The sequence below is a fragment of the Ahaetulla prasina genome, chromosome 3 (genome assembly GCF_028640845.1).
Source record: "Ahaetulla prasina isolate Xishuangbanna chromosome 3, ASM2864084v1, whole genome shotgun sequence".
Taxonomy (NCBI): Eukaryota; Metazoa; Chordata; class Lepidosauria; order Squamata; family Colubridae; genus Ahaetulla; species Ahaetulla prasina.
In genome coordinates this window covers 101,773,771-102,062,128 of record NC_080541.1, presented here as the reverse complement: position 1 = coordinate 102,062,128, position 288,358 = coordinate 101,773,771, and the positions used below count along the sequence as shown (strand labels likewise).

Sequence of the window (288,358 nt, the reverse complement as noted above, 5' to 3'; positions counted from 1 at the left end):
TGAGCAAGAAGGTAGGAAAAAAATTCTATGTGATTCTTCTTGGCCTTCATCCCAAATTGTAATCCAAAAGATTCTTTGAAACAAGCTCGAAAAGTCCACCTGGCATCCACTTAGATGTCTTTCTCCAATAGTCAAAGAGCCATGAAGTTTTTTGAACATCTTCCTTCCAGCTCTGTCACACTGCTGCTTATTTTAAGAAGCTTTTAAAAGGTAAAGGTTCCCCTTGCACATACGTGCTAGTCGTTCCTGACTCTAGGGGGCGGTGTTCATCTCTGTTTCAAAGCCAAAGAGTCAGCACTGTCAGAAGACGTCTCCATGATCATGTGGCCGGTATAACTCAACGTCAAAGGTGCACGGAACGCTGTTACCTTCCCACCAAAGGTGGTCCCTATTTTTCTACTTGCATTTTTTACGTGCTTTTGAACTGCTAGGTTGGCAGAAGCTGGGACAAGTAACGGGAGCTCACCCCGTAACGCAGCACTAGGGATTTGAACCGCTGAACTGCCGACCTTTCGATCGACAAGCTCAGCGTCTTAACCACTAAGCCACTGCATCCCTAAGAAGCTCTTAGGAAAACTCAATAATATTCTTCAATAATAAAAAGATATTTCTTTGCAACACAAAATACTAATCTCTGTGATTATTAATATCCCTCCTTCTAAAAGAAGAAGAAAATGAGTAATACATCATACTACTAGTAATAAATTCTAAGAGGCATCAGGAATCCATCTGATTCTGAAATGGGGATAATCTTAAACCCTGTCCCCAGTCTAAAGGCTTGCAAAGATCTTTGTATGATGAATGTTAAAATTAGACCCACCTACTCCCATTCATAGATCTTTGTATTCAGGGCAGAAAAATTTACATAAGACCTAGGCTATGGCAACATTGGTGGAGAGTCTATTTTCATTGATCTTTGAATCCTCATGCATATAAAGAAAAAAAAACCCAAATACGGTCACTTACTAATAAAATCCAAAGATGTGTATCTTCCTGAGATGCTGAAAGAAGTATGAAAGAACATAAGTTTTAATTTTATGGATGTTTAACTGGCAGCAACTCTGATTGAATTCAATATATTTCAGTATACTGTAACTATTATCTGGACAAATACAAAATTCTGCTATTAATAAATAAAATCTGTCCTTCATTATTAGAAAGAAAACCCTATTTTATTGTACTGTATTTATTATGTATGAGAGTAATGTACCAACTTCCAAATAATCTTAAAACTAAATAAATAAGCATGTCCTTAAAAACATTACCTATTGATCAATCAACTCCTTTAAAATTAACTTTAGTTCAGGGATTTTTATTAACTTCAGTTCACTCACTGAACTACAACTTTCAGTGGCCCCAGCTGGCATGGCCAATCATGATGTATACAAGCAATTATACTTTAGTAAAATCTGATAGGCAGTTATGTCCTGTTAAAACAATTAAAGGTAGGAGTTTTAGTCTATGTTATTCAAATCTGAATCCAGTTTTTCAGAGTTGTTCAGACGAAAGGTAGAAATGATCATCAATCCTTAAAAAGACACAAGTCTATTTGACAGCCTGCAGTGCATTGACTCTAATGGAAAACTCTGCTAAACAATTAGATATAAGAATCTGCAATATCGCCATGGTAAGGGGAAGACCAGGTCTTTGTCTAACTCACTCCTTGTGACATCACAGATATATCCAGGCAGGTTTTTTTGCAACAATAAGAAAGCTACTTCTCATCTGCTACCTCCAAGATTTTTTTAAGTCCCCAGTTTACTCAACATATCTTGCTTTTCCTGCAGGCCTCCCATCCAAATATTAAGCAGATCAAGCCTTACTGATTTTTGTCGAGCTCAGACAAGATCAAGCAGATGCTGCCAATGGTCAAAACCATAGGATAAAAATAGGAAAAATAGCAAAGTATCCTAGACAATCCTTAAAGATTTCATGGATAATTTTAAAATTAGAAAATTACCAGGATATTTTATTTTTTTGCATTCTTAAAGATTTTCTTAGTTAATGGGATGGGCGAAAATCCTTAAAGTAAAATTCAAAAAGAAAAAAAGGGAAAATGTTATGTTCTACTGAAATAAATGTTTTTTGTTTTATTGCTGAAAACAGGTTTGTTTTAGTGCATGAATTTAAAATGCATAGAGGATTTGCTATACTTGGAAACTGGGATACCACTGAACTATCCTACTAAATGATAAAATTAATAGTATTTGTTGTTGTTTTTTAATCTGAGTTGCTTAACTTCTGTCCCATCTCCATTACTTAGAGGGATAGCTTTGAAAATAACTACAAAAACTTTAAAACAGTCTACAAAACTTAAAAACTGCTTCAAATAGTAATTCCCACCTCATGGAAGGTAGGGTAATGAATGGTACGATTGGGGAATCTCATTGAATTCTTTGCATGCATGTTGTTGTTTCACAACAGAACATGTGACTTTGATGAAGACAATTCTGACCTCAGTTCTTATCTCAGATTTTCTTAGGTGATAGGTTTAAAAGAGTCACTAGCGGTAAGAAGTGTGTGTAATTTTATTGTGAATATTATTATTATGATTATATTAAAATTCATAGTCACCAAATAGTGAGGTTTCTGGGGCAGATAATAATAATTATCAATAAGAAAATGCAAAATAATGTATTTATATTACAAAATATAAATTGCAAAAATAAATCAGAAATCAGCAGGAATGCAACAAAGAAGTGCATCTCATCCCCCCCCCCGCCCCAAACGCATGCTGCCTCATTAAATCAAAATTACCTGAAGATTATTAAAAGATGGAGAAATATCATCTTCGTTGCTGATCTTGCAAAGAGGATAGATAAAGACGTGGCACATTTCAAGATGAGACAGTAGCTTGGGTCGAAGCACCGGAAAACTGTGTTGAATGCCAGAGAAGCCAGAAAAGAGAGGTGACAGGAGAAGCCAATGACAGCTACTGCTTCAGTATTAACACATGCAAAACAATGCACAATGGAAGGAATAAATATATTTAAATTCTCAGATGCTTTTAAGCTGTCATCCAAAGAATTTTCAGAAGCTGTATGAAGTCCAGAATGTATCTCATACATTTTGTATTGAAGGCTCAAGTTAGAACAGCTTGGGTCTGGTTAAAAGAATCTACCAATATAGTCCAAGAATCGTATTGTTCTCTTGGGATAGAGTCTCTCTCAACTTACCTTTTGGCCAGATATTACCATTCCCTACTGCCCACGCAACATCTTCCCACTCTTGGCAGATGCTGGATAGATGGATCATTGGCAGAAACCACAATATAATTATATCAGATTGCGGGTTAAATTAAACAATGTTATGTAGAAGAAGGGAAAACCTAATACTTAACAGATTTCAGAAATAGTCCCTATTCTTTGTAAAGTTTCCTTCCATCCTTCTATCCATTATCAAAATATAACAAAGGAAATTTAGTATCGCTCTGGATTCATAAGTAGTTATGCAAAACGGACTCTTCCTCCTAAATATTTATATTGTCTACCATTTAATTCTGGATTGATAAACTGTATTTCTAGTCAATACTCCAAACTACAAAGACTTGAAGAAGACAACTTTTTCAGTGAAAAGGCACTGACATCATGGATTGAATTACAATAGCCTGTTTCTGGCATTATTCCAGTATATTATGGTCTATAGAATTTCTGTACCTATCTGCATTTTTAAAGTCCTCTCCAGATATTACAGTATGTGTGTATTCAAATAAAGCAAGCATTTATTTTTGATATATTTGAAGCAAGCTGTAACACTAAGAAATTCATCCATGTATTAAGACAGGAGGCCTGTATTCTACTATTTCATCCTGGAAGTCATGCTATTATACTGTTCAGGATTATAAAACAAGAAATAGTATCCATCCAAGTTTTTACCCATTCACATCTGTTTATGCAATCCACAGCTAATTGACTGAGAACAGAGATAACGATTGTCACCAACTAAACAGATGGATGATCTGCTGCATGAAAGTAATACCAAGCATAACAAAATCCACATGCTACATATCTTTCAAGATGAGACAGTTTAGGATCCTCATTCTTCTGCTTTATATTATTTTCAGTAGAGTGTGTAGAGTTTTAGGGAGGGGTAACACCTTTGGCAAAGGGACACATTATGTCCTTTCCAGGCAGTTTGCCCACCTTTGGCCCTTACCTGTCACTCAACTCTCACCAGTAGCTCCCCAGACAACAGCTTTGACAAGTCAGCTAAAACAGGGTAGCTGATGAGTCTTAAACCAGTATATGGAGACAGATTCTGGAAGACTGAGAAGATAAGACCATTGGAAGGCCCAACTGTCATGAAGGCAGTCTCGACAACCATTGTGGAACATAAAAAACATAACAAGACACGGAAGATGTCCTGGTTATCCACTGTACCTAATCTTATCTCCAATGCAAGGACTTACTACTGGACTCAAATGGGAATTGAGAAGAAAGAGTGTGGCTGCTGATGTACAACTCTCCCTCAGTTAAATCCAATTTATATGCCAGTATCAACACCATCAAGGGATGTGGCGGCTCAGTGGCTAAGATGCTGAGCTTGTCAATCGAAAGGTCGGCAGTTCAGCGGTTCAAATCCCTAGTGCCACATAACGGAGTGAGCTCCTGTTACTTGTCCCAGCTTCTGCCAACCTAGCAGTTCGAAAGCACGTAAAAATGCAAGTAGAAAAATAGGGACCACCTTTGGTGGGAAGATAACAGCATTCTGTGTACCTTTGGCATTTAGTCATGCTGGCCACATGACCACAGAGATGTCTTCGGACAGCACTGGCTCTTCGGTTTTGAAACAGAGATGAGCATCGTCCCCTAGAGTCAGGAATGACTAGCACATATGTGCGAGTGGAACCTTTACCTTTATCAACACCATCATTATCATCAGTCTTTTAAAAAAAAGTCATGTGGTGATGGACAAGTGACAAAACAATAGATATGGATACACTGAGAGCTGTATGCAGTCATGGATCTGTATGCAGGCAGCTCTGGTCGTTGTCGTTTTTTCACTGGAAGAAACAGCAGTGCAACTCTGGAGCATGGGGTTGGACTAAAAGATCTCCAAGGTCCCTTCCAACTCTGTTATTCTGTTAATCTGTTAAACCCAGTGTCCACTTGGGTGACTGAGCAGCCCTTTTTAGGAATGCACTGTTCACCTCCATAGTATGAGGAAAAGCCTTAAAAAGTCCTAAACACTGCCTCCTTCACAACAGTCTGGCCAGTTTACCATGGTTGATAGGGTCCCATCTTGGCACTTGAACAAACACAGAAAAAAATGCAGGTCATCATTGGCACTTGGCATATGCACCCACATTTGGACAATCCTACAAAAGAAAAACCAGAGAGGAAAAATAGCTGTAATTGCCAGAGAGCTTACAATATTGATACTGCAGCCCTGCTGCAATGGTAAGATTTGCCTTACCATTTAAAGTCAGCCGACTGAAATTGAAGGTGGATGCACTTTTGGGGGGGAGTAGTCATGATAATGATGAGAGTCATGATGCTGGAGTTGGGTTTGTCATTAGGAGTCACCCTGTTTGGAAACTTGTTAGTCTATTCAAGTGTGTGAACAACCAGCTACAAAACAAAAGTAAAGCCACCATAAGAAGCACTTATGTCCCCACAATCATCAACCTTGACGAGATGAAAGACATGTTCTATGAAGAACTAGGTGCCCAACTATCAGCAGTGAGCAGCACTGACAAGTTGATCTTGCTCAGAGACTTTAATGCAAGAGTAGGGTGCGATTCTGCAGCCTGGTTGGGAGACATGGAGTGGGAAAATATAATATTAATGGCCTACTCTTACTGAAATGAAGCAGGTGACTTCCTCATCACCAATACAACTTCCTGCCTCTCTACCTGTAACCTGGCTGCAATCCATCCACCCACTCTAAGCACTTATTGACTGTGTCATTGTCAGGAGAAAAGACAGATAGAATGCCAGGAGTAGTACTGACTGTTGGACAGATCTCATGCTCATTGTCTCCAAAATGAAACTCCACATCAGATCCAAGAGGCGACCACAAGGAAGCAAGGCCATGAAAAAAAAATGTGGCCAGACTGAAGAGCCTTGGCACAGCTTCAGCCAAAGGCTCAAGATTTAGTAACTAAGTTTGCTTACCTGCATCTTGCTGCCAGTGCTGTGGATGACTGGGAATTCTTTAAGGATGTTGTCCATTCATCTGCACCTAAAGAGGCTAGTGCCCACTACTCACAACCAGCATGACTGGCTTAATGAGAATGATGAGGAGGTACAGGTTTTACTTCTTGAAAAGCATCATCTTCATCATATCCATCAGAACAATTGCGACACATGTGTCCTTCTACCTAGTACAGGCTTCTGTGTCATCTCATTCAGGACTGCTGCAATTGAGATCTACATGAAGTTAACAAGCTTCTATCGATACCAAAGTATTCAGATGATGAATTGAAAGTAAAAAAAAATGGCTGAAAACACCAGGACAATTGCTCCAAATCAGGGAACAAAATAGAAATTAACTTCAGTATAATATTAAGGTGATGTACATTGTGTATTAGTGGACTCTCTAACTTGGAGTTTGTTTTTAATTATAAAAGCAAGTTTAATGCTTTATTAAGAATATAATTAGGGATCATTGTGGCAGCTCAGCAAAATGTTAATGCAATGTAAAGCAGTTGTGGAAAAGGCAAATTCTGTGTTCAGGTTCATTGGGAAAACGATTGAAAATAAAATTGTCAAACTTTATGATGTCTTTGTTGTATAACCGCCCTTAGAGATGTCCTGAGGCATCTCAACAGAAATTGTGTGGCGCTGAGAAAGCAGGAAACAACAACCTAATGATCAAGAAAATGGAGCACCTTCCATACAAATAGTAAAGGCTACCATGAATGCCGTTTTATTTTTAGGTTTGAAAGGGAGCATAATGAAGGACTGGAGAACAATATATTAAGGCAGCCCTTGAAGAAAGAACTTTTGGTGAGGATACCTTGGTGCTTTTTCACCTTGATTATTTTCTTGCAGACATTTCATTACCCAAACTACTTAACATCATCAATGCTGATGATGTTACCTAATTTGGGTAATGAAATAGCTCAGAGAGCACCAAGAACCCCTTTGGTCTAACAGTTAAGGTACTAGGCTAGAAACCAGGAGACTGTTATTAACGATTAATGTTATCAAGAACAGAAAGCAGAAAACCAAGGCAGAAAATGTTTACTGTTTATTATTTGGCGGGCTTCAGTTCAGCATTACATCCACTGAATCCCAAAGAACAGAGGAACATCAATAGGTAAAGACAACTTACTTTGAATCAGCTGATTCAGTTAGAATCCTACATTTGCACAAGGCCACCTCAGGAATATCTTGTGACCTGACTTTGACTGAACTCTTCTACTGAAAACATAAATCATTTCTTTTAGTCAGAGGCTGATAGTTAAATGCATAAAGGAGGGTGGGGGAAGAGAAATATCTCACAAGTCTCTTTCATGCTAAATCTGAAATCTCATTTGTTAGTATGGAAAGGAGATTAGCTTCTACCCACCCACCCACTTCTCCAGTCGCATGTCTTTTATATCTGAAAATTCATCTAGGTTCACCCTGCCAGCCATTTATTAGCTCCATACCCCATTTATTTTATTTATTTATTTTGTCACAACAGTATATATAAGCATAAGCATGAAATAACTTTATGATATATAAGCATATATATAAGCATAAGTATGTAATAACTATATGAATTGGATACAATGAAAGGGAACATTAGGACAGGAACGGTAGGCACACTTGTGCTCTTATGAATGCCCTTTACAGACCTCTTAGGAATGGGGTGAGGTCAATAGTAGATAATTTTTGGTTAAAGCTTTGAGGATTTTGGGATTTGTCAATATCCATTTGAATACTTGGTGAATATTTTCTTGTTTAAATCTCTTATTTGGGGGCAGTGACCCCAAAAAGAAACTGCATCTTTTACCACAAATGTAGCAGTTTGTAGTACAACTGATGGCCTTTTTCATACATATACACACACAAAAACCTTAAGGCTATCCTATCATTCAGAACAATTTGGAAATAAATGCATGGAACATTTAACCAATAACACATCTAGCAATGATCCTGAAATGTCTTGTTTCCTGATTTGTATTAGAAAATCTATTGTTTATTTATTTATTTATTTATTTATTTAATTTATTTATTTTATTTATTTGTCACAATAGTATATGTAAGTGTAAGCATGAAATAACTATACGATATATAAGCATATATATAAGCATAAGTATAAAAAAAGAAAAACTATACGAATTAGATACAATCAAAGGGAACAATAGGACAGGAACGGTAGGCACGTTTGTGCTCTTATGCACGTCCCTTACAGACCTCTTAGGAATGTGGTGTGGTCAATAGTAGATAGTTTTTGGTTAAAGTTTTGGGGATTTTGGGAAGAGACCACAGAGGTAGTGAATTCCAGGTATTAACAACTCTATTACTGAAGTCATATTTTCTGCAGTCAAGATTGGAGCAGTTCACATTAAGTTTAAATCTATTGTGTGCTCGTGTAATGTTGTGATTGAAGCTGAAGTAGTCTTCAACAGGAAGGATATTGTAACAGATTATTCTATGAGTTAAACTCAAGTCATATCGAAGGCGGCAGAGTCATGTTCCTTGGTATCTACAGCCACATCACTCCTTGAATTCAGGACTTCTAGTTTTTAACAGCAGTTGCTTGTTCTAAATTTTAGTTCCCCCATCAATTTCAGATGTTACTTTCTAATTTATGCCATTTGGACTAATCTATAATTTAATAGATAAATAGACCATATTATTAGTCCTCTCATATTAAACAATAGCTGTTTATACTGTAGATCCTACAGCAGAGAAAGAATGCATTTTTTCACTATTCTATTATCTTCCTTAGCTAGAAAGGAACTCCAAAGTTAAATTAACTCCTGCTCCTCCTGAGAATTCTGACACAATGTCTAATCTCACATTGCTTGTAACATTAAAAGCCATGACTCATGATTCAGACTATTATAAAACAACAGGGTTTCAACAATTAAAAACTACTATAGCTGATTTAAAAATCTCTGTTGAAGGACTTGCTTCTTTGATAAGAACATGGTGGAGCTTAAACAAACAGTGACTCTGTGGCATGAGAAAATAATAAATCAACTTGAAACCATGGATAAGCAGCACATTAGGAAAATAGTGCTACAAAATCATTTATAGGAATTTAATTTGGTAAATATATGACAGATCTTTGAACTCAAGGCTAATATTCTTTTTTTTCCAATAGAAATGATTTCTGACTCCTTTCATTTTTAAATTCTCTCATTTTAATTGGTCAGGTACATGATTACAATATATTGTCTAAAATTTCTGATCAAGCTCAGCTAAAATACAACTATTTTAAAGAAGAAGCATTCTATATTTAAAAATGCTATTTAAATAAATACGGGTTGTTATTTAAATTATATACTTTATAAACAAAATGGAACAAAATTTTGATTATTTTTAATACAAAAAGATGTTCTGCAAATTTAGGGGTCTGGATTATTGCTTATGCACCATGGAAAAAGAAGCAATAAAAGTTAGATCATTAAAACTGGGAAACAGGATTAATATTTTTAACAACTTGCGAGGCAACTTTCACTGCAACTATATAATACTTTCTCTATTAAAATGAAACTTGGTCATTTTTATCCCCTCAACACTGAGTATCTTTTTTTTTAATTATATAAAACTAGATTACTGGAAGTAAGCAGAAAATTATCACTTTTTGCATTAAAACAACACCAGCAACAGAATTTTATCCCTATAAAGCAGACTTTTTTTCGTTTTTACACTCAGCTTAGGATATACTAATTAAATATTTTAATGGAATAACTTTTCTGTATATTATTCAAGAACAACTTATTTAGCTGCTTCATTATCTCCACAAGAAATAAAGAATATTATTAAATTGATGGAATTAAATACAATACCTAGTCTTGATGGTTCTCCTGCAGATTGTTATATGACATTCTCTGAATTTATATATTGTCTCGCCCCATAGCATCTACCCAGCCAACTTTATTTTAGAGGATTGCTAGGCTCCAGGTTCCAAACAATGTCATCTAACCAGGACCCCAGATGCATGGCTTCTTAGTAGGAGCACTTGCCCTATGGGAGGAGGTTTCCCTCAAGATCTGGATGCCAGTGAAACATCTGTAATGCAGCCACATATGCCAGGCAATCTTTTGATACAGCCCTGACTTCTATCATTTAAATCTGTCATATTATCTAAACAGGAAGATATTGGTTTTTATTAATAATTGTATTGATTTTCTTAGAGCACAGCTATTAAATAAAACATAAACAGAAAAACACATTTTATGTATACCAAACAATTTGAACTATACTACATATTTTGAAAAATATGAGTCCTTCGGGAGAAGGGCGGTATAAAAGTCTAAATAATAAATAAATAAATATTTTGAAAAAATGAATAATACAATTCAGCATTAACAGATATAGTTTAAAATAAAATTTAAAAGAATGAGAAATAATACATAAAGCCTAAAAAGTAAAATATTTCTATTTTTATAATATAAAAATACTAGTTAGATGTTTATGCACAGTATTAAAACTATGTTTTTTAAAAAAATAATTGAACCTATACCACACAGAACTATATTTTCCAAATTCCTTTCCATTGCTACAAAGTCACCTCAAAGGCTAAGAGCAGACCCATTTCATTAAGCCAAAATTTAAAATCAGATATATAAAGGTCTTTTCAGGAGTACATAATGAGCCTTTTTTTGAGAATCCAAAGATTGAAAGATGTAATTTAACAATATATTAACATCTTTATATTTTAACTTCCTTCCAACACCTTTTCTACATTAGTGCTCTTGTCTAATTCAAAAGGAATCACTAAACAGCACAACTAAACCATAAGTACGAAAGCACCTTCAGATTTTGTGCATTGGCTATAAAAGGATAATAGCCAACTTTTATAAACTTTCATTGAGGAGAATAATAAATTGGAAAAAATTCAAATTGACCCCTATTTTTCAGATTGTAAGAAAAATACTTAGCATTTCTTAAATCCATTATTTGAGCAACATAGGACATTTCCAATGTCTTGTATAATCTCAGTTATTTTTGATGAAGTTATGATAATATTAATTTATTGATTTAGCTTCCAGAAAAATCCTTTCTGCATACATTCAAAGCTACCAGGGTTTCAGACGCCTCCAGAGCATCTAATGTGTTGGTGCAGAAATAGCACCAAGGGCATCTGGTTTACCACTCAACCTGCTGTGAACAATTGACCCCTTCCACTATTCTTCTAAGGTTAACCCTTGTTGCAGCAAAATTGCTCATCCTTCTCAACAGAAGAGAAAGGAAATGCCTTGGGCAACAAAGAAGAGCCTTCCTTGCAGCTCTTGTTCTGATGGAAACCTGGAAGGATGCCAGCATGGCATCTATTGCACAGGCAAGAAACCACCTTTCTCCTCCAGGCACAAGACTAACCATATGGCAAACAGCTCCCACACAGTCACTGTAACAGAAGCCTGGACCTTAAGGAAAACAGAATGAACAAGAAATGAAGGCAGTGGCTTACACATGTAACTGGCTATTAAAAGAGGAGAACATGCCAGCTTTGAACAAGGATGGAGGGGGAAATTGTTGCAACTCACTTGGGATCTGATTTGCTTTTATACATTCCTATAGCCAAGCAACCATGTCTCTTAGCATAGCCTTGTCCAACATGCTACCTTCCCAGCTTGTTACCCTATATTTGCTACAGGTTAAAGTAGGTTCTCATTCTTTCCTCCTTCTCCACTGGGGTATTTTCTTTTATTGCAGGATATTGTCGTTTTCTTATTTATATTATGGCTAGAGATCTTAAAAGCTAGATGCTTCTTTGGCCTTTCAGAAACTCTGATGGGGCCTGAAACATTTGGCAGCAGGTATCCTGCAGTGAGAGATGATCACAAAGAGTGGAACGTGCCTCCCTTGACATTGGAGAGTTTCTGTGTTGGCCCCAAAGAATAAGTCAAGGCTTATTCTAGCAGTGGATACCCATCTTCAAGTAAATAAGAGCCCTTCTCAATAGACTAAGCTTTCTATCCAATGCTACTTTCCAAAGGAGCCAGTTAAAGGTCCCTGGAAACCCACCCTTTGTGGGGCATGACAGCCCACCCGCCAAATAAACAAAAATATAACTTTCTCTGACAATTCTAATCTCACCTTAGGCACAAAACCAGCTGGCTGATCTTTGGTCAATCTGTTTTGCTCAGCCCTAGGAAGGAGGCAGGGTCAAGTCACTTCCCCCCCCTAAAAAAAAATTGCCAAGGAAATTGCAGGGACTAGTCCAGGCAATCAGGAGTCAACACTATCTTGAAAGTATTTATAAAAAACCTCAAAACATATAAATAAATGTATTTATTTACTTACTGTACTTACATAGCTTCCATGCTGCTCCAATCAGCCAGACCCTGAGCAGCTTACAACTCCAACATATAGTAATAAGGTTAAAAGAACAATATGGGAGTGCAAAGAGATATAGCGAGGTGGTTCAAAAAAAATATTTACATACATTGGTGAAATCTGAGAATAGAGCCATCAAATGTAGGTCTCTTCACACCACTTTTATGTTTCCCTGGTCGCTTCTATCATATATCAATAAAAAATTCATCACACTCATTTTTGACTGAAGGGTGACTTTAATTAGAACTTCTTATGCAGGTTTCAACAGCTTTTTTATTATCTATAAAAAGGTGCCTACACACACTCTTCCAGGAAATAAGAGCAAATCTGTCTCTCCAGCTCAAAAAGGGAAAATGAAAAGGCTGTTAAAAGTATAAGTAATTTTAACTGATTCATTGATCTGAATAGTTTTTACTGTAAGTATTTCTGTAACACTTTGAAGTTCAGCTCAGTGCTCGGTTACATCCCTTAGGGTTCCTTTACAGCCATTAAGAGCATGTACCTTTTATCTGGTGCCTTCAATTAATTGAATTTCAGAAATATTTCAAGATTCTTTTCTTTTTTCTTAAAGAAAATCATTACACTCCTGGAGGACATTCCTCTGTGATTTATTGTTACAGTAATTAAAAACACTCAGTATTACGGTGGTCACTGCTGACACTCGTCTGCCCCTGGCTATATTTTTGTTTAACTTAAAAGAATGTAGTAACGTGGAATAGTTGTCAAGCCAAGCAAAACTTGTTTCTTCACTTCTTGTCCCTCCAAATTCTGGCACAGTTTTCGGCTGAAGCACTATCCTATTTACATGACCTTGATAACCAAACAATTAGGCCAGGCATAAAAAAAAATCTGAATAACAATGTTTTGTTATTGTAAATGGTGTTTCATCCTATCCCCTCTTTTCTCAGTGACTTAGATATATATTTCTCCCTCCCTTCTCCTTTTTGGGGGGGAGCAGTCACATCCTCTTCTTCTGCAGCAATGATAGTTGTGAAAAGCCTTTTTAAAATGCTAATTAGGCTCATTAGAAGACAGTTTTGTTCAAGCAGCCAGTAACAGGAAAGTGTAAAAGCTGCATTAATTACAATATTATGGAGTAATTGTCATTGCTTTGTTAACTTCCATTTGCTATTAATCCCAGCTGTTATTAATTTAAATATGATAAGCCTAATTTCTTTTAAAGCAAACATTCTAATAGGGACTTGACTTTTTAATGCAAGATCTTAGAGCATTAATATTCCATGTGTTTTAGGTGAAAAACCTGAGATGTACCAAAGTATCAAGTGGGAAACTGAAGAAGAGATGAGAAGCAAAATATTTTCAAAGAAAAAACCAAGGAAGTCTGGTTGCCTTTGGGAAAAAGCACCTTTGGGACAACCATGATCTGGATGACTGAGAATCTCCATAGATATCAAGTAGAGTTGATATGTCATTACAGGTAAACCTTGCTTACCCAGTCACTTGTTCAACAACTTCTCAAAGTTATAACAGTGCTGAAAAAAAAGAGACTTGTGATCATTATTTCAAGTTGTACTTATTGCTGTTTCCCCGCAGTCATCTGAATGCTATTCAGGAGCTTGGCAACTGACACGTGTTTACAATTGCCGCAGCATCCCATGATCACACAATCATCCCTTTCAATCTTCACAGTCAGCTTCCAATAAGAAAAATCAATGGGAAAACTGATAGGAAGTCACAAGGCCTGGCCACTTGGTAGCATTCAGCTTAACAACCACAGTAGGAATTGACATCGTAAGTCTGTACAGTACATAATGTTTCATTTCACAAGCATGTTGCTTAGGAACAGAATTGCTGGTCCCAATTGTAGTTGGTAAGTGAAGACTATATACTCATCAGAGAACTGTGACTGGCTGCAGCTCTACTGAAAAAATATTCCAAATTCCTTAACAGAAGAATACTTCCTCACTTTCCATGACCATATCACAAACCTGTCCCCCCCCCACCTTTTTTGTCAAGTCCTCATCTCATATCCAGCCAATAGCTGAGACAGCTTAAAGTTGGTCTGTCTTAACTACTTCAATTTTAAAATCAGGTTTTTTTCCCCTTCTACACTGACACTGGTATAATCTGACAAGTATTGATACCCATGGCCAGAGTTAGGATCTGTCCAACTCCAATTGGCTATTTCATACTGCTTCAGCCATGCCTATCCTCTTTGGTTGCTTGGCACTGTCCTCCCTGGCCATTTTGGTTTGAGCTGTGGAAGAAATCAGATCTCTGACTTTTACAGAAACATCTGCCCCTTATGCCTGAGCTGCACTCATCAGCTCTCCTCATAAGCATGGGTTTAGAGATACTGAAAGTGCTCTAAAGCTGTTTTCTAAACATGGGATTAGCAGTCTTTTGAATGGAGTCCTATACTGCCCAGAAAATTGATATAAACTGGGGAAGAGAGCCAGGTTCATCCAAGACCCCTTTCATGCCTGCCATCTATTCATCAAGCAATGTGATAAAGACACCACTCTAATGCCCCAGGGGAGGTTTCAAATAGAATAGAATAGAATAGAATTTTTATTGGCCAAGTGTGATTGGACACATGAGGAATTTTTCTTGGTGCATATGCTCTCAGTGTACATTAAAAAAAAGATAGCAGTTCGCTCGTGGGCACACAAACCCTTTCTCACTGTCCAATGCTTCTACGCATGCACAGAAGCATCTAGGCGGGTAGGCAGAGCCTCCCATCACTGCCACTACTGGTTCACCCGATCCGAGGTGAACCGGTAGCAACCCACCACTGCTATGCCCCTCCAAGAGTGATCCAGCCATATATGATTAACCACTGAATTTTCTTTGATAAATGATACATGGTGGGAGAAGAAAGAAAGCCAAGGAAACCCACCAATTCTTTTCCTTAACTTGACCTGTAGTAATAAATAAGCTTAGCATTATTTACTGACCACATCACTGTGGTAGAGATTGGCAATGGGGCTAATACTATATTTTTTGGAGTATAAGACGCACCGGAGTATAAGACGCACCTTAGTTTTTGGCGAGAAAAATAGGGAGAGGAATTCTGCATACCAGATATCTATCTGGCTAGTCCCAGCAATTTGCTCACTGGTTTTGAGGTTGGGGCTGGTTGGGGGTGTCAGCTTCAGCACATTAATTTGCTTGCTGGTTTTGAGGTTGGGGCTGGTTGGGGCTGTGCTTCTAAAGCACAGCTGATTGTTGGAGGGTGCAGCAATTAGAAAATCAGGCAAAACATGGAAGATCACTTTGCTCGTGTTGGGGCTGAAAAACAGTTTCAAAAGCGCAGTTAATCCTCAGAGGGAGCTCCAGTGACTAAAGCGGGCAAAGCGCAGAAGGAGTAAGAGAAGGCAGCAGCTGTTCCAGGTAGCCATTTTGAGCACCGTGCAGGGTTACATTCGGAGTATATAATGCACCCAAATATTCAGCCTCTTTTAGGAGGGAAAAAAGTGTCTCTTATACTCTGAAAAATGTGGTAATTTAGAGCGACATACTTTTCTGCCAGCACTTTAACATGGTCGTCTGGAAGAGCCCTTTATTAGAACTAACTAAAAAAATAGTATTTTGGAGTAGGGAGTCACAATCAGGAGACAGGGAGAAAGATACTGGTTTTCTTTCAGAAGCTCAAGTTAGTGAACTTGGCACTCCCTGTTCCAATTTTCCCAAGGGGAACCGAAAATGAGTATCTAATCCAAAATCACCAGTGAATTTCCATATCTGAGGGTGAACTCCAGTGTGAATTTTCCCATTTCTGCCCAAATCACCCACTATCGTCATATGGGGGAAAGACTTGGGAGACTGGGCCAAGACACAGCCAAGGCAACAGTAAGATAAGAGATAGCATAGGCTGCAACTGGATAGTGGATGAAGCAAATGGCTCAGTAGTCTATGGTTAACTTTTAGACTGTAAAGATGATGGGGAGATGTACTGTACATTCAGAATTGCAAGATTGATAATTGCGTAAACCAAATAAAACTCACAACCAGATGTACTAATTATACTTTATTATAAAGCTACAGTAACAGAATGTTGCAAGTCTGAAAGTACATCTCTCCCCAATTAGAGCAATACTGTATGCTTTACCAGCTTCAAAGTAACCTAAAATATGTAGATGTTTATCTGAAGTAAAGTCACTAATTCAGTTCTATATACTTACCAACCACAACTGAGATTGGCAATTATCACATGACCACACCCGATTTATGATGTCAATTCATTAGTTCCAATTGTGGTCATTAAGTGAATTACAGCTTCTTAAGCCAACATCATTTGACCACAATTTGCAACTTCCTGTAAGCTTTCTCTTTGGTGTTGGAAGCCAGCTATGAAGGTTGCAAGTAGTGGTCACATGACTGTGGAACACCGTGACCATCATAAATGTGCGCCAGTTGCTAAGCACTCAAATTGTACTTACATTGGGAATGCTGAAAAGGCCACAGCCTTAAGGATCAGCTGTATGTCTTCTTTTTCAGCACCATCATAACTTCAAATAATCACTGAACAAGTGGTCAATAAACAAGGACTACCTGTAAACTTACAGAAAACAATGAAGGTTAATATTGGGGAAAATCAATGGATCTAAGTTTTAAGATATGTTAAGTGTATTTTTATGACCTAGGGATAAAGTTCATTCATTACAAGATGTAATTGTTTCATGTTTACGCCAAAAGGATTTTTTAAAGATATGGATAACAATTTGTGTGTGTGTGTGTGTGTGTGTTGGCATTGTAAGAGCTTTGATAAATGATTTGGTCATGTTCCTTTTTGGCTCCTTTTTGATTTCAAACATTTCATATGTTAATTCAACTTTGGGGGAAAATATCATTGTAAAAGATGTAAATGAAATACTAAATTACACTCCCAAAATACAAAGTTTGACAATTCATGAAGATAGATAGATAGATATAGTGTTTTTCTGTTGAAGCACCTGATCTGCCCCAATGTGGGAGGGAGCATTACTGCTTCCCTTTCACCTTTCAGCTCCAGTCCAGGAGCCCTCAAGCAGTCCCATTCATAACAAACCATTTTATACCAAATATATATTTGCTGATAAAGAAATAAAGAAATATATTTTATTTATTTTATTTATTTATTTTGTCACAACAATATATGTAGGTATCATACAAAAAGATTATACAGTATATAAACATATATGAGTAAATATAAGGAGGTATAAGCATATATATAGAAAGAAGAAAAGAAAAACAATAGGACAGGAACAGTAGGCACATTTGTGCGCTTATGCACGCCCCTTATGGTCCTCTTAGGAATGGGGTGAGGTCAATAGTAGAAAGTTTTTGGATAAAACTTTTAGGATTATGGGAAGAGACAACAGAATCAGGTAAAGTATTCCAAGCACTGATGATTCTGTTACAGAAGTCATATTTTCTGCAATCTAGATTAAAGCGGTTGACATTAAGTTTAAATCTATTAGTTGCTCTAGTATTATTGCAATTAAAGCTGAAGTAGTCTTTAACAGGAAGGACATTACAATAGATGATTCTGTGAGTTAAGGTTAGGTCTTGTCAAAGGCGACTGAGTTCCAAGTTTTCTAAGCCTAGGATTTCGAGTCTGGTGGGATAGGGTATTCTATTGTTTTCAGAGGAATGGAGAACTCTTCTTGTAAAATATTTCTGGACACGTTCAATTGTATTGATGTCAGAGATGTGGTGAGGGTTCCAAACAGGCGAGCTGTATTCTAGAATTGGTCTAGCAAATGTTTTATACGCTCTGGTTAGTAGTGTGGTGTTTTTGGAAAAGAAGCTACGCAAAATTAGGTTTACAACTCTTAGAGCTTTTTTTGCTATGTAGTTGCAGTGGGCTTTGGCACTTAGATCATTTGACATGAAAACTCCAAGGTCTTTAATGGGATGGAGGTCGTCTGTAAGGTAATGTCCATCTAGTATGTACTTAGTTTTTGGGTTCTTTTTTCCTATATGTAAGACTGAGCATTTGCTGGTTGAAATTTGGAGCTGCCAATTTTTAGACCAAGCGGTTAGATGATCAAGGTCGTTTTGAATGATAGAAGTATTGTCTGTGATGTTAAATAGTTTGACATCATCAGCAAAGAGAACACAATTACTTGAGATATGGTCACAAAGATCATTAATGTATAGTATAAAGAGTGTTGGTCCAAGGACGCTGCCTTGAGGAACGCCACTCTTGACAGGAACAGGATTTGATAAAGCATTGCCAATTTTGACCACTTGTTGTCTGTTAGACAGAAAAGCAGATATCCATTTGTGGAGGGGTCCTGAGATGCCATAGGATATTAGTGTTAGGAGAAGTTTATTGTGTACTACTGAGTCAAAAGCTTTGCAGAAGTCTATGTAGATTGCATCTATTGATTTGCCTTGATCAAGATTTGAAGTCCATATGTTTTTGCAGTGGAGAAGTTGTAAGTTACATGATAATTTTTTCCTGAAACCAAATTGTTTGTTGGAGAGTAGGTTGTTTGTTTCTAAGTGTGAGGTAATGGATTGGTTGATGATAGATTCCATGACTTTGCAGGTGACGCAGCAAAGGGAGATCGGTCTGTAGTTTTCGACTAAGCTGGGGTCTCCTTTTTTGAAGATAGGGATGACTGTGGCTAGTGACCAAAGTTTGGGAAGAGAACTGGTAGTGAAAGCTTTATCAAAGATAATACTTAGGGGTTCTGCTATATTAATGGAAAGTTTTTTTAAGAAGTATGCACACAGTCCATCGGGTCCAATAGATAGCGATGGTTTTAAGTTATGAAGAGCTTTTCCAACGTCTTCTGTGAAATCTATATGAGTTAAATCATCATAATCATTGCTGGTACGTTTGTGGAAAGTCGGATATGTGTTATCAGAGTTAACAAAAACTGAGCCAAAGAAAATGTTGAAGAGGTTTGCTTTAACTGTTTCGTCATTGCATTCTTTGTTGTTAGAATCTTTTAGTGGTGGGATGGATCTAGAGTCTTTAAGTTTATTGTTAACAAAATTATAAAAGGCACGATTGGAATTTGTGTGCAGAAGGTTCTCTTCTTGCTTGGTGTGGTAATTTGTGCATTCAGTTTTTATTTGGTTGCATATGTTTCTGTAGTGGTTTTTGAAATTTGTAACATAGCCTTTTTTGTTTCTTTTCCAGAGGGATTTTTTTTTTGATTGAAGCTTTTTTATTGATATGGGTAGTTTGTTTTTCTTGATCATGGTAGTCATTTGTGGTACATATAGTTTAATGACTCTATTGATTTCAAGTAGGAAGACTCTATAGTGGTCTTCAGCGGTTATGCAGGTTGCAAACAGATTTTGCCAGTCCAGAAATGAAAGATCGTTGTTTATAAGGTCGTAATTGGCTTTTTTGAAGTTGTAGTTGGGAGTACTGTTGTTATGACGATTTAAGTATGGACGTATATTGAGACGAAAATCAATCATGCAGTGGTCACTGTTGGAAAAAGGTTCTTTAATTTGTAGTCCGTAAATTGAGTTTGAATTGTTGCAGAAGATGAGATCAAGGCAGTTGTTGAGTCTTGTATTGTTAGTTACAAGTTGTTCAAGACCTAGGTTTGTAACAGCGTTGTATAGTGTAGTATGGATTGGGTCAGTTGAACATTCATTAGTTGTCCAGTTAATGAGAGGTAGATTTAGGTCACCCAGGAAGATGAGAGGATATGGGCAAGAGGTAGCCCATGTTAGCATTGAGGTTAGCATATTTGCATGGGTAATATCATAGTCAGGGGCTCTGTAGCATAGTAAGAATCGAAGAGTAGTGTCAAGGGATAGGTCGCATAGAATAGTTTCAGGAAGAGTACATTTATATATTGTGTACATTTAATAAAATGTTAAAGAACTTGGCTAGTTGTATATTAATGCTACTTGGATCTTTTTCCTTCTTTAACTTTTAGCTTATTTTTATCATTATTATATATAGTTTCTTTGTATTAAAAATCATACTGCTATTTTAAAAACTTCCAAATGCTGCAATTTTAATTTTATAAAAACAAATTATTCCTTCAAACTGTGGCTCAATTAGTTGACTGTCCAATATATTGACCACTAGATGGAAGCGAAGAGTTAGATATTTGTGCATCTGCTCAGATTCCAGCCTCTCTCATAGCCAAAAGAGAACTAAGGAATGGGACAACAGGCCTGAAATCAGATGTAAGAGAGAGATCCCATAGAAAACCAACAGAACCAATTGGAGTCACAGGTTTATTTATTTGTAACTTGTGATTTCCAAATGCTTTCCCCATGTGCATCAACAACACACTTTGCATTGTCCACATGCAACATCTAGAGGCAGAATAGGAGGGAAAACACCAAATCTAGAATGAAGACCTTAAAACCATCCTTGGGTTGCCTCAACTTCTGGTAGGCAAAAGATGCAGGTGGCAAGTGAACATGTCTTCTGGATGGTTAATAAACAGAAACCAAGGCAACAAGGTTATGCAGATCTGCAGTTAGAATAAGCAATTATTAATAAAGGAGAATATTTGTTCCTCGGGGTTGACATGAGGGGTCCTTGGTGCTCTCTGAGCTGGCTTGTTTTTTTGCAGACATTTCATTACTTGAACTAGGTAACATCATCATTGCTAGTAGGGAGCAAACTGCACTCCTTTAGTAGCACTGATGATGTTACCTAGATTGGGTAATGAACTGTCTGCAAGAATACAAATCAGCTCAGAGAGCACCAAAGTTATGCAGATCTGCCCTCAATAAGCAATTATTTTGAAACAATTGACATAGCAACAATCTTCAGAATCCTTGGTAAAGCCAAAACAGCTCAAGCTGGAGATATGCAAGGTCTCCAACCCCCAGGTAACCATGCACAATAAACCTTAGATCCCTGAGCCCGCTAAATTGAACAGGAAATTTAAAGTAGAGCATTGTCAGTAGAGACAAATGAATACATATAAATCTCTTGTCCTAGTAATATTGTCACCAACTCAGATAAAGGTCTGCAACTATAGCGATTTTGCTGAAACGAATGAGTGAACAACTCCCCTGCTGCAGCTGTTGCTATTCAGTTCACCAAAACTCACATATATGTAGCAGATGGGACCAGCCAGCATGGCCTGAGTCCATGTAAAGCCATCAGGCAATAAGAAAACACACAAAGAAGCTTGCAGTCCAGCATCAACTCATTGGGTGGCTAGTTTTTCTGAAGATCTCACCATACTTTATTATATACAATACATCAGAGGTGTCAAACTCAAGGCGTCATGGCGGTGTCACGTGATGTATCAGGACTTTTTCCCCCTTCGCTAAACTGGGCGGGCGTGGGACCAGCATGTGACGCATCCAGGCAGTGAGTTTGACACCCCTGCAATATATAGTCTTTTCTGTTCACCGTATGTTATATGAATTCATTCTCCAATGGCCTGTCCTGCTCTGGCTTCAGAGTTTATTTATTTATTTATTTATTTTTCGCATTTTTATACCGCCCTATCTCCCTAGGGACTCAGGGCGGTTTACAGCCAGAATAAAACATACATATAAATACAGGATAAAACAACAATTAAAAAACTTATTAGTTCTCTTATAATATACTTTACAATCTTTAGTAGATTGAAAATTTAAGTCCAGTTGCTCCCATACAGTTGCTGCCCTTTAGATACCATGACACTCTACATCCTAGTTGACCTGAGATGAGAAACGGATAGGAATGCCCCATTTGGTAATTTAATGCCCGTGGACGAATTGCGGAGTGCAATCCGGATTGAAGACTTTACATTGAGAACTCGAGGTAGTGATTTCTGGGCAGTTAAGAGGAACGACGGCTGGAATATACTCTGGTGCACCTGGTCTGATAAAACAGACGTTTCTCTTACTATTCTGCAACTGCCAGCCAGATCGCCCGCCCCTCCCCCCCCTTTGACATCTTGCAGAGTACCTGTCTAAACCGCTGGGCCTGTTCCCGTACTGCCTCCAGGTTTCAACTATTCGGGGGGGGGCAGAAAAGACACTTAGAGACATCTGGTTTTATTTCTTTAAAGGAAAAAAGGAGTAAATAGAAACATGCGCGCGCAGCGAGATCCTGCAGACGTACCCACGTTTCCCTGCCTCTTCCTAAGGTAGAGTTGGTTGGATATTGGGTCGTTTTCGCCTTACTTTAATATGACTTATTCTTTTTGGAATTCAATTTTGTTGTTGTCGCACTGCAGATAGGCGAACTCTTGTGCTGGTGGGGGGGCTTTCATTGGTCTCTCTAGAACTCTTGTGTCTTGCATTAGTTGCGATTTGATATTTAGCGAATGCTACCCGCGAAAGCGCGCCGCCACACTTTCCCCAAGATGGCTAGGTATGTAAGATAGGTAAGATATTTTTTCGGAGCTCTGCCTTAAGGGACGCTATCGCTTTTCACTGTTCCTGCCTCCTCTAAAGGTTGGGGTGAAGGCGATACGGACTAAGACTGGGGTAAGAAGCCTAATAGCTGTGAAGGTGATTTTTTTTTTATTTTTTTTTTTGGTGGAAGCCGGCTGGAGAAAGTAAGGGAACGCTTCAAACGCATCAGACTACGGTGCCCATCGTCCCCAGCGGCAGTGTTGGGTATAATGATGAGACTAGAAGTCCTCACATCTGAAAGACATTATTTACCCCACAATAGGACTTTTTTCTGAATTCTTAGCGCAGACCACCGTTCTTTAACTTTCTCTGGATAAGATGAGGCTAATTTCCCAGCAGTAGACACCGAAATATGTCCCGTCCCTGCCCTCTAAAACTTCAAAAATCGGGCTCCGGCGACTTGACGCCCAAGTCAGTCTGGTTCAGAAGAAGGTGCTGCGCTGTACGCGGAAGCGGGATCGATTTTTAAATCAACCCCAGCGCCAATCTGGCAGCCAGCGTTCAAGCAACAGGGACAGAAGAAAGTCGTTTTCGACCAAGTCTTCGGAGTAAACGCTCTCCTTCCGAAATCGGCGGCAAAGATTCCCCTCCCAGACTCTGGAACAGCGCCTAAAAAAAAGGAACTCTTTCGCGGTTGGGGAGGAGGGCCAAACTGGGATACGCGGCTAACTGGAATCCCACCGCCTCCCCAGGACAGAAAGGCGGTGGGACGGGACGAGTACCTAAATCGGGAGTTGAAAATCTTCGTGAAGCTCTCCCCACCTCCAAGGTCTCTTGCCCGCCCTTCCTCCCTCCTTCCCCCAAGTACCGTGTCAAAGGCTGGGCTACTTTGGCGACCAAAGAAACTGCACCCCCACCGATCCACCCACCCACCCAGGTGGCCCCTGGTGAACGGAGCGCCTGCGTGTTGTAGTCCACAAACCCACCTAAGACTGGGCTTGGTATAAGAATCCTTCCTCGTTCCGGGGGGTTTCCTCCTCGTCTCAACTGGGCTTAGCTTCGTGGATTCGAAGCAACCTCCACTTCAGCCGACTTCTCTCGAGACTTCTTCGTAGTTAAACTGGTTGGAAGGATTGCTTCAGGCGCCTCGTGAGGCCTCCCCTGCTGTTTTCCAGGGTAGCTAAATTGACGGTCCCGCTAACTCGTTTCCTTCAACCGCTCTCATAGAAAGGAACCGGGACGATTGCGCTTCGCTTTTCGCTTTAAGGAAAGTAACCATCCATTTCGGGCGCTCAAAGGTGTTCGGTTGGTTTTGGGAAGTGGGGACCTTTGAGCACCCGGAGAAAGGGAATAAAAAGAAACCCTTCTATTGTCATCTAGATTCCCTTACTTACTGAGAAGCAAGCCTCTGGCGATCCTTAACCCAAATCAAATAATATACTGCTCGCTGGCTAGAGAGGATGATCTGATGCAACCGATCGGGGTTGAGCTGCTGCGCGTCAAGAAAACGGCAAACCGTTTGAAATGATTCAGATGCCTTAAAAAAGTGAAAGTTTCCCTGGAGGAAATGCGACTTGCCTCCTCTCCCAGAGGAATGCTTCTCTGTGCCAATGCCAGTGCCAACCGACTTAACCCTAGATCAGCCCGTGCTTTGGGTTCCCGCCCCTCCCGCGTCCTCCCCCTCTTCCCTCGAGATTGTTGTCCGACACAATCTGGAAAGTTGCCCTTGCGCCTTGCAAAGGACGCAGGCTCCGGAAGATTGCCTTCCTTTTCGGACTGCAGTGTTTGGAAAGGCCTCCACTTTTGCTACCGCGTAAGATATGAAAATGAAGTACATCATTTGGGGAGGGGAAAATAAGACTTTCCAGGGATCGTCGAAACCTTATTCTTAAGGTCCTAAATTCCCCTCACCTCCGTTACGCATTTTGGGGGAATCTGTTCAGCTACTTATTAAATGTATTTATTCTCTCGTAAAAGCAGCTGGGGAAGAAACGGGGAGTGGTAAAAATAGAAGAAATGGATCCAAGACAGCTTCGGTTCCCCTCCGTTTGAAACTCACCTTCAGTCGCTCTTTGCCTCCCCTTCCCTTCGAATGAAGTTGGACTTTAGAATGACGCGGGGGACTTGGTGGCTACTTGGAAGTTAGCCTTTTCAGTGACTTCCTAAATTACGGAAATTTAATGAAATGTACTGGCTTATGGACGAAATTAAGAGTGCCGGCTCTTCTCCAAGTAAAGGTCACTGCTGGCACCGGGATCCTGCAAGAATCTCTTTTCCAGAGGCCAGCTTGGGATCGGGGCCGTCTTATTTTTGAAGAGGCCGTTATTGCGAAAATTCAACCTTCCTAGAGCCAAGCTTTTGCCTCGGTAAATTACAGCAATTACGCAGCAGATAGGATTATATGAGGTGTACTGCGGTCTCCAGATAGTCATCCATCACCCTCAATCGAGCTGTCAGAGCGGGCAGATTCGTCCCTGGGAGGCACCAAGTCTTCCAGCTGGGGAGAAGAAGGGAACATCGTCATTAATTAGAGTGTGACCCTGGGGCTGTTCACATGTCTGAACCCAGGCAAGCTCTCTGAGCAAGTCTGCACTTCTGCCCTCCCCTCCCTCTACCCCAGCTGCCCTTCCCACTACAAATACACCAGGAGGCTTGCAAAACTCCCGAGGAGCTGGTTAGTTGCCCATTGCAAGATCTCCAAGCCCAGGGACGACTCTTTTGAAAGAATTGTTTCTTTCCCCTGCCCTTCCTCTCCCAAAGCACACACGCCATAACCTGGAGGAGAGGTGGGGTGCCCGGATCTTAGTAAGGAGGCCTAAGCAAGAGGGAGAAAAGTGGAGGGGTAAAGGAGAAGGAGTGTGCTTTGAAGACCTTCCATCCTTGCAAGAATTTCTCATTCTAACCTCCTAAATTAGAACTGGCTCTACCAATTGGCAGAATGGAGTGGTCGACCTTGAGCTTCAAGAAAGGGCAGCAACATAAAATTTACAGTTCTTTTTCATTTCTGTCAAAAAGAAGGGATGACTGCATCTCTTTTTTTGTAGGAATCACCTAGGTTTGGGATGAGGAAGGTATGTCTTTGGCACCAAAGTGTCTTAAACTGGGCCTCACCTAAGTAGGTTCAGACAAATTATCTTGGATTTAGGGTCCCTGTGCCACTGTTAAATGACTTTAGGCTCAATAAAAATGGCATTTAACCTGCTGAGGGCCCTTAGTAGGCTTCCTGAATGAACTATTTTATATTCAGCCCTTAAGTTTCATTCATCCAAGTGTAAGGAAGTGGTGATGATTTAAGGGCATCTTTGTATATCTGCTCACTTGGAAATAAATGGTCATTTAAATAAAGGATTACTTTAGGATTAATAATAAACAGGATGGGAATAAATGTTGGGGAAGGGGAGGGCAAGCAATGCCTTGCATCTGTGTGCATCCATACTGCTACTCACCTCCAGCAGTTACTGAGATGCCATTCCCCCCCCCTTCTATCTTGAACACTTCCAAAACTTCATGGGTTGACCCAATATGAGTCTCAAACTATCTTTTTTTATCTGGGATGTAAGTCCAGCCAAGCATGAGTTCCTAAGTATGCATGCTCAGTAATACAAACATAATCCCCAAATGTTCATTGTGTAGGATTCCACTCTAAGAATCCCCTAATGCTTTAAAAATCTAGGGATGGTCTTTTGAACTCCTACCTCCTGGGTTTTCCTATTGAAGTGTTCAGCAATACAGAAATTCCAACTCTATTAAAATTAATTAGGCATTTGGCTGTTGACATCAGTGAAGTCTTTCTGTAGCAGTGGTGTTAGTGATTTAACCTAACAGGGAAATCCAGAGGGCCTGAGCAATTATTCTCATTAAATGTAAAAATACTGTACAACAATTAAACACTTATATGTATTTAATATTCAGATTAAAAAGGCCTAGCAAGAGGCTTGAGAACAATTGTCAGTGTTGAATTTTGGTAAATATTTAGCATTCAAGCCAACTAAATTTGGACACAAATTGCATACCCTAGGCATGTTTTGAGCTTATAGTAGGGTGGTTTTTCTCTTTTAGTATTCTTTGTGTGGTTGTAACATCTGACCTAATGCTTCCACCTTTTCCTGCTTCTCACTCCCCAGTTCCACTATAATACAGTCTTAGCCAGATCAGACAGAAGCATAGCAGGTGCCTATGTGCAGCATAAGTTTGATAAAATTTCCCACCACTATCATGGATTAAGCATCTGGTTGGTTCTAATATGAGCATTGCCAAATTGTTGATTTTGGGGACTCCCTCCCATCCTATGGCTGGGTGTTTGAAGAGTTTTCCATTCTTACTAATATAAAAAATTTAAAAGCTTAAATCATCAGGCTTTGTTTGGAAGGGAAAATAATGCTATTTTTGCTTATTAGCATATTCTGTTTTTTAGAATGGTCAGGTAGAATTCTAGAGCTGTGGTGAATGTCATCTAGATTTAGATGGGACAGAACTGAACTTTGCACAACAGAATCAAAGTTTGCTAGTCATGAATGGTGAACCTTCACTCTGTCAGAGAGACAGAGAAAAACATCCTTATTTTTTTTAATTGCTTCTCAGCATCATGTCAAGCATGTGGAAGATTATAGAAAGAGATGAAGAACCCTAAAACAAGAGTAATAAAGTGATTTCCATCCACCCTCCAGATTCCAGCTGATAATTTAGGCTTCTGATAAATAAATCAAAGAAGGTTTTGAAAAGCAATATAAAGAGCAGGCACAATAGCCTAGAAAACCAGTTCTAGAAGACCCACTTGCAGGTTTTGGATATGGTGTCCTACAATAAGAAATAAAAACTTAAAGTGGCAGTAAGTATTTCAGCAGAGCCTCACTTACACATAGACCAGCACTGTGTACAGATACTAGTCAGAAAAAGTCAGAGCGAGTGGCGCTGAGAGATCAATGTATCAACTCCCAAGTCTCTCTCTCAGTCTTGCATCTACAAACAAGCATCGCCTTTTGCTTACGAAGTCGGGATGATAACATTGTCCTACCTTGCCGGGGTGTGTGTGTGTGTCAATGTTTGTACATCAAATACTTTTGACTATTGGGCAAAAATGCCACCAGTACTTCGAGGTATTTGCTGAAAGCTGTGGATCAGTATATCAGACTCGATCAAAGGTAGTAGTTCCGTCCTTCCATAACAGGACATAGAAATCCGCACCACCTGATGTCTTTCAGATAACCCCCCTCCTCCACCCACCCACAAAAGTGCCTTTTTAAACAATTCCCACTCTTCTAAAACAGAGAGAAGAGGGAAAAGACTGCTCTGAATGGGAGCGGCGAGAGCTGTGGCTAATGGGCACATAGGATCGGAGGAGAGGGCGCGCCGGGGAGAGCAGGGGGTCTCCCCTCGGTGCACTTGACTGTCAGCGTCGGAGCTGCTTTCAACTGTTGATTTAAAAGCGTTGCTGGCGCGCGTCCCTTGTCGGCCTCGTTTGTAAGTGGGACTGATGACTACAGGGCGGGGAGGGAGAAGCGGCAGGCAGCTGCTCATTAATTAATTTCTAATTAAAAGTGCTTACCACCCTTCAGTGATCCCGCGCACGCGTGCCGGGAAACGTGGTGGGGGGGCGAGAGTCCGAGCGCAACGTAGATTCCCCCTGCTCTGAAGTCTTATTTTTTTCGGGGCCGCTCAGGGAGCTTCGCCCTCGTGTGGCTCTCTCGGGGCGCCACAGACTTCGGTCCCTTTGAATTTGGGCCTCGTTGCAGTGATCCACGGGCGAGACGGTCGCCCCTCCAAGAAACCTAATTCTGAGTTGTTCTGCGCTACTTTGGGCGCCGCTTCAATCGCAGTTACCCCAAAAGGAGCCCACACAGCCCAAACAACACAGACGAACCAGGGGCAGGTCCTGTGGGGTCTTTCCTGGCGTAAGACGTTACTGGAATTGACCTGCGAATGGAGAGACGGGTCATTTTTCGCCATCGCCGCTCCCCGCCTGTGGATGGGCGAAATATGTAGTGCCGGTAAGTGAGGCAGGCACGGCATTTATATCAGGCGCCACTTACCTGGCTCCTTAGGCAGCTCTTCCTTAAAACTGTTATTTGCATTTGTGTGCGGGCGGGAGGGCAGGGGAAAATATACCCATGCCACTTTTTTTAAAAAAAATTGCAACGTCAGTAGAAAATTTTCAATGTATTTTTTGTACTTGGTTTTCTAAGGCCCCTGGAAGCCCGAGTTATTCACTCATCTGGACCAGAAGCTACAGTAAGGCTGCTTCCCACGCTCACAAACTCAACACATCTGCTGCTGCTTCCTGAACCTTGAGAGCACTCCAGTTGCCATGTCCTACCCCCAGTTTGGATATCCTTATTCATCTGCACCTCAGGTAAGACCAGCCTTACAGAGAGCATATGCACCGGAATTCTCCTTCCCCTCCAAAATTTCCCAGTAAAGATAAATGTGGAAAAGTTGGTTTTTCTTTCTAGAAGGCAATACTGAAACCGCAGTGTAACAGTCCAATTTCATTTGTCTAATCACAATTAAGTCCTCCTTAATCTTCACTGAAGTCGAATCCTAACTAAGGGAATATGTAAACTGTTTGATTCTCACAGTACTCAGCACAAACAGGAAAACAAATCAGCTGGGCTTCCCCGGCTGAATTCCATTTGGTTCTGCTTCCAGATAGGCAGAAAGGAAGTCTTAGTCAATCCATAGGACTGAACACCTGGGAAAGAAAGGGTTGGATGGATTAAGCAGACCCACAAAAACCCACCAGGCAGGCAATTCCGCTTAAGATGCACCAAAATCAGTCTCCAATGGAATGGCTTTCTGGATCTTTAGATTAAGCAATCTGTTGCTCAAGGCAGGCGGGTGAATTAAATGTTCCCTGAATCCTGGAATGGCTGTTATAACAATTATTAAATGATGTTCACTGAACACCTGGGAGCATATTTCCCAGAAGAATTCTGGAGTTTTTATTTAAGGGGGAAATGTTATGAGGAAGGCCCAAGAGTAATATTCTGCCAGTGTCAGTATTAAACAGTTTGGAAAGAATGAATTAATCCTGTAAAGTATTTTCTCTTTTCATCTAGCTTTCCCTCTTCAAGTGCTTTTTACACTACTTCATGGTCCATATACTGATGTAGCAACTGATATATAAAATACTTCTCTGAGCCAGATCAATTATTCTTTCACTGTTTTTTTTCTAGGTATTGTAGAAAGCAGATATATATTCCATATACATTTTTCTTCACAGCCAGATTAGATTTTGCCCTTAAGAACAATCATCTGAGAATTAACCCACTGAGCTGAGTAGGACATATTGCTGTATCTGAGCAGATATGCATAGGGTTGCTGTGATCTTTGAGTTCAAAGTTCAAACTATTGCTGGGGTTGGATTCTGCAGATGAAAACTTTCCTATTTCTTTCATTTGAGTGGAATAACACTCTTCTTACCCTAGGTGAGATGATAACTCTAAAACCTCAGGATTGGACATGCCTTTCCTGAGGGCAGGAAAGGGAAAAGAAAAAGTTTATTCCAGGTGTATTAACCTTGAGAAACTGCAAATAATTTGCCCTGAAATCAGTGGCAATGTTTGCTCCTGAACAAAAGTTCTGTTCTGTGATTTGGCATCAAAATGTACATTACATAATTGATTGCTGGGTCTGCCAACCAGCCTCATTGACTCCCAGGTCTCTCTCCTTTTCACCATCCTGTTCTTTCTTCTTCTAGTTCCTGATGACCACCAACTCCCTGTCAACTTGCTGTGAGACCAGTGGTAGGTCCTTGGCAGACTCAGGAGCAGCACCCTCCACTCAGACCCCTGTCTACTGTCCAGTATATGAGAGCAGGCTGCTGGCCACAGCCAGGCACGAACTCAATTCAGCAGCCGCTCTGGGAGTCTATGGGAATCCTTACACAAACACTCAAGGCTATGGCAATTATGTCACTTATGGGACAGAGGCATCGGCTTTCTATTCCTTGGTAAGTCTCTGTGCTGCTATGCCCTGAATTTTCTCAAGGAAAGTAACAAAGCTTATCTGCTATTCTTAAGAGACTTTGTAAACCACTTCAGGAAACCTAGATTGGCCATCAATCTGGCTTGCCTAGATCTTAAGATCAGTCTCTAGGGCTGGGATGGAAGCTCAATCTTAGAAAGTAAACCTCCAGCTCAAATATAAACTGAGCTAGGATAAAAAAAAGGTAGGAATTTGGGGTAAAAATTCAATTTAGCCCCTCTAGAACCAGTGGTTCAAATATTTTTCCTCAACCTGGGGAACTCTACATGCCTTGGAGAAAACTGATGTCCATCACACTTGGAGGGCACTTAATGGGGGAAGGTTAATGGGGTTGGGCAATCTTCCCAATCCAATTACATGCAAGTATGGATGAAACCCACATAGTCAGCTACAGACATTCTAATATAATCGGCTGGTAACCAAAGATGAATGCATGTAAAAACATAATACCCTCATTACACTCCACACTGCACTGCACTACACACATTTATACAGCAATTTTTATCCTGCAGTCCTGATGCATATTCATATAATCTTCTATATCACATACTGAATTCCATCCATTGAGCTGGCAAAAGATCTGGTCTGCTAAAAATGAATTTTAGTTTTAGAAGAAAGTGGAATCTGATCTGCAACAATTGTTGAAGTTTCATTTGTTTAACTTTTAGCTTCAACCTGGTTCAGAAATGCAATTTAGAATTTCAGGTTACAAAGGAGGAGAGTAAATCTGGGAATTCATGGCTTGGTAGAGAACTAGCATTTCCTGAAGAAACTGGAAATTGTGTTAATCTCTTAATTCATGGAAGGAAATTGCAAATAAGTGGGGATAGTACTGTGCTCAGTGAAGGGCAGCAGGGTGCTTATGTGTGTATGTGAGTGATCCTTCTCCATACCCAAGCAAATACACTTAGAAAGATCCAACATTCTAGGTGTATTTTTAAGGTGGTCTACCATGTTTTCAATCTCAAGACCATTTGCTGACTTAATGACTTAATCACTTGCTGCATTGATAGCAGTCTGTTTTGAACCCCTGAATGAAGAATGCATACAATTAATTCTTAAGTACAAGGGTGTGGGTTTAATTTGGAAAAATACCCATTACATACCTGTTTTTGAATAAACAGGCATGAGTTTGGGCTGGTAATCAGTGTGGAATTTTCTAGCTAGGGGGGAAATTATTTTTGATTGCACGGAGTATCTTGCTGTCTTGTTCCCATCTATGTCTCCTTGAGAGGAAGAAGATATTGCTCCCTGCTTTGCTTTGCTTTGCTTTGCTTTCCCATTACTGTCAGGGAAAGGGGTGAGCTTATTGGGGCCATCCTTGGTTTTCCTGTTCTAGAATAGCTTTGATTCGAAGGATGGGAGTGGATCTGCACATGCGGGCATTACCCAAGCGACTGCTTACTATCCCTACGATCACACGCTCAGTCAGTATCAATATGACAGGTAAGAAACAAACAGCTATTAATTGCAAGGCAAGACAAGGGAGGGGCTGAGGGAGGACACTGGCTGTTTGCTCCCCCATCGGGTTTAAAGATAACTCTTAACTGAATGCATTTGTGGAGGTGGGTATCACCACTTATAAATGTGGAGCAGTTATGCTGAATCTCTGATCGCTTGCATGTTGACCTGGATGAGTAATCCTGAATAGCAGCAGGCTACAGTGCATGCAAAATATATTAAGCTAAAATACAGATTATTGTTCTGATTTGATCCTATGAGGAAACATTTCACTGACTTCTGCTGAAAAGTGTTCTCAGGTCTTCTTATATTCTAGCCTACAGCTGAGAGCTCAATTGTGCAGATGGATTACTCATCCCCTGATGGTTCTAACCTCCACTGGATTAGTTGGTTACGAATGCATTTCCCACCCTATAAAACCAACGTTTTCAGCTATGGGAATGTTTGCCCTAGCGGTGATGGAAAATAATGGCTGAAAACTGTATTAGGAAGTCATTTGATCACATCCCTGCTCCCCACCACATACACTTAGAAAATCCATTATCTTAATTTCACACTATCCCCATCTACAGATATAGGGGTCATAGTGCACTTTCCTTAAAGGGTTTGATAAGGTTTTGAAATGCTGTACTGAAGTCAGGGGAGCCCCAATGACAATCGAAAGGGGCAGTATCCCATCGCTCAGCATAGGATATACAATTAATTATCTATGCACTGATGTTGCCAAGTAATGTTTGTTGCATACCTGAACTAGTGATCCTATTTACTTAATTTAAAAAAATCTCAGTCCTGTATATGCCAGATGAAAAGACCTAGAAGATTCAGTTCAGGTTACCCACTTATCTACTTCCAATGGGTACAGGAATATTATCTGCAAAAAGTCCCACTGCATTTATTTACCACTATAGTTGTTCACACACTTCCCAGGGAACTGAGGTTTACTTCTGAACATGCATGCATTGGTTTTTGCTACAAGCAGTCCAAGAAGGAAGCCACAGAAAGCAAATCCTTAATACTATTTGCAGAATTCCAGGGGTTTACTCATGTACCTGCCCAGTCTTCATTTCCATATATACTTTTTTATTCTATGTAGTCACAAACCCATAACTTTTTTCTAATATTCTTTATCACACTGGGCTTACAGCTCTTATTTTTAAATTCCTATTTATATTTTTTGAGATGAATATCACACTGATCACATAAAGATCAGTCTCTCACTGATCAAGAACCAGATCCACCTTGGATTACTAGATAATGAGTTGACTGTGTTGAAACTATGCCCATGGAAGATTTAAGGATCTGCATAGACACTATGAAATAACAGCTTCTGCAGGGTTTCTCTGAGTCCAGCACAAAATAATATTCTAAAGTTCAAGCCTGAAAAGTTTTAGAGCACTTGAGCGTTCCACAGATTAGACGGCAAACCTCTGAACATGATAGTCACCCAATAAGAATAGAAGTAGGCTTTGATTATGGAAGAAAGCCTGAAGTGAAAAGACTGGATTTCCCCCCCTAGTGATTGAATCACTCTCTAGTTGTTCTCCCCTTCAGTATTTTGCAGTCTTTAGTATCAAACAAATATTTTAAAGAGATTGTAAGGTCACTGGTAGTATTAGTTTTAAATCTAGATATTTCCCTCATTTCGGTCAATCAGCATTGGTTTAAACATAGTTTTCTCTTTCTGATTTATGATCCTTCCCTTACCTTGGCTGGTTCACATATGCATAAATCACATTTTTACACATGAGCATTTCACACTTCACAACTGGCATCTGAATGTGTGAACTTGCTCTGAGAATCAATCGTTAACTCATCCCTTTGTATACTTCTCTTTCTTCCAGAGGCAGATTTCCAAATATTTCCCATAAATTCAGATAGCTTAAAGTTGACAAACCCACCCACCCCTTTTAACATCATGTTAAACAAACCTTTTTTTATCTTTGATCTCGTTATTGCTTGTTTTCTAAAAGAACAAGCGCCAAGAATCCCCGCTTCCACTGTTTCAACCTTTTAAGCCCAGTGGGTGCAGGTGACCTTTTCTTAGATGATGTATATTAAATATTCAGGCATAGTTCCAATGTGTCTGTGTGTGTATACCAGAGAGAGAGAGAGAGAGAGAGAGAGAGAGAGAGAGAGAGAGAGAGAGAGAGTATTTTGCCGCTAATAAAAGGAAATATTTTTATTAACATCGCACACAGAGGTTACTCAGAGGTCTTTACTGGAGAGAAGTAGCACCCCAAAAGGGATATTTTTCTGACACATTCCTTTTACATTAACTGTATACTAATTCCTCCCAAAGGCCACATTTCTTTGGCAAACCTACTGCTGTAGTCTGATCCATCCTTCCCTGAGGAATCTGTACTGAATACAGTGATACTTTCAAATCGCCCTGCCCTTCATCCCCAATAAACTGCAGAGTCCAGCCACATGCTTCTTACATAGTCCAATTGTTTATTGGATAAATGTTGAGTACTTACAGGTCTTATCCCCCAAATGAATGATTCCTGAGCTAGAAAAATCTGGATTCCATGGGTAGCAGTGGACATTCTCCCCAGTCAGAATAAAGGTAGGTCTATTAAGCACTCTTTTTCTCACACATTGTAAACCACAGATATAGCACCATGGATGGAGGGACACGGAGGAAAAACGCCACTCGGGAAACAACCAGCACACTGAAGGCCTGGCTGCAGGAACACCGCAAGAACCCTTACCCAACTAAAGGCGAGAAGATCATGCTGGCCATCATCACCAAAATGACCCTGACACAGGTTTCCACCTGGTTTGCCAATGCCCGGAGGAGGCTCAAGAAAGAGAACAAAATGACATGGCCCCCGAGGAACAAGTGTGCTGATGAAAAAAGACCCTACGAGGAGGGCGAGGAGGACGAGGAGGGAGAAGGTCAAGGGGAGAACCTAAAGAATGAGAAAGTTGAGGGTATCTCCTAACCATTCTTTAGAATACTGCAAGCTTATACTTTTTCTTCCTATATTAGCTTTGCACACCCAGGACTTCCAGACCCACTGGACTAGAATGGCAGGTTGACCTAGGATGATGGCAACTATAGTCCTATATATTTGGAGGCATCTGTTTGGGGAATGCTTCCCTGCATCTTCTACTCACCATAGCAAATTGGAATATGCAGTCATCATCTCTTCCTGGGATTGTGCACATAACTATTGGGGAACACTTCGACAGGGTATCCCAGTTCTCAGTTCATAGAAAAATTATCTGTGAGGGGACACTTTCGATTATATTTGATAATAGAAGGATAAATTTCCCTCTTAGCAGGCAATAGCCTTGCAGTTGCATTGAGCAAACCAATACTCTTAACAACTCAATGGTTGTATTCACATGACATGCTTTAAAACTGATTTCCAAGTTAATCCATGTTCCCACAGCTCCACAAATTAACTTGAAGTGCTGAGGCACTACACCCAACACCTCAAAAAAAATCTAAGATTAACACTAAACAAATCTAAACTAAATCTTTTTTGATTAAGGTGTAAGTCCATCCACTACCTCATAAGCAAATACGCTTTCTTAGAGCAGCAAATAGTACTCTTGAATCCAATAATTTTTTTAGAAGGCATGTTTTATAGCCAGTTCTGTATATCATTCTTTGAGAGATGTGCAGTGATGGGAATGTACTTATCTGGAGATGAGAGAAAGTTGCTGCATTCAGCTGTATGCCAAGCTTAATTTGGCAGGGGCAGAGATGGGTATCAAATGGTTGTTTTAACTGTTACTTCTCCAAGCCTCATAGCTGACTTGGAGATGCAAAATTGCATGCAAGAAGAAAACAGTGGTAGATATATATATTTAGTTTTGAAGTATTTCTTTTACTCCAACTAGAGCAAGCACCTCAAGTATACACAACACCCACATCCATTTCAAATGTTGCTTAAAGCTTTGTGACTTTAGCTAGTGACTACTAGCTTAAGTTCTCTAATAACCAGTTCAAACTAGTGACTGACCATTCACCAGTTAGACTCTGAGGAAAACCAAGGCGTTGAGACTAGGGATTATTGGGAATGATTTGTGCCAGGCTCACTAAGGAAGAGGCATCGCATTCGCAAATTCTAGATTAACACGTGAATGAATTAAGCAGCGTTTCCCCTCTTCTATTGTTCCCAGAGGCCTCCGGGAAGGAAGACAAAGAGCTGGGCCTAAGCGACCTGGACGACTACGACCCACTGGAGTCGGAAAGCTCGGAGGGCGAGCTGAAGACTCAAGCCTTCGGCCACGTGGAGAGCAGCGCGTGCGCCAACGAGCCAAGCAAGGAACCCACTCTGGTGACGGGCCCGGCTTCGCTGGACAGCCCCCTCGACAGGGCCAAGAGCTGCCTCAAGGAGCCTGGGTCGGGGCCGGAAGGCTGCGAGGCGACGGAGCTGCTGAACGCCAGGCAGAGAAGCTGCGAAGCCAAGCCGTGTTACCAGCCGCAGCCGCCGCTCCTCGAAGGCGGCGGCGGAAAGCCGAGGATCTGGTCGCTGGCTCACACGGCCACCTCGCTCAACCAGGCGGAGTACCCCTCTTGCATGCTGAAGCGCCAGCAGGGGGCGGCGAGCGGCGTCGGGGCCGCGCAGGCAGCGAGCGTCCTGGAGAGGCCCCCGAAGGATTCCCCCGTGGCCAACCTCAGGAACTGGGTGGACGGCGTGTTCCACGACCCCCTTTTCAGACACAGTACTCTGAACCAGGCCTTGAACAGCACCACAGTGTCTTGGGCGACCACCAAAGGCTCCATCTTGGAGACGGGGGCCTTGGGGCGCTCGCTGGGGGGCGGAGCCGCCGTGCTCAAGGGGCAGTTGGCCGGCCTGGCTGGGCCTCAGGACTCCGGCAAAGACTTCCTGGCTTTTCCCAAAGCGGGCAGCAAAATGTTCTGCTCTTAACGACCGAGCCCTGTCCCGTCCCGTCCGCCTCCCTGGGTGAGAGTGGTGGGCGGGGGGGCGGAAAGGCAAGGCGAGAAAAGACTCGGACCTGGCGAGCCGCTGAGGCGGGGTGGGCCTGGTTGACTTGGCGGGGAACTCGAAAGACTTGGGAAAAGAGAGCTTGACATTTGGGCAGGAAACGTTTTACAGGGAGCGGAGCAGAACGGGCATTTTAAAAGTTGCGGCTGGAGATTCCAGGCGAGAGGAAAGAGACTCCATTCATCCTCTGCTTTGGGGGGAGTTTTGACCACTTTCAGCAATCGACATCTTCATCCCAGATCTTGCGTACGCGCCACTCGCGCCGCCTTTAGAATTTCCTGGGGCAAGTTCACGAGGTGCGAGATTCGAATTCAGCTTCTTCGAGGAGGAAAGGGGGGAGGGGCATTTGTCTCGTTCTTTCCTTTCCTTTTAATTTGTGGCATGCCGACCTTAGTTACCAAAAAGACTGTCTCGGACTTCCCCTCCCCCCTCCTCTTTTCATTGTTAGCATCCACACAAAAAAAAAATCGCACTTCTTTCACCGAGTTTAAACCCCATTGCGCTCACGCACACGAGCACAGAATTTTTGAACTTGACAAATAGGCTATGTCGAAAAGGTATGTTCACCTCAAATAAATTGTCTGTCTCTCAGAGTTATCCTATGATTTGTGATCTCTTTGCCTTGCTTGTGAAAAAACTTTTTTCCCCCCCGGGGGGGTTGGAAAGGGGGATAGAAGTGAGCTCACCGGATCTTTTCGTCCGATTCAGACGAATGTGAATTTCGCTCCATGAAAATGAATATCACTTGCCAGTTAAATAGGTATCGAATTTTTTGGAAGTCAGATACTTATAAATATGAATATTTTCATACAGACTGGAGTCCCATCCTTCGTAGATTCACTTTACATGGCCTCCAGCGATAAAGGTCAAAGGACAAGCCAAAGGGAGTAGTGGCACAACTTTTAAATCAACAGAGAATCTGTTGCAGCACGAATTTTCTTATTAAATGACTTTTAAGATCTATCAAGGGTTCGGCTTATTGGGCTTAATCGGTTCACGAGGAGAGCAGCGGCGGTAAAGCAGCGGATGGTAAAAGAAAAATGTTTGAATTATTTCTCACCTGTGTCCCAAGCAAAATTATTTACACCTTTTCTTTAAAACTCCTTTAAAAACTCAAGAGGTGATTCGTGAAAGGGAGCTAATACAACCAACCCATTGTTTTGGAAGGCGGGTGCTTATGGAGTTTGACGAGGGTGGGGAGGACAGGGTAATGAGAAGAAAGCGAAGGCCAAGAGCTGATTTTTGAGATCTTTTAAAATTAAGAACATTTCTACTTTAAGCTCTTCTGTTGAAATATTTAGAAGTGCACCTGCTGACAAAGTGAGACACACCTTTTTCTATTTCTCTATAACGAGAGTTATAAGCAGGCAAGGAAAGATTTGGATATGATCTGCAATTTGGAGGAAGAAATGGGTTATCCATTAGGAGAAATCATATTTTTAAAGGAACCCAATAATGGTTCGGCTTCAAGAGCCAATTAGGAGAAGAACAATATCGTGACCAACTGAGATTTGCTTTCCTTCTCTGTCCCGAAATCTTAGACAAGCTTGGTTAAAAGGAGGCTGGAAGAAGAAATTGTTTCTGAGAAAATTTCCACAGAATCGAGTTGCATACAGAAATTTTAATTCGGTTCCACACATAGAATTGATTATATAGACCCTCAGAATTCAGCCCGGTGAGCTGCTCATTTATTAGGGTTTCGAAGGAGGTGAACTAGGATTCGCCCCAAAAGGAAAAAGGCTAGCAGTGGGATTTGGGGAAATGGAATTGCTGGGAATGTAAGGTCGCCAAGGAAGTCCCGATACTGTACTGCAGACGCCGCCGGCACCTCTCTTTCTCCTCCCCCTCCCCCCACCATCCCCGCTCCGTTAATGTGAGCTAAGCAATTGATTCACATGGAAGATTTGATGTTTTAAAGCACCGTTTTAACTTGAAGCTTCTCCCCTGGTATGGAGAGCGAATCGTTGGATTCTCTATGAATATTTCAGCACTTCAGGATGGATGCTTTACCGTTTTGACATTAAATAGAAGCGCAGCCAAGAGGAAGAAGGAGTGCTCCCCCCATGGCGCGGGACTTTCTCGAGAAACGTCGGGCAATTTGCCACTTAGCCTGCAGAAGACAGCGCCGTCAAGATCCCCTCACGGCCGCCTGGGGATGGAGACGGGGAGTAGTCTGCGGGTTGCAGGGAGAGCAGGGATTGCCTGGAGTCCGCTCTCAGATTGAAACGTTTTTAAAAGACACCCTTCCTCATTCCGACCGCCAAAATAAATTAAAAGGCGCGTGAACTTTGTAATTTTTGAAAAGAATATGAAAAGCCATAGAACTCAAAGTTGTCCGGTTAAATACGCGGTGGGGGGGCGTTAAATCTCGGGAGCGGCTTCTTTAGAGTGAGTAGATTTCCGGGAGAGTGGTCTTGGGTGGGACCCATGCAAGAGGCCTCTGCCTGGAAAAGGCCCTCTGCCTCCCCCGCTCTTGTTGTTATTCCGAACCACATATGCGCAGGATTAAATTGCTAACACACAAACACACGGTGCTGTTAACAGAGTTCTGAGGGATGCTTCCGTGTGTAATAGCTGCATTTGTCATACGTAAGTCAACACGAACTCCTAAAATAGACTGAGTCGAGACATTGTAATTGAAAAATGCCACCCACTAACAATGTTCATCAGATTTATTCTGAACTGAATTTGTGATTGTGCAAAAAGTTTTGCGCTCACGCTTCTTCAGGGCTCCACTTCAACCTTCCAACCTCTAATCCGTGGCCTGACTCGTATTTTCTCAAGAACGTTATTTTGGTGGACTGCAATGCGGAGAGCACTGGAATGCAGAACTGTAGTAACGACCGCCTGCTATTCGAAGTGACTTATGCGGAAGGAAAGGGAGCGAAGAGCGGATCCCGAACTCCAGCGACTCTCTTTTGTCGAACAGCAACTTTAGGCCTGCCAGGCGCTCAGTTTCAGTGACCGCCGTCGTACAGGAGCTGCGAGGCAGCCGAGAGGCGCTCTGGAGCCGGGTGCCGAAGGAAACAGCCGCCGTGCAGCCCTTCCCTCGCTCTCCTTACCAGCGGCTCTAATTGGACTCCGAACTTCCCCCTCCCTTCTCCTCCTCCCCCCTGTCATTATATTGACTTTCGCTCTCTTGGATGATATTATCGGAACCTCTCTGCTGATGGGGGCTGTCAAAAGGCGGAGACGGGAGGCTCCCGGCCTGGGGAAAAGAAGGAGGAGGGGGAGAAAGAGGAGAAGGGGGGGACCCGTTGCATCAGCCAAGATAATTTGAAGTGAAAATTTCATTTTGACAGGAAAAGAGGGAGGGGGGGAGAAACCCACCCTCTTCAATTTCTAAAAGGCTCTGCATCCAGAGATCTCGGTGGCAGGGAACGAGGGTGGAAGTGGGGGGGGGAGGGGGAAAGGAATAGGGTGGAGGGAACGAAAGGAGGGCAGACCTTGCAGAAAGCCACGTCTTAGAGCTGAAAAGGGCAAAAGAACTCGAATTAGTTGTAATAGATAAAAAGGGCAAAAATAAAGAGTCAAGGGTACTTGACAGTGAGAGCGAAAAGTGGAGTCTCCGGGGAGACGGGTGTGCAGCCAGAGGCTGGACCAAGAAGAATGTTAATGCCGTCTGGACAAGCGGGTGGCTGCCGAGAAAGGCGCTGGCGGAGAGACAAAGCAAATCCTCTTGGCAGCTCGAAGAAGGGCGGGGGGCCGCGGGAGAGGGAGGGAGGAGGAGTGACTGGACTGGAGGAAAGTCCACCCTCCGGCGAGGGCAACTGGAAATAAGCCCCCCAATACATGGGGAGGGGGGGATAGTGTCTTCAAGGAAAGCTCTCGCTCCGTTATCTCTCTGCGGACCCTCGTGACTCTGTAAATAAACACACCCTGGGAGAATCGCTTGCTTTTGTCCAAAGATTTGTCTTTCGCGCGTTGCGGTTCCTCCCTATTAAATCTCCACATTTTGCTAAGCCAATCAAATATTTACGTTGACACCACCGAGCCAAGAAAAGGAGTTGCCAAACGTCAAAAAGACACAAGCCAGCCCCTCGCCCCCACCCCGGAAGCCAACGATTTCCTCAGAAAATGTCAGGCCGCTGTTGCGTTTCTCTCCCAAATCTCTCCCTGCCCCTCGGGGTTTTCCGCGGGAAATTGAGATCCACGGAAGAAAACCCCATTCCTTCGCCGGCTTTTGTTCGGTTGAAGTGGGAGCCAAGCCCACAAGAGAAAAAAAAAATCTCTTAACATCCCTCTCTCTTCAGGCGACAAGGGAAGGCGCAAGTTAAGGCTCTTGCCTGGAAGGAAACGCAACTTAAAAGTACCTCTTTTGGCAAGCGGAGTTTAAGTGCGCTTGAAGTAGCGCCTAAATTTGGGAGGGTCGTACCCACTATCGGAAATATCGTAGTTCCTATGCGTTCCTTTAAAAGAAGTAATAAAAACCAGGGCTTGCATGCTGGGATCTAGGCTGAGAATTGCACCGCAGAGTAGCAAAAAGCGGGAAGGTTTCTAGAAATTACAAAATGATATTAACAGCAGGCGGAGAGATAGCTGCGAACCTGGGAATGACTCCCCAGCAGCGACACTTCGGAGCGGCGAAACAAGACGCACTCCGAGGCCTCAGTTCCCTGGGGGGAAAATCTTCCCCCATCGAAACCGGCTTTTCTCAAACTAGCGCGGCGGAACTTCATCTGGGCGGCTTGGGCGCCTCGGTGCTGATATCAGGAGGGCCGAGATCTGCCGGTTTCCAAGAAAAAAGCTGAACGGTCGCAGGGAAATTAATCACCAGCATGGCTGGATCGATACTTCCACATCTCACAGGTGCAGCCGCAGTTTTAAAAAAAAGAAAGTTCTCTGATCTACCTGGAGGCGACAGTGGCGGTGGAAATTGAGGGCGGCGTGTTAAAAGTGTGTGTGTGCTCTCTCTGGATGAGCGTGTGTGAAAAAAATTATCGAGCATGTAAGGGGGCGCCTTTATAAGTCATTTGGCCGTGGCAAATTCCAACCCACCGCGGAGGAGATGGGAAATTAACAGCGCCTTTTTACATAGGACCCACATAAAACTGTAATCAGCGGCGCGTTACTTTTCATTAAGAGATGTTGACAGCGCGGCGGCGGCAGCAGCAGCAGCTTCAATCTCGACAAGGGAACCGGAGCAAGGGAAGGGTTGGGGGGGGATCTATAAAGAGAGGGGGGAGAGAGGCGGGGGCTCTCCCGGCCGGAGTCATAAGATAATTCCTTAAGCTCCATTAACAACTCTTAGCCGCAGGAAATGGGCTCCCTGAAAACATCTTCAAATCTAAAAGCTTTATCGACCTCGCAAACCTCGGCTGATGGGCCTGTTTCTTTATTTTCTTTCCTTTAAAAAAAATAAATAAAAAGAGGGCTAAAAAAAATAAACCCCTCGGAAGAAGCTAGCAAGGCAGCCAGCCGGCCGGCCAGGCAATAGACTTTGACATAACGGTTCTTATGAAGTGAGAGAAGAGGCAAGACGGGAGAGCAAGACCTTAAATGATATTTAAAAGACAGCCAATTAAGATTTCAAATGATCGTCTCCTGAGAGTATGCATACAATTTATGTCACTTGCTTTTCCTTCTCCCAAGCCAGCAGGCACAATGGCTTGCTCTTCCACACATCTGTTCAGCAGGGTGGTTCAGAAGCCAACAATCCTGGGCTAAAGGAAAGGTTCTTGAAAGGATCAATTAAAAGTAGTTAAGTTTGCTTCTTTTGAGGGAGAGGGGGGAGGAGCTTAAAGAGAGCATCAAGGTGTTTTCTGGAAACATGATATTGAGATTTTCCTTCTCTATGTCACCTTCCCCCCTCCCATTCCTTTCTCAAAAGTGCTGTAGTCTGACTCCCTTAATTAATTGACCCTTCCAATACACCATGTATAAATAACCTGTCCTCTGTCTAGGCCACCAGGGAATAGGCAGAGCGTTAGAAAATCAGAGACCTTACCCAGGGAAGCTAAATATTTAATTCACAATAATATCAGTTCTGAGAAAAGTCTATGGTCTATTATGAAGTAATTTGCTAAAGAAGCTTGAGGTATTTCAATGGGATAGGCATGAACTAGGACTAAGGCTGTTCAGTGGGACAAAGGCCACATACCGGAGCTTATGGCTTCTGTGACTTGACTAGTTTCGGTTCAGTTTTTACAGCAAAACTTCCAGAAGGCTGAACCATCAAGTTTGGCTTGGTTGTAACTTGTTGCTTAAAAGAATTGTTTTGCTGCATCAAACTGTAGGAAGTTAGCACCGTCTCCTAGGAAAATGAACTATTCTGGGAAATATTAAAAAGGCAGAATATTATACCTCCCTGGATGAGAAATGGAGAAATGTGTTTTTTTAGGCAGGAAGCAGACTCACTCTTAATAGCCCCATACTCTCAGTAGCCCACAGCAGATGCTTTAGAGATAAAGAGATAGCTAGGTCTATCCATAAGCAAATGCCCTCACCCAAGATCCAACAAAGGTAGGATTAGCCCTCAGCCATAATAAGAATTGTCCAAAACCGTCTTCATTACAACATCACCCAGCAAGATTCAACCAGGCCTGGGACTCAAAAGACAACCTACAAAGTTGCCCCTGCATGGTCCCATGGGACTCTGACAACCAAGCAGAATACAAGCTCAAATTCAAAGCCCAAGAGACAGTATAAATCTCTCTCACACACACACCCATGTGCTTTTTTGCCCTGGACCTCAAAACCATGTGGTCCTGTCCACCATTAAACCATCTTTTCAAGCAGCCTCCATGTTTCCAGTGACTTTCTCCCCACTTGGAACTGAACCCAGTGTGACATTTCTTCCAACAAAACAAAAAGCTTGTTTCATTTTCATCTAATGTTCCAAAGCAGAAAACAGTCCTTTCTCTCCATCTGAGTTCAGGAGGACTCAGGCTCACAGATAGTGGAGAGATCAGTTCAGCCTCCAAAAATTCATGCTCCTTTTTTTCCCAGAATTCTGCCATGGCCATTAAAAATAAGTTGGTGATAATCACACTATTTTATACTAATGGGCTCCAAAACGTAGCTTAGTGATGAACCACAGATAGTCCTCAACTTACAACAGTTCATTTAGTGACCGTTTGAAGTTACAACGATGCTGAAAAAAGGGTACGTACAATATTGCAGCATCCCTATAGTCACATGATCAACATTCAGATGCCTGGTAACCGGTTCACGGTTGATAAGTGTCCCGGGGTCATGTAATCCCCTTTTGTGACTTTCTCACCAACAAAGACTAGAGGGAAAGCAGATTCCCTTAACAATCGTGGTACTAAATTAACAACTGCAGTGATTGACTTAACAACTGTGACAAGAAAGATGTGAGTATGTTGTAAGATGGGGAAAGATGTTGTAAGATGGGGAAAATACCTTAACAAATGTTTCACTTAGCAACAGAAATTTTGGGCTCAATTTTTATTTATTTATTTATTTATTTATCATATTTGTATACCGCCCTATCTCCCTAGGGACTCAGGGCGGTTCACAGGCAAATAAAAAAGGTACATTTAATACAAAATAAAATAACAGTTAAAAAGCTTATTCTACATGGCCCAATTTTTTAAAAAACAATATAAATAATAAAACCCATTAAAACCAATATAAAATTTAAAATCTAATCCAGTCCTGCGCAGATGAATAGATGTGTTTTAAGCTCGCGGCAGAAGGTTCGGAGGTCCGGAAGTTGACAAAGTCCTGGGGGGAGTTCGTTCCAGAGGGTGGGAGCCCCCACAGAAAAGACCCTTCTCCTGGGTGTCGCCAGACGGCACTGCCTAGCTGACGGCACCCTGAGGAGTCCCTCTCTGTGAGAGCGCACGGGTCGGTGAGAGGTATTCGGTCGCAGCAGGCGGTCCCGTAAATAGCCCGGCCCTATGCCATTGTCCCCTCCCACCTCTCTCTCCCTCCCTCTTTCCCTCCCTCCCTCCCATAACAATTCTTTAAGATATTTAAGTATTTTGGCTAGTTCAGCAGCAGAAGATCACATCTAGTCACCTTCTGGCTTTCTGAAGTCTCTGAGGAGAGTTCCCTCCTATTCTACAATGTCCCTACTTTACGGGAAAGTGAGGAGCTGCCATTTCACGATGCCTGCATCCCGCAGAAGTAGTACCTTCTGAAGCTGCTGCTCTTTTCTCTCTTTCCCCATGGGATCTCCACCTCAGCTTCCCTTCCAATAGGTGGAAAGGTAGATCTGAGTGAAACGATTGTGTGCAAGAATGGAGTGGATAGTATGTGTGCAAGACCAAATTAGCAGCTGGTTTCTGCCTTGTCTTAAATCACTTAAACTGCCTCAAGCTTGGAAATAAAGCCCCAAGTGAATGTTTTCGAATTGGCCCTTGCAGTGTAAAACTCCTGTGTGCCTTACATTTGCAATAAAAAGAACCTTAGACTAGTTCTCACTGGTATCACTGAAAACAACACAACACTATGTTGGATTTCATTTCTTATCTTTCACAGCCAATCCAACTGCTTTGCTAGAGAGTAGTCCAACATTACCGGCTCCAAGCCAGCAAAGGCTACACTGTACAATTCCACTGTGTGTGTTTGTGTGCATGAGTGTGCGCACGCACAATAATAACTTAGCTTTGGGCTATCTCAGATAGCAACGGTTTCAGTAAAACAATATCTGCACTGTGCTATAGTGTATCATTTCAAACTCAAAGGAGCTATAAAGAATCAAGTAGATTCATTTTTTTCATACTGTACACAGAGCAAGACAGGAGTAATACAGAAAAAGAAGCAGATGGAATTGAAGGTTAGGATAAAGCCATGTCTTCCTTTTATGCAGATTCCAGGGCAGACATTGTCCACAACTTTCCACTAAATCATAATTTTTAATATAGCTTGAAGGGAGGAAATGTTATACCTCGAGCACAACCAACAGTTCAGTGAATGCAATTTAGATTTAATGCAACATAAATGTAAGTTAAATAAAAACAAATCCAATTTTATCCAAAATATTGCTTGTCCAGAGCATTCCCTTCAGGGGCCAGCTTTAATCCCGGGCAATATTTAAACTATCCTATTCAGCACAAAAAAATAGAGTTAGCACCACATCTGCTTGTGTGAATCCTGCTTTATAGTATATATTATTTAAAGCAGACTTTCTGTTGTTCTGGTGCCTCAAGCAGTCTTTTATTCACAGAGAAAGTTGCACTAATTCTGCTGCATAATCTGGTACTTCAAAAAAAATTCCTCCATCCTAATTCCCGTTTGATTTAACATGGCTAGATCTAAACAATGCAAACCATCAGAAGAAGTCTTTAAATGTGTTGCACATAGATTAACATCCAAGTGAGAATCCTGGGTGTTGGAATGCCCCCTCCTCCTCCATGATACCACTTTATTTAATTTCCTTAAACTGCAAAATAATTATTGATTTCACTTCAGGGGTCAATAGGTCTCCAGCTGAAATCAATTGGTGTTTTGCCAATTAATTTCTCTGAAGCAAAACCATGGAGTGTGTCCTTTCCATTTGTTTTTGCTTTGAAACATTGATGTAATCCATGCAGACTTCAAAGATAAAACCATACTACTGTTGTAAAACCCCTAGGTATATCAAATGGGTTTTTCAGGTTTGAATAAATGTAAATTCTATAAAATTACGTTTTCCGTAAGTATTTGGTGCAAAGTGTTTATCTAATAAATCAGCTACTACACTACTGTATGTAGAAAATATGAGTTTCTTTTTAGAATTATTTTTGGAGGCAGGTTAGTAAAACAGATTGTTAGGCAAAATAATATAGATGAACAATTGTAATAAATGCTAGGTAAAGTTGCAATGTGTTAAAACACCTTTTATAAAAATGAAAGCAATAATAATTATTGATATTATTTGCATCATCCCCTTCCATCCCAGATTTCAGGTGATTTTTTTTTCTCCTTGTTCTTGGCAAGCTTATAACATGTGCCAGGTCTAAGAGGCAATCCAAGTAGCTGTAATCAGAAATTTGAAATTGGATTTGAAAGTAAATTCCAAAATATTTCTATTATATGGATCTATTATTTATTTCTTTGTCAATATTTAGAATAGAATAGAATAGAATAGAACAGAACAGAACAGAACAGAACAGAACAGAACAGAACAGAACAGAACAGAATAGAATAGAATAGAATAGAATAGAATAGAATAGAATAGAATAGAATAGAATTTTTTATTGGCCAAGTGTGATTGGACACACAAGGAATTTGACTTGGTGCATATGCTCTCAGTGTACATAAAAGAAAAGATATGTTCATCATATTCATATTTAACCCCATAGAAGACCTAATGAAAAGAATACTGAAAACAACATGTTAGAGGTGTACTGATCCAGGAGAGATATGTTTCATATTTTCTGAAATTGTCCCTAAGTAAGTAACTGTGTTAAAATGTAGAGATACAGAGTATTAACAATGTTTATGTCTATGTCTAATGATGTGTGTGTCTAGTTTGATGAAAAGAAGGACTGGGGTGACATAACAGTTTTCCAATATCTAAGGGACTGCTACAAAAAAGAGGGGACCAACCTATTCTCCAGAGCACCTGAGGGAAAGACAAGAAGCAATGGATGGAAACTAATTAAGGAGAGAAGTAAGCTAGAACTAAAGAGAAATTTTCTGACAGTGAGAACAATTAGCTAATGGAACATCATGCCTTCAGAAGTTATAAGTGCTCCTTCAGTGGAGGTTTTAAAAAAAGGGATTGGACAGTCATTTGTGTGAAATGAGCAGAAGGTTGGATTAGAAAACCTCCAAAGTTCCTTCCAATTCCAACTCTGTTATTTTATTATTCTGATATGCAGAAAAATATCCTAGTCCTTTAATGGGACAGTTTAATCCCTGGTTCTCTAGGCACTATCCAAATTTACTGGATACCCAACTCTTTTTATCTACAGCAGCCCAAAACATTATTTAACAGAAAATGAAGATAACAAAGAGCATAGTGAATTTATTGATCCATGGGTGTTTCTGTTAATCAGCAAATGTTGACAGCTTTTACACAGTGCTAATCTGAACTTTGAAACATGATTATTTGAAAAATACATAATGATTAGGATACCACCTTACAATATATTAAAACGATAGAAAAGAATATATGTACCGTCTTTCCACAAAAATAAGACCCTGTCTTATATTTTGTTGAACCCTGAAATAAGCACTTGACCTTATTGCCATGCGCTCAAAAGCCTGATCAGGGGATGTCTTATTTTGGGGGAAACAGGGTAGCTCAGGGATTAACTGGAGTCCTTGTTCAGAGAGTGTTTTCTGCGCTTAGTTGTGTTGCTCGCAGACATTTCATTACCTAACTATCAGCAAGTAATATCATCAGTGTTGTTGAGTGTGAGATTTGCTCCCTGTTTATATACAGCAGCTTGCCCTGGCAGTATTGGTGGGGGTGTGGTTTTCTGCTTGATAGTTCTTTAATTAGGGTATTATGATTGATTGTTTGTCTGGTGTTAATCCCTGCTTAGAGGATGCTGGAGAGGATGTGTTCTGATCTTTTAATTTCCTTCTTAGCTTTTTAGAATAGAATAGAATAGAATAGAATAGAATAGAATAGAATAGAATAGAATAGAATAGAATAGAATAGAATAGAATTTTTTATTGGCCAAGTGTGATTGGACATACAAGGAATTTGACTTGGTGCATATGCTCTCAGTGTACATAAAAGAAAAGATATGTTCATCATATTCATATTTAACCCCATAGAAGACCTAATGAAAAGAATACTGAAAACAACATGTTAGAGGTGTACTGATCCAGGAGAGATATGTTTCATATTTTCTGAAATTGTCCCTAAGTAAGTAACTGTGTTAAAATGTAGAGATACAGAGTATTAACAATGTTTATGTCTATGTCTAATGATGTGTGTGTGTAGTTTGATGAAAAGAAGGACTGGGGTGACATAACAGTTTTCCAATATCTAAGGGACTGCTACAAAAAAGAGGGGACCAACCTATTCTCCAGAGCACCTGAGGGAAAGACAAGAAGCAATGGATGGAAACTAATTAAGGAGAGAAGTAAGCTAGAACTAAAGAGAAATTTTCTGACAGTGAGAACAATTAGCTAATGGAACATCATGCCTTCAGAAGTTATAAGTGCTCCTTCAGTGGAGGTTTTAAAAAAAGGGATTGGACAGTCATTTGTGTGAAATGGTATAGTTTCCTGCCTGAGCAGAAGGTTGGATTAGAAAACCTCCAAAGTTCCTTCCAATTCCAACTCTGTTATTTTATTATTCTGATATGCAGAAAAATATCCTAGTCCTTTAATGGGACAGTTTAATCCCTGGTTCTCTAGGCACTATCCAAATTTACTGGATACCCAACTCTTTTTATCTACAGCAGCCCAAAACATTATTTAACAGAAAATGAAGATAACAAAGAGCATAGTGAATTTATTGATCCACGGGTGTTTCTGTTAATCGGCAAATGTTGACAGCTTTTACACAGTGCTAATCTGAACTTTGAAACATGGTTATTTGAAAAATACATAATGATTAGGATACCACCTTACAATATATTAAAACGATAGAAAAGAATATATGTACCGTCTTTCCACAAAAATAAGTCCCTGTCTTATATTTTTTTGAACCCTGAAATAAGCACTTGACCTTATTGCCATGCGCTCAAAAGCCTGATCAGGGGATGTCTTATTTTGGGGGAAACAGGGTAGCTCAGGGATTAACTGGAGTCCTTGTTCAGAGAGTGTTTTCTGAGCTTAGTTGTGTTGCTTGCTTAGTTGTGTTGCTTGCTTAGTTGTGTTGCTTGCTCCGCCGCGAGCTTAAAACACATCTATTCATCTGCGCAGGACTGGATTAGATTTTAAATTTATATTGGTTTTAATGGGTTTTATTATTTATATTGTTCTTTTAAAAATTTGGCTAGGTAGAATAAGTTTTTTTATTGTTATTTTATTTTGTATTTATATGTACCTTTTTTATTTGCCTGTGAACCGCCCTGAGTCCCTAGGGAGATAGGGCGGTATACAAATGTGATAAATAAATAAAATTTCATTACCTAACTATCAGTAAGTAATATCATCAGTGTTGGTGAGTGTGAGATTTGCTCCCTGTTTATATACAGCAGCTTGCCCTGGCAGTATTGGTGGGGGTGTGGTTTTCTGCTTGATAGTTCTTTAATTAGGGTATTATGATTGATTGTTTGTCTGGTGTTAATCCCTGCTTAGAGGATGCTGGAGAGGATGTGTTCTGATCTTTTAATTTCCTTCTTAGCTTTTTAGAATAGAATAGAATAGAATAGAATAGAATAGAATAGAATAGAATAGAATAGAATAGAATAGAATAGAATAGAATTTTATTGGCCAAGTGTGATTGGACACACAAGGAATTTGTCTTGGTGCATATGCTCTCAGTGTACATAAAAGAAAAGATACGTTCATCAAGGTACAACATTTACAACACAATTGATGATCAATATATCAATATAAATCATAAGGATTGCCAGCAACAAGTTATAGTCATACAGTCATAAGTGGAAAGAGATTGGTGATGGGAACTATGAAACGATTAATAGTAGTGCAGATTCAGTAAATAGTCTGACAGTGTTGAGGGAATTATTTGTTTAGCAGAGTGATGGCCTTCGGGAAAAAACTGTTCTTGTGTCTAGTTGTTCTGGTGTGCAGTGCTCTATAGCGTCGTTTTGAGGGTAGGAGTTGAAACAGTTTATGTCCAGGATGCGAGGGATCTGCAAATATTTTCACGGCCCTCTTCTTGATTCGTGCAGTATACAGGTCCTCAATGGAAGGCAAGTTGGTAGCAATTATTTTTTCTGCAGTTCTAATTATCCTCTGAAGTCTGTGTTTTTCTTGTTGGGTTGCAGAACCGAACCAGACAGTTATAGAGGTGCAAATGACAGACTCAATAATTCCTCTGTAGAATTGGATCCTCTGTAGAATTGGATCCTCTGAATTGTCTCCTCTGAATAGTATGCAAAAGTGGTTTATCTCTATGTGTCTATTGATGGTGATCAGCATCACAGTGCACATCTTACTTTATTTATTATCTTTGAACAAAAGGAAATGGTGTTCAAGACAGCTAACAATAAATAAAGAAAAATTAGTGTTCCTTCTCAAATTGGTTTCTAGAAGAGAAATGAAAACATTTTTAACCGCTTTAATTCTTGACTTTCTAGCCATCGACTGTTGGAATAAAATAAGCCCATCAGTGCCATCATTTCACAAAATCTCCTTTGTACATTTATATACTGCAAATGATATTTGCCTGGTTGAAAGAGGCCTATTGTCTATATATTAATGTAATCTACAGAAGCATTGATGAAATCCTATGTTTGTTACCTGAGAGGAATAGAAGAACTAACTTCTGATGATTTCCAGCAATTTTAATGTATTTTAAAATCATAGGTTTTTAATCAGCCTTCTCTGATTTCTCAGCCTTGTCCGACTTCTGACTTCTGGATGTCCCAGCTAACATGCTTGTAGCTGTGGCAGGGGGAAATGATGACAATTGTAACCCAATACATCTGGAAGTTTCCAAACTGGGCAAGCTTGTTTTAGATGTATGTAGAAGCTTTAACAACTAGCATTCTATTCAAAATGGTGCCCTGTGACCATTAGACAATTATACGCATCCCTGAGCCTTATGAAATATTTGATTTGGGTTTATTCTGTCCCTCTCTGATGTACTTCCATTCTTGATTTTAGTTGTGGGTGGGTTGATACTCTGCAGTAACCTTGTACAGAAAATTAATAATATATATATATATTAATTTGAATTTATATCCTGCCCTTCTCCGAAGACTCAGGGCAGCTTACACTGTGTTAAGCAATAGTCTTCATCCATTTGTATATTATATACAAAGTCAACTTTATTGCCCCCAACAAACTGGGTCCTCATTTTACGTACCTTATAAAGGTTGGAAGGCTGAGTCAACCTTGATATCTTTGCTAAATATGACATAGGGCAAAGACTGAGACTCGATTCTTTAACTCAGTTTAAGGTCAAAATGGAGTTTGAGTGGTTTATGTCTCTAGAGCAGTGCTGCCTGGGGAATTCTGGGAGTCAAAGTTGACATGTCTTAAAGTTGCCAATGTTAAAAAAAACCCGGTATTCTAAAGATTTAATCTAGAGACTGTAGTTTTGGAAGAATAGTAGAATGTGGATCTGATTCCATGGCACACTCAAATTTTCTGGTTAGTTACCATGCAGTATCACAGGTTCCTCTTGGTTGGCAGCTTTTACTTGTACCTACCATGTCTTAAGACAGCCTTCCTCAATTACTGCTTTTCAAATACATTAAATTACAGCATCTGCAATATCCAAGGGTCTGAGAGTGCTGGATGAGAAGGATGGTTTTTGTAATCTAGTGCATCTTGGAATGTACCAGGATGGGCAAAAGTACTTCATGTTTTTTTCGAAGTATTGTACATAAGCTTCTATTAATAATGCCTAGTCTATAATTAGAACAATGACTCATGTCTAACTGGTGTTAAAAAAACCTCTTGGTCTTAAAAACCTTTGCCTTTAGCACAAATTACAGACAGTGAAATTGCATCTTATCTGCCCTGCCAGCTCTCTTCTGTACCTAAGCCATTACAAAGGAACTTGTATTTCTTTCAGAGAAGTATATCCTTGTCTCTTTCTTGCCACAAACCAAACTGAAGAGATAAGCAGAAGCAAATATTACATATGCAAGAAAAAAAATGTAGATGTTCAGAATTGAGACTTTTTCCACTTGCACCTAATTGTGACACAATTGTGCCCTGGTCACATCTTTTTCTGCCCTGATCCCACGAAGTTGCCTTGTTTTTTTTTCAGTCCTCTTGTCCAAGGATGTGTAAAATCTATTAGGCTCTTTCACCAATTGCTCGTATCAGGTGACTGGCAACTAATTAGGAAGAGAGGCAATAGAAGGCATAAAGGAGTAAGCACTGATGCAGGTATAGTATTCTGCCCATTTGCAGATGGACAGAAGACATTCAGACTAAGCAAAGAGGAAGATTCTAGAGTCCATATTCCAGTTCCCTGAGGATCGGCTCCGGCATGAGTCTGAAAGCTCGGAAAAGTAAATCTCTGATCCTAGTGACCTACCCAGATTGGATTCTGCAACATTATCCTGGGACACACATATCTCCCTTCATTCAGGAAGATTCTAGCACAGAACCCAACCAGGGGTGAAATCTAAAAATTTTCCCTACCAGTTCTGTGGGCGTGGCTTAATTTGTGGGTGTGGCTTGGTGGTCAGGTGACTGAATGGGCATGGTCAATAATAATAAATAATAAAAATAATAAAGTATACAAAACTTGGGAGGCACCGGTCTACCTTCTTTAAAAATAGAGGCCCCGGTCGCCCAATTGCCTTTTACTGAGAGGCCCGGTCTACCAAGTGCCTTTTTTTGGCAGGCACCAGTCTACCTTCTTTAAAAATAGAGGCACTGGTCTACTAGTTGCCTACAGCACTGATCAGCTGTAGTGCGGCCCTTTGAAGTGCCCCGGCAGTCATTTAAGGCCGTTTGCAGCTATATCACCACCGAGCGCTTCAGGGACACAGAAGAGGAACAGCGAGGCATGGGCATTGGGTGGGGGGCAGGGATTTTTGCTACCGGTTCTCCGAACTACCTGCCCCAATCACTACCGGATCGCGCGATCAGGTCCGAACTGGGAGCATTTCACCCCTGGACCAAACTATTTAAACTCAGAAACATCTGACATTCTTTCCACACGAAGAGCCCACACGAGACCAGCAGCAGCATGGGCAGCTGCTTGGTGGCCAGCCTGGCACCCACTGAGGCTGAGAAGTGCCCCAGCAGCAGCTGGGCCAGCAGGAAGGGTGGGTGGACGCTGTGGTATACCAGACAGTGGGACAGAGAGGGCGGAGCCAGCAGTAGCTGCACTCCCACTCTCATCAGCCCGCCGCCTCCTGCACTTAAAAAAAAATTAGACCTCCCAGAAAATGAGTCTGAGTGCTTATTTTCAAGCCCAAAAGAAAATAAGAGCAGGTCTTATATTCAGGGAAACATGGTAGCTCCTTGTCAGTACTTATGGTGCAGCAATCTCACAATAATGACTTGCCCACAGTGTGGTCTCCCCAGATGTGGGGAGCATTCCGATGGGTTTTACCATCCAATCACATAACTCTCCCTGGGAAGAATGACAAACTTTAAGGAGAGCTTAACTTAAGCAGGAGGCTGTAAGATTTTATTACTCTTTGGGATGCTATAATAGAGCCTTAGACTTACTTATCATGAACCATCCAGCCTTTTTTCCCCTAAGCAAAAGGACATAAAAGGCATAAATACATGGCAGGTCAGCCACCTGTCTTCTTATAAACATGAAAGCAACTTCTAAAATTCTGACTGGCAGTACATTTTTAACATGGACCACACCTTTGATTCTATTGGTGTCAAGAGGGCGAGCAACCCTTGGATTGTTCCCCTGCAAGCAAAAACCCCAGCCAAGGCCCCTTTCAGCCTTTCAGCTGCAGAGTGAAAAGCAAAGGACGCTTTGTCAGAGCCCTTCCCAGCCCATTCATCTGGAAGCCAGCAGCTATCATTTTTTGTGGAAGGGGTTAATCGTCCAACGCTCAGTTCTATCAGTGGTGCTCAGAAATGTCTGACTTTGCCAGATCTTGCCCTCCTTTATTTTATTTTTTTCCTCCTCCTTCCAACGTTTTATGCATGTATTTCAGTGCTAGAAGGGGGGGGGGGAAGCTGCTGATAAGGAAGTATCTGGGAGACTCACCAAGTTATCTGCTCTGACCTTTGGAGAGCAAAAAGGGAAGTGTTGTCACTCTGAGGAGATGTAGAGGTCATGCTAAGCACGAGGCCAGCCAGGAACTTTTTTTAGAGTGTGTCAGAACCAGGGCAAAGTGAAGACAGACTAGCCTTAATCCTTTAACCTAACCTGTCAAGAAAGCATCAAGCTAGCCTGCCAACTGTGCAACCACCTCATAACTCAAAAAGGTATGCATGAGTGCATTTATGCATTTACGATTGGTAAAGGTATTTTACGATTTGATATTCAAGGCATCACAAAACCTTTGAGCACACATCTCAGAGTCTCAACAAAGGAAAATTGGGACGCCTCGATAACAACCAGTTATCAGCAATACAGATACATCAGCAACCCAAATAAGATAGATTATTTAATGTTACATACATGTAATGTTTTAGTCAATAAAACAAATAGGAATTTATTTTATGCTATTAAAAAATCAAAACACATTTGGTATTAATTTTCCATGCACAATGATGATCAACTAAAATCTTAAATATTTATTCAATTCACACATGGAAGGATTAGAAATAATGCAACTAATGATAATATGTATTTCAATGAGTGGGAAGTATGTCCATATATATCCCAATTGTATACTAATTTAGTTATCTAACACTAATATTTTTTTTCATATGGTACATATTGGCTGGACCCTGTTTTAACTTACAAACTACCTTTTCAGCTGATTTCACAATATCAGTATCTTGCTCATTCTGTTGAATGAATCATTTTCAATAATTGACTTGAAGACTTGAGTGTTTCCATTTGCACCGAGTTAGAAATTCTCTTATACGTATCTGGATTACAAATAATAATAAGAATGCAGCTTGAATAAAGGAGGTGGAGAAGGAAAAAAGAAGTCAAAATGAAAAAAACTTGTAGCAACAGCAGAAATAGTAGAGAAAAGAGTATGGACTATCAAGAATTGGTCAGTGCCATGTGAAGATGAGTTGCATGGTTTTTGGTTGAAACATCTGACTGGTCTATAACCCCTCATTGCCAAGCAGTTTAACAAAATATTGCAAGGAGGTGAAATTTAAGATTGGTTAACATCTGGCAGAATCTACCTGATAATGAAAGATCCAACAAAAGTGGCAGCAACAGGCAAATGTAGGCCAGTTACCTGCTTGGCAATAATGTTTAAATTACTACCTGCTGTGGTAGCTGATGAAGCCCAACAACATCTAGTTTAAAACAAGCTCTTTCCAACGGAGCAGAAAGGAAACTATCCAAAACAAAATAGGAACAAAAGATCAACTCCTAATTGATAACTAAGAATGACTTTAATCTGCTTTAGGTAAGGATTGGGGATGTGATGAAGGGAACATTATGAGGACATGACCTGCCCATCTGTGAAAGTGGAGTCATAGGAACATCTTGAAAGGCTACAGGAGATGGTAGGAAACAATTCGCCCTCTGGTAAATAGCTACTGTATAGCATGATAAGAGATACCTAACAAGAGCCATTTTATGAAGGTATCCGTAATTTCTTCTCAAAACTTCCAGATTCATCCAGTACAGGGGTGGGTTCTACTTACCTTTACTACCGGTTCGCAATGGGAGCACGCATGCATGTGTGCTTCATGCAAGTGTGCTTCTGCGCACGTGCAGATCGTCAATTATGACATCTGAGCAGATGGGCGGAGCCTCCCACCGCTTTTACTACCAGTTCTAAAGAACCGGACAGAACTGGGAGCAACCCACCACTGATCCACTAGCCTCCAAAGTGTTGGGTACCCCTGATACAATTAATGTTTTACTGATCTTTAGTAATGAAGCTATATTTCTGAGACATGTAATTGGTAACAGTTAATCCATGTGTCTTTCTACTTATATTCAATTAAAGAATGATTTAATCAATGAAATGCATCCTAATTAATTACTCAAATACATTAGTGCAACCAAGAAGCCTTTTTTCCTTTTGACCTTCAACAACAGGGAAGGAAAAATCCTCACATCTCCTTTTTGTCTGCCTCTTGTTTCTTTTATTAATGGCCCAATGAAAGAAACAAAGAAATTGCATGAATAAAGAAATGGAAAGTGGGTAGAACTAGATGGGGCAACTGAATTACAAACTACAAAGCTTCACAGCTAGAGTTAATAAATACTCAAATTTCAGCAAACATCTATCATTTAAGATTTTTAATACTGCTTTTCAAGAGAAAATGTCTTTATAAAACTGTTTATAGCTTAGAAGAAGGCACAATAATTCTCTTAAGTAGCACTACCAAATTACAGCATTTTTTTCCAAAGACAAAGTAATTATCAGTCATTTTTCCATAATTCCAATTGCAACTGTCTCGCCTAGAGAGATTGTGGAAGCGTTTTTATAAGATCAATTTTTAAAAATCCAGCTATTTCCCAAGTCTTTTCCAGTTCTGTGACTTAGGGCAATTTCACACAGCCACTATTGTCATGCCTCATAAATTCCCCAAGTTCTGTAAGCCAGCTCCACCGAGGGCTGCAATTATCCACACTACATCCATAGAGAACTCCAGATAGGATAATCAATGTTCCCTCCAGCTGTCCAATGGGGACTGCAAAAACTGGATTATTATTTTTTATTTATTAAATTTTTATACCGCCCTTCTCCCAAAGGACTCAGGGTGGTGTACAACTAGATATCATCCTATGTCCCTTTTCCTTGCTGAATTTTTTTTTTTGGGGTGGGGGCGGGAGAAGAGAAGTCGCTTTGGGAGAAGTGCAAAATTGTCCCTCTTCTCTATTTAAGAAGCCCAACACAAAGAATCTATGGCACAAACACTGCAGGAAAAGAGGAAATCAAGGAGAATTTCTACTAATAGGGAAATAGCATGCCCCAGCTCAATGGGTCTCTAGCATTTTCAGTTTAAAAAAATAAAACATTTTGCCATTGCTCCTGATCTACTGCTTTTTAATCTACAGGAAGAAAATAGTTTAAGTTCATTATATTAGTAGCAACAATGGAGTAAAACACAGTGCCAATCTGGAACTGATGCCCAAATCTCATGTAGAAGTGACCTAAGCTTCCAGTTCATGATGGACTATATAAATGAAGTGTTGATATGCTTGGGTGTGGGGGGAAATGCTCCCAGTTCGGTTCGGTCCGGTTCGGCCAAGCCGGTATTGATGATGTCCAGTGGTTCAGAGAACTGGTAGGGATAGTGGCTCAAGTCTCCGCCCATCCACCCGGTCAATGTTACTTCATTGTTTTAACCAGGAAATAACCTGGTTAAAGAGTTTGTGCATGTGCAGAGGGTTGGCGCGAACACGTGGCACGTGTGACACGTGTCACGTGTGGCGCGTGCACTTCCAAACCGGTAGGGAAGGTAAGTAGATTTCACCCTGGATATAAGACTAGGTTTGGAGCAAACTTCTTTCCCCATTATCTTTGGGACCTCTTGAAAGAGTTTTTATGAAATAGCCTAGGGACAGAATTGAGAATATGAAATTAGTAGCTACTCCTCAGTAGATGTTTTCTTGCTCATGAGGATTGTGCAGAAGTTCTTAATAAGCTGCTGAAATTGTCTTTGTAAGATTTCATAAAGTATAGGCTAGAGTATATGATCCAGCTTTATGTCCTAGTTTGTGAACTTAGGTTCATAGTAAATGCTAAGGGAAAACAATTTCCACTGGAAATACCTTAGAGGACAGAGACCTAAGAAAATATTACCAAAGTAGATTACACTTAGCCATGCTATAAAGATCATAAGGTCAACATTAATGTTTAAATACAATGAACTTAAATGATGGTTTACTATTATGGGAATAAAGGTGCAGAAACACTATCTTGTACTTATATTGCCTCTAGTGGGGCAAGGCAAAAATTCCAGAATTAAGGTTCAGATTAAAGATTTTTCAACTATATTGTTTTTTTTAGCTGTCTCTTATTTAGATTATTTGGTCTATTGTCTAGAATAATCCCTAAGGGTTATCACTTTGATGATGTAGGGGAATATCAGCAGATAATGAACCCCATTTATGCTCTTCTGAATTAGTCCATTATTATCCCCATTTACCTGATAAATGGATAGGAGGAATGATCATCCTTTTCTTTGCCCTCCTGGAGGTCACTGAGCGGTCCATCTCCTGCCTATGAAGGAGTCTCACAAGGACTCGTAGTGTACCTACTGTGTTTCCCCGAAAATAAGACTCTGTCTTATATTTTTTTTGAACCCCGAAATAAGTGCTTGGCCTTATTTTCAGGGGACGTCTTATTATTTTGGGGCACATGGAGCAGGACAGGAGGTTTTCTTGCCATCTTACCTGATTTCCACTTCAGTCTCCCTAACCTTAACCCGAGGAAATGGTGGGGACTGGCTGCGTATGTGCTTAAATATTTTCAGGGAGGGCTTATTTTAGCGCATGCGCTGAAAATCTCAAATTTTTTTTATTTGCATTTATATCCCGCCCTTCTCTGAAGACTCAGGGCGGCTTACACTATTATCCAGGGCAGCCATATTATCCAGGAGGGGCTTATTTTTGGGGAAACAGGGTAGTTAGTGTTAAAATGAATTTAATCTAATTTGGGATCATTTTAGAAAGACATCATTCAGAGTTTATTGTTGGAGGAAAGAATATTCAATATAAGCAAATAGGAAAAATAGTAATACCTTACTTAGAGATATTCAGAATTGGAAAGGTACAACAGATGAAAAAGTGTATGCGTGTGTGTCTATGTGTGTGTTTGTATATATGTATCATCTATTGGGTTAATTAATTATACATTGAAAAATCAGTATTCTGAATTTTTTTGTAATCCCCGAAGCATAAAAATTTGTTCATAACTATTATGATTTGAAACACAGAGCACAGATGGACAACAGTTCAACAAGGAAATAAAAGCTGATTTCTTGTTTTAACATTAGAGCTGTGAAGAAGATCATGTATTAATTAAATAAAAGACTAAATGGGACAAACCTTTGAAACAACAGACATAACATTTAAGAATAAAACCAACACGACAGGGTAAAGGTCAGAGAAGATCAAGTTAAAAGCTAATAGTTGTGCTTTTCCCATTTTATTATTGATCAATATAATGTTTTTTTTTCTTTCCAGTGTAAATGCAACAGCAGAGTTATTGCTGACCTTTTCCTCACCCTTCCATTGTGTATAAAATCACAGCAAAAACAACAACTTTATAAACCACACAGTTTTTCTAACGGAAAGAAGGAGCATGTCCAAAAAATAATGTAAGATGTTTATATCTTTGGAAAATAGGTCTTTTTGACAAACCCGCTTCCCTTTTAATTATAGATGTGAAAGCACCTTTGGTTCAAAGAGGCTTCTACTTAGAATCACAAATTGTGATTCGTGGAAAATGCAGCTATCTCTGCCGTTGGCATTTAAATGAGTAATTTGACAGCTCAATCCTGAACTAGAAAATGAATACAAAATGAAATATCCCCTTCATAATGGGAATAGATTTCTTTATAAGCATGAAGACATTCTGTTTATGGTATGGCTGCTTCCGTACTTTTCTGTTGGTCTTGATCAGTTTGATTTGTCAGTTTTACTCAAAAGTTCAATGGAAGAAAATTGTGCATTTCAGAGCGAATACTCGAAGCTTGGCTTTTTCCAGTCAACACTTTCAGTCAATAGTAATAGCAATACTGACTAGAGATTGTGGATTTTGCAGTTCAGCATACTTAAGTGCTACTACATTGGGGGAGAAATATTTAGCTGCTTCTAGATAATAAAATTTAACATGATACATGGCCGGTTTAGCTCAGGCTGGTAAGGCCTGTTATTAAGAACACAAAGCCTGCAATTACTGCAGGTTCGAGCCCGGCCCAAGGTTGACTCAGCCTTCCATCCTTTATAAGGTAGGTAAAATGAGGACCCAGATTGTTGGGGGGGCAATAAGTTGACTTTGTAAAAATATACAAATAGAATGAGACTATTGCCTTATACACTGTAAGCCGCCCTGAGTCTTCGGAGAAGGGCGGGGTATAAATGTAAACAAAACAAAAACAAAACAAAACAAACACAGTAAACATTAAGCTTAAACAGTAAGCTTAAAACTTACTTATTTATCTGCGCTGGACTGGGTTAGTTTTTTAAATTATGGGTTTTTAATGGGTTTTATCTCCAAATTTTAATTGTGGCCAATTTAAATAAATTTTTTAATTGTATTTTAATTGTATTTATAGTGTATTGTGTATTTTTACTTGGCTGTGAACCGCCCTGAGTCCTTTGGGAGAAGGGCGGTATACAAATTTAAATAATAAATAAATAAATAAATAAATAAATAAATAAATAAATAAATAAATAAACATGAATATAAGAGTTTAAAATTAAGGCACCAAGCTAGATACTAGGAGACTGTGAGTTCTAGGCAGCGGTGGGATTCAAATAATTTAACAACTAGTTCTCTGCCCTAATGACCGGCTGGTGGGAGTGGCCATGGGGTGACAGGCAGCACTTGGCCTCCTGCACCCCACTGGGAGCAAAAATGGGCTGTGGGGGGCATAGCCCTCCCTGTGCCCCGTTTTGCACCTAGTAGGCATCCCTGCAGTTTCCTGGGAGCAAAAACAGGCCACTGGGGGCCGCCACACACCCCCATGCCCTGTTTTTGGCTAGCCCTAATTTAGTTACAAAGCCAGTGACCTTGGGCCACAGTCTTAGAAAAAGACAATCACAAACCGCTTCCAAAAATTTTCTAAGAAAACTGCAGGGATGAGTCCAGGTGGTCAGCAGAAATCAAAAACTGATTGAAGGTATGTGCGCAGAGAGAGAGAGAGAGAGAGAGAAAACCATGAATACCTTCTGTCACTTGGACTTCAATTCTGTAGGTCCATAGGTTTATGTTAGCATCCATTTAAAGTACAAAAGCCCTGAGACCTGATTGTGTTTTTTAACATTACAACTAATTGGCATGGATGACTTGGTGGCAGTCTTTCAAAGCAATACATTCTAAGTCAAAATGCTATATTATTTGGACTAGATAACACCAGTGAACCAGATATCACTAAGGTTCGTAACATCATTAGAAACTATAATACACCCACCATCTCTCCTGACGAAATAATTGAAGTCTCCAGAGATGGACCAGAATACAAAAACAGTGATGGCTCAGTGGCGCCTAGATTCTGTAGAGTCATCTGCATAAATGAGACCAGCAAACGAAAGTTCATTTATGCTATAAATTCAATTGCTGAAACCAACCCCAACCACAGCAAACTTTGATCACGGCCTGATCTATCATTTCTGCAATGGATCCGCTCCCGCAGACTCCGCACAGAACTCAAAAGACAGAAAGACGAAGACGAATCCAACCTATACATTGACTACTGCGCTGACTGCATAAAAAGAAAAACCTACAATTACTTGCCCAACATCCAACCCTCCATCACCCAAAACATCCAACCATCCGTCGTACAGAACTTTCAACCAGCCGTCATCCAAAACTAGGTACGCACGCCTCTGACTTCCTCTATACCAGCCACTGCTGAACTTAAATGCAAACTGATAAATGCAAGAAGCATTGTAAACAAAATGCCTAAATTTCTCCTCTTGTTAAATATTAGTACATTTGACATTATATTTGTCTGCGAAACACGGCTGAACTCATCCCTCTCTGACTCCATCATTTCAGAAAGAGAATATCATGCTTTCTGGTCGGATCGCAAAACCTGCAGGGGAGGAAGAGTCGCTATCTTTTACAAATAGTCACTGAATCTAAAAAATATTTAAGTTGCACATAAACACGTTCTTCCAGAAACTATCGTCTTCGATCTGTCTTTTAACATCACACTTTGCTGCTTACTATGCTACAGAGCCCCTGACTACGACATCGCATGCGAACAAGTTAACCACACTGCTAACATGGGCTGCCTCTTGCCCTTATCCTCTCATAATAGATTTAAACTTAATGTGAACCGCTTCAATCTTGCTTGTAGAAAATATGACTTCAGTAACAGAGTTGTTAATGCCTGGAATGCACTACCTGACTCTGTGGTCTCTTCCCAAAATCCCCAAAGCTTTAACCAAAGACTATCTACTATTGACCTCACCCCACCCCCATCTTTCTGGGTTTCCTCAACCTACCTCTTATTAATTGGAAAACAAACGAGTTGTACACTGAACTCATCCATACTACCCTGTACAATGCCGTTACAAATCTAGGTCTTGATCAACTAGTAACTAACAACACAAGACTCAACAGCTGCCTTGACCTCATCTTCTGCAACAACGCAAACTCAATTTATGGACTACAAATAAAAGAACCCTTTTCCAACAGTGACCACAGCATGATAGACTTTTGTCTCAATATACGCCCTTATAAAAATCTTCATAATAATGGTATACCAAACTACAACTTCAAAAAAGCCAACTATGATCTTGTAGACACCGACCTCTCATCTCTTGACTGGCAATTTCTATTCTCTAACTGTATCACTGCTGAAGACCACTATAATGTTTTCCTGCTTGAAGTCAATAGTTATTAAACTATACATTCCACAAATCACCAACAAAATCAGAAAAAACAAATTACCCATAACAATAAAAAAACTCCAATCCCCAAAAAATTCCCTCTGGCGAAAAAACAAAACTGGCTATGTAGCTAACTTTAAAAACTGCTACAAAAATATATGCCACCAAATAAGGATTGAATGCACCAATTACCACATCAAACAAGAAGACCTTCTGCACACAAAATCCAGTCGCGCTTTCTATAATTTTGTAAACAATAAACTTAAAGACTTGAGATCCATCCCACCACTAAAAGGATCTAATGGTAAAGAATGCAATGATGAAACAGTTAAAGCTCTTTAACTGATTAACACATTCTTCAGCTCAGTCTTTATTAACAGTAATGGCTCATACCCAACATTCCCTAGTCGTACCAATAATGATTACAACAATCTAACACAAATAGATTTCACAGAAGATAACATTGAAAAGGCACTATGTAGACTAAAATCATCTCTATTTGTTGGACCTGATGGACTTATACATACTTCTTAAAAAAGTATGCTATAGCAGAACCCCTAAGCATAATATTTGAAAAATCCTTCAGGACCAGCTCCCTTCCCAATCTAGGAATGGTCACTAGCCATGGTCATCCCTGTTTTCAAAAAAGGAGACCCCAGCTTAGTTGAAAATTATAGACCAATTTCTTTATGCTCCGTCACCTGCAAAGTAATGGAATCAATCATCAACCAATCCATCACCCTCCACCTAGAAAAAAACAACCTACTCTCTAATATACAACTTGGTTTCAGAAAAAAAATATCCTGTAATCTACACCTTTTTCACTGCAAAAACATATGGACTACAAATCTTGATCAAGGCAAAGCAATAGATGCAATTTGCATAGACTTCTGTAAAGCCTTTGTTTCAGTGGTACACGACAAACTTCTTCTAAAACTAAAATCCTAGGGCATCTCCGGACCCCTCCATAATTGGATAACTGCATTCCTGTCAAACAGGCAACAAGTGGTCAAAATAGGCAGTGCCCTATCAAATCCTGCTCCTGTTAATAGCGGTGTCCCCCAAGGCAGCATTCTAGGTCCAACACTCTTCATATTATACATTAACAACCTCTGTGACCATATTATAAGTGATTGTGTTCTCTTCGCTGACGATGTTAAACTATTTAACACTACCAACAATGTGGCTACCCTTCAAAAAGACCTTGACTTTGTGTCGGAATGGTCAAAAATTTGGCAACTCCAAATCTCAACCAACAAATGCTCTGTCTTACACATTGGAAAAAAGAATCAGAACACTAAATACAAGCTTGATGGACATGACCTTGTAGATGACCCTCACTCCGTCAAAGATCTTAGAGTTCTCATTTCAAATGATCTAAGTGCCAAAGCCCACTGCAACTATATTGCCAAAAAGGCATTAAGGGTTGTAAACCTAATCTTGCGTAGCTTCTTCTCTGGAAAGATTAAACTACTAACCAGAGCATACAAAACATTTGCTAGACCAATTCTCGATTACAGCTCACCTGTCTGGAACCCACACTTCATTTCGGACATTAATACAATTGAGCGTGTCCAGAAATATTTCCCAAGAAGAGTCCTCCACTCCTTTGCTAGTAACAAAATACTTTATGCCACCAGACTTGAAATTCTGGATTTAGAAAATTTAGAACTATGCTGCCTTCGGCATGACCTGAGCATAACTCATAAAATCATCTGCTACAATGTCCTTCCTGTCGAAGACTACTTCAGCTTCAACCACAACAATACACGAGCACACAATAGATTTAAACTTAAAGTGAACCGCTCCAATCTTGATCGTAGAAAATATGATTTCAGTAACAGAGTTGTTAATGCCTGGAATGCACTACCTGACTCAGTGGTCTCATCCCAAAATCCCCAAAACTTTAACCAAAGACTGTCTACTGTTGACCTCACCCCATTCCTAAGAGGTCTGTAAGGGGCGTGCATAAGAGCACCAGCGTGCTTATCGTTCCTGTCCTAATGTTCCCTTTGGTTGTATTGAATTTGTGTGGCTATTCCATGCTTTTGCTTATATATATTGTTGTGTTTGATAAAATAAATAAATAAATAACAATAAATAAATAAGTCACAGAGATGCAGTCACTCTCTTGCAGATAATCCAAGTAACTACGCTAGAAGATCACCAACAAAGGAGATGAAGGGGAGGGATAAAATGTCGTTTAGCTGGCAGCGAGTGCTTTCTGAAGTTAGAACACACACACCCCATCTTCCCAGACCTGGCCAACATAATTAGCACAGTTGCAATACTACGGCATGCAGGATGCATGTTAAATGAGCATGACCAAATTTGTGTGATTTTTTTTTTCCTCCAGCAGGTACCAGAGGCAATATAGAGAAGCAACATGGCTGGTTTTAGCACTTAGTGCTTCCTCCTAACCCCAGGGAAAAAGGAAGGCTCGTGTTAGATTTCCGTTCCTATATTCCAAAGTGACCCGGTGCTGAGGAACAGAAAGTGTAGGAAGATAGAAATCAATGCCCTTCCCTTTCATTATATACTTATATTAATTGGATGAAATTTGACATAACTTGCATATCTTTTACTCTGCATTACCATCTGAAGCAACGTAACGATTTTTTGACACAGATCAGACTACAAAAACTTTATTAATTTTTCAAAGGGATAGCTGGCTTTGCATTTAAAGAGTTGAAGTGCAGGCTACATATCATCATCATGAAGTGAGTCTCCTTCCTACTTCCCCTGCCTAATTTCTCATCAAAAGTGCGCTTTCAAAAACTTGTTCTGTTGTTGAAGCAATGAAAGGGGAATCTGAAAAAACCTTCCTCTGCAAGGGAAATAGAGGGCTATCAACAAGAAATATTGTGCCTGTGTATATTGGAAAATATAATATTCAAACATACCCTCAAGATTACTAGTTGTTCCCAACTCTAGGGGTGGTGCTCATCTCTGTTTCAAAGCTGAAGAGCCAGCGCTGTCTGAAGACGTCTCCATGGTCATATGGCCGGCATGACTAAATGCCAAAGGCGCATGGAACACTGTTACCTTCACACCAAAGGTGGTCCTTATTTTTCTACTTGCATTTTTTACATGCTTTTAAACTGCGAGGTTGGCAGAAGGTGGGACAAGTAACAGGAGCTCACCCTGTTACATGACACTAGGGATTCAAACCACTGAATTGCCAACCTTTTGATTGACAACCTCAGCATCTTAGCCACTGAGCGCCCGCATCCTTCTAACTAAGGCTTATAGACCGCCAAAGTCCACTTTTCTTCAGCCTAGCTGCTTAGCTATATTGGGCTCCAATTCCTATATTTCCTAGCCACAACTCACAAAATCAAAACAACTATGAATTGGAAACGTCTTTGGAGATCATCTTGTCTATTTTCTTGGCTGGTGCAGGAATGGAATACTGGTAGTCCTTGTTTAGCAATTGCCTCCTGCTTTGACTGCAGTTATAAGGGTGATGAAAAAGTAAGGAAAAATTGTTCAGAATCATTCCAGAAGAAAGGATGAAAAATAATGGGAGTAAATATAACAAAATTAGTTTTGATTGGTTATCAGGAAAAAAAGTCCTAACAGTTAACAGCTGTTCAGCAGGTCACACGGGAGATGCTGCCCTCTAGTTTGCTGAAGATATTTAGACAGAGGCTGAACATCTTTTGAGGATACCACAGCACAGATATTCAATCTTACTTCAGCTTTCCTTACTTTTTCATCCCCCATATAACTGCAGTCAATGCAGGAGGCAATTGCTAAACAAGGATGGATGGATAGATGATATTATTATTATTATTATTATTATTATTATTATTATTATTATTATTATTATTATTATTATTATTATTATTATTATTAGATTTCTATACCGCCCTTCTCCCGAAGGACTCAGGGCGGTTTACAGCCAGAATAAGAACAAAACAATATACAATTAAAAACAAAATTAAAAAACTTATTATACAATTGGCCGAAAATTTAAAAACATTTAAAATCTAAAAAACCCATTAAAATTCATCTAGAAATTTAAATTTTAAAAAATCTAACAAAAAACTTAAGCCAGCCCCGCGCGAGTAAATGAATACGTTTTCAACTCGCGGCGAAAGGTCTGAAGATCAGGTATTTGGCGCAAGCCAGGGGGAAGTTCGTTCCAGAGGGTAGGAGCCCCCACAGAGAAGGATCTTCTCCTGGGGGCCGCCAGTCGGCATTGCTTGGCGGACGGCACCCTGAGAAGTCCCTCTCTGTGTGAGTGTACGGGTCGGTGGGAGGCATGGGGTAACAGTAGGCGGTCCCGTAAGTACCCAGGCCCCAAGCCATGGAGCGCTTTAAAGGTAGTAACCAAAACCTTAAAGTGCACCCGAAAGACCACAGGCAGCCAGTGCAGCCTGCGCAGGAGTGGTGTTACATGGGAGCTGCGTGTGGCTCCCTGTATCACCCGCGCAGCTGCATTCTGGACTAACTGAAGCCTCCGAGTGCACTTCAAGGTGAGCCCCATGTAGAGAGCATTGCAATAATCCAAGCGAGAGGTGACAAGAGCATGAGTGACTGTGCATAAGGCATCCTGATCAAGGAAGGGGCGCAACTGGTGAACCAGGCAAACCTGGTGAAAAGCTCTCCTGGAGATGCTCGTCAAACGATCTTCGAACGACAGCCGTCCATCCAGGAGAACACCCAAGTTGCGCACCCTTTCCCTTGGGGCCAATGACTCGCCCCCAACAGTCAGCTGCGGCTGCAGCTGACTGTATCGGGGTGCCGGCATCCACAGCCACTCCTTCTTGGGGGGATTGAGCTTGAGCCTGTTTCTCCCCATCCAGACCCGTACGGCTTCCAAACACTGGGACAGCACTTCAACAGCTTCGTTGGGGTGGCCCGGGGTGAAAAAGTACAGCTGAGTGTCATCAGCGTACAGTTGGTAACTCACCCCAAAGCCACTGATGATCTCACCCAGTGGCTTCATGTAGATGTTGAACAGGAGGGGCAAGAGAATCGACCCCTGCGGCACCCCACAAGTAAGGCACCTCGCGGTCGACCTCTGCCCCCCTGTCAACACCGTCTGCGACCGATCAGAGAGGTAGGAGGAGAACCACCGGTAAACGGTGCCTCTCACTCCCAACCCCTCCAACCGGTGCAGCAGGATACCATGGTCGATGGTATCAAAAGCCGCTGAGAGATCTAATAGGACCACGGCAGAGGAAAAACCCCTGTCTCTGGCCCTCCAGAGATCATCCACCAACGCGACCAAAGCTGTCTCCGTACTACATCCGGGTCGGAAGCTGGACTGGAACGGATCTAGATAGACAGCTTCATCCAGGTATTGAGGTAGCTGCCGCGCCACAACACTCTCTACAACTTTCGCAAGAAAGCGAAGGTTGGAGACCGGACGATAATTACCCAAAATAGCTGGGTCCAGGGAAGGCTTCTTGAGAAGGGGTCTCACTACCGCCTCTTTCAAGGCGGCAGGGAAAACCCCCTCCAACAAGGAAGCATTAATAATCCCCTGGAGCCAGCCTTGTGTCACCTCCTGTGTGGCCAGCACCAACCAGGAAGGGCACGGGTCCAGTAAACATGTGGTGGCGTGAAGCCTCCCCAACAACCTGTCCACGTCCTCGAGAGCCACAGGGTCAAACTCATCCCAAACAATCTCGACAAGACGCGACTCCGCCCTCTCACTTGGATCATCCCAATTCCAGTCCAAGCCATCCCGGAGCTGAACGATTTTATCGTATAGATAACCACTAAACTCCTCGGCACATCCCTGCAAAGGGTCATCCTGCGCCTCCTGATGAAGGAGAGAGCAGGTCACCCGAAACAGGGCGGCCAGGCAGTTATCTGCTGACGCAATGAGGGTGGAAGCGTAAGAACGCTTTGCCTCCCTCAGTGCCACTGGGTAGGCCTTAGAATAAGACCTAACTAGTGTCCGGTCAGCTTCGGAACAACTGGACCTCCAAGTACTCTCTAGGCGTCTTCTCCGGCGTTTCGAGGGGCCAGCTGAGATCTGCGCCGGGTCAGAGGCCGCAAAGGCACGACACGGTCCAAAGCTCCAGCCGCGGCCTGTTCCCAGGCCACAACTAGTTCTTCAGCCGTGCCGTGGGCCAGATCCTCAGGGAACGGCCCAAGCTCCGTCAGGAACCTCTCGGGATCCATCAGGCACCTAGGATGGAACCAACACATTGGCTCCGTCTCCCTGCAGTGGTGGGTGGCGGTCCGAAAGTCCAGGCGAAGGAGAAAATGATCTGACCATGATACTGGTTCTGTTACTAAATCATCTAATTCCAGATCATTTAACCACTGTCCGGAGTTATAAATTAGATCCAGTGTGCCTCCTCCAGTGTGCATAGGGCCATCAATTACTTGAATCAGGTCCAAGGCCGTCATGGAAGCCTGGAACTCCCGGGCCGCCGTCGATGACAAGCTGGTCGATGGCAAGTTGAAATCTCCCATGACTATAAGTCTGGGGGTCTCAACCGCCACCCCGGCAAGCACCTCCAACAACTCGGGTAGGGCTGTAGTCACGCAGCAAGGAGCCAGGTACGTGATCAACAGGCCCAACTGATTCCTATGGCCCCACCTCACAAAGAGGGATTCACAACCGGCTATCTGAGGAACAGTGGCCTCCCTCAGCTCTAGACCTTCCCTAATAACAACCGCCACCCCCCCACCCCTACCTTGGGCTCTCAGTTGATGAAATGCTTGGAAACCCGGAGGGCACAACTCAACAAGGGGGACACCCCCCTCCGAGCCCAGCCAGGTCTCTGTAATGCCCATAAGGTCCGCGGATTCCCCCTGAATAAGGTCGCAAATCAGGGGGGCTTTATTAACCACAGACCGAGCATTACATAACATCAACTGAAGACCCAAGCTCTGAGGGTCATGGCCGCCCGGGGAACGGGTAAAGACTAGGGCCGGAGCACATGGTCACTTTTAAACAGTGAGCACGTGCTCCCAAAAATCGATACGGCCCCCCGCTTCCGCCATATCTGCCTCTCCCACTTACCGTACAAATAGAACGACTCTCTAAACCTGGAACAAACCCCTCCCCCTCTGCCTTCGGACCAGATGACGTAGTGCCGCAAGCAAGCTCAGGGACTGGACCCCTCCCCGACGGGTTACTCCCCCCACCCGTCTTATCCCTCCCCCCCCTTAAAAAACCCCTCTTTAAAAATCTATTTAAAAACCCCCAAAAATTCTTCTTGGCCGCATGCCACCTCTCTGGGTCACAAGACCCTTCGTTAAGGTAGGCCCTCGATAACCTGGATAACCGAGATAGATAGATAGATAGATAGATAGATAGATAGATAGATAGATAGATAGATAGATAGATAGATAGATAGATAGATAGATATCTTTACGTTACATGGCTACCCAATTTGCAACTCTTGAGATATGATAGCTGTCTTCAAGAAGTTGAAAGGAAAAGTAAGGAAAGCTGAAGTAAGATTGAATATCTGTGCTGTGGTATCCTCAAAAGATGTTCAGCCTCTGTCTAAATATCTTCAGCAAACTAGAGGGCAGCATCTCCCGTGTGACCTGCTGAACAGCTGTTAACTGTTAGGATTTTTTTTCCTGATAACCAATCAAAACTAATTTTGTTATATTTTACTCCCATTATTTTTCATCCTTTCTTCTGGAATGATTCTGAACAACAGCTATCATATCTCAAGAGTTGCAAATTGGGTAGCCATGTAACATAAATCAGATAGATAGATGATGAATAGATGGATGGATGGATGGATGGATGGATGGATGGATGGATGGATGGATGGATAGATAGATAGATGATAGATAGATAGATAGATAGATAGATAGATAGATAGATAGATAGATAGATAGATAGATAGATAGATAGAATCTGCCCTTATTTATTCCCTCTCCAGATGTGCTTCCAACCACACTTTGTAAGTTTTTCCTTCTAGGTTCCTTATCATCTTAGTTATTCTCCTTTGGATCACCATTTTTTCAATGTCCTTTCTAAATGTAGTACTCAAAACTGGATGCAATATTCTAAGTATGGCCTGGCAGAATAGACGTGAGCAATGTACTAGAAACTATGGAGTTAAAACTTCAGTTCATTTTGGGTTGGGGGTACCAGCCAGGGAAGGTTGATCACACTAGATGTGCCATGATGAGATCTTTCCCAGCCTTGTTAGTGGAATACTTACTAAAGATTTAACTTCAGAATCACTTGCAGTATAAGGCAGGTGTTCTGTGACTTCACTGAAAAGCTATGCAATACCTGGAACATCTGGATTGGTTTGAAATTTCACAGAACAAGCGGTCTTTCCTTTCTACTATTTTTCATCGTGTTTTCAGTTTACTTCATGATAGCAGGGCAAACAATCTTCCCTTTGGTGCCTCCATCGAAGCATGCCAGCACATCAAATAAGGTTACCAGAAGTTGGATGGTGGGTCAAAGCCCAAAAAAGTGATAACTGCCCATTGTGAAGCAGCAATCACTCCAAGCAATGGGTTACTGTTCAGCAAGGTACAGGTAGTCCTCGACTTACGACCATAATTGAGCCCCAAATTTTTGGTATTGAGACTGTTGTTAAGTGAGTTCTGCCCCCCATTTTATGACTTTTCTTGCCATAGTTCCCAAGTGAATCACTCCAGTTGTTAAGTTAGTAACATGGCTGTTAAGTAAATCTGGCTTCCCTATTGACTTTGCTTGTCAGAAGGTTGTAAAAGGTGTTTACATGACCCCAGGACATTTTAATCGTCATAAATATAAGCCAGTTGTCAAGTGTCCAAATTCTGATCACGTGACCATGATGGGGATGCTCACGTGATCAAAATTACAGGGGATGATGATACAGGGTTCCAAGCGGGGGTGAAATGCTCCCGGTTCAGACCGGATCACGCGATCCAGTAGCGATGGGGGTTGGGTAGTTTGGAGAAATGATAACAAAAATACCTGCCCACCCCCCCTGCCCATGCCCACCCAATCGCCCGGTCCCTACTTGCTGCTTCTTTCAGGCTTACTCCTGCCTTGCTTTGCTCTGGCAGCTGCAATTAATTGCATCAGCTAGCAACTGAATCTGCCTGCCTGCAATCCATCTCATCGGTGAGCAACTCAATCTGCCTGCCTTGTCCCTTCAGTAAGTAACTGGGGGGGGGACCTTTAAAAAATAGTTAATTAGTTTTTTTTAAAGAGTTTTTTCTTTTAGACATAGCAATTAACTTTAAATTGCTACGTCTAAATTTAAAAGGAAGTTTTAAATTTAACTGCTTTTATCTAAAAATATAAATAAAATAATAAAATATTTGTGCAGCTTTCTGAGATTTGATATGTTTCTGTAGTGTTTCATTGTAACTACACAAACACAGAAAATCTCACAAAGTTGTAGGTGGCATTTTGTGTGTGTATGTGAGTCAGTTGTGTTGTGTTGTGTTGTGTTTTGTGTGTGTGTGTGTGTAAAGTGTGAAAGTTGGTTTTTGAGCTTTTTGTGGCCGTGTGAGGTTCCTGCTTGTTGCAGGGGCCATTTTGGGTGAGGTGCAGCTGCTTTTACATTGTGTGTGAGTCAGTTGTGTTGTGTTGTGTTGTGTTGTGTGTAAAGTGTGAAAGTTGGTTTTTGAGCTTTTTGTGGCTGTGTGAGGTTCCTGCTTGTTGCAGGGGCCATTTTGGGTGAGGTGCAGCTGCTTTTACATTGTGTGTGAGTCAGTTGTGTTGTGTTGTGGTGTGTGTGTGTAAAGTGTGAAAGTTGGTTCTTGGTACCTCTTATTGTTTTGTATACTTTGTTTATTATTTTTATTATTTATTGTTATTGGCCATGCCCAGCCGGTCATCTGACCACCAAGCCACGCGCATCAATTAACCGGTAGGGAAAATTTTTAGATTTCACCCCTGGTTCCAAGTAACATACCCACAGCAAACAAAACTCCAAGGCAGGTAGATTCCTCAAAGAATATTTTTATTGGATATGTCATATTGGCACAAGCTGGTGAAAACTGACTCTAAACTTTCCCACGGTTTTCACCTAAATAAAAAGTAGAAGTTTTTCACTTTCTCAAAACAATCAGTCACACAGTCCAATCAGGATACAGTCCAATTGCTAGGTGACTCCAGTCCCTTCCTTCCAAGCACCTGCTCAAATGTCCTCGGTTCCCAAGAGAAAGTATTTGTTTTTGGCTACAAACCCAGCTATCTCTACTCCCCTCTCCCTCTCCCTTAGCTCCAGCTGTGGCAACACTAAAGCCTCAAAATGGCCTCAGTAAGGTCAGCTTCAGGGTTGACACAATGGTTGTGAGTATAAAAAATGTCACTTTTTTTTCACTCCCACAGTAAATTTGAATGATTACTAAATGAATGATTGTAAGCCAAGGACTATATCACAATTGCAGGCCCCCAAATAATGTTTGATCACCAAGGGGGTTTTTTTTGTGTCAAAACCAGGATCTGGGATTTTGTCTTTCAAATAACAGATAAGTGGAGTAGTTAAGGAACTTTAGGATAGCATAATTATAGATTGTAAACTTGAAGATAGGTTTAGGCTTGCTTTTTTTATATAGTATAGTGATATATGTAGGATAGTATATGTAGTATAATACCTAGTGGACTGATAAAATAATAACACATATTTGACATTAGAACTTAAAGAAATAGGGCTTCGGAAAATGATTCTAAATTAGAGTTCTTGGTAGAGATTGCTAGACTAGTAACTCAAATTATAGGTTCCACATCAATGGTATCCAACATATGTGAATGTGTAGATAGAAGATAGGGGAGAAAGAGACAAACTTTTTCAGTAATTTTCTCTTCAAGTGAGTAAACTGTGGCAAAATAAACACCAAAGTCTGCAGTCTAGTGAACACATGTCAACACTCTCCACACTCATAAGGTTCCCTGCAGTGGTGGGATTTTACCAGAATATTCATGACTGGGAAGACATGGTAACAAGGTCAGCCAATGAATAGGCATAGCAACTAAATCAGCCAATTGGGAGCTGAGACAGACTGGAGCCAGGGCATGCCTTAGTCTGCAACTTCTGATTCTGTGCAGAGAAATTGAAACTGAAACCAGTGTGTGTGTGAAGCTCTGAGCTGTGAGGCTGTGTGTGTGAACTTGTCTGCTGATCTGAGCTAAAATGAAACTATGAATCTGCTGTTGGTATTGTAAACTTACTTCATGTATTATTGTGTAAATAAAGAAGTTAATGAGTCCAGCTGAATCAGTTATTTGTGTGTGCTTCTGGATTGGATTTTTGCAAGAATCTCTGACAGATTCAAAAAAAATTTTACTATCATTTCTGTGGGTGTGGCTTGATGGGTGTGGCTTGATGGGCGTGGCATGGTTTGGTGGGCGTGGCGTGGCTTGGCTTGGTGGCGTGGCAGAGGAAGGATACTGTAAAATCTCCATTCCCTCCCCACTCCAGGGGAAGGTTACTCCAAAATCCCCATTTCTTCCAGATCAGCTTGGACTAGGGAGGCAGAGAATAGATGGGGGCAGGGCCAGTTAGAGTGGTATTTTCTGGTTCTCCAAACTACTCAAAATTTCTGCTATCGGTTCTCTAGAACTGGTCAGAACCTGCTGAATACACTGGTTTCCTGTCAATTCGTAGTCAGCCACAATGAATGAGCAATGCTTTGTACAGGATAAGAGGAAAAAACATACGTTTTAGGAGAGACAGAGAAGCTATTTCTGCTTTCCCAGATTTTTTTTCCTATTGCAGTCCCTTCTCTCGCCTCACTGAGGTAATTTAAGCAATGATATTGCAGAAATTGGCATTAGATAAAGGGAAAGGGTTTCACTACAGCATCTCCCACCTACATAGCACATTACTGAAGAAATGAATTGGGCCTTTGTGGCATACACGGATTGTAGTGGTGAAGAAAGCTTTTCTATGCTTCCGGTCTGAAAAAATACAGCTCCAAAAAAAAGGCTTCACTATTTGAGGTCTCCTACAGCCCTGCATGGATGCTCTAGGCCATGCTAATAGCTACACCAGCACATCATCGAACAACAGGATGTTCCAGACACATTGCAAGCATGTATGTCAGTGTAAATTTTTAGGAATAAGGTGTAGAACCTTGATTCACCAATGTAAGATGAAAAGAGAAAGACACAATATTCTATGTGTGGATAATTGTTTATAAGGAATAAAACGAGTCTGGAAACAATGTACCTATCAATCAGTGTCTGTGGTGAACCGATTTGTTAAAGTTAATAGAGCAATCTATAATGTAAGACAAATTAGTGTTATTACTCTAGTTTTTATGGTCCAGTGCAAGTAATAATATGCAGTAAAGCAATAGGAATAATTAGATATTATGATAAAGTGTATTTTTAATATGAAAAAATATATATGTTCAGTTTATTTGTTGCTCTTGATTTTCTAATATCTTTAATTCTCTCCATAGCTGCCTCAGGGCAAATAATAACATCCTACAAAAGTAAGATGAAAGACTAAAAAAAAAAGGCTTTGTAATAAACATACCATCTCTCTGTCCTTCAAGATGTAAAGTAAAAAGCAGAAACATTTTCACAGCAATAGCAATAGCACTTAGACTTATATACCACTTCACAGAGATTTACAGCCTTCTCTAAGCGGTTTATAGAGTCAGCATATTGCCCCCAACAATCTGGGTTCTCATTTTACTGACCTTGGAAGGATGGAAAGCTTGCTCAACCTTGAGCCGGTGAGAATAGAACTGTCGAACTGTTGGCAGTCGGCAGTCAGCAGAATTAGCCTGCAATACTGCATTCTAACCACTGCACCACCACAGCTCTTAAAGTGAAATTAAAGTCTATTTTGTGTCATAAAGCATGCAAACCAATTTATATTAGTCTAGATTTTAACTAATTCTACCCGATTAAGTGTGGGTTTGATATATTATCTACATAAGGCATGTAAAGAGGGCATACAGTATCAGCAGAGAGAAAGTGCAGGTGGTTCACCACGTGACAAGAAGTCTTCATCCTAGCGTACATTCTAAAAATGTTTCTTGTAAGAGTTTGTGTTTGTGTCTCCAATTCTTTCCCATACATGAAAACGCCTTTAAACGCTGGATATGTGTTGGCACATGGCCTTTCCTGACTAGCAACTACCCATCCCTGAGTTGGCACAGAAAAACTCTGCTTACAATTTGCTGCCAATTGCCCATCCCTCACCTCCCTCTGCTGCCTCTCTTCTGAGTCATTGCTGATGAGTGTCCTGATTGGTGAGTGTGCCGCTCATTCTAGACAAGGTGATTCATTTTCCCCTCCCCTTTGCCATTTACTCCCCCGCCCCACTTCAGCAGGCAGGGAAAATATCCATCAATCAGAGCCCTACAGCAGGAACTGGAAAGGTCTGATATTAGGGCATTGGCTTTCTCTAGGCTGGTTTGTTTACACATCTTTTCCTATGCCACAATTTTGGATATCTCCCAGATTAAAATAATGTGAAATTTAAAAAGACACCAACACAGACATAGCCACAGAGAGGAGGAAGGCAGGTCCTGCCCTGTAATAATTGTAAAACCCACTGGGTCCTGTAGAATGAAAGAACTAACACTAACAAGGTACTGGATTGGCACCTCCCTTACTTCTGGGAGGGGCAGAGAAAAGCTGATACTGACAAATATTGGCAAATTTTGGGATAAGTACCCAAATCCCTGTTCATTGTGCCTCATTCTTATCAGGATGCTGAAAAACTGAGCCGTTGAAATGGAAAGAACTCTTTCCTGTGCTGTCTTCTCCAGACAGAATAGCGGAGGTCTGTTCCTTTTGAAATATCATTAAAACGAATAACATATCCTTTCTTCTTCCCCAGATAAAACGTCGTACCTCAGCATTTTTTTCTCCTCTACCTTGTGGGGAGCTCAGAGAGGGGTTGGTGTTAAATATAGGGCAAGGGGAAGGTGGCAGGTATGGAAAGAATGCAAGAGACGAAGTGCTAATGGAGAGAACAAACCCTTGGAGAGGAAAGCTGCTCGTTATCAGAAGGAAAGGGACATGCCTATACCTCTCCACATTCTCAAAATATACCTCTAGTCAACAGAAGTGGTTTATGCAGAAGGCAAAAAAAGGGGGGGGGCATATGAATAAAACATGGCACCTGACAAACACACACCCAAAGCAGGGGTGAAATGCTACCGGATCGGACTGGATCACGCAATCTGGTAGCGATCACGGCCAGTAGTTTGGCGATCCAGTAGCGATGGCGGAGCAAAGCTCCATCCACCCACCCGGGTGTCATTACTTCCTGGTTTTAACCAGGAAATAATGTGTTTTTGACCTTCTGCGCGTACGCAGAAGGTCTGCACCCGCATGTGATGCCCACGCGCGCACTCCCGAGCTGGTAAGGAAGGTAAGTAGATTTCACCCCTGACCCAAAGCAATCAAAACAGTACAAAAGATTGACAGGCAAAATTCCTGCAGTAGAAGACCACTAATGCGCTCCTCGGTGACAGCCCAGTTGTATTTGGCAGGTTCTCTTCCAGTGTAAACCTGCTTTCTGTGCAAATGACTGGGATCAGAGCTATCCTGCAATCCAAACCAAAAGACCATGATGGGCGGTTCCAGGCATCACAATGGCCTGCCCCTAACAGCCCAAAGTGGTTAATAGGAGTTTTGTCCCTGATTATATCATCCACCACATTATCAATGACACCAGGGGCAGGTTCCAAATTCTGTTGCTACCGGTTTGCTCGGGGGGGGGGGTGCGTGCTTGCGCGCACACATAGTGCTTCTGTACATGCACAGAAGCGTCTGGATGGGTGGTCAGAACCTCCCACCACCACCGCTACCTGATCTGGTGCAAATCTGTAACAACCCACCACTGAATGACACCTTCTAAAATGTGACCCTGGCAAAATCGCTTCTGGAGAAGAGGGAAAGCAGTAACCTAAAACTGGAACAGCTGATGATGACTTTAAACAGCCTCAGCTGTGGACTGGGGATAAGATGAATATGTTTATTTTGATTATGGCATATAACAATTGTTATCAGAGCATGTTCATGCCACAGTTACTGTGTGTGCGTGTGTGTGTAAAATTCAGAGTAAATTTCATTAGCAAAACACTTAGCAAATAAGTCACAGCAGTATGATGGAAGATCCTGTCTCTTCTCTAACAGGATGTGGACCATTTTAAGCAGTGCCACTATGTGACATTCTGCCCATGTAATAATGGTAGAGAAGTGTTTCTGCCTTACTTCCCTGATTGCCACTGTAAAGCTGAACCTGAGCATATATCTAGATGGCACTTCTGCCACTTCAATCTCCTGGAGTACCTTGAAGAACCAAGGATCATCCTGATATGGATCAATACAGAAAAGATCAATAAGGGCAGTTATACAAAGCACACTCATCAGATCTGAATTTCAGAGATCAATCAGATGCACAGTAGAACTTTCCGAAGCACTTAAAATTCCCAAGCATTCGCAGAAAACCTACCAGATTCATGAAACCTCCGAGACAGTTGAGCCTAATTAATCCCTCACCCTTGCAGAGATCAATTGTAGAGAGCCATCTGTTGATCCAAAAGTAATGGCAAAGGACTGATCATGACTAATGACTGATCACAACATATTCCACATTCAGATGACAAGCTAATTATTCTAAAGTAGAGATCCAACATATAGCAATAGCTATAGCACTTAGACTTATATACCACTTCACAGTGCTTTACATTCCTCTCTAAGTGGTTTACAGAGTCAGCATATTGCCCCCAACAATCTGGGTTCTCATTTTACCAACCTCGGAAGGATAGAAGGCTGAGTCAACCTTGAGTCAGTGAGACTCAAACTACTGGCAGCCGGCAGTCAGCAGAAGCAGCTTGCAGTACTGCATTCTAAACTCTGCACCACCGCGGTTCTTATAGCCATTTGTATATTATTACTATTGGTCCAATGATCAATTGAGACAAGCTCATGGTTGTCATTGTGGCTATGAACAACTAAGCAAATCCTTTTCCTGCCTAAGGACATAAAGACTGAAGTCCCTCAGCATCAATAGTTATGGAAAACCGATCATCCTGGGAAATTTAAAATCTAAATTTAAATTAGAATTTAAATAAAAATTAGAATTTAAAAGTTCAGGTAGGCATTCTGCTGGTCAGCATCCATAACATCTCTTTCTAACTTATATAGTTTGAAGCATTTACATCTAATCACCTGCTCTCCTCTAGGGTGTAATGCAGCATCACCTCCATCATCTCTTCCTGGCCTTGGGATTTTGGTTGCTAAAACACCCAAATGTTATTTTCAAATATACTTTAGTTTTCACTAATTTATTGTATTTGATCAGAAGGACTAGAGAAAGCCCGTGGAAATGGGGTAAATCTAGCCAATCAGGCTGTCAGCCCAACCAATCTTATAATTTTACTATCCGGGGCATAAAATGAAGAGAGAACTCTATTTAAGATGCTGTCATGTCTCCCTCCCCCTCCGATGACCGGGTCTAGGAAGTCCGTATCAAGCATGGCCACGAAGCCTCTGCAGCTTTGCCAAATTCCTTCCAGGTTTCTTAGGGCAGGCAGGAGTCCAAGTTGTGACTTCAGCAAACTAGATGAGACTTTACTTGACTCAAGGTTGGAATGCCACAAGCAGGTCCTTTATATAGGCTGTGGGGTGTGGCTCCATGACTCAGCATTTATCCAGGCCTGCCCCTCCCTTCCTTCTGCTGGCGTCGCCTCTCAGATCTCTGGAAGCGAGGATCCTCCCACTGTGAATTCTCTTCAGCTAGATCTTCTGTCGGTAATTCTAGCACATGGCTGGCTCCCTGCTCACACACTGTAGGAGTGAGGTTTGTTTGTTCATTCCTGACATCCTGTCCAGGCATGGGGCCAGGGCTGGGGGCTGGAGGCATGACAGGCCATTCATCTTCTTTATCAGATTCCGAGTCTGATAACAGGCCTGGGTGTAGATGGGAGGGTCCCGGCTAAGGAGAGAAGGGAGGATGAGGCACAACAGATGCCCTGATCCAACATTATTTATTTATTTATTTATTTATTTATTAATCACATTTATATACCGCCCTATCTCCCGAAGGACTCAGGGCGGTTCACAGGCAAGTAAAAACATATAAATACAAATTAAAATAACAATTAAAAAACTTATTCTAAAAGGCCGAATTATTAAAAAACAGTATAAATAATAAAACCCATTAAAAACCAATATAAATTTAAAATCTAATCCAGTCCTGCGCGGATGAATAAATGTGTTTTAAGCTCGCGACGGAAGGTTCGGAGGTCCGGAAGTTGACGGAGTCCTGGGGGGAGTTCGTTCCAGAGGGTGGGAGCTAAAATGGACAACTAACATCAAAAACATCATCAAAAAAGGACAGCAAAGGATGTTCTTTCTGCGCCAACTCAGAAAGCTCAAACTGCCCAAGGAGCTGCTGATCCAGTTCTACAGAGGAATTGCTGAGTCTTTCATTTGCACCTCTATAACTGTCTGGTTTGGTTCTGCAACTCAACAAGAAAGACACAGACTTCAGAGGATAATTAGAACTGCAGAAAAAATAATTGCTACCAACCTGCCATCCATTGAGGACCTGTATACTGTACAAATCAAGAAGAGGGCCGTGAAAATATTTACAGATCCCTCACATCCTGGACATAAACTGTTTCAACTCCTACCCTCAAAGGAGTTGAAACAGTTTATTCTAGTTCTGGTGAGCACTGCACACCAGAACAACAAGAACAGTTTTTTCCCCGAACGCCATCGCTCTGCTAAACAAATAATTCCCTCAACACTGTCAAACTATTTACTAAATCTGCACTATTAATCTTCTCATCGTTCTCATCACCCATCTCCTTCCACTTATGACTGTATGACTGTAACTTTGTTGCTGGTAATCCTCATTATTTATATTGATATTGATTGTTTCCTGATTGCTTATTTGTACCCTATTACTATCATTAAGTGTTGTATCATTGTTAAATTTGTACCCTATGACCCTCATTAAGTGTTGTACCTTGATGAAGGTATCTTTTCTTTTATGTAAACTGAGAGCATATGCACCAAGACTAATTCCTTGTGTGTCCAATCACACTTGGCCAATAAAAATTCTATTCTATTCTGGGCTTTTAGAGAAAAATCAAGATCAAATCTAACAAATAATGAATAAATAAGTATCAAAGGTGGGTAAAAAGAAGAGTCAAAAATTAGGGCTAAAATTCCAAGCTGCAATCATCAGGATGACCACTAGAGGACAGCAAAGATTTAAATCTTGCTCTATCTCTTTGCTGTGATGGCCAACTTGATTTCTTCAGGTTCAGCTCTACAGTTTCACTTTTGTTGATTATGCAATAGTTAAATATTAAAATTAATCATCATAATCAGTCCACCAGAAAATTATCTTGCACACATTCCATTGAAATAAACAGGAGCTATCAAATGGTGCTTGCACAAAACTTTTCATGGTATTTTATTCAGTGAAATCGCCTGGTATTTTGTTAATATCTGTCATCTTTTTTTGGAAGCCACCAGATTTTTAAAAAATAATAAAATTGATGAATCCCTGCCATTAATTCCTTTGCTACCCTAAAGACCTTGCACAGAAATATTTCTGTATTTCAGAAATAATTTGTGAAATTTGCTTTTAAACAGTAGCCCTTAATTAATTGGATTCAAATGTTTTGTGCTTTGTGCTTCTTTCTTATATATAAACTGATGTGCATTTTACCTCCAGTGAAAAATTAAAAGAAAAGCTACTGTGATAATGTTCTCTTTGAAATTAGCATTTTACAGCGTTGCAAATATATCATTCCTTTACTTCTGAAAGCCATGGTGGAATTTCATGTTAATTACCTGAACTACAAGGTTTCAAGCACATCAGATTTCCTTTCAAGGTATTAGCCTATTCCTTAACCAATTACCCACATTCTCCTTTACTTATTTCAAATGTGACCTTTCGTTTGAATTTGATTGCAAGTTTCCTGCTGAGAGTGTATAACTATCTCTGTGTCTAAGTATGGCTATTGTCTTCACATGTGATGACTGCGGTTAATTTTAATACACTTTGATGGCTGGAGAACAAATAAGTGTCGGTGACAAAGTGCAGAGACATTTGAAGGAGGATAAGCTACCACTTTAATGAGTGGGGATCAGCAACCTAAGAGTCCTGCTAGTGACAACCCAAAAAACCTGCAACCCAGACAAAGAGGAATGTTTGACTATCTGCAGGTAATGAGGAACTCGTTACTGTGGCTTACCCTGAAGAAGCAAAAAAAAAAAAGAATACCGGGGAAGCCAAAAATAGCTGTAATTATTTTGAACAAGTCCAGCTTTGCCATAAGATAAACGAGTTGACATAGACCTGGAAATATTAGGGATCTTAGTTGGAACTGGGTGTTGGATGTGAGTCGCAATATTTGCAGAGTCTCTAACTAGAGGCTGAGGGAGTTGGGCAGGTTCAAAATAAAATAAAAGAGTATTACTGATTTCAGGTTGCACACTGGTTATACTTTGTCAATAGAAAGAATTGCCACCACAAACTGTTGCCCAGACTCTCCACTCTGGGTCCATAGTACCTTGTCTTTTTTTATTTTTTTTATTTTTTTTTATAATAGATTTTTTTATTGGCCAAGTGTGATGATTGGACACACAAGGAATTTGTCTTGGTGCATATGCTCTCAGTGAACATAAAAGAAAAGATACATTCATCAAGAATCATAAGGTACAACACTTAATGATAGTCATAGGGTACAAATAAGCAATCATGAAACAATCAATATCAATATAAATCATAAGGATACCAGCAACAAAGTTATTGTCATATAGTCATAAGTGGAAGGAGATGGGTGGTGGGAACGATAAGAAGATTAATAGTAGTGCAGATTTAGTAAATAGTTTGACAGTGTTGAGGGAATTATTTGTTTAGCAGAGTGATGGCGTTCGGGAAGAAACTGTTGTGTCTAGTTGTTCTAGTGTGCAGTGCTTTATAGCATCGTTTTGAGGGTAGGAGTTGAAACAGTTTATGTCTAGGATGTGAGGGGTCTGTAAATATTTTCACAGCCCTCTTTTTGACTCGTGCAGTATACAGGTCCTCAATGGAAGGCAGGTTGGTAGCCATTGTTTTTTCTGCAGTTCTAATTATCCTCTGAAGCAGGGGTCTCCAACCTTGCTCCCTTTAAGACTTATGGACTTCAACTCCCAGAGCTTTGCTGGCTGAGGGACTCTGGGAGTTGAAGTCCACAAGTCTTAAAGGGACCAAGGTTGGAGAACCCTGCTCTGAAATCTGTGTCTGTCTTGTTGGGTTGCAGAACCAAACCAGACAGTTATAGAGGCGTAGATGACAGACTCTTCATGACAGCAAAAACTAGGCCAGTGATTGGTTAATGTCAGCTCTGTTATATGGCTGGAGGATCACTCTAATTGGTTATCTAAGTATGGGGCATGATCACATGATCTCATATACCTAAGATGCACTTCTCTGAAGCAGGATATCTGATTTTACTTCCTAAAAAGTGGCTCTGAAGTGCAGTGGAATTTTTTACCCTCCATGTTTTGTTGCTGTGGAGAACCCTGCCAGCTTATGCAAAGAAAACTGACCATTTTCAGGAGCTAAATTCTGAGATGGAGACAAGATAAAGCTATGAGCTTAAGGTGGAACACTGGTTTTTCCAAGCTCTGCAATGGAAGAAAAAGTCTCCACAGAGGCAGGAGTTAACTGTTAACTGATTCAGAATTTGATCTTCAGAACTGAGACTGGACTTTAAAAAAACACCAATACTTTTTTTTTATCAAGCTGAGTAGAAAATAGGAATGAAGGAGCAATATGTGGCATATATATTGCTCCTTTATGCTATTTTCCTCTGCAGGGATGTCCAACTAGTGGCCAACATGCACAGGCCACACCCACCCCAGCTCTGCAAATGGGGAAAATGTCGCAAAACATCACATGACAGCAACGTGATGCCGTGAGTTTGACATCCGTGCTCTACAGCAGACGTCTAACAGAACAGGGAGGGTTCACCTGAAAAACTCATTTTGCAAACCACCAAATATAATCCTTGATTTTGCAGAGTCAAATATGAAAAAGATAACTCACCTTGGAACTGGTGATTTTGATAGCAATAATGTAAAAAAGAGATATGTGTTCAGATGTGAGAATGGTGATTTAGGCAAAACCTGGGAAAAATAAACCCAATAAAATAACTAATAATCATCCGAGATCTTTTAACAACAATCAATGTAACTGAGGCTACAATCTGGATTTGATCTTCGCCAGCAATTAAAATATTTCCGAATTAAACAAGGTAGTCTTAGGCCCAGATGCGAATTCATAGAATCAGTGCGAATGACATTGTTTCTGAAAAAGCCAGTGAAAACATTGAACTTGAACCAGCAAGGCCCAGGTTTAGGGAATAAGATATAGAGGGATGTTAAGTTGTCAACTTCTGTGCTGCTTCAGTTACACAATGACCTTAGACCGGTTATATAAAAACTATAAAAATGTATTTATTTGAATTTATTTTTACAAGAGAATGTCACCCAGTGCATATAATTCAGGGAATTACAATACTAAGATTGAAAAATTATTTATTACTGCCTTTATTATTTTTATAAACAACTCAAAAGAAGCAAATATATCCAACACACTTTCCTCTCCACAGCAACCACCCTATGAGCTGACTTGAGAGAGAGTGACTGGCCCAAAGTTAACCCAGCTGACTCACATGGCTAAGGCAGGATTAGAACTCAGTGTCTTGATTTCTAGCCTGATGCTTTAACCACTATACCAAACTGACTCTCATATTTCTGAAATCAAATCATTTCAAGCCAAAACTTGGCAATAAATATAAGTAATGGGGCAATCTACATGGCAATTATTCCACAGTAAATGAACCAAAATCATAAAAGGAATTCACTGAACACTCAGTTACATAATATTATCTTCACTGCCTTCCAAAATACTGGCAGAAAATGTACAAGATAAAATGCCAGTGGTACGATTTTTCAAGCATGAGCAAGATCTATCTCTGGGCTCATATTTCCCCTTTATCAAAGAAAAGTAGGATATAGATATAATGATCATTTATTTATTACATTTACATGCTGCTATAGATCCAGCCACCTTGGGCAGTTTCTAAATGTAAATCAATTTTATTAATTATTTATTCAATTTCTGTAGCTGCCCATCTACAACAATGACTCTTGAATCGTAATGAGCCAATTATTCCTACCTAATCAAGTGGATTTTCATCTGAAAAGACATGTATGGTCCAAATTACAGAGTTTCAACCAATATACTGAAAATAGAGAAATGCCAGATTACATGTATAGTGTTCCTTCATTTCTCTGCTGCATTGCAAACTGTTAACCACCTTATGTTATATAAAATATATAATATGGCACAGACTCAGTGGTGGGATTCAAGTAATTTAACAACCGGTTCTCTACCCTAATGATTTCTTCCAACAACCAGTTTGCCAAAACTTTTCAGAAAGTTAAAAACTGGTTCTCCCGAAGTGGTGCGAACTGGCTGAATCCCACCACTGCACAGACTATCACACTAATTAAAATGGTGCAGACTCTCATTGAACATTGCTGGTTATACATTCAGTTTGGAGCCAAATACAGTTAAGGGTGTATTCAAAACTTTCTCACAGCAACATAAGCACTGAGTATCAAGCTAATTTCTGCTACAGAGGAAATATCATGCAGAAGATGACATAGGCATTAATGTGGGGTGGAAGCAGCTCATTTTTAGAGCAGAAAAAGCATGAATCTTTTGGAAGCCCACCCAGATCAGTGGGCTGGATGTTTAACATGTCAAATGGGGGCATTCCAGCAAGGGCCAGGTGCCTACAGGGAAAAGCAGCCCATACAACATCTCCTATTTTGCTTTCGCTGGGGCAGACTGTTGCCTTCACGGTGACCAACTCACGAAGTTGAATTGTACACAAATGGTGAAAAGACGTATAATTTCATGAATAAATGGGAAGAAGGAACAGTGGAGATGTTGTTTCTTCACCTAGAATTACCAAGAAGATGGTTAAGCTCTGCCAAACCTAGCCAAGCTACTTATGTATGCTAATAGGCTTCTTGGGAAAAAAGGATTGTAATGAGAACCTACATGTCCATTTTATTTGATCACTGAATTTATATTCTGCCTTACTGCCAAAAACAGCAGATGATAATATAGTCATATTAATATTAATAACAACAGCAACAGAAGGAAATCAGCTAACAATACAATCAAGCACATGAATAAAAGACACAACTACCATTCTGCAAATTAAAGCTCACTCCTGCAGGTAGAAGAAATATTAATGCCAACATTCAGTTGAAATCTGTTTTTTAATCTATCCAGTCCCGGGGAAAAATCCATTTTGTCCATGTCTATATTTAAAATCCTTTGAGCAGGTTTTATTCAAATGCCTTTGTTGTCTGTAGAGAATGTAATCATCACTGAAGGGCTGAAAATAAGCCTTCATGCAGTTTTTCAGCCTAGGAAACTAAATTTTTCAGAGAGGAAAATGTGTGATTAATAAAACAACATACATGAAAACAAAAAGCGACTAAATTTCCTGGTAAATAAGTTTGACTGTCCCTGTTCCAGTGCCAGGAGACTGGAAAGACTACATAATCTGTCATATCGCATGACAATTTTAGAATATCATCAACTCCATAAAAATTACATTGTTAAAAAAGCCTCTGACTCCCTTTATGATTTTTACAGAATTGGGAGGGGAATGAAAAGGAGGAGGGAGAATGCCAAAGGAACACAATTAGTTTATACCGTACCTTCTTTATATATATATATATATATATATATATATATATATATATATATATATATATATATATATATATATATATATATATATATATATATATATATATATATATATATACTGGCACAAAAAATGAAATTGTAAATCTAACCATGTCTAATAAATTAGCACTATAAAACTTGAGATTAGCCTCTCAGAAATCAAACTCAGTTTAGCATGATTAAAGAGGCTCTATCTAATACATACCCAGTAGCTATCTGTCATCACTTGAATCCATCATCTGTGGAATGTTGTTTGTCACATTAACATTCTGAACGTAACTGCTCAATGTACGTCCATTGCAGTTATAGTCATGGACATCTAAGTGCTCTAGATGACACTTATTGAGCTATTATCCAGTAGCTTGCATGAGCAAAAGGCATATCCTCGAAGAAATCTTTACTCAGGTGGTTCTACAATGTAAAGCTTCAATCATTTGCAGTCCAGGGACTTCCTTGATCTAGCTGTAGCTTCCATCAAGAAATTCTTCTGATATCAAATCTCACCTATCTACTCCAATATCCTAAATGGGACACTGTGCTTGCTGATTTTTTTTACTGTACATTACTAACCAATATCTATTCAAGAAAGTACTATTCAATCCTATTTATCCACCTTCTTCATACATAGGTTTGTTGGCAGATGGGTAAAAATACCAGTACCCAATAAGCACTGCTGCCCAAAAATAAGGAATGTGGCCATCAGCAAGAAAGCTGTTGGAGACAAGACATAAAGCATAGCTTTTCATATGTGCTGCCTTATATAGAGCCTATTAGTTGTTTCCTTTCCCACTTTCAGAAAAGTCCCTTGGCATCTTCATATTTTCAACATACGGTAGTTTAATTTACATTATCAGATGTGTTGGGCTTCCCATAATCCACAACCAGCATGACCATTGCTGCTGCTGCTTCTACACAAAATGGCTGGGAAAGACAAAAGCATAGAGGAACACAACCCCAAACCCCCTTGTCCATCTGTGGTAAATTCAGATCTCATTCAGCTCTTTCACAAAACTGTTTGCACTCCTAGACAATTTTATCTAGGACTGTCAAACAAGTACTGTCTAAGTACGCTTATATAAATCAGTTTGTTTGCACTTCTTCTCCACAGGCAGTTAGTATAAATAAAAGTGAACATTAAAAGGTTATTTCTCTTTCCTCAGTACATTTTGAACTGCGTAATGCTTCATAATGATACTTTAAAAAGCAATTGTAAGTCTGTTGAAATCTTGCATAGAGTTTTGTGGCGTTTGGGTTAATCATCATAAAGGTAGCAGTCAACTCTCAATTTTGTGTTCATATATTCATGAAAAAATGCTAAGGAGGTAGAACAAGACTGTGGACGCAAAGAAGTCTATCATCACTGCCATCGGGCAACTCTGAAGCACTTATAGTTTAAAAGGGCTCTTAGACAACACTTTCCATTTTTTGAAATTGGAGGAAATAACAACTATCTTCCTATCCATATTGAGGAATAGCCTTCCTTTTTAAGACAGCAGTCATGAATGGGTGCAGCACTTAACTGTCTGTTGCTGATCTTGAAAACGCTAAGCAGAACTAGCTGGATAGGGAACTTGGGTGGGAAATCACCAGAAATCCCAGAGCTATAATATAGACACAGTGTAAAAAAAATCCTGGAAGAACAAAATAGCAAAGTAGTTCCAAATAATTGTAAGGGCGGGGGGGAGACATGGAAACATCCACATAAACACTTGCCTGCAAAATCTACACCCAAAACCTAAGCCAAGGAGTTTATACTCCTCAGCCTCAATTGTTCAGCAGCCCCATCCTTAGCATCCCTGAGGCTGCTTATATTATCAGGCAAACAGATTAGAAGCCCTTGGCCCTTTAGCTTGCAGCAGCTCCTAAAGAGACCTTCCGTTGATTAGAAATAACTCTGTCCAGAAGCTACTATTTTAGAACTAGTTCTCCAACCCTTCCCACTTTGGAACACTTATCATGGATTTCTGGACCACCCCCGCATTACTACTTTTTTGGAAAGCAAATAGCACAAGCAGCAAAGAAGCCAACAAATAAATTGGTCTAATGAAGGAATTGTGTCTGTAGAGTTTAGATTTATGTTTCTTTCTGATAAGATACAATTTAACACTGATGTTATTCCTGTGGGCTAGGTGATAGATGATCATATCAGTATGAAATTTCTAAACACTTAAGCACTATGTTTACATATAATACTGAGCCATAACATGATTTCATTTTGGCTTAGTACTATATGAAGCCAACTAATTTTTATTTAGAAAACTATGGTTATAAAATCTATGGCTCAGTGCAATATATGAATCCAATCTGGTCACCCTCAATTCTCTAGGATACTTCCTGGACTTAGTAACAAACTAAGTTAACTATATATATATTGGCTAATTCAAGTTAAGAATTTTAAGCTGACAACTTTGTAGTAATAAATAGAATAGAATAGAATAGAATAGAATAGAATAGAATAGAATAGAATAGAATAGAATAGAATTTTATTGGCCAAGTGTGATTGGACACACAAGGAATTTGTCTTGGTGCATATGCTCTCAGTGTACATAAAAGAAAAGATACGTTCATCAAGGTACAACATTTACAACACAATTGATGGTCAATATATCAATATAAATCATAAGGATTGCCAGCAACAAGTTATAGTCATACAGTCATAAGTGGAAAGAGATTGGTGATGGGAACTATGAGACGATTAATAGTAGTGCAGATTCAGTAAATAGTCTGACAGTGTTGATGGAATTATTTGTTTAGCAGAGTGATGGCCTTCGGGAAAAAACTGTTCTTGTGTCTAGTTGTTCTGGTGTGCAGTGCTCTATAGCATCGTTTTGAGGGTAGGAGTTGAAACAGTTTATGTCCAGGATGCGAGGGGTCTGTAAATATTTTCACGTCCCTCTTCTTGATTCGTGCAGTATACAGGTCCTCAATGGAAGGCAGGTTGGTAGCAATTATTTTTTCTGCAGTTCTAATTATCCTCTGAAGTCTGTGTTTTTCTTGTTGGGTTGCAGAACCGAACCAGACAGTTATAGAGGTGCAAATGACAGACTCAATAATTCCTCTGTAGAACTGAATCAGCAGCTCCTTGGGCAGTTTGAGCTTACTAGTTGGCGCAGAAAGAACATTCTTTGTTGTCCTTTTTTAATGATGTTTTTGATGTTAGCTGTCCATTTTAGATCTTGCGATATGATAGAACCTAGAAATTTGAAGGTTTCTACTGTTGATACTGTGTTGTCTAGTGTTGTGAGAGGTGGAAGTATGGAAGGGTTTCTCCTAAAGTCTACCACCATTTCTACAGTGAAATGAAATATACAAAACAAAATGAAATATACAAAAATATACAAAACAGCTGGTGGCACCTGTAATTAGTACAGCACAATTATATCATGTTAATTTTGAGACTGGCAGGTAACTTGGCAGGTTTCTCTGGTAACACCAATTATCTCTTAATCTAAGAGCTTTTGGGACTCTACCAGCTTAAAAAAAATACAGTGGGAAAGCTGAGCTACAGGATCAAATGAACTAAGATCATAAAGATTTTAGCTGTACAAGGCTGACTACAGGGAGCTCTAAAAAAATAGAGCTCTGATTGTACCTTTGCCAAATAAAACTCCATTTTGCTGCAAGTGGATAGCTCGGTGGCTGTTTTTAGAACTATGATGCCCTCTAGGAGACAAATAGCTATAGAATGACTATGGTAGGATTAGCCATTTCATACTTGTTCAGTTGAGCTATATAAATCTTGCAGAAGGTGGGGTGGGGGCAGGAAACATCCAGGAGAGAAGAGTAGCCAGGGGCAAGTTTCTTCTTAAGAAATTCCCCAATGACCAGGGCTATTAAAAAAATGTTGGTGTTTTAAAGACTGTACAATTCTGACAATAAAACCAATTCAGTTTGCAACCAGCACCAAATTAATTGAGGGGCAGACAACCTTTCTCTTATGACCCTTAGAAAAAAACAAATGGGTCACAATTTAGACTGGGTAAAGTAAAAAAATGGCCAGTTTGCAGTTATTATATAATTGATATCTCTTTACGCCACCCTATCCTTATCCCAGTGTTGGTGAACCTTTTCGACACCGAGTACCAAAACATGAGCGTGTGTGTGTGTGTGCATGGGAGCACCGGAAATCGGAAGAACAGCTTCCAGGTGCACATGTGGGCCGGGAAGCTGAGCTTCCAGGTTCTGGCACGTACATACAAGCCAGCCACCTGGTCTTCCAGTTTCTGGCATGCATGCGCGAAGACCAGCTGGCCAGAGTGCATGCGCACACTGGAAACCGGAAGCTCAGCTTCCTTCCGGAAGCTGCTCTTCCAGTTTCCAGCACTCCCATGCACACAAAAACGTTTGCACCACAACCCGGAAGAGCAACCGGCAACTGCTGGCATGCCTGGAGAGATGGCTCTCCATAGCACTTCTGGCACGCGTGCCATAGGTTTACTATCACAGCCGTATCCTCTTGTAAACCCAAATAGCATTGGCATCCTTCAGTCTCCAAAGACTATGGTATTGTGCTCTGAAAAGAGATCCTAAAACAGCATCTAGTGTGACTAAAAAGGCCAATTCGAGAGTGGCAATCCAAGAAAGTGGGAATTTCTTCCTCCCACCTTCCCTTCCCAGTAGTTAAGTGACTGCTCATGGTGAGAGAGGGAGCAAGGGATTGCACGGGTGGCTCGGAAACTGATACCAAATGTTGAAAATGTGGATCATATGAGCATAGTAGCAGCCCAGCACCACTGAAGCAGCCACAACTTCCCCAAATTTCATTCCTTTGAGAGCCATGGATTCCAGATTTCGTACGCATTCCATAAGTTAGTTCATTTGAGGTACTTGGTTCGATAAACATTGCCCTATGGTGTAGTGTTTTACCTAGTTGAATAATTTTAGCTCCCAATAGCAGGAATAGGTTGGAGAGTATTTCTAGGCAGTTCTCTGCATAAGCCTATCTTCTTTTGGATATTGACACTCACTAAAACACACTCAGTACAACTTCTTTAGTTGTGCAACTAAATTGTCTTATAACAATTTAATGACTTTTTTTTAACTTCCAAAGAAATCCCAGAAGGAATCTTTCCTCATAGATTAGTCCCTCCATCCCATGATCATTTAAATAGCACATTTTTTTTTACTCCATTGTGTATTTTGAGGTGCTGCAAGTCCTGCTGTGTCCAATATTCCAGTAAAAAGGTAAAGGTTCCTCGCGCACACATGTGCTAGTCGTTGCTGACTCTAATATTCCAATAACCATGTACAAAATATTGACACTGTTTGCTTTTTTCCAAACAAATGAATCCATTTTTTCCACTGGTGCTACAATTGAATTACTGGCTTCATTCACTCTGCACTAGTATTAAAGTGTTCTTCTCCAGTGAATCACCAGTATAGGGCTGAGCAGTCGCATGAATCTTGCCTCCTAAGGTACATATTTTGTGCATGAAGTTTGTGTGCCAGCTATTCCAAAGAATACTCCTAAACTACTTGAACTGAACTACATTTGCCAGATGAACATCCATTTACCAATTTAGAGGCTTTTTAAAGTTCCTCTTAATCCCCCCCTCCCTTTTTTTAAGCATCCCAATGATTCCATTATAAGGTTACAACATTCTTACATTAGAGAAGAAAATATTCAAAATGCAGCACCTAAACTAAAGCTCCCATGATGCTTTACTGATACAGGGAAAATAGGAGTTACGTAAGTACACTGAAATTCTATTTTATTCAAGAGTGCTTTTTTCTCTTGTTATACACAGCAAGTAACTAAACTGAGCAACAAATAAAGGAATAACAGAGTTGGAAGGGACATTAGAAGTCTTCTAATCCAAAACCCTGCTCAAGCAGCAAACCCTACATCATTTCAGACAAATGGTCGTCCAATTTCTTCTTAAAATTCTCCAGTGTTGGAGCAACCACAACTTCTAGATGTAAGTCATTCTGCTGATGAATTGTTCTGTCCAGAAATATCTCCTTAGTTCTAAGTTGGTTCTCTCCTTGATTAGTTTCCATCCATTGTTTCTTGTCCTGCCCTCAGGTACTTTGGAGGATAGGCTGACTCCCTCTTCTTTATGGCAGCCCCTTAGCTATTGGAACATTGCTATCCTATCACCCCTAGTCCTTCTTTTCATTAAACTAGACATACCCAATTCCTGCAACCGTTCATGCTTTAGCCTCTAGTCCCCTAATCATCTTTGTTACTCTTCTCGTACTCTTTCTAGAGCCTGAACATCTTTTTTATATTGTAGTGACCAAAACTGGATACAATATTCCAAGTATGGTCTTACCAAGGCATTATAAAGTGGTATTAACACTTTACATGAGCTTGATTCTGTCCCTCTCTTAATGCAGCGTAGGATTGCATTGGCTTTTTTGGCAGCTGTAGCACATTGCTGTTTCATATTTAAGTGATTGTCCCCTAAAACTTCAAGATCCCTCTCACAGCTAATACTACTGGGCCAGGTACCACTTTTTTATATTTGTTTTTCTTGCCTAATGTAGAATTTTACTTTTCTCACCACTGAATTTCATTTTGTTAAATAGGGCCCAGTGTTCAAGTCTGTCAAGATCCTTCTGTATCTTGAGCCTATCTTTTGGAGTGTTGGCTATTCCTACCAGCTTCGTATCATCTGCAAATTTGATGAGTTCCCCTTTTAACCACTCATCTAAATCAGGGGTCTCCAAACTTGGCAACTTTAAAACTTGTGGGTTTCAACTCTCAGAGTTCCTCAGCTAGCAAAGCTGGCTGAGGAATTCTGGGAGTTGAAGTCTATAAGACTTAAAGTTACCAAGGTTGGAGACCCTTGATCTAAATTATTGATGAAGACATTGAAGAATACTGGGCCTAAGACAGAACCTTGGGATACTTCACTGCATACTTCCCTCTATATCCGAGATGGCGAACCTTTGGCACACGTGCCAGAGGTGGCAAACAGAGCCCTCTCTGTGGGCATGCATGCCATCGCCAACTGTTCTTCTGGTTTCCAGCGCACACATGCATCAGTCAGCTGGTCTTCACGTGCGTCAGAGCACCAGAAACCCGAACACTACTTTTCCCTGTAGGCACCTGGTCCTTGCTGGAATGTCACCATTTGACATATTAAACACCCAGTCCATTGATTTGAATGGACGTCCAAAAGATTCATGCTTTTCCTGCTCTAAAAATGAGCTGCTTCCACCCCCCATTAATGCCTATATCATCCTGTGCATGATAGTTCATCTGTAGCAGAAATCAGCTTGATACTCAGTGCTTAATGAAACAATTGTTTCCTTGACTTTTTTCTTGTTTTTTTACATGTCGAGAGAAGTTTTTTTGTTGTTATTTTTACATTTTGTTGCAAGCCTTAATTCATTTTGAGCCTTAGCTTTCCTGACTTTATCTTTGCAGGTTCGGGCAATATGCTAGTATTCTTCCTTGATTATGTGCCCCTCTTTCCACTTTTAATTTGCCTTTCAGTTTATAAGAGAGTTCTTTGTGCAGCCATGCTGGTTTCTTTTGAGATTTTATTTTTCTTCTTCATTGGAATTGTTCTAAATAACAATTCCACTTTTTAAAAAAAATCTGCATAAAGCCACTGGGGTAGGTCATCCTTTAGCACTGAGTCCACGGGTGAAATGCTTCCGGTTTGGACTAGATCGCCCGATCCAGTAGCAATCGTGGTGGGTGGTTCAGAGAACTGGTAACGATTGCAGTGCGAGGCTCTGCCCACCTGCCCAGTTGTCATTACTTCCTGGTTTTAACCAGGAAGTAATGTGTTTTGTACCCTCTGCACATGCACAGGTTTTGCTTTTTTGCTTTTAAAAGTAAAAAAAAAAGGCTGTGACAATCACAGCTGAGCTATGCAATTGTCAGAACCTGTTTTTTACCTTTTAAAAGCATTTTTTTACAACCTATTGGGCGAATACTTTTAAAAGCATTTTTAGAACAAATTCACCCCAATAGGTTGTAAAAAAATGCTTTTAAAAGTAAAAAAAAGATTGCGTGCCACAGCTGATCACACCGCTCCCCAAGCGTGCTGTTTTACTTACCCCATGCCTCCTTTTGACATGGACTGCAAGCGCGCATGCACGCACACCTCACGTTTGATGCATGGTGTGCATTCTGCATGCGCACACGCATGAGCAGCCAGCGAACCTGTAGTAAACCGGTTCAGATTTCACCACTGACTGAGTCTAATATTACTCAATATCAGATATTCAATTGTGCATCTCTGCCCCAGGCATCCAAATCAACAGTTAAGGTTCCATTTGTTGTCTGGAGACTATATGAGTTTGGATGGGGAAGAATTGGCTTCAACCCAGCCACACCAAGTCTGAATGGCTGTGGGTTTTGGCCTCATAGCCTGGAATTCAGAAGATTTCATCTTTGACTCTGGGCAGATTTGCACTCCTATTAAGTTTCAGTATCCTACTTTGGGGGTCCTTCTGGATTCACAGCTCCTGTTTAATGAACAGAACATTCATTCCACAGGATGCAACAAATTATAGTTCTGGGCACTTTTTATATGAGTAGCATGCAGTTTTTCTTTTATATATTTAATATCCAGAGCCACATTAAGTTGGGTGGCTCATAAATATTCTAAATAAATAAACTGCAAGTACAATTCCTAGATTGGAGATAATGTAATTTAGCAGCTGGTTCCTTTAGGACCTCCTTGCAAGATTTGGATAAAAATCTTACATTTGTTGTATTATCAGAAACAGTAATCAAGAACAAATAATGGTGTGAAATTATTATGAGCCTCCAACATCGAGCAATTAAAATAACATGTTCTAACATTTCTCTACTATGCCTACTTCTACAAAGATTTGTAAACTGTATTCTGAGAAACTCTGTACCTCAGTGGAAGATAAGTAATGACAAACATTTATGAGAAATAGCTGCATAGCTTGGAAAGATAACCTCACAAATTGAATGCATGTCCTAGAATGCCCTCAAAAACATTTTATTTCCATTACAGATGGAACAAAAATCAAATTGAAAAGAGTTCTTTTAACATAATTTGTGTTATCCAATATCTATTTAGCAGACCAAGTCAAATCTTATTTCTCTAAATAAAGCAAGCAATTTTGGAAGACATAGAAACTTGGAATAACTTAATAGTTATTATTATTAATTTAATTAATTAATTAATTATTAATTAATTTAGTTATTATTATTATTAATAGTTACTATTAAAAAAACTTAACAGCCTCTTTCAATGCAGCATTAAACCAGAATTTAACTTAACTGAACAGCTGTAAGATCATAAGACCCTATGGTCTCTTTCTTGGGGTGATTTCCAACGAGTTACAAAATTTCACTTCTATTTCAAATAAACAGCTTTGCTTACATACAAACTTTTGTTGTTGTTCAGTCACTTCTACCTTTTCATGACCTTAGATATTATTTTGCCAGAGTTGTTTGGTCAGTAACTATTTGATTTCTTGTAAACTTGCTTGCTGATTTATTTACTTATCTATCTATCTATCTATCTATCTATCTATCTATCTATCTATCTATCTATCTATCTAAGGTTTTGGTGACCACCTTTAAAGCGCTCCATGGCATTGGGCCGGGTTATTTACGGGACCGCCTACTGCTACCGAATACCTCTCACCGACCCGTGCGCTCTCATAGAGAGGGTCTCCTCAGGGTGCCGTCAGCGAGGCAATGTCGTCTGGCGACGCCCAGGGGAAGGGCCTTCTCTGTGGGGGCTCCCACCCTTTGGAACGAACTACCCCCCGGACTCCGTCAGCTTCCGGACCTTCGGACCTTCCGCCGCGGGCTTAAAACATACTTATTTAATTGTGCAGGACTGAGCTAGATTTTAAATTTATGGGTTTTAATTGGGTTTTATTTGTATGTTTTAATTAACGGGCTTTTTGAATAAGTTTTTTAACTGTTTTTATACTGTATTTATGTGTTTTTAAGTGCCTGTAAACCGCCCTGAGTCCTTCGGGAGATAGGGCGGTATATAAATATGATTAAATAAATAAATAATAAATAAATAAATAATATTTCCTAATCTCCCTCAGTTTTGAACTATGGTGCTGGAGAAGACTCCTGCAAGTCCCTTGAATTGCAAGGCGATCAAACCGGTCAGTCCTAGAGGAGATCAACCCTGACTGCTCTTTAGAAGGCCAGATTCTGAAGATGAAACTCAAATACTTTAGTCACTAATGAGAAGGAAGGACTAACTGGGGAAGAGTCTAATTCTGGGAAAGATTGAGGGCAAAAGAAGAAGGGGACGACAGAGAATGAGGTGGCTGGATGGAGTCACTGAAGCAGTAGGTGTGAGCTTAAATGGACTCCAGAGGATGGTAGAGGCAGAAAGGCCTGGAGGAACGTTGTTCATGGGGTCACGATGGGTTGGACATGACTTCACAACAACAATCTCCCTCAGAGAGGGGCTCTGGGCAGTGTACAATACAATCAATATAAGAACAACATATAAAATTTACATTAAAATGTTAAATACATTAGTATTAACTAATGGGGGAGCTCTCATGGGGCCAGCTAGTCCTATGGTTGTATCATCCTCTGTGCCCCACACGTGTGGCCGCAGAGCCAAGTTTAGACCCCTTTGTGGAAGGCAAAAAAAGTAGGGGCTTGCCTCATCTCTGGAGCTCAACAATAGAAGGTTCTCTTCATAAACCCTACCAGTTGAAATTCTTCGAATGAGGAGTCTGCAGCATACTTTCCTATTTGATCAAGTGCAACGGGGTGATGTGGGCAAAACCCATTCCATAAGTAGCCTGGCCTGCATGTAGGGCTTTATAGGTGATAACCAATATTTTGAATTGACCCTGGAAAGAAACTGGCATTCAGTGCTGTTTGCAGATCAAGGATATTATATGTGCCTTTCTTTGGGCACCCAACATGGCTAGTATGGCCACAGAAGCTTCTGGATATTTTTCAAGAGTAGCCCCATGTAGAGTGCATTGCAATAATCCAGTCGGAAAAAGAATTGTTGAAGAAGGGGCATAACTGGTGCACAGTGCAGAGTTGAGCAAAGGCCCTCCTGGCCAAAGCTGCCACCTGCTCTTTGAGCAGGAGCCAGGAGTCCAATAGGACCCTCAAGTTACACATCAGTCTATTTAGGTTAGTGCAACCCCATTCAAGACCAAAGATGATAAGTTTTTGGATACAAAGGGACCCACCCATAGCCACTCCGTCCTTCGAGGGTTCAGTTGAAGTCTGATGCTTCAATTCTTATGCTTGCACAATAAAAAGCACTTAAGACAATTGTTTTCTCCAACCTTAATTTCAACTGCATTTGATTTTTCCAACTACGGGGGTCCCTTCCATAATCCTTCCATTATAATCCTCAGCTATGGATTATGTGACATGAATAGTTCAGTTTTAGCTTAATTATTTGTATTTCCAGGAAGCAATCTGTTTTTTTTTTCTTTGTCTACTACTGAATTACTTCTTATGTTCTCTTCTTAAGAAAGTCTCAACACTTTTCTTCAGCAGTATAATTCAAAAGTATCCATTTTTCTTTATTCAGCCTTTTTGATGATCCAGCTTTCACAGCAAAATATTTCTACAAGGAAAACTATATAACCTGGATCGTATGTACCCTATAATGTTAGTGTGATGTAGTTAACCTAAGCTATTATTTGTTGAAACAAGGAAACTTAATAAACTTCACTATGAGGTTATCTGTGGCATACCTAAATAAACAAACAGTTACTTAACCACAAGCAATTCAGTCATGATACTGAATTGCAATTTATTTATTTATTTATTGAATTTATATTGCCACCTATTCGCTCATGGCAAATTACTACAAAATTCACCATAAAGCTTTTGAACTCTTAGCTGGGAGAAGTGAAGAAAAGAAAGTATAATGCTCAAGATCATTATATAACTATAGATTAGTTATAAATCTGAACTAAGTCATTGGATATCAGGACATGATCTGTAGGCTCTTTTCAATGGACAGTTCTAATTTTATATCAACATATTTTAACAGTTAAGGGTGAAATAAAGAATTCTACATCTGTTATACTCTATTTCAGGGTAAAAAATAGAATTAAGAACAGGTATCCGCAATGGCTTTTAAATATGTATTTTATTCTACAACGAAAAAAGAAGTTCATAGTCAGACAGATACATGTCAATGATGATGCTTCTGCTTAAACTGAAGTCCACAGTAACCACATGTTCCTGTTTTTGTATCTTTGTCCTGCAAATATAAATGGTAAAAATAAAATACGATTTCATCATTTCTGAAAATTTATATGTTCATATAAATTCCCTGTAAAATGAAAAATTATTTCTCATTTAGAGAAGAGGGGAGGCTAAGCGCCACTTAGCAGGCAGCTCTTTAAATCAGCCCTCTGCGATGAAATGTAGTTTCTTGAAATGCAACAGCAATTTGTAACCTTCCCTGTCTGCTTCCCCAATGACCTTTTGGGGAAGCCAGCAAAGAAGATTGCAAATAGTGATGGCATGATCGCAAGGCATTTGGCAACCAGTTGTAAATGCAGTCATGTGATCCCGGGGAGCGGGATGTTTTATAATGGTTCTTTAAGGCCATAAAGCACCTTTTTTTTTTTTGTTTACATTTATACCCCGCCCTTCTCCGAAGACTCAGGGCGGCTTACAGTGTATAAGGCAATAGTCTCATTCTATTTGTATATTTTTACAAAGTCAACTTATTGCCCCCCCAACAATCTGGGTCCTCATTTTACCTACCTTATAAAGGATGGAAGGCTGAGTCAACCTTGGGCCGGGCTCGAACCTGCAGTAATTGCAGGCTACTGTGTTCTTAATAACAGGCTTTACCAGCGTGAGCTAAACCGGCCCCTTAAAATTATTAAGGTCATAATAATTTTGAATGGTCATGAAATGACTGGTGGTAAATTGAGGACTACCGATAAATGTTTTAATTTGCTAGCCAATTTCATAATATACGCCTTTAAAATAAAGCAATGCACTTGAACAGCAGTTCTCAAAACATTTTGATGTCAGGCCTCTTTACATGATTGAGAATCCCAAACAGCTTTGGTTTATGTACCTTATAACTACTGATATAGTACTACAAATTCCAATTAAGAAATTTAAAAAGTATTATTTGATTTCGCAGATCCCCTGAATGGGTCATGGGGACTCCTAGATTAGATTTTGAGGACCAGTGCAGTCCAGAAGACGTTCCACTAAAAAAATCCTCAACATATAAATTCCTGCAAGTAGCAAAATAATGAGAATAAAAAGAGATATGAATATGGCTTAATACAAAATGGATAATGAACAATGGATTACACTTAAACAATCATTGGAAATAGACATACTTCTAATGTTCCACAAAACTGAATACAACTATAACTACAGATTATCAATATATTTTTTCACTTCCATGCTAAGTAGAACAATAGCTGAATTTCTTAGTAGCCTGCAAATATTTTTCTAAACATGATGATAACAACACTGATCACATATGGACAATTGGATTATATTACCAAATTTATATACACTTTGGGATGGCCCAAAGCTCCTCCTCCACCATCACACCATACAACTCTAGTTTCAACTTCAGTCACAGGTTGTTCAGCAATTAAATCAATTGCAAAGTTTTCATTCACCTACAATAGCGAAACAGAAAGATGTTTCATTATGTAACAATTAAAGCAATACAGTTTGTTTAGCAGTAGCGATACAAACAGCCATCACAACATTCTAATAGAGAGTAGTAATTGATTGGCTGCCTTCAGTAACAAATTTATATTTCACTGATTTTTTTTTAGTTACCAGGAGTCATCATCATAGAGCAGATTCTTAGCATATATAACAAGGAAAGAAATCAATCTATTTTAAATAAAATGCCAATTAACTTTGCCAGATTATTTTAGATATGTCTAAACTGTATTTGTGTTGAAATAACCAATTTGGATTATGTGAATAGTACAAGGGTGTTTTTCATCTATGACAAAAAATTTTAAGTGGGTTTACCCTTAAGTTATAAATTCTTTCAACTATATCATATGCGAACCTACTGTTATTTGAGGGAATGAAATGGGCTAACTAATAGGTTTATTGATTAAGTCATAAACTGTTTGCTCACAAAACAATGACATTTTACACTGAATCATTGAACATTTCATCAATACCTGGAGAAACTACAGATTCACAGTAAACATTTCTGACTCAGATTTTACCTCTTTTTGTCGCCCAACAAATCGAACCCTCCTGTAGTCTTTTTCTTCATAAACCTGTAATTAAAGAAATATACAGAGAAGAACATCAATTCTGATTTCAGGAATCTGGAACAGGACAAAAAAAACATGGTTAGTAGCACAATTAGTAGCAGTTTCAGATATTCTGACGCTATAGAGCAGGGGTGTCAAACTTGTGTCATCACGTGACATATCGGCACTTTTTTCTCGTTCAGTAAACCAGACAGGGGCGGGCCCAGCACGTGACACATCCAGCCCGCAGGTTCCAAGTTTGACACCCCTGCTATAGAGCAAAGGAACAAATATTTTATGGAAAACAAAATAGTATTAAATAGAAAAGATCCCTACATTATTTTACAAATAGATGCTGCTAGATTTGGAAAAATATTTAGATCTATTTCATGTATACCTTTAATATAAAATTCAATATTATTGATACCATTATGCCAAATATAATGGATGAAGCCACATATATAAATTGTGTTTGTTCTACTTTAAAAAAGTTTACTAAACTTTTTCAATCTGCCAATTGATTCAAACTGGTTGGAGATTACAACACCTACAATCAGTTGGGTGTTACTTTCTGCCTGGATTTTTATTTACACTATTTTAAAGGGCTGGTGTTTAAAGAAGATTTAGAATTATTAACTTACCATCAAACAGTAAATCATTGTATTAAAAGATATTAGGAAAAGCTGGGTTATTTTTTCATCTGAATATTTTTTAAAACATATCATGCTGCCAGTGTGCCAGAATAAGATTCATATAGAGGTAATTCCCTGCAGAAATAGCTGTGAATAACTGGATGCAAGAAACAAATTACAGGCAGCCTTTAATTAATAACCATTCATTTAGCTACCAGTTGAAATTACAACAGATCCTCCCAGAGCCCAATGGCTCATTTTTGAAGTTCCAATGGTCTATACACATACAATCATGTGATCCCATTTTAGACACTTGACAACTGGCTTTCATTTATGGCCATTTACAGCATATTAGAGTCAATGACCATAGTTTTTGGCATATTTTGCCTGTTTCCAGTATTACTTCTGGTTTCTGCCTGAAAAAGTTCATTGGGGAAAACGCATTCACTTAATGACCTGCAATGTTAGTTTAACAGTTGTAGCAAATAGATCATATAATCGGGCTTGGTCCTGTGATGATCCACTTAATGACAATTTATGATTGTAATTCTGGACTCAATTATGGTTGTAAGTTGAGGACTACCTGTAAATGTGAAAAAGATTGAAGTAGTTGTACTTCAGGATTTATAGCCACCTGGTTGAATCTCCATTAAGAATTCAGTTTGTTGCCAGGGTTCCTTTTGAATGGGATAATCCATAACTTTTATTGCAAGGAATTTTATAGGAAGTTCTTTGGCGGATAAACAAGATTTATGAATACCAAAAAAATCTTGCTCATGTTGGTAACCTTGAAGTATAGGCATGCAAAATGTTCTTCACATGGAAGAAGACCCCAAATATAAAATGCAGCAGTATGTGATGAGCCCTTGAAAACTCCACATAACTCTTCTGTTGAAACAGGATCTTTGGCGCATCTTTTAAGCCCAATCCACGTTGTCATTAGGGTGTTTAAAATCATACAAGGCTCAGGCCCAAATTGCTAATAGAATCAGCATTTAATTAAGTAATTAATATGCACATGCTGTGGAACCTACCATAAATGCATCTGACAACAAACTATGTTACGGAACAAACCAACAACAAAGTTAAAGTTAGCCCCTTCCCTATAACAAGTTAGGATGGAACAATAACAATCAGAACAATCAGAAGTCAGAACAGTCTTCTGACTGAGACTTCTTAATGTTCAGTGCCTTAATATTCATACTAAATTTTATCCTAAATGCTTCATTTTTCTTTTTAGTTGTATTCTTAATGGCTGTTTTAGCTGTATTTTGTAAACTGCAAATGACAGCAGCAAATAAAATTTCTAAATCTAATTAACTATGTGTATTATTTTTCAGATCAAAAGTACCACTTTAAATTAAGATTAAAGAGTGTCTTCTTTTTTTGAAGATACTTAGTCTAACAACAAAATAAACATTGCCACAATAGAGAGCTTATGTGCTTATGCATGACATAGCAGCGTAAGTATAAAAAAACAGGGTTTGCACTGATATGATATATGTTATTTTTACTTTATCACAGTTCATATCAAATATCTATGAAAGACAGGGAAAAACATCCAGTGACTGACTTATAAAATCTTTGCCTACTAAACAATTTTTGGAACATAGCATACAACATGTTTTATAAGTTCTTCAATTTTGCATTTGAGTTCTTTTAAAACTTTAGAATGGCTATAATACGGATATTATGATTTGTCAGTAAGTACTAAAGTCACCTATTATTACTGCAAGCTCATGAACTCCTTTCCTGAAAAAAAAAAACACAACTCTGGGACTCTATCTTAGAAAGATAGAAACATAAAAAACTGAGGGCAGAAAAAGACCTAGTGGTCCATTGAGTCTGCTCTTTTGACTTTTTATTTTATTTTATATTTATATATATTTTATATTTATATCCTCAACAAAGATGGGCATAAAGAATCCACCCTCTGCTGTCACTTTACTCTCCTTTTGAAGTTTTAATTCCCTGCTGGTGGAATATCTAGTTGGTTTTCTAAAATCAAGCAAGTGATAAATCAAACCTTCCTCCAGCTACAGCCCATGAAGTTCTTATAATGATGATGATGATGATAATAAAGGTATTACTTTGCAGGTGTTTCCACAATTCATGTGTTACTTTGCTTCCACAGAAAGTCGCTGAGCTTGTCGAAGTTCGAATCCCTAGGTCTCCTGCGTGAGCAGGGGGTTGGACTAGATGCCCTCCAAGGTCCCTTCCAATTCTGTTGTTATTATTATTAATTAACAGGCATAAAAACAGGCACAGCAAAAAGCATCCTCAGGGAAGAAAAAGCAGAGACAAGTTCCGCACATGAACTGCTAACAGACCATCCTCGGGAGTCGGAAGGCATTTGTACCACTTACATCAGGGTTCCTCAAACTTGGCAGCTTTAAGACTTGTGGACTTCAACTCATATGCATATGCTGGCTGGAGAATTCTGGGAGTTGAAGTCCACAAGTCTTAAAAGCTGCCAAGTTTGAGGACCTCTGACTTACATCCTTCCTTTCAAGGCACCTATTCATTTCAGTAATTTAAATCTCAAAGCCAACGTAGAAACCATTCTTGGGTCCAAAATATTCCGACTACAAACCTTATACAAGCTTGTATCTCCTTATATTTCCTCATATATATGTTTATATACTATATAATCTTTTTGTGTGATGCTTATATATCTTGTTGTGACTAAATAAATAAATAAAACCGACCGGGAGCCGCAAAGAGCTGAGAAGCGGAGGACCCTGAAGCAGAGCAGAAGATGCAGCCGGACCTTCCGAAGACGGAAATTAAGGAAGGGGGGGGTCTCCGCATCCCCCGAGGGGTCGAGCTTTACTTACCTGTCCCGTGTGCGTCACCTTCTCACCGGTCGGACTTGTCAGGACTCCATAATTCCTCCGCACAGAAGCCGGGGGGAATTTACCCCTCAGCGAAATAAATCCCGCCCGCAACGCCCCTCGCAAGGGCAAGGCGGCCGCCGCCATTTCCGTAACTCTTGTCTTAAGCCTTTTCCAAACTCCGCCCACAAACAAAGCTACTGCGCAGGCGCGATCCGCCGAGGCAGCCGGTTGGCCGAGCGAAACCCATACCCCGCCTATCCACGTCTGACGCAATGCGTAAAAACGTAAAAAAACCCGCCCACATTGATGAAGTACTACTGCTGACCCTGAAGTCTGGCCGTCGTGTTTGGGGCTATAAAACGTTGGTGGTGTTGGCGTTAACGGCGTAACTTTAGTTCCTCGGGCAAGAGGACTGATTTGGCGGTAGGATTCAGAAGCGCGCGGGGGGTGGGGGTCTGGGTGGGGGGAGGAAACATTCTGAAAGCTAAGAGGCCGAATCTGCGCATGCGCGTTTACGGCGCAAGGACATCCAATTCGGACTTTTTCCAAGCGGTCCGCATGTTCAAGATACCAATATCGATTTATTCTCTTTGGATATGGTGGCCCAGAGTTGTATCTTGCGAAATAGGTCGCTTTTTAAAAAATTGCGTAGAAAACCGTGGCGCAAATCTACAGTTTTGTCCTCTGCGTTATCCAATAAAGAGACTCTAGGAACTTCAGCTTCAATCGCAACAACACACGAGCACACAATAGATTTAAACTTAAAGTGAACCGCTCCAGTCTTGATTGTAGAAAATATGACTTCATTTTATTTATTATATTCATTTATTTTGTCACAACATTATATATAAACACATATAATGAAAGAAAACAATAGGACAGGAACGGTAGGCACTTTTGTGCACTTATGCACGCCCCTTATAGTCCTCTTAGGAATGGGGTGAGGTCAATGGTAGACAGTTTTTGGTTAAAGATTTTGGGAGTTTGAGAAGAGACCACAGAGTCAGGTAGCGTATTCCAAGCATTGACAACTCTGTTACAAAAGTCATATTTTCTGCAATCAAGATTGGAGCGGTTAACATTAAGTTTGAATCTATTGTTTGCTCTTGTATTATTGCGATTGAAGTTGAAGTAGTCTTTAACAGGAAGGACGTTGCAATAGATGATTCTGTGTTTCTAATCCCAGGATTTCAAGTTCAGTAACAGAGTTGTTCAACTTCAGTAACAGAGTTGTTAATGCCTGGAATGCACTATCAGACTCTGTGGTCTCTTCCCAAAATCCGCAAAGCTTTAACCAAAGTCTTAAAGCTGGCAAGTTTGGGGACCCCTGCTCTAATGTCTTCTTTCTGTTTTCCCTTTTAGCTTGTTTTTCTGGATTTTCAGCATGTCGTCTCTGGTCTTGAGAAGTTTGTTGGCCACAACAGCCAAAACAATCTGGTCCCTAAACCGCAGCTCGGTGTCCCGCTCATTTTCTTCCTGGCTCCTGAGATGCTCAAATACTGTCACTCCCTTGCTTGGCCCACCTGCTGCCAAGTCACTGAATGCACATCTGTTGCCTTTTCTCTCATGCTGCCCGCATTACAACTGGCAACCTGTTGCTGGGATGAAGTGCAAGGGGGTCATCAAGAAGCGCTGCAAAGATTGTTATTTTGTTCGCATAAAAGGTCAATTGTATATATACTGTAAAACTTTCCCACGACATAAACAGAGGAAGTTGTCCTAATTGCACATTGAGGAGACACATTAGGCTAATCAAGTGTTAACTCATTGCAGAAAATAAGTCTGGAGATAAAGGTTGTGCAAGACTTTGATTTTGTACGTATGAAACTTATCAGCAAAATGGAAATAATTATTTTTGGCTTTTGAAATATTGCTTTTAAGAACAATTTTGTACGTTGTATCATAATTGCAATAAGTAAACTATATGCTGCCATTCTGGACCCTATGTAAAATTCTGTCAAGATGTAAAATACAAATTCAAAGTAATATGTTCAAGATCAGAGTGTCAATATCATAGAGTTAAACATTATGTGAGGTTTGAATTGAAGAGATTAAAAATACTTATATCTGTTGCATCGGAATCTACTATGTTGGTGTTTATTTTGCTTTCTAATAATAATGGAGTGACTAGGAAAAGTTAGAGGTCAGTTGATGAGGCTACTCCTCTACTGTGCTGTCTATCTGCATTAAATTCAAATAATAAGGCTTGGAACGAAGCGGCCACAAAAATAAACATTGGCAGATATCATAAGTATACAAGGTTGAAAATGGCTCTTGATTCTTCCTTTTCTCTATGCATATTAACAAAGGCTTTAAAAGAAAACAAACATCCTTTACAATAAGAAGGAAGGCTTATAAACAGTCCTTGTCTTCTAACTCTAGCTTTCAGGTTTGTTCATAGACATTTTGCAAGATATGTCATGTACTAACACAACAGTTGAGATCTGTTGCTATTACAATTTTGTGCACAGATAAATGTAAAAAAGTTGGCAAAATGTTGAGTAGTGACTAGGATATATTGATTTTTGTATTAGTGACTATAATGGCTCAGTTTTGGTCATTATAAGTGTTACGTCAATCGCAAAGAATACAAACATTCTCAGTTAATGTCATGGGGATATAAACTATCACACAGGATTTTTTTAATTTTAGAGTTTTAATAAATAAAATGCCATTAGAAAAGCTTTCTTAGTGATTCTACAGTACTGTTATGATATTTGTTAATCTTGGTTTATGTTAAAGCAAAAAGAATATGGTCTCTTGGGTAGTTTAAAGCCCAAATAGGAAATATTTGCAAATTAGTTGTATCTTTCTGTGTTTGTAGGCAGTTTTTTTTAAAGAGATTGGAGTAAAGGTTATTTGTTACATGTATTTGCTGCCTATCTTACTGTGAAGCAAATCTAGGTGGCTTTCAATAATAAAAAGGAAGAAAATGAAAGTGTAAACAGACCAGAAATAAAATAATAGTATTATAAAATAAACAATGAAAAAGGAACATGAGAATAATACATCAATATGATAACCAAAAATGGATGGCTGGAGAGCAGAGAGAAAGGGGAAAGGTGTACTATCAATCCAGCAGCCACCTCGAGTCTCTTCTTGAATAGTTGCCTTAACACCTCCAGCATTGAAACACCACCACCCCTAATTTGTTTTCCAGGCCAACCAGTAGACCCAGGTCCTCAGATTCTGGAAGGATAAAATAGAGGCAGATCTTACATAGAGGGTAAGATGTTCCAAAGGGTAGATGCAGCAGAACAGCACCTGCCCTTTGGAGCATCTGAATCCCAATAGTTGGAGTTCTCTTGATAGGCTGTCTCTGCCAGCAGAAGTAAAATGGGCTTGTCCTAGCAGCACGAGGCACTTCATCAGATAGTCTGGACCCATTAAGGCATTAAAAGGTCATAACTGACATTTTGAACTGCACTCAGAAGCAGGCTAGTAACCAGTGAAGTTTGCGGAGCAAAGGATAATATGGGCCATTCTAGGTACTCCAAAGACTGCTCTCTGCCGCACTTCCCACCGACTGAAGCTTCTGAATGAACTTCCGAGTGTAACACCATGGAGAGCACGTTGCAGTAGTCCAGGTGAGAAATGACCAGGGCTTGGGTAACTGAGAGCAGAGAGTTATGATCCTGGAAAGGTTGCAACTTCCACCTGTTCTTAAAGTGGAAGAAAAAGTTATAGGATGCTACAGATGTTATAGGAGGGTGTTTGATTTGGTAAAAATCACCTCAATTTCCCAAAATCAATTCCACATTTAAAACCAGTCAGATCTATTTTGAGTTTTGTGGCAAAAGTGATTCAACGCAAAGCAACTTTCTGCAAAACAATGAACCAAAATAAAAATTTCTTGTTTTATACTGACCCAGAAACAGACATTATATGCTATTTAAAGAAAAACAAATCCATGTAACAAGTGGTTATGTAACTAGGTCAACTGAAAGAATCTTGCAGGTTAATGCATATTAATGAGTTTAAAACTTAGTTTGCAGCAGAGTGAATAAAAAACCTTTCTCTAGTTGAAGAAAGGACAATGTCTCTTTAACAATGACAGGTGAGGAGAAAATTATTCTGAACAGTTATTACATGGGGAGTTTTATCTAAATTCTTGGATCACAGGGGAATATGCTGAAATTAGATATGTGGTGGATGATTTTTTTTCTATGCACCTAGCACATATCAATGCACTGCAAAAGAGGCATTTTGGTTCCTTGTTTTCTGTAGATTTTTAAATCAGTTTTAAATTTTAATAGAAAAAAATACGGACAAGAAATGTGATTGATTTTTAAATGTCTGTTGAAATGATCCCTGGATCCTTTTGTGTCAATTACAAACAAAGATGTGCATCACAAATTCCTGTTGTACTGACATATTCACAGCAGCCTAGAGCTTTGTGATATTAAACTATTGCTAAAAGACTCTTCATCTTATCAGGTCACTGTCATGATAAGATGGCCCCTAGAAATGCTGTACAGGCTGAAATTATGCAGAATCCCAATGAAATGCACTATTTAGCGCAAACTGAACCAAACATCTAGGACTATAGCAAAACATTGATCAAAATCTTTCTATATGCATGTCTAACATTTTACTTCTCCAGAAAATCCAGGTGACAAGATAATTTCTCTTGAGATTTATTTTGAGTTAGAATTGAGACATAGACTGGCAGAGAAATGTGCCTATAATCTAGACTTTTGTTTTCTAGGTTATTTAAATGGGGGAATATAATATAAAATAGGTCAATGTACAGTACAACATTTTATTGTGTAAGTCACTTAAAGGACTTTTATTAGGAGTCAGGTTACAAATACTCTAAATAAATAAATTCCATCTTTTTATTTAAATCTTTATGTTTTCTCAAACATGCATGCATATTGTAAATAACATAGGATTTGTTTTAGGGAAATGATACAGATCATGGGGTACATGCATATACAGCACTCTCAATGCTCAAGGAGAGCCATATGAATACTATTAACATTAGCTAAATAATGTAGTACCGTAACCCACTCATGAGTTTAATGCCAGTCCCTTACTACAATTAGTCAAGGAAAGACCTCTTCCTGAGACATTGGACAGTCAATGCAGATGGGAGCAGACTGAATACCAGAGACAAATAATCTCACTTAACAGAAATTAGTTGGAGTGACAGACTCTTCTCAAGTTTCTTTATCAAATATTTGTCCCTTGAGGATGTCATTAGGACATAAATGAAGATGTAAAAAGATAGAGTGAAGAGAAGGACACAAGATTTGTCAGAAAAGCATTTTAATAAGCAATAATTTGTGTGTGGCCATGTTTTGCTCCAATTCTGCTGTTGCCTTGAACAAACCCTGGAAACGGACTCTGACTTGGGGGTTCTCTAATTGTTCCAAATTAGCTGTGAAAAAAAGTGTGCTCTAATTTATGTAGATTTTCCTTGTGGGTATGTTGTTGGGTAAAACTTCATAATCTAGTCTCAAATTATAGAAACCATAAGAAAGACAGTGCAGGTGGTCTCAAACTTAAAAGGTTTTGCTCTGGAACCATTTGAAAGAAGCTTAATTAACTATAAATATGTGAAAAAATGCAGCTCTGGGTTATTTAATTTTTTTTCTTCTGTATGTTTCTGAGCATGTAGGTTTGGAGGCATGGTTTGAGAAAACTCAACAATCTTTTTTTATATTAAACCAGCATAAAGTTGAATATATTTACATAATGCAATGATCCATGAAGGTTACCATAACATCAAGGGACTATATTAACCGGCTGAATGGAATTCATTAGAAATTAACTACCACTTAAATTAATTTTCCCACATTCACAAGGCAATAATGGCAGAAAAAGGAACCGTCCATCAGTGTGTAGTGACAGGAGAGCTGTCATTGCTTTTATTTATAGGTTAATGTATTAACCCACCAAGCTGCTTTTCAGGAAAAAAAGCTGCACCATGGCACTCATAAATTGCTACTTTCAAAACCTTCTCTATTAATAAATAAACCAACTTTGATTAAGCCGGAACTCATCCCTTAATGCTGCATAAACTACTAGTCAAATTTAGCTTTTCTACGATTTTATTTCACAAGTATGCATATATTTTTGCATATTGTTCATTGTATAATGAAATTCCAAAGCGTAATTTTTGCATTAAAAAAAAGCTGATCTAAAATCTCTCATTCTCTTCCACAAACTTTATGTGTCCAAAAAAAAAAAAGCCTTTCTGTTTTGGGCTGTTTTTCAGCATTCGTCTGTTAATTCTGTTTAAATTGCCTTTGCTCGCCTATGCCCTCATTTGCCTCAAAGATGTCAACATGCAGCAAACTTAATTAATTTTGTTGACTCACTGACATCCAGGCATGTCCTCCCATCCATCCTATTATTATGATGTAATCCACTTCATGCATTAATTATGTCACATATAAAAAGAAACCCCAACCCATATAGCATAAACCCATTCTCTTCATCTTGGTGGAATATGCATTTGGAAGGAGGGAACAAATGCATACCAGCCACTGCCTGTGTCAACATTTACAGGATCTGGAAGCAGAGGCAAAGCATTTTATTTTATTTTTTTGCATGGGGTTGATGGAAACAAGGCGAGGAAGAGTCATGCTGATGACCAAATGGCATTTTATTAATATATGCATGATGTGTTTCTCAATAATATATACACATATCCTAATAAAATCAATTAAAAGTAAATTCCGTGCAATTCTAATCAATGGTACAATTCTCAGGAGCTAACCATATTTATTACTGTGAGTTTGAAATATTTAGCATTGTCATTTAATGAGTTGCCAGACTGCATACGACCAACAATTATCCTAGGAGATTTGGCAGTACTTGGCTGGGAATCAGTCACAAAAGACAGTGGATATACTTGACCTGGTGAGTTACAAACCTAATAGCGGCATTCACATAAAATGCCAAGCTTGGTTAGCTTTAACATTAATTAATTTTACTTAAGTTTTAATATATTGTGTGAAACCAGGAATGTGGTTAGTTCTCAGTTTGGAATATTATGCAAAAACAGAAATTGAGTTAATATTGTCAAAAGGTTATGAGTGTTGTGTGAATACAAGCATTTGCAAATAGTTCAGAAGTTGGGTATAGGCAAAAAGGGTCTTTTAGGCAAAAAATAATTAAAAACCCTTCCTAAAAGCATCACTTATACAAGAGTAAGAACTGCTTATCATTTTTACCTGGAGAGAATAGCAAAGAGAATTGATTCTCTACTGAAATGGCAGCAAAATACAGCATTGTAAGGAGGCTTGTGTGTTTAAACTGATGACAGCCACAAATTTACCCAAGATTTCCTCAAATGCCTTTGGTTTGCCTGAATTAAAAATAATTAGGTTTTCATAGCAAAGCAAACAATAGAAAATAAATCCTTGAAAGACTGACTAGCCCACTCTGAAGGCATTGTTCCAGTCACTAAATCCCATGAGTGACTCTTGTTTAGCAGATACACTTTTCCGAGATTTAAATATCCTTTGGAAATTCATTTCCTATTTCCAATAAGGTTTCTTTTTGAAATATATATATATATATATTATATATGGAAAAGTGATTTTATTTTTTTGCCAGTAACTTTTTAATTGTTTATTTTTATTGTCAGAAATAACAAAAATTCTTCTACTCAAGAGCATCAATGATTGACTGAAAGGCACGTCTCCAAGATGCAGCTCCGATATTAGTCTTTGAGCTGCATCCTTTCCAAAGTTTTCTTAATTCAGTTCAATTTTATTTTCCACGCACACTCCATTCTCCTGCTGGCAGCATTGTTATTTCTGCATGGTATGATTAACTAGTACAGTGTGTTCCTCTTAATGTGAAACTGTTTTCTTATCCCTTCGATTCTACAAACTGGGAAAGGAAAGCTTACAGCCAGAGGCCACACAAAATAATACTAGTGTCAAGCTTTATTAAAACTTATTTGTTTCATGTCCTCCAAGGACAAATGATAGGCATGTAAAATGTTTTCTCTGATTCTGTTTCAGGAAATGCTTAGTTTAGAATTAGCTTCTGTCAAAGAAAACAATTTTCAGAGCTTAATCAATATGATTTCCTCACCATTCCAGCTGCAAACAAAGCACAGGTATGGGTGAAATGGTATGTGTCTGACTAGTGATTACAAATTGACAATACTATCTATTTTCTCTTGTCAGGATCGTTCCCCTGTAAGGAAAGCTTGTCAAGAGGAGGGACAAAAATGCATCTAATTAGCAACCTGCCACATATCAGTCATTTACTTTGTTTCGGTATGTTTTAGAATAATAACTGCCTTGTGGCTTTGAAACTCTTTCTTTTCAACATCTATCACCCTAATTATATATTTTTCTTCAAACCTTTCAGACAGGGTGCTCCAAGAATGTCACTTACTGAAATGTTTCTTTTAATAGGCCAAGGAATTGCAGATGCTTGAAACCTACCATGAGATTCTACCTCATTAGAGCCTCTTATTTGATGACTTTGCATCATTGCTGACTTTAGCCTTTAGAGATCCTTGGATGCTGATTTCCAAAAGAGAAAACAAAGGCCAAACTCTGTGGCGGACCATATACTGTACGCTTACACCGCCAACGTCAAGGACCTTGGAGTACTCATATCAAATGATCTAAGTGCCAAAGCCCACTGTAACAACATCGCCAAAAAGGCATTAAGAGTTGTAAACCTAATCTTGCATAGCTTCTTCTCCGGTAATATTGCACTACTAATCAGAGCATACAAAACATTTGCTAGACCAGTTCTGGAATACAGCTCATCTGTCTGGAACCCACATTGCATATCGGACACTAATACAATTGAGCGTGTCCAGAAATATTTCACAAGAAGAGTCCTCCACTCCTCTGCTCACAACAAAATAGCAGACTTGAAATTCTGGGTTTAGAAAATTTAGAACTATGCTGCAGGGGTGAAATGCTACCGGATCGGACCGGATCCGGCGAGTAGGTAGCGGAGTTTGGTTCTGGTTCGCCGATCCGGTAGCAATCACTGGCTGGCCACGCCCCCGAACCAGTCCACGGCCCACAGTCCAGCCTTCGCAAGCTGGACACCGGAACACCGGGAAGGCAGCTCACCACCTGCTCACCCTCGGGTCAGGGGCTGGGGCCCATTCCCCAAGGCCTCGGAGCCGCCGCCTTCCCCAACCGGGTCAGGGAATGCACCATTCCCCGACTCTGGCCTTTCCCCAGAGCCGCCGCCCGCTCTTCCTTCGCTCACTTGCTGCCCGCTCGCCGCCTGTTCCCCCTTCGCCTTTGGTCAGGGCCCAGGAATACCTCATTCCCCTGAGATCCCGGAACCACCCCCTGCTTGCTGCCTGCCTCAACCAGCCTTGTCCCGGAGCCGCCACCCACTCTTCCTTTGCCACACAGCGTATGCTTACTTTCTTTCAGTGGCTGGCTGACAGGAAAGGCAAGAGTCCAAAAGTTAGAGTCCCTCTCCTTGAATATGCCGCCACCATTGCTGCTTGTTCCATGCACCGACTGCGCAAGCGCACACCCGTTTATTTCATTTATTTATCAGGGGCAGGTTGAGTGTGCGCTTGCGCATATTCAAGGAGAGCAACTCCGGTAACTTTTGGATGCTTGCCTTTCCCGGCAGCCAGCCATTGGAAGAAAGTAAGTATATGCCGCGTGGCAAAGGAAGGCATTCCCCGACCTGGTTGAGGAAGCAATGAGCAGGGGGCTCAGGGAATGGGGCGTCCCTGGGCCCCGGCCCCGGCCCCTGACCAAAGGCGAAGGGCGAGCAGGCAGCGAGCGGGCGGTGAGTGGGCGGCAGCTCCGGAGAAAGGCCAGAGTTGGGGAATGGTACATTCCCCGACCCCGTTGAGGCATGTGGCAGCTCCAGGGCCTAGGTGAAGGGAGAACAGGTGGCAAGGGAAAGGGAAAAGGCAGAATAGAAATTAATTTTTTTCCCTACTGGGTTCTGTGGGCGTGGCTTGGGGGAGGTTGTGACTGATTGGGCATGGCTGTGAGTGACATTGAGTTGGCCATGCCCACTTAGTCACAGGACACACCCACCCACCAAGCCACACCCACAGAGTAGGTAGCAAAAAAATTTAGATTTCACCCCTGCTACGCCGCCTTCGGTATGTCCTGAGCCAGGGGTGAAATCTAAAAAATTTCCCTTTGGTTCTGTGGGCGTGGCTTAATTGGTGGGCATGGCTTTGTGGTCAGATGACTGGGTGAGCATGGCCAATAACAATAAGTAATAAAAATAATAAACAAAAGTATAAAAAACAATGAGAGGTACCAAAAACCAATTTTCACCCTTTACACACACACAACACAACACAACTGACTCACACACAATGTAAAAGCAGCTGCACTTCACCCAAAATGGCCCCTGCAACAAGCAGGAACCTCACACAGCCACAAAAAGCTCAAAAACCAATGTTTGCACTTCACACACACACAACACAACACAACTGACTGACACACACACACACACACACACACACACACAAAATGCCACATACAGCTTTGTGAGATTTTGTGTGTTTGTGTAGTTAGAGTGAAACATACCAAATCTCAGAAAGCTCACAAATATTTTATTTTATTATTTTATTTTATTAATATTTTTTAGATCAGGGGTCTTCAACCTTAGTAACTTTAAGGTTTGTGGACTTCAACTCCCAGAGTTCCTCAGCCAGCAAAATTTACTTACCCAATTGGAGGCAGGCAGATTCAGTTGCTAGCTGATGCAATTGATTGCAGCAGCCAAAGCAAGGCTTTGCGAGCCCGAAAGGAGCAGCAACAAAGCAAGTGGGGATGGGGCATTGGGTGGGCATTGGCGGGGGCTGTTGTAAGAGGTTGTAAAAAATGATTTTAAAAGCCTGTGATGATGAAGCAACTCAGCTGGGATCGCCAGAGGAAAAAAAGATTTTAAAAGGCTCCTCTGACGATCCCAGCTGAAGTTGCCTCATCGCCAGAACCTCTTAAAAGGATTGTTTTAACAACTTTTTTGGCTGAATAGCTTGTAGAAAACATGTTTTTTAAGGCCGAAGAGGTTGTTAAAAAAAGAGTTTGAAGGGTTCCGACAATCCCAGCTGAGCTGCGAGATCATCAAAGGCTTTTTTTTTTTACTTTTAAAGGCATTTTTTCGGCTAAAGAAAAAATGCTTTTAAAAGTTTAAAAAAAAAAAACCCTGATGGCACAGCTCAGCAGGGTCAGGGGCTGGGGCCAGGGATTTTTGCTACGAACCACCTGCCGCCATCGCTATTGGATCAGGCGATCCAGTCCAAACCGGGAGCATTTCACCCCTGACCTGAGCATAGCTCATAAAATCATCTGCTACAATGTCCTACCTGTCAATGACTACTTCAGCTTCAATCACAACAATACACGAGCAAACAATAGATACAAACTTAAAGTGAACCGCTCCAAACTCGATTGCAGAAAATATGACTTCAGTAACAGAGTGGTCAATGCCTGGAATGCACTACCAGACTCTTTGGTCTCACCCCAAAACCCCAAAAACTTTAACCTAAGACTGTCGACCTCACCCCCTTCCTAAGAGGTCTGTAAGGAGTGTGCATAAGAGCACCAGCGTGCCTACCGTCCCTGTCCTAATGTTCCCTTTAATTGTATTGATTTTATGTATTCAATTCATGCTTATACTTATATATATTATCTAATATGTACTTGACTAAATAAATAAATAAATAGTTACAGGACCGAAAAAAAAGTGGTTGAGGTGCTGGACTAGAAGAAGAGAGATCAAAGTACACTTCCACCCACAACCATGAAAGCTCACTTAATCGTCATTGTCTGGGAGCTGCCCAGAGTTGGTTATAAGATGGGTGGCTATATATGTGATGTTTTAAGTAAATAAATAGTTCCTTGTCCTAATCTAGTTTATAGGATTGTTTTGTTGTGAAAGACAACTAGAGTTATAACCTAAACAATCCTTGAAAGAAAGATAGGAGATCTCTCTCTCTTTCTCTCTCTCTCTCTCTCTCCATTTCCATCTCCATCTCCATCTCCATCTCCTGTCTATATTCTAGCAATAGGAAAGGACTTTGCTTGCCATTTTCAGTCAAAGTAAAGTATACTGAGTTAGATGGATCAATATCTTATAGGTGCTTGTTATGACTGCATTTCTGGATGTTAATCTTGGAAATGTGTGACCAAAGCTGTTACTTCATACAACATAAATATCACAAGATGGATAACCTCAGAATCAAACAGATTTATACTGTATAATAGAAAGCAGAAAATAAGAAGCATAATCTACTCAGTGAATATACTGTACTTCCAAATATAGACTGAAAAACACGCTGTCAAACATAGAGATTAAAATCAGAAAACTGAAGAGACAAAATTTCTGCCAGCAAGTTATAATCTGGAGAATACATATAGCCTTTTCCCATTACTTTGTTAGTTATTGATTACGTGTCATCATGTTTGTCAAACTTTAACAACCACACATGCATAGGATGATTTGGAGCTTCAGGTTTACCAATGGTGCAAATATCACCCCTGTAATCGAATCCATCCACCTTCCTGCTGATCATCCACTTCTTTTTTCCCCTCTACCTTTCTCAGCATTGCTGACTTTTCAAGGTAATTGGGTTTTAACATAATATGATCATTTAAGCCTGGTCGGTAATGCCTCAAGTGAGAACTTTGAGTTGAGTTGTTCAGTGGTCCACTTGTCTGTTTTCTTGGGCTATCAATGGTATTCTGTAGAGTTTTCTCCAACTCCACATTGAGGTTTTCCATCTTCCTTCTTCAGATTCAACTTTCAATTCTATAACATAAACATCACCTACATAATTCTTATCTTTGCAGGTATAGTCAGGTCATGAAATTGGAATAACTTTTTCAAGGTCTTCATTGCTATCCCATCAAGTGCTAGTCTATAACATATTTTTGGCTATCAGGATACATGCATGGTGCATGTTTTGAACCACAATGATCTTTTCCCATTCCAGTCTCTCTTTGTATATATTAAGCATATAGGATATATAAATGAGGATGCAACTTTGACTTACTCTTTTGCCAACATTTTTAATTTGGGCTGTCCTGTATAGATTTTGCATGAGAACAATGGGATAGTCTAGTATTATAATTTTTAAGAACATAATGCCCTTTCTATAGTCAATAAACCATATTTAGTATTGACTTATTTTAGCATTGTTTGGCTTTTTTAATTATCCAACAATCCTCAGCTATGTTTCTTGTTTCTCAGCCTTCTCTAAAAGCAGTTTGAGCATCTGTTATTTCTCTTTCCATATAGGATGTTTGTTGGAAGAACCTAACGATTATTTTGCTAGCGTGTGAGACTAAGGATTCTATGCATACTTTATTCCCTTTGTTATTGAGTTCTAGACTGATCTCTTTCAATCTGTTGGTCTCTGTGTTATTCTTCAAATTTGCTGGCCTAATTTATTCTTTTCTTGCTTGCCATATTTTTGTCGATATACCATCATTTCCTATAGCTTGCTAAGCACTGAAGTGTTGATGTGAATTCATGTTCTTGTTAATAGTGGGTATCTTCTAAGATATCTTGAATATTGATATCCTAATTGGGAAGAGATTTAGTATACTCATTTAATCTTTTACTGATCTTCTTTGAATCATTTATTATATATCCTTTGAGATAACTGGCAAAGTATGCCAGTCGAAGAGTAAAACTTCCTTCTGAGCTTGGAGACCCCTTGAAAGAATTTTTTGCTTTTCCATGTTATTTCCATCCTTGATGTCTGTACAGATGTCATTGTATTACTGCTTATATATAATAAGGAGTCTCTGAAATTCTTTCCATTCTTTCCTGAGATTTTTTTTTAATTTGGCTTCTCTTCTAGTCAATTTCCACTGTCTATTCTGATATTCACTTTGGTTTCTTCTGGTTTCAATGCCTTTGGTAGTTTCTTCTTATTCCTCCAAAAAGAAAACCAAAACCCCACCTCATATTTTATTGTATTTTATTTCATAGTTTCCCTAGCTCCATGTCAATGAAGTTCATGACTTGCAGTGATTCCTTTTTTAATTAAGAACTTTTATTTTAATTTTGTTGTTGTTTTAATCATTTAGTCGTGTCTGACTCTTGGCAACTTTATAGGCAAGTGCTCTCCATGCAACTCTGTCAAGCACAGCTTCTTTCAGTTGTTTGAACGTTCAACTTCATATCAGATTTATTTTAATAGTAACATTTAATACAAAGTAAAGTTAAAGAAAAGAGAATAGAGAGGAAAAATAAAAAGTAAAGGGAAGGAAGGAAGGAAGGAGAAGGAGGGAAGAAATATAATAAAGAGAAAAGAAATGTAAAAAAGTGATTTCCAACTTTCTTCACAACAAATATATAAAAAAATAGTAACTCTTCACCCTCTTTAAAGTTACAGTTATCTCCATCCCATATCCAATCTCTTGTGTATAAACAAATCCATAAATCATCACCTTTTCAGTTCCAATGCCAGCAAAAAGTCCATAAAGAGTAGCCAGACATATCCAGGTCACTCTCTTGGTTTGTCATTTGTCTATCTGTTTTAAATTTTAAAATCTTGTCTATTTTTTTTTTGAAACATTCTTTTCTAAATCATTCTCTTGACCTGTCAGTTGTAAATCCACTTTTCGATACTATCTCTATCTTGTCAAATAAGATTTGTTCTATATCTGATATTTCTTCAATAATATTTTTGGACATGGTCTATTGATAGAAGCAAACATCATTGCTGACATTGTTAATATTATGGCTACTATTCTGATTTTATTCTTCAAAAGTCTCCTTCGGTGTTTTTATTGTTAGAATGTTTTGCACCATCTTACAGGCCCATACATCTTTACCTAAAGACTTTAGTCCAGTCTAGCAATCAGTTTTTGAAACCATGAAATTTTTAAATCTATGTTATGTCTTGTAAAAACCAAATTAGGATTTCCCACGAGAAGCTCTTTATACTTTATACTTAATTCCAAAATCTCACTGTGAAAGTTTCAATATTCCAATTTCATTTGGTCCCATGATCTGTTTATAACTTTCTGGGATCAAAATCTTATTTAGCTTTTTGCTGTTTATTTTAGGTTCTTAAATTTGTAAGCTTGCAATTAAACTTTTCTTTCGTTCAGGATTGAAGGCAGGAACACTCGACATTTTCAGACTTGTCATTCTGAAAGTCTGTATTGACTCAGAAATATTTAATGAGCAATTTCTGAAAGTGATTAGGAAGTGAGGCCCAGCTGTTTAGACAGGTCACCTATCCTCTCTTTATCCAGAGAGATTCTAAAGAACCAGTCTCATCACTGGCTCCTTGGCCTTTGCTACAGTTATCAGCTCTGCTTTCATAGAGCTCTCTTTAATTCACTACATCTCTTCTGGAAGTACTTTGTAGTGATTCCTGATGTTCTCTTCGCAAATAATGGGTATTTCAGGATGAAATTTGTTAACTCTGTTTCCAATCCCAATCATGCTTCTACTGTGTTTTTAAAAATTCACTGCTAAATGTAACTGCCCTGATTTTGCAAGTCCAACACAATGATTCATTCTTTTTATTTCTGCATATCATCAGCTGGTGGGAAACAGCATTACAGCAACAATAGTACAGGTTCAGCTGTGGAACGTTTTATCATGTATGGGTTTCTTCCTGTGTTTTTCTACAACCTATTATATTGTAACCCTAGCTGAACAAAAGTTCAAAAAATGTGTATCAAGAAGGATGTATAACGTTTGAACATAGAGTTTCAAAAGAAGCAAGCAGAACAATGGAAGATATCATGATCAAGAATGTCAACAAATAGGAATATAAGAAAATGATGGCTCATTTTAAGAAACTCAGAGAAATTTGGAAAAAATCTGAAGCAAGATGGGATTACTTTTGCACAATAACAAAAGAGATGATAAAGGCAAATGAGGTTAAAAAAACAACAGAAAGGCTTTACTGAAATTATTTATAAGCAGAACAAAAGCACTTGCAGGGACAGAATACGGTTGGAAACCAGCTTTACTGGGAAATGAGGCATAACCAGCTATCAAATAGGAAGGCACAAAATGAAAACTACATTTCCAGAGTTTTATTTACTGTTTAAACCTGCAGCAAACCGATGGTTTTTAGTGAATAAGGAAGAAGACTCTGTCATCCTAAGGACAGGGAAAAATTTCTCCCTATACTCCAGAAAGGAGAAAAGGAGATACAAAGCAAAGTACGCCTTATAGAATTTCTTCCCAAATTTCTTTAATTTTTTCAAAGAAAATCAGAGAGAAAATGCCAAATGAAGAGCATGATTTCAGCAAAGCCAGAGGGAACTGTGATCAGAAAGCTATGTAAGATCAGTAATAAAGAGAGCAAGAAAGTATAACTTTACCTTTTCTTCATTTGATTAAGTTTGACAGGATAAATCACATGTAATGAAATGGAATGCTTAGAACAGGGGATATAAATTATCCTTCCCTTTCTACTTGATTATTATTTAGCAGTGTCATATTATTTTTCCCCACCCCAGTTAATTTTGACAACTGATGCTGAACTGAGACAATATAATTTAACAATCCCCAGTGTTTCACAATCCCCAATGTAAGGTTCTCTTCATATAACATAACCCGTCATTTAGTACAGGAATAGGTAGGTTTGTGAAAGGCTTCCCATCACATTGGCTCATCCTGAGGTGGTAAACAACCTGTTTCTTCACAATTTTAGAGCAGAGCTGGAACGGACAGGCATGGATCATATCATGAAATGTCCCATTCTATATCTGTGCATTTAAAAAAAAAACCTTAATACCAGGCACAAAAGGTTTACTTCTGGCCTTTAACTCAGGAACCAGTTTTTCAGCAAAAATATTTTTGGCTTTGTGTGTGTGACCAGGAAAAGAATCCTATGAGTTCTCAAGCAATAACTCAGCCAGTAGTACAGCCGAATTTTTCTCTTCATAGAATAGATCATGGTAACTGAATTAAAATTTTACTAGTGAACAAAATCTAGCACTACTCAACTTGTTTATCATAGCCTTTCTATTTAAATCACATTCTTTAAGTATGGACAATTTATGTAATAAATCTAGAGCATCTTTAATCTCTCCCATTGATTGGTTCTATCACTACTTACATTTCTTTATTTACTCACATATTAAAGAAAATCGCTTAAAAAGAAAAAGGAAAATAGAATTGCATATGGTGTTTGTGGAAACTTCAATGCTTTGGGAACTATTATACCAAATTTGCCTTACCTGGCTGATACTTTATTTAAACCACAAGATGTAAAATTTACTTGGCATTATGAATTATCTTATCACTCAAGTAGAACAGAAATATGATGTGAAAAGGCACAAGACAAGTCCTTGTTTAAATCTGTTACCTTTTCTGTTGTAGATAAGGATGGTTATCTCCTGATGTTTGAAGAAATGGAAGAACATATTTTGCCCATGAGAAGCCTAATCAACAAATAGGCTTGTTTTTCTAACAGTCCAGACAAGTGAATTCAGGTGAATACAGTACAACTTACAACCCACTCATTTAGTGACTGTTCAAAGTTAAATCACATTGAAAAAAGTGACTTATGACCATTTTTCTCACTTATCAACTGTTCCAACATCCTCATGGTCACACAATCAAAACTGAATGCTTGGCAACTGGCATATATATATGACCATTGCAATATCCCATCATCATGTAATTGCCTTTTGCAACCTTCTGACAAGCAAAGTTAACAGGGAAGCCAGGTTCATTTAACAATCATTTTATTAATTTAACAACCGCAGAGATTCACTTAACAACTGTGGCAAGAAAAGTCATAAAATGGGGCAAAACTCACAAACATCTTGCTTAGCAACAGAAATGTTGGGCTCAGTTATGGTTGTAAGTCAAGGACTTCTTGTAATCTGTTGACATAAGGTTCCACATTGACAAAGCAAATGACTGGGAGCTTGGAACAAATAGGAAAAAACTCAAAGGACTGTTGTGGAAAAGTCTTTATTTCAAAAGCTGCAGACAGAAACTGATTCAACCTTAACCAGATGTAGGGGATGGGAGTATAAAACATTGCATATAAAATGGAGCAGGGTCTTCAATGCTACAGTTGCAGCTACTGTTTTGAGATTTTTGAATCTTCTGTGAATGCCCCTGCTTAGAAGAAAAAAGAAAGAAGAAAAAATTACCATTTTTAAATGGAAAAATCTCTGACTAGTTTATAAATAATAAGCCAGTAGCACATTGTCTTGGGTAACTTGCTTTCAAGATTCTTCCTTTGTCATCTCACTTTTCTTCTAAATATGTAAAACATAATCATCATCCAAATCTTGCATTTTCATTTTCTTTTTTAAAAAAAAAAATGGGATCCAGCATTGCCAAATAAGAGCCAAGAAGTCTTAGGATAATTTGGCTTTAAGATGTTACTTTAAGTTCTGTCAAGTCCTCATCACTGCATTTTCCCTGAGCTTCCCTCCATTCCTTAAGAAAATGTGGTCCTAGAGGTGACAAGCATGCATTTCTATTGTGTGCAGCCTTTGAGAAAACAGATGATTCTGATCTTGGGGGTTTTTTTGTGCAGTTTCCATTCCTCTTTTTTGCTGATACATTCCTTTTTTCACAGTGATGCTAAAGTAGCAACTCTACAATAGCATTGTTTCAACTAAGCAGTGCAGTCCATCCTTGGACTCTAAAAATTTTTTGGGGGAAAGCAATTCAGGCAGGTGGGGTGCCCTGTAATTCTAAAGCAAAAGCTGGCTTCTTAGTCTGGGAACTGTTGAAAGAAAAAAACCATTTTGGTGAAAAGAGAAAGAAATTACTGGAGTTATTGAAATTCCAAGTTGGCGGTTGAGGGTTTCTGATTGCTATCGAGGGGTGTGGAACGCAAGCTTTGCTGGCTAAAATGATCCAAGAAACTAGGCATAAAATGACATCTGAGCCAATATTTGTACAGAAAACTGCTTTAAACTGAATTCCTGAGAAGGTAGAATGATCACTTTGCAATCAGAAACTGGACCTGACTCAGCCACATATGTCATTGTCACACTTTATTTTGCATGATGGAATTAGCTACCTGATAAACAGCGGTAACTTTAGGCAAACATTGGAGGGGTGGAATTAGAGGAAGAAACTAGCAGAACATTCCTGAGGTTCAGTAAGGCTGACTTAATACATTTTGAGCTGAGTGAAAAAAATAGTTTCACTCTGTTAAATGTACTTTCCTATACATAAAGGCCACATAGGAACATTATGTCTGGAAATTAAAATTACCATACTGTAAGGGACGTGGCGGCTTAGTGGGTAAGAGATGCTGAGCTTGTCAATCGAAAGGTCGGCAGTTCAGCGGTTCGAATCCCTAGCGCTGCATAACGGGGTGAGCTCCGGTTCCTTGTCCCAGCTTCTGCCAACCTAGCAGTTCAAAAGCACGTAAAAAATGCAAGTAGAAAAATAGGGACCACCTTTGGTGGGAAGATAACAGTGTCCTTTGGTGTTGGGTCATGCTGGCCACATGACTACGGAGATGTCTTTGGACAGCACTGGCTCTTCAGCTTTGAAATGGAGATGAGCACCACCCCCTAGAGTCAGGAACGACTAGCACATATGTGCGAGGGGAACCTTTACCTTTACCTTTATCCTGTACTGTAAGTAAAATAAATGTTCTTTTAAAACATTTATTGGTCTGGTTCCCCATTTGATCCAGAACATTGCTTATAATCAATAGCGCCCAGTCTGACTTAGCTGAAAATCTACAAAAACTTAAATTAAGTTCTGCCTAATTCATAATACACCTCTTTCCTTGAGCACTTATTTCTTCTTTAAGTAAACAGGGCCCTGGAGAAAGAAAGCAATCATAGCAGTAGGTTTTGAGACCATAGCATAATAAATTGTGAAGGGGTGACTTCTATCTACAGCAGAGAGAATTAAGTTATCTTGCACCTCTATCACAAGAGAAAATTATTCTCAGCTGAAAACATCTAACTGTCAGCTTGGTTGATGCTATTCCGTTATTTAATCTTAAAATGGCAAAACGTTATTTAATTTACAACTGAATGTGTACTATTAAAATCTGTTTTTCGTTCTAGATAGAAGGATGTATGCTGGATACGAGAATGAGAGTGTAGCGAGAGTATTAGCTAGTTCTGGATAGTTTTCAAACAATTGCTGTTTCATTCATTCAATAAAATTACTAATAGGTAGACTGTACAAGAAAAGATGTCAATCAAATTCTTATTAAATACGTTAAAAAAATGTCACTGATCAGTAATCTATCTCCTTAGCATTCTTATTTACAGGAATAGAGAAGAGGTTAAGCAAATGGGCAGTAAAAACAATGCCTTCCTTCTCTTTTCAAATCTGTTTGCCCTCATAATTGTTTCTATTCTTGCTGATTAAACAGACTTTCGTTCTTTAAATTTGTCACTTCTTGCGATGAGGAGTTAAAAACTCAGATGAAAATGGTCCTGATATCTAAGCTGCAGGGATATTTCTTCTTTGATCATACTTCCCAGAAACGGGAATGATTATTCCTCAAGGAATACTTGAGTTTGACTTATAATTTGCATGGTTATCCCAAAGAGAATTTGTCAGTGCCTCCTTTAGGCAGGAAAGAATACATCTCATGCTCAGAGGCATCGATCCTTTCCCTTAATTGTGAGACCACTTCCATCCCAACTAATTTAATTTGCAAGGAGGAACAAGATCCCAAGTAGAGAATAATCGTTTTCCTGGTGATCTGCATGAAAAGAATTCCAAAAAACAGAACAAGCCGTTATTGTCTTGACTTTTCTATGAATTCCCAACTCTGCTTTCCAAGCTGAGGCAGATTGATCAACTTTAGCCACAAAGAATAATTAAAGCTGTTTGCTCTAAGGACCAGCCGTTCCAACTCTTTTTCCCCGGGCCCCCTTCAGCATTTTAGTGAAGGAAATGCCTCACAATATAGGAGAGCAATTGGTTCAAAGAATCAGTGAGGCTAGAGAAATGGGTATTCTTCATTACCTTCATTATAAGGAGAACTTAAAATGGGCCTTCAGCTAGGTCTCATTTTCTGCTCAATCTAATCCATCCCTAGAGTTCGTCCACTTAGGCTACAGTTAATGTTCCATCTACTTTATCACCACAGCCACTTACATGAACAATTCAATAGGCTTATGTGCTCTACAAGTTTGCCAAAGGCATAGCTGTCTCTGCTTAAAAGAACAGCCCGAACGTGGCAGCTGCCCTGCCCCAATTAAGTTTTCCCAAGTTTTTAGAAAACTTTGATTGTTCTGAATAGGAAAAAAAGATCTATCATGTCCTGATAACATTCTTATATGTATTACAGTGCTTGTTTGTTCTGGACAGACAGAAATAATCACCAAAACTTTTGAATCCTCTTATGTTTTTGTAAATTAACTGTAAAAGAACGAATCTTCAGATTTTGCTGACTCTTGCTCCACCCGGCTGCTGATTTTTTTTTTTTATTGCCATATACAAACTGGACAGGTTGCTGTTTCAAACATGTATCCAGATTGGCTTAATTTAAATTTAATTTTCTTGGCGCACAATTGAGATATCTGTAATGCTGAATTTTATAACACGTAGTATACAAGCTGGGAAGGATGTGGAAATCTCCTTAGCTGACAGTGATTTAACCCAGTTGCCTTGTTCTTGTTCTACCTTGTTTAAGAGGAAATACAGACAACCATTTTATGTTGCTAACCCTACCATGACCATTTCATCAAACCAAAACTGTAATTCTGAACATTGCCTAGCGTGTTTTACAAAGAAAAGTAATCGAACTTGCAGCAACACCCAGAAGAAAAGCTGCATGTTTCAAAGATGAGTGGAAGAAATAGTTGTAAACAGCTTATTGTTTTCATTACCAAAGATTTGTTTATTCACAGAACAGTCTCCTGTAAAATATTAAATACAACCAAAGCAACTAATGCACTTTTTCAGTTTAAATACTGCTCAATTAAAAATTAATGTGGCACATAATTTTGATCTCTGCCTGTAATTGTAAAAACTTATGCATACAGATTAATTACTTATAAAGTAAAACACACATTTCCTTTTCAAACAACCATTAAATTTGCATCTGGAATGGGATGATGGATTTCATTTTAGAGGACTATACACAATACAAATATTTTTTGCAGGCTTTGAAAAGAAGTGTCTTTACAGTGCTCCCTAGAAGCGGGCATTCTCGCAAAGTTGCTTTCAACTGATATAAATTATTGCTCAGGAAATCCACTAGAAAAAAAAATTCCCTGTTTCTTCAGAACACAATGGAAAGGAAAGCTGTATATTATTTTGTTGAAACTAAAAAGAAAGATAGAAAGTACATGTCATTTGAAAACAGTACCAATTTAATTTAATTTCTTTTTTTTTTTCAATAAAGAAAATTATCACTCTGCAGAATAGGCATTGGAAAAAAATGTGAAGAAGTATCCTAAACTGCTGTTCGGAATAAATGGGTGATGGTGCTTGGGCATGCAACATGCTGCCATCGTATGGTATGTTTCTCTTAGCTCACATTCACCTGGGCAGGAATACAGGTAGTCCTCAACTTACAATCATTTGTTTAGCGACCACCAAAGTTACAACAGCACTGAAAAAACTTATGACCAGTCCAGTGGTGGGTTTCAAATTTTTTTACTACCGGTTCTGTTGCCTTGGCTTGGTGGGTGTGGCATGGCTTGGTGGGGTGTGGCTTGGTGGGCATGGCAGGGGAAGTATACTGTAAAATCTCCATTCCCACCCCACTCCAGAGGAAGGTTACCACAAAAATCCTCGTTTCCTCCCAATCATCTGGGACTTGGGAGGCAGAGAATAAATGGGGGCGGGGCCAGTCAGAATTTTTACTACCGGTTCTCTGAACTACTCAAAATTTCCGCTACCAGTTCTCCAGAACTGGTCAGAACCTGCTGAAATCCACCTCTGGACCAGTCCTTGCTCTTACAATAGTTGTAGCCTCCTCATGATCAAATTTTCGGATGCTTGGCAACTAGCATGTATTTTCGGTGGTTGCAGCAACCAGGGGCACACTTCTCACCATATGCGACCTTCCCGGCTGATTTCCAATAAGCATAGTCAATGGGGGGGAGGGAACTGGATTCATTAAATGATCACATGATTTGCTTAACAACTGTGGCAAGAAAGGTAAAAAAAAAATCATGCACAATTCACTTAACAACTGCTTCTTAGCAAGAGAAATCCTGGTCCCAACAGCAGTCATGAATCAAGGACTACCTGTATGTAGAATTCATTATACAGACATCTGCCTAAGGCTAGCATTTAAACTGTGGTTACAGATTCCTCAGAAATATGGGTATTTTGGCTCATTCAGAATGTAAAAATGAGGCTTAAAAGGAGTTTTGCCAGGAAATATTTAATATTCAAAACACAGCTTGGATAATGTCCACCAAATGTCTCCCATGGAGATATGGGGAATGCCTTAACTTCCAAAAAGAGTGGTACCACGATTCAAGGATGAAGCTGACTGGCGGTTTCTATTCTTCAGTTATAAGGGGGAAATAAATAAGAGGCACACTGCTTTTATTTATTCTTCATTACGCAACATTATTTAGAAGGCTCGTTTCTTTACAGAAGAGATGCACGGAAAGTTGGCAGAAAGGAAGCTGATGTGAAAGCAGCAAGCCATATTGAGGTGTGTGAACTTTCATGTGGCTGCTGCCAGAGATTAATGTTTAATGCAGAAGGTTTCAATCCAAACCTAGATGTTGCTAGTCTTAAGTGTTCCAATTCCTATTCAAATGATCTCAGATTCTGTACTCTGAAGAGCTTCAGAATGCCAGAAGTCAAGATGGATAATGCTTTGAGGAAGGATCCTTTTGTGCCTACATCTCATCTTGACACCGTATTGCATCTTGTGGGCTCCTTGCACGTAGAAGCTAAAAATGAAAAAAAAGTTCTTTCTAAAGCCTTTAAACAACCCCATTCATTGTGAGAGCAGCTAAGCACACTGGAGATGGCAATTGTGATTCTCCCAAATGGGGGCCATATCTTTTCTTGATATATTGCAGATACTGTACCTAGTGTCATGCGCCTGCAGCTTTGATTTTCATGGTCAGTCTAGATTTATAGGAAATCCATTTCATGCCACGAGGGCTGAACTGCTACATTAATGTGTACTTCCCAGATCCACTGAGCCACAAATGCTGTGGTAAAGAGTGACTTCAGTAAGCACAGCAATTGCAAAGACTTCTCTCCATTTCTTTCATCAATTTAAAAATCACTTTATTAAACGTCTGAACATAGGATCACAGCTGATGGAAAGCAAGATGAGGTGGAACCCCTTCTTTCTACAGGCAAAAAACAATTTGACTGGCAACAGAATCTGGTGTCAGAGGCAGTGATGGGATAACATTCTAAAGCCGTGATGGCAAACCTATGGCACGCATGTCAGAGGTGGCACGCAGTGCTCTCTCTGTGGGCATGTGAGCTATCACCCCAGTTCAGCTCTGCCACGCATGTGTGTGCACCTCCCACCAGCCAGCTGGTCTTCAGGCCTCTGCCATGCATGTGTGGGGGGCAGGGCATGTGGGGAGGCTCACATGCATGGGGTCAGGGCAGTGATGAAATCTAAATTTCTTTCCTACCAGTTCTGTGGGCATGGCTTGGTGGGCGTGGCTTGGTGGGATCATGTGACTGGGTGGATGTGGCTATGTGACTGGGGGATCAAAAGACAGAAACTCACTAACAATGTCCTGCTGGAGCAGGGTTGGACTAGATGACCTCCAGGTTCATTCCAGCCCTGGATTACCCTCTGAAGCTGCGTCTAGTGCCAGGTTTGTAGTTCTTCCTTCCTCTCCTTTTTCCTCCTTCCCTCCCTCCCTCCCTCCCCGCCCTCTCTCTCAAACAAACCCGCCACCCACATTTTTTGCCTACATCCCCCATTTTTTGCCTAGCAGGCTTCAGCTTTCTTACCTTTTAAAAATGCTTTTAAAAGTAAAAAAAAAGCCTCTGACGATCAGACACCTCAGCTAGGATCCTCAGAGTCCTGTTTTAACCCTTTAAAAGCATATTTTTACAACCTCTTTGGCCGAAGAGGTTGCTAAAAAAATGCTTTTAAAAGTAAAAAAAAAAAAAAAAAGGCTCTGACGATTGTGTGGCTCAGCTGGGCGTGGGGGAGGGGCAGGGATTTTTGCTCCGGACTAGGAGCATTTCACCCCAGGTCAGGGCACATACAGGGGGCTGCATGCACGTTGCATTTTGGGGGGGGTCGGGCATGCACTTTGGGCACTTGGTCTGGAACCCAGTGTAAGCACTTACACAGTGTAAGCTGCCCTGAGTCTTCGGAGAAGGGCGGGATATAAATGCAAATTAAAAAAAAAGATTAGCTATCAGTGTTCTAGAGGCTAATTTATGGCACAGTAAGAGGGGATTGATTGCATACCAGCTCAGTGCTTGGATCCATGTCTCCACCACTCTGCTACCTGAAGGGGCAGCCTCACTTGGTTTAATAGTGCAGTTGGTACTGAACTGAACAGAACAATTTAAGGAGAAACCAGCCAGTCTTGGTAGCCACTGGTTGCATCTATCTGAGCAAGTAAGGAATCTAAAGGAGCAGAAATCTCTGCATGGTTTTTTTTTAGAGAACTGTAGACCTAAATTTTGCTTTTAAAAAAGATACAGGAAAATGTAGTTTGGGGGAATCTTCTTACATGCGAAAGGGAGGAAACTCTCCTGTCTAAACATCGCTCTCTTGTGTAATTCTGCTAACTAATTTCCCCATTCCTACCAAAAAAAGAATTGCTTACTGCCAGAGCAGGCTTGATGAGTTATATTTCCAATGTCTAAATAAATAATTATAGTTTAAAGCCTATTTCCAAAAGATAGACTTACGATACAGAAGGATCTTGACAGACTTGAACATTGGGCACTATCTAACAAAATGAAATTCAATGGTGAAAAAAGTAAGGTTCTACATTTAGGCAAGGAAAACCAAATGCACAGGTATAATATAGTGGTACCTAGCTCAATAGTAGTAATTGTGAGAGGGATCTTGGAATCCTATTGGACAATCACTTAAATATGAACCAGAAGTGCGCTGCTGCAGCTGTCAAAAAAGCCAACACAGGTCTTGGCTGCATTAGCAGAAGGATGTAATCAAGATCACATGAAGTATTAATACTTTATAATGCCTTGGTAAGACCACACTGGTCTTGGAATACTGCATCCAGTTTTGGTCGCCACGATGTGAAAAAGATGTTGAGATCCTAAAAAGAGTGTAGGGAAGAGCAATGAAGATGATTAGGGGACTGGAGGCTAAAACATATAAAGAAAAGTTGCTGGAATTGGGTATATCTAGTTTAATGAAAAGAAGGACTAGGGGTGACAAAATAGCAGTGTTCCAATATCTCAAGGGTTTCCACAAAGAAGAGGGAGTCAAGCTATTCTCCAAAGCACCTAAGGTCAGAACAAGAAGCAGTGGATGAAAATTAATCAAGGAAAGAAACAACCTAGAACTAAGAAGAAATTTTCTGACAATGAGAACAAATTGCCTCCAGAAGTTGTGAGTGCTCCAACACTGGAAGTTTTTAAGAAGAGATATAGGATGTCCTGCATCCTGGAAAAAGAGAAAAGAAAGGGTCTCTTTGGAGACAGAGATGGAGAAAGTGAGAAGGGACAGTGACTGAGCAAATCAGAGGCAGCTGCCATCTTTAAAACTGGAGAATAGTGTTGTGTCTGTGCCCCCCGAGCTGGCCCTGCTGCCAGAAAGTGACTTGGAGCCGGGCCTGCTGCCAGAAAGTGACTTGGATAGTGAGGGGGAAGGGCCGTCAGGACTTACCTTGGGAGCACTGGCTTCCCTGGCTCAGCTCCAGGAGCCAGAAACAGGCCAGGTGGAAGAGATAACGAGGCCTCCGTCCCCTGACTCTTCCCCACCCAGGCCACGCCTGCAGACCCAGCTGATGGCAATCAGGCTTGGTTGAACCCTAGGTTTCATAGGCAGGAGAGGAGGGAACAACAGAAGCAAGTGTGGGGCAGGCCTAGGAAGTGCTGAGTCATGGAGCCACACCCCACAGGATATAAAAGGCAGCGAGAGCTGCTGTGTCTCTTTGTAAAAGGCAAATCCACTGATTGAGCTGACATTTGTTCCTGGGTGACTCACCAGCATCGTGGAAGATAACGGAGGCTTTTGGCAGACGCTGGCTATTCTGCTGCCAGAGCTGATAATGCCGGCTAATTAAGCTATCACTCAGACGGAGGCGAGGGAGGACAGAACAAACAGGATGTAGCAGAGAAAATAGAAAGCACAGAGACTAGTATTAAAGAACTTTGGTAACTTGGGTGAAAAACCTTGGACTGGATTCATTAAATCAACTTTGTATATTGATTATCTATATATTCTTGACAGTTTAAACATTCCTATACAATTTAGAGATCTATACCGTTGTGAGACTTATATAGAACCTTTGAATTTTAAAATTTAATATCATATATATACATAAATACAGATATAGCTAATATATTTATATATTTCTCCTTTCTTCTTTTCCTCTTGTTTTTTATATACCTATATACTTTATATATAATGATTATAGACTTTAATATACTTTTTTTTTATTAGCGTAGATTTGGAAATAATTGCTGATTAGTATTAATCTCCTATTGATTAAGTACAGAAAAAAATAGCTGTTAAGTTAAGATATCGTATATTAATATTAAGCATAAATAGAATAATATATAATGGTGATTTATATAGCAATTGTGCATAGAAAATAGATATTATAAGTTGGACTGTATTTTCATTGTAATTATAAAAATATTATAATTGTTCTAGGATCAAATACCAGATATAAAAAGAGATATAGATTGGGGTAGTGACTAAGGAAAGTTCCTTTAGAGTAGAAGATTAGATATCTATGGTACTGTGGAATAACTTTTTCCAAAAGTTAAAAATGTCAGACACATCCACAGTCACGAAAACTGTAAAGAAGACAATTCCAATGACAGCCTCCCCATCAGGGCAGAAGCTAATAACAGACATATCAAGTAGCAAAAAACCAGGATCAGTATATTAACCTTACAAAATATGCAAACTACATTGAATATGATTCAGGAGGTTATGATAAAAATGCAGGAATCAATAAACAATCATGAAGAAATGAAAGGTCATCTGTGTGAAATAAAAGGAGTAATAAAGAAATTAGATAATAGAATGGGAAAGATTCAAGAAACAATAGCCAAAAACAAGCAAAAGATAAAAATAGTAGAGGCAAGAACAGAACGAGCCAAAAAGAAATTAGAAGCAGTGGAGGAGAGATTGATAGCAGCAAATAGAGATCTAGAAGAGACGATAATCCATCTAGAATTAGAGAGATCTTCCTCCTATTTAAGATTCCAAAATATAACAGAGAACAAAGAAGAGGACCTCCACAAGCTTATGACGGAATTACTAGCAGAGCTGCTGCAAATGGATAAGCATGAACTAAAAAACAATATTGATGAAGCATATCAAGAACATACCAACTACGTGCGATGACATAGTTTACCCCGTGAAATCCACGTAAAGTTTGGGAAAAAATCGGTGCAAGATGAAATTTACAAAAGAACAAGAGAAGTTCACTAACCTATAAAGGAAAGGAAATTACGAAGGAGTTACCAATTTCTCTCCTCACAACTGATAAAACATAGAATAATGTTCCCCTGATTAATACCTGAAGGCATGTTAATATCCTGGCAGGATAAAAAAGTAAGAGTGGATACTGTAGATAAAGCCCAGGAATTCTATGAGCAATGTTTAGGGGAAGACTCAGACAGCAGAGAGGAATTAGAAACAAAGAGTCAAGAGGAGCAACAGATGGAGGAAAATGAACCAGATCAAGAATTGAGAGAGATGATAGACATAGAAAATCAGGAAAGAGAAAGAGCGAGGACAAGACATCAAAGGGAAATAAAACCAAGGGGAGGAACAAGAGCGACAAATAAGTAACAAAATGGAGGAGGAGGTGAATTTAATATCGGTTAATATAAATGGACTAAATTCACCAATAAAAAGAAGACAGACAATCACCAAACTTCAAAAATTAAATATGGACATCATATGCCTACAAGAGGTGCATATACAAAAAGAAAAAAGTGGTATTTTGGAAGCCCCCAAATTAGGGAAATTGTATCTAGCATTGGCTGAATCTAAGAAAAGGGGAATCGCAGTAAATATAAAGGAATGGCTAAAGCCCAAACAAGTATACACAGACAAAGAGGGAAGAACATTATTGATAGAAGTCCTTATAAAACAAAAAAGAGTATTAATTGCAATTGTCTATGCACCAAATACAAATCAGAAAGAGTATTATTACACAAACAATTAGTAGAATTAGAACTGGATAATATTTGCATATTAGGAGATTTTAATGCAGTGGTGGATCCAAAGAAAGATTATAAAACAGGACAGGAAAAAAAATCATGAAAGGAGACCATTACCAACTGCATTCTTTGAAATGGTCCAAGAATTAAATTTAAAAGATGCATGGAGAGAAATCAATCCACAAAAGAATCAATATACCTTCTTTTCTAACCCCCACAATTCATGATCCAGGATTGACATGATGCGGATGGACCCAGAAACAGCAAAAGAAATAGCAGAAATAGCAGAAATTGCAACTAATATCTGGGCAGACCACAATCCATTAATAATTACATGGAAAGGAGAAGTAAGGAGGAAAGGGAGATGGACCATGAACCAGAGGCTGGTGAAAAAAAAGAATTACATCCAATATGTAAAAAAAAAAAGAATCAGTGCTTTTCTTAAAGGAAAATTGGAATGAACAAACGACCTCCCAAAATCTATGGGATACAATGAAAGCCTATGTGAGGGGTATATCTATAGCATATACAATACAAAGAAATAGAAATAAAAAGAAACAATAAAAAGAGCTCTGAGGAAACTGGAAAAATTAGAATCAAAACTACAGAAAGAACCCCAAAATCAGGAAATCAAAGAAGAAAAAGAAATAATTAAACATAAATTATACCTTTATGCAGGAAGAAGTGGCTCAAAAAATTAGATCAATTAGACAAAACTATTTTGAAAATGCTAATAAACTGGGAAGATGGTTAGCCTATAAATTAAAAAAAGAAAAAGAAAAGAAATTAATACAGCAACTAGAAGATGAAGAAGGGACAATACACTTCCAGAAAGAAAGAAAAAAAAACATAGCAGTAAGCTATTTCCAAACTCTGTATAGCCAAGAAAAAATAGAAGAGAAGGGTATCAAGAGATACTTACAAGAGAGGAACCTTCCAACCCTACCGGATTTAACAAAAGAAGTATTAAATGAGAGGATAACGCTGCTAGAACTGAAGAGAGCAATCCAAAAACAAAAAAAATAACAAAACCCCAGGCCCGGATGGAATTCCAGCAGAATTCTATAAGGAATTTCAAAAACCGTTAGAAAATTTACTATTAAAAACATACAATAAAGTATTAAAACATACTAAGATACCAAAATCATGGATGGAGGCTTTAATAACACTCATTCCCAAAAGCAATATTGAAAAACAGAAGATCCAAAACTACAGTCCAATCTCGCTGTTAAATGCTGATTATAAGATATTTATGGCTATAATAGCAGACAGAATTAAAAATATATTAAAGGAAACCATACACCCAGACCAAAACGGAATTCGACCCAACAGACACATAAAAAATAACATAAGAACCATTATGAATGTATTAAAATACTATGAGGCTCACCCGGAAAAATAGTCAGCTTTGATATTTCTGGATACACAGAAAGCTTTTGATAAACTAAATTAGGAATTTGTGATAAATCAACTAATAGCAATGAACTTTGGAGAAAACTTTACTGAAATGATCAGAGCAATATATTCCAACCAGAGAGCAAAAATAATATTAAATGGTGAACAAACAGAAAGTTTCAATATAGCTAAAGGAGTAAGACAGGGATGCCCTTTATCTCCTGTTATTCATTCTCTCAACAGAAACATTAACATCACAAATTAGAGATAATTTGGAAATAAAGGGATTAAAAATTAAATCACAGGAATATAAAGTCCAGGCATTCACAGACAATTTGGCATTTATTATTGAGGAATCTTTAGAATCTGGACAATTATTACTACAAGATATAAACCAATTTGGCAAAGTGGCAGGGCTCAAAATAAATAAAGAGAAAACTAAAATATTGACTAAAAATGTAACAAATAGACAGAATGAAGAACTAGAGGAGAAACTGGGAATCTCAAGAGTTTAAAAAATTAAATACTTAGGAATATGGCTATCGGCAAAGTGTACCATGATTAAAAAAGACAATTATAATACACTCCTACAACAAATACAAAAAGATTTGGAAAATTGGACTAAATTACAAATATTGTTAACTGGCAGAATTTCAACAATTAAAATGAATATATTACCCAAATTACTTTATCTTTTTCAAACAGTAACGATAAAACTAGAAAAAAATTTTTTGAACAATTAAATAAAATGACATCGAAATTCATTTGGTCAGGGAAAAAACATGTATCAAATTTAAACTATTACAAGATAGCAGAAATAGGGTGGTTTTGGTCTCCCAGATTGGGAGCTCTATTATCAGGCTGCAGCTTTGAAATGGCTCAAAGATTGGATTCAATTAAAAAATAAATGAATATTAACGATAGAAGGCCATGATCTTCAACTTGGCTGGCACGGCTTCCTCTGGGAGGGAAAAAATAAATACCACTCATATTTCCAGAGACACATACTAAGAGATGCTCTGCTAAAAGTCTGGGAGAAAATAAAGAAGAATCATTATAGGAAATTCCCAATTTGGTTATCAACAATGGAAGCAATGATATACCCAAACACCACAGATTTGAGCAAAATGGTGAGTTATGCAGAATTACTTAATGAAAAAGGAGAATTAAAATCAGTTAAAGATTTGAAAATGCAAGGACTAAATTTGGAATGGTGGCCTTATCTACAAATTAAAACTAGATTTATAACAATTTATAACAATTCTTGATTACAGTTCGCCTGTCTGGAACCCATACCACATTTCTGACATCAATACAGTTGAGCATGTCCAGAGGTATTTTATGAAAAGAGTTCTCCACTCCTCTGTAACCAACAAAATACCTTATCCCACCAGACTTGAAATCCTGGGTTTAGAAAACTTGGAACTCCGTCGCCTTCGACAGGACCTGGGTTTAGTTCATAGAACCATCTATTGTAATGTCCTTCCTGCTAAAGACTACTTCAGTTTCAACTGCAATAATACAAGAGCTACCAATAGATTTAAACTTAATGTCAACCGTTCCAATTTGGATTGCAGAAAATATGACTTCTGTAACAGAATTATCTGTGCTTGGAATGCATTACCTGACTCTGTGGTCTCTTCTCATAACCCCAAAAGCTTTAACCAAAATCTATCTACTGTTGACCTCACCCCATTCCTAAGAGGACTTTAAGGGGCATTCATAAGAACACAAATGTGCCTACCGTTCCTGTCCTATTGTTTCTTTTCCTATATATGTATATATATGCTTATACTTCCTTGTTTCTCCTCATATATATATTTATATATTATATAATCTTTTTGTGTGATGCTTGTGTATATTGTTATGACAAAATTAAATAAATAAAAAATAAATAAAAATTTAAAAAAGACCAGGAACAATATGGTATATATAAGGAATAAACGGAAATGGACAAAATGCTATTAGGATTGGGGGGGGGGGATGATTTCAAAAATTTACAATTTTATTTTAAGATATAGAATGGAAAAGGAAACAGTAAAAGAAACAATGATTAGTTGGGCTAGAAATTTCGGGCACAATATAGAATTAGAAAAATGGGATAAATTATGGGAAAGAAATTACAAATTTACAATGGCGGTAGCATACAAAGAAAATCTTTACAAAATGTTTTATAGATGGCATTTGGCTCCAGTGAGATTGGCCAAAATGTTTCCAAATTTATCACCCAAATGTTGGAGATGTGGCCATAAATTAGGAACATACTACCATATGTGGTGGATGTGCCCCAATGTAAAAAATATTCTGGTGTAAAATTAAGAGATTGGAAGAAATTACACTACGAAAGACAGAATTTAAACCAGAGCTGTTCCTTTTAGGAATAATAGACCCAAAAATAGAGAAAAATTTGCAATATATAATACTGCACAACAGCGGCTAGGATTACCCTTACACAATGGTGGAAACAGTTTAACATACCATCAGAGGAAATAGTGATTAGAAAAATTATTGAATGCGCAGAAATGGATAAAATGACTATGGAAATAAAGGAAAGAGAAGGTTCGGATTACTATAAAGTGTGGAATAAAATGTACAAGTGGCTAGAAAACAGAAACCAAAATAAGAAATAGAAAATTTAATTTAATTTAATATCAATTAAATTAATCAATATTAATTGAATTTAATATCGATTAAATAAAAACCATGAGATACTAACTATTGTTATTGTTATGTTTGTCTTGTTTTTTACTGTGTTCTTGTCTTTTTCTTTTTTCTGTTTTTAAAGGTAAAAATGCTTAATAAAAACTATTTTTAAAAAAGAAAGAAATAGTATCAGTTGCCCACATGCTAGGGTTACACTAAAAGGGGAAGAAAGCAAGCACAAAAAATTCAGACTCGAGGGTTACCAAAAAGACACCAGAGCAGCTACTCAGGGTGGCTGCTGTCACAGGTTTGATCTGAACAGATACAGACATGATGCATGAGTAGACGAAGGTTTAATTTCAAAAAGACTTCATTTATTGCTTCACAGATACACAAGTTTTATTTGTGTTTTGTTAACATAACCCAGATTTTTTCCGCCCTTCCATTTAATAATGTCTGATTCTTGGAGATTGCCCAGACAAGTCTCTGCACTTTTATTGCCATTACATCATTCTGAGAGTAAGTGGCCATGGTAGCTCAGGATGTAAGAAGCCTGTTATTAAAACACAGCAGCCTGCAATTACTGCAGGTTCAAGCCCGGCCCAAGGTTGACTCAGCCTTCCATCCTTTATAAGGTAGGTAAAATGAGGACCCAGATTGTTGGGGGGGCAATAAGTTGACTTTGTAAATATACAAATAGAATGAGACTATTGCCTTATACACTGTAAGCCGCCCTGAGTCTTCGGAGAAGGGCGGGATATAAATGTAAATTTAAAAAAAAAAAGTGACTGACCCTAAATCATCCAGCTGGCTTCATGACAAGGGAATACTAGAACTCACCATCTCCCGGTTTCTAGCCTGATGCCTTAACCACTGCATCAAACCCGCTCATAACGCAGAAAGTAAATCTATTTACTTATTTTCAGAGTTTTCTCTACAAATTTCCTAACTTTGAAAACTGATTCCAGCTCAGTAAAAAATGAAATCTCTGTTCGTATTTCTGATTTTGCTCCTTTAACTGCTCTAGTTATTTCCCCCAACCCTTTCCAAATGCCTGTGAACCCTTTCACACAATTTTGTTAGCCTATTGACTCACATTGTAGCAGATCCATTTCTCTTTCTTGGAGATGCCAGATAGGTGAGTCAGTTAAAAGTAAACATCACCTTTTATGTCAGACTGTTTCTCCCTTGCTTACCGGTTAGCTGACTTGCTTCTTTCTGTCAGTCCAAGCTGTCTCCCTGGTTGTCCCAAGTTATTCTGTTTCTGGGCTTACCTTTGGGAACTTGATATACTCTAGGTTCAGAGATGCCAGCTCCTTCTCCAACATACAGTAGTCTCCAGCACCACCAAGGGCTCTGTACTCCAGCTATCTGCAGACTTGCTTTCCAATTCTTCTGGTCTCCGTCTCTGTTTATCAATGAGCAGATGACACATAGATCATCAATGCGGATTTCTTTTAGAATAGTTATGAATTTACTGTACAGAGAAGAACGTGGCTTCTCTTTACAATATCAGGAAGGGTTCAAAACAGCACTTTTTCAAACTATTACAGCTGTTTTTTGTGGTGGGAGCTTGGTTAATAGAGGAAATCTTGAAGAAAGCAAAATACGGAGAAAGTAGCAGGAATTAATTAGGTGACTTAGAAAAAGTATCCTGAAATGAATGCTGGCTGACCTGATGAGTTGGCATGACCATCATGCAATAATAATAAATTATATCCTGTAACTTTGCTAGGCTACTTCTTAACACAGAAAATGAAGTGAAAATGTATATATATACACACACACACATATTCTATTCTTGTTTCTACCCGAGTGCCCTTTTCCATTTTGGAGAAGTATTCACTGATCTTTGATCTTTTATGTCATTTATTTATTTTTATTTATTTATTTTATTTGTCAAGAACATATTAGGTAATATATATAAGTATAAGCATGAATTGAATACATGAAATAGATACGAATAGAGGAAACATTAAGACAGGGACATTAGGCACACTGGTGCTCTTACGCACAGCCCTTACAGATTTCTTAGGAATGGGGTGAGGTCAACAGTAGACAGTCTTAGGTTAAAATTTTGGGGGTTTTGAGATGAAACCACAGAGTCAGGTAGTGCATTCCAGGCACAGACACTCTGTTGCTGCAGTCATATTTTCTGCAATTGAGTTTGGAGCGGTTCACTTTAAGTTTGTATCTGTTGTGTGCTCGTGTATTGTGGTTGAAGCTGAAGTAGTCATTGACAGGTAGGACATTGTAGCAGATAATTTTATGAGCTATGTTTAGGTCATACCAAAGGCAGCGTAGTTCTAAGTTTTCTAAGCCTAGAATTTCAAGTCAGTAAGCATAAAGTATTTTGTTGCAAGCAGAGGAGTGGAGGACTCTTCTTATGAAATATTTCTGGATACGTTCAATTGTATTAATGTCTGATATGTTGACAGGAATGCAGCTATTCAATTATGTAGGGGTCCGGAGATGCCATAGGATTTTAGTTTTAGAAGTAGTTTGTCATTTACCACTGAATGAAAGGCTTTACAGAAGTCTATGTAAATTGTGTCTATTGCTTTGCCCTGATCAAGATTTGTAGTCCATAGTCCATTTGTAGAGAGCTTTGGTCTCGTTGGTGGATGATCTCTGGAGGGCCAGAGACGGGTTATTCCTCTGCCCTGGTCCTGTTAGATCTCTCAGCGGCTTTTGATACCATCGATCATGGTATCTTGCTGCGCCGGTTGGGGGGATTGGGAGTGGGAGGCACCGTTTATCGGTGGTTCTCCTCCTATCTCTCTGACTGGTCGCAGACGGTGTTGACAGGGGGGCAGAGGTCAGCCGCAAGGCGCCTCACTTGTGGGGTGCCGCAGGGGTCGATTCTCTTGCCCCTCCTGTTCAACATCTATATGAAGCCGCTGGGTGAGATTATCAGTGGCTTTGGGGTGAGATACCAGCTGTACGCTGACGACACTCAGCTGTACTTCTCCACCCCGGGCCACCCCAACGAAGCTGTTGAAGTGCTGTCCCGGTGTCTGGAAGCCGTACGGGTCTGGATGGGGAGGAACAGGCTCAAGCTCAATCCCTCCAAGATGGAGTGGCTGTGGATGCCGGCACCCCGATTCAATCAGCTGCAGCCGCGGCTGACTGTTGGAGGCGAGTTATTGGCCCCAAAGGAAAGGGTGCACAACTTGGGTGTTCTCCTGGATGAACGGCTGTCGTTTGAAGATCATTTGACGGCCATCTCCAAGAGGGCTTTTCACCAGGTTCGCCTGGTTTGCCAGTTGCGCCCCTTCCTTGATCGGGATGCCTTATGCACAGTCACTCATGCTCTTGTCACCTCTCGCTTGGATTATTGCAATGCTCTCTACATGGGGCTCCCCTTGAAGTGCACTCGGAGGCTTCAGTTAGTCCAGAATGCAGCTGCGCGGGTGATAGAGGGAGCTCCACATAGCTCCCATATAACACCACTCCTGCGCAGACTGCACTGGCTGCCTGTGGTCTCTCGGGTGCACTTTAAGGTTTTGGTTACTACCTTTAAAGCGCTCCATGGCTTAGGGCCTGGGTACTTACGGGACCGCCTGCTGTTACCTCATGCCTCCCACCGACCCGTACACTCACACAGAGAGGGACTTCTCAGGGTGCCGTCTGCCAAACCATGTCGGCTGGCGGCCCCCAGGGGAAGATCCTTCTCTGTGGGGGCTCCTACCCTCTGGAACGAACTTCCCCCTGGTTTATGCCAAATATCTGACCTTCGGACCTTTCACCGCAAATTGAAAATGTATTTATTTACTCACGCGGGGCTGGCTTAAATCTTGTTGTATTTTTAAATTTATATTTTATATTTCTAAATGTTATATGAATTTTAATGGGTTTTTAGAATTTTAAATGTTTTAAAGTTTTCGGCCAATTGTATAATAAGTATAATAAGTTTTTTAATTTTGTTTTAATTGCATATTGTATTGTTTGGGTTTTTATTCTGGCTGTACACTGCCCTGAGTCCTTCGGGAGAAGGGCGGTATAGAAATCTAATAAATAATAATAATAATAATAATAATAATAATAATAATAATAATAATAATAATAATAATAATAATAATAATATGTTTTTGCAGTGTAAAAGTTGTAGATTACAGGATATTTTTTTCTGAAACCAAATTGTTTATTAGAGAGTAGGTTGTTTGTTTCTAGGTGGAGGGTAATGGTTTGGTTGATGATTGATTCCATGACTTTGCAGGTGATGCAGCATAAAGAGATTGGTCTATAATTTTCAACTAGGCTGGGATCTCCCATTTTGAAGATAGGGGTGACCGTGGCTATTGATCATAGGTTCGGTAGGGAGCTGGTCCTGAAAGATTTTTCAAAGATTATGCTTAGGGGTTCTGCTATAGCAGTGGAAAGCTTTTTTAAGAAGTATGCACATAGTCTATCAGGTCTGATAGATAGAGATGATTTTAGTCTGTGTAGTGCCTTTTCAACATTATCTTCTATGAAATCTATGTGTTAGATCGTTGTAGTTATTTGTGGTACGACTAGGGAATGTTGGGCATGAGCCATTGCTGTTTACAAAGACTGAGCCAAAGAATGTGTTGAAGAAGTTTGCTTTAACTGCTTCATCATTGTATTCTTTATTGTTAGGTCCTTTCAGGGGTGGGATGAATCTTGTGTCTTTGTTTATTGTTTACAAAATTATAGAAGGCGCGGATAAAGGCACTTGTTAACTGTTATTGTTACTCACTATTTTCAAGTCATTAACACAGGGATTCCTTGGAAGTTTATCAGGGGGTCTTCACTGACAGGGCCCAGCTCTAGAAGCTGCTTCAGTTGTATTCTAGCTGTCACTCATAGTTCAGATGTCCAGATCTTTTTGAATTAATGCTATGTGGATCGCCATGAAGGTTTCTGCTTCCATCTCTTTACAAAGCAACATTTCTGGGCATAAGAATTATCTCATTTCCCTCTCTCTGATCTTAAAGCAGCAGCTCAGAGGTCCCATTACAAGAGAAGATAACATGAAAAGGGTTCTAAATATCAAACATCAATATCAGTCTGATTAATTATCTGGACAATGTGATAACAAAGTGATATTACTGGGAATCCAAATAGCAAGAAGAAGAAAAAAATTATAAATTGTGTTTATTTTATTTTATTTGGCAATTGCACGCTGGAAAGCAAGGAACAAAGCTAATGCAGGACTGTTTTTCTTTTTCACTATAAATCAGCATACCTGGACAACTACTTATTCCCATCCCTAGCAGAGAGGTTCTGCCCCTGGATGAGCCCACACCTGTGTGCTTTATCATTGGACATCTTCCTGTTTTGCTATCCACTGCAGCCGTGCAAACCTTGAACATGGTTCAGAACAAATGCTTTGCACAAACGCAGTATCTCTGTCATTTATCAAAGCCGCTCATTTATTTTCAGGCTCACACAAAAGCAAAAAAGACATGGCTGCTTTAATGAATAGTTGAGAGATGTGCTTACGTGAAGCACTTTCTAAACATTTGTGAAATGTGTACAATTTTTTGGTCTCAACATAGTGAGCTTCCAAGCTCCAACCAAATCAGTTTCCTCAGGGTCTACTTGGCATGACCCGTCCCTCTTCTTATTCCAGAATAAGATTCTCTCCCTATGAAAACTGTAACTGTGTGATGTTTTCTGAGCACTTATCACAGCACTAGTACCTGAATGATGCTAAGCACCTTCTTTCATGCTGTTTTATTAGAACATCTCAGAATCCCATCACACTAGGCTTTGACCGATTCCTTTTTCAGTGCTTCCCAAGAAAGCAACCTAAATTTCCTAGTATTTAACCACAAAGTGTAAATAACTGGTAACTGAAAGCTGTGTGGGCCAGGAGCCCTGGGATACATGTTATTATTTATACATATCTTGTTAGGAACACAACATAAATACTGCAGGAAAACCTCGATTTCTAATTTGTTGTCCTTTGTCTTAAAGTCTGCTGGGACAGTAGCTTTACTGTAAGATTAAGTAAACTGCAAAGGTTACTGAAGAGACCTCATTCATGTATGAGGAAAAAAATATTTAATCTGACATAGCTGTTCTAATGATCACATATGCTATCTTTCATTAAACATAAAATTGTCACAGCTATCAAAGTTTTGTACAACCCTAAGTGCAAATTTTACTGATAGAAGAGCAACAATGTTTACTTAGTTCAAAAAAGTTTTAGAGATACTCACAAGTTTGGCAACACCCATTATCAGGATCATGAATTCATTTGTGGTAGGTTTCTATCTATTATTTATTTGTTGAATTTGTTAAGGCTTCCCACTTATTAATGCACACATACATATTTTTGTAGTCTAACTAAAACTTAAAAATGTGCAGCAAGGACTTGAATCTGACTACAGCTAACCACACGTAATATTCTAATATCACAATAATAAGTATGAAATCCTATGAATGAAAGATGTAACTCCCAGCATTTCCCCCTGGGAAAAATTTGGAGGGGGGGGGAAGAGAAAAAGAGATCATTTGGAGCTAATTATAATTAACTATGGCTCATATTCATTTATTAAAATATTGTGTTTCTGAGTGGGTGTGCACTTCATAAAAAAATTAATGAATCCCAATTATTAATTTAAGAAGTGACAGAAATAAGAAAAGCTCTTATGGGATCATAAATGAAAAAGCTCCTGCCCTGACCCAGGGCAAAACTGAATGACCAGGAGTTTTTAATATATATATATAAAAAATGGGAATCCTGTTGTTTGTGCTCTTGTGTTTCCAATATAAAGTTTCCTGTCAAGGAAAAGTGCATTTCAGCCAGTTTGCTTAATAACTTCATAGCAACGTTGCTGAAGGAGATTGTGACTTTCAGGACCACAGCAATGTTCCTCTTAATGGCTAGCTTATTTTTCTGTTAGAGTCAGCTTTGGAGTTCAGAAGTGTCTGTCATCAGTTTCTTCTACGCCTTCTTTGAATCTGAAAACTGTTTCTTCTTCATATCCACCCCACTACCTCAATTCTTGAGGACCTGTAAGAGTACAAGTTGACCTGAAGCATCAAGCTTCTTTTGTCCAAGCACAGGAAATTCCTCCTATCTCTACACTTGGAGATTATACTGAGTGGTTTGGTCAGGGTTACAGTTCAAGTACAAGAAGCGCTGGGCTGAATGATAATGATACTTATCCTGAGTGATAAGTAGAGAATGAGCCCTGTGTATACTGAATCCAGACTGTCTGATGAAACACACCCAGGATGGCTAATCTTACACTTAAATGCATAATGGCAAGGGCTTGAATTAATGTGTCCCCACCCTTTTTTTTTTTTTTGATACATCTCTTAGATGCATATTCTGCTAATAGATCAAAAGAATAATTGTAGTAGAACAAGACATTTCAGTAGAGGTTCATGCATCTTGTAGAGAAATGGAAGATCCTCATCTCTTAGCAGCCTGTTGGCTTATATAAGTCTTTTTAACAGAGGCAGAATAATTTTCTTGGACTGAAAGTTGCTATGGAGTTGCTTCTTTCATGTTGAATAATTGTTTTAATTCTGGAAGTAGATCATGCAGTACTAAATAGAGCTTGCTGTAGCCTATGCTAGTCGGTTGCGCTTTTTTGGTTAATTTTTTAGACAGCATCCTTGTAACATCAGCATTCCCTTCATCCCCTGTACCATTGTAGACACAGTTGTGTCTTGCCATCAATAAGCCTTCCACTAAGGAAGAGGTCAAGTACCGCTAAAGAACCAGTTGTTTAAGAATGCATGAAAATATTGAAAACAGCATTGCTCTTTTCTGTGAGATAATTGTAGTACTGTGCAGAACAGTGGCAAATGTCCCATGGGACAGAAAAAAGGGGTAAACAAGAGATCCTGGGAAAGCAAGCAAAAACAAAAAGACAAATCAGGATTTGAGCTTCCTTTTTACTGGGTTATAGTTAGAGTCCATCTTTATGGCCACAATAATATTCAAGTTCTGATTGTTTAGTAGATACCTCTTTAATTGACATAGTTTTCCCTATGGGAAGCATAATCTTGGGGAAGGCCAGGTTAATTTGTGTTTCTTAATAACATTTCGAACAGGTTTTCTTTCTCCTATTTGGGAAAAAAGAGAGAATGAAGAGAATTTCCAGATATTTTTACTTTTAAAAAAATGTTATTTGGTTTGTTTTTTTAAAAAGCTTGCTTATTTCCTAGCGCTGAATCTATCCTATAGGTAAGTGTCAGATATTTTGATCTCAGGTATTTTAGTAAATGATGAAGCCATCGTGGTAAAAATAGAAAGAAATAAATTATCAACAACTTAGAAATTTAGCATATAATGCTAAGTTATATTTGTTCATGATACTAGTGACACAATTGATTTGCTTTCTAAATTGGGGCCTCATCCATATCACATTCTACACAGAGGACAAGACTGTTCCTTCCTGGGTAAGGGAAATTGTTTTCATTAACCTTAATTACAATTTTCTTCCTGCAACAAGCTGCAGACTTCAGGAATCACATGATAGGTTTCTAGAAATATGGCAATCTGTACTTACATAAAATATATAAAATACAAAAAATATAAAATATTAAAAAATACAATGTTCCTTTTATGCTCCCCTTCAAACAGATAATCAAAATGTAGTTGAAATGAGGCAATTCTTTATAGTAGCTACCAAGAAGTTTTTTCTGGAGAATTAATTATCTCAGGAACCAAGCACAGTAATTGTTTTATTAGGCAAAGATTAATAGTTGTTTTCTCCTCCTCTTCCTCTTAATAAATTAACACCCAACTAGATATAAATTCATGCTGCAGCTTTCCTTGGTTATTTATTTATTTAAAATATTCTTAGCCTGCTTATTGTTCAGAGAAGAAAATAACCAAGATACAGTACTAATACAAGATTAAAGGAAATGATAATTTAAAGCATACAATAATAATAACAACAATAATAATCACAATAATATTGACAGGTATTCACCCTGGATTAACCATTAATCAAAATAAGCAGCAATAGCAATAGCACTTAGACTTATATACCACTTTACAAAGAGTTTACAGCCCTCTCTAAGTGGTTTACAGAGTCAGCATATTACCCCCAACAACCTGGGTCCTCATTTTACCAACTTCGGAAGGATGGAAGGCTGAGTCAACCTTGAGCCAGTGAGAATTGAACTGCTGAACTGCTGGCGGTCAGCAGAATAAGCCTGCAATACTGCATTCTAACCACTGCACCACCACGGCAGTGCATGCTTAGGGCACCAAAGGAAGATCTTCTACTCTACCTGTTATACCTTTAATTCTTTCACTGCTACACTTGATTTTTCAACAGTTAAAGGTAAAGGTTCCCCTCGCACATACATGCTAGTCGTTGCCGAGTCTAGGGGGCGGTGCTCATCTCCGTTTCAAAGCTGAAGAGCCAGCGGTGTCCGAAGACGTCTCCGTGGTCATGTGGCCAGCATGACTCAACGCCAAAGGCGCACAACAGATATTGAGTCTTAATATCTTGTCAATTAAGCAATGGAAGAAATTAGGAGTGCCTTTGTTGGACTGTGCTTAGGACATCAGTTGGCAATATTCAGCCCTGAAAAGAATAGATAGAAAGGCATGATTAGGCTGTGACTAAGTCTTGACTGCAAAAATCAAGAACCAAGCAGATATGTTAGCACATCTCCTCCTTCTCCTCCTCCTCCTTCCTTATATTATTGTTCTGAGCTGTTCAGAGATATGTTTCATAAAATGAAAGGCTACCTAAGTCTTTTAAATTTCAAAGCTGGGAGGTCACAGCTTTGGGTCTCTGTGTCCCTAAACGAATAATCTCTCTTAATCATTGGACGCTCAAAATGACCCCCTTTGCAGATCATAAAGCTCAGTGAAGTACCACATGTTTCTAAGTAACTTTGGGATCTTTCTAGTTTCTAGCCATATCTCTCTAGTGCCTATCTAACTATCTATCCTTGGTTCTCACACCCAACTGTGCATTTTGCTAACTCCTACATATTCTATAGATATAGTCAGTCTTGTGGGGGTTAATTCCTAACCAACTATGTTTTTCTTGTACATTAGGAGGGAATAATGCAAGATATTTTGTAAATGTTCTTTTGGAGAACAGTTATCTACAACACTGTCAAATCAATACAATATAATGCTCTGAATTATTTCTTTGTGTCAATAATGAAGAATAACATATTTTATGTTTTTTTTAAAAAAAGAGGCATATTATTTACTAAAGTTTCAAAAGCAGTTAATCTTCCCTCATTGCCATTTACACTGTTTATATACTAAAAATGGTATAAATGGTGGTGATGAAAACATTGGAATCTTTATTTAGCATCTTGCTATAAATATCAAGTCAATTTAAATGATTTCTGTCTGATATTATAGCTATTCAGTTTGACTTCTCAATCTAAATGTTTCTAAATAAATTTAGTCTCATCTTAGATATAAAAAGCTGACTGAGTAACTTCAGGCCTTTCATTCTCTCTCACAGCCTACGACATCAGGTTTGAGGACAAGCTGGTCAATCAATTTCTATCAGAACTTAATGTATCAACACTTGAATGATCCAGAAAAAAAGCAAAGCTTGAACTTGCAGCATAATGCTAGGAAGAAAAATAAAACTCTACAGAAAAAGTTGTTCATATCATTCTGCCTATTAATAACTCATTGTCCTGAATTCCTTTCAGGATGATAGGAACTCTTTATTAGTCAATTATTTTATTGCGAATGTTGATTCTTCCATCGTACAAACAGAGAGAATTATTTTCATTATATTTCACTTTGCTTTTCATTATTTTATTAACGCTTTGATTGCTTTTTAAACAGGAATCCATGATTAAAATATTGTAATTCAAATAGTTAATTAAAACTGTCCAGAAGTTCAACATTAAAAAAAAAAATAGGGTAATATTTTTCTCTGTGATCTTTCAAGTATCTGTAGGGATGCTGAACATGTTCGTGATAAAAAAGATCTGTCCACTGGGGGGCAGCACCACAACAGATCTTAGTGACCTCTAGAGATTGGAGGTCCAAGGGAAGATTGGGCTATGTCATTTGGTTTGTTTTGAACGCAAACACTCATGCCCCAGTGTGCTATTTTTCAAACTTGGCAATTTTAAACTGGCTGGGGATTTCTGGGACTTGAAGACCATGTATCTTAAATTTGCCAAGTTTGAAAAAAACCTATACTAGTCCATGAATGCAGAAAAAAGAGTCATTGGATCTCCTCTGTGTCCTCTCCTCCTCGCCAGCTTTGTCTGAAGTATTTAAAAATAGCATAGAAATCTCCCAGAGCCTAGCTGATTAAATAGACTTTAGGACTATTACTAACGTTCTATAATACAATGAAATTAATCATTTGGGGGTGGGGGGGGAATACCACTCCTGCATGCAAAATGAGCTAGGGTCAGCTTAGCTATATTGGAAAAATCAGTATTTCATATGATCTAACATCTTGGTTATATGTCAAAAAATACATAACAGTATTCATAATGCCATATAATAACCTTTCTTCCATTCTTTTTCTTCGTTTGCAGCATTGTGAAAATATAAAACTAAACACTTAGGACAATAAGGAATCATTAATGTTATACAGTTCACACAATGCATAACATGTGTACAAATTAACACTGGCACAAGGAATTAAATGGAAGTAGATCCTGGACATAACAACAAAGACTAGAATTTGGCTGTAATCCTATGTCTCATCCCAAATATTCTACTGCAGCAGCATAACACAATGACCCCCTCCCCCAATATAAAAATAATCAACAATCTTCTTAATGGGAATTATTCCTGTGCCTCATAGCACCATTAGAAGATAGCTAGAGCTCCCCCAAAAATGCAGGATAGATAAGAACCACCAGTTGACATATTTACAAATAGACAAATGCACAGAAACCTCTATTTTTTTTTCTGTACCCCAAGGTCATATATCCAAGAAGAGGCCCCATGTGGTGCTTGTTTAAGGGCACAAAGATAGATAAATACACAAAGACCAGCCAACAGTGAGGAATAAGTAGAGGTGGAAGAAATAAAGGCTTTGTTCATTGCAAGAGCCAGAGGATTGGGGTGCTCTGGGACCAACCTAATAGCAGAATTGCTCCCAAACATGGGGTTACAAGTCAAGTCATTTCATACTCTCCTCCACAAAAAAAATAGCATCCTTATCTGCTGTGGGACAGTTGGCTTTTGTGGTTTTTAGAATATTAAATCTTAACCCCATGGTTTTAAACAAACAAATGAAACTAAAAAAAGTCATTTTTCATTGAACCATCTGTGGGCTTCCTACAGTGGTGGATTTCACATTAGGTTACTACTGGTTTACTGCACGTGCCCAGCCTTCTGCATGCGCCCCTGCCTTCAACACATGTACCTGCCTTCTGCACACGCGCCTGGCCTTCCGTGCATGCGCCTGGCCTTCCACACATACGCTTGGCCTCAAAAACGTGCCTAATAGGACAGCATAGAGCCGGGGCGGGTGGACAGGCCCACCCGTGATTTCCGCTACTGGTTTGGGCGAACTGGTGCAAAGCGGCTGAATACCACTCTGGCTTCCTAGGATGTAACTCTTCAAAAACAGCAATCAGAGAAGGAGAAAGTAGATTTGAACAGGAAGGCCCAGATTGTCAAGGTAGACAAAGAGTATTTGGCATACCTATCAAAATAAAACTCCTGATCCTTGCATTAACTGGGTAGGAAGCTCCTTGCTTAAGCACTGTTTGAAATGCTCTGTGTTTCTCATCCATGCTTCGGAGCCTTCATTATGTACCCAGGGCCAGGCCTTCCAAGCTCAGAGAGTGTTCTTCATTCTTGCTGCATGCCATTTATAATCCCGCTTCACCGAAATATCCATGCTGCTAACATCTGTCTTCCACCACAGGAAAAAAGAGCCGAGATTCCCATAGATAAAATGCACACGAGGGCGACAAAAGAAAGGAAAACCTATGACATAGTCAAATTTTATTAATGGATCAACCATATGCATCCGGGGAATAATTAACTATTCACAGGTGAAATTAACTGATAGGAGTGTCTGTCGTGAGCAAATCGAATGAGCTCTGATTGTATCAATAGTTTTCAACCAGTGTCCTGTGGTTATCAAAGTATCAAATAAATTTGTCCACTCTCCTCTTTGGAGTGTTAAAAAAAAGCTTTAATTATCTAGCTACGGAGTATGGCAGGTCATTAATAAAAACTAGTTATCTGGCTGATGTTTCTTTAGAGTTTTCCTATTATCAATCTTTGATCTAAATAAATGTTTGGGAAATGGCCTTAAAATTAGTCCAGCTACTTTGACCTAATGGGTAACTGTTATTTGAAAATAATAATAGCAAGACTAAAAACTTTGCTAGATTTTACAGTACAATATTGAGGGCGTCACCTCGAAGCTTCCTCCTCCATCCACCACAAGAATTGAATTATGGAGTTTGCTTGCACATACATTGATGAATCTAACCAACCTGCAAATGCAGATAAGAATGAAATAGCTTGATGGCTCTGTTCTCCGGAATGTATATTTACTTAGCCTTTCTGTTATGCAGGCATTTTGTTTTATTTTATTACTTCCATGCCATGCAGATAGATGACAAATGTTAATAATAATAATAATAATAATAATAATAATAATAATAATAATAATAATAATAATAATAATAATAATAATAATAATAATAATAATAATAATATCTGTGATACAAAATCCAGCATAATTATCTCATTTGCTGTGTATACTGTTGTCATCATCATCATCATCATCATCATCATACAAAGTAGCAACAATTGTGCATTGGAATATTAGTAAGAAATACCATTTCCTTGTAAGCAAGAACTGGTAGGACTACAAAATAAGCAAAGTAATAGAAAATGAAGGAGCTAATGTGTTCTGGGACTTTAAAATTCAAACAGACAAGCACCTGCCACATAATACTCAGACTTAACAATTGTCAATAAAAAGGAAAACAAAGGTCTGGATAGTGGATGTTGTAGTTCCTACAGACAACAGAATAGAAGAGAAAGAACTGGAGAAAATCAGAAAATGCAAAGATCCACAGCTAGAAGTAGGAAGACTGTGGCAAAAGAAAGCCAAGGTAGAAAGCAGAGTAGCAGACACCTCTGCTGCAATCCCAAAACAAGCGGAGTACCATTTGAACGCTATAGGCATTGACAAAACCACCACCAATTGCAAAAGGCAGCTTTCCTTGGAACAACATGCACCCGGCAATGATATCTTTAATGCTATTAAGCAACATCTGCCTCTTCCAGAATGGAATAAGAAGGACTCTAGAAGTGATTAAAAAAGCCAAATTCAGTCTAAACATCTGGCTGAGTGTGCAACCAACCATAATAAAGTAATTGCACAAAAGAACGCTCCCTGCCCTTATCAGGAGAGCATTTCCAAAGGCAGAATCTTTTCATTTAAATAAAGAGCATATATGCTAATATCTAAAGACTCTTTCAGGATCAAATGCTTGGATGAAATCGTAATATAAGGGTTAAATCAGAAGTGGGCAACCTTTTTCAGATCAAGGGCCACCTTTGGCTTTCTTACATTGGATGAAAGATATCACTCTAATCAGTGGTGGGATTCAGCCAGTTTGCATCACTTCGTGAGAACCGGTTCTTAACTTTCTGAGCAGTTTGGTGAACTGGTTGTTGAAGAAATCATTAAGGCAGAGAACCGGTTGTTAAATTATTTGAATCCCAACACTGACTGTAATGAAGAAAATATAGCCAGAAAAAAAGAAAGGGGAGGAGGAAATTAAATTGAATTGAACTGAAATTTAATTTATTCTAAATTTTCAGAATAACAGAATATTTTTCTATCTTTGTCATATTAAAATTCATTAATTACTTTTGAAGAGTTTCGAAGTTCTAGAAATCTACATTCACAGATTATATTCCATTGGGTTAAATCTTTCCACACACTTACATACACTTTTGTACGTATACCACATCAAATCAACTACCATGGTTTATGTTTTTGAGAAGGCAGATCTTGATAATTCCAGATGCACATTTTAAGTCACATTGTTTTTGATCCTTAGGCAAGTCATTCTTTCGACTTCACCCTTATCCCTCCTTGTGTAAAAACAATCCATCAGTAACTGCAGGGAACCATTTAATTTGTACATTAAAGTTTCATCACTTTTCCAATGTTTAAACCTTAAATCACTTCCATAGCTCCGTGGTATCCTTTCCACAATCCCTCAAAGGCAGGTAGGGTTCTCCTCACTTGCAGAACTAGAACAAAGAACAATCTATTATCCCGTCTGCAGATTCGGGGAGGGGGAGAAAATCCCTTATTTGTTTATTTAAAACTTTTGTATAGCTGCCCACCTTATAACCAGCTTTGGGCTGCTTCTAATCAATCTATATCAAAGGGAAATATAATAAATTGCTTGCATATTCATATCCAAGCCTCATCTTTACCTTATTTTGTATGTATCTAGTTGGTGGCATGCAAAAAAAACCCGAACAATTTCTCTGAAGGAGAACCGTAAAATTATCCAGTGTTCTATCTTTTTTAAAGACCCCAACCTCATAAACCTACAGCCTGGAAGCACATTGAGACCAGGATTCCTGAAAATGGATTATAGATACCCATAAATCCCACAGAATAAGGCTACAAAAATCTTCATCGCTAGTAAAGATGTGAATTTTTTACCACTAGTGAAGAATTAATATTATATATAATATTCTCTAATGGTCTATCTCAGTGAGGGCTAACCTTTTCTGGACTGAGTGCCCAAAGTGTGCGTGTGTGCATGTGAATGCGTGTGTGAACTCCCAAAATGCAATATGCGCGCAGCCCCCATGCATATGCCCTGCCCCCATGCATGCACATGCGCGTGGTCCCCCGCATGCCCCACGCCCCCCCTGCATGCATGGCAGAGACGCAAAGACCAGCTGGCTGGTGGGAGGCATGCGCACACATGCGGCGGAGCTGAACTGGTGCAGCAGCTTGCGTGCCCACAGAGAGGGCGCTGCTGCCACCTCTGGCATATGTGCCTTAGGTTCGCCATCTCAGGTTTATATATTTGCTGCCATCTAATGGTCTATATTTTTGGACCCCCTATCTAATACGCCTACTGGGTGAGAATCACAAGGAAACCCTACTAATGGGTCTTGGAATGGGACAACTCACCATGGCCAACTTGCTACAGCCAACTCACCACTGCCAATTGACCATGGCCAACTCACCACAGGACAATTCACGGAGGCCAATTCACTGTGGAAAAACTCACCAAAGGGCAATTCAACAATTTTATTTAATTATTTAAAATAATTTTTAAAGTATTTTCATTTTTGTCATACACATTTCATTTTATCCGTCCTTTTCCATTCTTTCTTTAATTATTCTATTTCATCATTTCTTTGATATTATGGAACTTTTGTCCCACTGCAAGTTGTCCCTGTTCGCTGTGGTGAATTGGCTGTGGTGAGTTCTTGGGAATAAAAGGCATTTAAAAATAACTTTTTTTCTGTTTATACTTTTTAGGTAGCCAGCAAATTCATGAGCAGTAGGAGATTTCTATTTATCAGTGTATCAATGGCAGTTTTTTTTAAAAAAAAGAAAGGAAATTTATTTATTTATTTATTTAATTTATATACCGCCCTTCTCCCGAAGGACTCTGGGCAGTTTACAGCCATGGTAAAAAGTACAAATCAAAAAGTTAAAAAAGCATTTAAAAACTAATTAAATTAAAGGCCGAAGGAATTATAATAAAACTATATTAAAACCCCAATAAAAAACTTCATTAAACCAGCCCTGCACGATGGAACAGAAAGGTCTTTAGCTCGCGGCGAAAGGTCTGGAGATCAGGAAGTTGACGTATCTTCGGAGGCAGTTCATTCCAGAAGGCAGGAGCCCCCACAGAGAAGGCTCTCCCCCTGGGGGTTGCCAATCTACATTGTTTGACCGACGGCACCCTGAGGAGACCCCCTCTATGGGAGCGCATGGGTCGATGGGAGGCTATTGGTAGCAGCAGGCGGTCTCGTAGATAACCCGGTCCTATGCCATGGAGTGCTTTAAAGGTGATAACCAACACCCTGAATTGCACCCGGAAGGCCACCGGAACCCAGTGCAACTCGCGCAGGATAGGTGTTACATGGGAGCCTCGAGTTGCTCCCACTATTACCCGCGCGGCCGCATTCTGAACCAGTTGGAGCCTCCGAGTGCTCTTCAAGGGGAGCCCCATGTAGAGAGCGTTACAGTGGTCCAGGCAAGAAGTGACGAGAGCATGAGTGACCATGCATAGGGAATCCTGGTCCAGAAAGGGATGCAACTGGCATATCAGGCGAACCTGATAAAAAGCCCCCCTGGCAACGGCCGTCATATGCTCTTCTAAAGACAGCTGTGCATCCACAAGGACGCCTAGATTGCGAGCCCTCTCCGTGGGTGCCAATGACTCGCCCCCAACAGCCAGCAATGGCGTCAGCTGGCTATACCGGGACGCCGGCATCCATAGCCACTCAGTCTTGGAAGGGTTGAGTCGAAGCCTGTTTCTCCCCATCCAGACCCGCACGGCCTCCAGACACCGGGACATCACTTCAACAGCATCGTTGGGATGGTTTGGGGTGGAAATGTATAGCTGAGTATCGTCAGCATACAGATGACATCGCACCCCAAAACCACGGATGATCTCACCTAGCGGCTTCACATAGATGTTGAACAAAAGAGGTGAGAGAACCGACCCCTGTGGCTTCCCACATGAGGCGCCTCGCGGCCGATCTCTGCCCTCCTGCCAACACCGTCTGCGACTGGTCAGAAAGATAGGAGGAGAACCACCGCAGAACAGTGCCCCCCACTCCTAACCCCTCCAACCGGCGAAGTAGAATACCATGGTCGATGGTATTGAAGGCCGCTGAGAGATCTAATAGGACCAGGACAGAGGAACAACCCCTGTCCCGAGCCCTCCAGAGATCATCCACCAACGCGACCAATGCCGTCTCCGTGCTGTACCCAGGCCAGAAGCCAGACTGAGACGGGTCGAGATAGGCAGTTTCATCCAGGTACTGTGGGAGTTGTCGCGCCACCACACTCTCTACAACCTTCGCCACAAAGCGAAGGTTGGAGACAGGACAATAGTTCGCTAAAACAGCTGGATCCAGGGAGGGCTTCTTGAAGAGAGGCCTCACTACGGCCTCTTTCAAGGTGGCAGGGAAGACACCCTCTGTCAAGGAAGTGTTGACAATTCCCTGAAGCCAGCCTCGTGTAACCTCCCGGGTGGTCAATACCAGCCAGGAGGGACACGGGTCCAATAAACATGTGGTCGCATTCAGCCTCCCCAGTATCCTGTCCATGTCTTCAGAAACAACCGTATCGAACTCTTTCCAGATAATATCCTCAAGACCTATCTCCGTCATCCCGCCCGAATCCACCCAGTCAGAGTCCAGACCATCCCGAATCTGAGCGATTTTATCGTGCAGATATTGTCCGAAATCCTCAGCACACTCTTGCAAGGGCTCCTCCCGTGCTCCCAGATGGAGGAGGGAGCGGGTCACCCTAAACAGGGCGGCTGGGCGATTCTCTGCCGATGCAATAAGAACGGAAAAATACTCACGTTTTGCCGCTCTTATCGCCACTAAGTAGGTCTGAATATGAGACCTTACTAGTGTCCGGTCGGATTCGGAACGACTGGCCCTCCAACCACTCTCTAGGCGTCTTTTCCGGCGCTTCATCTCTCTCAGCTCCTCAGAATACCAAGGAGCCAGTCGAGACCGGTGCCAGGTCAGAGGCCGCAAAGGCACGACGCGGTCCAAAGCCTCAGCGGCCGCCCTTTCCCAGGCGGGCACTAGTTCTTCAGCTGAGCCATGAGCTAAATCACAATAACAATAACAAATAAGTTATTGAGGAAAACTGACTATTTTGTTATGTGTGGGAATGGGGAAGATATATTTGAAAAAGCAGAAGAGCCCTGGATGACTGCAGGGTATGATTTTTAAAAAGTCAAGCTAGTGGCCACTGTGGTGCTTTGTTTTTTAAGTACAGCAACGAACCTTTTAAGTACCTTGGAGACACCCCTGAGAAGAGCACTGCAAAAGTCAGATAGATTTCACAGCTTTTCAAAGCAAACGCAAACCAGGAGAATACTGAGGACTGTATATGATTTGTTGCAGGTATGTTGCTTTTATAAATTGCCTTGTGAAATGCCAGTGCCACAAAAAAAGATACATTAGCTGTTTCTGAAATGTTCATTCATTTTTTACATACAACTATTCAGGCAATATGTAGAATGTCTGAGGATCTTTAGAAACATATATTTTTAAAACTGTGTATCAGCAGGTAATATTGAACTGGTTGAGGATATTTCCACTTTGATCCACCTTGAGCAAGAATAAAGAAATCCTAATGAACTTCAGCTTCATCTGTTGCCCTTTCCCCACTGTGTATAGGTAGTCCTCAACTTACGACCACAATTGAGCCCAAAATGTATGTTGCTATGTGAGAATTTTGTTAAGAGAGTTTTGTCCCCATTTTATGACTTTTCTTGCCACATTTGTTATATGAATCACTGCAATTGTTCAGTTAGTAACACAATTTTAAGTGAATCTGGCTTCCCCATTGACTTTGTTTACCAGAAGGTCACAAAAGGTAGCTCACATGACCCCAGGACACTGCAGCCATCATAAATATGAACCAGTTGTCAAGCATCCAAATGTAAATCACATGACTATGGGGATGCTGCAACATTCATAAGTGTGAAAAATGGTCATAAATCACTTTTTTTAGTGCCATTGTAGCTTCGACGGCACTGAATGTCACTAAACAAATTGTTGTAAGTTGAGGACTACCTGTACTTTACCTTATCACATAGTCCATTTTCCACTAAGAATTTTTGGAAATGTATATTTACCTTTACCATTATCCCTGGCATCTTTTAACTGCAGTGCCCAGCAAATAATAACGGATATTAAATTGGGCTTTTTGTGGCTTATTTGCTTGTGGCTTATTTGCCTATACCTGTAGGCTTTAATCACTTCTTACACATGTACTCCCTAATCCTAAATGTAAAAAAAGGTTTCTTGTACAACTTCTTCATTTCTGTCCCCTCACTCTATAGAATTTGGCTACTTAGGGGGTCTCCTTTCTGCACTATATATATATTTTTCACCACACAACTGGGTTGATGCCAAAACGAAGTGTGGGAGGGCTTCTCCAGACAAACCAGACTGGAGAAGTCCAGATAAAGTTCTGAGGTCAGCTTCACCCTGTTCCTCTTGCAAGGTTCTGATGGGCCGACTTTCATTGCTGGCTGATGATTTGCTGAAAAAGAGTGGCAGCAAAAAAGGAGAGGAAAAAATCACCTTGCCTATAGAGGGCAACACACAAGTCAGCACAGAATCATTTGGCACTGATTATGGGGCAAGATGAGGCTTGGGTTACAGCCAATTTTATGCAGGCGTTGTTCAAAGATCAGTAGGTAGCTCTTGAATTCAGTAATGCTTGTTGCTATTATGCTTATTACTCAATACTGAGCCCTTATTACTTATCTGGGGAATAGCAGAAAGTTAGGTGAACTTCAACAACGAGAGAAATGAACCCATGTTTCAGTTATCTGCTTTTTAGCTATACTTTTTTTATGTCTTTAAAAGAGAGAGTGGTATTTTTGTTCTCAGAAAGCAGATCTACAGCTAGTCCTTGACTTGTGATCATTTGTTTAGCAACTGTTCAAAGTTACAAAAATGCTGAAAATGTTTTTTACACTAATAACTGGATCCTGCACTTACAACCGTGCAGCATCCCCAAGGTCACATGATCAAAATTAGGGGCTTGGCTATCTGGCATGTCTTTACAAAAATTGTGGTGTCCCGGGGTCACATGATTGCCATTTGTAACCTTCACAGCTGGCTTCCAACAAGCAAAGTCAATGGAGGAAGCCAAATTTGTTAAATGAGTCATTTAACAATCATAGTGATTCACCTACTATTCACATCAGAAAAGGTCATAAAATCAGGGCAACTCAATTTAATAACTGCCTTACTTAGTGGTGGAAGCTCTGGTTCCAATTGTGTAAGTTGAGGACTACCGTACAAGAGCAGGCTAGGACAGTGATGGCTAACCTTTTCCAGACTGAGTGCCCAAAGTGCGCGCCCAAACCCCAAAAATGCAATGCACGCGTGGTCCCCATACATGCACGTGTGACTCTCTGCATGCACCTTGCCCCCCATGCATGTGCACACACTCCCGCATGCGCCCCGCCCCTGCGCATATGCGAGCATCCCCCCAGATGTGCCCCACAGCTGGCTGGCGGGAGGCAAGCGTGCATGCATAGTGGAGCTGAGCAGGGGCGATGGCTCACGTGCCCACAAAGAGGGCGCTGAGTGCTACCTCTGGTGCGCATGCCATAGGTTCATCATCATGGGGCTAGGGGATCAAGAGAATAGTTCACCTCCGTTCGTTAAGAATTCTGTAAATTGAGATACTAACTCTCAAAAGGGAGTAGGATATTTTCAGTAGGAAATAGGAAGGCAAAAGGCCTACTACTCTCCCCTTGCATGCATACACATGCACAGACACACAAACCATTTTGAGGAGCAGGAAACAAGTGAAGGCAACCTGCAGTGGAAAGTCTGTGTTGATGCAAAGGACAAGCCAACACTGCTTTGTGCAGGAAATCCTCAGTGGTAAGAAAAGTAACCTTTATTGATTGGTTTACCATCATTAAAAACAATCCTAAAGCAGTTCATTTTGGGAGGCTTTATGTTCAGCGTGTATATATTTGCAGAGATACAAACCATAGAACATCTCTGAAATGGCTACTAATCTCCTTCTAAGAACATTGAAAATGAAAGGGTGCTGGTCCCTGCATTTCTTTCATTTGGAAGTGGATTGTAAACTGGCTGAAGGAATGGATATTTAAAGAGAGGGTTTGGGCACTTGTGCCATTCCATGAATGTAAGGAATTGAGTCCTAAATGCTTGCCTCAATTTAAATTCATTCTCAAATTTTAAAAATTAAGCTAAAGCAAAATTGTAAAATTCAATTCATTAGCCACACTTAAAACTAAACTTACATTCCGCTTGAGTCAATGTCTCTACCTTTTCATTCTGTTTACAAGCCAATTTTTCTTCTAGCTAGGAATGCTTTAGACTGTTTTTCAGACTGTTTTTATATACCGCCCTGAGTCCTTCAGGAGATAGGGCGGTATATAAATACGATTAATAAATAAATAAATAGATTAGACATATCGATTCGTTTAATCCCTTACACCAACATTGGGTTTCCAGATGAAACCTTTTGGATTCAGACAAGTTTTCCTGGTAGAACAGAACTGAAACTTTATTTAGATCCTGTCCTTTAGATTTCTCCTGGATTTCTCAGAAAGAGCTTTTGTCCCCAGGCAAAGCTGTTAAGTCACTCAGAAACAACTGACTTGCTCTTCTTCCTGAAAAGATGCCTCTGCAGTCTCTGTATTTTTTCTACTACTTTGAATCTGTTTCTTGCTGCAGGAGAAGGCAGGGGTGGATCCCTTTTACCTGCCCTTGACAAATCAACAGAACAGCTGCCTCAAATGTGCACGTGTCTGTCTTCTTTAAAAAAAAATAGTCTCCACAATTCTGCTTCCCACATTTTCTATGACATTTATCTTATCCCTTCCCCCAATACACATGACAAAATGAACCACCCCAATCTTGGGACTGCAGACTGGCAAGGGCAATTCTCATATTTGTATTGTACTTTAGATTTGTATGAGAAGACTCTGCTACACAACTAAAGTATAAGAATAATTCTATACCACTCAACGGTTCGGGTACAGTGCAAAATTGGGGTTCGCGGACTTTGAAAATTTTGGCAGTCCACTACCAAACATGTATATAATACCTTGTATTATATCTTTTCCCCTCCATCCCTCATTATTTATTTATTTATTTATTTATTTATTTATTTATTTATTTAATCAAATTTTTATACCGCCCTATCTCCCGAAGGACTCAGGGCGGTTTACAGCCTGATAAAAACACAAGAATAAATACAAGATAAAAACAATATTTAAAAAACTTATTGAATTAGGCCAAATTTAAAATTATAATTAAAATAGTAAAAAACTATTACATTACAGAATTAGAATCTGAAGTCTTTCTTTCATTAAGACAAAATTTAGTATGACAGTGTTATGTGTATATTAGTTAAAATGTCGCATCATTTTGATATGCTTTTAATTTGCAGTTGCATTCAAAAGCAGTCATTTTCCTGCCTTAAGACAGATAGAATTAAAAAGACTGGGTTTGTATCTTAGGTCAGATTATATCTTTCTAATAGAACCCTCAGTACGATCATTTCCAAAATGATAATCTCCATACTCCAAATTGTCAGTTAATATTGTACGTCCATATCAGTGGTGGAATTCAAAAATTTTTACTACCGGTTCTGTGGTCATGGCTTGGTAGGCGTGGCAGGGGAAGGATACTGTAAAATCTCCATTCCCACTCCATTCCAGGGGAAGGTTACTGCAAAATCCCCATTTCCTCCCGATTAGCTGGGACTCGGGAGGCAGAGAATAGATGGGGGCAGGGCCAGTCAGAGGTGGTATTTACCGGTTTTCCGAACTACTCAAAATTTCCGTTACCGGTTCTCCAGAACTGGTCAGAACCTGCTGAATACCACCTCTGGTCCGTATTGGCTGGACACGATAGAAGTTGCAGACCAAACTAGTGCATATGAAGCTCCCTGACTGAGAAAAAGCTGTTGAGAATAAGGAAACAACAGTAGCTAAGGGAGCTCTTTTGTTTGACTCAAACAGGGAACGTTTCCCCCCCCCCCACAGATTCGAGGAAATCAGCTGAAATAAGGTTGTGATTTTTCTGAAGCTCAATAAGCACAAGCAAACAGAATTCTCAGCTGTATTACCCTGAGAGACAGTGATACCTTTTTCTGTTTTTGGTGAAATTCATCCCAGCTCCTATGTACTTGATTCAGCATTTTTTTTCTTTTTGAAGGTATGTGGTTGATGAACCAATGTGTTTTTGTCTCACTCATTACAAATTTGTCTATATTATTTAGATATTTTCCAGATTTACAGCTAGTTGCAAAGAAATCATTTCTCATTTTACTATTACAATAACTCAATTCTCCATCCCTTGGCTGTGGTGTCTCTGTAATTAAACCGTAGTGCCGGCTATAGGATGCATCATACCAAATGAAAAATGGTAGCTATTTCCACACTTCAGAGACCCAGCTGCTCAGAGCATTAAAATTTTACTTAAAACATAAATTTATTGCGTTGTGATTACCATGGATTATGTTGTTATAAATGAACTGCATTGTAAATTGCTGTTTTTAATTAAAATACAGATTATTAGGAAAGGGAAGAGAATAAAGTGGGGAGAAGTTATGTTTCATGTAATTGCCTGCACACACCACAATACCTCCAGAGATAGCAAAAGACCCATTTAGTGTCAAAAACCCTCTTTAGAGTTCAGAGTATGACATTCAAAGACTAAATGCAGATAAATGTCCTAATAAGAACACATTTTATCCAAAAAGCGAAAGTAAAATAGGAAGAATGAAAGAACAGCCTCTGAAGCACGTTTCTCCTAGAATTTATTCCTTGCTTCTTCTCTTCCAACATTGGAATTCCATAATTCATTTCTTATGGTTTTAGAAGTGTTGTGATAAAGCTTTCAACAGGGGTGACTAACCATCTAACATAGGAGGCACCATCACATGGCGTCATGCAAGTCTCTGACTGCCATTTAAAGAAATTTTTAAAGCATTTACAAAATTTAGAACAGCTGAATTATTCTGTGATTTCATGAGAATATTCAGAATTCTGGCAAGATTTTCTCATCAAATATGAAGCATTTATTTTTATTTTATAAAATATAAAAATAGGGGATTGTAGCAAATATGCGTAGCTAAGGATTATATTGTTGGAGTTTCCTGAATTTGGTTCTGGAGTTAGAAAATTAAATAATACAACAGGCTGCATGTAGGGGCACCCCAAGCTTCTTATTGACTTCTAACTTTTAAATGTACTCCATGTAGATTATGGAGATCAACATGGATTCCATGTGATCAAGGGATAGCTTCTATCAGGCCAAGCTGGATATGATGTGTTTATGCTGAGTCCTGCAGGAATGAATTGTTCAAAACTGGGAGCAACCCCTCCCTTTTCTTATTAGATCTTTGTTAATTTTGGTAGGGCAGCAGCTTTATTTATTACCAAAGAACAAGATGGATACCATTTTAAACAGCAGTAGGAAAGCACCTTCAGAAATATCATGCTGTGAAGAAAAACTATAATGCAAATAGATTAATTACATTAACTACATAGAATCCATGTATTTGCCTCATTTTCTAAAAAAAGCCTTTGTTATTTCTTTTTATGATCAGTTTCTTCTGAATGAAAAAAACTCCCCATCAGTTAGAATTGTATGATTATCACCCAAAACGTGTCTTCCCCTCCTCTGTCTTAAACCCACTAATCTCACTGGCCAGAAAGATCTTGAGGAATAAGAAACAACCACTGAGAAAAGGAGAATCAATGTTTCTCTCAGGCCGACTGAGTCAAAACTGGGCCTAAGAGGAAGGAGCAAGGGGCATGGCTGAAAAACTATGACTCAGTCTCTAGGCAGATCTGACTGGAGCAACCCATGTCTGGATGATGCCACAACCACACTGGAGAACCACTGAGAAAAGGAGAATCAATTATAGTAAAACAATATCAAGAAATTTAGTTTCACTGTATAATAATGTGGATCAAAAATACTTACACAGAGCAGAAAAGGTCATTCTCAGTTTATGATCACTAACAATATTAGTTGCCAATATTTATTTCACATATAGCTTCAGCGGTAGAATTTTTTCCTATAACAATCTTAAGCAACTTTCAGTTGGGGCAAAGCATATATTACACAGAGACTGATTCTTGTTAGTTTCTTTATCATGCCTGTCCCATCGAACTATTAATCCTGCTTCTTTTATGTTTCTTACTCTTGCCTATCTTACAATTTAGGCTACATATTTCCTGAGGAAAGAACCAGTCTTCTTGTTTTACTATTGCTAATGAAATTTCATAGTGTGCTGAATTGAACATCATTATCCAGATATAGAAAACAGCCAAGGGATTATAAGATTTGGCACAAAATTTTAGTAAACCAAAGTTTCAAGAAAATTCCTCTCTGCTTTAATATCCTGTGTACTTTTTTCAGTATCAATTAAAAAAAAAACCAAAATAGCCTGGCTATGGTAAGAGGATTCCAATTAGAGAGAATCAAGCAAGTGAATAGCAACCCAGCTGAATTTTCTAGTTTTAGTTCAGGTCCAAGCAATACAGCATTATAGTTTTTGGAAGGATCTCCCAGTTATTTTCTGAATTCCTGGGAAGGTTTTACATTCTTCCATGATACTTGGATACAGTCAAGATCCCTCTTTTCTCCTTAACTACGGATCTGTTTTACACCCACCTTTCTCAATGTATTGGTTGAGCTCCATGGCAGATACTAATAGGAGCAGCCTCGTTCCATTTCTCAAGTCCATTTTAAATTAATAAGCATTTCCCTTCTGGTTTGCTTAAATCTGAAAAGAGGACATCTCTGCATATTAATTTAATGTTAAATTGATGGATCAAATTATGCCAAGCTCAGAATCAATTTTGCACATATTCATCAGGATAGACCAAATCCCTTAGTAAGGCTAACACAGAGAAAATGCATTTAAAGACACTGATAAGTCCAAGTCCATTATATTTTATTTTAAACAAAGACGAAAGGAAAAGAAAACCCTTTTGAGATATTCTATCAGCCATTAAACAGAGACATTTCATGTAGGGGGAGATTGATGGTTAGCATAGATCCCTATTCAGATGACTCCTTCTAGGCAAATTGGGAGAACTGCCTCTCCACATTTTATCACCATGGATAGACAAACAAATATGTAGGCAGAGATTCTTGGATTCTGTTACTCTTCCTCAGAAATTAGTTTGCAAGTGCAATATTTCATGGTTGTCCTTTGATATGAAATAATATTTGTATTTTGTATTTGTATTTGGACTTGGAGTTACTTCCTTAAAATTACTCTTTTTATGAAAAAGTCTAATATTTCAAAAATCCCTCCACCCTCCTAACTCTGTGAAATGTTTTCTATTTTATCTCCTTACTCTTGTCTTTTTTTCTTGGCAGGCTGGCAACCTTCCAAACAAAGCACTGGATTGTAAGATACCTACCATTTTGATTTCCCGGTGCTAAATTCCCTGATTCCTACATATGCTCCCTGACGCTATGTGTGCCATAGGCAATCAGGCAGCCTGTCTTAATCTTTATCTTTCAACCACCATCTACAAATGAGCAATAATTTGTTTTTATCTCTGACATAGATTCTCTACAGTCCTTTGAACAATTAAAAAAAAATCCCCCACCCAACTTATCTTAATAGGTTAGGTTAAGCTGAGAGGCATTGGTTTTACATAAGCAAACTTTGCTGCTAAACAGAAATCTAAATTTCTGTCTCTCATAGCCAGAGTCAGTATATATTTTTTTAATTATCATTGTTTTTGTGCACATGTGCAGATGTACACAGACACAGATTTCATTTTAAAGATTGCAGGGGTGGAGAGACAAATACCTTCTGCAGACACTCACTCAGGGAAGCTGGTCTTGAAATCAATTATTTCTTGAGGGGATACCCTAGGCATGCTACAGGAAAGTTACTCTGTCAGAACTAATTAGGCACGCTTCCATAACTCATGGTATACATTTCATAAGTCTCCCAGGAACTTTCCAAGATATCCCAAACATCCTTTTTAAAAAAAGGAAATAAAGCATATAGATAAGGCTGTTTTATCAGGTCTGCAAAAATTCAAATGACCACAAAATAGCAGCAACCAGATACAGAAAACAATTCCTCTTTGTTGCCACCTACTGGTCATCCACTTTTTCAGCCCATATCCAGGAGTTAAGTTTTTATTTAATAACAGATCAGCAGTGTTTTGTAGTGATTAAAGAGAAAACCTGCTACCTACAAAACCTGTTTTGTAGTGATTAAAGAGGGAACACCTGCTACCAAGGCAACAGTCACACACATATGAACCTGGAAACCAGGCCTAGAGAATAATTTCTGAAAATACCTTAGAGGACGTCCCACCCACCCCCACCCACTCCAAGTCTCATGAAGAGAATTTGCAAGATTCAGTTTCTACAGTTGTTGTAATAAAAGCAGGTTAGATTTGCACCACTTGGTAGGACTGACAGATCTGCAGCAAACTGAAGATGCCAAAATGACATGAGTGGAGTGACACCGTTTGTAGCAATTATGTGCTTGTGTCCTGACATCTGATTCAAGTCCTCAAGTCAGGATGTGTGGGTGATGACATCATCACATACATTTTGCCATTTGATTGCCCTTGTTCCCTTCTGAATGCCACATAATAGGCAACCACTGATAGTTCTAACATGCTATGAATATCAAATAATTAAAAAGAAAAACTTTCAAAAGATTCAGCTGGTTGATTTTTTTATTTAAAAAAATGTGATGTGCAATTCAGTAGCTTAAAATACATCGAAATAAGCCCTGACAATTATTTGTACAAAACTTGCCTGGTGCACTACCTACTCCTATGAATATTTATTTCTGTATGCCCTAAAGGAATCTAATGATATAGGTATTAGAAAACTAGTCTTAATAAATTTAAACAAGTAACCATCAAGGTTGACTGGGACTGCTTCTTTGGATATTGCCTTCTAAAATAATTGTGCACATTGATCTTAAGATAGTTTGTACTAATCTTGAATACTGCCTTCTCTAATTCTGCATTTTTTTGTGTGCATCTATATTGTAAATAGATTGGATATCAGCTGAAATCACACAGTAGTTATTCAAAAGTACTAGGTGTAGTAATAGTTATGCATTCCCATGGAGCACCACAATCTCTGTATAATAGAACTTGGAGAATTCACACAAGTTAAATAGAGTCCAACTGAGAGAATCCCAAACAGGACTTTCTGATGATCAAAGTGAACCCTGCCTATCCCAAGCCTAACTCAATAGAATGCAGATGGAGAGGAAAAGGATACCCTCTGTTTCTTCTGTCAACTAGTAAAATAATGTGGAAAAAAGAGAATCGAGAGGCCAAACCAGGGGTCAGCTGTTGGGGGTTCGCTAGGGCTCGGGAGAACCTCTAGCTAAGATTATGTGCAGTTCGGAGAACCCCAAAATCCCAAAATGGCTAGCCCCACCCTGCCTCGCCACTCCGCCCTGCTACTCCCAGGAATCCCCACGTGGCCCATTTTGGATGCATGTAAGTGCAGGGTGCACACAGGGGCTCGGGGAGGACGAAAAACGGGCCTACCAGAAGTTCAGAAAGCCATCCAGAGGGCCTCCAGAGCCTGGGGAGGTTGTTCTCACCCTCCAGGAGGCACAAGGAAAGCCTCCGGAGCCCAGAAAGGGCAAAAACGCCCCCCCCCGGCTGTGGTGCAGGAGGCCAACTAGGTCACAGCCACTATGGCCACGCCCACCCAGCAACTGGGAAATTGCTAAAAAATTTAAAACCCTCCCCTGGGCCCAACCACATTTCATTTAGAGCAGAAACTAATCTTGGCACTTGATACTTTCAGGTTTTTCTTGAAAGACCTGGAGAGAATGGAGGCAGAAGCAAGAGAAGACCAACATTAAAGAAGAATAAGTCTCAAAATATATGATCAACCTATAACAATAACAACAACAGAATTGGAGGGGACCTTGGAGGCCTTCTAGTCCAACCCCCTGCCCAGGCAGGAAACCCTACACCATCTCAGACAGATGGTTATCCAACATTTTCTTAAAAATTTCCAGTGTTGGAGCACTCACAACTTCTGCAGGCAAGTCGTTCCACTTATTAATTGTTCTAACTGTCAGGAAATTTCTCCTTAGTTCTAAGTTGCTTCTTTCCTTGATCAGTTTCCACCCCTTGCTTCTTGTTCTACCCTCAGGTGCTTTGGAGAACAGCCCGACTCCCTCTTCTTTGTGGCAACCCCTGAGATATTGGAACACTGCTATCATGTCTCCCCTAGGCCTTCTTTTTATTAAACTAGACATACCCAGTTCCTGCAACCGTTCTTCATATGTTCTAGCCTCCAGTCCCCGAATCATCTTTGTTGCTCTTCTCTGCACTCTTAGAGTCTCAGCATCTTTTTTACATCGCGGCGACCAAAACTGAATGCAGTATTCCAAGTGTGGCCTTACCAAGGCATTATAAAATGGTACTAACACTTCACGTGATCTTGATTCTATCCCTCTGTTTATGCAGCCCAGAACTGTGTTGGCTTTTTTAGCAGCTGCTGCACACTGCTGGCTCATATCTAAATGGTTGTCCACTAGGACTCCAAGATCCCTCTCACAGGTACTACTATTGAGCAAGGTACCACAGATACGATACCTGTGCATTTTGTTTTTTTGGCCTAAATGTAGAACCTTACGTAGAACTAAGAAATAAAAATTACGTAGAAATAAGGTATGTAGAACCTTATATAGGCAATAAAGAGCAAAGTGAGATTTAGTCCTAAATTTCTTCAAAATGATCTGTTTTCAGGTTGTCTGAATATCATCACAGGGCCACTAGAATGCCAGAAGCCTAGCTCAAGACAACTACAAGTTTGTTTGAACTTTGAGGAAGGTTATCTTTTGCATTAAAAAAAAAAAAGCACAATTGCCAAAAATACCTTATGTAACTGCTGCAGTCCCGGAATTATAAAAAAACAAAACAAAACCAAAGCAGCAACAGTACATGTTACTATACTTCCCCAGAACACATGCCTATGCATGTCAGCATTGAAGCTTCCCCCTCAGGGGTGATCTGACTGAAGAGTAGACCCACAAGGTGAGAGGTTAAGAAAGGGGAACTTGTGACCCTCCAGGTATTACTGAATTACAACTCTGGGCATCCTTCATCAATCACCATCATAGGGCTGATGGGAGCTATTATTCACCAACATCTGGAATGCCACAGTTCACCATGCCTGGAACAGGCAACCTTTCATGTGTTCCAATAGCAAGCTGTGAAGGATTTAAAGGTAAGTGCAAGCACCTTGAAGCAGACCCTCAAATGGACAGAGGGCCCATATAATTGCTCAAGTACAAAATAGTTTGGCTACTCATATGCCTCTGTAGGCCATTACAAAACTCCCACTTTAGTCCTTATATTTCAGATTCAGAATGGCCAGGGAATGAAAAGAATGAAAATACAATCAGTGTTGCCACAGCTGTTCTTAGCATCATCCTGAAACATCCTGTGGTAAAGTCTCCTTTGAGTCAAATTCAACTTCTGGTGATTTCACAGACAGATTCATGAATTTTCTTAGTAAAAATATGCAAAAACTTGGCCATGTAGTGAGAATGTAACTTTCAATCCAGAACCTACACAAAGCACCTTGTCCATCATTTGCGAAGTTTTTAGGTCGTATTTGTGCACAAGAAGAAAATCTGTTGAGTGGCAGTTCTTATGGCACTGATAGTACAATACTACATCTAAAAAGCACAAAACTAGAGCAGGATAGCATAATGACACTGGCTATGTTCACATTCTCCATCTTGTAACTAAATTAATCCATTTTCAGGATTTGCACAACATATTAAATTCACATTGACCAGTGAGCTGGGTTCTGTCAGCCACAAAGAACCAGGAACATTCACTGAATTCAAAGCACTGAAGAGTTTATTATTACTACTATACACATGAATCTAATTGTTTAATGGTCAAAGCTAAATAGGCATTAAATAAGGGCAAGTGAAATTCATGGGGGCTGGAGTTGAGTCTCTTGCAGCTGTGCAATGATTCCAAGCTGATGACAAGTTTAAACCTACCTTCCAACTTAGACTGTTCATCTCCCACAGGTTCACCCAATACAATATTCCTCTGTCCAAGGAAGCCAGTAAGTTCCCCGTGCTGTAACCTTTGGATATGTTTTCATGTCATCTACTAAATCCTGGCCTTGTATTGGTACAAAAGCTCACCACCCCGCGAATTTGATATGGCAAGATTTTTGCTCATTGTTAAATATTTCTATGGAGTGTATTATGTTTGACTTGGGTTTATTATGAAAATCCTTTGACTTCAATCAGCGAATAATAGCTTATGCCTTTGCTTTAATGCAATGCAAGATTGATTTATATATGATTTCTACTTATTGTTTCCAGAAGAGTTTTGTGAATATTTCAGATCTGGCTCATGGTTTCTGTTACTTGTAATGTTAAAGAACATCCCAAAGGTCGCAAAACAGGGGTGAAATGCTCCGGGTTCAGACCGGATTGCCTGATCCGGTAGCGATGGTGGCTGGTGGTTCAGAGAGGTTGTTTTTTTTACTTTTAAAAGCATTTTTCTTCAGCCGAAAAAATGCTTTTAAAAGTTAAAAAAAACCTCTGATGATCACATGGCTCAGCTAGGATCGTCAGAGCCTTTTAAAAGCATTTTTAAAAGAGGCTGCCGAAGAGGTTGTAAAAAAATGCTTTTAAATGGCTCTGGCGATCCCAGCTGAGTTGCCTGATTGTCAGAGGCTTTTGAAAGCATTTTTCTACAACCTCTTCAGCCAAAGAGGGTGTAGAAAAAATGTTTTTAAAAGGCTCCTCTGACAATCCCAGCTGAGTTGCCTGATCGTCAGAGGCTTTTTTTTTTTAAGGCAAAAAAAATACTTTTAAAAGAAAAGAAAAGCCTCTGACGATCAGCAACTCAGCTGGGATTGCCAGAGCCTTTTAAAAGCTTTTTTTTCTACAACCTCTTCGAGAGGATGTAGAAAAAATGCTTTTAAAAGTAAAAAAAAAAGTTGGCCACACCCACCCAGTCACATTACCACCACCACCACCAAGCCATGCCCACAGAACCGGTAATAACAAATTTTACCTTTCACCACTGTCACAAAGTATTTCAAAAAGTAATTTTACTTATTATAATTTGCATAAAGATTGGAAAGTATTGGGAAGATAATCTGTGTACACTCAGGTTGCAGCTCTATCCCACATGTATTTGAAGTGCCTTCCACTGAGCTCAATGGGAGTTATTTCTCAGTAAACATAGGTACACTTAACTACAAGGCTCTAGCTCTAAATACATTTGCAATTAATTGAGGGGGGCCTTCTTTCACACTAAATGAGTACATCAGTCCATATTATAGGTGTTGACTTTCAATAGTTATCAATGTTTTTCTTTCCTATGCGACAGTTCTTTTCAAAACACTTTGGAGTGCTTCTGAGACATTTTGTCAAAATGACAAAATTAATTTTTTCCAGCAAATCAGCCTGGAAACGTTTGCAGTGTTTTACTACAGTTATCTCCTTGAGAGCACATAATTAATCCTCTTGCACACAGCGGAGTGGGAAGTCACCCTTTGAATTAATAGCAGCGTGTGACAATTGCACCCTTATATTCTTGCTCTTCTCTCATTATTTAATGGGATTTGCAGGGAGACCTCTCACTGGATTGTACCCTGACAGAAAGTATGAGGACGATGCAGCGTTCGTGGGCTTTCTGTGCTCCATACACTTTAAAACAAAGATACACTCTAAAATGTTCAGTTCTATCTTCACTTCGCTCTCCAGATACAGAATCACGATCAATTCTCAAAGCAACAGCTCCACCCTTTGTTTGCTGAGAACAATGCAGTATTCCAGGAAGGAAGGAAGGAAGGAAGGAAGGAAGGAAGGAAGGAAGGAAGGAAGGAAGGAAGGAAGGAAGGAAGGAAGGAAGGAAGGAAGGAAGGAAGGAAGGAAGGAATTAGTTCATTCAATTTGCAGGGGACATTTTTAAAAGTATATATTCGTTGAAATCCTGCTATCTGCTAAAGATCAAGACATTCTATCTCCCCTTGGCAATTTACACATTTCATTTTTTTTTTGTTTTGTTTACATTTATACCCCGCCCTTCTCCGAAGACTCAGGGCGGCTTACAATGTATAAGGCAATGGCAATAAGGCAATAGTCTCATTCTATTTGTATATTTTTTACAAAGTCAACTTATTTTAAATAATATTATGGTTTCTTTGATTTTGCTTGTGTGCTATATGAATAAAGAATAGAATAGAATTTTATTGAATTTTATGAATTTTATGAATTTTATGAATTTATGAATTTTATGAATTTTATGAATTTTATGAATAAAGAGACCGTGGTTTGTAAACGGTGGTTTGTGGCATAATGCTATGTGAATCAGTTATGCTTATGTAATAATTATGATTAAACAAACTATGATGGAATGCAGTTAACAAAGTCACCCTTGCTTACTTCCACATAACACACCCTTGCTTACTTCCACATCACACACTAGCTCTTAACGTAGTTTGTTTTGCTTTGGTTCAGCATTATGCTCAAGATAACTCTCTGTAAAAAAAGATTGTTGTAAAATAAAAAAGATGAAATGGAAGAAAAGCAACCCCGAATATGTTTAAATGTTTCAGGATAAAGAATGAATTATCAAAAAAATTAAAAGAGAATATATATGATTAAAAATGGAGAAATTAGAACTTGAGGGCGAAAGAAGATGTTGTTTATATAAATAAGCATAGAAATATTAAGATAGGATTAAAAAATATGGAAAAAGAATATTTTGGCAGAAATTGTAACTAAGTAAAATGTATCTGGATATGACAAGTTGTATAAGATATGATATGGCCAATACTCTGTTCATAAAATATGTGGGTGGGTGTGAAGAAAAAAAAATCAATAAAACTTGATTCCAAAAAAAAGATACCTCTCTGTGGCTTATTTAATAAACAGTAGCTTTGTTTTATACTTCAACTTATCCAGCCCTGGCCGTTCTTTTTCTTCTACTCCAGAAGATGTGTATCTTTTTTTAACATGCAAAATATTCTGCCACTTTCTTCAGGTTTAATTCTGGAGAACCACCAGATGGCCACAAAGGATTGAAATCTGGTGCTATCCAAGTTTCCTTCCTTCCTATCTTCTTTGTGCTTTCAAATTAGTATTGACTCCTGGTGATTGCCTAGACAAGTTCCTGTAGTTTTCTTGGCAAGATTTCAGAAGCAGTTTGCCATTGTGTTTTTTCTAGGAGTGAGAGAGTGATTGGCCCAAGAAAAACTAGCTGGCTTTGTACAGAACTGGAACTCACAGTGTCCTGATTTCTAGCTTAGTGCCTAACCATTATACCAACTGAGATTAATACATTTTTTTCTTACCATGGCCTGACATTGAGTCTTTGGGAGAAGAATTAAGGGGTAATCACAATAAGCTCTCAGCTGGGAAAGGAAGAAAATTTAGTTCAAATGCAGTATAGATTGGAGTGTTGCAATTGTGTACGGTCCAATAGCAGTCCAGTATGGAACCGCTATATTTCTTTCACTTAATGTTATGGAGCATCTACAGAAGGACATTATCCAATTGTGGCTATTTTATACATATATACTGTGGTTTGTCTGATATTTTTCACATACTCAAGTTCATGTTTTTTTTATAGAGAGCAAATACAACCTGCCCAGCAGATGCTTTTGCATTGTTTATCAATCTGTTGTCACCTTTATTTTTAAATCGTTTTCATTTAGACTGTAATTGTATAACCTTGAACCCACAAACCTTTGCTTGAGCGCCATATAAATTTAGTGTTTGTAGTTATGTTTAAGCTAAATATTTCAGTTGCAATTCTTATGTACTGTTACATTGATATCAGTGTAGAGATCATTATTATATATTGTTATATATCTCTTAATATTTCTTAATTATTAACTATAACTTTTACTTAAAATCATTAAGGGGTGTGCAACAAGAACTTCTATTCTGCATTCTTTGTAATGAATTAACACTGGAATTCTAGTTTGTCAGAAAGCTTTGGAGTTCGATACATTGCAAGTTCCAAAGGTCTCCGTTAGATCATTTTAAGAACATTTTTATACAGGTCTTCTTGTAATCATCTCTCAAGATTAGATGCATGTATTCACTTAACAGTGATTTCATATTAAATCAGGTCTATATTAACTTTCATTCACATAGAAAAATATACATGTTTAAGGGGAAATGTGAATATATTATATGTCTTTCTAATGAATCCTCTCGCCTAAAGAGTTAAATAATGTAGGTAATGTCAAAATGTTGTTCTGGTAACTGTAAGACTATTCCATGATTTTAAATATTTATATTCACTTTTGCAAAATAGTTTTGCAAGGTTAAAATTTAAGATAAACCCATATCTTGTTGGCTGTTGGTTTATTTAATTGGAATTATAGGGTTAAATTATTATATTACCCTGACCTCTGGTGCATCTGAAAAGTCATATGTTTAGAGTTTTTGAATCAAAGCCCACAATACTATGTTGCCTAAATTCTGCACTGTGCAGGTTGCCATAATTATAGAGTTTATGATGCTAGTATATACTTAATGCCACAATCTAGATAGATCCTTTATCTAGCTAATATTGTTGGCTCAGTTCTATGTGCTCTGTGAATATGTTGAAACAAATGAGTTTAAGTATGCCTAACTTTGCATTGGATTGTGGCCAAGTTGCACTTACTGATCAACTAAAGCTACCATCCTAAGCACATGTACTAAGGATAGGACTTATTGAACACAAAAGGACTTATTTCTGCATTCTTTGTACTACAAATTAAGCTGATTAAAGCTTTCAGCCTGACTTCCCAGACATTTCTCAGTTAACAACTTGCTTTTCCTCTTGGCTGTGTTCCAGGCATTCAAAAATTCTAAGTCATTGAGGAGTATAATTTTTGTTCAAAATAAATAGTGTTTTCCCCTTGATAGAACAATCAGCCAAATCAGCTATTAGCCTGTATAAGCCTTCTTTCACAGCTACTTCCTTGAGGTTTTTCTTCTTCTCTGGCTTTTGTGATGCTTTTCAACATGCTGCAAACTGTTCTATCAAAAAGCTCAAGGTGCAGGCCATGGGTTCTGGCAGTGGTGGGATTCAAATAATTTAACAACTGGTTCCCTGCCCTAAGGACCAGCTGGGTAAGTGTGGCTGGGTGGTCATGTGACTGAGTAGGCATGGCCAACTCGATATTACTTATGTTGAGAAGCACTTCGCCTCATCGGCCCTCTCATAACCATGGGGATGCTGCAACAGTCATAAATATGAAAAACCGTCATAAGTAATTTTTTTCAGTGCCATTGTAACTTTGAATGGTCACTAAATGAACTGTTGTAAGTCAAGGATTACCTGTACAAAAATAAAAAAAGCTTCTGTGCTTGCAAAAAGCTGCCTCAAATACCAGTCATTAGAGTAGAAATGGGAGAATACACACTGAAGATCAATCACAGCTGTCATAAAAACTTAAACCATTCTGTCTGAATACCTTCCTTTTCCTTAGCAATACCTGCAACCCGGAGTTACAAATTAGGCAGGTTGCCAGAGCAAATTGAGGAATTAAAATAGTTAAAATACAAGGATAACTATCATCAGCCAAGTTACTCTTGCTCATAAAGTGAAACCCTTTATCAGAGAGGTCATTTAAGCTCTCCAGAAAGTGGATAGGCATATTTTGGCTACAAAATGCCAAGCTAAAGAGACAAATTAACAAATTGACATCTTGAGTGAGGGCTAATCCCATTCTGCCTTTGTTCAGACCTTGCTGCAGGGAATTTTTGCCTATGAATATAGCTATCTATCTCTTTATGTCTTAAGCGTTGACATCTTCTGTGGGGTTTTAAGGAAGGTGGAGGCTGCTTTCTCCCTCTAAAAAAAACATGTTTCTCCATTTCTCATTTAGGAAAACATATTCTTCCTTTTTAATATTTCTCAAAATATTTCTTTCTTCTAGGAGAGGGGTGGGTGCTAACCTTCTACAATTGGTGCCATGTTACTATGCCATATTATCATGAGAGAAAACAAAACAAATTGGAAGGAGGTTCCACTTATTATCAATAAACAATCATGTGCCTTGCCCACTCCAAAGCAATGCAAGAGACTCCTGTCCCAAAGGTGCTTTTTCAAGAGGCAACTGGACTTTCTGGAAATCAAGAAAGTCCAGTTGCCTCTTGAAAAAAGCACCTTTGGAACAACCATGACCTGGATGACTGAAGAATCCTCATGGACAAGAGACTCCTGTGCTTAGTGAACTGACAAAGCAGTTTCCCACCCAGGAGAAGCAATCATTAGATCCATTTGTACCACTTAAAGATACCAGCTTGACTTACTCACCACACAAGATATCCTTAAATAATCATTCAGATTTAAGGAAATATCACATGCCCCCAGAAAGACAGTAAAAAAATCAGACAGAATGCCAAGCTTGCATCCTGCTGCTCAGCCATTTCTTCTGGCTATGCCAACCCTTCTGTAAATAGCTGTTCCAGCCATGTTGGAAGTATACTTCAAAAGTTTAAAACAACCCTTTAACAATCTTTAAGAAAGTCAAGCCCCAGTATCACAAAAAACTTGGGGAGAGGGGGGAAACTCTGGAGAAGTTCAGTCTACAGACAAAAAGTCTGGGCGTAGTGCCAAGAATCATTAAGGCTTACAATGTAACAAGCTTAACCCAGAGGCAGTTTCTGAAAACACTTAAAGCAGCAGGGCAATTAAGATAAGAATTAGGCTAGAAATACAGGAATACCAAAACGTTTCCTTCCTGCCTCCCTTGCAGGATTAGCCCTGTAAAGTGGGAAAAGATTTCTTCCAACAACCGGTTCTCCGAACTGCTCAGAAAATTATCATCTGGTTCAGGAGAACCGATGTGAACTGGTAGCAGCCCACCTCTGGGTTCTGGTCAGATAAAGCCATGCTTGGCCCACAGAGGCTCCCGTGGCTGTCACTTATCTTCTTTCAAAGTTCTGACAAGCCTAGCAACCTTTTATTAGACTACAAGCTGCAAGTTTCATTAGAACAGAATATCAACAATTAATCTAACTAAAGTACATTTGCTACTTCAGAAATCCTTGAGATCCCAAAATGACTGGTTCTGTTAATTTTGGTTTGATGGACACCAAGTCCTCTGACCCTTGCCAAGGGTGTGTCTGATTATATACCTTTAACTTCTAGAAAATGTGATTGTCAGGGTTCCAAGTAACACCCCCAATTAAAGGGGGTGTTACTTGGAACCCTGACAATGATATTTCTTTCTCCCTCATTTTTTCCCTTTCAGTAGCATGTCTCCGTCAGTATGAATCCCAAACTGCCAGATAAAATTATACCCAGAATGCTTTTCCCTTCCCATCTTTTTTCTGACTTGATGGCTTGTTGTGTAAACATAGTTTATAAGCAGAGGCCAGCATTAAGATTTAAAAATACATAAGGGAGATTCTTCTTTTAAAACAATTAAAAATTAATAAAACAGCAAGTAACATTTTGCTATTTCATTTATAATGAGGGAAAAGAGCTTTTCTCCCTATGCTATGGATATTTTCTTCATGTTTTCAGGGGGGGAAAGCAATTGGCGGGGCCACAAAGGATGCTGAGGAGGGCAGAGGGTAGGCTACTACTGGCCTCTATCATATATTGCTCTGTGCAAAAAATTGTTCTCCTCACTCAACATCCCTCAAGAAGTTATTTCTCATCTCGCAACTTCATTAGTTTTTTTCCCCAAAATTAGATGTTGTTCTTATGGACACTTGGAAATGTAGTTTCAACCATGTTTATCATCTAATATTTATTTAAAAAACCAAGAAATAACTTTGGATTATAACATTAAATCCACTAAATAAATCAGGTCATATCTGCAAGCACTAGCATGTACTCAAAGAGAATTATGTATACTACAGTAAGATTAATTTATTTAAAAACTTGAAAATACACATTTCCCAGACAGGGCCTTAGTATGAATCTATTCTGTACTTAAATTGGAAATTTGTACGAAGTGCAGGGGTGGGTTCTACTTACCTTTGCTACTGGTTCATATCGTGTCTGCGCGCATGCGATCGCTCCGCTCGCGTGCCCGCGCGCTCTTCTGCGCTTGCACAGAAGCTTCTGCGCATGCGCAGATCACTTTTGATGACATTTGGGTCAGTGGGCAGAACCTCCCACCGGTTTTACTACCGGTTCTATAGAACTGGTCCGAACTAAGGGCAACCCACCACTGACAAAGTGCTATATTTTTTTAAAGTGGAGGATACAAGATAAAGTGAATTAGCTTAAAGATCAGATTAGTTTGTTAAAATATTTTTTAAAAACATTCCTCCCAATTTTCCAAAAATGTTAGCACTTCCAACTATTGTCCAGTGATTTATTTATTTCACTTTTTATGCCATTTAATTCCCACAAGCTCTGAGTAATTTACAGCAAGCAGCATGATACAGGATTAAAAACACTATTAAAACAGTACACCCACTGACAAGTCATCAACCTGGTAAACCATCACAAAGGGCAAAATAATAGTCATTTGTCCTCAAATGCTCTCCTAACAGCCATGTTTCCACTGCTCTACAGAACCAAGCTTGGGAGCTGCTGGTCCAAATGTTCAGGGCCAGGTTGTTTTATAGAAGAAAGGCCATTATCCAGAAGGCTGGACAATGGGAATCCTGCAGGTGGCCCCCAATAGAAGAATGCTCAGCATACACTCTCCCTCTGATTGTACCGGGTGGACAGATCCATATTGGAAAAGGTGATCTTGGCGATACAGTATCCAGTCTCCAAACCTGCTACATCACCTTTTAACTGCAACTGAAGCAAATTAGCAGCCCCTGCCCTAGTGATGTTACATAAATGTACTCATAATTATTCAAGTAACTATATGCCAAGCCAGATAAAGCTTCCAAGGAATCTTCAAGGACTATTCCATATAAAGCAAGGTGTAATAGTCCAGACTTGAAGTGACAAGGACACAAATAATAATAATAATAATAACAACAACAACAACAACAACAGAGTTGGAAGGGACCTTGGAGGTCTTCTAGTCCAACCCCCTGCCCAGGCAGGAAAGCTTCCTCATCCAGAAATACCTACAACTGGAGCAGAAATAGACTTGGTTCAGCATCAGGACTTCTATGTTTTGCTTACACAGGAATCCAGGAAGACCCTCTGATTATGAGCTAAATCTGACTTAGAGCATAATCCTATGTAGAGCTAAGGATGGCCTGTCTCTATCCATTCTATCTTCCTGGGATTCAGTTTTGCTCTGTTTTCCCCCATTGACTCTTTGCCAATCTTGGCATCAGTTCACGTCCCTGACAATAGCTCCTGTCTGACTCAGGATGGAGCTATATAATAGAGAATAAACGGTAATGGCAAAATAAATAAGTAATGTCATATATTCACAATAAAAATGTAAGCAAGTTTAAGCAAGAACGACTTTTATATATACTACATATCTGTGTTTCCCTGAAAATAAGACCGTGTCTTATATTAATTTTTGCTCCAAAAGACACATTAGGGTTTATTTTCAGGTGATGTCTTATTTTTGGGGAAATTACGGTACTAAATACACCCATCTGACTGACGATCTTAACCAGAGCTTATTTTTTGGGATAGGACTTATATTACGCACATCCTGAAAAATCGTGCTAGGGCTTATTTTCCAGTTTTATTTATTTATTTATTTATTTATTTATTTATTTATTTATTTATTTATTTATTTATTTATTTATTAATTAATTAATTAAACTTTTATACCGCCCTTCTCCCGAAGGACTCAGGGCGGTGTACAGCCTTCATTTAAAACAATATACATATTAAAATAACAATTAAAAAGCTTATTCAATAAAAGGCCGAAATTAAAACCGTCCAATTGACCATATAAAATACCCAATAAAATTACCATTAAAAATTAAAAATTAAAAATTTAGAATTTAAAAATCAGGCCAGTCCCACTTGTATAAATAAATAAGTTTTCAGTTCCCGGCGAAAGGTCAGGCAATTGGCGTAAACCGGGGGGAAGTTCGTTCCAGAGGGTAGGTGCTCCCACAGAGAAGGACCTTCCCCTGGGGGCCGCCAGCCGACACTGCTTGGCGGACGGCACCCTGAGAAGACCCTCTCTGTGAGAGCGTACGGGTCGGTGGGAGGCATGTGGAAACAGCAGGCGGTCCCGTAAGTACCCGGGCCCTAAGCCATGGAGCGCTTTGAAGGTGGTAACCAAAACCTTGAAGCGCACCCGGAAGACCACAGGTAGCCAGTGCAGACTGCGCAGGAGTGGTGTTACCCGGGAGCAACGTGGTGCTCCCTCAATCACCCACGCAGCTGCATTCTGGACTAACTGCAGTCTCCGAGTACACTTCAGGGGTAGCCCCATGTAGAGAGCATTGCAATAATCCAGTCGAGAAGTGACGAGAGCATGAGTGACCGTGCATAAGGCATCCCGGTCAAGAAAGGGGCGCAACTGGCGGACCAGGCGAACCTGGTAAAAAGCTCTCCTGGAGACGGCCGTCAAGTGATCTTCAAACGACAGCCGTTCATCCAGGAGAACGCCCAAGTTGCGCCCCCTTCCCGTTGGGGCCAGTGACTCGCCCCCAACAGTCAGCCGCGGTTGCAGCTGACTGTACCGGGATGCCGGCATCCACAGCCACTCCGTCTTGGATGGATTGAGTCTGAGTCTGTTTCTCCCCATCCAGACCCGTACGGCCTCCAAACAACGGGACAGCACTTCGACAGCTTCGCTGGGGTGGCCTGGGTGGAAAAGTACAGCTGAGTATCATCAGCGCACAGATGATAACTCACCCCAAAGCCACTGATGACCTCGCCCAACGGCTTCATGTAGATGTTGAACAGGAGGCGAGAGAATCGACCCCGCGGCACCCCACAAGTGAGGCGCCCGCGCCGATCTCTGCCCCTGTCAACACTGTCTGCGACCGGTCGGAGAGGTAGGAGGAGAACCACCGATAAACGGTGCCTCCCACTCCCAACCCTCCAACCGGCGCAGCAGGATACCATGGTCGATGGTATCAAAAGCCGATGAGAGATCCAACAGGACCAGGGCAGAGGAGCAACCCCTATCCCTGGCCCTCCAGAGGTCATCCACCAACGCGACCAAAGCTGTCTCCGTGCTATACCCGGGCCGGAAGCCGGACTGGAACGGGTCTAGATAGACAGCTTCCTCCAGGTACTGAGGGAACTGCCGTGCCACCACACTCTCTACAACCTTCGCCACAAAGCGAAGGTTGGAGACTGGACGATAATTACCCAAAATAGCTGGGTCCAGGGAAGGCTTCTTGAGGAGGGGTCTCACCACCGCCTCTTTCAAGGCAGCGGGAAAGACCCCCTCCATCAAAGAAGCATTTATAATACCCCGGAGCCAGCCTCGTGTCACATCCTGAGTGGCCAGCACCAGCCAGGAGGGCACGGGTCCAGTAAACATGTAGTGGCATGCAGCCCCCCCAGCAACCTGTCCACGTCCTCGGGAGCCACAGAATCAAACTCATCCCAAACAACATCAACAAGACGAGCCTCAGTCATCTCATCTGGATCATCGCAATCTTGGTCCAAGCTATCCCGAAGCTGAGCAATTTTATCGTATAGATAACCGCTAAACTCCTCGGCACGTCCCTGCAGGTCATCCCGTCCCCTGGTGAAGGAGGAACGGGTCACCAAACAGGGCGGCCGGGCGGTTATCTGCCGACGCAATGAGGGAGGAGGCGAAGAACGCCGCCACCCTCAGTGCCACTAGGTAGGTCTTTGAAAAGACCTAACTAGTGTCCGATCAGCTCGAGCGGCTGGACCTCCAGGCACTCTCTAGGCGTCTTCTCCGGCGTTTCATCTCTCTCAGCTCCTCAGAGAACCAAGGAGCTAATCAAGATCTGCGCCGGGTCAGAGGCTGCAAAGGCACGACACGGTCCAAAGCCCCAGCCGCAGCCTGTTCCCAGGCCGCCACTAGTTCTTCCGTCGTGCCGTGGGTAAGATCCTCAGGGAATGGCCCAAGCTCCGTCTGGAACCTCTCAGGGTCCATCAGGCGCCTGGGACGGAACCAATGCATTGGTTCCGTCTCCCTGCAGTGGTGAGTAGCGGTCTGAAAGTCTAGGCGGAGGAGAAAATGATCTGACCATGACACCGGTATCGTCACTAAATCTCTTACTACCAGATCATTAAACCACTGTCCAGAGATATAAATCAGGTCCAGCGCGGATCCCCCCGTGTGAGTAGGGCCATCAGTTACTTGAATCAGGTCCAAGTCATGGAAGCCTGGAACTCCTGAACCACTGTTGATGACAAGCCAGCCGATGGCAGATTGAAATCACCCATGACCAAAAGTCTGGGGATCTCAACAGCCACCCCGGCAAGCACCTCCAGCAGCTCCGGCAGGGCTGTAGTCACATAGCAAGGAGCCAGGTACGCGATCAACAGACCCATCTGATTCTTATGGCCCCACTTCACAAGAAGGGATTCACAGCCGGCCATCTGAGGGACAGTGGTCTCTCTCGGCTCCAGACCCTCTTTCATTACAACCGCCACCCCTCCACCCATACCCTGGGCCCTCGGTTGATGGAATGCTCGGAAACCTGGAGGGCACAGTTCAACTAGGGGCACCCCCCCTTCTGCGCCCAACCAGGTCTCCGTAATGCCCATAAAATCCGTGGACTCCCCCTGGATAAGATCACAGATCAGGGGGGCCTTGTTAACCACGGACCGGGCATTACACAACATCAACCGGAGGCCCGGGCTCTGAGGATCCTGACCTTCCGGGGAACGGGGAAAGACTGGGGGGCCGGAGCACGTGATCGCTTTTAAACAGCGAACACGTGTTCCCAACGAACGATACGGCCCCTTGCTTCCGCCATATCTGCCCCTCCCACTTACCGTACAGATGGAACCAACTTCCACATCTGGAACGTACCCCTCACCCCCCTCCCTCGGACCTGATGAAAAAACGCCGTGAACTGGGACTGAACCTACCCTCCCCGATGGGTTCTTCCCCCCGCCCGTCACTTCCCTCCCCCCCTTTAAAAAACCCTTATTAAAAAACCTATGTACAAAACCCCATAAATTCTTCTTCCTCGCATGCCACCTCTCCGGGTCCCAAGACCCCTCGTTAAGGCCGGCCCTCGATAACCCAGAGGGCCATTCCTGCGAGGCGGGGGAACCTTGCAGTCGAAGAAGTTCGGCAGCCGTATATTTCATGCATAAAGATCTAAATAACAGCGGGGAGAGAAGAGTTCCCAGGTCGCTAGATGGTATCGCGGACGATGGGCAGAACCTGGACAGTCACAAACAACGGCCAAAAGGCCGGTAGGGCAACAGTTAGATGGAATAACAGATAGAAGTTGGGCTGATGGATTCTGCCCATAATGTCGCCCATCGACTAAAGTCAGAGTTCCACCTGCCAGAGCTGTCCGTATCCAAACCGGCGGTAACAATGCCGCTCAAAAAATGCGGCAAACCGTCCAGCCATCCGCAGCAATGACAAATGCGGTCAGTGATGAATCGTTGGGTCGTTGGTATCAGTGCTGCTAAACAGAGCCGCGAAAAAGATCAGCGGCCCACTCTCAGCCGCCGATGTCCTGATGACCGGCTGCAGCAACCCTCGGTCCAGCCAGGCCATTTCTAGCGCGCACCAATCCGCGCCCTTCCAAAATGGCCGCCGCCGTTCGTCACCGTTAGTAATGGCCTCCGATGGTATCAAGGCCGCTGTTGGTATCATTGCCGCTGGGCGCAGTTGGCTCTTATTTTCGGGGAAATATGGTATTAGGTATCAGGACATATGTAAGTGTTTAGAGTATAGCTTTAAGGAGCAAATAAATTGACTAAAGAACTGAAATGAGAAATACTTAAAAATAAATGTTTACAAATCTAACAAAAGGAAAATTTAAAAAATGAAGTATTTTTAACATTTCTTTTATGCACACCTTCAGGTGTGTGTATCTTTAAATTAGAAGAAGTTGACACTCAGCTTAGAGATTTAAATCCTTTGTAGTAACTTTGTTAAAAGAATTTGACGTACTCAGTCTCTTCAATGCTTAGTGATAAACTGAGCACTAACACTACAACCTTGGAAATGCCTTTGTCTGTGTACTGATATTGTATTTCTGCATCCATTGTTTCTTTTCCTTTTTTTCATGTTCATTATCATTTATTTTTCTTCTAAAATCTTTTTTAAAATGGTTAGTATTAAACAAACAAACAAATGGGAAAAAAGATATATACACCAGAGTATGGTCTGCATATTGATGATCCCTTATCCTTTGCAGGCAGGCCACCTTTTTCAGATGTTCCTTGTAAATGTTACAGAGGGAAACAGGTCAAGCCCAGAGGCATCCACAGGCATCCACAGGCAGAACCTCTCTTCCCTCCCGTCTGGGACCAACTTTTTTAGAAAGAAGAAGAACCTTTGCCAGATTGGGCATTCCCACTCCCCCGCACCTTCCTCATTCATTAATATGTTTCTGCTTTAGAAAAATCAAGGGTGGTTTTGTTTTATTTTTTAATGTATCAGATTCTAAGGAGCTAATCCAGTTCCTAGTTACATGGTGAGTCCCAAGATTCTTTTGAAGCCTATGTGAAACCCCTTATGGGCAGGACATTTTGCTCAGGAAGTTGGGTAGGTTTTGAGATGCCCAGGAGGGGCATCAGATCCATCTACTTCTTAAAACAGTGACTCAACTTATATGGGCAATTAATTACCTTTAAAAGTGAATTTGGCTACAAACAGAATCCATAAATGAAATGGGATAAGAAGGATAACTCCAAAATAATGACATTCTAGAAATGGCAACTCAGAGGTAAAGCCCACTGAGTGTGAAATACTAATTGATGCTCAATAGGTCCTAGGGAGTCCATTGCTGAGATAAACTCTGAACCATAAAATGTTTGGTTGCTTGCACACTAGATTATTTCTACACTAGTTAAAAAGCAATTGACTGTGCACTTCCCAATGTAAAAATCCTGCTTGTTACTGTCATGGCATGTTTAATGGCTACATTCCTTGTTATTCTTTAAGTATCACTGTCTTTGTTGGTTTCCTGTTCACCTCTAGCCATGACATTAGGTCTGAATATGTCCTTCACTAGTAATTTCCTTATGGGGAGGAAAATAAATGGCCAGCTTGCTTTTGTCCACTTTAAGTATCTATTTATTTTTGAACTATTACAGTTTTAGAAGGTTTTCCCTTCCAAAGATAATAAATAAATGCATTAGCAAGCAATTGGTCTTATACTTAGGCATCTCCTTTTTTATAGGGAATCAGATAATTTAAGGGCACCCTTAAACATCGTGGCCATTAGTAAACAGGAAACAATCAATTTTCAAGAACAAAGGTCTATAATGGACAGGCTGGTGTTGCAATTGCATTTTAAGAAAATAAAGTAGGGGGAAAGATCTGGCTGAGACTTCAGAATATGGGAAGTGAAATGTAACTTCCTGTTTAAGAAAGCTGCCCAATTTTAGCATCACTTCCCTTTTCCAGGATCTCTGCTATGAAGAAAAGTGGCAGGAAAATCATAATTTCTTATGAGCAAATATCATGAATTAGCCCCGTGATGACGAGCCTATGGCATGCGTGCCTTGCCTGTTTGTCTTCTGGGTTTCTGGCAGGCATGCGCAAACGATGATCAGCTGTCCTTCACATGTGTAGCAGTGCCAAAAAACGGTGTGTGCATGGGCGCCAGAACCCAGAAGTTCGGCTTTTCCAAAACATGATCCCTTTGTGCACGCGGCAGTGCCAAAAAACGGCCTGCGCATGCACGCCAGCCAGCTGATTGTTGGGCATGCATCCGCACTAGAATCCAGAGGTTTGGCTTTTTCAAAGTGCAGCCTGTGCCAACGTGCAACACTTCCGTGTGCCGAAAAGGTTCGCCATCACTGGATTAGGCTATCCCCATGTTGTCCAGTATGTCATTATGAAGATAGTAAAAATTTTGCAACTAAGGACATTAAGAAGGAAAGGCAGTTAAGAGACTTTAAACATTATGTTTTTCAAATATTCAGGTTGAGTAATCAAAAATTATTCTGAGATATTGAAGTGTTTGTATAATAATCTTAATGTCTTATTAAGATGTAATAGAAGTGACCAATGAAAGAACATAAAATGCATAATTGCCACATTTCTTGTGGAAAGACAGCATGAAGAATGCTGAAATGCAAGTTTGAGGTATCTGGATTCTAAACAAATTACATCCATTGCAGAGAAAACAGCTAGTGTGGAAGCATCTTTGGGCATTTATGTCATAGAAGTAGTAAAGCAGCATGTCTTAAACTTCTGACAGCTAAGATAACTGTACATTTTTTCTGCTGAGGATGGATAATTCTGCTCCACATCTGATACGGACAATTGGCAGTTATCTAGTAGCATTTCCCAAAATGCTCACAAAACAGCTTGAAACTGGCCTACCGTTGTGTTCACTATTTAGATATTTTTTGACGTCAAAGTGCACCGAGCATTCTGTCATGTCTGTATTTGTTAATTTAGAGATATATTGACTTCAGCCAGAAGATGCCTCATTAACTATTATTTGCTGATAGCTTTCTTTTTAAGCCAATTAGCTTTGAATCCTCCTAATGGAAACAGAAACTGATGCCTTCCATCTTCTCCCAACACAATTCTTGAGATTTGCCAGATACATGGAGCTTGGCAACAGCCAGACAAATAACATGATAGGGGCTGGACCTGTCTAACTCATCGCAACTGTTTTAACGTGCCCGCTCCCATGCAGTTCTCTATAGTGAACAGTGACTTCCAAACAGATTGATGGGTCAGCAAGTTGTATGTGGAATCTAGTAGCTCTCATTTGAGTCCGACTAAAGAAATAAACCCCCTTTGGGTAGAGCTAAGCACCTTTTTATTTCCAAGATTCTTGGTATGATTGAACTGCACACAATAATTTCTTCCATTCCCTCAAATAATTGATGTTTAGAGAGATAATATTCATGATGTTCCCTCTTGCTTTGGGTCAGACACATATCATGAGAGGATTTGGGGGAACCAAACCTTTTGCAAGTTTTGACGCACAATAACTCATTCATTTGACAAGACTGAATTCTGAAAACTGGGACATATTTACAAGCCATGTGGATAGTCTGCAAGGGACAGATGGTTTCCTTCCAGATCCCCCATGAGGCATAGGCCAGGTCACAGTGGTGTTACTACGAGAAACACCTGCATGAGCTCTGTTCATCCTCATATTTTGTGGATCAAGTACAACAAAGGGAAAAGGCCTCTCCTGCTTACCTAGGTTGGGTGACAAAAGTTGCAGGAAAAAGTCTTGCCTTCCAGAATCTCCCAGCTGTGATCTATGTGACTGATCCATCCCTGCCATGCAGATGAAACATTGCAGATGATCCACAGGGTGGATAGAAGTTTTCCAGAACATCAGGAGTAAAAAGTCTCCAGCTATGTCACAGATCAAGTACTGACATATGGCTAAACCCACCACTGTGTCACAACTTGCCTCTTTTCCCACCTCACATTACAGAAGGTGATCGATGGATGATCTTCCCTCCAACAGGAACCCCCTAATCACTTTGGTTAAATTGCCTTGCAAGAGATTCTTAGGATAGAATCTCTTGCAAGGCACCACTCACAAATCTTGCTGATAAAATCTTAGCACCACTCACAAATCTTGCTGATAAATCAGAGTAGTAAGTTTGGCTATGCACACGGGACAAATTTATGCTGGGATACTTTATGCCATCCGACAGACTAAAGGAAAGCATATTAAAATGGTTCTCTAGATGTGTCCCATCATTTCTTTCCTTACAGCTGACCAGTAAGAGAAGGTAAACAATTTAATCCATCAGTTCTCAGATCCCTGAATTATCACTGTTTGGGGAGTAGCAAAAATTGTTTCACCCCAGACCTCATTCAAATGAAATAAAATGAATTGGTCATACATGTAAGTAAACATTTGTCTAGTGAAAAAATGTTGATTGATACTATGATGTAAGTTATGTAAGGAAAATTACAAAATTGAAAAAAAATGTAAATGAATCCATAGAAATCCCTTTCTATGGTTGCTGTTTGCTGAGAAGTTTACTCAGTTTCAGTCCTCTTCCTTTTAAGAGTGATATCTATCTACTTTGTCAGTATCACCTGTGATGGGAAACACACACATATTTTACGATGCAATAAGATGGAGCAGAACCACTGTATCTTTCAGGTTCCAGTTGTGAAATTATTTGCAGCATTCCCCATTTTATTTATAAAATCATATGGGGCCAAAGGTGTTGAACCGTGAGCTGCACCGTGAAATTAATTGCAGCACATTAAGGAAAGGCACGGAAGTGCTCTAGGAATCTCCAGACATTGTTGGCTTTATTTTTTCCTATTCAACCCTGCACCTTTTTGCTTGGTAAAACTACCCTTTTCCTGGGGCACTGTGGACTGCTGCCCTTGTGTGCAGTGGCCGGGTGGCTGGCAGAGGTGAAGAGAAAGAGAAGTGGCTGTAGCTCGCTTAGGTACAGCCAAATAGCCTAATACAGAGTCAGAAATTCTTAGTTTAGAAAAGCTCAGTTAAATAGAATAGAATAGAATAGAATAGAATAGAATAGAATAGAATAGAATAGAATAGAATAGAATAGAATTTTATTGGCCAAGTGTGATTGGACACACAAGGAATTTGTCTTGCTGCATATGCTCCCAGTGTACATAAAAGAAAAGATACGTTCATCAAGGTACAACATTTACAACACAATTGATGGTCAATATATCAATATAAATCATAAGGATAGACAAGTATGCTGTGTTCAGAGTTGCATTCTAAAATGTGGGGACAGGAAAAAAATCTTAGAATCTGGTCCTGAGATGGCAAATGTGGGAAGACGAAAGACTTCCTACTGCCAATGCTGTCCTACTGCAAGAGAGAAGAGTGAAAATCATCTCTCTCAATATCTCCACACCTGTCTCAATCCTCAGAAGTCTTATCACCTGATCTACTTGTTCCACCATAGCTGAAAAGAGATTGCAAAATGACATTGGGCTGGAACCCCTTGTCGTTGTGGCAGGAATCTCTCAATTTAAACAGCAAAAACTACTTTTTAAAATCCAGAACACAACGGTATGATTGAACATTGAAGGTTAACTTCCAGACTGAGAACCAGATAAGGTGTGTGACTGAGGAGAAAAATGGGGCATGCTGGTGCTGGTTTAAACTGCAAGAGCAGAAAGATGGGAAAGATGACACCTATCCTGCGCAGTCTGCACTGGCTACCTGTGGCCTTCCGGGTGCGCTTCAAGGTCTTGGTAACCACCTTTAAAGCGCTCCATGGCATAGGGCCGGATTATTTACGGGACCGCCTACTGCTACCGAATACCTCTCACCGACCCGTGCGCTCTCACAGAGAGGGACTCCTCAGGGTGCCGTCAGCGAGGCAGTGTCGTCTGGCGACGCCCAGGGGAAGGGCCTTCTCTGTGGGGGCTCCCACCCTCTGGAACGAACTACCCCCAGGACTTCGTCAACTTCCGGACCTCCGAACCTTCCGTCGCGAGCTTAAAACACACTTATTCATCTGCGCAGGACTGGATTAGATTTTAAATTTATTGGTTTTAAATGGGTTTTATTATTTATACTGTTTTTAATAATTTGGCCTTGTAGAATAAGTTTTTTAATTGTTATTTTAATCTGTATTTATATGTTTTTTATTTGCCTGTTGAACCGCCCTGAGTCCTTCGGGAGATAGGGCGGTATATAAATGTGATTAATAAATAAATAAATAAATAAATAAATAAAGATGGGAAAGAACCTTCCTTTTGTGTGAGTTTACTGACCATGTAGGAGTTTTGAATGATTCATTTTTCTGAAATAAGCCTGACTGTATTCAATAACATTTTTCTCCAAAATTAGTTTATACATTTATCCTGTACCTGCTGCACTTCAGATACATTATGATTATGATTCCTAAAATTCCCTGGAAGCAATAGCTCCAACACGTCTGGAGACGTTTGATACATAGGGATACAAACTTTGTATATTTTATATAGCAAGCTTTCTAAAACTTCTTGGACAGAAGACCCATTGAATTCAGCAGGACTCATTCTTCTGGTAAATGAGCAACAGTCTCAATATTATTTTAATTACTTTATCTGCTAGGAAAGCAATGATAGGTATTTGCAGAACATGCTTGGGGAATTAAAGTTTATTGTAAGAGCTGATTTCATTGTCATTTGGGATAAAGGCCATTATTATGCCTTTTGATTCAAAGAATAACAGGTATATACAGAATCTCTGTCTTAAAATGATTTATAGTATTGTGAAAACATATACCATACAGAGGTCATATCAGTTTTGACATATAACTTTACAGGTTCGATCAAATGCACACATGGTGTGCTCAATACAGCACGTCAAGCTGTCAGTCAAGTGGATATAGGCCTAAGGGCTTATTTAAGATATATGAAAGAAAAAAACCGAGAAGCTTATGCTGTGGGTTTTGGGGGGAAGCTGATAATCTCTTCTACTTCTCTTCCAATAGAGCTTGAAGGACCAGCAGGAGTTCAATACATGTTGAAACAAATTGTGGTCCCTTTTGTGAATGATGCTGTTATTTGTACAGCCTGCCCTACATGACCCAATCAATTCGGTAGTGCAATAAACACCAATGGCTTACTAAAGAATTTAACCTGAGAAACATGGCTTCTGAAACAAATGTCATTTGACCTAGATTGGATTTTTTTTTCTTATTGGGTGTTCATTAAAACTGTTCCCCTGCTCCATAAAAGGCTTCTGTAAACTTTTCAGAAGCATAATTTTCAGATTGCCAAAGAGGTGACTATGAAAATACAATTCTTTCATTTCTTAAGAGAGATATTTAAACAGGATATGACAGTAGGCCTCTGAGGACTATCTGGCTGTCTTGACTGATAAGCTTTAGAAAGCTAGCATGCAGCAATCAAGTTCTATAAGATCTTAAATATAGGATGACACAGGCATTGTTTAGGTGAATCAGGTGATAGCCAAACATAATAATCCTTTGATTACTAAAATAGTGAGCTTCAATGAAGACTCTATTTGATTGTTTTTCCTCAAATGGATTTTCTCTAAGTTCTTCCATTACTTTCCTCTTAAGGAAATGCAAGAAATTAAACTGTATCTCATCCACCCATCTAGAATTATACCACCTATCCCTGCTTCGGCCAGAAGAACATTAGGAGAAAGAGGGATTTAGCAGACCCTTTAATTGCAACATAAAGGTAAAGGTAAAGGTTCCCCTTGCACATATGTGCTAGTCGTTCCCAACTCTAGTGGGGCAGTGCTCATCTCCATTTCAAAGCCGAAGAGCCAGCGCTGTCCGAAGACGTCTCCGTGGTCATGTGGCCGGCATGACTAAACACCAAAGGCTTACGGAACACTGTTACCTTCCCACCAAAGGTGGTCCCTATTTTTCTACTTGCATTTTTTATGTGCTTTTGAACTGCTAGGTTGGCAGAAGCTGGGACAAGTAACGGGAGCTCATCTCATTACACGGCATTAGGGATTCAAACCGCTGAACTACAGACCTTTCAATCAACAAGCTCAGCATCTTAGCCACTGAGCCACCACACCTCGTAATTGCAGCATAGTCTGGTTGTTTTATTCTTCCAAATTTGTCTCTTTAAACAATTCCTCTACTCTTCCTGCTTTGACAATAATTGAGCCATCACTCTGCTAAACGCCATCACTCTGTTAAATAAATAATTCCCACAACGCAGTCAAACTATTTACTAAATCTGCACTACTATTCATCTTCTCATCATTCCCATCACCCATCTCCTTCCACTTATGACTGTATGACTGTAACTTTGTTTCTTGTATTCTTACGATTTGTATTGATATTATTTTTTGATTGCTTATCTGTACCCTATGATTATCATTAAGTGTTGTACTTTACAATTCTTGATGAACATATCTTTTATTTTATGTACACTGAGAGGATATGCACCAAGACAAATTCCTTGTGCGTCCAATCACACTTGGCCAATAAAAAATTCTATTCTATTACTGCCAGTTTAGAGGTATGTGCTTTGGTAAAATCAGAACTTGTAGTATCAGAACAGGTAGTCTCAAAATGGAAAGGAGTAAAGAAAGAGGATAGATGAGAGTTTGGAGCAGATGGAAGAAGACAGATTCAGGTGGGAGAAAGAGAAATAAAACTCTGTTTTTCAGCTGGAGAACTTTTTTTCTCTATTCAAGTAATTGACAAAACTGATCGATGGATTATGTTCCATAAAGTTATGATCTCTTACCAACAACGTATAGATAGATCTTCTCAATGACAGACTATTCCCATACTATTTGGTACCGTCCCAGGCGCCTGATGGACCCAGAGAGGTTTCGGACGGAGCTTGGGCCATTCCCTGAGGATCTGGCTCACGGCACGGCAGAGGAACTAGCCGCAGCCTGGGAACGGGCTGCGGCTGGGGCTTTAGACCGTGTCGTGCCTCTGCGGCCTCTGACCCGGCGCAGATCCCAACCGGCTCCTTGGTTCTCCGAGGAGCTGAGGGGGATGAAACGCCGGAGAAGACGCCTAGAGAGTTCTTGGAGGTCCAGCCGTTCAGAGGCTGATCGGACACTAGTTAGATCCTATACTAGGACCTACCTAGTGGCACTGAGGGAAGCGAGGCGTTGCTACGCCTCCACCCTCATTGCGACGGCAGATAACCGCCCAGCTGCCCTGTTTGGTGACCCGCTCCTCCTTCACCAGGGGAGCGGGATGACCCGCTGCAGGGACGTGCTGAGGAGTTTAACGTTATCTATACGATAAAATCGCTCAGCTTCGAGACGGTCTGGACCAGAATTGTGGCGATTCGGACGGGACGGCTGAGGCGGTCTTGGTGATATTGTCTGGGATGAATTTGACCCTGTGGCTCCGAGGACATGGACAGGTTGCTGGGTAGATTGAATGCCACCACGTGTTTACTGGACCCGTGCCCCTCCTGGCTGGTGCTGGCCACTCAGGAGGTGACACGAGGCTGGCTCCAGGGATTACGAGCGCTTCCTTGTTGGAGGAGTCTTTCCGGCCGCCTTGAAAGAGGCGGTGGTGAGGCCCTCCTCAAGAAGCCTTCCTGGACCCGGCTGTTTTAGGTAATTATCGTCCGGTCTCCAACCCGCCCGGCGAAGGTTGTAGAGAGTATGGTGGCATATCAGTTTCCCCTGCACCTGGAGGAAACTGTCTATCTAGACCCGTTCAGTCCGGCTTCCGGCCGGTTACAGCACTGAGACGGCTTTGGTCGCGTTGGTGGATGATCTCTGGAGGGCCAGGGATAGGGGTTGTTCCTCTGCCCTGGTCCTATTAGACCTCTCGGCGGCTTTCGATACCATCGACCATGGTATCCTGCTGCGCGGTTGGAGGGATTGGGAGTGGGAGGCACCGTTTATCGGTGGTTCTTCTCCTATCTCTCCGACCGTCGCAGACGGTGTTGGCGGGCAGAGGTCACCCGCGGCGCCTCACTTGTGGGTGCCGCAGGGTCGATTCTCTCGCCTTCTGTTCAACATCTATATGAAGCCGCTGGGTGAGATCATCAGTGGCTTCGTGTGAGGTACCAGCTGTACGCTGATGACACCCAGCTGTACTTTTCCACACCGGCCACCCCAATGAAGCTATCAAGTGCTGTCCCGGTGCTTGGAAGCCGACGGGTCTGGATGGGGAGAAACAGGCTCAAGCTCAATCCTCCAAGACGGAGTGGCTGTGGATGCCGGCATCCCGCACAGTCAGCTGAGTCCACGGCTGACTGTTGGGAGCGAGTCATTGGCCCCGATGGAGAGGGTGCGCAACTTGGGCGTTCTCCTGGATGTACGGCTGTCTTTTGAGGACCACCTGACGGCCGCCTCCAGGAGAGCTTTCCACCAGGTTCGCCTGGTGCGCCAGTTGCGCCTTTCTAGACCGGGATGCTTTGTGCACAGTCACCACGCCTTGTGACGCCTCGCCTGGATTACTGCAATGCTCTCTACATGGGGCTCCCCTTGAGGGGCATCCGAGGCTTCAGTTAGTCCAGAATGCAGCTGCGCTGGTGATAGAGGGAGCCCTCGTGGCTCCCGTGTGACACCTATCCTGCGCAGGCTGCACTGGCTACCTGTGGCCTTCCGGTGCGCTTCAAGGTGTTGGTGAACGCCTTCAAAGCGCCCATGGCATAGGGCCGGGCTATTTACGGGACCGCCTGCTGCTACCGGATACCTCTCACCGACCCGTGCGCTCTCACAGAGAGGGACTCTCAGGGTGCCGCCGGGCGCGACAGTGTTGCCTGGCGACGCCCAGGGAAGGGCCTTCTCTGTGGGGCTCCCGCCCTCTGGAACGAACTCCCCCCAGGACTCCGTCAACTTCCGGACCTCCGAACCTTTCGTCGCGAGCTTAAAACTCACTTATTCATCTGCGCTGGACTGGGTTAGTTTTAAATTTATGGGTTTTTTAATGGGTTTTTATTCTAAATTTTAATCTTGGCCAATTCAATAAGTTTTTTAACTGTATTTTAATTGTATTTATTGTATCATTGTGTATTTTAATTGGCTGTGAACCGCCCTGAGTCCTTCGGGAGAAGGGCGGTATAAAAATTTAAATAATAATAATAATAATAATAACCTAGGTCTTTCAGGTCTTCCAATCGCTATTGTAAATGAATCTATTTGCCTTGCTGCTGGTCATTCTTTCCTTCCACCTTTCCCAGCACTACAACCTTCTACAGACAGCTAGGCCCTTGTATAATATGTCCAAAATAGGATAATATGAGCCTTGTCATATGTGTCTCAAGTAATAAATCTGGGTTCATTTTTCGATAATTCATTGGCTTGTTTTCTTGGCTGTCCATATTATTCTATTCTATTCTATTCTATTCTATTCTATTCTATTCTATTCTATTCTATTCTATTCTATTCTATTCTATTCTATTCTATTCTATTCTATTCTATTCTATTCTATTCTATTCTATTCTATTCTATTCTATTCTATTCTATTCTATTCTATTCTATTCTATTCTATTCTATTCTATTCTATTCTATTCTATTCTATTCTATTCTATTCTATTCTATTCTATTCTATTCTATTCTATTCTATTCTATTCTATTCTATTCTATTCTATTCTATTCTATTCTATTCTATTCTATTCTATTCTATTCTATTCTATTCTATTCTATTCTATTCTATTCTATTCTATTCTATTCTATTCTATTCTATTCTATTCTATTCTATTCTATTCTATTCTATTCTATTCTATTCTATTCTATTCTATTCTATTCTATTCTATTCTATTCTATTCTATTCTATTCTATTCTATTCTATTCTATTCTATTCTATTCTATTCTATTCTATTCTATTCTATTCTATTCTATTCTATTCTATTCTATTCTATTCTATTCTATTCTATTCTATTCTATTCTATTCTATTCTATTCTATTCTATTCTATTCTATTCTATTCTATTCTATTCTATTCTATTCTATTCTATTCTATTCTATTCTATTCTATTCTATTCTATTCTATTCTATTCTATTCTATTCTATTCTATTCTATTCTATTCTATTCTATTCTATTCTATTCTATTCTATTCTATTCTATTCTATTCTATTCTATTCTATTCTATTCTATTCTATTCTATTCTATTCTATTCTATTCTATTCTATTCTATTCTATTCTATTCTATTCTATTCTATTCTATTCTATTCTATTCTATTCTATTCTATTCTATTCTATTCTATTCTATTCTATTCTATTCTATTCTATTCTATTCTATTCTATTCTATTCTATTCTATTCTATTCTATTCTATTCTATTCTATTCTATTCTATTCTATTCTATTCTATTCTATTCTATTCTATTCTATTCTATTCTATTCTATTCTATTCTATTCTATTCTATTCTATTCTATTCTATTCTATTCTATTCTATTCTATTCTATTCTATTCTATTCTATTCTATTCTATTCTATTCTATTCTATTCTATTCTATTCTATTCTATTCTATTCTATTCTATTCTATTCTATTCTATTCTATTCTATTCTATTCTATTCTATTCTATTCTATTCTATTCTATTCTATTCTATTCTATTCTATTCTATTCTATTCTATTCTATTCTATTCTATTCTATTCTATTCTATTCTATTCTATTCTATTCTATTCTATTCTATTCTATTCTATTCTATTCTATTCTATTCTATTCTATTCTATTCTATTCTATTCTATTCTATTCTATTCTATTCTATTCTATTCTATTCTATTCTATTCTATTCTATTCTATTCTATTCTATTCTATTCTATTCTATTCTATTCTATTCTATTCTATTCTATTCTATTCTATTCTATTCTATTCTATTCTATTCTATTCTATTCTATTCTATTCTATTCTATTCTATTCTATTCTATTCTATTCTATTCTATTCTATTCTATTCTATTCTATTCTATTCTATTCTATTCTATTCTATTCTATTCTATTCTATTCTATTCTATTCTATTCTATTCTATTCTATTCTATTCTATTCTATTCTATTCTATTCTATTCTATTCTATTCTATTCTATTCTATTCTATTCTATTCTATTCTATTCTATTCTATTCTATTCTATTCTATTCTATTCTATTCTATTCTATTCTATTCTATTCTATTCTATTCTATTCTATTCTATTCTATTCTATTCTATTCTATTCTATTCTATTCTATTCTATTCTATTCTATTCTATTCTATTCTATTCTATTCTATTCTATTCTATTCTATTCTATTCTATTCTATTCTATTCTATTCTATTCTATTCTATTCTATTCTATTCTATTCTATTCTATTCTATTCTATTCTATTCTATTCTATTCTATTCTATTCTATTCTATTCTATTCTATTCTATTCTATTCTATTCTATTCTATTCTATTCTATTCTATTCTATTCTATTCTATTCTATTCTATTCTATTCTATTCTATTCTATTCTATTCTATTCTATTCTATTCTATTCTATTCTATTCTATTCTATTCTATTCTATTCTATTACTGCCAGTTTAGAAGGTTCTTTGGTAAAATCAGAACTTGTAGTATTATGGACCTGGATGTTCTCAGTGGAAAGTTAAGATCCCTATTGCCTCAATCTATTTTAATTTCTGTTATTTATTCTTGTAATGAATGTATTACTTTAAATCTTGTCAATGTTATTAGATGTACAGAACATTTTTTCATTTCTCTGCTACCATATTTTTATTATTTTATGAAACAAAAGAAGAAGAAAATCCAACAATAACAAAAAATAATAATAAATAAATAAAGATGGGAAAGATGACACCTATCCTGCGCAGGCTGCACTGGCTACCTGTGGCCTTCCGGTGCGCTTCAAGGTGTTGGTGAACGCCTTCAAAGCGCCCATGGCATAGGGCCGGGCTATTTACGGGACCGCCTGCTGCTACCGGATACCTCTCACCGACCCGTGCGCCTCACAGAGAGGGACTCTCAGGGTGCCGCCGGGCGCGACAGTGTTGCCTGGCGACGCCCAGGGAAGGGCCTTCTGTGGGGCTCCGCCTCTGGAACGAACTCCCCAGGACTCCGTCAACTTCCGGACCTCCGAACCTTTCGTCATGAGCTTAAAACTCACTTATTCATCTGCGCTGGACTGGGTTAGTTTTAAATTTATGGGTTTTTAATGGGTTTTATTCTAAATTTTAATCTTGGCCAATTCAATAAGTTTTTAACTGTATTTTAATTGTATTTATTGTATCATTGTGTATTTTAATTGTATTTATTGTATCATTGTGTATTTTAATTGTATTTATTGTATCATTGTGTATTTTAATTTCTGTTATTTATTCTTGTAATGAATGTATTACTTTAAATCTTGTCAATGTTATTAGATGTACAGAACATTTTTTCATTTCTCTGCTACCATATTTTTATTATTTTATGAAACAAAAGAAGAAGAAAATCCAACAATAACAAAAAATAATAATAACCTAGGTCTTTCAGGTCTTCCAATCGCTATTGTAAATGAATCTATTTGCCTTGCTGCTGGTCATCCTTTCCTTCCACCTTTCCCAGCACTACAACCTTCTACAGACAGCTAGGCCCTTGTATAATATGTCCAAAATAGGATAATATGAGCCTTGTCATATGTGTCTCAAGTAATAAATCTGGGTTCATTTTTCGATAATTCATTGGCTTGTTTTCTTGGCTGTCCATATTATTCTCAGGAATCTCTCCAACACTTCTGACCTGAGAGGCACTGAACTCTGAGCCATTTCTTCCAAATAATTTTTTGAAGCAGGAACTGACTTAGTATTATGGACCTGGATGTTCTCAGTGGAAAGTTAAGATCCCTATTGCCTCAATCTATTTTAATTTCTGTTATTTATTCTTGTAATGAATGTATTACTTTAAATCTTGTCAATGTTATTAGATGTACAGAACATTTTTTTCATTTCTCTGCTACCATATTTTTATTATTTTATGAAACAAAAAGAAGAAGAAAATCCAACAATAACAAAAAATAATAATAACCTAGGTCTTTCAGGTCTTCCAATCGCTATTGTAAATGAATCTATTTGCCTTGCTGCTGGTCATCCTTTCCTTCCACCTTTCCCAGCACTACAACCTTCTACAGACAGCTAGGCCCTTGTATAATATGTCCAAAATAGGATAATATGAGCCTTGTCATATGTGTCTCAAGTAATAAATCTGGGTTCATTTTTCGATAATTCATTGGCTTGTTTTCTTGGCTGTCCATATTATTCTCAGGAATCTCTCCAACACTTCTGACCTGAGAGGCACTGAACTCTGAGCCATTTCTTCCAAATAATTTTTTGAAGCAGGAACTGACTTAGTATTATGGACCTGGATGTTCTCAGTGGAAAGTTAAGATCCCTATTGCCTCAATCTATTTTAATTTCTGTTATTTATTCTTGTAATGAATGTATTACTTTAAATCTTGTCAATGTTATTAGATGTACAGAACATTTTTTTCATTTCTCTGCTACCATATTTTTATTATTTTATGAAACAAAAAAAAAGAAAATCCAACAATAACAAAAAATAATAATAAGCAAAACAAGAAAACAGCACAACACTAAAATGGTATATATAAATGACTTTCATATGTATATACAGTAGGCATATGTAATTTTACATAACTGTTTCAGTAAGGAATTACTATATTTCATTGTAAATGTTCATATATAATACGCACACACATATATTTATGCAACTCATTCATGAGTCACAAATAACATCAGATCTTCAATCCACCAAATAATTGGGGCCATAAATTTCTTTCCAGTGTTGCAAGACTAGTCTTTTAGTATTAAGAAGAGGGTGGGGAAACTTTCACCATTGTCCAGCTATTAATTTTCATGCAGTAGATTTGTCATTCAAAATATATGAATAATTAAAAATAGTAAATCAATATTAGATAAGTTAAACCGAACTATAACAATAAATATTACATTGTTCATAACATATTCATATTCATTCATGTTCATATTGAAGCTATATTTATTTATATTATATTTGGGTGTGAGAAATTGCAGTTATTATTTACCTGTAAATATGAAAACTGATTTGTGAATTATGCATATATTTAACAAATATTCATGCCTACAATGTAATCTTCTCAGAAACCTATAAAACTCAGAAGAGAGTTTTGTACAAGCCTCATCCCTTGATATATACAAGCCTCATAGACCAAACATAATTGGTGCATGTGTTTAGAGAAAATGAAGAAAACAGCATTCATTTCAAACATTTCATGTAACTTACATAATAAATTGTCTATGGGGCCTGGCTTTGATACATCTTATATATGTGGGTATGGTTGCTGTGATATTCCTCAACCTTTTTCAGTTGCTAATTGAACCCAGGAGCCAAAGCAAAAAGAATCACCTGAATAGGTTGGTGAGAAAGTTGTGTGATAAACCATTTGAAGAACCACTTCTCCTTCATTTAGATTCTGCAGAACACATTTGAGTGAAATACAAATGTATTAGTCGATAGGGAGCTTGTTGCTTATCACTGAGGCAGGATGCCAAAATGTATGTCCCTTTTGGACTATATGTTCAATCTGTTCTGTTTAATAAACAACCAAGATCTCACAGGAAATGTTCCTGAGCACTGTAGCAAAACTGGATACAAATCAACTGTAATGTATGTCCTTAAATGTTCTTGGGGCAGCATAACACAAGGAGATGGTATCCATTTAAAGAGTCATTGGGAAGTAACTGATAAGATATCCCACAGTGTATGAATAGGCAAGGCTCACTAACCCTGACATTTTGCAGAAAGAGAGAAGAAAAGCAAATACATGCAGCATGTAGAGGATTAGAGAAGAATACTGGGAATATAAGATCTAGTTTTACATGCCACCCAGAAGTTACCATAGTCAGAAGAATGGATCAAAATGGAGAGTGATTGTATCCCTGTATCCAATAGGGAAAGTCAAATTTGAGGGCTACAGATGGTTGTGCTTTCCTGGCTGAGGACCTGTCATGTTCTAAGTCTACAGGTACCTGTGGCATTAGTCAATGACCAGAAGGCTTGGGCTAAGCTTTAAGGAAGCACTAAATATTTAGTTAAGTAATATCTGTGCATTATGCCCTTAAGAAAATGTTCAGTATTAAGGTGTGTACAAAGTAGAAAGCCTACCAGTTGTCCCTGAAAAGCAGACTGCTGCCAGTATCTGTCTAATGTTGGAACTGAAAAGTCCCTTTTCCTTAAGTTTAGAGAGATGAGGAATTGAGAGTGATTCTACTTGAGAAAGGATCCTGTTTAACAAATAAGGGTTCTTTCCATTTGTAAATTGTAATCCTTCCCTATGAACAGCTTCCTCACCTCAAGAAACTCCTATTCACTATTCTTATGCCATACATTTGCTTCAGCATTTCAGAGCTCTTGTATGATGAGATCCAAGGACAGGTGTTGTTTTTCTCCCTGGAAGGGAGAGCATAGTAACAAGTCTGGGCAAGCAAAGCAATAGGACAAACAAGGAATGGACTAAGCCCCCATGGAATAAGGAGCATGCAATCTATGAAGTTCTGCCAAATTCTGGCTTTTTTCCAAAGCAGGAGAACATGGAGAACAGAAAAAACAATTTGCCTTCTGAAATGATATCACCCTCTGATAGCATCTGTTGTAACCTCCCGGTTACAGTCATCCATATACTCCAGAACGGAATGCCTCTCTTTCCGCTTAGTTAAGTCAAAGGCTCAGATTTCAAGTTACACACAACAATAAATCTCTTTACTCCAGAAACACAACTCCACCTTTAGGGTCTGGCTAACAGAGGAACTTGAGAGACTCAATAGTGACAGTGATTAGAAGACAAAATAAAGTCAAATACATGCAGACAATTTGTCTGATGTAGACAATAGAAAACACACACAGAGAGACACACACACGTGTGTATATGTATGTATGTATGTATGTATGTATGTATGTATGTATGTATGTATGTATGCCAGTCTCAGGACTTCAAATTTTACAGTGTTTTTTCTACCTTCTGGGCAATGGATTCTTGGCTTTCAGATCCAAGTCTTGAGCTTGACATGCACCTGCTCTGTTTTTATCCAGTGGTTCAATTTAGTTTGAGCAGCACTGTCTCCCATCTGCTAGCTTTAATCCAAGAGGTGCTGTCATGAACCTAGGTGTTTGGGTACCTGAGTGAATGGATGTCTGAATAGTATGTAGTTAGAAAAGGTCACCTTGGTGCCATTGTTACGTCCATGCATAAGGTAGTCTAGAAATGACAAAATGTACATTTCAGAGGTGGCAGTAGTAAGCACAGTTAAATTTTTGTATTCCATCCAGAGTACCAAAGTATTTTCATTTAAAAGGACCGTGCCCATAAAAGAGAAGTTTGCTTCTGATTTTATCTTTGGAGAAGATGGTTTATCTCTGAAGGGGAGACATCTGCACTGCGAATCGAAGGTTCAAATGAAAGATCAGTGCCATCCACTGGGCAAACAAGTGGATCTCTCAGGTTGGTATAAATGAGGTCGGAGACTTAAGGTTGTCATCAGAAGTAAAATTTCAGTGGGAAATATCAGATTCAGTTGGGTACAGTTGTTTGTGTTTGAGGATAAAGAATGCCCAATAGAGAGTACCAGAGGATCAGAGAACTTCATTTTGTTATAGTATATCTTTGCTATATTTCTATTATAATGTCCCTGTTCTTGCAAACATGAATAATGCACGAGAATTGTTGAAAATAGTCCATATGAAGTTGAGTGCCAATTGTCTGAACCTCACACACAACTTTTTTTATTTTCAAAAATTCTGACCCTACTCTTTTCCTAAGCTATTTATTTTTATTTTTATTTATTTATTTTTTATTTTATTTGCATTTATATCCCACCCTTCTCCGAAGGCTCAGGGTGGCTTACACTATGTTAGCAATAGTCTTCATCCTATTTGTATATTTATATACAAAGTCAACTTATTGCCCCCAACATCTGGGTCCTCATTTTACCTACCTTATAAAGGATGGAAGGCTGAGTCAACCTTGGGCCTGGTGGGACTAGAACCTGCAGTAATTGCAAGCAGTTGTGTTAATAACAGACTGTCTTAGCAGTCTGAGCCACAGAGGCCCGGCAGCAATTCCCCAGTGTTATTCATGACAGGTGCCAGGGTAAAGTCTTACCATGGTTCTGCTTATTTCCAGTCTTCTTTCACCCAAGACAGAAGTGGATGCTATCTAACAGTATTAATTACTGTTAACAGTATTTATTAATTAATTAGCTAGCGTATCCCAGTTTTCTTCCCAGATCGAAACCTTCCTGAAAATAATGTTTTGATTTGATTTTTACTGTTATAGCCATATTATGAGAAAGAGAAATAACAAGTGGCTGTTAATCTAAACTAGCAATCATGATCTTACACATTGAACATATGGTCCATAGTGCTACGGCTGGTGCTGTAAGTGGTAAAGCTTGTGGGCAATTAAGTCTCAAATTAAACTCATGACAGGTATAAAAATACTGCTGAAATTAATGGGATATTTCCATATTAACCTGCTCAATTCAATAGTGGTATTTTCCAGACTAATATGTATGAATGCTAAGGAACAAATCCTGAGTAAACTGCACCTGAAGCTAATCTGGAGCCCATTGAAATAGCTAGAATATGCCTTTTCTCATCTATAACAACCATTACATTTTATACAAAATTAGCCACCCATAAAGATACACTAAGGACAGCATCCTCTTACATCTTCAGGAACAGCTGGTCTTTTTTTTTTTGATCCATTAATATTCTTAATGGGGACTATACTCTAAACAATCATTTGCAATTTTAACTGTTGGCCATGGCTTCTCATTAGGCCATCCCTGCTATCCAAAGGAATTTTAAACGTGTACATCTGGACACTTACATAGGCAGAACATACAATCTCTGCAGTGCATTTTGTGTTTGTAAATTATTTTCTTGTTAAAAGAAAAGGCTTTTGTGATACGGTCTTCATTACGTTTCACACTTACTATTAACTTAGAGAGCCCTGGAGGCTCTCTTTCCACCACCCCCACCACCACCTTTCTTACTTAGTTGTGTAATAGTGACCTGGTGAAATCTGCCTGCAGGGGCAAATACCGTTATCTGTCTCTAAATTAAAATTGTAATTCATTTGGTGCAGTTTACACAAGCCCTCAGCTTTGACACATGCAATTACTATGAACACAGGGCAAACATGATTGCTGGGTACCACCAGGCACACAATTTAATCAGAAAACACAGAGTTATTCCATCAGATTTATGAGTCCACTACTTGTTATTCTTTTATGTTCTTGGGGTTCAGATAATTAGATACACTGGTTCTTGATTCTCAAAAGGCCAAAGAGGGTAAATCTGATTATTTTTAGTATGTGAGCAAGCATTAAAAATGATTAATCTATATTGTCATCCATGTACAAACTTTGTTGCTATTGTTAAGTGACAAACTATTTATTACCATGTTTACAAAATATTACAAATAAACCAGTTTTTGCTATTTGAATATTTTATCCCTTGCAGAAGTCAAAACAACAATAACTAATGATTGTTAACTGCCCCAGCCAAAAACATTCATATTGTTAGGGCATTTACTTTCTCTTTCTAATCAGATGGTCTCAAGTAGACTTTTTTAAAAATGCACCATATCTTCAAGTCATGTTTTGTACGGTAATCAATTAAGTGGAATATCAACTTCTCTAGGATTAAGTTGTTTTGAAACCAATAGGGCTAATTTCTGAATTAGTGTCTATGAAATTACACTTTATATGTTAGCATAAGAATTTGAGCAGGAGACCAAAAGGAATTAACAGGCTCCCAAACGCAAACCAGATTCCTGCTTTCTTTAAAACAGGAAAGTTTTGTTGTAATTTTAGGATCTTAAAACAAACCTTTCCATTTTTGTTTAAGTGTCCTTTGAAACAATAAACAAAGCTTACACAGATTCTTACTCATGCAACCAAATACTGTATACACAATGTCCTGTCCCAATAATTTGATATTCCCAGAAGTTAATTACTTATTACACAAATGTGCATTTAGAACTCTCCTAAACTGTGTGGAATTAGCTTTCAGGGCTGATTTTAAATGAAAAGGCAAGGAAGAGACTATGTACTTTCTCTTTCCTTTTACTGTTTCTCTACTCCCAGTCAATCCCACTAAAGCTATCTCAAGGCTCTAAATGAATTCCTGCATGTAACAGAAAATACCCTGTTCTCAAGCAGGCAGAAAAACAGGAAGCCAGCTGAGCTAATGGTGGGCCGTCAAATAGTTGGCTTCGTGTCAAATTTGCTGTTATTGTAATATATGCAAGGCAATCACATTTCCATTTACTACCAACAGACGTTAGAAATGCTAACATAGAAATGTGTTCTTGCTTGTAACCAGACAGTTGCCAAACTTAACTTGTCAGGTCTGAGATCTGAACACAGAACCAGCAAGACTAGCCTAGGAACTACAAGGCCTATTCAGAGCATGGACTGGCAGTTCCTTGCTATCATATCTTCTTGCATGATTATCCTTTTACCTTTCTGGAAAGATATTTAGAGCTTATTATCATTTCTTTGTGTACACCAACTTAAAAATTCAGCATTGTTAGTAAACCTCACCATTTCACTGTATGTATCAGTTTATTTGGGACACTGGTCCCAAAGCACCATAGTCCATCTGATACAGAAAATGTCCATTTGGTCTTGCTTTCACTACTTTAACCAGTTAAATAATTCAAGTATTTCTCTTAATCCATGATTACTAAGTTTATTAGCAATTCTGACTTTTTCAAAATATTTTTGCAAAAGCAAAGTCTATCCCCACCTTTCTCTTAAACAACACTCTATTTCCCCGTTGCAAAGTTGTATTTATTTATTTATCTTCAAAAATACTTAATAAAATCATATTTACAATTAACTTAGAAAAGACATTGTATTCTGGCTTCATGGTATTTTTCCAAAAATGTTGTAATGCCTACCTCTACAAAGTTAATTACTTATTACACAAATGTGCATTTAGAACTCTCCTAAACTGTGTGGAATTAGCTTTCAGGGCTGATTTTAAATGAAAAGGCAAGGAAGAGACTATGTACTTTCTCTTTCCTTTTACTGTTTCTCTACTCCCAGTCAATCCCACTAAAGCTATCTCACGGCTCTAAAATGAATTCCTGCATGTAACAGAAAATACCCTGTTCTCAAGCAGGCAGAAAAACAGGAAGCCAGCTGAGCTAATGGTGGGCCGTCAAATAGTTGGCTTCGTGTCAAATTTGCTGTTATTGTAATATATGCAAGGCAATCACATTTCCATTTACTACCAACAGACGTTAGAAATGCTAACATAGAAATGTGTTCTTGCTTGTAACCAGACAGTTGCCAAACTTAACTTGTCAGGTCTGAGATCTGAACACAGAACCAGCAAGAATAGCCTAGGAACTACAAGGCCTATTCAGAGCATGGACTGGCAGTTCCTTGCTATCATATCTTCTTGCATGATTATCCTTTTACCTTTCTGGAAAGATATTTAGAGCTTATTATCATTTCTTTGTGTACACCAACTTAAAAATTCAGCATTGTTAGTAAACCTCACCATTTCACTGTATGTATCAGTTTATTTGGGACACTGATCCTAAAGCACCATAGTCCATCTGATACAGAAAATGTCCATTTGGTCTTGCTTTCACTACTTTAACCAGTTAAATAATTCAAGTATTTCTTTTAATCCATGATTACTAAGTTTATTAGCAATTCTGACTTTTTCAAAATATTTTTGCAAAAGCAAAGTCTATCCCCACCTTTCTCTTAAACAACACTCTATTTCCCCGTTGCAAAGTTATATTTATTTATTTATCTTCAAAAATACTTAATAAAATCATATTTACAATTAACTTAGAAAAGACATTGTATTCATGGTATTTTTCCAAAAATGTTGTAATACCTACCTCTACAAAGATATTTATTTCATTAGTGCTTACTACACTTGTAAGTGCTTAAATTCTACTTGCTTCTGCTTATTTGTATGTTACACAAATAAATCTCCTAAATAAAGTTCATTACCATAGTACTTTGGTATTTGGCCGAAGCATTGGCCAAAAAAGGATTCTGATGTGATGGGAGACACACAATATTTTTTTTCTAGCCATGTGCCATAGAGTCATAACATATTTATAAATAATGAGAGAAATTATCTTCCATTGATACATGTACTAGTTACAGTATATATACAGAGACGCAAAATGCATGAAAACAAATTCAAGTTTACATTTATTGTCCATTTTCTGATCTAAAAGCTTGATTTACTTGCTTACCCTTACTTAACCCATAAACTGGGGCAGAATTCCAGAAAAATCAAGCAGGGAAATAATGTTCATGGTATCTTGTCCCATGTGATGGCTTTACCACTATATTTCCCATCTCTTTTTAGTTTCCAACAATACAACCTGATCAAAGCAGCAACTATAGCAAACTATGATGGAGCTAAATGACACACATGAAATCACATAACTCTGAAAATGCTGACATTACACATTCATATCAGAATACGTGACACAAGCATCTGAGTCATGCATGTGTTACAATTTGTCCATTTGTGGGCACCACACCTAAATTAGTACTTTTCACATTCTTCTTGTACTTTTCAGTTGAGCATCCACCATCTCATGTTTTGAGAACCAACTTATCTTTTGAGAATCAACTTGTAATTTGTTTTAGAAGTCTTTGCTCTAATGTTTACCGGTTACTAATCTGAAATTTTCCAGAACACTCTTCTATTCAATGGCCTACTTTGAGAGGCTCTAATGTAGTCCCACTTACAACTTCTTTAATTGCTTCCCACAAATATAGAAAGGGAGGAAGGAAGGAAGGAAGGAAGGAAGGAAGGAAGGAAGGAAGGAAGGAAGGAAGGAAGGAAGGAAGGAAGGAAGGAAGGAAGGAATCACTATGTACAAGACATCAAAGAAATTGAAATGAAAATTAAAGAAACTGAAATTGTAATTTAAGTTATAACAAAATAAAACAAAACTGAACTGAACTGAACTAATAATAAAAACAGAAGCCACCTGCTAATCTGTTTGCATCCTGGACTGATCACTTTACTGTACTACATTTGATGATTCTCAGCTTAACATATAAATTACTCCCTTTTAAAAATATTATACAATACACAGAATGGATTGATGCTGAGTTTAGGAATCACAAAATCCTTTAAGTGGTAAATTTGTAATGACTTGGTCACACATACTATTCAGAAACAATCTGAATCAGAGCCACAATCCCTTGTAACAGCCATTTATTTACCGGGCTGCAGTATGTAGCTACTTTTGCTTCATGAAAAGGCTGGTCTTCTTTTACGAATGTCCGTTGTGGTATAGGTCCTAGGAAAGTGCAACCTTCTCTAAATTGGTACAATCTAAGCAGAATCACACCAGATACCTGTATAATTAGCACAGGGGCCTCCCAAGGCTGTGTGCTCTCCCCACTTCTCTTCTCTCTGTATACCAATGACTGCATCTCTATCGATCCATCTGTTAAACTACTGAAGTTCACAAATGACACAACAGTGATTGGTTTCATTTGAGACAATGATGAATCCGCATGCAGACGAAAGGTTGAATAACTAGCCTTGTGGTGCGACCGGAACAATCTGGAACTGAACACACTCAAAACCATAGAAATGGTGGTAGACTTTAGGAGAAACCGTTCCATCCTTCCACATCTTACAATACTAGGCAACAGAGTATCAACAGTAGAGAGCTTCAAATTTCTAGGTTCAACCATATCGCAAGATCTAAAATGAACAGCTAACATCAAAAATGTCATCAAAAAAGCACAACAAAGAATGTTCTTTCTGTGCCAACTCAGAAAGCTCAAACTGTCCAAGGAGCTGCTGATACAGTTCCACAGAGGAATTATTGAGTCTGTCATCTGCACCTCTATAACTGTCTTGTTTGGTTCTACAACCCAACAAGACAGACGCAGACTTCAGAGGATAATTAGAACTGCAGAAAAAACAATGGCTACCAACCTGCCTTCCATTGAGGACCTGTATACTGCACGTCTGCACTACTACTAAGTCTGCACTACTATTAATCTTCTCATCTTTCCATCATCCATCTCCTTCCACTTATGACTGTATGACTGTAACTTTGTTGTTTGTATCCTTATGATTTATATTGATATTGTTTCCTGATTGCTCATTTGTATCCTATGACTATCACTAAGTGTTGTACTTTATGATTCTTGATGAAGGTATCTTTTCTTTTATGTACACTGAGGGCATATGCACCAAGACAATTTCCTTGTGGGTCCAATCACACTTGGCCAATAAAAAAATCTATTCTATTCTATTCTATTCTATTCTATTCTATTCTATTCTATTCTATTCTATTCTATTCTAAAGTGTAACCTTCTCTAAATTGGTACATTCCATTAGATTCCTCTTTCCTCCCCTCAAATTCAGTGTGATAATAGAGCTAACTGAAGGCCGTGACATTTGGAATGAGCCATCTTGCAGAATAATGGTTGTGTATACAGTATATGTTGCTTTCTGAATGTGAACTTGGGGTTGTCTTGAGCAACTAACACATTCTTGAATTTTCCCCCTAGTAGCCATCAATTGCAGTCTTTAATGCTACACAATTTCTATGCTCTCGCAACATAATGAAATTAATTTTTCTATTAATACAAAATTGCTTTGTGGTGAGATGGGCAACAAACAAATTTAATAAATAATAATAATAAAAGTATATCTGTGTTTTCCTTAACCATCTACCACTTTTGTAAAATACTGTATTTTAATTTGATAATTTTTGCATGAATAGTCTGAATCTGTGTTTGTAAATAAAGCCACATTGCATTTTATTTGGGTTACTATTACTATTACATTCTGGATTTATTTCCTGCTTTTTATTCCTTTGTTCTATTAAGAGGAAAATTAGCTTTATGGCAACTAGCAAAACTTATCCTATACTTTTAAAAAAATTGATTGTATGCTTTTTCATAGCTAATTTTACAAGTTTTAAAGCAAATATTCTTAAGTTTCTCTTATTTCACTGGGAGTAAAGTAGGTTGAGCTATATTGGCTTTACTTTTGAACAGATATCCAACTGGTAGGGGAGGGATTATTATCCAATTGCATCACAGAGACACCAAATCACTCTGACCAGAATAACTTTCCAATTTACTTTTTAGGGGCCGTGGTAGCTCAGGCTGGTAAGAAGCCTGTTATTAGAACACAGCAGCCTGCAATTACTGCAGGTTCAAGCCCGGCCCAAGGTTGACTCAGCCTTCCATCCTTTATAAGGTAGGTAAAATGAGGACCCAGATTGTTGGGGGGGCAATAAGTTGACTTTGTAAATATACAAATAGAATGAGACTATTGCCTTATACACTGTAAGCCGCCCTGAGTCTTCGGAGAAGGGTGGGATATAAATGTAAATTAAAAAAAAAAATCAAGGCCTTCCTCTACATTCCACATGAAAGTAAATTCAGATTAGATACCTAGTGGACTCTGATCAGATATACTGATAGACAACATACCTCTCAATGTTTTATTATAATATCTAAATAATTTTATGTGAAATATTTACAAATTTAATTTGATAAATTTGATAATTATATTTATATAATTATTATAATGTACACAATAATATAAATTTATGTACACTGAGAGCATATGCACCAAGAAAAATTCCTTGTGTGTCCAATCACACTTGGCCAATAAAAAATTCTATTCTATTCTATTCTAAACAGAATGATAATTCAGTAAATTAAATTTCATTGACATTTAGCCCCCATTGAGGTGGCCAGTGACACCTCAAGAATTTTGTTGCAATACATACAAGGAAGTTGTCTAACACTTGTTCATCAGGGCTTGCTTCCTGCCCATCTTCCTACACATCAACTCAACTCACAAATCTGCTCATTGGCTCCATTTGCTTAATATCTTTTGAGCACACTTTTTTATTTTAAAAGACTTCAACATACCTTCTTTACATTTTTTTTTAAAAGGATGGGCCAATATGACTATGCTGCAGAATTGATGTTATGGTCCGTCAGCAGCCTATGGAGCTGGCAATGGAATCAGACAGTGATGAGACTGAGGTGAGGCCAGGGCCATCGGGAAGTGAGGTGCGGACTCCAGAGCCTCCAGAGACTGATAGTAGTGAGGCAGAGGAACAGGAGGAGCCTGTTCCTAATGCACGCATGAGAAGAGCTGCCAGAAGGCAAGAGCAGTTCAAGCAGAGAGGACAACTCGAGAGTAGGGCCAAGAGATGATTGGCCCATCCCATAAGGCTTAAAACAGACCAGCACCGGTGTTTCAGCTTTGCTGGAAAACAACGTTGTAGCTGTGTCTTCTGCTTCATCCTCTGCTTCATGTACGTTTTTGTTTTTGTGGCTTCTGGACATTTACCAGGAAGGGCCTCTGGCAGTTTGCCTAATTGGACTGAGGTTTGTGAGATAACTGAAGAATTTGTGTTTGGGAGGCATTTGTTTTACTTTGAGTGATTTTTCATGTTCACAGCAAGTCAGAACAGGGACCACGTGCTAGAATTTGTTGATTTTTAAAATATGTTTTCCCTCCAATAATGAGGTTGAACTCATAATGAGGTTGAACTAGTAAAGATTTCAAGATCATAAACTTAAGGAGGCTATAAAAATATTACAGAGTCAATTTAATATGTTAATGGCAGACCAGGTGGCAACGAATATACAATATGCTAAACATAATACCTTTTGTAATGCAAATAAACCTGGGAGATGGTTGGCATATAAATTTAAGGAAGAAACAGAAAGCACGTGTCATACAAAAAATAGAATATAAAGGTAAAGAGATATACCAACAGGATAAAATTAAAAAGGCATTCTCAGAATTTTATACTGCACTATATGCAAAAGACAAAATATTGGATAGGGACATTTATGATTATTTGAAAGATTATAAGGTGAATATTCTAACATTAGAACAGAGGGAGGAGCTGAACCGGCCGATAGCTACTGGAGAAATAGTGGAGGCAATTAAACAATTAAAAATGGGGAAAACCCCTGGTACAGATGGTCTTACAGCAACTTATTATAAAAAACACAGGATGAAATATTAGGCCCACTTAAAGAATTATTTAATCAGATACAATTAGGAGTGGGAATACCCCCGTCATGGAAAACATCTTTTATTTCACTGATACCGAAAGAGGAGCAAGACTGCTCTAAACCTGGTAACTATAGGCCGATTTCACTTTTAAATAATGATTATAAGATTTTTGTAAAAATAATAGCAAATAGATTAATGTTAGTTTTACAACAAAGAATTCATACTGATCAATCTGGTTTTATAAAAGGGAGGCAGATGAGGAATAATGTTAGACAGATTATTAATATATTGGAATATTTGGAAAAGAAGAATACTTCAGCGGCACTTATTTTTTTGGATGCAGAGAAAGCCTTAGATCCCAAAAAATTATCATGTATGTATCCTAATATCCAAGCGAAATGTTGGAGGTGTGATTGTGATGATGCTACATATTTTCATGTTTGGTGGACCTGCAAGAAAATTAAGGTCTTTTGGATAAGAATTTGGTGGATTATTCAAAATGTACTGAAGAAGAAGATAAAGTTCCTGCCACAATTTTTCCTTTTGGGAATTACAATGGATTGTACAGGGATTGAGACTAAATTGATTTTGAACTTAATAACAGCAGCAAGACTGTTGATTGGACAATACTGGAAGAAAGAAGAGATACCTACAATAGAAGAATGGATATTGAAAGTTATTAATTTGGCTGAGATGGCTAAAATCTCAGCGTTTTTAAAAGACAATACGCAGGAAAGATATTTAATTGAATGGAAAAAATGGATTGATTATCTACAAAATAGATACCAGATTAAGAAATATCAGATTGCCTTTGAATAATTAGAAAGTTATTTTATGTAATGGGGAGGGGGTTGGGAGACGAAAAGCTTTGGATGTGGTTATTTGGATTGGAAGGGAGAATTTTATTCTATGTTTGGTTTATGTATAACTATACCTTGTGATTGACCCGGGAAGCCGGGGGGTGGGGGAGGGAGGGGGGTGTTTTGTTTTTTTTTTTTGGGAGGGAGGGGGAAAAAAGGGGGAAAAATGTTTTTGTTTTTTTAAAACTCTTTCAATAAAAAAAAAAAAAAGATTTCAGGCAAATATTATAACTCCAAGCATAGATTTATGCATCAAAGAACTAAAATAGGAGACTGGGCTAAATTCATCCATGCACATTAAGAAGCAGTTGTTAGCCTCATTCCCTGAAATTGCATCTTCAATCAATATCACCACGTGGCTACCCAACTCTTCTTTAAAATACTAGAAATGAGCTCATGTCCATATATGAATCCCATTGTAGTAGGTACTAAGCTAAATATTCTTTATTAGCACATCTGCTCACATTCTAAATGTTATTTGATTCTAGAACTGCTAAGGGTTGAAGATCAACTCCAGCACAGTTTTTTGTCTGGAGAGCTACAAGCAAAAGGAGCCCTACTCATGCCACCTGTGCCCTAATTGAACAGTGAAGAAAAGAGCCGGGCAGATATCTATCATGTGAATTTGGGTTCATCATGATATCCTGGCAGCATAGGAACAACCAATTTGCAATGACTCCCCTCTATATGGATACTGTTCCTTATACAAGTAGTCCTCAACTTACGACCACAACTGAGCCCAAAATTTCTGTTGCTAAGTACGATATTTGTTAAATGAGTTTTGCCCCATTTTACGACCTTTCTTGCTGCAATTGTTAAGTGAATCACTGCAGTTCTTAAGTTAGTAACATGGTTGTTAAGTGAATCTAGCTTCTCCATTGACTTTGCTTATTAGAAGGTAGCAAAAGTTGATCGCATGACCCTGGGACAAAGCAACTGTCATAAATATGACTCCGTTGGCAAACTTCTTAAATCTGATCAGGTCACCATGGGGTTGCTGCAATGGTTGTAACTGTGAAAAACAGTCATAAATCACTCTTTTCCGTGCTGTTGTAACTTCGAACAGTCACTAAATGAACTGTTGTAAATCGGGGACTACCTGTAATTAAGAATTTAAAAAGAGAAACTATTCACATTCTTTACCATCACTATTGCTCTATTTGTTGGATTCAGAGAACGGTATCCAGATGCTACACACAGCCTCCGAGGCAGAAAAAAAATATGGACCCTCCCCCATTATAATTCACAAAATAGAAAAATAATTGGGAGAACCATTTGGCCTAAAGATTAATATTGCAGCCCAACAGAGACTTTCATCTTGACAGGTCCAGGATGGGTCCGTTTGCCGGATTTTTATCATGCGGACATTTACAGTGGCTGACCTTCTTGCCCTGCGAGATTCCCCTCTCTCGCGGGTCTGGCCCTCCACATTATCGAGGGCCCATCTTGAGGACGGGTTTTGGAACCCCGAGAGATGGCATGCCAAAAATAGGAGACTCAGGGGATTTTTAATTAATTATTTTAATAGGGTTTTTAAAGGGAATTTTAATGGGAATCTTAAGGGGAGGGTGGGAACTGACGGGTCTGGGTTGGAGGGGGGGGAGGGTAGTGGGTGGGGGTGGGAGGGTTAGGGTGGGAGAGGGGGGTAGCCCGTCGGGAGGGAAACCAGTTCCAGCGCATGCTCGTGGCGACTATCAAATGGGTTCGGAGGTTATGGGGGTGTGTTCCTTTGTGTGAGGTGAGTCTATTTGCACGGTAGGTGGGAGGGGCAGATATGGCGGAAGGGGGATCGTATCGACATAGGGGTCACGTTCGATGTTTGCAGGCGATCGCGTGCCCCGATCCCCCTGACTTCTCCCGTTCCCCGGATGGTCAAGACCCTCAGAGCCTGGGCCTACGTCTGATGTTATGCAACGCACGGTCCGTGGCCAATAAGGCCCCCCTAATACATGATCTGATTCAGGGGGGTGCCGCGGATATTATAGGCGTTACGGAGACCTGGTTGGGCACTGAAGGGGGTGTGCCCCTGGTCGAGATGTGCCCACCGGGTTTCCGTGCATTTCATCAGCCGAGGGCCCAGGGTAGGGGTGGAGGGGTGGCGGTTGCTATTAAAGAGAGTCTAGAGCCGAGGGAGACCACTGTACCTCAGATCGCCGGGTGTGAATCCCTCTTTGTGAGGTGGGGTCATAGATGTCAGATGGGCTTGCTGGTCACGTACCTGGCTCCTTGCTGCGTGACAGCTGCCCTGCCCGAGCTCCTGGAGGTGCTTGCCGGGGTGGCAGTGGAGACCCCCAGACTGTTAGTCATGGGGGACTTTAACTTGCCATCTGCCGGCTCGTCATCGACGGTAGCTCGGGAGTTCTTGGCCTCCATGACGGCCTTGGACCTGACTCAAGTAGTGGATGGCCCCACTCACATCGGGGGAGGCACACTGGACCTGATTTTTGTCTCTGGTCAGTGGTTGAGAGATCTGGACTTAAAGGAAATAGTCATTGAACCTTTGTCATGGTCAGATCACTCTCTCCTTCGCCTGGACTTTCTGACCGCTACTCAACACCGCAGGGAGACGGAACCATTACGATGGTACCGCCCCAGGCGCCTGATGGACCCAGAGAGGTTTCGGACGGAGCTTGGGCCACTTCCTGAGGGTCTGGCTCACGGCACGGCAGAGGAACTAGCTGCAGCCTGGGAACGGGCTGCGGCTGGGGCTTTAGACCGTGTCGTGCCTTTGCGGCCTCTGACCCGCGCAGATCCCAACCGCCCTTGGTTCTCCGAGGAGCTGAGGGGATGAAACGCCGGAGAAGACGCCTAGAGAGTTCCTGGAGGTCCAGCCGCTCAGAGGTTGATCGGACACTAGTTAGATCCTATACTAGGACCTACCTAGTGGCACTGAGGGAAGCGAGGCGCCTACGCCTCCTCATTGCGCCGGCAGATAACCGCCCAGCTGCCCTGTTCGGGTGACCCGCCTCCTTCACCAGGGGAGCGGGATGACCCGCTGCAGGGACGTGCTGAGGAGTTTAACGGTTATCTATACGATAAAATCGCTCAGCTTAGGGACGGTCTGGACCAAAATTGTGGCGATCCAGACGGGTATCTGAGGGCGGTCTTGGTGATGTTGTTTGGGATGAGTTTGACCCTGTGACTCCGAGGACATGGACAGGTTGCTGGGTAGATTGAATGCCACCACGTGTTTACTGGACCCGTGCCCCTCCTGGCTGGTGCTGGCCACTCAGGAGGTGACACGAGGCTGGCTCCAGGGATTACGAGTGCTTCCTTGTTGGAGGGAGTCTTCCGCCGCCTTGAAAGAGGCGGTGGTGAGGCCCTCCTCAAGAAGCCTTCCTGACCCGCTGTTTTAGGTAATTATCGTCGTCTCCAACCCGCTCATGCGAAGGTTGTAGAGAGTATGGTGGCATATCAGTTTCCCCTGCACCTGGAGGAAACTGTCTATCTGGACCTGCTCCAGTCCGGCTTCCGACCCGGTTACAGCACTGAGACGGCTTTGGTCGCGTTGGTGGATGATCTCTGAGGGCCAGGGATAGGGGTTATTCCTCTGCCCTGGTCCTATTAGACCTCTCAGCGGCTTTTGATACCATCGACCATGGTATCCTGCTGCGCCGGTTGGAGGATTGGGAGTGGAGGCACCGCCATCGGTGGTTCTCCTCCTATCTCTCCGACCGTCGCAGACGGTGTTGACGGGGCAGAGGTCACCGCGCGCCTCACTTGTGGGTGCCGCAGGGCCGATTCTCTCGCCTTCTGTTCAACATCTATATGAAGCCGCTGGGTGAGATCATCAGTGGCTTCGTGTGAGGTACCAGCTGTACGCTGATGACACCCAGCTGTACTTTTCCACACCGGCCACCCCAATGAAGCTATCAAGTGCTGTCCCGGTGTTTGGAAGCCGACGGGTCTGGATGGGGAGAAACAGGCTCAAGCTCAATCCTCCAAGACGGAGTGGCTGTGGATGCCGGCATCCCGGTACAGTCAGCTGAGTCCGCGCTGACTGTCGGGAGCGAGTCATTGGCCCCGGCGGAGAGGGTGCGCAATTTGGGTGTTCTCCTGGATGCACGGCTGTCTTTTGAAGATCATTTGACGGCCGCCTCCAGGAGAGCTTTCCACCAGGTTCGCCTGGTGCGCCAGTTGCGCCTTTCTAGACCGGGATGCCTTGTGCACAGTCACTCACGCCTTGTGACATCTCGCCTGGACTACTGCAATGCTCTCTACATGGGGCTCCCTTGAAGGGCATCCGGAGGCTGCAGTTGGTCCAGAATGCAGCTGCGCTGGTGATAGAGGGAGCCCTCGTGGCTCCCGAGTGACACCTATCCTGCGAGGCTGCACTGGCTACCTGTGGCCTTCCGGTGCGCTTCAAGGTGTTGGTGAACGCCTTTAAAGCGCCCATGGCATAGGGCCGGGTTACTTACGGGACCGCCTGCTGCTACCGAATACCTCTCACCGACCCGTGCGCTCTCACAGAGAGGGACTCCTCAGGGTGCCGTCGGCGCGACAGTGTCGTCTGGCGACACCCAGGGGAAGGGCCTTATCTGTGGGGGCTCCCGCCCTCTGGAACGAACTCCCCCCAGGACTTCGTCAACTTCCGGACCTCCGAACCTTTCGCCGCGAGCTCAAAACTTACTTATTTATCTGCGCTGGACTGGGTTAGTTTTCTTAAGTTATGGGTTTTTAATGGGTTTTATCTTTAATTTTAATTGTGGCCAATTCAAATAAGTTTTTTATTAGTATTTTAATTGTATCTACAATGTATTCATTTTTTACTTGGCTGTGAACCGCCCTGAGTCCTTCGGGAGAAGGGCGGTATACAAATTTAAATAATAAATAAATAAATAAATAAATATGTCTATACCTTTGCCCCTTATTATATAAAGGATCCTGAGAGCTGATTTGGATGGTGGCAGGAAATAAATGCAGTAACTAAATAGAAAGATATAGGCATCTGCATAAGGATGGGGAGGAGATGACAAACATCACAACACATAGTCCTCCCATTACATGCATCTGCAATGTCATAATGCAAGTCAGAAAGGGAACAATACAATAAATCTTTTGTCATTTTTTCTATCACTGAAGCTAGACATAAATGCCTATATCGTATGAATGCTCTGTTTAGATTATTCTAGTGACAAAATCAAACTGCATTCTGAACAATGTTCTGTGGAACAATTCTAACACTATCCTGATCCTTTGACCAAAAATGCACTTAGAAGAATATAAACAACTTGTGTTTCCTGGAATTTGCAAATGTGCTGGAGGTTCCGCTAGTTATTCAAGAAAGTAATAGGGGATTTTAAGCACAGAAAGCAGGAAGTATAGCAAAAGAATTGTAACATAATAAAGATTCTTGCCAAATAGATGTGTTAATAGCAGCAGATTAAAAACCAAGAAATGTATAGACTACCATGACCTTAATTTAATCAGGGTATCTAAGGGAAAGTCAAACAATAAAATATTAAAATTCATATAAATCTTAATAAATGCTGTAAGGGAACAACTGTGGAGACATTGAGCTAAAAGAATCTCTATGATTATGATATAAACACAAAACAGAAAAAAACAAAAACTTTACATTTCAAAAGTAATGTGAATGCAATACTTACATAATCTGATTCCAGTTAAATTAATTGTTACTATGATTTACCAAATGCTTGTCAACACCTCATGCATCTTCCTTTCATTGACTACAATACTGCAAGTCAGATATAGATTTGTTTTTAATTGAGCAGTTCTGTAGAAAACTAGTACTTTACTTCCTATAATATTGTTTTACTTCCTATTTTCGCAAACCAAAAGACGAAAGACACATGACAACCCTAAGCAAAACTACATTTCAAGGAATTCAGTGAGGTTGATGCTCCTGAATGAGCTTAAGACTGAAATTCTGTCAAAATATAGTACATACCAGTGATTTTACCAGCAAAACTGAAAGCCTGTGTTAACTCTTATTTGAAATAAATTCTAAGTATTCCAGAGCACTAAATAGTTATGAAAATTATTTTCACAAGTTTAAAAAACAAAATAGTAAAGCTATCTCTAAATCTTTTTTCTGGACAGCTGGGTAGTTCTCGGATCAGAATAATTCTAATCTAATTCCAGTTCCAATCTAATATACCAGATCTCTTGTTTGCTACATTTTCAAGACCTAGATCAGGAAGGTTCAGGACAAATGTTAGACTGTAGAAAAATCCATCAAGTGATCACTAAGAATCAACACCAACTTGATAGCACACAATTGATCAGATCAAGAAGAAAATTATCTATGTAGTTATATATATATTGATTGATTAGCCTTTAGGCCATATCAACATACAGGTTCAAACACACATATGTAGTTAATATGAGTTAATACTGACTTGATGGCACATAATCAATCAATCCATCCATCAATCAAATGGATGCTGTAATTCCATAGTTCATTATTTATTTGATTTATAATCCAGTATAGATGCTATATTTTCAGATTCTGATGAGACAAGACTAAACTGGAAAGAACAAATTACAAACAGGTAAATGATAGAACGGGTTAATTGCTTGCAATTGCGTGTTATGTAATAGGCTATGAGAATAACCTTGGAAACAGGAAGAAGAGCTACACAGGTGATATAAAAGCCATTTCAGACCACAAAAGCCCACAACAGAGGGCAAAGAAAGTTGTGAAAGGACCCTTCCTAGTTGTCTGGAAAGTAAAGTAAAGGGAGGTGGGGAAAAGCTTTCAGATTTGCAAGACAATGTGCTGTAACCACACAGTAAAGGTACTATTATTACTCATGGTTTTGGTTTCCTGTCTAGACTACCTCAAAGAGCTGACATAAATGATATTTTGTCAAATCTGGTTTGGGGTTTAGCATGTTGCATAAGTCCAAACCCAAAATGGTGTCCATATTCAATGCTGTGCTTCTTTATCTTTTTTAACACTTCATCCTATTGAAGAAAACAGTTTTGCTTATAATAACAATGCTTATTACTTGCAGTAATAGCAATAGCACTTAGATTTATATACCGCTTTACAGCCCAAACTAAGTGGTTTACAGAGTCAACATATGGCCCCCAACAATCTGTGTCCTCATTGTAACGACCTTGGAAGGACTCGAACTGCCAAAATGCTGGCAACCGGCAGTCAGCAGAAATAGCATGCAGTACTGCATTCTAACCACTGTGCCATAAGGCTGAAACAACTATATGCGAAAAAATACACACATAAGAATTGTATATGAATTCTAGTTTAGTTAATATCCGTCACCAAATATTTTATTATTATTTCATACTTTTTTTTTTAGTATTTTATGGCATTTGTTGTTGAATTAGGAAGAATAGTTAATATCATGCGTTCCACAATAGCTTTTGTCACAGTTGCTAGTCATCATAACATACCTATTTTTGATTTGTTATTTAATTTTCTGATTAGACTTACTAATAACTACAGGTAGTCCTCAACTTAAAATTACAATTGAGCTCAATATTTCTGTTGCTAAGTGAGACATTTGTAAGTGAGTTTTGCTTCATTTTACCACTTTTCTTTCCACAGTTGTTAAGTGAATCACTGCAGTTGTTAAGTAAGTAACATTGTTGTTAAATGAACCTGGCTTCCCCATTAACTGTGCTTGTCAGAAGGTTGCAAAAGGCGATCTCATGACCCCAGGACATGGCAACCGTCGTAACTATGAATCAGTTGCCTAGCATTTGAATTTTGATCATGTGACCATGGGGATGGTTGCAACAGTCATAAGTATGAAAAAGGTCATAAGTTACTTTTTTCAGTGCTGTTGGAACTTTGAACAGTCAATAACTGAACTGTTGTAAGTCAAGGACTATCTATATCAGTGATGGCAAACCTTTTACTCACCGAGTGCCGAACAGGTACGTGCTTCGCGCACTTTGCACACACACGTACTATCCACAGTAACACGATTCCTCCCGCACGCGCAATTGCAACATCTGCGCAGGTACACGGTTTTCACGTGTGCAATGCATGCACATGAACGCTGTCTACGAATGCACGTGCTGCATGCAAGTACTCTCGCATGCATGCGCAAATGGGCAGGCATGCTCAGGTGAGCTCCAAAGACCAGCTGGGTCCCCTGAATTGCACACATTCGCACCGGGGCCCCGAACACCAGCTGGGGGGGCGTGCGCATGCAGGTGAGTTGGGCGACAGCTTGCGTGCCCGGAAAGATGGCTCTGCATGCCACCTCGGGCACACAGGCCATAGGACCTATATAGTATTTTTATTTGAAGGTTGGAAGACACTACAGGGAGATAGAGGAGGAGGAAAATCAGAGGATTGTTTGCAATAAATTTAAATATTAGCAATAAAATAATAACAAAATATTAATACATTTTGATACAAGATTGATAAAATGGTTTTGTGAATCTACATTATAATATTCAAAATGGTGCAAGCACCTCTTCTACCTACAATTAAAGAACAAAATCTACCAATGAGTAAGCCACTTACAATTCTGGTTTCTTCTTTCTAACATACCAACTAATTCTCAGTACTTTTTATTGTTATTTATTTAAGAACAGTTTACCATGCAGGCATAGCTGGAATATACATTTGAAAAGAACTAAAAGGCTAGTCAAATAAATCACATGCTTTTCTCTTCTCTGGTTCATTTTATAACCTTATCAGCATAATAAAAGCCAGAAGTCCAAAAGCAATAGTAGCTGATATTTTAAACATAGGTTAAAATAATGTTCAAATAATTCAGTTAAATTGCCAGATCTATGGCAATTTATATTATATTTCTATCCTAATATGGCAACAGTTTCAAAAATCCCCTTGGAATACCATACAATAGCTGGGTTCATACTGCATGCTTAACTAAAATGTAGTTTGTGCAAATCCAACGCAGTGAGTCAATTAGCTGGTGTCGTAACTTTATGGTTTACAGCAGGGAGCCCCAATCCCCAGACCGCGGCCCGCGACCTATTTGCAACTGGGCTGCGTGAGTGGCAGGGCAGCACACACCCACACCTGTTAAGCTCAACTTGCGCGAGCAGTAGGCCGGTGCACACGCTCACACGCAGCTCTGCTCATGCAAGTGGCAGGCCGACATGCATGCGCATGCGCGCTGGCACACTACTCTGTGAGTCAAACTGCATGTGCACATGTGCATGCTTCCCCACAGCTTGCGCAGCCTGGTTCTCCTCTCCCCTCTCAGTTGGGCCGCCAAGCCACAAAGTTTGGGGACCGCTGGTTTACAGTACAGTATGCAAACACTGGCAATTGGACTAATTCACTTGAGCACTATCAAGTAAACCACCTGACTGCCAACCTAAGCCTATAAGACAAAGTAAATCTCATTGGTCAGAGGTCTGTTTACTGCTAATTATGTATGTACTTGAATGTTAGAATGTAGAAATAATTACAGCACTTGCTTCTGATACTGAACATCACTAGAACTGATGATGTTATCTAGTGTGGGTAACGAAACATCTGCAAGAAAACAACTAAGCTCAGAATGCATCAAAGACCACCACCCCATAAAAATAATTTTAGATAATATAAAATCAGCTTCCATAGCCAATTTGAAATGATTTCATATAACAAATTTAAGATTTAAAATTACAAAGTCTGAATGCACTTTGGAAGAACCTTTAGTAGGAAATGAGGAGCTTAAGTGATGATTAACAACCCTAGTGCTCTTGATTTTCTTGGCTCTAAATTGATATTAGTATACATGCACTATGCATTATAAACACAGTGAGACAAATAATTACTGATAAATCTGTATAATACCCCAATATTCTGTGATAAGAACAGCTAAATGGAAGAAGGAGTCTTTTAAAACCAATGTACTATAGATGATGGAATTTCAGTAGTGCAAACAGCCTAGTTTGCTGAAATTCTTTCTTGCATCAAATTAACCATGTAATGCTTTTCTTTCACAACTTGCTACTCGTAGAAGGTAAATTAGGGTGACCTGTAATTTATAAGTATGTTTTTTCTAGAGGGGAAATCAAGTATCAGCAGAATACTTCAATTTCTAGCACTCTCTGTTCCCCAGGATAAGTGATACTTTATGTTCTTGAAGTAGTATATGTATATCTAAGATTATGAGTATCTACAAAAATATGTTTATTTTTGGGGAAGAAGCCACTTATGACTCAGATATCAGGCGCTGCTTACTCCCTTTGATAAACTAAAACAAATTTCTAATTAAAACTACAGATGCATGTATTCTTATGTCTATAGTTTCCATTAAGAGTCGTCATCATCATCATCAGATATAAGGGAAAACTTTGCAGTAGCAGAAGTACTATATATTAACCACTTTGCTTATAAAGCCTCTTTTTTATATATGTAAAAGTATAGAATGTCTAACAGCAGTACTTTAATAATAAATCTCCTAGTTTAAAATTGCACACAGAGGGCCACAAAGTAACGCCCTCTTCATTTTAGAGACATACGCACAGGCAGAGAAATCACATAATGGTAGATAGTACCAATTCTTTCTTCTATGAACACTTACCTGCCCATAGAGAAAATTAGCAAGTCAAAACTGGTGGCAGCATGGAAGTTGTCTGGAATTATTTTGGGTATACTACCTTGAGTTGTATAAAGGCAGGATATAAATCTAATAAATATATCTTTCTCTTAATTTAATATTTTGCAGTTTTATTTTCAAATTCAAATACAAGCAGTATGTTAACAAGAAAATGTTTGCATGTGGTAAATTGGTGCAGAATTTTACTCAACTAGTCAACCTTGGAAAAGGAATGTTACATGTAGCAAAACATAATTTAAGCCAAAGAGAAGAGAAAAGAAGAGAGAGGAAGAAAAGAGGAAAGAAAAGAAAAGAGAAGAGAAAAGAGAAAAGAGAAAAAAATAATGTTAGACGTGTAAACTGACTCCATCCTAACAATCCTTAGTATAAGTGGGGGGCGGGGAGGCCTTCAAGATTGTTACCATGACTTATATTACTAAAATAGGTTTTCCAGTATTTTTTACCAGTTAGCTTTCTAACCTGGCCTACCATGAAAGGATAATATCAGTCTTAAAAGCCTGACAGTGATCCCAATACCAAACATAGTTAAGGCAGATCTTGTTTAAGTTTAATTCTAATGTTCTGTTCCTGTGGTGGAATTAAATCATGTTTTGCTAACCAATACATGTCTTTTCCAAATTCACCTCTGTCCTTCTCTACACCTTACCACAGAGTTTTTTGACTGGAGCACTAGGGATTCCCTGGGAGATCATGATTTATTTTTAAAAAATAGAGACAAAACAAAAACCTTCCAGCCTCCAGTACTGAGTTAGACCAAAGGAGCATGCTTTGATCCCAGGCAGGATTGTGGTTTGCACATAAGCAGGATGATGAGCAAAGCGTGAGGTGAGTGAGGAGCAAGCCAAGCCAAGCAATGACAAGGGACAATGTCAAGTCCTCAGAATTGGCTCAGCTGCAACACAGGCTGCTTCCTGCAATCACTTGGCCCCTTTCCAGCAATTCCTCCTGGAACCTCTGTACCTTGCCAAAGTGTGCAATTTACAAGCAAGCAGTGAGACTAACCAGCAAAGATTGACAACTGCTGTGCAAGCTAGGCAGGGAGGGGATTAAATCTCACAGAATTGGGTTTCCCTTGTAGGAAGCAACTTGAGCATCTAGATTCATGTTCTGTGACGCTGCCTAGAATCTAGTTATTTACTACTCTGGCTTTTTACTTAGTTAAGACTTTGTCCTTCCCTTGATTTGGCATTGTAAATCTTCAGCTTCATTTTGAATGGCTTAACTTGGAATTCACCTTTGCCTAGCTAAGTTCTTACCTGCAAGTAATTGTTTTTTTTCTTGCTTTTGCATTTTTTTAATCATTGTATTTTATTTTTTTATGCTGGTCTATGACTGTAATAAAAATTTCTGACCTGCTAAGTCGTGTTGCCTTGCTGCTGGAAACAAATTATCTTCTTAACCCAAGTCCTCTAACACTGTGTGTGACTAGTATCTGGCTCCTGAAGGGATGCTAAAAAAAACAAACCAAGATGTAGAAGAGGAATGAGGAGGAGAGGAAAAGCAGGTGATACAGAGCACACATGAGAAATGAGAGAGATGCTATCTGGGCCTCTATACCGAGACCTCTCCTTAATGATGTTTCCTGCCTTTCTGTAGCTGCAGAGACCCAGAGGGAGGGGTTCTTTAAGGGCAGGCACTGATCTAGGGCTGGGCTGCCCTGGGCACCAGCAGCAACAGGCCTTTCTACAGGCACACACCTGCCTTTCTAAGGATGCAGGACTGCCTTTCTGCAGACACAGTGGCCTGGGGGATTCTGTCTTAAAACAAGCACAGAAGATCTAGGCCTGGCCTGGCCTGGGCACCAGTGGCAGCAGGCACATACCTGCTTTTCTGCAGACCAGGTGGCCCAGGGTGGGCACTCTGTCTCACACCAGGTGCAGAAAATCTGGATCGGGCCTGGCTTGGGCAGAAGCAGGAGCCATCCATAAAGCAGTGGGGGGAGGGGGAGGGGAGGGAAGTTTCTTTAGTTAATGCAAATATGCAGGACTACACATGAATAGAATTATTTTGTAACTTCTGGCCTATATTTCAGCCTGAACATGCAGGGATTCCCCGAGGCCTGAAAAATACATTAAGGGCTCCTTCAGGCTCCAAAGATTGAGAAAAGCTGCTCTACAATAAAATCTGTCTAAAACTCCTCAAGATAGTGATTAAGTTGTTTCATCTTATCATAAGGATCAATACCTAGTAGTATATAGTTAACCTACTAAGCAGTCCTAGGACTGCTCAGAAAAATAACAACGATCATTGTCAACATTTATTGTAAAGGGGCACCAACCATAAAGTGATGCCTTCTGAAACAACAAGCTGTAAAAATTGAACTACGGATTATAAAAGCAGATTATGAAATATCCCGGCTGACCTCAGCAAGTCCCACTCTGAGAATTTACCCTAGCATTTATATACTTCATTGTCTTTATTGTAGTTGATCAATGAACTGTAACAGAATAGAAACTCATAGCTGAAGTAAGTGCTGTGTTTGTCAATACAAAAAGACACGGTAGAATTCAGATACATAAACAAAGTTGCCTCTGCACTTGAACCAAAAAAAAACCCAGCCTCTATTCTAAAACTTTTCTGAGATCTAGCTCTGCAGAACAGTTCATTTGAAACAATTATTACCGGTGTTTCCCTGAAAATAAGACCCGCTCATATTTTCTTTTGATCTTGAGAATAAGCACTCAGGCTTTTTTTTGGGGGGGGGTGTCTTTTTTTTTGATGTGCAGGAGGCAGCAAGCATGGGGACCGATGGGAGTGGGAGCGCGGTTACCACTGGCCCCGCCCTCTCCGTCCCACTGTCTGCTTGCCCACAGCTGCAACGGGCCAAGCTCTCAGCAAGCCCCGGCTGTCACTATGGCAGGCAAGAGCAGTCCAGCAAGGCGGCCAAGAACAACACTGCCAGGAGGGCAAAGAGCCCACTCGAGGCCAGCAACAGCATTGGCAGCCGCTTAGCTGCTTTAAGACTTGTGTATTTCAACTCGCAGAACTCCCCACAGCCCCCCCTTCTGCCGATCATCCTTTCCTTGTGCCAAAGACGCATGGAGGCAGGTGTTAAAAGTTAACATTTCAAAAATGTTACCGGCAGAGGTCTCCTGATGCAACGCCCTGCCGCAGCTTTGGAGCCAATCTCCACCTTCTCTGTGCAGGATTGCAAGGCTGGAGGCTTCGAAGGAAGCATTTTTGGGATGTGTGTCAATGCAGGGGTCCCAAGGAATGGACAATTGGAAGGAAAACCCTCCCCTCCCCCATTTTCCTGCCAATTGTCCATTCTTTGGGAGCCCTGCACTGACGCACATTCTAAAAATGCTCCCTCCAAAGCCTTCAGCCTTGCAATCCTGCACAGGAAAGGTGGAGGTTTGCTTCACAGCAGAAATGCGGCAGAGTGTTGCACTGGGAGGCCTCCATGGGTAACATTGAGTTCCACGTCTTGCTCCAGCAAGAGGGGTGCAGGCTGGGGGCTCAGCAGCCAGGGAAGATGGGGTTTTGGGATGCAAAGGAGGAAGGGGTAATCTTCCCCTCCCTGCTCCGTCCTGCTGCAGGGCTGCCACGAAGCTCATGCAGGGCAGCAAACCCATGGCGAAGGGGGCCCTGGGAGGCCAGTGGTGTGGGAGGTGCTCCAAAGATCTGGGCCGATCTCTGGGTCGCCAGGCAGGAGCAGCCCAGTATGGCTGCTGAGAGCAGAGCAGAGCAGACAGGAGGGTGATGAAGCCTAGCGAGACCAGCAGCAGCAGGTGCAGCAGGACCAGCAGCGGGGCAGAGGCGAGGGGAGCCAATTCTGACGTGCCACATGGCTTTCTGCTCATTGTAGCAGCAGCCTGAGGAAGACCCAAGCTGGCAGAGTGCAAACCCTGGTCACTGCCTGCTAGAGAAACACAAGGTGAACTGCAGAAAGAGGGGCCTTCGGCTGAGATGTTGCCTGGCGCCATGGGCAGGGGTGGGGCTGACAAGAGTATGCCACAAACACTGCCAGGTACCCATAGAGACAGAATGAGAGGCAGGTCCCGGCCCTCGCAGGCTCAGCTGATTTGTGGGACGTAATTAAGAGGCCAAGCCTCCATAAAGTGACCGGGGAAGGGCTGCCTCTTGTGCTGGTCAAGCCCATCCCTTCACTAGGGCTTATTTTTGGAGTGGGGCTTATATCAGGCCCATCCAAAAAATCAGGCTAGGGCTCAGGCTAGGGCTCACTTCCCTTCACTAGGGCTTATTTTTGGGGTAGGGCTTATATCAGGCCCATCCCAAAAATCAGGCTAGGGCTCATTTTCGGGGTGGGTCATATTTTTGGGAAAACACGGAACATGCTTAGATGCAGTCTCTGGACTTATAACCTGTTATAAATTCTGTTAATATATAGCAGTAAAGCACATGGTGACTGTACTAATTTGATCTGTAGTGCTATATATAAACAGAATTTCTAACAAATATGCCTAAATATATTGATACCATTTCAAGAGATCAAGCCTGTAATGTACAAATGTCATTGAATCTAAGAGGTAAGATTAATGAAAGTAGAATAAAAGTTGTTATAGGGTTGTATTCTATATAAAGGCAGAGATTTGCAATCTGTAGACTAGTTCTTATGTGAAAATAACTTTCGTCCACAATTTAGGGGCAACAATTTGTTTTGTTATATAAAACAGAATTGTTTGGCTGCATACACTTTTGAAATCAATTAATACCGCTACTAAACATCATGCACTAACATTTTTTGCTCACTACTGCTGACAATCAGCCAATGTCTTGCTCCTTTTCTAAGCTTGTCTCCAATTCATTTAGAAAACTGAGTTGAGCAATACCTCTTATCTCCACTACCATTCATAATATAATACAGTTGTATATTTTGTAAAAGATGTTTTGCAGTAATACTTTTAGAATAGAATAGAATTTTATTGGCCAAGTGTGATTGGACACACAAGGAATTTGTCTTGGTGTATATGCTCTCAGTGTACATAAAAGAAAAGATAAGTTCATCAAGGTACAACATTTACAACACAATTGATGGTCAGTATATCAATATAAATCATAAGGATTGCCAGCAACAAGTTACAATCATACAGTCATAAGTGGACAGTGATTGGTGATGGGATTCAAGACATATCTGTGGTAACGTTAGCAACGTTCCCGCATGTTTATTTGGGAGAACATTCAGTATAATGACAATTTAAGGTATTTTAGACCAAATAAGTATTGTTGGTTCTAACCAATCATTACAGAATCTATTCTTGTTCTATCAATCTGAATTCTCATCCTCATTCCATCTGATTCTACTAAAGTAAATGAAAATCCTCCTTCTCTAGGAGAAATCTTATGCACGACTACATCAATGTGCGTGCCTTGTTATTGAAAAGGGTTATTAATGACATTTTTTTTTAAAAAAATCAGGGAATAATTAGAAGGTCCCCTAACCAAGTTTGCTTAAAGCTCTGCTTAGAAGAGATTGGAAGCAGGTGTCCAGAGGATGGGAAGGATTGTCAATAAATTGCTTCCTTCTAAATGAAGACCGCGCGGGATGCCGGCCAGCTCTTGCTCCGGACGGAGCCTGCCCCCCCCCCATCTTTGCTTCTACTTTTCCCGCCCCTTGTCCTAAAACCGCCAAGCGACTGTCGCGCTTTCCTTCCCCATCACTGAGCCTATTGCGCATGCACCTCCTTGAGGGCGGGGCTGAAGCCGAAGCCTGGTAGCGGCGTCTGACAGAGCCGCGCATCCTCTTTCACTCCCTGCCGGTTCAGGGAGAGCCAGCGGTGGGTCGCTGACCAGATCTCTTCCTCCTCCTCCACCACCACCACCACCTCCGCTAAGTACGTTGTCGACGGCAGCCCCGGTTGGCCTAATTTATTCGCCGCGAACCCGAATTTTACTTTTTTTTCTTTCCTCGGAAATACATTTTCCTCCCCTTTACCCCCTCCTTTTTCTTTTTCTTTTTTTTGTAAAGCCACTGCGCCCATTTTCTTTCTTCGCTCTCTCGCCCCTCGATTTTTTTCCCCTCCCCCCTCCCCTTCCTTCTCTTTCGCGTCGCACAATGCGGCTGAAAGGCCGGGGATGCTGCACCCGGAGCAGAGGCAACGGCGATGGAGAGGAGGAAGGCAGCGGAGAAGGACGCGGGCCGCCCCCTCCACCAATGCGGAGTCCCTTCGTGCACCGGCTGCACTTCAGCGCCCTCCAGAAAGCAAAGGTGGGTGTGTATGGGGGGTGTACGCGTGTATGCGCGTACACACATGCACGCGTGTTAAGCAGGCCGGCGGGAGGAAAAAAGGCAAAACGAAAGCCGCTCCGCCGCCCCAAATACGTAATGGTGCCTCCAACCCCCCCCCCTTTCCCCGGGTCTCCAAAGAAGTGTGCGTGTACGCGCGCCCCCGCGAACCAGCAGTTGCTTGCTCGTGTCTGCGCCTAAGACAACCTCAAAACCTCTCGGGGCTTTATTAGAGAGGTAAGCGTGCAGAAAGTGCAATAGCGCGCCAAGATAGCTCTGCCTGTTAGAAAGAAACGGTCCCTCATTGTTAGCCTGGTAGGAACTAACGCAGGCGTTAGAATCCTTCATATTCTAGCTGCAGCTATGCACTGGGGCTGTTGCATCCAAGGGTCCCTTGAGGTTAGTATAGGGCAGCAGCTGAATGTGGGAAGAGACGGTATTAGTTGCTTGATTAGCCGAACAAAGGAAGCTGAAGGCCACAGTAGAAGGAGCCAAATTATTAAAATAAGCAGAGTGACTTCAGAAGGTGTTCTTAAAAAACCAACCAACCCCAAAGCTATACAGTATTTGTTGTTGCTGTTTTGGGCTCCCCTTTTCCGGGTGCTCCTTTTTCATAAAAGCTTCCCCCCCCCCCAATCCATCATAGTCATTGTTAGGTTTTTGTGGCATGTCAGAATCTTGACACAAAGCATGAGAGGTGCAAACCTTCTCTTTGAACACCCGTACTTATTAGCACTAGTTGTAATCCAGTATTTGGTCGAAGGCAAAACTAGTCAAGGAGTTTGCAAGACCGTGAATGTTGGGATCCATAAAATTGTTGCTGCTTCGGACTGCTGTTTTAATAATAATTACATGTAGAAACAATATTAAGGGAAAATAATCAGAACCTGCCAAAACTTTGCATTCACTAGGATTATTCATCTATCCCCAGTGCTCCAATTTATTATTAATGTTTTAAAGTTAGAGGCTCCCAGAGCCCTGTATCCATTACAGTTCCTACACCCAGGTGATTTTAACCCACAAAATAAGCAGACTTAACTTCTTGATACTATTTTTTGGGCCTAGCAGGCACGAGAGCCCAAAAATATCATGCTCAAATATACCAATTGGCTATGATTGCATTTTTGAGAAACAAGGTAAAGGTATCCTAATTGGATCTAGGAAAACCAATCAATCTCAGATATAGAATACTGACAGATACTTCTTGAATGTACTCAAAACAGACCCATCTTTTCAGCACCCATTATGTGCTGCAGAAGTCAAAAGAAGAATACCTTTGAACAGAAGCTGTCTTGTTATGTAGGATTTGCTGTTTTATTAGAGAGAGAAAGCACTGAACTCTGCTTTAAAGTCATTGCCCTACCATTTTTACAAAGAACTTGCCCTATTTGAGAGAATGAGAGACACATCCTTCACTTACTAATTTTTATGTTTTAAAATCCACATAAGAGTAAATACAATTTCAATCTCCTTACCCATGGAGTCCAAAATGAGAAAGTTGGGCTTACTATATTCACCACAGGAGGGTGGTGGCAAACTTATTGTGGCAACTGAATAAGATTGAGGTTTGCTGAAAACCCAAGCTTAGTCAAACCCAATGGTTAACCAAGATTACTTAGAAGTACAGCACTGATTTTCAGCACAACTAAACTATGCATACACTTAAACTCTTAAAAAGAATTAAGAAGTTTAGTTCCACAGAAACCCTAGCTTAAATGTACTAATATCTGAATTATTGTACAAGTGATTTTAATGCCATTTTATTTTTATCAGTTTACCTTCAGCCACATTGTAATTCCAAGGATAGGAACATGAAGTTAGATATATATACCTCACATTTGATTGAGGACCTTGCATCAGAATTTCTTTGGGGGTTTTAATATGGCTGAAAATTAATTGATTTTGGAAATGGTGGATAAATTGTGGTCTAATGTGGGTTCTCCTGTGACATTCTTTTAGCAGCAACAATACAGGATATTCAGAGTATGTATGTACAGAGAACCCAGGAGTAGTTACAGTATTTCTGTAGATAGCATCACCATAGAGTTCTGCAACTGGTAAAGCTGATTCATTTGCCTTTTTTATAGTAATGGCACTGATATTCTGGTAATGTTCTGGATGCAAGAGGATGATGATGAGGGCATTTTGTCTGTACAATAGTCCTGTGCTCTGGAAATCATAGAAGTAATTTCCATTGATACCTGGTGCTATGTCATAAACAGAAACTATTAATGGCCAATTTGTAAAAAGGCTACACAAAACTCCTTGTAAATTGATATAGTACTGTACTATTGTTTAACTCATCTCTATATTTTGGCTTCCCTTGTAAAAGATTCTTTTTGTTTAATATGAAGAAATGCACTAGCTTCACTGTCAGTTTCCTTAAATATTTATTAGGATGGGTAAAATTGTTTATGATTTCCTTGAATCTTTGCTCTGTGATTTATAAAATTGAATTATTAAAAAAATAAAAGTATAAATAGAAAAATGTGCTTATTATATCCTTTCTAGTTCCAGAATTATGCATGAAATTAAAAATGTGTCCATCCAGACCTGCTAATCCCAGTCATTAATGATAATTAGTCATTGAGCCACCTTTCTTTGCCAGCAGCTTTCCCCATTTGTGCTAGGGCATAGAGAAAGTGAAACATCAGACTAAGTCTCAACATAAAAAAATGAAAAGTGTACATCAAGTCAGTATAGTGGAATGCTTGAAAATACAACATAGAGAACAGGTTCAGTACCATCTAAAAATGAGCAGTAAATGGAGTTTTGTTCCTGACCTATTCATTGACTGTTAATTGTATTCCCTATATTAATTGACAAATCCAATGTGTTCCTTAAACTAAGCTATGTTTTGATGCTACCAATGTTCGTTAAAGCATACCATGCAAAGGTTTAGATTAATTTGCTTCCTCCCTTTCACATCCAGTTAGCATTAAACCAGGATTTATAATTATGTTGAACCCAAGATACAGTGATTTAAATTTTTGCTTAATCATGTCTTGCTGAATAAACAATTAGTTGGATTTACAAATCAATCAAACCTATTAACCAGTCCCCATTTGGGTTCACACAACACATTAAATCAGATCCAAAAATCAAACTAATGACATTATGAACCTTGGTGTGATATTTAAGAAAAATCTCTGTAGGTTAAAGAGATTTTTTGCCCTCTATTCCTTTTGCAGCCTAAAACTTTGAGAGTTGGGGGATTGCTTGAGGGCTATAGGGAATCTCATCTTCTGATCTTTGCATAAGTAATTTTCAATAAAGTAGTGATATTAGTAAGCATTAGTTCTTTGTTATATATATGTTTTTGAGTGTTTAAAAATCCTTTTCTTATTGTTTGTATAATAAGGATTTTCAAAATATCAAATAAATGAAACAAAAAAGCATGGATTAAATTCATTTTCTCATTTCAATTTCATATAGTTGAATAATTATGAATTGGTTGCTAATAGTACTAAAATGTGTTAATATGCAACTAAACAGCGTACAATGTTTACTTTATGTAACTATTTAGAAACATTCTTAAGTTATATGCTTTTATGATTAAAAGTAAACTAAATGTTTCCTTTCTGAGTAGCAGATTCTCTTCTCAATTCCTGCTACTCTTTTACTACAAAGATATTTTTTCTTAGTTAGGGACAAAAATTAGATTTTTAGGCATGTAATAGTTATTAAGAAAACCAGGTGGCTTAGAAAGCAATAGAATGTGAGTTTTAGTCTACTCTGTGAACACTGTTTGATGATTTTGGGCCAATCACTCACTCTCAGCCCAACCCACCTTATAGGAATGTGTAGAAAATAGGCAGGAATATTAGGTATATTAGTCACCTTGAATTATTAAGTTACCATATAATAAAGGTGGGATAAAAATTATAATTTGCATGGAAAAAACCCTAGAATTCTACACATTTTATAAAGTTTAACAATACAACATGGATTTTTTCTAATTGTTTTTTTTTGGCTGATCCATTTTGTCTTTCCTTGAACCCAGGAAATAAATCATCTAATGGGGTTGACCAGCTGCAAAACTGCTTGCCTTGCATATTGCATCTTTTCTGCTAGCTCACCCAGCTGTTTTTATATAATATAACTGTTAATATAAATGAGAGATAGAATACAAGATAGGGGCGGGGGGAGTGGATGTTGCTGTTCAGGGAGAAGAAAAGGCAAAGACATGGGGAATATTGGTATGAGTAATTTTCAGATTATGTGGTTTATCTGCTAATTTAGATATAGAGCTGGTATTTATGGAATGAAAATATTTTAAGTGATTCAAATTTAACTTCTATTCCATAGATTTTTACTCATTTCTTTTAAAAAAAAGTCTGTCGAATCACATTGCTTCACAGTCATCCTATCACCAAGATCTGAATAGCATATTTCTCATCTGTGGTTTGTAACTGATGAGTCCTCACCAGACAAGAGAAATACTTAATATAACCTTGAAATTGCACAAATTAGATCTCCTTAAATTCTATTAATTTCATTGGAAAATTGTCATATTTATGCTCAATTAAACCAAATCCTTAATTTTAGTTCCTTTGTGTGTTTGTTTATATTTAACACGCTATTAAAGTAGTTGTTTAATGAAACATCTAGAATAAAATAGGGCTAGAGATACAGTTGTGTGGTGGAAAATGTAACACCTGCCATTTATTAAGATTCTTGAGCAAAACACCGGGCCAGCTAGAATAAGATACATCTTACAAACTTAAACAACTATAGACATATTCAGGGAAACTGAAAACAATTAATTATGGGCTTCCTGAATATATAATCTCAAGTGTTAAATTAAAATACATTGGATAGCATAATCATCATTCTAAAATTAAAATAAAGACAATGACAAATCACTTCCATATTTTTGGGGAGATAACTGAATGCATATGTCTATGAAGTCACAGGAGTTCAGTTTGACTTGAAAACTTATTTTTAGTTTCTCATCAACTTATTTTAGATTTAGTCGCCTTACGTGTATTCTTTTTTAAAATGCAGTAAAATATTCACTGGTTTTTGGGGTGCTTTTTTTTTGCTATGGCTAGTTCAGTTTTCATTTGTACCTGTAATTATGTCTTTCTTTTTCCAGTACAGTAATAATTTGTGAGGAAGTATTTTGGGATGTTCAAATTTAACTGCTATTACTTGTGCCCAGAAAGCCACCTGTCCCCTCAAAGGCTATCAAATGAGTCTTGGTACAATTTACATGCAATAATTCTATTTGCAATATAGTCCATCTATAATGTTCTATCGTATTATGTTTTCTTTGGTACGCGATCTAGGGACTTTTACCCACCCACCCCTTCCATTCATTTGTGTGTCTAATTTGTGGAGACTGTGTGGACATGTCCTTGCAGCTTTCCTCACAAGGTTTTTCTGAAGTGGTTTGCTATTCCCTCCTTCCCAGGGCTGAGATAAAGTGACTGACCCAAGGTCACTTAGCTGGCTTTGTATCCAAAGCAGGACTAGAACTCACAGTTTCCTGGTTCTAGCTTCATACCCTAATCACTACTTCAAAGTAGTTCTCTAGGGCAGGGGTCTCCACCCTTGGTCCCTTTAAGACTTGTGGACTTCAACTCCCAGAGTTCCTCAGCCAGCTTTGCTGGCTGAGGGACTCTGGGACTTGAAGTCCACAAGTCTTAAAGGGACCAAGGGTGGAGACCCCTGCTCTAGGGCACAAGTGTCAAACTCAATTGTGTCATATGATGTATCATGACATATCGCGATGTTTTTTGCCTTTGCAGAGCTGGGGTGGGCGTGGCCTGCACATGACACATCCAGCCCACAGACCACCACTTTGACAGGCCTGCCCTAGGTATTTAGTTACCATCAAAGATAATCCATAATTATTTAATTTGTTTCTACTACACTTTAAAATTACCTGTTTATTAGGTAACACCAGATCTCACTGAAAATCTAATAGATTTATGAATAAACTTTTATTTTGAGGCTCTGCTGCTTATGAACTTAAGGTTAAAGTGCAGGTAGTGCTCACTGTTTTACTAAACAGTGAATAATAATTATTCTCAACAGCTACTACTTAGCATCTGCTGGTGTCTTACCATTCTAGAATAGCGTAGTGATTATGATATCTAAGAGCAGCTCTGCTGATGTGAAAAGAATGCATTTTTCCTCAACAGGAGCCAGCCAAATGGCAAAAAGCCCATAAACAGTGTCTGTGTTATTAAACAGAATCCAGACTAAATGTGAGAATTTTATATCCATGTCATGGCAAAAGAGTTTTTCTTCCTTTTTGCTATGTTGAAGGCTGCCAGCAACAGTCTCTGGTGCTTGACTGTGGAAGAACCCCCCCCCCACCTTGTTCAGAGAATTAGTATGTGAATTTTATTTGATTGGCAAAGATCTGCTATTTGAAGAAAAATGACTGAGCTGTTTGCCAATGAGTAAGAATCGTAGGGTGTAACAATGAAATCCACAACTCTTCTGGCGCCCCTTGATTATAATCAAAACACATGCATGGCATCCCAAAATCTTTTTGAACTCTTCTAATTCAAAGGCTAGCTTTATAAGAGAGGATAAAATAGTTATCTAGAGAAAACAATATGGTATAATAGCAACCATCTTCTTTGAGTTGTGGACATCTATGAACCTTATGAAAGGTGTCAGGACAATGTGGAAAATAGATGATGTCAAAGCTGAAACATACCCATTATTACCTTATCTGCCTTTTTTCATACATTTATTTCCTCTTCTACCCTCATTCATTTTTTCAGTCCTGAAATTAAACATTCAGTTCTAATTTTAACTTTCTATAAAAAGGTAGTAGGACAGAAAACCTTCAGGACAGCATATCATTTCTCAGCTATGTTTGTCCTCTCATGGTTATCTCTGCTATTGCAAGGTATTTTTTCCCTATAACTCAAGACAAGCAAAACAGGAAATTAGTATTGTTTGCAATGCTTGAGCTGTAGCAGAATTTATTAAAACACAAACTACTTACACTCTAACAATTATATCAACGGATTGTATTATTCCATTCAAACAGGCATGGTTTAAAAATATTTTCAGATTGGTCCTTTTTCCTTCCTATATTCTTATTTTCAATATGATAACTTCAAGCAAATGATCACAAATACAAAAACAGTACTTTTTGGTAGTTTTAGTTAATAAAAGTATAGCAAAAAATATCCAGTCAGATTTTTTTCACTATCTTCAGTGCTGTCTGGTAGTTTTAGCTAATACTTACATGATAAGATCACAATGTTAACTATTTGTTTTTTAAATTACTTTGAATTAGCAACAAATGATATTAATCTCTAGAAACTCATCTACAAGTAGTAAGGTGAGATGATTATTAAATTTTCTGTGATGTGAATTTCTGCTTGAAATATATGATTCATGATTATGCTCTTTTAAATTGAATTGATAAAAATGATCAAGTTGCATATTCCTCTTAAACTGAAAATCTAAGGCACAATATAGTTATCATTTATGTATTTATTCAAACAAGGTATATGGCTTCCCTTTCACAACAGTGCGGGGGTGGGGGGAGAACCTAGCATAGAAATTAAAGCTCAATAAAAGTTTCCCACAATAATTGGCAACTGAGGACCAAGTCACTACAATAAGTTGCATTTCACAGATCTCATTAATCTCCCAACCTCACATGTTTTTAAGGCTTTAGGAAAATATTCCAGAACATCAGAAAAAGGAAACAGATCATCTATACAACATCTTGCCAAAAAAAAAAATACCCCCACAACTTTATCAAAAAGTGCTTGACTCAACCCAATATAACACAACCAACACAGGCTGTGAAAAGCATAACACTGCCACAAAAACATCTCAGAAACCATCATTAGAACCACATGGTATCACTAGACACACAAACCAACTAAAGCCCTTCAAAACATCCTAAGTAGACCAAAAGAACCAGCAGTTCCAGAAGAAAAAACAAGTCATTTACAGCATACAGTGAAAGGACTGTAATAGCTACTATGTAGGACAAACTGGCAGAAAACTAGCAGAACACATCCATGAACACCAGCTAGCATCAGAAGACATGATAAAAATTCCATAATTAACAGACTTAACCATAGTTTCAACTGGGAAACTATGAATATCCTAGATTAAGCAAGTCCAAAAATGGTAGAGAATTCCTGACACTCAGACAAACTGGCCATCAGCAGACACATAGAGATAAACAACATCTTCATACCATTTAAAAGAGACAATCAAAAAGCCAAAAAGTAAACAAAGCAAAATACATCTTTATCCGCAATCAACACTCAGGTGAGCAGAGATTAATCACCAAGTCTTCGGAGAAGGGCGGGATATAAATGTAAACAAGAAGAAGAAGAAGAAGAAGATTAGCATTAGACTTAACAATCAAGAAGTAAACCATCAGTTTACACCAGTCGAACCATCGACTCAGATAAAAAAACTGACAGTAAACAACAGCTTCATTTTCTTTCCACCAAAACCAGACCCACCAACACTGACAGGGCAAGCCACTAGTATATAAAATGAGAGCAAATGATGATCTTGCCTAGTTTGATAATGAAACATCTGCAAAAAAACCAACCAAACTCAGAGAGCAACAAGAACCCTACAGCTTTATGAAATGCCATATTTTGGGGAAGATGGAGATAGGTGTATCAGAAGGCAGATTCTGCAACAGCAAAAGCCAACTTCTTAGGCCCCACCAGACAATATTCTATGACCATGATGGCGAACCTATGGCACCTGTGCCTGTTCTGACCACCACCCCCACCTCAGTCCGGGAAACACGTGAACTGACTCAATTAGCCAGCAATGTAGTGCACGGCAGCTATCAGCTCTGGCAGCAAAACAGCAATCGTCTGCCAAAGTTTTTCTTTATCTTCCCAGATGCCGGCATCACCGAAGCTCGTTACTGGAGCAATCAGGAAGTCAGGAACAAACAGCAATTCAGGCCAAATGCTCAGTCAAATAGTTCAGCTCAAGTTTTCTCCAGTCAGTTCGTTTGTCCGTCACGAAGTAGTAGAGCAGCCCCTCCTGCTTTTATACCCTGTGGAGTGTGATTCCATGACTCAGCACTCTCTAGGTCTGCCCCACCCCCTTTTTTGTTGTTCCCGCCTCTCTTGTCTACGAAACCTGGGATCTAACCAGGACTGATTGTCCACAGCTGTGTCTGGAAGCATTGCCTGGGTGGGGGGAGATACAGGAGACAGAGGCCTCATCACCTCCTCCATGTGGCCTGCCTCTGGCTCCTGGAGCTGAGCAGAGAGGCCAGCCCTGCGGAGGGGAGCCCTGACAGCCCTTCCCCTTCACTCTCTGAGTCACTCTGGCAGGGGGCCAGGCCCGGGGGGGAGGGGGGCTGGAGCCATAACAGTGCCAGAGGTGGCGCACAGTGCCCTGTCTGTGGGCATGTGAGCCGTTGCCCCAGTTCAGCTCTGCCGCGTATGCACGTGTGCCTCCCGCCGGTCAGCTGGTCTTCAGGTCTGCCACACGCGGAGCACAGCAGCAGGACACATACACGGGGGGGCATGCATTGCATTTTGGGGGTTTGGGCACCGCACATGCACGCTTTGGGCACTCGGTCCGGAAAAAGCCATCACTGTTCTATGATATGTGGGACTCAGACAGTGCTCTTTCACTAATATCTAATAGCATAGGTGGAAACAGCATATACTGTACATATGTGTAGGTTAGCACTTGCTCTTTATATACATTTTATGTGGATATAGCACTATATTAAATTTGTATGTGGAGAATCTCTTTGAATATTAAATACAAAAATGCCCTCCCAGCCATTTTTTTCATCCAGCAGAAAATTTTTATGATAAAATAAGAAATAAATAAGAAAATGTTGGTCATGGAAGAATTAAAAAAGGAAAGCTGAATGAAATTCTTAGAAGTAAAAAAAATTGTTAATCAGAAAGCTACACTTTTTTGTTTGAGCTAATACTGTCAGTCTCAAGCAAATTTTCTTTTCATGGAGATTTGAAAATAGTCTTTGATATCCCTTGTCTTCTAGTTCCAGCTTTGAGTAGAATCTTTTTGAGCAATCTAGAAGGCTTTGATTTGGCTCAGAAATCATAAGAACTTGTATAATAGTATTAGATGCTAATATTTAGGTAGCATATGAATAATTTTAAAGGTAGCTCTCCATACGGTACATATTAGACATCATTGGTGCCTCAGAATGAAAAATTCTTGATACATTGTAATGTGATTGTATTTTTATGATTTTCTGTCTGTCACTCAGACTTACTTTAAAGTGCTATATTATCATTTGCAACTAGAACCTAACCTAAATATCTGTTATTAATCTTCATGGTGAAAATGATTAGAATATTTTCTGTAATATAGAAAAATCAATTATTCATATATAAACTAATTGCCTCTAGAATTCATTTATTTTACTTGTGATGTTACATATTTCACACATCCCTTAATTGTTATTGCCATCCTTTGTATGTTCTTCTAACAAACTGTTTCTTTAGTTTCCAAGCATAAAAAGTGAAATAGGTTCTTATGTAACAGATTCATTTATCCTGTTCATTAAAGTAACATGATTCTTAAGCCTAACCCACTTTTGAAAGTATAGTCTGTCTTAATGATCGCTATCTCATTAATTTTTTTGTTCAAACTATATGTAAGCAAAGTGCATTTTTAGCACATTATATATAAAATCAAAGGATTTTTAAGTGAATGAATAATTGAAGTGGTAGAAGTTGAATTATAATAAATTCTATACTGTTAACAGTATTTCTGATAGTTGGTAAGATGTAAAATCTGTATAGTTGGACATCCCTGGTATCAGTATGCATATTCACATAAATGTTTACATCATTGTAATGGTATTAATTTTCTACTGAAACCAATTCCCTCCCCAAAAAATCCCAAAAGGACTAAAAATGTGGACCCAAAATATAAATAATTACAAATGCTGTCCATGGAAGCAAATAAAAATATAATAAATTATAGCTTTGATTGCAGAAAACTTTTCTTTAAATTAAAACGAAGAGAAATTTGTTACAAATTAGATCAAAATTGCATTTGATACTGACCATATGTAATTTACAAAACATTGAAATAAATATGTGAGCTACTAAGTAATACTCATGGTTCTTCTTCTGAGTTTCTTGATAGAAGAAACTAGATAGAAGAATAAAAATGTGAAGCAAAAATTGGACAGTTGAGATGATGTATACATCCCTTTGCTTTGAGTTCACCTGCAAAGTAGGACACAGGTTCTGATACATTGGAACTAGTTTAGAGAAATTTTGAGAATAGGATGCAAGTTTGTGCTTTCCCACGGTTCAGTTCTTGTAAAAACAGTATGTGATATTTTCACTTAGTATTCAGCTGTAGTATTACAGCTATGAGACTTTTCCAAATTTGACATATCAGATGGTTAAAGATGTGTTTAAGCCCCCTTCCCCTTTTGAAAAAGAGGATTAAGGACAAATAGGTGTTATTTCACAAAATTAGTGTGAAATATGCCACTAATGCTGATACTAGATTTCAACATAGCAGTTTAGGAGTGCTCTGTAGTTGCCAAAATAATTTAGGGAATTACAGACAATTCATGGATGATGTAGTTTGGCCCAGAGAGAGAGAAAGGTTTGTTAATTGTTTTATGTGCTCATCAATCAAATATTGTTTGTCTTGTGTCGAAATCAAATTCTTTGAAATGAATCCTTTTAATTTTGCAGATTGTCTTCATGACCTTGACTCTGTTCCCCATCCGGCTGTTTTTTGCTGCGTTTATGATGTTGCTGGCTTGGCCTTTTGCCTTCATTGCCTCAATAGGATCTGCTGAAAAACAGCTAGAAAAGCCTCTATCGTGGTGGCGAAAGTAAGTTGTTATGTCCATTTTACTTGCCAGTATCTCTTGCCATACCTCAACCGGTATGGTATAAGACAGCAATGAGCAAAGTGGGCTCCATTCAGCTTCCCAGGACCCCACCTATTCATCCTCCTACTAGCCCAACCCCAGAATATGGCAATGATCATTTCCAGTGATGTTATTTCAATGGAAGTAGCATTAGGGTCAGGAAGGGAGAGGTTTATTTCCCAAAGCATGAAGTAATGTAGCCCTCAAGAAGCATGAGAAACTGAATTGTGGCCTCCAGGCTCCAAATATTGTAACCCTTAGATCAGTAACTTAAAATACTTACTTTTTGTTATTCTAAAACGAATTTGCTGCAGAGAAAGTATACTTCCATAATAGGGAGGGAGGGATGGATGGATGGATGGATGGATGGATGGATGGATGGATGGATGGATGGATGGATGGATGGATGGATGGATGGATGGATAGATAGATAGATAGATAGATAGATAGATAGGATAGGATAGGATAGGATAGGATAGGATAGGATAGGATAGGATAGGATAGGATAGGATAGGATAGAATTCTATTCTATTCTATTCTATTCTATTCTAAAATACAAAAGTTTTGATGGTTCAATATTGATATTTCTCAGGTTGTGTGCTAAAGATTTCCCCCCTTTTGAATGGTGGTTTTCAGTAGATAAATCAGGCAACAGAGTTGAGATAGATTTGCTTGCAATGAATAAGTTCATCCTACAGTGGTACTTATTTTTTAGTGTCAAATCTTCCTCACTTACTTAAATTGCATTTGTATTACTTTTCTTTTTAAACTTGAAGATGAGTTACTGAAAATGCTGATAAGCTCTTGAGAGCTCTGCTGTTTCTGGAAGTATTTCTGTGTGCTCTGCCGTGCAATGTTAATACCAGGATTAACATAGGTACATCTGATTGGATCAAAATCTAACAGTTGCTGAGCAGTTTAGCCTCTCCTCATTCATACTTTTCACATTTAGTCATATGAGAAATAATGTAGAAAATAGTCTTCTGTTGTCCGAGTATTTCGTCATATTATCTTAAAAAGAGGTTGTTCAAACGGCTAGCTCTTACATAGGCACATTGAAATATATTTTAAAGTGAAAACACCCACTCCTTCACTTTTAGAGAATGCCAAGCTCCTTATGAATAAAAATGTAACTTCTCTTTTCTTTTAATCAAAGTTTTGCTTTCAGAGGGAAGGAACTCAACAATATTGTTGTTTCAGCTGACAAATTAACAAAGAGGTTCCATAGTAATATAATTTATGTCATAGAATGGATACATTTTGCTTGCTTTGATTGAACATCTATGATGGATACTGACTGGGAGAGGCTCAGAAATTCATTCCATTCTTATTTCATAGCCTTCATAAAGCTGATCTGATTGTGGGACTTGGCTTTTTTATTTTCCTGACTTTCCAATCATTTTGTTTGGATGCGGAGGAGACTTGATTATGATTTCTAGAAGTGTTGGATAAGGAGTTGGTAAAGCGAATAGTAAAATCAGAGGAAAGCAGGATTGATTTAGCAGTTATTATTCAAGTCTAGATAACTTAAGACTGCCTGCAGTCCTAGAAACTTTAGGGCTGTTCCTGTTCTGGAATAATCATTTCTTAGAAAGCAGTAAACTATCCCCAAATCAGCACATTCTGGGAGAAAACAGAATGGTATGAAGACAGTGGAACTTTCTGCTATAAGGCCACCGAATTTTGAACACCGGTAATAAGCACTTTAACAATTTTCATTTAATTTAAATCAGTTGTTTTGTCACAACTCCATTTCTGTGACCTATCCTTTATTTTTTCGAACTGGATGCCTTGGCATGCTACTTAAGCCAAGCATGGTTGTTGGTCCCCAAATTTACACACTATCAATTTACCTTAGGTGGTAGTAATTTTTGTTTTATAGTGATCTACTGCAACCATCTGCCTTTGGAAATATATATAATAAATCAGTCAGAGGAATCACTGGGCGCATAGGTCACATTTTACTGTTTAAGTAATTTTTAATTATCTGACATAACAGTATGATGCTTTAAAATTAAAAACATTCTCAAGAAACAAGAACTTTATCTTTTTTTAATACATTCAAATATTTTGTTCAACTAGGAAGGCTTCGCATGTTATTTTAAAATAACAAGGTTGCTTTTGCATCTGTTGTATCCACTTGTTTTCAGAATTATTGATATCTTGCTGAAGGCAATTATGAGGACAATGTGGCTTGCTGGTGGATTTCATTGGATAAATGTGAAGGGCAGACAGGCATTGCCCACTGAAGCAGCAATTCTGACCCTGGCTCCACATTCATCTTATTTTGATGCAATACCAGTGACAATGACTATGGCTTCCATTGTTATGAAAGCTGAAAGCAAAGATATTCCTGTGTGGGGAAGTAAGTAAAAATATTATCTTCCAAGTAATATTCAGATGATTGCATCAGTTTTGGTAACTGCAAAACTATTCTAAACGTAATACCAACTAAGCTAAGCTATTGATTACCTTTTCAATGTAAAGAATGGAATTTTAAAGAAAATATTGGGGCCCTCCTGCAAAATGCTTCATATTTTTAATACATGGTTATTATATGAGTCATTCTCACAGAGTCATGTTTGGGTTTTGAGAATCTATCAACTGGCCCCTTATTTGCCAGCTTCAAAATGTTGGGTTATGTAATGTATTATTAATTAAGCAAAGACTGTGTTAACAAATCACTTCAAGGACCACTATTCTACTCAAGTAGGTTTAGAATGCCATAGGACTGATAAAACTACTGAAAAATATGGTTCAATTATACAGTATTTGTTGAAGTTACTTATAATATTTTATGGATTACCATTGATTCCAAGATCTCTTTGTAATTACTGTCATGTGAAATACACCCCATGTAAACTATTTTTCCTGTTTAAACATGTTTGGATACAACATTTTGTCATTTCAAACAGTATATAAAGATAAAGATGATATAACTGAAGAAAAAAGCCCTGAAAAATGACTTTTCAATCATTTATTCAACAAAAATTAATATATGGTATATGCTATGTCCTTCTGTACAAAAAATAACTATACTCTTAATTATAATACTTTATATATCCCTTTTGGCAGAAACAACATGTTAGGCATCACTCTCTTTCAGTCTTTGACATCAGCTGGGGAAAATTTTCCCACTCTTCCATGCAGAATTTTTGTCTGTTTGAGGGGTTTCTTGCATAGCCTATTTCCAATCACTCGACAGCATATCAGGGAAATTTAGATCTGGGTTTTGACCTGGCTTTTCCATAACCCTCGATTTTCTTTTATTTGTTTGCAGCCGTCTCTTAATGAATTTACCAGAATGCTTTAGGTCATTGTAATATTGCAAGGTGCATTTTCCGTTGGGCTGCAGTCTTCTGACAGATTGTTTCGTATTATTTTCAAGCATCCTCTAATACTATGAAGAATTTATACTAGATCCTGTGATAAGTGAATTGCTCGGCCCCTAATGTAGCAAAGCAGCCTGAAACCATAACATTGCCACCAGCATGCTTTGCAGTTGGCATTGGCTTCTTCTGGGGAAATGCTGTCTTTGGTTTTCTCCAAACAAGTCCTCAAGTATTATGACCAAATAACTCTTAAAGGTAAAGGTTCCCATTGCACATATGTGCTAGTCATTCCCGACTCTAGGGGCAGTGTTCATCTCCATTTCAAAGCCGAAGAGCCAGCACTGTCCAAAGATGTCTCCGTGGTCATGTGGCTGGCATGACTCAACGCCAAAGGCGAACGGAATGCTACTACCTTCCCACCAAAGGTGGTCTCTATTTTTCTACCTGCATATTTTACATGCTTTCGAGCTGCTAGATTGGCAGAAGCTGGGACAAGTAATGGGAGCTCATCCCATTACTCGGCACTAGGGATTTGAACCACTGAACTGCCGACCTTTTGATCTACAAGCTCAGCATCTTAGCCACTGAGCCACTATGTCCCTTAAATAACTCTTATACTTGTCTTATTTATTCAGTTAATCTTGTTCCAAAAGTTTTTCTAGGTGCTCATGAGTAAACATTTGTCTTGTTCTGATGTTCTTTCTGGACAGCAAGTATTTCCTCTTGGCACAGCTCCCCTGTAAGATCTAATTTATGAAGCTTTTTTCTTATGGTACACTTACGTACTTTGATAATCAGCAGTAGCAAGACTACTATAGAAAGTCACATAATAAAATTTGAGTTAGAGACTTCATTCAGCACCTTGTGTTTTGTTTCCAGGCTAAGCAAATTGGCAATTGTTTAAAACATCCTCCACTTATAGATGTAAAGAATAGTAGAATAATTGATGTTGAATTGTTTGGCAAGCTCTTTAAATTACTTTTCAGACATATAGGCATCTATCATCTCCTTTCTAAAGACCTCAGAAAGCTCTTTAGAGCTAGGTATGGTGATACCACACACTTCAAAACAAAGAGCAATTCAAACTAAATATCTGAGGTTTCAGTTATACAGATTCCTACTAGATCCTTTCTGATGATTTTCTAATCATTTGTATCTGATCTTAAATATTTGAGGTAATAAGTACAGCTGTGTATTTTCTCTTTTCACATGTGAAATTTGATTTATGTTAACTTACACAATGGATTACAAAGTGTAAGTAGTGCATGATATGTTACATCCCCTTTATCAATATTGTTGAAATAAATATCAAATATCTGTAAGTTGATAAGGTCAAACATTTCAATGAAATATTCTTTTTTTCACATGACTGTATATTATTGCACCAGTTCTTGATGAAACTAAGGAAACTAGGGTTAGGGAAAACAGTCCTCTCTAGACAACTTCTATTTATAACTATATACTTTATTTTTATGGCTTGCCTGGAGTGCACTTGGCTTCATGAGATGGTAAACATCTCTACTGAATGAAGGTTATAGTACTTTGACTTGCAGGGAATTCCATAATTATTTCAATTTTTAACTTTAGCTTGCCTGCCATATGGCATTCAGATGGGAGAAAGTATATCTCATAAAGGAGCCTCTGTTGATTCAGACCAAATATTTGTTTCAGAGAAAGTTGAAAACACATGGTTGCAGAGAGATCTTGGAATTGGTGGTAATCCATAATTATCATCTATACCTTCTACACTAACCAGATATAGTAGTTGATTCATATTTTTTGCATGAACTATTTCTATTCTAGGCTTTCAGCACAGCTTTTTTTGCAGAGGCTCCCTTACTTTACCTTGGACCATAAAAGTATCTATAGAAAAAAAGCTTTTAATTGGCATTGGAATGTTCTTGTCCTTCCTGGACAAAAAATTGCTTGAAAACGCTTGGTTTATTGTATTTTCCAATGACCCACATGGAATCCAGGTTCCCTGTAAGAGGCTTTCCAGTTAGTAGTATATTGGTTAAAAAGAATTTTATTGAATGTGTGCATGTTATCTATTTGTTCTTAATCAGTGTTTGTCTTAGATTGTGAATTCAGATAATTATTTTGGTTGATGACACTTGTTGGCATTTTTAAGTGATTACAATTACAGAGGAGTCAACTACACTTCTTAATTTAAAATTGCTATATGATTTTCTTTCAGGTAGCTTGCTTCCAACATTTGTAGTTACAACTGGAATCAAATTATCAGAAAGGCAATTATTACATATTGCTCAGGATGAACTCTGCAAATTGTTAAGATAGCTGCCCCCCCCCAAGCTTGTTGAATATTGCTGAGCCCCAGCATCTTGAGTATAACACTTATTTGCCTATTGTGGAAATCGAAAATATATTTTATAGGGTTTTTTTTCTCAAAATCAGGCTCTTGTCTAAACTTCTGTAAACATGAAGAATAATTTAAACAGTGTTCTTAAAGCATGAATGGAATTTCATTTCTTAATAATTTCTTAACTGACTCCAAAAGCTTAAACATGTTTAACTAAATTGAGGAAAATTATTGGCAACACATTGAAAATTATGTGTTGTCATGGGTGAGGAATAGAAGAAGACTGATACAAAAATAAATGTTTTGAGGGGATTTTTTGCTAGCATTTTTGGAATACATTTTACAAAAGAAATTCTGCTTTGGACTCACATCTTTAGCGTAATTGTAGCAATAGTAATGCTACAAGCAAGCATTTGGAAAAGGTATCTGCTGAGCAAGTAACTCTGGATTGCTTACCTGAGAGAAGCAGATAAGAAAAGTCAATTTGCATCCTAAACAAAGATGCTAGAAAGTTTGAAATGTGATGTGATGGAGCCCAGTCCTATTTTTAACCTGACATTTCTCTGTTTTGAAAAATAACCTATAATATTATCAACTCACCAAGACTCTTGCATTTTCTTATCTCTGTATTCTAAATATGGCATCTAAGAAGTTGTTCAGTTCTATTCTTGTAAACAACATTGTAAGGTGAGCTTCAGGTGAAAGATGGCAACCAACCTTCCTTACTCTAGCTCACGGTTGTCAAACTTGCCACGTCATGTGTTGTGACCCAGGCCCAAGTAGGTAGTATTAAATGCAATCAATTCGAAAATAAACAGACTTTATTAGAATAGCTAAGAATTAACTCATTCTCAGCGTAGTCCAAACTAAATCAAAATAAATTCTTCATTACACAATTCTTCAGTCTTATCATCAACCTTGGTCTAATTAGGCAAACAGCCAAAAGCTTTTCTTGGCAAAAGTTCAAAAGCAGAAGACGCCAATAAGAAATAAATGCAGCAAGACAAGAAGCAAGTCTACCAACATTGTTTTCCGACAAAGAGCCCAAGAGCCGTTGCTGGTCTTTTAAGCCTTATGGGAGAGGCCATTCATTTCTTAGCCCTACTCCTGAGTTGTCCTCTTTGCTTTAGCTGCTCTTGCCTTCTGGCAGCTCTTCTCATGTGTGCACTAGGAACAGGCTCCTCCTTTCCTCTGCCTCACTACTGTCAGCCTCTGGAGGCTCCAGAGTCTGCACATCACTCCCATATGGCCCTGGCCCCATCTCTGCCTCTGATGCACAGCCCTCATCCGGCCTTCCCCAGCTTCCAGGAATGGCCCATGTTCTTCCTCAGCCTCATCCGACTCCGCTGCGAGCTCCGCAGGCTGCTGGCGGACCACAACATGTTGATGTGATGTATGCAATGTTTTCCCCCTTCGTGGAGCTGGAGTAGGCATGGCCTGCACATGATGCTGCCATTTTAACACTCCTGCTCCTTTTTCACCCCATCCCCTTTTTCAGAAAAGCTATTGTCTGCTTTCCTACTCCCTCCCTCTTGAAAGCACAGTAAACTTTCCTAGACAACTATTTTTCTTTTGCTTCACAAGTAACACAATACCATGCAGGTCCATGATGTTATAAATAAGTACAGTAAAATAGTCTAGCAAATGAGTCATGGAGTATGGTATGTAACTTTGAGAATATACAATATTTCATAGACAATAGGGATGATGAGAGGAGGAAAAGAAGCTGCACGTACATAAGTAAAACCTGTCTTATTTCTGATACTTCTGTGGATACAGGTAGTGCTTATTTAGCAACTAAATTGGGACCGGCAACTCAGTCACTAAGTGAAAAACCATGTGACAATGACTGAGCTTATGATTTTCCTTTGCTTTTCTTTGTTTTACAATATTAGAAGGATATGGCCAAAACAAATGGATGAGCCTAAATAGCAGGGAAGGTTTCTGTTAATCAATTCATAAGGAAGTTGAGTAAAAGGGCAAATCTTACAGGTTTTTTTTCTTCCACCCTTGGGAATGGTCACTCCAGTGCTGGGATAATTAGGAAGAAGAGAATTAATGTTTCTGTTATCATTCATTGGAGAAAAAGAGATTACCAGAGAATAAGCAGATACACAGTAAGGAATACATCAAAAAGAATCCAGTTAGCATGACCTGTTTGCCTAGGGCTCTGGCAGCTCTGAGCTGGAGCCACTTAATAACTCCATGATAAGTCATAAACATAAATGTGATGTAACAGCAGTCACAAACCAATATAACATAACTTTAAAATTGCATGGCATTGACTTTATAAACTTTTCCCTAGGCTGCTATGCTTTGGCTTTTTAGTTAAGTTTTCATTCATCTGGAACAAGTAATTGTCTCAAGAGTTTGAAGCTTCAAATTGTACTCAATTCAATAAAGTAATTTCAAAAAGAAAGAAAGAGAATAAAATGGGTATGTTAAATTGGATTTTAAAAAGTGCTTTCAAATTAAGGGTTTAATATGCAAACTAGTTTATTTTAGTTTATTTTTTATGTATGAGTATTAATTTATTAATTTATTGTATTGTATTAATTTGATGTATTGTAGCACTTAACAGTGGTTCCTGTTGTCAAAATATAAAAAAAGTTTAAGTTACATTGTCTTTTTCTAGAATGTGTTTATTAATTATATTTTGTTTGCTTCTACTATTGATACATTTTACATAACTTAAACAATACTAGAGGAACAAACTTGGGAATGTTGAACTTTTTGTGTTTCTTTCTAGCTTTAATTAAATATATTCGACCTGTATTTGTATCTCGATCGGATCAGGATTCCCGCAGAAAAACTGTTGAGGAAATAAGACGGCGTGCTCAGTCTAATGGCAAATGGCCACAGGTATTGATAAAGCATCTTAATTTAATTGTATTTCTTGTTTGTAAAGAAATACTATAAATACCGGTATGCTATTTTTGTTCAACATAATTGCCATCACCATTTAGAATCCCAATAGTGGTTAAGACAAATTTCAGTTTGAATTCAGAATTTTTCATTGCCCTGTTGAATTAGCATTTTCTTACTTCTCTCCTATATATAACGTGATTTAAAGTGGTAAACCTACTTGTAAGAACAGAAACATTGCCTCTTTTTTAATAATCCTTAGGAATATTTAGTCCAGGGGTCTCCAACCTTGGCAACTTTAAGACATGTGGACTTCAACTCCTAGAATTCTGGGAGTTGAAGTCTACAAGTCTTAAAGTTGCCAAGGTTGGAGACCCCTGATTTAGTCCATATTTCTATTTCTAAATCTGTGATTTGCCCATGAATGGAGGGGGTTGTGAAACTGTTTCTCTGAATGCTGGCAGGCAAAGGAAATATTGTTTTTGTTTATAGTTTTGATTATATATAGATTTATTATGTTATAATAACAAATTTGAAATAATTGATAATTCATTTGAATGAAATTTGTGATTCATTAGCATTCTAGTTCTTGTGTTTAATAGATATCTGAGCTTGAGAATCATGGTTCTCTTTTCTATAGTGGTTGTTCATTTTACTATTTATATGGTACTTACAGTGATTGGAATTTCAGTCTAGTATATTACAAATAGTGGTAAGAGAGTTTTCAGGTTATGAGATCAATTTACATTTTTCCTCTGCTTGCATACAGTAGGACATTTGAGCTTCCTTTTCTTTTCTTGGGCAATTGTGGTACTTTCGTGCAATCATTTTTTAAATATGCATACACATAGTTGTGAGAGATGAATGATCTTTTTATTTTAAAACCTGTATTTTTGCACAGCTGCCTCCTTGGCTTAGGAATTGTAGTCATCTACTAATCTAGGATTAGCAAAATGGGGGGGGGGGACCACAGGCAGATGAGCAAAGAACATGTGTGCCAGACATATTGAGCTGACCAGAAAGTCTGGGTTACAGTCCTGTCCCTTTGTCAGATTCCCATCATCTTCGCTCAGCCGCCTTCTTTCCTAGATGTTCTACAGTACATTGTGGGGCTTGTGCTTGGCCTCATCTTCCTTCTCACGCTACTTCCAGCTCTATATATCATCCCCAACTACGTTTTCATCTTCATTTTATTGCCTTAAGTGGATGACAGCCCCTGCAGTCTTCACAGTACACAACGTAAGCACTCAGAGGAGAGTTGCTGAGTAGGAGCACTTTTTTCACTGTGTGGCTGTTTTAAAAGAAAGGGAGAGGAAAGAATCTAATAGGAACCATTTTAAGGACCTCAATTTATTTTAAGGGCCAACCATTTTAAGGGCCTCAATTAGCATATGTTTATTTTGATTTTTATTGGAGCAGAAAAGAATGTGACGTATCCAGTTGGTGTGGTCAGGTATAGGCTTTAATTGAAAGGAATTTGTGCTGAGTACTTTTTTTTCTTTTTAGAAAGGAAAGAGGGAGAAAATAGAGCAGAAAACCAATGATCCAGCATGGTGCTAAACAGAAAAGTATTGTCATTGGTTGATATGCTGAAATAAAAAACTAGAAATCCATTAAAAGTGTTGAAGATCTTTAAAATGAATATGATTGTTATATTGGATTCCACTAAAAATAAAGTCATGAGTAGGTTCTGAAAACAATAAATAGACTCCCATGAACAGAACTATTTATACAGTTGCAGCAATTGTTCTAAGACTGCCAGCAACAAATAAATATAAGTTGGATTTAAAATATTTAAGCACTCTTATCTAGCTATTTCTAAATTAATTAGAGTTTAAGGTAAATTTCTGATCCATAGAAATTTAAATGTAAATTGTCTATCACAGAGGTGAAATGTAAAATTTGTTACTACCAGTTCTGCGGGTGTGGCTTGGTGTGGGGGGGTAATGTGACTGGGTGGGCGTTGCCAACTTTTTTTTGTTTTTTGTTTTACTTTTAAAAGTATTTTTTCTACAACCTCTTCGGCCTTCCCCAGCTTCCAGGAATGGCCCATGTTCTTCCTCAGCCTCATCCGACTCACTGCAGCCGAGGCTGCTGGCGGACCACAACATGTTGATGTGATGTGCAATGTTTTCCTCTGAGCTGGAGTAGGCATGGCCTGCACATGATGCTGCCATTTTAACACTCCTCCTCCTTTTTCACCCCATCCCCTTTTTCAGAAAAGCTACCTTTTTTGACCAATAAAAACTTTTTGGATAAAAGAAAAAAAAAAAAAAATGTTTTTAAAAGCATTTTTTCGGCCGAAGGAAAAAATGCTTTTAAAAATTAAAAAAAAACCTCTGATGATCGTGTGGCTCAGCTGGGCATGCGGGGGGAGGGAGGGAGAGAGGGATTTTTGCTACCGGTTCTCCAAGCCACCCACCGCCATCGCTACCGATTCTTATAATTCTCATACATGATCACTTGAATTTTTCTGTGCTTTGCTGGGTTTGCATTATCAGGAATCCATTGGTTCAGGCTACTGATTTTTCTCGTAAATGAATATGAATTAATACTCTTTGGTTTGATTAATCATTTGATTAATCAGATTTCTGAGGATTTGGAACATAGGACAGTTAAAAGGAAATCTAGGAATGAAATTTTGATTTGGTTAATAGCTTAATTCTGTTTTCTTACGAGCAAAACCAACATTCTTTATTTGGGCACTATATTATATTCACTAACAAAGCCTAGGCATTAGCTACATCTATTTTCAGGAGACATATAGCTGGCATGTTCTCCAATCATAAGCTTATCTGAATGTGACATAGGAATGAAGTCAGTGTGGCAAGCTGGTATAGTTCTTTGTCAGCAGTATTTGTCAACAGTGCTCATTGAGCCCTTGAAATGGGGGCGGTGGTTGTCTTATCCAGCTTGTGAAATGAACCAGAATTTGCTGATCACTGGATAGGTATTCATATACAGGCAGTTCTCCACTTACGACCACAATTGACGCCAAAATTTCTGTTAAATGAGATACTTAAGTGAGTTTTGTCCCATTTTACGACATTTCTTGCCACAGTTGTTAAGTGAATCACTCCAGTTGATAAGTTAGTAACCTGGCTGTTGAGTGAATTTGGCGTCCCCATTAACTTTGCTTGTCAGAAGCTTGCAAAAAGTGATCACATGACCCCAGGATGCTATAACAGTCATTAAGTATGAACCAATTGCCAAGCATCTGAATTTTGATCACATGATCGGGGGGGGCTGCTACAAAGGTTGTAAGTGAAAAGCATCATAAGTCACTTTGTTCAGTGCCCTTATAACTTTGAACGGTCACTAAATGAACTGTTTCTATTCACCTTTCATAAAAGAAGGCTGTAATAGCCTGTTGTGGCTTACTTTGCTGTGTAATTGCAGCACTTTGCTTATGGAATGTGGTCATTGTAAAGCCTAGTAATAAAACATCCATGACTTTTCAAAGGCCTTCCATTTCTGCAATTATAATAAACACTTACCATTTTTGTTTTACTTTTAAAAGTATTTTTTCTACAACCTCTTCGGCCTTCCCCAGCTTCCAGGAATGGCCCATGTTCTTCCTCAGCCTCATCCGACTCCGCTGCGAGCTCCGCAGGCTGCTGGCGGACCACAACATGTTGATGTGATGTATGCAATGTTTTCCCCCTTCGTGGAGCTGGAGTAGGCATGGCCTGCACATGATGCTGCCATTTTAACACTCCTGCTCCTTTTTCACCCCATCCCCTTTTTCAGAAAAGCTACCTTTTTTGACCAATAAAAACTTTTTGGATAAAAGAAAAAAAAAAAAAAATGTTTTTAAAAGCCTCTGATGAACAGGCAATTCACCTGGGACCACCAGAGGAGCCTTTTAAAAGCATTTTTTTTACAGCCTCTTTGGCAGAAGAGGTTGTAGAAAAAATGCTTTTATAGGGTTCTGATGGTCCCAGGTGAGTTGCCTGATCGCCAGAACCCTTTAAAAGCATTTTTACAGCCTCTTTGGCCGAAGAGGTTGTAGAAAAAATACTTTGAAAAGGTTCTGACAATCCCAGCTGAGCCGCGCGATCATCAGAGGCTTTTTTTTTTACTTTTAAAAGCATTTTTTCGGCCGAAGGAAAAAATGCTTTTAAAAATTAAAAAAAAACCTCTGATGATCGTGTGGCTCAGCTGGGCATGCGGGGGGAGGGAGGGAGAGAGGGATTTTTGCTACCGGTTCTCCAAGCCACCCACCGCCATCGCTACCGATTCTTATAATTCTCATACATGATCACTTGAATTTTTCTGTGCTTTGCTGGGTTTGCATTATCAGGAATCCATTGGTTCAGGCTACTGATTTTTCTCGTAAATGAATATGAATTAATACTCTTTGGTTTGATTAATCATTTGATTAATCAGATTTCTGAGGATTTGGAACATAGGACAGTTAAAAGGAAATCTAGGAATGAAATTTTGATTTGGTTAATAGCTTAATTCTGTTTTCTTACGAGCAAAACCAACATTCTTTATTTGGGCACTATATTATATTCACTAACAAAGCCTAGGCATTAGCTACATCTATTTTCAGGAGACATATAGCTGGCATGTTCTCCAATCATAAGCTTATCTGAATGTGACATAGGAATGAAGTCAGTGTGGCAAGCTGGTATAGTTCTTTGTCAGCAGTATTTGTCAACAGTGCTCATTGAGCCCTTGAAATGGGGGCGGTGGTTGTCTTATCCAGCTTGTGAAATGAACCAGAATTTGCTGATCACTGGATAGGTATTCATATACAGGCAGTTCTCCACTTGACCACAATTGACGCCAAAATTTCTGTTAAATGAGATACTTAAGTGAGTTTTGTCCCATTTTACGACATTTCTTGCCACAGTTGTTAAGTGAATCACTCCAGTTGATAAATTAGTAACCTGGCTGTTGAGTGAATTTGGCGTCCCCATTAACTTTGCTTGTCAGAAGCTTGCAAAAAGTGATCACATGACCCCAGGATGCTATAACAGTCATTAAGTATGAACCAATTGCCAAGCATCTGAATTTTGATCACATGATCGGGGGGGGGGGCTGCTACAAAGGTTGTAAGTGAAAAGCATCATAAGTCACTTTGTTCAGTGCCCTTATAACTTTGAACGGTCACTAAATGAACTGTTTCTATTCACCTTTCGTAAAAGAAGGCTGTAATAGCCTGTTGTGGCTTACTTTGCTGTGTAATTGCAGCACTTTGCTTATGGAATGTGGTCATTGTAGAGCCTAGTAATAAAACATCCATGACTTTTCAAAGGCCTTCCATTTCTGCAATTATAATAAACACTTACCATTTTTGTTTACTATATTATAAACATAGTAAATATTTGAATGATTTTAGAGCAATAATTGTGTGCTTCAGAAGGGAAAAGTCTCAGCATTCATTTCTGAGAAAAGCAAGCTTAGAAAATATGAGTATTTTTCCCCAAGAATTTCCTTACTGATTCATAGAATTACGTCTCTTTTTCTGAATTTAATGAACCAAGCAATTTATCATTTTTTTATGAATATAGTGATCATTGTATTCCCTTTTTCTCAACATCTTCCAATTTAATATAGGTATTCCTCAATTTATGGCCACAAATTGCAAGGATGGTTTGGCCATTCCTGGAAGTGAGTTCCGTGAATTGGAAGCAGTTTAAGGATTTCCAAACATGGGCTCTGAGGAGATAAATTAGTGCAATGATGGTGAACCTTTTAGGGACTAAGCGCCCAAACTGCAACCCAAAACCTACTTATTTATCATAAAGTGCCAACATGGCAATTTAACCTGAATAATGAGGTTTTGTGAGGAATTTCAATCACTCTTTCACAAATTGACTTCTCCCTGGTGGCACTGGATTTCGTTAACAGCACAACTCAGGAATGATGGGAGTGTAGTGCAGTAGACTCTAGTGGGCCATCACATCCTCCTTCCTTCCTTCCTTCCTTCCTTCCTTCCTTCCTTCCTTCCTTCCTTCCTTTAATCCTGTATATTATGGTTCGTTATTGTTGGTATTTATTAAAGAATGCTATGTAGCTTAGAAGCTCTCAGCAAAAATAACAGTAGCTGTTGTTTGTGGCTGTTATTTACACACACACACACACACACACACACACCTATTTTTATTCCACTTTCCCTGGGTCCTTGGGAAAGGAATGGCATCTTTTCCCCATCCCCATCTTTAATAAATCCTAACCCTAACTCCCCTCACAGCCTTTTAAATACTATTGTCCCACCTTGCTTCCCCCTCCCCTTAAAAAGAGGCTAGGGAAGAAAGCTGGGAGGGGGGAATCTAAGGGGGAGGGAAGAAGAGTCCCAGGCAGATCATTGCCTCCCACCCAGATTTCAACTGATTTCTTCTCTGATCCTCTGATGAACAGACCCCACCCCCCTTTTTGGACTTTGGACTGCCGGGCCTTTATTTTCCCCATTTATTGGGGGAAATTGGATTTTTATTGGGTCTTTCCCCACCCCACGCCAAAAGGAAAGTCAGCTGGGCTTCTCTTCCTAGAAGCCCCACTACCCTTCCCCCTGCTCACTTCCCCCTACCCCGCACTCAGTCCCACTTCAGGACAGAGGAGTGTGTGCTGGAAACACGTGTTGGGGCGACATGGGGTGACTTTCTGGTGCTCCAGCACTCGGCCTGCAACTCTCCGCACTTCTCCAGGCCCGGCTTGCTGAGGGAGGGGGAGCGGCCCTGACGCCTGCGATGCCCCCGCGGCCCCAGCCATTGCTGCCCACTTCCTCAAAAGCATGGCATTTTAAAGGCGGCAGCTTACATCTGGAGGTGCCGAAAAGCGGGACAGCTGCAAGATCCGGGCCAGGCCTCTCCACCATCCCACTCGCCAATGGGCACTTCTGCTGGGCCAGCCCACTCCCCTCTGGGCTTTTGTGCTCAGCACTCAGCTGGGGGAGGGGAACAGTTCCCCAAACTGCCTCCTTCTTTCTCTTGGCCCTGCCGAGGGAGGAGGAAGGCCAGGCTCGGGGTATGGCCCCCACCCTGCAAGATCCACTCCCGCCGTTCTCTCCCAGCCCTCTTTGCTGGCGGCAACAGCAAATGTACCAGGAGGAATGCTGTTGCCACACAAAGGCAAGTACAGGTCGTTTCGCACTAAGGCTCCATCCATCACCACCGCCATGACAGAGCAACAGCTTTTTCATCCCTCTGCCGCGACAGGGCCACAGGGAGCCACAGCAGAGGGGTGGAAGAGCCACATGGGTCACATTGTGGCTCTGTATCGTAATGGGCTTCAGGAGGAGGACCCCACCTTCCACATTGTGAAGTGCACAAGTGAAAAAGTTTGTTCAATCAATTCCAACTTCGTGAAATCTTTTTCTTTCGGAAGAAGTTGGAATCGAGTGAAACGCGATGGAGAAATGCAATTGGAGCTGGTCTGGGTGCATGCGTGCCCATAGAGAAGGTTCTGCGTGCCACGTCTGGCATGCATGCCATAGGTTCACCATCATGGGATTAGTGGCTGCTTTCACAGTGTATTTTCTTTTTAAGCAGTAAAGAGCTATCTCCTTAGATAAGAAGGAATGGGTGTATGGAGAGAAAACATTTCATTGTACTTCCTGCCTTTTACAATGCCAAATTGAGAGTGCTTATATGGACACTAGACCTCATTCCATGAATTCTTTCAGAGATTACTACTTTCCTTTTACAAGTGCCTCAAATAGCAAATTGAAGACTAAATTCTGCATTTGAAACATGTTTCCTAAAGTGATGTACCAGATGCCCAAAAATATTAACCAGACCTTTTGATTTTTTTTAAAGATAATGATATTTCCAGAAGGAACCTGTACTAATCGATCCTGCCTAATTACATTCAAACCTGGTAAGTATTTTGTACAACTTTCCTTTAATAGTTTTGGATTTTGAAACATGCAATTCAGTTTTCATTATTGCTTAGTTTCATTTCCTACATTACAGCAAATATGTATGGCCTTTTCTGTTTCTTTCCTTTGTGGGGTAACTACTGAGTATTTTTACAACATTTATACATATGTAAATATTATGCCTTGCAGAATTTAATTGACCAAAAATAATTAGCCTCTTTAAAAAATTCAAATATTCGTAAAACTTTGCAAAACGTCATGACTGTTCCTTGGAAAAATGCAACGGTTGTTCTTGATGTATGTTCTTTCGTGTTTACTTACTGCTATGACATTCAAGAAAATGTTTTAAAAATACTCAGACTGCATAACTTGTGAAATATGTGGATATATTTGAATTTGAATTTATAATCCAAATTTTTGTGATTGTGTATTGTCAATAATTGACTGCATTGCATTAATCTTTCCTAATACTACCAATTTCTGGTCCCTTCCCCAATGACATGACCTAAAGCTCTCAGAGACAGAAAACTTAAAATTTGGAAACTTCTTAATTAAGGAGAAATGTTTGGTTTAACAGATTTCAATAACAGTTTCAATAACTGGATAACATACAAATGAAATTAAAAATGTCTTTATATAAACACCCTAAGTCCTCCTTCATTGAGACTTTGACAGAGGACTTCAAAGAGTTTTGTACTCCTATGGGTAAATTGCTGAATTCAAGAGAAAGGTAAAATGATGAACCAAAATAGGAATGTTAATAATGCAAATCTAGAAGGGTACTAGCAAGCTTCCAAAGATGATGTTAATTTTTGCATCGCAAAAACTGAAAAACACATAAAACAGTTTTGATTTGTTCACTTAGGATGTCTTTCTAATTTTCCAATTATACATTTTATTTATAATTCATTTTTCTTCCATCTAATAACTCTTCCATTGAGATTATCAATAATAATGTCAATTACATTCACATAAATATTTGTAAGCCATAAACTTAAAATCTACAGGTATGTGGAAAATCTATATAAAACAGATTTCTTTTCCTTTTTTTAAAAAAAAATTGTATCATTGGAAAAAAAATATAAAGATATGCAATACACTTCAGATTCAAAGAACATTGAGCATAAAATGGGTTATTTCATCTGGTTATTCCATTCTCGAAGTATTTTTGGGTTGAAATGGCTCTAATTTGAGTCCAGAATGTTTAATTTAGACTCAAATCAAAATTATTTAAAACTTAAAACTCTTCTAAAAGGGGCAGAACCACCTGTTTCATCTTGTAATATTTCTTTTTCAAAACACTATGTATATTCCAATGAACAAGCTTTAATAGAACTTCTGCTCTGTCCATTCTGGGAATATATATATGTATGTATGTATGTATGTATATGTATATATATATCAACATCAAGGAAAAATGTCTTCAAGAAAAAAATCCAGCTGCCTTTTGGAGAAAAAAAAGCACTTTTGGGATAATCATGACCTGAGGGACTCAGAATCTCCACAGACATATATCAACATTAAGGGATTATATTTGCAGGAGAATATTGCTGTCAGTAGAAACTTGTTTATATTGTCTAGAAAATAAACACTGCTAAAGTATTAGTTAAGATAGATACTCCATTCCTCATACAATCCAAAGTCCAGGCTTAATTAGGCTTAGAACAGAGTTACTGAAATCAGCAGTACTTAAGTTAGATGTAAGTAATTTAATGGTCACTGATTTTAGTGGGTTCTCCTTGGATTTAGATCTATTCAGTTTTCTTTAAGGCCATAATAACTTAGAGTGAGAGATTGTTGTAATTAAATATGTATCCTATGCATATTGTAGGAGCATTTATCCCTGGAGTACCTGTGCAACCAGTGATCTTACGTTATCCAAACAAGCTGGTATGTATTGTACTGATTGTGTATATTAATATCTGAAATAATACTGTCTATTGGCGGAAACATTAAGAAATTATTTGAAAGTATATTCTCATATCTATTTCTTGAAAAGCAAAGGACCAATACTAGATGACTGTTGATTTTTTTTAATGTTCTATTGCAAGACAAATACTGTACAGTACAGCATGAACTGGCTCAATTCTTTAGTGTGAGAGAGCAAATCAGGCATTTTCCAAAGTTAACAGTAATAATTTTGGTTATCGATTTCAGTTATAGTTATATAACTATATAATTATAATTCAATTATAATCATACCATTAAAAATAACCTTTGCCTTTAAAGTTTGAAAATGGTAACCATAAATTTAAAAAATAGTGATGCAAAATTAAAAAATTACTAGAAAGCTAAAATCTTTTGGATGTGATCAGCTTAATTATAATTAAGATTTAAATGATACTTGTATAATAGTAACATAGAATAGAATAGAATAGAATATTTTTATTTATAGACCGCCCTTCTCCCGAAGGACTCAGGGCGGTGTACAGCCAAGAATAAAATACAGGAAAAAACAACAATACAAAACTAAGAACAACCCTTAAAAAACCTATTTGATATGGCTACTTATAGATAAAATATTACCCTCTAAAATTTACAAAAATTTAAAACCCATAAAATCAATTTGATAATTTAAAATTTAAGCAAGTCCAGCAAGACGAAATAAGTAGGTTTTAAGTTCGCGGCGGAAGGTCCTAAGGTCAGGTATTTGTCGGAGTCCAGGGGGAAGCTCATTCCATTGGGTAGGAGCCCCCACAGAGAAGGCCCTCCCCCTGGGGGCCGCCAGCCAACATTGCTTGGCTGACGGCACCCTGAGGAGCCCCTCTCTGTGAGAGCGCACTGGTCGTTGGGAGATATACGTTGGCAGTAGACGGTCCCGTAGGTATCCCGGTCTTAAGCCATGAAGCGCTTTAAAGGTAGTAACTAACACCTTGAAGCGCACCCTGAAGACAACAGACAGCCAGTGCAGTCTGCGCAGGATAGGTGTTACATCGGCGCTCCGAACCGCTCCCTCAATAACCCGCGCAGCCGCATTCTGGACTAACTGGAGTCTCCGGGTGCTCTTCAAGGGGAGCCCCATGTAGAGAGCATTGCAATAGTCCAGGCGAGAGGTAACAAGAGCATGAGTGACCGTGCATAGGGCATCCCGGTCCAGGAAGGGCCGCAACTGGCGGATCAGGCGAACCTGATAAAAAGCTCTCCTGGAGACGGCTGTCAAATGGTCTTCGAAAGACAACCGCCCATCCAGGAGCACGCCCAAGTTGCGCACCCTTTCCATCGGGGCCAATGACTCGCCCCCAACAGACAGCCGCGGCTGCAGCTGACTGTACCAGGGTGCCGGCATCCACAGCCACTCCGTCTTGGAGGGATTAAGATTGAGCCTGTTCCTCCCCATCCAGACCCGTACGGCTTCCAGACACCGGGACAGTACTTCGATAGCTTCGTTGGGGTGGCCTGGGGTGGAAAAGTACAGCTGCGTGTCATCAGCATACAATTGGTATCTCACCCCAAAACCACTGATGATCTCACCCAGTGGCTTCATGTAGATGTTGAACAGGAGAGGCGAGAGAATCGATCCCTGTGGCACCATGAGGCGCCTCGGAGTCGATCTCTGCCCCCCTGTCAACACCGTCTGCGTCCGGTCAGAGAGGTAGGAGGAGAACCACCGATAAACGGTGCCTCCCACTCCCAACCCCTTTAACCGGCGCAGCAAGATACCATGGTTGATGGTATCGAAAGCCGCTGAGAGGTCTAATAGGACCAGGGCAGAGGAGTAACCCTTATCCCTGGCTCTCCAGAGATCATACACCAATGCGACCAAAGCCGTCTCCGTACTGTACCCGGGCCGAAAGCCGGACTGGAACAGGTCCAGATAGACAGTTTCATCCAGGTACTGGGGTAGCTGACATGCCACCACACTCTCTACAACCTTCGCCGTAAAGCGAAGGTTGGAGACCGGACGATAATTTCCTAAAACAGCCGGGTCCAGGGAAGGCTTCTTGAGAAGAGGTCTCACCACTGCCTCTTTCAAGGCAGCGGGAAAGACCCCCTCCCGCAAAGAAGCATTTATAATCCCTTGGAGCCAGCCTTGTGTCACCTCCTGCATGACCAGCACCAACCAGGAGGGGCACGGATCCAGTAAACATGTGGTGGCATTCAGTCTTCCCAGCAACCTGTCCATGTCCTCGGGAGTCACAGGGTAAAAACCATCCCAAACACTCTCAACAAGACAGGTCTCAAAACTCTCGTCCGGATCTACCCAATTTTGATCCAATCCGTCCCGAAGCTGAACGATTTTATCGTATAGATAACCGTTAAACTCGGCACACCCTTGTAATGGGTCCCCCCACTGCAAAGGGTCATCCCGCGCCTCCTGATGAAGGAGAGAGCGGGGCACCCGAAACAGGGCGGCCGGGCGGTTATCTGCCGACGCAATGAGGGAGGAAAAGTAAGAACGTTTCGCATCCCTCAATGCCACTAGGTAGGTCCTGATAAAGGACCTAACTTGTGTCCGGTCAGACTCAGAATGGCTGGATCTCCAGGCACTCTCTAGGCATCTTCTCCGGCGTTTAATCTCCCTCAGCTCCTCAGAAAACCAAGGACCTGGTTGAAACCGACGCCGGGTCAGAGGCCGCAAAGGCACGACACGGTCCAAAGCTCCAGCCGCGGCCTGTTCCCAGGCCACGACTAGTTCTTCAGTCGTGCCATGGGCCAGGTTCTCGGGAAACGGCCCAAGCTCCATCAGGAACCTCTCAGGGTCCATCAAGCGCCTGGGACGGAACCAACGTATTGTTTCCGTCTCCCTGCGGCGGTGGGTAGCGGTCTGAAAGTCCAGACGAAGGAGAAAATGATCTGACCATGACAAAGGTTCAATAACTAAATCATTTAAAATCAGATCATTCAGCACTGGCCAGAGATAAAAACCAAGTCTAGGGTGCCACCCCCAATGTGAGTAGGGCCATCAATTAATTGAGTCAGGTCCATGGCTGTCATGGAAGCCATGAACTCCCGAGCGATCGAGGATGCCGTGCCAATTGATGGCAAGTTGAAATCCCCCATGACCAACAGTCTAGGGGTTTCAACTGCCAACCCAGCCAGCAACTCCAACAACTCGGGCAGGGCTGTTGTCACGCAGCAAGGAGCCAGATACGTGATCAACAAGCCCACCTGAGTCCTACGACCCCACTTCACATAGAGGGTTTCACACCCAGCTATCTGAGGCACAGTGGTCTCCCTCGGTTCCAGACTCTCCCTAATAATAACCGCCACCCCGCCACCCCTACCTTGGGCCCTCGGCTGATGGAATGCTCGGAAACCTGGTGGGCACATCTCTACTAGGGGAACCCCCCCTTCAGTGCCCAACCAGGTTTCCATAATGCCCATAACGTCTGTGGTCCCTTCCTGAATTAGATCTGAAATCAGGGGGGCTTTATTAACCACGGATCTTGCATTACATAACATCAGCCGAAGGCCCAAGTCCCAGGTACTCTGGCCACTCGGGGAACGGGATAATTCAGGGGGGCCGGAGCACGCAATCGCTCTTAAATAGTGAGGGCGTGCCCCCAAAACCTGATGTGCCCTCCCCTTCCGCCATATCTGCCTCTCCCACATACCGTATTGATAACAGATCCCTGATAAACTAGAACGAGACCCTCCCCCGCCACCCTCGGACCTATTAAATTACCGCCGCGAATACTTGCTGGACTCGTCTCCCCCCCGACAGGTTTCCCCCCCGCCCCCCCAACCCAAACCCGTCAATTTCCACCCTCTCCTTAAAATTCCCATTAAAACTCCCCTTTAAAAAACGATTAAAACAGTTAATTAAAAATCCCCTAAGTCTCCTATTTTTGGCATGCCACCTCTTGGGGTTCCAAAACCCGTCCTCAAGATGGGCCCTCGATAATGTGGGGGGCCAAACCCATGAGAGAGGGGAATCTCGCAGGACAAGAAGGTCAGCCGCTGTGAATGTCCGCATAGTAAGAGTCCGGCAAGCAGGCCCATCCTGGACCAGTCAAGATGGTAACTGACAACACCAGCAATTCCGGGTGAGCAACAGCTGAGGAATAGTTCTTAGGCGGTAGATGGATAAAACTGCCATGATTCAGTCAGTTCACCAACCCCTCATACACAGTCCCGAGGGGTGGTCTGAAGAGGAAGGGGGAGGCCGTCAAACCGCCAGGCCACACGGGCACCTACTGGGCCAAGCCGATCAACCGCCAAGCCATCTCTCTCCCAAAGTCCGAGGGGGAAGCGAAGATCTTAAAAAGGTCCCCCCACAGGCGGCCCATAGACGTCCTCTAGATGGTAAAGGTGATAAAGAGGGGGGCGTCCACTAGGCCCGTGGACGGCCTTCAAGGTGACACAAAGAAGGCATCCATCGGGCCTGTTTGCGACAACTAAGCCAGGCCGCTAGGCCGCTGGAATAGGCCACTCACCCACCGGGCCTGCTGGGCCATGCTACCGGCTCCGACCACCAAGCCAGTTCACCGGGCCCAGCTGCCCACCATCAAGCCAGGCCATCGCCAGGCCATCGCCAGACCGGTCAAGCCAGGCCACCGCCGCCGCCGATGATACTGCCGCTGGGGGGAGAGAGCTCCGGGGCTCCTCCCGAAGCAACGCCAAGCCAGGATGCCGACACCGCTGCTGAAAGCCCGGCCGCCGCTGCCGCCACCGCTGGAAAAGGCCAGGCCAGGCTGCCACCACCGCCGACAATACCGCAGCCGGGGGGAGAGAGCTCTAAGGCTCCTCCCGAAGCCACGCGAAGTCCGGCCGCCGCCGCCGCCGCCGAAGAATCCGAAGAAGCCCGGCCGCCGCCGCTGAAAAAGGCCAGGCCGTCGCCGCTGCCACCAACAATATCGTTGCCGGGGGGAGAGCGCTCCGGGGCTCCTCCTGAAGCAACCCGGAACCGCCCAGCCTCAATCCTCCCATCCTCCGACTGCCAGCACTGCCCTCTACCCGGGCGGGGGGGTCCAAGCTCTCAAAAAGACCCCCCCCCAGCCCGGTCAGGTCCAAAAAAGGCCCGTCGCCGCATCACCCGTTCAGCGGCACGGCGCCATCTTGGACATGCGCAGATAAAATAGCACTTGATTTATCTAAGCAAACTTATAGCAAACCCTGTAGTACTATAGGTTAAGAACACCAGTGTGGGTATAAGGTAGCAATTAGATCTGTTAATTTTGCATCTGGCTATACAACATTTAGCTATATTATATAAGAAAATTACATTCATGGACTTATAGCTATGTATATAGAAGCAGCCTAGAAGATAATGGAAAAGGAAGAGCGCTTTGAATATCTCTATAAAATAAGTAATGTCGACCAGTGTTTTTTAACCTTGATAACTTAAGTCTTAGAATTCCCTAGCCATGGGTAGAAATCTAAATAACTTCTATTTAGATTTCTACCCACGGCTAGGGAATTCTAGGACTTGAAGTCCACATATCTTAAAGTTGCTAAGGTTGAGAAATACTACAGTAAACAGAGAAAGTGAAGTGCTTTCAACTTGCCCAATGTTATAAAAGCATAAGCATTCTGAAAAATGATTGTTGTAAGACAGCTAAAGGGAACACACTGCAACAACAAGGCAAAGTAAAAACCCTTCTAAGATTGAGATTTTTATAAGAAATAAGTGTAACAAATTATTAGTCTTTTATCTGTGATGGGCAATCAGAAGACCTGTTCATACCAGTTTAGCACTCGTTCCAAGCAATAGTCTGTCTTAGAGGAATCTGATTGGGTAGGGGATAACATTTATTGTGCTGGTTAGAAAAAAGTGTTTTGGTATAAGTACAGCTGATACTTTAAGCTTCAAATTAAGGGATGTTAATTTCATATTCGCAGAACAGCAGTCAAGCATAGAGCAAGCAAAATTAAAAATGGGATTGTAATTTGGGCAGAATTTCTTCACACTTATCTAACCTGAGTAGGTGGGGGAATGTTTCCAGTAGTAATCAGAATTATAGAGGGGTAGAATGCCTTTGAACGGACTAGGCAAGGTGTCGTCTTCCATATCTCTCTGGCTAACTCCTCAGTTTCATTTTCCCGAAGGCCATCACTCTGCTAAACAAATAATTCCCTCAACACTGTCAGACTATTTACTGAAGCTGCACTACTATTAATTGTTTCATAGTTCCCATCACCAATCTCTTTCCACTTATGACTGTATGACTATAACTTGTTGCTGGCAATCCTTATGATTTATATTGGTATATTGATCATCAATTGTGTTGCAAATGTTGTATGTAAATGTTGTATGTACACAAATGTTATATGTACACTTTTATGTACACTGAGAGCATATGCACCAAGACAAATTCCTTGTGTGTCCAATCACACTTGGCCAATAAAATTCTATTCTATTCTATTCTATTCTATTCTTATTGAGCACTTTATTTCATTTGTGCTGTTGACGTCCACTTTTCACTCTCACTTCTCAATTTCCTTCTTACTTCTCCTCCTCTAATCCTCTGCTAGCCCATTCAACATTTTGGCTTTAAGTTGTGGATAATTGCATAGCATGAAAAGATTTTTCTTTGAAATATTCATTCCACTCTGGGAAGGAAGGCCCAATAAGAATAAAGGAACAGTGATTGAATTAGCCTATATTATGCTAGCACCATACAGCAGTGCTGCCAGTCTCCCACAGTGGAAAGAAATGCTTCAGATTAAAATAGCCCATGACTGCAGAATCAATTCAGTCAGTACAATTTTCTGTTAGATAATATGCTGACATGCCATTACTGCCTGTGGCATTTTTTGAGGGTCCTCTGTTCCATTGGTCCTGGACTTGTGCCCCACATTTCTTGGAATAGATATCCATTGTAATGCTTCATTATTTTATCTGCCTTGAAATCTTATTTCTGAGAGTATAGATTAAATTTTTATTTCTAATACTTCTATTTCTAATATTTCTAATAGAAATGTTATTTGTGGAAGACATAAAATTAATGTGTAAAGTTTAACTCCTGGCTTTATATTTCTAATTACAAAAAAAAAAATCATTTTCAAAAACTTTAAAATGATACTGTGATTAATGTATCATATCTATCTACTGTTAAAGGGATGCTGTTTTTCTGTTGAAGCCTGTTAATATATTGAGGGTAGGGCAACACGAAGCTGTGACACCTATATTTAAAACAATTATTTTGTTTTATAGGATACAATTACATGGACATGGCAAGGTCCAGGAGCGTAAGTCAGTGATGTACTATTTGACTTATTTATTACGCTAAGATTTAGTGTGACATTCACTCTCCAAATTATTTTCTGCTCTGATGTAAATGGCAGTGACTTACTATTTCTAAAATAAAAACTGACAATTGGGACCCAAACTGATCTGATTATTCTGAGAATTGTTAATGTTGTTTGAGGCGTGTTCTCTTTGCATTCTCTTTTAAAACAAATAGAATGCATTGTCAATACCTGTAGGATTTTGTATGAAATGAAAAATGTGTTTTGTTTTGACCTCAGAGCAAACAGTGCAACTTGAAAATCTTATCCCAATTTCCTGAACTGGCTATATTACATTGAAATATTTCAAATATCCCAACCATAGGAAAAAAGGGAGCTTAGAACATGATCCTTGCTCCCTCATTTCTTATTCTAATGTTGCAAACGGGAGGAGAGTGATATTCAGTACTGACTGCTATTTGCTACACAGTTTTCATTAGAATTGGCTGTGGTGATATTTTTTAATAAGGGTCACTAATGCTGTTTGAGTCTGGAAGTTGAAAATACAAAGCTGCTACGTGAGCTTTATGCATCTTTGTGTGAAAGGCTCTCTTTAAAGTGTATATAGCCTACCAACCAGCATAGCGGAGATAGTAATATTAGTATGCATCCAGCTGAAATAATTAATTTCTCCTTAAAGGCAGGTTCATGGTACAAAAGTTGAAGGAGTTTAAGGAGAGATGTTCTTATCTTTAATGGGAGAATGTTTAAAGATTTAAATTTAATTTTTTATTTAGAACTAAAATGAAAGCACAATACTAGAATGGAATTCAAGGGAATAGATAAAGTTGCCTAAGTTAGATATCAGTATATACTTTTCCGCAAAGCTGTTGTAGCAGTCTATTTCAGTCATAATAAATTATTTGTAGTAATTTTCTCTCCAGCAGCAGAACATGGCTTTTCACATGCTAAACCATGTAGTTTCTCTAGTATGCCAGCTCATGATACACCTCTAGCCTACATACCTTTAGCCTAAATCAATAGCATTAGGTGCATGACAGTGCTGATTGGTGCATTTGCTAGGTAGAAAAAAAGTAACCTAATAATGAGTCACAAAATGTACCAATCATGAGACATAAAAGAGCCCATATATTTGAAAAGTCCTGAGTTTTGTTTCAAGAATAGACAAAACAAAAACATTGGAACACTAGTTGTTTCAAGCTCAAAAATGTTAATGTGAACAACAGAACTGATCATAGTATATGAACTTATCAAATGACAAGATTTTTTTCATCTTAAGTGAAGTGTGCAAACTACCATTTGCATTTCCTGCATCGGATGAGGAGAACACATCTTTCTCCTTCAGTCCTGGCCACTTTTTACAGAGGCACGATTTGAGAGCATTTTAACAAACTTCATCATTGTTTGGTTTGGTGGCAGCAGTGCCTTAGATAAAAGGTCCATATAGAGAGTGATAAGGACAGCTAAGGAGATATAGGAAGCTCGTTTCCCATTATTCAGGATACTGCTTATAAGCACTATGTGCTTAGCACTTGAATTATTGTTAGAGACCTCAGACACCCACTTCACAGTCTGTTTCTGTTGCTAGCCTCTGGGAAGAGATTTTGTACCGGTAGTATCTATAGCAGGACTACTAAATTCCGTAATAGTATTATTCCTTATGCCACCCACCTTGTAAATTTAGAAGTTTTTTTTTTTGCTATGTATATGTATACATTCGAACTAGACTGATGTTTCTCTGTGTGTGGGTACGTGGGTGTATCATAATGGTTGTCTTTTGAGAGCTGAATATAACAAAATTTCACTTTAATGTATGCTGATTAGTGTACATTTAAAGTGACATTAAAGTTTTAATCTATTCTATTCTTCTATTCTTAAGGTTAACGATTCTGTGGCTTACCTTATGTCAGTTTCATAATTTTGTGGAAATAGAGGTAAGTATAATAACACAAGTGTAATTACCGTATATACTCGAATATAAGCCGATCCGAGTATAAGCCGAGGTCCCCAATTTTACCCCAAAAACTGGGGTAAACTGGGGACTCGAGTATAAGCCGAGGGTGGGAAATGAGGCACCTACCGGCGAAACCTCCCTCGGCCGAGAAGGCTGGCGGCTCCCCCGCCCCGCCCTCTCACTGCACCGGCAGGGCTTCCCCGCGCTAAAGCAAAAGCCCGCCAAGTTCGCGCCGGCCGGTATAATGTGAAAAAAAGGAAAAAAACAACAACTCGAGTATAAGCCGTATATACTCGAGTATAAGCCGAGGGGACGTTTTTCAGCACAAAAAACGTGCTGAAAAACTCGGCTTATACTCGAGTATATACGGTAATCTACACTTTACTGCATAGATATTGGAAGAGAGAAATAAAAAAAACACAACTCCCTTTTAGTGATGATCTTTCTATGTTTATGTGCAGTAGAACATAATAATGGAGATGTATAACTTTTTTTATCATAATAAGTATTTTTACTCAACTTCAAAGGAGTAATTAAACCAACCCACAATTTTAGCTAAACCAAGCTTTACATTTAACATTTGGCTTTCTCCTATCAGACTTTCCTGAGACATCTTCTTCAATATCCTATAGAGTTATTTTCAAGGAATATTTCCTTTCATGAAAATCAAACAAATAAGTTTTCTATCAAAATATAAAGCCACACATCTCTGTTTATTAATACACTCTCACTTCAGTACAGTACAAATTTCTTACTACTAATGATGCCTAGCTTTTACTGATCTGTATGGAAAGTACAAGAGGGAATGAGACATCTTCAGATAACTTTTTATTAATGTCATTTTGTCATTACACCTTTAACTAATGGGATTTTAATTATTCTTTTATTACCAAATTGTTTAAAATTCTTAAGACCAAAATATAAAAGTAGTGAATTTTGTTTGACTTTCTTTTACTGCAATTTCATGATACAATTCAATCATTCTCACAAAGAACAGTTGCTTTTGATTTTTCTCAAAGAAAATTCCTTATATTCTGCTTTATTTTATTGTAGCACAATCCCTACAACATACATATATTCTTTGCAAAATGGTGTGTTTTTTCTTTAAAATATACCTTTTAAAATAGTTAATTATTCTATATTAAATATTTTTAGTTCTTCACTTAATAATTCATAAAAATTACATTGTAATTTGAAGCAAATTAGCAATTTCTGAACTATTTGTGTAGCTATTTCTTAGCATACACGACAATTTAGACTGATAGGTAGTGGGTAGACACAATATTCTTTTGTGTCTCCAATGTATTTGCAAACATTGTTCACTCAAGTTATTTCAGATGTCTATTATATTTTGAATCCAAGATAGTAAGGAAAAAATCACTATTGTAATTTTTAAAGAATATTGTTAAAGAAATTACTTTGAATTACTTCAACTTTGTCTCTACATTTTGAGTAGATATTGGAATGACAACTGAAGCAATCATTTAGCTAATTCTGATAAGTAAACTATTTGGAAGTGGACAAGATGTTTAAAAGAATGAGACCAGCTAATGTTTGATACTTACATAATCTTTCTGGCTGACAAGAGAACACTGCTGGGGATATGAGTTTTGTAATGGCTTATTTAAAAAGAAAAAAGACTGTTCTATCCTTTCTGAAGTAATATTTTTGAGATCATTATCAAAGAAGCTCTCTTGAATACTACTACTCAGCTAATTTTCTCAACTTTATTTATAAATAAGATCTTAGAAGGAGTAATGAAAATAGTGGCTTTCTTGATTATGATGATTTTGGATGAAGTTTATCATTTGAAAGCTTTCCAATCTAAGTTTAGCTTAAGCAATAACGAAGTAATATTCTGAAATGTTTAACTGATATTGGATTTGAGTCATTAATGTATGATGTCTCTTGTTCTTAGATGCTGTATTTATCTTGAAAGATCAGACAGCTATTATATTCAGGATAAGATTGTCTAGTTTTGCGCAGTTACATTTCTTGAGAGGAAAATATCAAGCCAAAGTGATCCATGTCTTAATTACAATATTCACCCCAGCGTTGCCTTTGAAAAGTGATCAAAGAACTTTAGCATCTATAAAATTTGGCAGGCAGAAGTTTCTTGTACAAACTATGCCCAGTTTTGAATGAACTATTATTAAAAATTAAGCCTAAATTGCCTTGGGCCAAAATACCTGTTGCTCATCTATTGCCATGAGCCTCGCTATCATTTACATGTTTCTTAGAGTTCCTGTTGTATGTTTCCTAGTGTATGTCCCATAAAAAGGAATTAAACTGATGAGTACATCAGAGAAAGTGTTTTCTATAGCAGTATCTAACTATGGTCTTTCCCGCCGCCTTGAAAGAGGCGGTGGTGAGACCCCTCCTCAAGAAGCCTTCCCTGGACCCAGCTATCTTGGGTAATTATCGTCCAGTCTCCAACCTTCGCTTTGTGGCGAAGGTTGTACAGAGTGTGGTGGCACGGCAGTTTCCTCAGTACCTGGAGGAAGCTGTCTATCTAGACCCGTTCCAGTCTGGCTTCCGGCTCGGGTATAGCACGGAGACAGCTTTGGTCGCGTTGGTGGATGCCCTCTGGAGGGCCAGGGATAGGGGTTGCTCCTCTGCCCTGGTCCTGTTGGATCGCTCATCGGCTTTTGATACCATCGACCATGGTATCCTGCTGCGCCGGTTGGAGGGGTTGGGAGTGGGAGGCACCGTTTATCGGTGGTTCTCCTCCTACCTCTCCGACCGGTCGCAGACGGTGTTGACAGGGGGGCAGAGATCGCCGCAGGCGCCTCACTTGTGGGTGCCGCAGGGGTCGATTCTCTCGCCTCCTGTTCAACATCTACATGAAGCCGCTACGAGGTCATCAGTGGCTTTGGGGTGAGTTATCATCTGTACGCTGATGATACCCAGCTGTACTTTTCCACCCCAGGCCACCCCAGCGAAGCTGTCGAAGTGCTGTCCCGTTGTTTGGAGGCCGTACGGGTCTGGATGGGGAGAAACAGACTCAGACTCAATCCATCCAAGACGGAGTGGCTGTGGATGCCGGCATCCCGGTACAGTCAGCTGCAACCGCGGCTGACTGTTGGGGGCGAGTCACTGGCCCCAACGGAAAGGGTGCGCAACTTGGGCGTTCTCCTGGATGGACGGCTGTCGTTTGAAGATCACTTGACGGCCGTCTCCAGGAGAGCTTTTTACCAGGTTCGCCTGGTCCGCCAGTTGCGCCCCTTTCTCGACCGGGATGCCTTATGCACGGTCACTCATGCTCGCCACTGACTGGATTATTGCAATGCTCTCACATGGGGCTACCCCTGAAGTGTACTCGGAGACTCCAGTTAGCCCAGAATGCAGCTCCGCGGGTGATTGAGGGAGCACCATGTTGCTCCCAGGTAACACCACTCCCGTGCAGTCTGCACTGGCTACCTGTGGTCTTCCGGGTGCGCTTCAAGGTTTTGGTTACCACCTTCAAAGCGCCCATGGCTTAGGGCCCGGTACTTACGGGACCGCCTGCTGTTTCCACATGCCTCCCACCGACCCGTACGCTCTCACAGAGAGGGTCTTCTCAGGGTGCCGTCCGCCAAGCAGTGTCGGCTGGCGGCCCCCAGGGGAAGGTCCTTCTCTGTGGGAGCACCTACCCTCTGGAACGAACTTCCCCCCGGTTTACGCCAATTGCCTGACCTTCGGACCTTTCGCCGGGAACTGAAAACTTATCTATTTATTCAAGCGGGACTGGCCTGATTTTTAAATTCTAAATTTTTAATTTTTAATTGTAATTTTACTGGGTATTTTATATGGTCAATTGGACGGTTTTAATTTCGGCCTTTTATTGAATAAGCTTTTTAATTGTTATTTTAATATGTATATTAATTGTTTTAAATGAAGGCTGTACACTGCCCTGAGTCCTTCGGGAGAAGGGCGGTATAAAAGTTTAATTAATAAATAAATAAATAATGGATTCCCAGAGGGGTATCAACTCTTACTGGCTGTAGATATGCAGAAATAAGTTAGTTTGTCAGGGATTTGATAACATGATAATATTGAGGGTGGAGGTTCATTCGTCAGTGTTCTGCTCATAAGAGCTTTGTGTGGTCAATGGGTCTTGTGATGTGGAGGTCATGTCAGGTGAGGGTCACATCAGGTGAGGGTCATTGGTAGGTGAAGTGCTGGTTGAAGGGTGAAGGGTCGGAAGCCCTTATAAACAGTAGAATATACAGTACATATACAGACACTCCCTAAATTCTGCTGAAGATCTGGTAACAAAATGTGGGGAAACCAACCCTCAAGCTCAGAGAACGAACCTCCACCCTGATCCAACAGCCGAGTTACAGATATTCACCACTATTGTAAACATGATAGCATTACTTTGGCTTACATTTAGGAAATGTTTTGGGTTTTTTCCTGTTTTATTACAATGTTTTATTTTTTTGTGTATCTTAAAGTGGTGTACCGTACCCAGAGGCAGAAAAGAAATTCATTTCACATCTTGAGTGCTCTTTTAAATAAAAAGGGTTTTCCCAGTTTAAAGGCTTGAATGATGGGGGGAAATGGAATAACTGCAGTGACAGGAAACCTTATTACAAAGTTAGAGACATAATTTGAGCAAAAATAGTCATTTGCTTTCTGAAGGGTTACATTTGTTCTTAGAACATGCTAATAGAGGAAATGAAAACCAAATACTTATCATGTTGGTATTTCTTCTCAATGATTATTCAGGCTTCAGGTTGTTAGGTTTTTTTATTCCTGATTTTAAATGCTTGTTCCCATAACATTTCTTTATCTTCAAAACACCAGTATTATATGTTTGTGTAATGTGATAATGTCTGTGCATTAAAATTTATTTTCCTGTGTATAGTTCCTACCTGTGTATATACCTTCTGAAGAGGAAAAGAAAAACCCATCTTTATATGCGAACAATGTGAGGCGTGTAATGGCAGAGTGAGTAAACTAAGGTTTCAAATAGCATAATAACCTCATAGTTTCAAACAGTAGCAACATTTTTGCTTATATATGAAATATTGCAAGAATTTTTTTCCTGTGTCATGATGCCAAAAGATAGAGGAAAAATATTAGTGGTAGGAAATAATTACTGCTGTGTTTCAAACAAACAAAACCAAATTAGGAACATTGTAGAGGCAATCAAAGACCTAACTAAATATTTGTATGCTTGTAACAGAGAAAGAGAGGAAATATGGGTAATTATGTTATATTACTAAAATAAAGTGATTGGGAAAAACTGAAGATAAGAGATTATTTCCCCCACAGTGTCAGAGTTCTTGTTAAGGTCCTCTGTCTCATTGACAGTTTATATTTCATGTAAACATCATGTTCAAACTTGAAGCTGAGAAGAAGAAGGCTGATAAAGGAAGTCCAGTAAAAAGAGGTCCTTCCTCAAGTACATATCTAGGAGTAAAATGTTTTTATAGTACTAATTCAGAGACATTTTACTAGATTACATCATACATTAACAGCAAAACTGTCTAAATACTTGCAGATAAGTTTTTTCAGTAACTGAAATGTCAGGATCTTTGGTCCCTTCTGAAGAGAATATATTTTAATAGTCAAGGATGAGATTTTTTTTAGAAATGAAAATTAGCATTGCAAAGGTTTCTATTCAAGAAAAAATAGAAACTCTACCTCAGGAGCCCTGGTGGTGCAATGATTAGAATGCAGTATTGCAGAGTTTAATCCTGACTGGCTCAAGGTTGACTCAGCCTTCCATCCTTTCGAGTTTGGTAAAATGAGGACCTGGATTGTTGGCGGCAATATGCTGACATTGTAAATCGCTCAGAAAGTGCTGTAAGGCCCTATGGAGCGGTATATAACATAACATAACATAACATAACATAACATAACATAACATAACATAACATAACATAACATAACATAACATAACATAACATAACATAACATAACATAACATAACATAACATAACATAACAACAGAGTTGGAAGGGACCTTGGAGGCCTTCTAGTCCAACCCCCTGCCTAGGCAGGAACCCTACACCATCTCAGTCAGATGGTTATCCAACATTTTCTTAAAAATTTCCAGTGTTGGAGCGTTCACAACTTCTGCAGGCAAGTCGTTCCACTTATTAATTGTTCTAACTGTCAGGAAATTTCTCCTTAGTTCTAAGTTGCTTCTTTCTTTGATCAGTTTCCACCCATTGCTTCTTGTTCTACCCTCAGGTGCTTTGGAGAACAGCCTGACTCCTTCTTCTTTGTGGCAACCCCTGAGATATTGGAACACAGCTATCATGTCTCCCCTAGTCCTTCTTTTTATTAAACTAGACATACCCAGTTCCTGCAACCGTTCTTCATATGTCTTAGCCTCCAGTCCTCTAATCATCTTTGTTGCTCTTCTCTGCACTGTTAAAGTACTATTGTTATTGCTATCATGCATGGCTGAAAAACTATTACAGCTACTTTATAAAATTGCTATTTCTATATTTAAAATCTTATTTTGGAACCCATTTTGTTAGGGAATTAACAAACACACCAGTTGTAGAAAGACCTGTGTGCCTTCTAGAACCTGAAAATATTTTCCTGTCAAATCTCACTTGCAGTGGATTTAGTTTCAATCTGTTAATCCTTATCCATCTGATTATAGTTTCCAAGTACTGACTGAGAATAGATACATCACCCTAGTGTTTGATAAATATAGAAATGAGTATTGTCAGATGTTTCAGGACACTTAACTCCTAACTACCTCACTAATATACTTTAAGAAGTAACCGAACTCTTGCAATGGGGAAATGGTTTTTCAGTACTCATTGCATGGATTTGCTGGGATCAGAAAACCAAGCGGCCAAATCATGACTCAGATGTTAAATTGAAATGGTCCCAGTATTGAATCCTGTGGAAATTTACACATGCAAGGTATTGAGGCAGCACGCTGATTAACCTTTTCTTGGATCTGATTTAACAAAGAGGACAGGAATTACAAAATAACCAAATATGGCAATCTACTGTGCTGCAGTTATAAATTAAGTTATAAATTAAGGTGAAATTTGGAGATTGCAAGAAATGGATATGCTAAATAGGATGGGTTCTAGTCTCTTCAATGCAAATTCAACATAGTATCCTCAAATCATTACCTCTGCTTCAATTCTTACCTTCCATTTCTAATATCTGAATGATTTATAAAACAAGAAAACTTCTTTCAGTTGTACTACCATGCTATGCCATGCCATGATTGAACTTTTGAACTATGCATCAAATAGATACTTCATGAAATTGTTTGTGAGTGATATATGCATATCTGTACATATTTTTGTGTATTTAAGGGCTTTAGGAATTTCAGTAACAGACTATACTTTTGAGGATTGCCAGCTGGCTTTGGCCGAAGGACAACTCCATCTCCCATCAAATACCTGTCTCTTAGAATTTGCAAAACTTGTAAGAAATCTTGGGTAAGTAAATTATCAATGCATAATAATATACAGCTTTGTAACTGTTCAGAACTGTGTGACAAACTGATTATAAAATACATGTCATTGCTTTTCTGAGTTCTTCACAAAGAACTTGGTTCAGACAGAAAGGAAAGACCCGCCTTATTTTCTTCATGCTTTTAGATGCAAAGAAAAAAGTCATTTGAAGTGTGATTTGAAAAAAAAGTGGCAGATTTAGTATATCCTTACAGAGATTTTATATGGCTGAATAGATATGCATCACTTACTATAAACGCAAGAATTTAGAAGTGAGAGTTCTGTTGAAATACTCTTAATTTATTTATTTGTTGATAGCCAAAGTCTTTATTCAGATACAATTCAGGATACAGAATTTGTAAAACACTCTATTGAGAACAAAAATATGTAGGGTGCAGGAAGAAAAGAATGTACAGCCTTGATCTGGCATTTTGCAACATAAATTGCAAAATAAATTGCAAAATAAAATTAGCAACATAAATTGCTCAGTTGAAAATAAATTTTAACTGCAATCAACCTTTTTTTCCCTAATTGGTTTCAATTGAAACTAAATTTTCAATTTTTATGGGTTTTGGGGTTAATGTAAGATAGAGAGGAGTTTTCTCTCCCTCCTTCCCTCTCTCTCTCTCTCTCTCTCTCTCTCTCTTGCTTAAATGATTATTGTCAAAAGGTAATACTTTGATTTTCTTACCATTTTTAGGTTAAAGCCAGAAAAACTTGAAAAAGAACTTAATGCATACTCAGAAAGAGCTAGGAAACTGAAAAACAAGAAAGTCACTCTCAAGGAATTTGCAGAGTATTTGAAAATCCAAGTTTCAGATATGTTAGAAAATATGTTTGCACTTTTTGAAGAGGTAAGAATTCATTATCACCAGAAATATAACACGAAAGTTATTGTACATTTTTCATAATTATGACCATTGCAGCATCCGCTTGGTCATGTGATTTACATTTGGATGCTTGACAACTGACTCACATTTACGATGGTTGCAATGTCATGTGATCACCTTTTGCAACCTTCTAACAAGCAAAGTCAATGAGAAAAGAAGATTCACTTAACTATGTAACTAATTTAACAACTGCAGTAATTCACTTAACAAATGTGGGATGAAAAGTCATAAAATGGGGCAAAACTCACTTAACAAATTTTGGGCTCAGTTGTGACTATTTGTATTTGGAAACAGGAAATGGCTGTGGGTATGATATGACTCCACCTACCAGTACTAGTCCTGTTACATATATTTTGTGAAGAGAATTACATCCCTCAGCTGCTAAATTTTTCACTCTGCAGTAAAAAATTGCACAGATATGCTAATCAAATTGCCTATATTTCTTTATTGTAATCACATTTTTAGGGGATTAGTTGCTGAAAAATGAAACCATAAAAAGTACACTCTTCAAACTTTCTAAATCCCAGAAATTTACATTAGATTACATTTTCAGAAATTCACAAGGATTTGTCCCCATCTAAATAGTTGCATTAATCCCAGTTTTAGGAAATTAGTGTCTATAAGTGCAGAAATTTTCATATATTCTCTAGCTACGAATTCTGCATGTTCCTTTATTTTTTCAACAGAAGGAAGATGGCCTGATTGACATACGAGAATATGTAACAGCTTTGTCGGTAGTCTGTAGACCTTCTAAAACATTGCAAACAATGCAGTTGGCTTTTAAGGCAAGTAACATTTTTTATTTAAAATGCTTAATGGCTATTTAAAAACCAAGGTGTTTTTTTTAAAACATAGGTAGATATTAGATCAAATACTGCAACATCATTGTATCTAGAACTCACTACTGACTTTACAACTATTCTTAATCTTACCATCTGTTACAAATCATAGCAGCAATCTGGACTGTAGAAACATGATGCCATTTTTGTCTGTGCAAGCAAAATGAGATGGGCCAGGTTTTTTTTCCTTTGCATGACACACATGGCTTTGTATCTGGACAGACCTTCAGTCCACAATATTCTAAAGCTGAGCTTTGGGGCAGAATCGCACTCCCTAACGTGCATATCTATATCAAGAGATATATCGAACTAATTGGTTCCTTTTTTTGTCTCTGTAGCAGCACATAGTAAGAAAGAATCCACATCTCTATTTCCTTTTGGCCATTATTGATCACTTTTTCCTGTTTATTGTTTTCTATCTTGTCTTATTTCTCTTTTTATTTCTACTACCATTGCATTTCTTTTTTCCTAACATTTTCACTTTAATACGGTATATTTTGCCAAAGTTCTCTTAGCCAATGGCCTCAGGTCCTGTCTCTTGAGAGGGAGGGGGGAATATGTACATTGTAAAAGTAAGCTTCCTATCAACTGGAACCTTCTTTGTGCCACCTCCATTGGCTTTTGTGTCCATTGGCAGAGCTGTGCTTCTTAAAGTTTCATAGATCACAAAATGTTTCATGCTCTGACTCTTAACAAAACTACACTTTCAGACTTTAGACTGATCAAGCAGTGCTAGTTCCAGATGCTTCCTTGCTGAACTCAAGCATGGGTAGTTTTGCTGTATTGCTGATGGAAGTAACTTTGATATTCTATTGTACTACATCTCCCTCCTCTCATTGCAAGCCAAATACGCTGGTACTGCCAGTGACTTCTGGAGAACTCTTGATGCCAGGAAAATCAGTTATGGAAATTTGAACACTCTGCTGATATTATGCAGGTTTGAATGCATTATATGTCTTACATAATTCAACATTTTGATTCACGGAAGTGGCTGACTGCAATAGATCACCAATTTTGACCTCTGTTCCTTCTTCTTTAGCTCCAGTGACTGGCACTATGCCATTGGTATGATCTTTGAAATGTCCAATTCCATCACCATATTTTTCAAGGCTTACAATTCTTGATCCTCAGGCATGATTCTATAGATCTTTAACAAAACCTGATGGTTTCTTCTCTGAGGCCAAGATTCCTAAATGTTCCCAATCAACTTCACCAAAAATTACTGTTTGAATATGCATAGTGCTTCCATTTCCTAGCGGGAAGTTTCCACATATTGCATATATCCATCCAATATCAACACTATGTTTGTGATCCATAGTATTCACATAGATCCTATCCTCTTCATACGAAGACTCTCTTTGGTTCCACTCTTCATAGCCATGTGTTCTGTATTTGGTTATCCATATTGATCACTAAAACTGTCTTAGGCTTAACCCATAAACTTCAAGTTACTGCAGTCTCCAAATGCTAATTTGAACAACTGTTCAGTTTGCTCCAGTACCTCTATCTGTCCCATTGGCTCCCTTCCCTCAATACTGTTGTTCCTTCCTTCATATTGTATTAATATGTTATTGTAATACATATTGTATTAATATGTTACTGTTTTTACAGTTACTGTTTTTATACCTTAACCATGGATCCAGCTCTCTTTCATCTCCATAGCTCACTTCTGTTCTGGAGCTCCTGCTTGATTTTCTTTGCTTCCAGTGCTTTGCAGCCCCATTAACTAGGATATTGGCTTGTAATCTCTAATGCCTTACAACTCTGAATTGCCTTCTCTGTATCTCCTGAGCTTCTAGTGTTTATTTAATTTTCAGATTTTGAGACATGTATTTTGGCATCTCCTTTCTTCTTTACAGTCTCTTACTCTTTGTTTACCCAGCAGACTAACACTTCTCTCTTGGTATAAATTTTATTATCTCAGAAATCAAGTAGTTTGCGCAGTAGAGATGTCACACGGTGTCATATAAACTACTCATAGAACTATATTGTGAATCAGCTATTTTTTTCTGAGTGGTTTTCCGGCCACATAAAACACATTGCAGTAATCCAAATGAGAAATGACTATAAGCAATTCAGAAAAAGGCAAAAATACCATAAAAAAAGAATCTGTGGAAAAGGCCTCCTGGTCATGGCTGCCACTTGATCTTCAAAGAAGAGTCATAAATCCAGGAGGAAACTCAAATTTATACTTATTCCATCCAAAACCTGCAACCCCGTCAAAAACTAAAAATGGTAAATTTCCAGACATGGCTGATCCATGGATGCAAAGCTAACACACAGGGCTATGCTAGATACTTTTGTGAAATACAAAGCATTTTGTTGTTTTTGTGTAATAATGAGTCTTGAGTATGTTTGCCAGTTTCCACATAGTATTTATTGCTCAGGCTTTTTCAGTTAGCACACCTACTTCTTTCTCTCATATTCATAATCTATTCTACCAGAGCAGCTTTTACATCTATAAGCCTTTTGTCAGGAAATATGCCTCTATAACATATCTGCTAGGGTGCTTGATGTACCCATCCACTTGCTTTTATCGCTCTTTCCATCTGATCCTTATTATGGTCTGTTATTTTAAATGATGATGTATCACAACGAAAACTGAGATGTGTAACAGACCTCCTGGGACAGGTTAGAATGTGGCAGGGAGTTCTCACTAAGTAGCACAACTTTGTCAACATTACAGAACAAACATCTGCATGAATAGAGACCAAAAGAATCCAGTTAATAGATATGCTACTTATTGTTTGTATGTCTGCTTCAAATATGCATTAAATAAATGTAGTACCAAGCGGTATATATGAGTTGACATCATATGTGGCATTCCATATATGATGTCAACTCATATATACCACTTGGTATATATGAGTTTGCTAGCTTTGATTTTTGTGAGACACTTACAGAATAGCTGTGAAATAAAAAAATAAGGAACTCAACCACAACATTGATTAGGTCATTTTATACTTTCAACTGTGAGCCATTTCAAAAATGTTGAGAAGTTCGTATTTTTTTAAATTGAAGGTTCATCTGCTCTTACATGAATTTCCTCTTACATCCTTACTTCCTCTTAGTTTTTTGTTATAAGAAAGACAGATGTAAGGACTTAAAAACAGATAGTCCTTAACTTACAGTTGATCATTTAGCGACTAAAGTTATCACAGATCCCCACCCTCAAAATATGACCCAGCCAAGCTCTGAAGTTACATCTGGAGCAGCACCACTGCAGTTGTTCACCCTTACAACTGACCACAGAGACATTGCAATGCATGCCCCTGACTATTGGTCCCCCATCCTGCCTCACCTGGTCCACATAGGCACTTGCTTTGCGACCCAAATGGATTCCACACACTGCTCCCCACTCCACATCACCAATTGCTCACTTAACTTTTGAAGACTTGCAGAGCTGAGGAAGTCTTGAGTAGAGAAGGAGGACAGTCCACTGTATTGTTGGGCCACAAGGCACAATTACTCATGTGGCCATCTTTTTCTATGTGAAAAATAATGTTCTTGATTTTATTTTCCTCAGTAAAGCAGAAGGGCAGAAAACAGAGCATGTAATATCTCAGGGGGGTGGGGAGAGGCCTTGAGAGGCCCAAGGCAGGTGGCCTTGTGCTTACACTATGCCCCCCCAGGTTCTCCCCAATCCTGAGGTACCACATGGTCCACTTTATGACATGCATGTTTGTTTAATGTATGCATTGGAGAGCAGGGATGGGGAAGATTGTTAAAGGAGGTAGTACACTTAACTGTCCTCCCAACTTCCAACCATACTAGGCACACTCCATTATAGTCAGAACTTGTGGACTACCTGTATTGTGACTTCCTACCATCTATACAAAGCAGACTCTGGATTCTTTCAGTTAATACTGAGGATCTTGGCTCCATCTTTTTTTCTTCTTCATTGCTAGCAATCTAGCCTAACCTACTGTCATTTTGTAAATGTGTTTCCAGTACCTTCTTAAAAGAGAGGATTATTTTGCATTTTGGTCAATCCTTTTGAGGTTCTCCTGATCTCCCTTTTATTTTCTGCATAGTACATGACTCTAAGCTTGTGGGACAGTAGAGAAGGTGTGTCTCTATTGTTGAAAGCTTCAAAGAACAAGGCATATACAAGGCACTCATTTCCTCAAATGGAACAGAATGCTCTTGGTGATTCTGCATTGGCTAACTCTGGCATCTGCCTATATTTAGTTGCATCATAGAGGTTAAACCTAGTTGTCCTGAAGGCAGAATCAACAATGCAATGATTTCCTTTTTTTTTTCTTGTGCATGTAACTAAGGCGCAATTTCCTGATTGCTTCATTAATCTATATACTACTAAAAATTATCCCCATAATCTTTAACTAGGCAAAACAATGCCTTATAGGACAATGATTTTTGAAACTAGGTACTTCAAATGAGCTAATTTACAAAATGTGTCCAAAATCTGGGACATATAACTCCTGAGGGAATGAAATTTGGGGAAATTGTGGTTGCTTCAGCAGTGCTGGCTTGCAGCTTCAGTCATGTGATGCTCATTTGGAACATTACGTGACAGTCTCGAGCTGTTCTTGCAGTCCCTCACTTCCTCCCCATCCTAGTGGCAGCTGCTTACCTGCCTGCTGGGAAGAGAACAAAGGGAAAGGAACCCCCCAGCACACCTTCAAACATGCTTGAGAAAGACCCTGTAGTCTGGTGCTTTACTAAGAACTAATGCAGATTTGGACTAACAATTTCCAGTTTCTATTTCATCAGTCTAGATCACAGGTATCAAATTCAATCGCATCACGTGATGTCACGTAACACATCACGATATTTTTTTGCCGTTGCGGAGCCAGGGTGGGCATGTCCTGCACGTGCTGCAACTGGCCCACGGACCACCTGTTTGACACCTCTGGTGTAGCTACTTTATGCCTCTCTGTGAGAAGCATGATACAAAGAGATGACTCTCGGTACTTTGTCAATAGTATCAGCACTTTTTAAGTGCAAAGAAAGTGTATATTTGCACTTAAAAAATTAGACAGTTTATACTGATCGGTAGGAAAAAAATGCACACCATCTAGGGGCAGAAAGAACATGTAATTGGAAATAAAGTGAAACTTTTATTGTTTTCTGGTACTAAACAATATTTTATTTTGTGTCTCATATTTAGTAATAAATATGGTTCTTTTCTGGAACATCAAATAATAGGTGTCCATATTTTACAGATGTATCAATCAGAAACTGGGGGTATAACAGAACAAGCGTTAACTTCCATCCTGAAGAGCGCCATGGGTGTTTCAGACCTTAATGTGTCAAATCTTTTTAAAGCTATAGATGATAAAGAAAAAGGGGAAATTGCATATGGTAAGTCTATTATTTATAGATTTTTGTGTATGGAAATCAGAAAGGGCATCTGGAAACAAAACTTATCCAAATAGAGGAAACAATGCCTCCATCAAAGCAGGCAAGGCAATCTTCTAGATATAGACCGGCAGCAAAGCCCACACTCATTCACAATGATGATGTTACCTAGTTGGGTAATGAAACATCTGCAAACAAACAAACTCAAAACAGCAGCAAGAACTCCAAAGTTGAATCCTGAGCTAAATCTAAACTCTTCTAGTGCAGTGGTCACCAACTGGTGGTCACCACTAGTGGCCTGAGAGAAAATTTTGGTGGTCCACAAAGGAATTTTTGTATTTTTTATACTGCACTTCAGCGAGCGCTCCTCGAGAGACAAGAGTTTGCAGGGGGCCGATCTAGTGTCTGGGTTGGCTACAAGAGAAACATTCATTCTCAGCTATATTTGAGATTTCTAGCTGCAATGGACAGCAAAGCTAGGGTTGACCCCGAGTGCTTCTCTCCACTAACAGGCAGTCAAACTAACTGCCTGAAGGACCACATCCTTTCCCTGGGGTCAAAGCACTGAAGCACGAGCAGCACAGGAAACTTCAGCCGGGTTCTTTGAGAGATGAGAATTTGCAGGGGGCTGATCTAGCGTCCACAATGGACAGCAAAGCTAGGGTTGACTCCAACTGCTTCTCTCTGCTGTAGTGCTTCATAGACGCGGTTTACCGTTCTTAGCCCCAAGCAGCAGGAGATGAGGGCTGCCTTGGCGCCACCAGCTGGCACATATATACCGCAGCAAAGGTGAAATGCTGATGCTGCACAAATGCAAGTAGTGCTTCACTCCTGCACCTTCCAGCCATCGCCACTGCCACTTTGGCCTGCCGCAACAGCACCATTACCTCATTCCGGATGTGCTCCTTTTTGCACGTTGCACCACCTGCAAAGTTGCACATTGCATGTGCCACCCCCTATGGCAGAGATTTCCAGCCCCACCACGGGCTGGTCCCATATTCCATAGCTGTAGTAGTCACAGGACTGGTCCTTTGGTCATCCCAGAGCAGCTCCCCCAACCGGGTGCAGTGGCCTGCCAGGGAGCAGGCAGCTCCCCTGCAGGCTGGTGAACCCAGGTGGAGGAGCTGGTCCAGGATGACCAAACAGGCTGTCCTGTGACTACTACAGCTATGGAATATGGGACTGACTTTCCTACCAACATCAGCAAGCCACCATCAGTCTGCCGGCCTTTGTTTTCCTTCACTCAGATTGACCAAGCTTCTTGAGAGAAGGAACACAAAACAGGTTTCCAGGCTGTGTGCCTGGACCAGGCACTTTATCTCGGACCTCCCACCCAGAGGCCTCGCAGAAGCAGACAGGTAGGCCCAAAAGGCAGCTGAGCCTCCCCCCCCCCCCCGTAGTCCGTGGGATTTAAAATTATGAATTTGGTGGTCCCGGAGGTCCAAAAGGTTGGAGACTCCTGTTCTAGTAGAACCTGAATGAATATTGAGCTCAAGAAAGGGAAGGAACAAACTTCAAAGCTACTGTGCATTTCCTTCTTTTGTAATAATTACATTTGGAGACTGCAGTTGCTTGTTTGTTTATATAGACTGAGGGTTGCTTATTTATGCCCATGCCACACATGTAAATAAATAGATAACACACAAAATATACTGCACTTCATGCTGTGTGGTGTGATTCATATTAAAGCCTTACTACCTTTTGACTGACATTAAAAGATGGAATGCAGCTACTTGACAGTGTTACCCATTGCTTTTAATTGCCCACATTCCATATCAATGAAATAAAGATGTGTTCTTGAGAGAGAATCATTTCTGGCAGTCCTGTAATGTAATCTACAATCAATATTGCCAAACCAGTACTGTGACTCCTGGTCAGTCCTACCACATTTCCTAGGTTGCTCTATATCTCCCTTAGTTGCAAGTTCTTCTAGTCCCTGCTAGAACAGTTAACATATATCCATGCTTCTTTGACAATGGTTACTTAAATGGGCTATACAGAAATCTATACTATCTATACAAAAAAAACCATCCTACTCTGGTCTTTAATTTAGTACAGAAAAAGTATATAATATTTATTTTTTCAGTTCTTAATTAAAATATTTTAATTTCTTTTACCACTTCTTTTTACCTTCTCTCTGATTTTGAAAATTACCCTTAAGCATGATAAGGGTGAAATGCAGAAATTGGGATTTCGAATTGCATTCTAAGGAATTCTGAGCATCTTGGGATTTCTTGCTAGAAAGATAAACAACAGCCAATAAATATAATTGCTGAACGTTTCTTAATGATTTTTCACATTTTTCTGCAGCATGCAATTATCAAAATATAATGTAAATTTAGGGTGCATAATCTAACTTGAGATAGGCAGTAGCCGTCCGAGAAACAATGTACACCATGGAAAACAAAAATAGTTTCAAAAGCACTCTTAAACTATTGTTGCTTTTTAACTTTGGTTCTTACAGAACGATGATGATGTTATCTACAAGGCCCTGTTATAATTATAAACTCTACAATGTATTGCTCCAAATATTCTATACTGCTAAACAATTATTAAGGTAACAACCCACCTTAAATATGTTCCCTAAAGGTAGATAAACCATAATTTAGCCATGCTTAGGCAAAACCTACTGAAATCAGTTCAATCGGTTACCATGAACTTAGTTTCCATTGATTTCAATAGACCTAAAGCATATCTAAATTTTTCATTCAACTAATTATACACAATACTTTTAAGATATGACTTATAATACAGCAAAAACAGCTACCTATGATAGTAATTAAAATGATTATTGAAACTCTCTTTTTTCCATTTCTAGATGATTTCCATTATTTTACTGAAATGTTCCCAGACTTTGCTGAAGAGTACCTATATCCTGATCAAATGGAGTCTAAAAGTTATTTGGAAACTCCTGCTCCTAATGGATTCTGTGCAGATTTCAGCCCACAAATTACTGAAAATAGAAGAAATTCCCTACAGAAAAAAATGAATTAATATTAATAATTCTGTCATCCTCTTGTGGTGAGAGGAGTATGTCCTAGATAGGGCTTTTCATAGTCATGCAGCTATATAACCTGAAGTATGTGAGAAGGCTGTATGTGTGGATGTGTGAGAAAGAAAGAAAGAAAGAAAGAAAGAAAGAAAGAAAGAAAGAAAGAAAGAAAGAAAGAAAGAAAGAAAGAAAGAAAGAGGAAGGAAGAGAGGAAGGAAGGAAGAAAGGAAAGGCGTGTATGAATATTTTACTGCATTAATGAGCATCTTCGGCTTCCTATTGGAAAGATCACTTTTTCCATCAGCAACTTGGAAAGTAAAGAATGTAAACAAACTTTAATTTGTATACTTAAAAACAAGATGCTTGCATATTTATATTCATTGTTTGATTTCATGTACAAACTGTCCTACAAAGTGTGCATGTGAAAAAAATACTGTAGCTCCTATGGTGTCAAGTGCACTTCGGTGATTAGTGTTATCCCTATTTAGGGAATTCTTTGTGGGCCAGATTCTGCTTTCCTTTTTTACAAGGCAACATTGACCGCTACTGTCAATGGCCTTCAGAGCAAGGCAAGCTCAGTTTCACCTTTTTCATTGTAATCGAGTAGGTAGCTAAAGGGGGGAAAGTATGCAAAAATATTTTTACCTAGGGAATTGTTTTTATTGTGTTTCCTTGTAAAATGATCTTTTTGAACTTTTCAATCCATCTTGATATCAAAAAGAATAAGGGAAGTTATCAGGATTGTGTGCATTTTGTGCTAAAAACCCAGATTTTAGCACAGAAACGCAGATTTTATACTTTAGAAAAGCTGAATTCCAAAGTCTGTCTCTCAATCCTATGAATTAGGTATATTTCTGTATTTCATGTTGATTGGCTTATGGGTAAAGGAAGGTGAACAAATGCAAAAACAAAATGGATGCAGACTTAAGAAACACTGCCTCTGACAATTGGAAATTCAGATCGTTCTCAGCCTTAAGATCTAGAAACATGCCTTTTTAAAGTTTAAAATTCTCAGGATAGCAAAATCTGCACTTAAATTAGAACTTCTATATTTCTGGGTGGATCATGGAATACACACAGCCTTGCTATTTCCCTGTCTTCTCTGTCACTGCTGCATTTGAGTGTTCTGGGCAATGATAATTAAACAAGGGTCATTTAAAGAGCCGTTTCAACGGCTTTTTGCACAGAATAAAGTTTTTTTTAGATTGAGCAGGCATAAAATAAACTTGCTGTATTATAAATTCCTAATAATTATCATATAGTTTCTTACAGGACACCAGTTTTAGCTATATGATTTTGACTGAAAAGATTTTTTTGGTATTATATCTGTTTTTTTATATAATTCCTGATTTTGTAATTACTTTTCACTGAAAAATTGCAGGTTTGCAAAATGTTTGAATACAAAACAGTTGTTTCAGTTTCGAAGTGGGCTGTTCAGCTATTCTAGAAATGAATTTCAGTCTCAAAATGGAAGTGTGATAAGGTCAGAATGGCCTGTTTCAAAATCAGAACAACTGTTTCAAACTCAAAATAAAGCATTTTAAGCTAAAAAGATCTCAAATTCAAGAACTTTGCACTAGTTACCTCTAGTGAAAACCTAGTGTCCTGGTTCTCTCAAGACACTAATGTTATTGCTGTTTACTACAACTTTACATAAAAGCTGGTTTACTGGCTTATTACATTTTGTATATGAATCTCTTTCCTTCCATAACCAATAGAATCGAATAATTTTGAATAACTTTTTAGATTATATACATTTCTTTTTTAGTGTGCTTATGTGTTTACGAAATCCTGAAAAATACATATACATTGCTTCCTTCTAATCTTAAAAAACGTATTTTCCTTCCCTCTTAATCTAGTCTATGGGATACGTTTATCACTATTTATTCTTCCCACTAATTCAGTTTATTTCCCAGGAATTTGATCACAGTCTTTTACCATAGTAATTCTCTAATCTAAACCACACAATACTTTGCCTGAACTCTGAATGTTTCCATTATAAATGACTATTCTATAAATGTACATCCACAAAAATATTTTAATGCAATCATTTAATTTGGTGCAATGACTAAATTTAGATTTTAATATAATCATAGACCAATTGAAGTAAAAAAAAACACCAATATACAATATATCTCACACATAATAAATAAAGGAGAATTAAAAAAATATTTTTTAAAAAAAAAACTAATTCTGTTTTGAGACATGTTTTATTACAGCTCTTCTGGCAGTGTGGTGCTTGCAAGTTGAGACCACACATAGAATCTATACACAGAAAGCTCTATAAATTTTAAGTCCTGATGGTTAGAAGTACCTTGTGTCCTTGACCTTTCCATTTTGTAGCCACAGAAACCATAGCTCTCTTTTTTCACAATTCAAAAGCAGCTATTTCTTTCCAAGTAAATATTCTAAAGAAATAAGATTGCTGGTTTATTTAAATGCCTGTTCTGTTTAGTCATAATATTCTATTAATTGGCATAAAGATAATACTGCCTCTTTTAAATCTGAATATCTGTGCAAAGAGCTTTTTTGAAACTAGTAGGTTAGTGTATTTCAAGTTTGGGACCAAAGATTTTTTTTCCCTTTTAGGTTGATAGAGCTGCTGTGATCACTTCAGGCTTTCTACTTTTAGTGGGAGCAGCTTTTGATAGTTTTTAGATTGACTGTGGGATAATGACTATATTACTATAGAGTCCTACTGTGCAAGTAACTGCCACAACATTTTTATATTTCCTGCTATCATTTCTATGTTAATGTAGGGGTGGCTTGTTTTCATAATGTTTCAAAACATAAAGGTTTTTACATATAGTAGCAGGAATGGATCTCTTGCTATCAAGTTGCTTTTATTTTGCTAATAATGCTTTTTTTGAAGAGCATATGGAGGAGGAGGTTTTTAAAAAACCAAGTCCTTCTCAGAGATTTTCAAAGCTAAAATCTATTTAGAATTTGAAATATATAATATCTTCTATTTTAAAATTATTTGGGTAAGATGGGATAAGGATAATGCAGATGAAGGCTACGTTCAATAGTATTACTATGGACTTAGCCACGAATGATGCTTATCCTTTTTGTTTTACCCACTTTGCCAAATTAGATATACAGTTTTGTGATGAT

The 288,358-nt window shown here is 39.5% G+C and overlaps 3 protein-coding genes and 2 long non-coding RNA genes across 9 annotated transcripts; 2 read left to right on the top strand and 3 right to left on the bottom strand.

The window, feature by feature from the left end:
- Positions 1 to 4,789: 4,789 nt before the first annotated feature.
- On the bottom strand, positions 4,790 to 8,058 carry LOC131194538 (uncharacterized). The gene is made up of 3 exons (XR_009154221.1): positions 6,117 to 8,058; positions 5,416 to 5,570; positions 4,790 to 5,317 (listed from the first exon to the last, which is right to left on the bottom strand). It is a non-coding gene; the product is annotated as an uncharacterized LOC131194538 (long non-coding RNA).
- Positions 8,059 to 22,149: 14,091 nt separating this feature from the next.
- On the top strand, positions 22,150 to 37,695 carry IRX4 (iroquois homeobox 4). 4 transcript variants are annotated; one of them, XM_058175635.1, is made up of 6 exons: positions 22,150 to 22,471; positions 28,865 to 29,031; positions 30,379 to 30,630; positions 32,005 to 32,111; positions 34,738 to 35,060; positions 36,261 to 37,695. In XM_058175635.1, exons 2-6 carry the CDS (start codon positions 28,987 to 28,989, stop codon positions 37,010 to 37,012), a joined length of 1,479 nt encoding a protein of 492 aa, XP_058031618.1. In that variant the 5' UTR covers positions 22,150 to 22,471; positions 28,865 to 28,986; the 3' UTR covers positions 37,013 to 37,695. The 4 variants fall into 4 exon arrangements, with proteins under 4 accessions (XP_058031618.1, XP_058031617.1, XP_058031616.1 ...); XM_058175634.1 differs by lacking the exon at positions 22,150 to 22,471 and adding an exon at positions 24,912 to 25,048; XM_058175633.1 differs by lacking the exon at positions 22,150 to 22,471 and adding an exon at positions 28,148 to 28,669.
- A 61,262-nt stretch (positions 37,696 to 98,957) lies between these two features.
- On the bottom strand, positions 98,958 to 104,756 carry NDUFS6 (NADH:ubiquinone oxidoreductase subunit S6). Its single transcript, XM_058178112.1, has 4 exons — positions 104,562 to 104,756; positions 101,063 to 101,116; positions 100,367 to 100,489; positions 98,958 to 99,090 (listed from the first exon to the last, which is right to left on the bottom strand). The coding sequence occupies exons 1-4, from the start codon at positions 104,703 to 104,705 to the stop codon at positions 99,022 to 99,024; spliced, it is 390 nt and encodes a 129-aa protein (XP_058034095.1). The 5' UTR covers positions 104,706 to 104,756; the 3' UTR covers positions 98,958 to 99,021.
- Positions 104,757 to 122,273: 17,517 nt separating this feature from the next.
- Positions 122,274 to 217,496, bottom strand: LOC131196064 (uncharacterized). Its single transcript, XR_009154617.1, has 5 exons — positions 217,395 to 217,496; positions 147,097 to 147,319; positions 139,070 to 139,203; positions 123,714 to 123,851; positions 122,274 to 122,600 (listed from the first exon to the last, which is right to left on the bottom strand). It is a non-coding gene; the product is annotated as an uncharacterized LOC131196064 (long non-coding RNA).
- A 10,509-nt stretch (positions 217,497 to 228,005) lies between these two features.
- On the top strand, positions 228,006 to 287,418 carry LPCAT1 (lysophosphatidylcholine acyltransferase 1). Of its 2 annotated transcripts, XM_058177598.1 has the most exons (14): positions 228,006 to 228,474; positions 240,165 to 240,307; positions 242,497 to 242,711; positions 248,748 to 248,860; positions 256,633 to 256,693; positions 258,526 to 258,584; positions 265,792 to 265,826; positions 267,706 to 267,760; positions 272,630 to 272,712; positions 275,061 to 275,186; positions 275,902 to 276,055; positions 276,778 to 276,876; positions 282,117 to 282,255; positions 285,071 to 287,418. In XM_058177598.1, exons 1-14 carry the CDS (start codon positions 228,322 to 228,324, stop codon positions 285,244 to 285,246), a joined length of 1,611 nt encoding a protein of 536 aa, XP_058033581.1. In that variant the 5' UTR covers positions 228,006 to 228,321; the 3' UTR covers positions 285,247 to 287,418. The 2 variants fall into 2 exon arrangements, with proteins under 2 accessions (XP_058033581.1, XP_058033582.1); XM_058177599.1 differs by lacking the exons at positions 240,165 to 240,307; positions 242,497 to 242,711.
- Positions 287,419 to 288,358: the final 940 nt, after the last annotated feature.

What these genes read in the sequence shown, in the direction of transcription:
- IRX4 (XM_058175635.1), top strand. Translation starts at nt 28,987, where the DNA reads ATGTCCTACCCCCAGTTTGGATATCCTTATTCATCTGCACCTCAG. An exon ending in CTTATTCATCTGCACCTCAG is followed by an intron (nt 29,032 to 30,378) that starts GTAAGACCAGCC and finishes TTCTTCTTCTAG; the next exon opens with TTCCTGATGACCACCAACTC. An exon ending in AAAGAATGAGAAAGTTGAGG is followed by an intron (nt 35,061 to 36,260) that starts GTATCTCCTAAC and finishes TATTGTTCCCAG; the next exon opens with AGGCCTCCGGGAAGGAAGAC.
- NDUFS6 (XM_058178112.1), bottom strand. Translation starts at nt 104,705, where the DNA reads ATGGCGGCGGCCGCCTTGCCCTTGCGAGGGGCGTTGCGGGCGGGATTT. An exon ending in TTGTTGGGCGACAAAAAGAG is followed by an intron (nt 100,490 to 101,062) that starts GTAAAATCTGAG and finishes TCGCTATTGTAG; the next exon opens with GTGAATGAAAACTTTGCAAT. An exon ending in CCAAAGTGTATATAAATTTG is followed by an intron (nt 99,091 to 100,366) that starts GTAATATAATCC and finishes TTATATTTGCAG; the next exon opens with GACAAAGATACAAAAACAGG.
- LPCAT1 (XM_058177598.1), top strand. Translation starts at nt 228,322, where the DNA reads ATGCGGCTGAAAGGCCGGGGATGCTGCACCCGGAGCAGAGGCAACGGC. An exon ending in CCTCTATCGTGGTGGCGAAA is followed by an intron (nt 240,308 to 242,496) that starts GTAAGTTGTTAT and finishes ACTTGTTTTCAG; the next exon opens with AATTATTGATATCTTGCTGA. An exon ending in ACATGGCAAGGTCCAGGAGC is followed by an intron (nt 265,827 to 267,705) that starts GTAAGTCAGTGA and finishes TCTATTCTTAAG; the next exon opens with GTTAACGATTCTGTGGCTTA.